Source organism: Prionailurus bengalensis, chromosome A3 (assembly GCF_016509475.1).
Source record: "Prionailurus bengalensis isolate Pbe53 chromosome A3, Fcat_Pben_1.1_paternal_pri, whole genome shotgun sequence".
Classification (NCBI taxonomy): Eukaryota; Metazoa; Chordata; class Mammalia; order Carnivora; family Felidae; genus Prionailurus; species Prionailurus bengalensis.
In genome coordinates, this window is record NC_057354.1 from 12,445,453 (window position 1) to 12,733,810 (window position 288,358).

The following is a 288,358-nucleotide window of genomic DNA, read 5'->3' on the forward strand; positions in this document are numbered from 1 at the left end:
GGACGCTTAACTGGCTGAGCCACCCAGGCACCCCAAATAATTCTTTACATTAAATTTTTTCTGTTAAAATAACTACTATAGTTTCTGTCTCATAAATGAACTTTGACATACAAGCCAAAAGTAATCCAGACAAGTACACACAATCATATGTACATCAAAGCACTGTTTCTAGTGAAAATTTTGTAAATGATCCAAATGTGTATCAGCAAAGAAATCATTCAGGGGCACCTGGGTGGCTCAGTTGGTTAAGTGTCTCTCTTTTTTTTTTTTAATGTTTATTTATTTCTGAGAGAGAGAGAGACAGAGTACAAGCAGGGGAGGGGCAGAGAGAGAGAGGGAGACACGGAATCCAAAGCAGGCTCCAGGCTCTGAGCTGTCAGCACAGAGCCTAACACGAGGCTCGAACTCACAAACCTCGAGATCATGACCTGAGCAGAAATCAGATGCTTAGCTGACTGAGCCACTCAGGCGCCCCAAGTGCCTAACTGTTAATCTCAGCTCAGGTCTTGATCTCAGGGTCATGAGTTCAAGCCCACATTGGGCTCTATGCTGGATGCAGAGCATATAAGAAAGAAAGAAAGAAATAGAGAAAGAGAGAGAGAGAGAGAGAGAAAGAAAGAAAGAAAGAGAAAGAAAGAAAGAAAAAGAGAGAAAGAAAAAGAAAGAGAGAGAAAGAAAAAGAAAGAAAGGAGGGAGGGAGGAAGGAAGGAAGAAAGAAAAAGGAAGGAAGGAAGGAAGAGGAAGGAAGGAAGAGAGGGAGGGAGGGAGGAAGAAAGAAAGAAAGAAAGAAAGACAGACAGAAAGAAAGAAAGAAAGAAAGAAAAAAACCAGAAGAAATAGTTCACTCAATTGTGTCACATTCCTACAATGGAAAACTGTAGCCATTAAAATGTATGTAGCTTCATGTATGCTGACAAAGAATTATCTAAAATATCTTAAGAAATCAGATTATAAATGCTCTTTTATTTTAGACTTTTTAAAAAGTAATCTCTACACCCAACATGGGGCTCAAACCTACAACCTCAAGATCAAGAGCTGCATGCTCTGCTGACTGAGCCAACCAGGCACCCCAAGAAAGCATCACATATGGTAAGATGGAATCTGATGGGTGAACTATTAAGAAAATAATCAGATTTTGTGCTTTTTGCTGCTGTGGACTTACCAACTGAAAGAAGGGGAAGCTAAACTTCAGGCCCATCAAGGAAGGTGAAATTGAAGAGACCAGAGGTGAAAGCAATAGAGGTATTTGTCATCAAGGTTATGAGAAGAAGGTTTTGAGAAGAATGCTTCTGTGGAGATACAGATTCCTTAACACAGGAAAGGGGTATAGGCTATTTAAGTTGAATACAAACAACTAAATCAATCCCAGAGAGTTCTTTATGGGGCAGTGTGATGGTTAATTTCATGTCAACTTGACTGGACCATAAGGTGCCCAGATATTTGGTCAAACATTATCTTGGGTGTTTCTCTAAGTGTGTTTTTGGATGAGATTAACATTTAGGGGCACCTGAGTGGCTCAGTCAGTTGAGCATCCGACTCCTGATTTCAGCTCAGGCCATGATATCAAGGTTCATGGGATCAAGCCCCACCTCGGGCTCCGTGCTGGCAGTGTGGAGCCTACTTGGGATTCTCTCTCTCCCTTTCTCTCTGACTCTCCCCCACTCGTGCTTTCTCTCTTTCTCTCTCTCTCAAAATAAATAAATAAGCATTAAAATTTTTTTTAAATAAAAGAGAGAGATTAACATTTAAATCATTAGGCTGAGTAAAAGATTGACTCCATAAGGTGAGAGAGCCTCATCCAAGCAGTCGAAGGCCTGATTGGAATAAAAGACTGACTCTTCACTGAGTAAGAAAGTATTCTTCCTGTCTGATGGCTTTTTTTGAACTGGAATCAACACTTCCTGATTCTATGGCAACTCCCAACCTTCAGACTTGAACTGGGACATTGGCTCTACAAATTTTGGATTTGCTCGCTCCATAATTGCATGAGCCAATTCCATACAATCTCTCTCTCTCTCTCTCTCTCTCTCTCTCGCCCTCCCTCTGTCTCTTTCTCTATGTCCGTATCTACATAGATACCTCCCTATATAGCTATAGATATCTCTAGAGGGATGAGATAGGTTGATAATCTCCAGACCTAAAGGTTATATCCAGAAACAATGGCCAAATCACTCCACAGATCTCCTTTGTTCAAGACACTACTGCTGCTTCTAGACATTGTGATTTATCCTCTGCCCATAAGACCAGAGGCCACTGCAGCCTCTGAAGCTGAGAGTTTCTCCTGCCATGCTGGCTAGAGTGGATTCCAACCGTGGGTCTCTGCTTCCTATTGAAGACTGGCACTGATGCTTCTGATTGGCGGAGTCTAGGTCATAGACTAGCTAGGTCACTCTAGCTGCAGAGACCCTGAGAAAGTCATTATCTAGTCTCAGTCTTAGAGAAGCATGAATTGATAAGATGGGATGTTCCCCAACACTGGAAGGGGAAGGAGTCCAAGGATGTTGAGCAGCCATTATTATAACAAATATTCATGGCAGCTAGCCTGGAAGGGCAGAAGGTGTTGAATTTCTGAATAGTTAAGACCTACACCTCTCACTCCTGTAGCACCCTGGGAAGCAGCAAGTCTCTTGAGAGTAGGCCACGCTTGGACAGACTTGGTGCAAAGGAAGTGGTTGCTAAGAGGAGTGCCATCTAACTCTAATGGGACATGGTTTTGGACTCAGTCTCTGAGCAAATCAGCAGTGATCATTGAGCAGAAAACTAAAGGGCCTATCCCAATTTTCTTTATTCCTTTTTTTTTTAATGTTTATTAATTTTTCAGAGAGAGAGCATGAGCATGGAAAGGGCAGAGGGAGAGGGGAACAGAGGATCCAAAGCAGGCTCTGAGCTGACAGCAGTGAGCCGGAGGCAGGGCTCCAACTCATGAACTGTAAGATCATGACCTAAGCCGAAGTCGGACGCTTAATTGACTGAGTGACCCAGGTGCCTCCCCAATTTTATTGTATTATGGGAAGCTGGGTTGTTATTATTTTGTTTTGTTTAGGTGATTCCAAGAGATGGGAAAGAGCCCCCCCAAAAGAGTTGACATTAGATTTACTGCCAGACTTGGTGAATGTATACTGAATCAAAGAAATTCAAAGTTGATTTCTCTTTTGATAAAAGGGCAGATAGGGTGACCCAGATTCCTTCTATACTCTTGGTCCACATCATCATCACATGGATTCTACTACACTGTCCAAAATGGCTGCTGAAACTCCAGCCATCAGGCCTCATTCCAGCAAACATGAAGGAAGGGGCAGGGAAAGAAGAACTCATATTCTCTCCTTAATCACACTTCCTGGAAGTCATACAGACAACTTCTGCTTCCATCTCATGGCCAGGACCTACTCTGTGGGCAAAGAGGCTGGCAAATATAGATTTTATTCTGAGCAGCCATAGACCCAACTAAACATCTAGAGTTTTGCTGCTAAGGAAAAAGTGGATAAGCTATTGAGAAAATAGGAAATTTCCGTTACAGTCAAGAAGCACCTAACACTAAAATGTTAGCCACAATTATATCTGGAAGGTGAAATTATAGATGATTTTTAGTTGCTTCTTTTAATTTTCCCTAATGTGTGCTTTTTTTTTTTAACTTTATTTATTTATTTTGAGAGAGAGTGGGGGAGGGGCTGGGAGAGAGGAAGGGAGAGAGACTTCCAAGCAGGCTCCACACTGTCAGCACAGAGCCCAAAGAGGGGCTCAAACTGAACTCACAAACCGTGAGATCACCACTTGGGATGGATTGAGCACCCAGGCGCTCCTCCCTAATACTTGATTAAAAAAAAATTTTTTTTAACATTTATTCATTTTTGAGAGTGAGAGAGACAGAGCACGAGCGGGGGAGGGGCAGAGAGAGAGGGAGACACAGAATCCGAAGCAGGCTCCAGGCTTTGCCAGACATGGCCTCAAACTCAGGAACCACAAGATCATGACCTGAGCCGAAGTCAGACGCTTAATCGACTGAGCCACCCAGGCGCCCCATCTAATACTTGATTTTTAAAAACACTAACCATATATTTAAAACTAATCAGAGGGGAAAGGGGTGCCTGGGTGGCTCAGTTGGTTAAGCATCTGACTTCGGCTCAGGTCATGATCTCACAGTTTGTGAGTTCAAACCCTGCATCAGGCCCTGTGCAGACAGCTCAGAGCCTGGAGCCTGCTTCTGATTCTGTGTCTTCCTCTCTCTCTGCCCCTCTCCTGCTCATGCTCTGTCTCTGTCTCTCTCTCAAAAATAAATAAGCATTTAAAAAACTAATCAGGGGCGCCTGGGTGGCGCAGTCGGTTAAGCGTCTGACTTCAGCCAGGTCACGATCTCGCGGTCCGTGAGTTCGAGCCCCGCGTCAGGCTCTGGGCTGACGGCTCGGAGCCTGGAGCCTGTTTCCGATTCTGTGTCTCCCTCTCTCTCTGCCCCTCCCCCGTTCATGCTCTGTCTCTCTCTGTCCCCAAAATAAATAAAAAACGTTGAAAAAAAAATTAAAAAAAAAATAAAAAACTAATCAAAGGGTAAAAAAGTATTGCCACTCTTTCCAATCTGAAGGGAAAAATACAATATGAATAAAATAAATGATAAAATGATGTATCAGATCTAAGGCGATTTTTAAAGAAACACCTGTGTTCGCAGGAGGGCTAGTACAATGTTCCCAAGGAAATAAAACTTCTCTGAAAATGCAGCTCCCTTTAGCAACCCACTCATGATTCTTTCCACCTACAGATAAGATCTTGTCCTTCCCAGCATGCTGCAAGGATCTGTTTGGACTTGTCATGGCACAAAGTATGTCTAGCATTGACTTACATCCTGGTACCACGTGACTACATTCCGCGAGTGTTGAGCATCTCCCTGGATCATGAATGCTGCTGCAAGGGTTGCAGCTTTGTTATTAGATGGTGCCAAATCCAGGCTGTCTTTACATCTTAATTCCCCTATGTGATTTGCAAATGATAAGATCCGGGTAGATGTAGAAACCTTGACAACCTTGCCCAAGAATGAGCAAGACACATGTGAGATGCTTGGTGGTCAAAGATGTCAGGAGCTTTGGAGATTTGCTGCACTTGTCTAAAATACATATTTTTTAAAATGTTTATTTATTTTGAGAGAGAGAGAGAGAAAGGGCAAGGCATGTGAGCAGGGGAGAGGCAGAGAGAGAGAGGAAGAGAGAGATTCCTAACATGGGGCTCAATCCCACGACTGGCTGCAGGATCATGACCCGAGCCAATATCAAGAGTCGGACATATGCAACTGAGTGAGGCAATTTCATCTAATTCCTTATCTCTTCTCCAAACCTGAGTCTAAGAAGCTCAGGCTGGAAAAAAAGACTTATTTTCCTTCTGGGAGGGAGGCGCCTGATATCAACACCAGAACTTGAGCTGTGTTTAGGAGAACTCAGTCTTCCCATCCAATTCAGCACAGAGTTTCTAACTGACTTTATTCTCAGGGAGTCAAGATGGATGTTAATAATTAATATTGAGCAATATTCTACTACCAAACAGTGGCACCGACTTAAGGTCAGCTTATTAACATAATATCTTCATATGTTCTGGAACAAAAACAGACACTGGGGATAATGCCATCTCGTTCCCTCTGCCGTGTTCAGGGTTAACCATTCTCATGAATTTGAACCTGCATGTAACCTTCCTGTTGGTGCTATTATATCCCCATTTTACAGATAGAGAAAATGAGGCACAGGGAGATAAAGGAATTTGCCCAAGGTCACACCTTTAGTAGGTAATAGAACCAATACAGACAGGTGATAAGTGAGATGAAGGAAAGACTGCAGGTTGGTAAGAGGGAGTGGGACATGTGGTCAGGATAGTCAGCTGTGGAGAGGTGACCATGTTCCAAAGCTGAGAACCAAAGATGGGACAAGAGGCACTGAGCGAGATTTCTAGGAAGAAAGAATAGGTGCACAGGCTCCAAAGTGGGAACAGATTTGGACAAAATGGCTGCCACGCTAGCTGCTATCTTGGACCAGGAGGGTGAGGATAGCAGACCAGTAGGTAGAAGGAGCATGATTACTAAGGTCTTTATGGAACAAAAATCTCATATAGGTCTTGAACTACCAACCTAGACTTCATTTATGAATGAAGCCAAATGATCTTCTATGTTGTTTAAACCCTGTTTTGTTTTGTTGTCACATGCAACCACATCTAATCCTAATTGATTCATTGTCCCTTCCTTCTATGCATTCAACTAAAATGTATGCATCTGTACAAATTCACTGTATTGATTTTATTATACCTGTCTCATTTTTGTTTCTACCCTATAATGTCTTCATCTTTTTTTTTTCTTTTTTTAAGTAGGCTTCACAGCCAGTGCAGAGCCCAATGCAGGACTTGAACTCACGACCCTGAGATCAAGACCTGTGCTGAGATCAAGAGCTGGACGGTTAACTGAGCCACCCAGGTGCTCCTGTCTTAATCTTTCTTAAAACAAGTTATAGTCATGGTGCAATTTTGCTTTTGGCTGTGGTCTTAATTAGAAATCATTTTATTGTAAGAAACAGATGACTGTTGAAATCAGATTAGAGGCATCAGGTATGGGGCACCTGGCTGTTCAGTTGGTGGAACGTGCAACTCTTAATCTCAGGGTTGTGAGTTCGAGCCCCAAGATGGATATAGAGATTACTTAAAAATAAAATTTAGAAAGAAAGAAGAAAAGAAAGGAAGGAAGGAAGGAAGGAAAGAAAGAGAAAGAAAGAAAGAAAGAAAGAAAGAAAGAAAGAAAGAAAGAAAGGAAAGGCATCAGGTGTCTCAAGGAAATATTAACAATATAAGCCTTCTTGAGCACTTATGTTTTTTTAAATATATTTTTAATTTTTTTAATGTTTGTTTATTTTTGAAAGAGAGAGAGAGAGAGAGAGCGTGAGCAGGGAAGGGGCAGAGAAAGAGGAGACACAGAATCTAAAGCAGGCTCCAGGCTCTGAGCTGTCAGCACAGAGCCCAATGTGGGGCTTGAACTCACAAGTTGTGAGATCATGACCTGAGCTGAAGTCAGATGCTTAACCAACTGAGCCACCCAGGCGCCCTTTGAGCACTTATGTTTTAAACATTATTCTATGATTTATGCACATTGACTGATTTAATTCTCACAATAGCCTTATGAAGTACATCAATACCCTAATTTTTGTAAGTTTTATTGAGATACAATTCATATACCATGTTTCCCAGCCACTTAAAGCAACATCACCAAAATCAATTTTAGAACATTTTCATCAAATGAAAGCCCAAGAGAAGCCCCATACTCTTTAACTATCATCCCCAATTTTCACACACACACACACACACACACACTCAGCCCTAGGCAACCATGAGTCTACTTTTTGTCTCCATGTATTTGCCTGTTCTAGAAATTTTATGTAAATGGAATTATACAATATATGACTAGTTTCTTTCTCGTAACATGTTTTCCAGGAGCATCCATGTTATAGCATGCACAGTACTCCATTCTTTTATATGTGGCTAAATAATATTCCATTTTATGGATATGCCACATTTTGTTCATTTATCAGATGATGGGCATTCAGGTTGTTTCCTTTTTTTTTTTTTTGGCTATTATGAATGATGTTGCTATGAACATGCATGAACCCATTTGGGGGAAGACATATTTATTTAAATTTCTTGGGTACTACGAGTGAAATTATTGGGTCATATGTTTTATTTTTTATTTTTTATTTTTTTTAATTTTTTGATGTTTATTTCTGTGACAGAGCATGAGTGGGGGAGGGGCAGAGTGAGAGGGAGACACAGAATCCAAAGCAGGCTGCAGGCTCTGAGCTGTCAGCACAGAGCCCGACGTGGGGCTTGAACTCACAAACTGCAAGATCATGACCTGAGCTGAAGTCAGTTGCTCAACCGACTGAGCCACCCCGGTGCCCCTTGGCTCTTATGTTTTAACTCTATGTTTAAATTTGGGAGGCACTGCCAAACTCGTCAAAACAACATCAGGAGCATCAGACTGGGAAGTCTGCTTATTATAATTACTCATAGGCCCAGGCTTCACCTCAATGTGAAATTTGATCATTACTGAAGCAGCAAGAAGGGGATTGTGGCAACAAGTGAACTGCTTCTTAGATCCTTTGCCCAGAAATGACATATTTCCCTTCTGTTCACCTTTCATTGGTCAAATTAAGTCATATAGCCACACCCAGTGTCAAGGGGGGGGGGGCAGGAAAGTACCGTCTTACCTAACATGCAGAGAGGGGAAAGAACTAGAAACATTTATAGAAGGATCCTATCACTGCAGTGAAGACTTAGGGAAGGCCCTTATGAGGGGATGACGTCTACTCTGAAACCTGAAAGATCAGAAAGAGCCTGTTTGAGTTTATCAGGGCAAAGAGATACTCAACATCACCAATCAGTAAGGAAATGTAATGTAATTAAATATAAATAAATAAAATAATGTAAATTAAATAAATAAATAAAAATAATGTAAATAAAAACCACGAGAAACTATCACTTCACACCCACTAAGATGGCTACACAATTGACCCTGAACAACACAGGTTTGAACTGTATGAGTCCACTTATACATGGATTTTTTTTCCACAAATACAGTAGAGTACCACATATGTATTTTCTCTTTATTCTTTATTTTTTTTTAATTTTTTGTTTATGTTTATTTATTTTTGAGAGATAGAGAAAGACAGAGCATGAGCAGGGGAGGAGCAGGGAGAAAGGGAGACACAGAATCCGAAGCAGGCTCCAGGCTCTGAGCTATCAGCACATAGCCTGATGCGGGGCTCGAACCCATGAACCATGAGATCATGACCTGAGCCGAAGTTGGAAGTTCAACTGAATGAGCCACCCTCTTCTTCTTTTTTTAAGCATAAGCTCTATACCCAATGTGGGGCTTGAACTTGCGACCCTGAGATCAAGAGTCCCATGCTTTACCAACTGAGTTAGCCAGGAGCCCCTATTTTCTCTTTCTTATGATTTTCTTAATAACATTTTCTTTTCTCCAGTTTACTTTATTGTAAGAATGCAGTGTATATATAACATACAGAATATGTATTAAGTAACTATGTTGTCAGTAAGGCTTCCAGTCAATAGTAGGCTATGAGTAGTTATGCTTTGGTGGAGCCAAAAATTATGTGCAGATTTTCAACTGTGTGTGTGGGGTCACTGTCCCTAATGTTCAAGGGTCAACTATAATAAAAAAAATAGATAATAACAACTGTTGGCAAGAGTGCAGAGAAATTGAAACCTTCATGTGCTGTTGGTGGGAATGTGAAATGGTGCAGCCACTTTGGAAAACAGTTTGGCGTTTCCTCAAAAAGTTAAACATAGAGTTACCATATGACCCCCAAATTTCACCTCTAGGTATATGCCCAAGAGAATTAAAAACATATAGCCACACAAAAACTTGTACCTGAATGTTCATAGTTGCATTACTCATGATAGCCCAAAATAGAAACAACACAAATGTCTATCATTTGATAAATGAATAAACAAAATGTGATGTATGTTTACTATATACTATACATTTTAATTTATTTTTTAAAGGCATCTCTACATCCAGTGTGGGTCTTGAACTCACAATGCTGAGATCAAGAGTCGCACACTCCATCAACTGAACCAGCCAGGTGCCCCATTATATATGTATTACTTATACAAGAATATTAATTGCCAATTAAAAAAAAATAAAGTACTTGGGAATGCAGGCTGCTGCAGCCACTCTGGAAAACATTATGGAGGTTCTCAAAAAACTAAAAATACAACTACCCTACGACCCAGCAATTGCACTACTAGGTATTTATCCAAGAGATATAGGTGTGCTGTTTCGAAGGGACACATGCACCCCCATGTTTATAGCAGTACTATCAACAATAGCCAAAGTATGGAAAGAGCCCAAATGTCCATTGATGGATGAATGGATAAAGAAGATGTGGTATATATATACAATGGAGTATTACTCGGCAATCAAAAAGAGTGAAATCTGCCATCTGCAACTACATGGATGGAACTGGAGGGTATTATGCTAAGTGAAATTAGTCAGAGAAAGACAAAAATCATATGACTTCCCTCATATGAGGACTTTAAGAGACAAAACAGATGAACATAAGGGAAGGGACACAAAAATAATATAAAAACAGGGAGGGGGCAAAACAGAAGAGACTCAAAAATATGGAGAACAGAGGGTTACTGGAGGGGTTGTGGGAGGGGCGATGGGCTAAATTGGTAAGGGACACTAAGGAATCTACTCCTGAAATCATTGTTGCACTATATGCTAACTAATTTAGATGTAAATTTAAAAAAATAAAAAATAGGGGCGCCTGGGTGGCGCAGTCGGTTAAGCGTCCGACTTCAGACTTCAGCCAGGTCACGATCTCGCGGTCCGTGAGTTCGAGCCCCGCGTCGGGCTCTGGGCTGATGGCTCAGAGCCTGGAGCCTATTTCTGATTCTGTGTCTCCCTCTCTCTCTGCCCCTCCCCCGTTCATGCTATGTCTCTCTCTGTCCCAAAAATAAAAATAAACGTTGAAAGTAAAAAAATAAAAAATAAAACAAGTTATAAAAAAAATAAAGTACTGACACACACCACAATATGGATGGACCTGGAAAACTTTATGCTAAGTGAAAGAAGCCAGCCACGTATTTTATGATTCTATTTGTATAAAAGGGCCAGCATAGGCAAATGCCCAGAGACAGAAAGCAAATTAGTGGTTGTCAGTGGCTAGGGAGAGGAAAGAATGGATGTTAATGCATTTGTTTTCGGGATGATGAAATTGTTCTAGAATTAGATAGTGGTGATGGTCATACAACTTTAAGAATATACTAAAACCTGCTAAATTGTATACTGTATTTTTTTAAGTTTATTTATTTATTTATTTAGAGAGAGAAAGAAAGAGGAAAAGTTGGGAGGGGCAGAGAGAAAGGGAGAGAGAGAATCCCAAGGAGGCTCTGTGTTGTCAATGTAGATCCCAACACGGGGCTCCATCCCACAGACTGAGATCATGACCTGAGCCGAGATCAAGAGTCGGACGTTCAACCAACTGAGCCACCAGGGCACCCTTGAATTGTACACTTTAAAAGGGTGAATTTTTTTTTAAAGGAGCGAATTTTATGGTAGGTGAATTGCATCCCAATTAAAGATAGATAGATAGATAGATTAGATAGATAGATAGATAGATAGATAGAGTAATAAATTATAACCCACTGAATAAGAGAAAAATAAAGAAATTGAAAGTATGATAGGAATAGGACATTTACCTAGTTTCAAAGTACCTTTTTACAAAATACCTAATAAGTAAAAGGAAAAAGAGTAAGTATACAGATGTGAAGACTGGCAGACGTTACCTTAATCAAATGAGCAAAGCGAACACCATTAGCAAAGGGACAAATCACAATCATGTGCCACCTGACTGGATGTAATGAGAACACACATCGTTGGTGTTTGATTTTTCTGCCAAAGATGCATAACCTGAATCTAATTGCGAAGAAACCTCTGCTAAACCCAAATGGAAGAATATGGCGCAAAATAACTGGTCTTCGACCTTCAAAAGTGCCAAGGACAAGAAAGTTGAGGAAAGACCAAAGAACTGCTCCAGATTGAAAGAGACTAAAGGGACAGAACAACTTAAATGCAAAGATCTCTTCACTGCAAAGGACATTATTGGACAAACCCTCGAAACTTGATGAGTTGGCTGAGGATTGAACAATGGTATTCTATCATGTTAATTTTCTTATTTTGATGGTTGTATTACGAAGAAATCCCTTGTAGGAAATACACGCTAAAGTATTTGAAGGTGGTGAGGTAACAAGTCAGCATTTAGTCTCAAATGGTTCAGCACAAAAAAACCCCAAAAAACAAAAACACCTATCAGAGCCGTATTTATAACCTGTTTGTAAGTTTGAGGTTGTTTTATTTATTATTTTTAAAGGAAGTATATATTTTTAAAAATGTTTATTTATTTTTGAGAGAGAGAGAGAGAGAGGCAGAGAGAGAATGAGACAGAGAATCACAAGCAGGCTCTACACTGTCAGTACAGAGCCTGATGAGGGGCTCAAACTCATGAACCATGAGAACCTGAGGTGAAATCAAGAGTCAGTCACCTAACCAACTGAGCCACTCAGGCGCCCCAAGTTTGAGATTGTTTTAAAAAATTCATATACTAATTCCCAATGAGGTTTCTTGTTTTTTTTTTTTTTAAGCTTATTTATTTATTTTGGGGAGCAGGGGAAAGAGAAAAAAAAAATTCCAAGCAGGCTCCACACTGACAGTGTGGAGCCTAACACAGGGCTCAAACTCACAAACCATGAGATCATGACCTGAGTCGAAATCAAGAGTCAGATGCTTAACCCGCTGAGCCACCCAGGTGCCCCTCCAAAGAAGTTTCATACTTTCTCAATTAACTATATTTTCTTCATTTCACAATCTTCCTTATAATCCTAGAGTATAAATGATATCTACAATTTATTTGGCACAAAATTCATACATGTGTGACAACATTCATAAAAACCCTTGTAAACTGTTGTATCACTTAGAGCTCAGAAACCAGCACTGCTTAACTCAAGCGGGAAAAGTTATTGACTAGAAGGACATGAGATACATGGCCAGCTCTTTTGGAAACAGCTCCTTCGCTTAATACATGTGTGTTGATCTTGGGCAACTGACTTAATTACTCTGTGCCTCAGTTTATGCATTCATAAAATGGAGGAAATTATAGTACCTACCACATAAGATAGTTGAGGGGGTTAAATAAATTAATACATATAAAGCACTTACAACAGTGCCTGACATATCATTAGTGCTTTGTAAAGGTTATTTATTATTATTAATTGACTTGTCCAAAGAAGCCAATGAGTGGCCAATGCAGGATTTGAATCCAAGTCCATTTGAGACCAAAACCTGAGCTCCTTACCATGACAATCCTTTATCACAATGTCAACTGAGCCACAATTCTCCCTCTTTTCTCCTAAATGCTGGTGAAATCCAAGAGCTGTTCCTTCTCCCATCCCACTAGCAACTACTTCCTTTTGCATTCTCCTAGGGTTTATAAACAAAAACTTGTCAAGCCGGCTGGTCCCTATGAGAAGCGCAGTTAGTGCCCACACCCTGCAAAAGCTTTTGCTTTACTGGTTTACTTTGTTTGCTTTGGGTAATGCTATTCTTTTAAATATAGAGGGCATTCTATCTAAGTAATACTGTCCATAGTCTTTGATCTGGGCATGCAACGGCTGCAGCTGTGAGGTAATATGCTTGGTTCATGCAGTGTCTGTCTGCCTTGTAACTAAGCATTATCCTTCCTTCTCATATGTGATGGAAAATACGGGGTCAACATCTGAAAGAGTAGTGAAGTTTCCTGGAAGGTGTTGTATTTTTTTTTAAGTTTATTTATTTATTTTGAGAGAGAGAGGGAGAGAAGCAGAGAGAGGGGGAGAGAGGGGGAGAGAGAGAATCCCAAGCAGGCTCTGCACTGTCAGTGTGGAGACTGATGTGGGGCTCGAACTCACGAACCATGAGATCATGACCTGAGCCGAAATCAAAAGGCAGATGCTTCACCAACTGAGCCACCCAGGTGACCCTGGAAGGTGGTGTATTAATCATGCTTTAAAAAAAAAAAAATTGGTATTTTGTGTTTTGACATCTTAAAAACTTGTCAGTAGGAGAGCCTGCTCCCCCCAGGGTTACTCCTTAGAGACACAGAGCAAAGGGCTCAGCAGCACATCCCTTATATGCAAGCCAACCAATCCCTAGTGTGTGGCTCTTGTTGTCCTTCTCAAACTAGCACACAACAAGCCAGTGTTTCCTCTGCCCTAAATCATCCCAGGGCCAGGTACAGGCAACTAGAGAGCACCCCTGCAGCCCAGAGCCCATTGGCATTATTCAAACTGGACAGTCCTAAACCCAGCCTTTCCCCTCTTTCCTGTCTTCTGCCACCAGGTGCCAACAACACTTGCTGCTTCCCCTGTGACTCCACATGGCACATGGGTATCCCCCTCTAGGACCTGTGAGTACAGTAAACTTCTTCCTTGAAGAAGAAGAGCATTGTTCTCGTTTCTTCTTATGGCCACACCAACTTTACCATTCTATCTCCAACACACATTCTTAGAACAGCTATTATAAATTTTTTCTAAAAAATATATTTGATTTATATTTATTGTGAAAACACTACTAATGCCTGTTAATTATACTTAAATAAAAATATATAGTACAAAACACTGTTAGACTATAAAGAAAATTTGAGAAAGGCAAAAGATAACACCTATATCATACCATTTCAATAAAACCATCACTCTCCTTTTCCAGTCTGCCTTCTAACTTTGCTCCATATGCATTCCTCTTTTTATATGATTAACAAGAAAATATTAATGATCTATACTAATTACCGTGCTCAGATTTGTAAAACACTTTTTTAAAAACTTTTTTTTAAGTTTATTTATTTATTTTGAGAGAGAGAGAGAGATAGAGCGCACACGCCCGAGAGAATCCCAAGCAAGATCCATGCTGTCAGCACAGGCCTGATGCAGAGCTTGATCCCATGAACCACGAGATCATGACCTGAGCCAAATCAAGAGTCAGACACCCAACCTACTAAGCCACCCAGGCATCCCTAAAACAATTTCTTCTGTCTCATTTTAAGACCTTAAAAAGAAAAGGAGTGATCAGAGAAACAGGATAGAAACTAGCAGAGAGTAGTGTCCAGATGCCCAGGAAGAATATTCTAGAAGAGAGTGATGGGCCATGTCAAATGCTAGTGGAAGATCCAGCAACAAGAGATGTGAACATGCTCACTGGACTTAGTAATGTTTTAACAAAGTGTTGTAAACCTTTCAGTAAGTTTGGCTGTGAGAAGGGAAGGAAGAAAATGGGATGGAGCTGGAGATACAATGAAATTAAGACATTTGCCTGTTTGGGTTTTGTTTTTCAGATAAGAAAGACTTGAGAATGTTTAAATAAAAATTGGAAGAATATAGTTGAGAGCTAAAGCTTAGATATCCAGAAGAGAAAATGAATCCTTGGGAGTGTAAGGTTTACATGAAGCAGAGGAGGAGATAAGGATTGGTTTGGATAGGAGAGACACCAACCATTCCTACGGGAACAGCAAGAAGATTGTTTCAGGTATAGGTGGGTTATTGTTTTTGTTTTGGGAAGATGAGTGAATTTTTCAAATAGATACGGGGTGGCTCAGTTGGTTAAGTATCCAACTTTGGTTCAGGTCATGATCTCACGGTTTGTGGGTTCGAGCCCTGGGTCTGGCTCTGTGCTGACAGCTCAGAGCCTGGAGCCTATTTTGGATTTTGTGCCCCTCTCTCTTTGCCCCACCCCTGCTTGCTCTCTCTCTCTCTCAAAAATAAGTAAAAAAAAAACATTAAACAAATTAAAAAAAATAGACACTGACAAAGCAAATAGGTGGAATTTTGATCAACAGGTACAATCAAAATACAGATGGTCATGGGAATTTAGGGTACTGGAAAGAGTGTTTTTGAAATGATGGGCCATAACATTTTGCTGAATATAGAAAGACATGAAAGGTGGAGAAAGTTGATGGAAGGAGAGAAACTAGATGGGTAAATAGATTGGAGTTCTGATTAGCTAGAAGAATAGTCTTAGTGAGTCATGGAACACAGAAGTTGGAAGTGTTGTGGCCAGAATGTAGAATGATATTTTGGATATATTTCTTTTTGATGTCAAGACCCAGTATATAGTCATAAGGAGGGATGACTGAGGTAGGATGGAGGAGAAGGTCACTGAAAAAGAGAAAGTCCTACAACTAAATGACCAGGATCTCGGATTGGCTGTTCGTATGAATGTTGAGGTCACCAGGATGATAAGTGGAGAATATGTGAGCCACGTGCTAAAACATGGTGTAAAGGAGTACCTGGGCATTCAGTCGGTTAGGCATTCAACTCTTGATTTCGGCCCAGGACATGATCTCGTGACAGTCTGTGGGATTGAGCCCCACATCGGGCTCTGTGCTGACAGTGTGGAGCCTGCTTGGGATTCTCTCTCTCTCCCTTTCTCTCTGCCCCTCCTCTGTTCTGCATGTACTCTCTCTCTCAAAATAAACCGAAAGAAAGAAAGAAAGAAAGAAAGAAAGAAAGAAAGAAAGAAAGAAAAAGAAAGAAAGAAAGAAAGAAAGAAAAGAAAGAGAGAGAGAGAGAAAGAAAGAAAGAAAGAAAGAAAGAAAGAAAGAAAGAAAGAAAGAAAAGAAAGAAAGAAAATGTGGTAGGTAAAACTAGTGGGGAGGCAACAACAGGGTCATATTTCTCCTGAACTCCCTTCTTGAATTTCCAGATATCTAACCAATATCTCCACTTGGATGTCTAATAAATATCTTAAAATTAACAATGTGGTCAAGCCTAGAAGTAGGGGGACTAGAAAAGTCATTTTTTAGGCACACTGTTGCCCTAAAAATGAAGTTGGGGTTTTACTGCAATACAAAAATGGGAAAATGGATATCATTAGACAACAAATGGTCTCTCCCACATTGTGTAACACTCATTTACCAGATTATTATCACAGTGAAAATTCAGGTAGCCTCAAAAGTTAAGGGGAATATCCAAAAAATATAAAGAACTCTTAAAATTCAGAACTGTAAGACAACACAATTTTAAAGTGAGGAAAGGACTTGAATAGACATTTCTCCAAAGACAATATACAAATGGCCTAAAAGTACGTGAAAAGATGCTTGATATCATTAGTTATTAGGAAAATGTAAATCAAAATCATAATGAGATACCTCTTCATACTCACTAGGATAGCTATAATTTAAAAAATGGAAAATAACAATCATTGGCAAAGATGAGGAGAAATTAGAACCCTTGTACATCACCAGAGGGAACATAAAATGGTTCAGCTGTGGAAGACAGCTTGGCAGTTCCTAAAAGAGGTAAACATGGAGTAACCACGTGACTCAGCAATTCGACCCCTAAATATATACCCAAAAGAATGGAAACAGAATTTGAAAACAAATTCTTTTACATGAATGTTCATAGAGGCACTATTCAAATAACCAAAGGTGGAAACAGCCCAAACATCCATAAACAGAGAAGCGAATAAACAAATTGTGATATGTATATAAAGGAATATTATTTGGCTATAAAAAGGAATGAAGTACTGGGGCACCTGGGTGGCTCAGTCAGTTAAGCATCAGATTTTTGATCCTCAGCTCAGGTCATAATCTCACGGTTTGTGAGATGCAGCCCCAAGTTGGGCTCTGCGCTAACGGCATGGAGCCTCCTTGGGATTCTCTCCTCTCCCTCTCTGTCTGTCCCTCCCCTACTCTCTCTCTTTCTCTTTCAAAACAAATAAGTAAATAAACATTAAAAAAAGGAATGAACACCAATACATGCTGCAACGTGGATGAACCTTAAAAACATTATGTTATGTGGGAGAAGTCCAATATTAAAGGTCACATACTATATGATTCCGTTTGTATGAAATATCCAGAATAGGTAGATCCGCAGAAACAAAAAGCAGATAGATGGCCTTCAGAGTTTTGTGGGGGAGGGAGGATTGGGGAGCAACTGCTTAATGGATATAAGGTTTCCCTCTGGAATGATGAAAATGTTTTGGAACTACATAGAGGTGGTGGTAGCTCAACACTGTGAAATGACTAAATGCCACTAAATTGTTCACTGTAAAATGGTTCATTGTATGTTATATGGATTTCAGCTCAATTTTAATAAAAAGAAAAAAATTAAGTGAAAGAGTTTTAGTATTAGGAATGATAGAAAAGTCATTTATCAAGATACAGCAAATTTTCAAAAATATTTATTTATACTATTTTTTAAATGTTTATTTATTTTGAGAGAAAGAGAGAGAGAGAGAGAGAGAGAGAGAGAGAGAGAGAGAGAGAGAGAACAAGTAGGGAGGGGCCCAGAGAGAGGGAGAGAGAGAATCCCAAGCAGGCTCCATGCTGTCAGTGCAGAGCCTGATTCAGGGCTCAGTCTCACGAACTGTGAGATCATGACCTGAGCTGAAATCAAGAGTCAGACGCTTAGCCTACTAAGCCACCCAGATTCCCAGACACAGCAAATTTTTTAACTGATGAAAGCAATACATGATTATGTATTATGATTATACACACGATTATACATGATTATGTATAGAGGTATAGAGTATAGAGTAATTCAAACACAGAACAAAATGTAAGTGCCAAATTTTTTTTCTGCCATGTAAATACAAGTCTATGTTAGGAAAACAATTTTGTGGTTTTTGACAGCTAGAGTTTGAAAACCCAGTGATAAAGGAATTTTTCTCTACCACTATCAAGAAGAAAGAGAAAGAGGAGACAGAAAATGAAGAAGGAGATGGGGCACTTCACTGTCTCAGTCAGAAGAGCATTCGACTCTTGATCTCGAGGTCATGAGTTTGAAACCCACATTGGGTGTAGAGATTACTTAAATAAAATTTTTTTAAAGGAAGAGAGACAGCAGACAGAGGTGAGGGAGTAAGAAAAAAGTTGGTTTTCTAACTAAGTGTAAAATACTAAGAAACAGATTTTTCCCCCTGATATGAGAAAGAAAAACTCTGTGTTCTGAAAGACAATGATTTCTAACCCAGAATTAGACCCAACCAAATTATTTAGGAAGTGTGAAGATAGAATAAAGACGTTTCTGGATATGCAAAATCTCAAAAATTTCTTTTCTAAGTCTCTTTCTCAGAAAGTGAGTGGAGCATGAGGGAGAAAACCATGGAAAAGGAACTCATGGAATACGAGAAACAGGAGATCAGCCCAGGAAAGAGGCAAGAGCAAATGCCTGTGCCACAGCTGCCCAGCAGACCTGGAGAGAAATCAGTCCCAAACAGAGCAGGAGAACAGAGAATGGCCAGGTAGGGGAATGTCGCCAAGAAAATAAACAAATAAATAAAAAGAAATGGGTAGACTATCTGATGTGTTTGAATCTCTTGAGAGGAAATTTTGGTTTCTGTCAGAGATTTTGTGGATCAATTGGTGATAAATACACAGAAAGTGAAGTGTAGCCAATTTGTTGTACAGATGGGAACTGTGGGTGTAGGAAGAAAAGAAGTTTATTCTTGGAATTGTTCTTCCCCCATGCACTTGAATGAAGTCTAGGGCAAGTCTCATGGCTTTTTTAGTCACTCTCAGGTAATAAAATTGTCTCAGTCACTGAAAACCTCCAAACAGCCTCAGTTCAGTAACTTAAAAGTCCACTCCTGTGCATTAAGCTGAACCGTATGAAATTGCCATTTTTGTGAGTCGAAAATGATTGATTGTTGGCAGTTTCATCTGATTCACTCTAATAAGAGTCAAAATTTCCAAATTAGATTAAAATAAAATCATCTCAGGGCGCCTGGGTGGCTCAGTTGGTTAAGCGTCTGACATTTGGTTTAAGCTCAGGTCACAATCCCAGGGTTTGTACTATTGAGCCCCCACATCGAGCTTCTCATTGACCGAGTGGAGCCTCCTTGGGATTCTCTCTCCTTCGCTCTCTGCCCTTCACCCACTCACACACTCACGCTCTCCCTCAAAAGAAATCAATAAAATAAGATAAAATAAAAATAAATAAAATAAAATAAAATCATCTCTCCCTCTGCCACATAAGCCTGCTTTGGACTGGCCGCCTGAGGTAAGAAAGGGAGGCCTGGTAGGCTTCTCTATTTCCCCACAAAGCCTTCCACCATCCTTTTCCACCAGGAGACTGTCTCTGGTTCCTCTGGGATAGAAGGGGGCTGTGGAAGCAGGAGGGAAGAATCAGTGTGGCACTCTCTGACCTTGGCAGAGATTCACAATGGACACTTCCTCTCCTGGAGTGCTTTTGGCTTGTGTGATTCTTCCAAGGTGCTCCTCCAACCCCCTGCCCTGAGCTCTGCTCCATGGGTGGGGCCTCACTCAACAAAAAGGCCCCTTGATTTTATGACCGATTATAATTCTGCCCTCAGCCCCAGGCATTCGGCCTCCTTTACCTCACACCTTGGGACCAACCTCTAAGACCAGATCCAAACCAGTGTTTCCCCAGCACGGCCCAGTCTGGTCCTCAGGATAGTGTCTTGCACCCTGGAACAGCACCTCCACTTCTCTCTGCCACTATCAGAGTTGCTAGCCAGCCACGGCCCCTTCATTTATACTTCTCAGGCATGAGTCAGGCACCACCTACTGTGTCACCTCAGGTTCAGGAGACACATCAAGCTCATCAGGAGGTCTGGCTGAAGTGCCTTTTTTAAAGCTTGAGGTGAAGAAAAAAAACATCCTTCTCCCACAAACAGGCAGAGGTGTACTCACAGCTCATCACTACTCTCCAAACATTTTCTGTGATCTTGGGAAATTTCAACCTCAGCCCCTCATGCTCTTGAATGGGTAGGGGACCAAACGTAACAAAGCCAGGTTTTGTTTTTGTTGTTTGTTTTTTTTAATGTAATAGGCCTTATTTTTTTAGGGCAGTTTTAGGTTTGCAGCAAAACTAGAATACAGCAGAAGGTACAGAAAATTCTCACGTACCCCCTAGCCCCCACACACGCACTGCTTACTCCACTATAAACATTTTCCACCAGAGGGTACATTTGTTACAGTCCATGAATCTACATGGACACATCATTATCACCCAAGTTCATAGTTTACATTAGGGCTTACTGTTGGTTTTGTACATTCTATGGGTTTGGATAAAGGTATAATGACATGTATCCACCATTATAGTATCATGTAGAGTAGTTTCATTGCTCTAAAACTCCTCTGTGCTCTGCTTATACATCCCTCCGCCTAAAACCCTGGGGGCCACTGATCTTTAATTGTCTCCATAGTTTTACCTTTTCTAGAATGGTGTATAGTTGGAATTACACATTATTTAGCCTTTTTAGATTGGCTTTTTTCACTTAGTAATGTGCATTTAAGTTTCCTCCAGTGTTTTCATGGCTTGATAGCTCATTTCTTTTTAGTGCTGAATGATATTCCATTGTCTGGATGTAGTACAGTTTATTTATCTTTTCAGCTACTAAAGGATATCTTGGTTGCTTCCAAGTTTTGGCAATTATGAATAAAGCTGCTATAACCAGTTTTTAGTCACCTCTTTAGTCACAAGTCCTGCCTAGGCAGACTTACATTGAAATAGGGAAGCATCAGCTGAAACTGAGACTGAAATGGTTTCCTGTCTACATCCTGTTACACAAGAAAATGAAACACCAAGGCAACTTATAACTTCAGGGGAAAAATTATACAGGCATCATAATAGTTATACAAGTAATCATAATACTCTGCATGGCTTAGTGGTGACTACTACTTATATAGTCTTAATAATATAAATATTAAATATTGATTGAGTCCATAATTATGATAGAAAGATACTGGAATGGAGAAAGGGAGTTTTTGTGTTGGAGCGGGTAGGAACAGGACTAAGAGAACCAAATTCTCATCTTCCATGAGAATCAACAGATCTAAATGGGAGAATCAAGAAAAGCTGTGTAGACATATCTTTTAGAAATATGAAGGAAGTGGGGCACCTGGTGGTTTAGTCAGCTAAGCGTCTGACTCTTGGTTTCGGCCCAGGTCATGATCTCACAATTACGTGAGTTCGAGCCCCACATGGGGCTCTGTGCTGACAGTGCAGAGTCTGCTTGGGATTCTCTTTCTCTCCCTCTCTCTCTGCCTCTCCCCTGCTCAGGCTGACTCTGTCTCTGTCAAAGTAAATAAATAAACTTAAAAAAAGAAAAAAAGAAATATGAAAGAAGAGGGGTGCCTGGCTGGCTCGTTTGGAAGAACATGTGACTCTTGATCTCAAGGTCATGGGCTCAAGCCCCATGTTGGGCATAGAGATTACTAAAAAATAATAAAATACTAAAAAAAAGAAATATGTAGAAATATACCTGAAGAAAAGAGTTGAAAGTGAGTGGATTGGAGTATTGATTTTCATGATAAGCTTCTTAAAACTATTAGTCTCGGGGCGCCTGGGTGGCGCAGTCGGTTAAGCATCCGATTTTAGCCAGGTCACGATCTCGCGGTCCGTGAGTTCAAGCCCCGCGTCGGGCTCTGGGCTGATGGCTCAGAGCCTGGAGCCTGTTTCCGATTCTGTGTCTCCCTCTCTCTCTGCCCCTCCCCCGTTCATGCTCTGTCTCTCTCTGTCCCAAAAATAAATAAACGTTGAAAAAAAAAATTAAAAAAAACCAAACTATTAGTCTCTTTAAACTATGGGCACATATTACTTTAAGAAGCTTAATTAAAAAAATTTTTTTAACATTTTAATTATCATTGAGAGATAGAGACAGAGCATGAGCATGAGAGGGGCAGAGAGAGGGGTAGACACAGAATCCGAAGCAGACTCCAGGCTCTGTGCTGATAGTTCAGAGCTGTCAGCACAGAGCCCCATGCGGGGCTTAAACCCACGAACCATGAGATCATGACCTGAGCCGAAGTTGGATGCTTAACTGACTGAGCTACCCAGATGCCCACTTTTATTCATTTTTCTATTGAGTTTTAATCTTTTTGTAATTCATGGGACCTGTATATGTTATAAAATTTGCCTTTCTGTGCTTGAGATGCAATTTTTATTCCAGTTTGTGACTTGTTTCTTTATTTCCCATGAGTATATTTTATTTTCATGAAGTTAAATATATCAATCTTTTCCTTTAAGTCTTCTGAATTTTGTGTTATAGTAAACGGGTCTTCTTCACTTCTCCCACGGATTCTTTTGGTACTTTTATGGTTTCCTTCTTTCCATTTAAATCCTTGATCCATTTGCAGGGCATCTGGTTGGCTTAGTCAGTAGAGCGTCTGACTTCGGCTCAGGTCATGATCTCACAGTTCATGAGTTCAAGCCCTGCATCGGGCTCTGTGCTGACAGCTCAGAGCCTGGAACCTGCTTCAGATTCTGTGTCTCCCTCTCTCTCTGCCCCTCTCCTGCTCATATTCTCTCTCTCTCTCTCTCTCTCTCTCTCTCTCTCTCTCTCTCTCTCTCTTTCTCAAAAATAAATAAACATTAGGGGCGCCTGGGTGGCGCAGTCGGTTAAGCGTCCGACTTCAGCCAGGTCACGATCTCGCGGCCCGTGAGTTCGAGCCCCGCGTCAGGCTCTGGGCTGATGGCTCAGAGCCTGGAGCCTGTTTCCGATTCTGTGTCTCCCTCTCTCTCTGCCCCTCCCCCGTTCATGCTCTGTCTCTCTCTGTCCCAAAAATAAATAAACGTTAAAAAAATAAATAAACATTAAATCCTTGATCCATTTGATATTTTTCCAGGTATAAGATAAAGTATGGATTTAACTCTTTTTTCCCCACAGATACTTTGTAGTTGTCCCAAATCTTTTATTGCATGATATCTGTCTTATCTCTATCAATTTGAAATAACACCTTTATTGAATACTAAATGTCTACTTATGTTTGGGTCTATTTGGGAATTTCTCTTCTCTTCTGATTTGTGGAACTAATTAGGCACTAGTACCTAACAGTTTCTGTCTTTTTTTTAAGTATGCTCTGTGCCCAACATGGGTCTTACACTCACGACCCCAAGATCAAGAGTCACATGCTCCACTGACTGAGCCACCCAGGCGCCCCCCTAGCAGTTTTAATTAGTAAGACATGATAATATGTTTATTATTTGGGCAGGAATTTTCAGAAATGTTTTCTTGTTAAATTTTCCATAAGAATTTTAGACATGGCTCATCTAGTTCCAAAACAGAATCTTGTTTGTTTTTTTATTAGGATCTCATTGAATGTCTGATATCTTTAAAAAAAATTTTTTTTTAATGGTTATTTATTTTTGACAGAGAGAGAGACAGCATGAGCGAGAGAGGGGCAGAGAGAGAGGGAGACACAGAATCTGAAGCAGGCTCCAGGTTCCAAGCTGTCAGCACAGAGCCCGATGTGGGGCTCGAACTCACAGACCGCGAGATCATGACCTGAGCCGAAGTTGGACGCTCAACCGACTGAGCCACGCGGGTGCCCCAGAGTGTCTGATATCTTAATGATGCAGTCTTGCTAGTGAAGAACATAAATTATATATTTTTAAGTCTTTTTCTTCATCCTTCTGTAGAATTTAAATCTTCTTTTCATATACGTGGCTCCTGGGTGGCTCAGTCGGTTGAGTGTCCTACTTCAGCTCAGGTCATGATCTCGCGGTCTGTGAGTTCGAGCCCCGCGTCAGGCTCTGTGCTGACAGCTCAGAACCTGGAGCTTGCTTCGGATTATGTGTCTCTCTCTCTGCCCCTCTCGCTCATGCTCTGTCTCTCTCTGTCTCTCAATAATAAATAAACATTAAAAAAAAAATCTTCTCTTTATATAGATTGTGCATTGTTATTGTAAAATTTATTCCTAGGAATTTTCTTTTTTTTTTCCTGCTTTGTAAATGCTGTTTTCCATTACATCTTCTAAGATATAATCTTCTCCCCTTAAGATGCTGAAATAGCCCTAGGGGAGCAGTCTACCTCAAATAATCTTGAGAATTACTCATCCAGACCAGCAAGTAGTTCTCAGCCTTGTTTCTCCTTGCAACATAGTCTACAGTGATTTTGACATATACTAATCAATCCTCAGGTGTTCCTTGTTCTTTAGGGACTCCAGCAGAGTTGAGAGACTGTGGTTCTTCAGCAGCTTATGGAAATATATGTGTACCAGGCACTGTCTTAGGGGCCAGGGACACATCGTGGTGACCAAGATAGCTTGAGTCTGTGCCCTCATGGAAGTTGCACATAATCCTAGCCAAATAGAGCAAACTCATCGGATAATTGAATAATTATTAGGGTAGAAAGTTCTGCTAATGGGCCATGAGAGTAGAGCAGAGGTAGTTCCTCAGGTGTTAACATCCGTTAACATCCACACCCAAGGCTTCAATTACCTTTCAAACACTACCCATTCATACATTAGGTGTCCAGTTCTGACTCTCCTCTGAGCTTCAGACCTGCCATTTGCACTTCCTCATCAGGAAGTAGAGTCTAAGTCTCCTCCCTTTGTATCTGGACAGGCTTACATCTCATTTGTAGCTAGTAAACTACAGTGGACGTGACTGTATATGACATCCAGGGCTAGGCCACACAAGGCAAATGCAGCTTTGCCTTGTTCTCTGGAGCACTAACTCGGAAAGCCTCCAGCTACTGTGTAAACAGTCTGACAGCCCTGAGGCTGCCATGCTGTGAGGAAGCCCAAAGCAGCCCATGCAGAGACCACGTGGACAGTCTCTAAGGCCCCATGAAGAGGGAGAGGCCCAGCCAGCCTCCAGGGGCTGCATGTGGTCCAGCTCTACATCAGAAACCCCTAAGTTAGAAAAGCCTAGGCAAACTCTTTCTGAATTCCTGACCCACATATCTGTGAGAGATGATAAAATCATCACTGTTATTTTAAGCCACTAAATTTGTAAGTGATTTGTTTTGTAGCAATAGAAACCAGAATATGGGCCACGTGGCTTTGTATATCTTTTCTTCCTAATTAGAATCCTTCCTGCACCCCTTTTGCCTAGTTACCATCTACATATGCTGCAGATATTTGCTGAAGCTATAATACTTTAGTATGCTCTGTCCCTAAACCTTGAAACTTGGGTTCATAACGCCCTCATAACACCATGTACCTTTCTTTAAAGTTTATTTATTTACTTTGTGAGAGAGAGAGAGAGCTGGGGAGGGCGAGGGAGAGAGGGAGAGAAGGAGAGAGGGAGAGAGAGAGAGACAGAAAGAGAGAGAGAGAGAGAGAGAGAGAGAGAGAGAGAGAGAGAGAGAATCCCAAGCAGGCTCCACACTGCCAGCGTGGAGCCCGATGAGGGGCTCAAACTCATAAACCATGAGATCACGACCTGAGCTGAAATCTATAGTCGGATGTTTAAGCAACTGAGCCACCCTGGCGTCCCATCTTTCCTTCCTGTAGTCATCACAGTTGCATTTGGAGTTCTTTGACCAGGGTCTGTCTTTCTGACAAATGTTCAGCTCCACAGGCCAGCATTCAGTCCATACCGTTACACAGTAGGCCAGGCATTGCAAACTTAAATGTTCACAGGAACAGGAAAATAACATAAATGAGAGACATGGGCAGCGTGAGGACTGCAGTGAGATGAAAAGAATGTGCCCATGTCTAGAGTGCAGTTGCCACTCTGCAGGCTGTGTGCAGCCAAATCTTCATTTTTAAAGAGATGATATAAAAAAAAGAAAAAGAAAGAAAGAATAAAGAGATGATACAAACCCATATTATTATGTATTAGAATGATAGCAACTAATTAAAACTAAAAACACAGAAGAAAGAAAAGCAACAGGCTGAAGATTTAATACTCATTGGTTTTTTGGGGGGGAGGGGAGGCTGTTTTTGTTTTTCCATCAGGTCAGCAAAGAGCAAGCATGGGGCTAGAGATTGGTCAGATAATACACATGACATGACCCTTTCAGGTTTGGTTGGTCCCCAGCCACCTGACCATAGGAGTGTTCTTAATACTCCTTGTTTTTTGAGAATGACTCTGAACTCATTTTGTGTAATCAAGGAATTTTATTTAACTGAGGCGTAGGTTAGCTGTGGGGCTGGCTGGGTTCAGGGGTGGGTCATTTAGATTTGTTTTCTCTCTTTGTACCTGGAGACTGTAAGTCAAATTCTCTTCTAAGGGCCTGCAGACTTCTTGACTCTTGCCAAACAATAAAAGAATTATTTAGTTTTCTTTAAGATAACATTGGAAGTAAGAAATTGTGACCATTAAGTAAATTACATTAAATTCTGTGTGTTTCTGCCTAGAAGATAAATTATAGGTATTTGTAATAAGGAATGAGAACAGGTAAATCTCATAAAAACCCTGTGAGAAGTTAATTTTTATTTAAAAATTATACTTTGTATTATTTATGATCTATCAAAAAATAGAAAAAGAAGGGGTACCTGGGTAGCTCAATGGGTTAAGCACCCAACTCCTGATTTTTGGCTCAGGTTATGATCTCACAGTCATGGGATTGGGCTCCATGCTGATCATGGAGCCTGCTTGACAGTCCTCTCCCTATTCTCCTCTCCCCTTCTCTCTCTCTCTCTCTCTCTCTCTCTCGAGAGAAAGAAAGAAAGAAAGAAAGAAAGAAAGAAAGAAAGAAAGAAAGAAAAAGAAAAGAGGTATCAATCCATGAAAAAAACATAGAGGAAACTTGGCATATTACTAAGTGAAAGAAGCCAATCTGAAAAGGCTACAGAATGCATGATTCCAACTATATGACATTTCTGGAAAAGGCAAAACTATAGGGATAGGACAAAGATAAGTGATTGCAAGGGGTTAAGAGGAGGAAAAGGGAGGCAGTACCCTAAGAACACGTGACCCCCAGAATGACACGTGATCAGTCACTGGCAAGAGTAGATAGTAGCCTAGGCTGCTCAGTGCGGCACACCTAGAATTTCACAACGCTAAAGAGAGTCCTATCATTCTTAAGATGGGAAGATGAGACAGCGTATCAAGCTCTCTACCAATTCTTATGTCCACTGGTTAAGTCAGGAAATTGTTCCTATTTAACTAAGAGGGAAACTGAGGTCCAGCTGTATTACGGTCCAAGTTGTGGAATAAAATCCAAAGTCTGGATTAGGAAAAAAAAAATAGCGGGATCTCCCTCTGAATCTATGGAAGAAGGGAAATAAACTGAGACTGGAAGTCATTCGCCCATCACTTAGGTCCCCATGGGTGATAGTAAAATGGGTAAGAACATCCTCTTCTACCTTTACATCTTTGAAGAGATTGTCTGATTGTGCAGGGACCTCAGCTTTGAGTTTAGAGAAACACTTCTGTGTCTGCTCCTTTATCCAAGTGAGCTATCCTTAGGAGACTGCTTAAGGGTTAGAGAAAACAATTCTCCTCTAGTGGAGGACTGGACAAGATCTCAATGTTGCTTATCAATGTTTTGGACCGGCATTAAATGGACAGTGAAAGTATTTTGACTGTTTGGTGTCCTGAAATTCAATCTTATTGCACTTTACAAGAAGCAGAATAAGGAGGCCTGGTCCAGAGAAAGGAGTCCTCTGTGGCGGGGGCAAGGTCCCAAAGCCATGTTTGGAGAAGCCCCTTTAGCCAGAGAACCTCATATCATGAATTTATGCAAACTAAATTCTATTGCCTTGGCTAGAAGGATTGAGCAATAGTTAGATTGAAAGATACTGAGAAAGACAGGCAGAGAGAGAAAATAAACTATTTTTAAATAGTGGGGAAGCAGTCCCAGAGTGAGGAGAGAGGAGGCCTGGGCATCTGCAGTTCTTTCCGTTTCCTGGCCCTCTCACAATGAGTGCATTATTCTTTGCTGAGTGTGATTGTAGATATCCAAAATTTCCCACCATTAACCCTCACCCCCAGCCCCCATATGAGCGTGATGAGAAAAGCCACTTAGTTTACCCAGAGCTGGGTAAAAGAAGTTACAATCTGGCACTCATTACAAGTTACTCATTGTTATTTATTATGTGCTTCACCCTCATAGAACGTAAGCTCCATGAGGGTAGGGATTTTTGTGTGTTCACCTCTATATTCTCAACTCTTGGAGTAGTACCTTGCACAGCAATAGGCGTTTAATAAACATTTACGGAAGGAGGAACTAAGAGAAGGAGAGAAACAAGGAACGGAGGGCTGGCGAAAAAGGACGCAGAGGAAAACGGGAAGAGCGAAGTGGGGCGGAGTTAAGTAGGACGGCCCAGCCTCGCTGCGGGTCCAGTGAGCAGCCCTCAATTCCCAGACTACAACTCCCAGCAGGCCCCGGGAGCCAGGACCGGCCGCCGCGACGCCGGCCCGACCAGGCCTCAACCCACCAGTCTCCCGAAGTGCCTTGCGATGGCAGGCGCCCGCGCAGCGCCAGCCGGGACTTGTGGTTCGAACTTCGGGGCGGGGGGGGGGCGGGCATGGAGGCGGGCGGGGGCCGGGGGCGGGCGCAGGCCCCTCCCCCGTCACTTCCTGCCGGGCTGCGGGCGCCGGAGCGGCTCTTCAGCGTTTGCGCCGGCGGCCGCCGCGTCTGGCTCGGCTCCCCCTTTCCTCTGACCCCCCGGCCCGGCGGCGCCCGCCTTCTCCGCGGCCACTCCGCCTCTTCCCTCCTGCCGTTCCCTTCCTCCTCTCCCTTCTTCCTTCCTCCTTCCCCTCCTCGCCGCCCCCGTCGCCGCCGCCGCCGCCCAGGACCGCCGGCCGGGGGACGAGCTCGGGGCAGCAGCCAGGTGAGGCGGCCGGGCCTGGCGGGGCCCGCGCGGGCGCCGCGGCTACGGAGGGAGGCGGCGGGTGGGGCCTAGGCCTCGGCGGGCCCGCGCGCTTGGCTTCTTCCCCGGGCCTCTGTCCCGCCCGCGGGGCCTTCCTGGAGGAGGCGGGTCCTCCCGCGCCCCCCGCCTCGGGGCGCCCCGCGGCCTGGACCCAAGGCGCCCCAGCTCCTCCACCCCTTGCTGGGGCCAGAAACAGGTGCCACGCCGCCTTTCCCTATTCTTCCTCGCGCGCGGGGATGCCGAAGTTATTCCTGGGGCGGGGGGTGGTAGGGTCGGGGGGGAGCTCCCCGCTTCAAGTCCCTGAGCGTCTAAATCTCCCCAGCCAGATCCGGAGCATAGTGGTTACGAGCACAGCCCAGGTGTCCTGACACGGGTACAAATCCCAGCGCTACTCCTTTCAGCAAGTCACTTAAACTCTTTGTGTCTTGGTTGGCAAAGGGGCTAATGCGGTTCCTGCCTCGTAACGCTCGCTGTTAAGGTTCCGTGAAATGGGGCGTGTGAAGCGCTTATCAGAGTGCCAGACCCACAGCGTGTCCCAATAAACCGTCTGCATAATTTATTAGCGTGATATTAAGGTATAACTTAAGGGGTAAAGTGGAAATAAGTTGACCTACCTAGGTTTTCCTTGAGGCCGAAAGCTTGAGCGTGCCCACCGCCTGCGCCGGGGCTTTGTTTTGGGTTGTTAACATCTGAAAGGGGCGTACGTTTAATTGGGACACTCTGTAAGCAGGCAGTCTGTAAAAGATGCTGTTATTTCCATCTCCGCTGAGCCAACTACAAGATTTCATCAGTTCCTTCAGTGTGAGCAACCTGTCCATTTTTCCTTCCATCCTCCGGCTTCTTGTTGTCATTTCATTTCTGGGAAAGTTGCTGGCCGAAGCTTTCCTTGAGTTCAGGAACCCTTTCCGGAGCATTTGCTCGGTGTCAGGCCCTGGAGGGGGCGGTGTATGAAGCTGGAAAAAAATATGTCTGTCTTTTCTTGCGCTGCATCTCTAACTTCTAACTTTTTTTTCACTGCAGCTTTGCTTTTATTCCCTCCGTCCCTGTTGGCCGACTTTCCTTTTAAGCCCTTGCCCCATCTCCGTGTCGCAGTATTGCTTGTGTGGAAGTTTTCTTCTGTTCCTGCGAAGATATGTGCTTCAGTCTGTTCTGCCTCTGTTCTCTGGCTGTGGGGACGTTTTTAAGGTCACTCTTCCCTTCTGCTTGTAGCTTTAATTGTTTAGAGGGTGGTGGAAAGAGAGTTAATCGGGCTTTTTGATTGATTTTGGCCTTTCAGGATTCTGTGTGCTTACCAAATATAAATTACATTGCCGCTTGTTGAAGTAAAAACTAAAAATACAGTTGGATTGTAGAGGGAGCAGTTTACGTCCTTCTGGTGACAGGTGGGAATTTTAAACCAGCAACTTTAAAGATACCGAGTTTGTTTTAATTCTTTATGTAGTTGCAATGTGTACCTTTCATTAAAGGAAATGTAACTCATGGTGGTTCAAATTTACAAAAAAGCAGAGAGTGTGTGTTTGCTCTACTGAATGCTCTCCTGTATCATAGGATTGTTTTAGGTAGTAAATTTCCTTCCTGAATTCAAAATTGTTTTGATTTACACCTGTCTCTTAATAACGTGTGCTGCAACGTGGCCTCTCTGACGTTGACATTTTCCTGTAATTTTCTGACAGAGTCATTTCTGTTGTAAAATATTTGTTTGGATGACTCTTTAAAAACACCTAAGAAACAGCTGTACCACAGTGCCTGGGTGGCTCAGTCAGCTAAGCATCGGACCCTTGATTTCAGCTCAGGTCTTGATCTCAGCGTTGTAAATCCAAGGCCCACGACTGGCTCTGTGCTGGACATGAAGCCTACCTAAAGGAGAGAGAGAGAGAGAAAGAGAGGGAAAGGAAGGAAGGAAGCAAGAAAAAAAAAAGAGAAAGAAAGAGAAATCTGTGCAACAAGCATGCCTCTGCCACATCTGAATTGTAGTTTTGGGAAAATGGTATTTTAATGTTGCAGTTGATAACTTTTTTTATGTTTATTTTATTTTTGAGAGAGAGAGCCAGAGTTCTGGGCTGGGGGGTGGGGGGGGGGGGCGGAGGAGAGGGAGGGGCAGAGAGGTAGAGAGAGAGGGAGACACAGAATCCAAAGCAGGCTCCAGGGTCCGAGCTGTCAGCACAGAGCCCGATGCGGGGCTCCAACTCGTGAACTGTGAGATCATGACCTGAGCTGAAGTCGGACGCTGAACCGACTGAGCCACCCAGGCGCCCCATAACTTTTTTTAAACAACTTTTTATTACGGAAAACATGCAAAAGTTGGATAACTATAGAGAATCCCCATGTATTGGTCACTTAGCTTTGACAATAATTAACTTGTAGGGGCGCCTGGGTGGCGCAGTCGGTTGAGCGTCCGACTTCAGCCAGGTCACGATCTCGCGGTCCGGGAGTTCGAGCCCCGCGTCAGGCTCTGGGCTGATGGCTCAGAGCCTGGAGCCTGTTTCCGATTCTGTGTCTCCCTCTCTCTCTCTGCCCCTCCCCCGTTCATGCTCTGTCTCTCTCTGTCCCAAAAATAAATAAAAAACGTTGAAAAAAAAATTTAAAAAAAATAATGATAATTAACTTGTAGCCAAGGTCATATTGTTTCATGTAGTTCCTCCTCCCCCAAACTAGGTTATTTTGAAACAAATCCTAAACACCATATAATTTTACCAGATTGCCCCAGACTGTTAATCTGTCACAAAATTTACTTTTAGTGAAATCCTAGTTCTCATTTTGTTTATTGGACTTCGCATCTTTGTTTATACATGATGATCATACAGCAGAAAAAGAATAAGCTGCCACATTAGCTCTTGGTTCAGTGCTTTTCCCACTCAAAGTCATGTCCAAAATGTTGCCTTGCTTCTTTGTGTACAAAAGCAACAGTTCTTGAGCTATTAATGGCTATAATTGAAAAGCCATTTTCGTTTTCATGGAGACCTGTTAAACCACTTCTAATGGAGAATAACTCTGTGTCATAGTTAAACTATAGTTAATAATTCATAATGAAACTTTCAAAGTTTCTTTACCGTGGTATAAATATGCTGCTGTCACCTCAGGTTAAGAATTAAGCAAAGGGTATTTTCTTTCCAAACTCTGTTGTAGAATTATTTTTAGTAAGTATGAATGAATTTCACAGCATAGATGCTCATGATTTTTCTTTCCTGTCTGAAAAGAGATTTTTTTTCCTAGAATGGAGGTTGACAGGAATATTGCATAAGTAAGGAATCATTACTTAATTTTCAAGTTTCTGGTCATGGACACTTCACAGTTTTTAGACCTGTAACGTAATTTCAATTGTGTATGTTTACTTTAGAGCTTGATCAGGTGTAGTGAAAATGGATGTTAGGTTTTACTTGTTACAATCTGAGAGATGGAGAGGGATATGAATAGCTCTTAAAATTAACTTAGGAAAAAATAATTTGGTATCTAAGAAAGGGCACAAAACGTACTTTATTTTTAAAAAAATGCTTAGTGCTTCCCAGGAGGCTTAAAGTAAAACTTTTAAGTATTTGGAATTGTTACCATAAATACAGTTTGTTCAGACTTAAATTGCTCTCTTTTAAGATTGAGCCAGAAAACCCATTTATATACAGATTATTTTAAGTTTGGAAAGGAGCATGACTCATAGAACTTCCCCCCCCCCATCTCTGAAGTCTAACCCATTAACATTATTCTGAGTGTAATCTTCAAACGGTGGCCTATACTGTGCTGCTGTATCCAGCCTCCCCTCGGTAAGACAACGAAGATACTTACTGTAGGAGTCAGAGTGGGTCTCCGCTTACTGAGCAACTTTCTCTTGCTCTTAGGGGATGGAGTGAAAGTGAAATTCACCAGCATAAAAAATGAAACTTTCATGAAAAAGACATCTTTTTGTTGGATGTCATAAGTCAGTTCCAGGGACCTTGTTTTTATGATCCTGCAAACTGGATCATCTTATTTGCTGTTGCACTTAGTGACAAGACTTGTTCGGTTTGTGGAAATGTGAATTCTTCCCCCTCAAACAAGAGCTTTTGGCGTTGCTTTCTTTCTCTCGGAATGGGATTCTGGGGCCTTCAGAAGTGTTTAAAGAAGTTTATGACAGATTTTGTTTCACACTAGACCTTTTGCGTCACACTAAACCTATAAAAGCTTGTTTTAAATTTTCAACTTTTGGTGACAGAGACCTTTGTGGCTAAAATGCTTCTGGTGTAATTTTCTAAATGAGCTTTTCCTTAAATAAAACCTCATTAAAAAAAATCAAGGCTTAACATTTATGCTGTTTCAAAAAGTATAATTTACAAATTAGAGATTGAACTAGAAGACATGTTATTCACTGTCCTTATTTTTCCCCAACATTCTATTATGAACATTTTCAAACCTATAACAACATTTAAAGAATTGTAGCGTGCACCTCCGTATCTACCATCTGCTTTCTGCTGTTGACATTTTACTATACTTGTTTTATCACGTCTCTTTGAATTCATTCATTTTATTTTTCTTTTTTAAAAGTTTTTGTTTTTGAATTTTTTTAAGTTTTATTTGTTTAAGTAATCTCTGCACCCAGCGTGGGGCTCAAACTCATGACCCCGAGAACAAGAGTTACATGCTCTTCTGACTCAGCCAGCCAAGTGCCCCCCATTTTATTTTTCAGTACATTTCTTTTTTTTTTTTTTTTTAATTCATTTTTGAGAGAGAGAGAGTGAGCAGGGGAGGGGCAGAGAGAGAGAGAGAGAATCTGAGAGAGAGAGAGAGAGAGAGAGAGAGAGAGAGAGAGAGAGAGAGAGAATCCTAAGCAGGCTTCGTGCCGTCAGCAGAGCCTGATATGACATGGGGCCCAATCTTAAGACCATGAGATCTTGACCTGAGCTGGAATCCAGAGGGTGGATGCTTTGCTGACTGAGCCACCCAGGTGCCCCCACCACAGTTAATTTTACATCGAGGCAGCTCTATAAGGTGTTCCTAGGACTTTAAAAGCTTTGTTGATATTTGTTTCCAATTTTGCTTTGACTCTAGAACTTTTTGCTTTCTTGAAGAAATGTTTAATGAATTTTTGCACCAATGTGTGCTTATCTATAAATCAAGTGTTACAAAGTTTGAATAATGTTGGCCAGATCCTTTGTTCTCACCTACTAAAGAGAGAATAGGATTACAAATATATAGCTGTGTTAATTGTAACAAATGCCAATAGATGGATGACTTGGATATCTGTTGCTCTAAACTAGAAAATCTTACCAAAGGAAATTATTTATTATTAAAAAAAACGGTAAAGTGGGGGAAATAACTGCAAAGAGCTTAATTTTTAAAATATTTACATTCCCATAGTAGTGAATAAGGTTGATGTAAAAGTAATTTATGTCACTGGATAAGAGAAGGCAGAGACAAATTCTCCACAGACTTTATTATAGTTTCTGGAATTACACATGTTCATTTATTTGTCAAAGGAGTATATTCAGGGGGTTCCTCCAAAGTAAGTATATTTACTGAAAGCAAAAGTGGGAAAATCTATCGAAGAAAGTACTTGCTTTCGATTAAAAATTAGTCTTCTAAATATTAAATTTGTAGCCCATCTGCTTCTGTTTAATCTGGAATCTAATTTGGGGGAGAAGTGTGATGATTTTGTGCGTTTATAACAGTAATGGAACCAAACTAGGCTATTTTTTAATAATGTAATACAGAGGTCATAATTGTTCTAGAAGATTTTTGTTATGTCTACCAGACTACAAAGTCTAAAAAAAAATTTACTTAAGTGCCCTGGGGTCTTTGCCTTAAATGAAAATGATTGTTCATTAGATTGTCTCTATATTTGATGTAGCTTTAGAACTGGTTGCCCAATGAGTGGGTTGATTTTAGTCAGCATGTTCTCTGTTCCCATTTAAAATGTTTTTTACAAGTGGTGTGTAGCTATAAGCTTATATTTATAGATGTTTATGTGGCTGAGGACAGGATTAGTAAATTCGCTGGATAATAATACTTGCTACTATTTATTGAGCTCTTAACCATGTGCTAGGTAGGTTAGGATTACAGGATGAGGGTTACTTGATGCAGGAAAGGAATCTGAAGGGTCAGATTGAATTTATCTAATAATATAAAAAGCTGCTGTTCTTCAGGCTCTTCCTTTGTGCTAAGAGTTGAAGTAGACGCTTTATGTTATATTTCTGATACTCGAAAACGTCTTTGCAGATGTAGGTTCATAGTGGCTGAGGATACTGAGGCCTGTCTAGGAGGCCAAGTAACTGTAGTGGGGTCCTGAGCTCTATCCATTGAACCATCCTTCATCTCTAATTATGCTCAGGTGCTTTTTGTTTAGGGTAATTTTTTCTGTGTGTCACCAGTGCTTTACCATAGGTAGGATGGTTTTTGTTTACCAGAATATCAGACCAATTTGAAAAAGAAGTCTGTATCAGTAATACTCAATTTTTAAAATGAACCCTATTCATCATTCCCTTGAAATAGTTTGAAGACTTACGGTTTCCTGGTTTGCTGTGATGCATTGATACAGTCAAACTAAAACTTTTAAGGTGATTCAGAGTTTGTGGAGTTGGGGGAACTACTTAGAAGTAAACGGGGAGAAGGAGGTTTCATGAACCTGTAGGAGGCTCTCCCCTAAATTATTGCTATAATCATTCATGAAGTTTGCTAAAAATGATTTATGAGATGTAAATAAGGTTGTTAAGAAAATCAGTTTCTTTATTTTTTTTTCATGTTTATTTATTTTGAGAGAGAGAGAGCAGGGGAGGGGCAGAGAGGGAGAGAGAATCCCATGCAAGCTGTATGGGGTTCCATCTCAAAAACTGAACTGTGAGATCATGACCTGAGCCAAAATGAAGAGTTCGGATGCTTAACAGACTGAGCCACTCAGGCACCCTGAACATGATTATCTTTAAAATTACAATATTCTACTTTATTGGATATGAGTTAACTAAACTTCCAATTAACTTTATAGGGCGAGGTGGCTGTTGCCCTCTTTGCCTCCTAGCCATTTCTAACATCCATTTCCTCACTGATGGTATTGGGAATATTTCATGTAACTTTCTGTTTGGTATTGAACTGCCTCCCGAACAGTTTCTTTTTTATTTTCTTTGAATTGCTGATCTCCTTGAATAGGAAGCCTCTTTGGTTCTCCACCCTGGCGGTAGTCCTCTCTTAGGGTTAGTTTTAAAAGACTACATCAGTGAAATGAAACCTGTTGTTTGGATTTGGGGTTTTCATGAGTTGGTGTGAGTTTCCATTGTGTGTTTTAACCTCAACTGAGGTGACCGTGTAGTCTGTAATGACATACGTGTGTCTCATTAATCATGAAAAGGTGTTGGAAATGGGTCTTCTCTGGGGATGAAGTGAGTACATGCTCCTTCTTAAATTGTCTATATCGGCTCCCCTCAGGCACAAGCTTTTTGATTTAACTAGATCTTGTCAGATTTTCTCACAGTTTTACTTTTTGAAGTCCGTGCTTTCTATAGATTAAAATTAACTGAGGCATGAATTTTCTACTCTTGCAGATTCCACCCTGATACAAACAGGGCCATTGTCTGCTGATGGCATTGTGATTTCGTACAGAATGCTAGGCAGTCCTTTCCTCGGTCAGAAAGAAGATAATTTATATGTAGTGATAAGTCTGATTATGCCTGGAGGCTTATGTTCTTTGTTGCACAATTTAACCAACTTGCTCATTGAAGCTCTGTGACCCTTCACCTAGATGACAAATAGAGTTAGGTAAATAGTTTCCTTTTGGTTTGTAGTATAGTGAACCTTTACAGTCTGGAACATTCAGAGTATGACTACTGGGTACTGATTTTCCTGTTAACAGACTTTACCTGTTTAAGCACCAAACATAAAAAAAGAATAAATTTTTTTTGGAGGGAGGGATAAAGTTCTTTCTAATTTTGCTTTTTTTTTTTCTTAATTTTTTTTTCTTTTTAAAAAATTTTTTTAAATGTTTTATTTGGAGAGAGAGTGCATGTGCTCGAGAGAGAGTGGGGGAAGGGCAGAGAAAGGGGGATAGGGGACTCGAAGTGGCACAGAGCTGCTATCAGCACAGAGCCCAGTGTGGGGCTTGATCTCACAGTTGAGAGATCATGACCTGAGCCAAAGTTGGATGCCTAACCCACTGAGCCACCCAGGTGCCCCAATAATATGTTTTGACTGTGACTTAACATCATTTTATGTCAGTTGCAGTGTACCCTAAGAAAGTGATGTTTAACAGCTAACCCTGGCATGGAATATCATACTTTACAAGCATTTCACCTACATTACCAGTTAATCCACCCGAGAAGTACACAGTTATTATTTTACTATCATATGAAATTGGTGGTGGTAACCCCATTTAATATATTAAAAGGTTGAAGCCTCTTGCCCTATTAAATGAAGCATTTATCATCCAACTGAGCACCAGAGTTGGGACCCAAACTCAGATTTCCAGCCAGGAGTTTCCTTCCACCATACCAAACAACACTGTGCTTAGCTGGTTTGCCCTTATCCTAAATCAGCATTTTGCAGCTAAGGGGTCTTTGTGTTCTTATGTATCTTCTTTAGTTATGATGTGATGTGTGATCATAAATGATTTGTTACTACAAGTTAAAATGCCACTGTGAATTCTTAATTTAAGTTTGCGTTAGGTTCAAGGTTGTTCCTGTACAAATGTGAATTCCACAAGGACAGGGACTGTATCTTATTTGTGCACCCCTTTCTCCCCAGTGCCTAGGATACTGCCTGCAAATAGGTGTTCAGTAATTGTTGGATGAATAAAGCAATGAATGTAATTCACTGTTTTGTATTCTAGTGTGTGTGCTTGAGTGGGAAAGAAAGAGATTTGGGCTTAACCCCCCAGTCTGTCTTCTCTACCACTGCTTAGAGAGAGTAAGTGCTCTGTAGATACACTGGAAACAATCATGACGGCTTGGGATTATCATTTGAAAATGGTTGAGGGATTTCAAAAACTGAGTTTGCTCACAGGAGTGTGAATGTGTATGAGTGTCAGCTATCCTTGTATTGTGTAAATATGTCTGAAATCCAAATGGTTGCACGCTGCTATATTTCTTTCCCCTCCTCCTTTTTTCTTTGTTGTAAAGTTGTTGGTGATTGTTTCTTACTGTTGTCATGATGTCTGGTTCTAGCAGCTCCCTTTTGCCAGTCTTATTTATTTATTTCATTCTAATTTTTTAAATTTCTGGGTTGGGCTAGAAAACTTAGATACCCAAACCTAACCATAATGGTTCAGCACAGATAAGCTTGAACTAAGGCAAAGGCCCCAGGAGTAAAAGGCATGAGCTCTCCAGGGTGGTCTTAGCTATCTCTTTGGGCTGCTCAGAGGCCTTTTTCAGTTTCCACTAATGCTAGTCTTGTGAATGGGTGAGATTATGGAGCAACAGGATTCTAGATTGTTAAATTGTTAGCATAGTATGCTATTTACAGAAGGAACTTTAATTGTTAACATACTGTAAAACAAAGGAGAATTTATTTTATTTCTGAAATTTTGGACAGTGAACAGCTATTTCCATCCTCTGTTAAGCCCCAATAGCAGTGAGGAATTGAAATGAATGAAATTACTTAATGTTGTAAAAATGCAAAAGGCATCTCAAGGTAAGGAGTTTTCTTTGTTACTGACTGCAACCCGGGTTTGAGCTGCGTATGTCCATTTATATGAGGATTTTTTTGAAAATACAATACAGTATTATATATGTATTTTCTCTTTATGATTTTATTAATATTTTCTTTTCTCTAGCTTGATTGGAAGAATACTGTATAGAATACATATAATATACAAAATATGTGTTACTCAACTGTTTATGTTGTCGGTAAGGCTTCTGGTCAACAGTTAGGCTATTAGTGAGTAAGTCTTCAGGGAGTGAAAAGTTAAAGCCTGAATTTTCCACTCTGTGGGGTGGGGGATTGGCACTCCTAACCCTCTTGTTGTTCAAGGGACACCTGTACTACCCTTTAAAAAGGAAGATACCTGTAGCTAAATCAGACCTGAGAGTTTGAGAATTAAACTATTATGTCTCCTGAAATCCAGTTCTAAAGAACGATTATGGTTTGGATTTACTAGAGGTAATGTGCTTTTTTGTACTGTGCAGTTTAATATAAGAATATTTGTGTACAAAGTGCCTTTTTGTAAAGTTTCCCATGCAATTGTATTTGCATCATCAAGCATATGGTAATATTTATGAACAGAATATTTAGCCAGTAGTTTAAAAAAATCCATAAGTTTAAAAATCAGGCTTGTGTGATCAGACAGTATATGATGTCCAGTTTCTTTCTTTAAAATTAGTTTCGAGGTATTCACAGCTCTCTTGTGGTCATGTCTCCACAAAGTACTCTTTACCCAGTTGGCAGTTGTATCTTTCCTGAATTCTGCAGTGTGCTGCTTTAAGCCATGACATCATGCTTTCAGACACTTCCCTACTTGTAAATTTTAGGTTTCCCCAAAACTTGAATAGTATATATCTTCATTTTCAGAAATGATCTACTCTAATAAATTATTATTGTTTCTTATTTTCTAGGAGTTTCCTAACCACATAACCTCTCAGAACTGAACCAAAACAACATTATTCCTGGAGCACCTCTTTTTAAGGTACACGTAATTTGGTGCTATAATTTCAGGCCTGTTCATAATCTAATATTTTTTGAACTCTTGAATGACTTGTGTGGAAAATGACTTTTACTTCTGGCTGTAATATTAGAGAAACAGAATAAATTGTATGCAGTTTGAATTTCTTCTCATTCTTGAGATTTAATTAGAAAGTAAATACAGGGAAGGTTGATGACTAGAGTGGAAAGCCCTTTAGCCTGTACTGCCATATAACTTTAAATGTTGAGACATGAAAGTTGACCACCAAAACTGTCTTTTTTTTAAAAAATTTTTTTTTTGAGATTATTTATTTTGAGAGAGAGATAGAATAAGCACACGCACGCCAGCAGGGAAGGGACAGAGAGAGATGGAGAGAGAGAGAACCCCAAGCAGGGTCTATGCTGTCAGCACAGAGCCCAGTGCAGAGCTAGAACTCCCGAACCACGAGATCATGACCTGAGTCAGAGTTCAAGAGTCAGATGCTCAATTGACTGAGCCCTCCAGGTGCCCCTAAAGTTGTCATTAAACATAACTTGGTTGGTGAGCATCCTGATTATAGTGGCTTTTGTCGTTTGCCTTTCAGATTGTTAATGTAAAACTTGGTTTTCAAACTTGTGGAACTAATCCAACATTGTTTTCTGTCATGAGACAGGGTTATGAATCAAGTTCCATTTACCACTGGCTGCTTGTGATGATCTGGACCAAAAAGATTTTACAGTTTTATGTCAGGGCACTGTGAAATACACTGCACCTGTCATACTGCCTTTTGTTTTAGCACTTTACCTCAGAGCTAAAAGCATATCATTATACCGTATCCCCGAGGTAGTGATTAGTGGACAAGTTAAACCCAGCTTTCTTTGGGAATGAGGAAATTGAAGCGTAAGGAAATTAGAGAAGTTGTACCAGGCTCAGTGAATGGATTTACACTGCGTTTATTTAATGCTTTTCTTTTCAAAAAACTGAATAACTGTTACAATGCCTCAGGATTTTTTCATTGTTTCAGCTCTCAGATTGCTACAGCTAAAGCTTTGTCAAATATCCTACTACAAGGTGTCTGGGGAAACTGAGGCACCAGGCGGTGGATTGCCAAGAATTAGGTGGATAATTGCTATTTTGTTTGGGAGTAGAACTGAAAGCCACAACTCAGAAGTTTGATCTGATTTAACATTGTTGGTTGCTACTTAGCAGCAAGGCTGGTTTCTTAGAAACTGGGTCTTGACTCTGGTCTGTTTTGCATGAAGATGATGGTAAATGCAGTCGTGTTTCTAGGTAGACGGCACATAGTTACAGAGTACAATTTCCCTTTTCTGAAAGGAAAAGCCAGTTAACTTTATATTAAACTAAGCCCCTTCTTATTTAAGAATAGGTCACACAGTAGTACTCTTAAAAATCTCCAGCAAATCATGATTAGTTATTCATTTTGGTTGGTTTAAAACATTTTTGTATGTTTTTATAAGTTTAGATTTTAAAAAACACTTCTGTGTTTACAAGAAATAATGTGTTTGACTTTAGTAATTTTTAAGAATTCCTCCTAGGGAATGGGAGAGAGGAGGTTGATAAGGTTTCAAAGCTAGGAAAAAAGTAAGGTTTGCAGCTTATTGGGCTGTAGAGGTAAAGTTTTTTTCATCTTAGTATACAGTTTGGTGTGATGGTTTTTATAGGATGAACAATTGAGAATGAATTCTCTTTTAGGAAGTGTTTCTTTAAACGGACCACCCAGTGGTTACATTTGTGTGGAAGGAAAATCCTCCGCTTCCCACTTGGCACTGAGCCACGTTTGAGACAGGGGCCACATTCAGTCTTGGATGCAAAGATCTTAACAGCCTGAGCTTCCAGGCATTATTTTTGGCTGATTTTATTGTTTTGCAAGTGATTATGCCTCCTTGGGGCTACTTGTCCCGTCTTTCTTTTGAGCACCAAGTACATAGTGGTCTGTTTTGTTTTTCCCTCTGTCTTAAGTAGTTGGGTCATATTTCTTTTAAAGAACCTTTTAATTATCGGGTAATTTGATATATGGGCCTGCTATGGGATATTATTTGCTTGATAATGCTGTTATCTTTTTAGAATTGATTATGTAGGAGTACAGCGATTGCTGTGTTTCTGTTTTTGCAGCTGCCCTGCCTACAGGTGTTTGGATGATGTTTGGAGTCAATGAATTGCTATTCTGGGAATCAGAGTGGGGATGGTGGGTGCTGGTAGGGGTGAAGATAGGAAGATAGGGTGAGTTTATTTGTAGAAAACATATGACTGCATTGCAATTTCTAAGGTGTGTCCACAGAGGATCTTGGAAATAACTGTTGAATTTAAAGGAATGATGTGGGCATTTTAGATGTATTTTAAGGCTATTGTAGTACTCTTGTATTTGTGTACCCATGCTATGTAAGATTTGAGGGAGGACTTTGAAGGAAGAGGTATTTACTAAAATGTTTGTGGCTATCGTAAAAGCTTGTCCAGAATTGGGATGACTTTTTCTTTTCCTTTTTTCTTTCACACACCTTGTTTGGAAACATCGCTTATGGCACAGGGGAATGATGTGTTGAATACAAAAGTAAAGTCATATATTACGGTAGCTACAAATTGGATATTAAAAATGATGTTCTTCCATAATTGCTGAAGTAGTTGTTTCATATGACAACATTTAACAACCTGGTAGTTGAAAGTAAGACTAAGCACCCTTATAGATATTTCTGTAAACTATTTCTGGAAGGATCAGCCTTCTTGTGTATTAAACAGATCACTCCTTGCATTCACTATGGCCTAGACTTGATAAATCACTGCTGAGTGAGGAATTTGCATTTGTGCCTCATCACTTTTTAACACATTACTTGTAATCTCTTTCTTTCTTTATTTTGAAAGAGAGAGTGAGAGTGTGCGTGTGAGCAGGGGAGGCGCAGAGAGAAAACGAGAAAGAATCTCAAGCCGGATCTGCACTGTCAGCATAGAGCCCCATGTGGGGCTCGATCTCATGGTTGGTGAGATCACGACCTGAGCCAAAAGCAAGAGTCAAATGCTTAACCGACTGAGCCACCCAGGCACCCCATGTAGATATAATTTTTTTAAAATGCTTTTGTAATATTCATGTGCCCATATTCCCCTTCCCTACTACCCATTAAAAAGTACTTGACACTTGTAAAAAGGAAGCTGCCAGCCAAAGTGAGACTCTTTGTTTTTATAAGAAGACTTTTGTATCACCAAGCCAAATTTGGGACTTGGGGGAGTTGGAATTAGGAGTCTTTTAAAAAAGATGGTACCCCTAACTCTGCCCTGTCACTCCTCTGTGTTATAGTGCTGATTGTTTGTGCTAGATAAATATAAGGATTTGAGAATAAGATGAACATATTATCCTGAGTTGGTGTCTAAAGCTCTTCAAATAAGAGAAACCAGGAGATTAAAGGCCCTCATCTGTGCTGGAGGCAGGGAAAGAGCAACGCAACACAGGCTTAACAGTTAAAGGTGTTTCCAGAGCTGGGGGAAACTGAAGTCTTTGTGTTTTCAATTTTCAACCTAATTTTACTGTGTGTAAAATATTGTTCTTTTTTTTTTTAAATTTTTTTTCAACGTTTATTTATTTTTGGGACAGAGAGAGACAGAGCATGAACGGGGGAGGGGCAGAGAGAGAGGGAGACACAGAGTCAGAAATAGGCTCCAGGCTCTGAGCCATCAGCCCAGAGCCCGACGCGGGGCTCGAACTCACAGACCGCGAGATCGTGACCTGGCTGAAGTCGGACGCTTAACCGACTGCGCCACCCAGGCACCCCAAAATATTGTTCTTTTATAAGAAGACTAACAAATCATTTTAATCTCTTTTGAGTCCCTAATGTGTCTGGTGGAAAGTAATCCTTAAAGATAGGCTCAAAAGAAAAGACAAGTTTTCATTTAAGGTTTTAATCTTCGGGACAGAGTACTGAACAGCAACAGATTCTGCATTTATACAGAAGTAGTATCTCCAGAATTCCATGATTCCACTAAATGCTGCTGTGAACTGTATAATTAGCAGTAGTGAAAAGCTTTATTTGTTCAAATTATGTGGGTAAATAGTATATTTTACCCTATTTGTAAACTACGTTAGCTGCCTGGCTTCTCTTTGGGAGAGGAACATCTGTTTGGGTAAAATATTAGCCTCAAAATTTTTTTTAGAGCCTTTTGAAATGAAAAGGAGATTTTCTTTTCCTAAAAATATAAGCTATTTATTAAATTAGTAATATTTTATTTTGTTGGTTGGTATATGTATACTCAAAATAGCATCCCTGGTCCCTCTATCCACTAGATCCCAGTAGGTCATCCCATCCTCCAGTTGTGACAAACAATATCTCCAGACATTGTAAGATGTCTTTGGGGACGAAAATTGTCACCTCTTTAGAACCACTGCATTAGCTTCTCTTTTCAGGCTTAAAGACACATAGAAGTGTTCATGTGCTAATGAGTACTGTTTGTTGAATTTTACTGTTGGTCATGGTGGAAATTAAAAATTTGTAAATTACTAGGGTTTTAGGAAATTTCTATTTGCTGTTTTGAACTACTTGTTTCAACCAGTTGTTATAAAGATACAATGCCAGGTGAAGATGAGGTTAACATTTTGGGGGCAGTCTTAATTAAAGGCCATTTGTTCCCTTTTTCAGCTTCTAGAAAATCTGTGTATTTATGTCTGTGACTGGAGATGCTGGTTGTGGGCCTGCTGTAGACAGCATTAGCCAAAACAGATCCCCTGGGGCCCTACCCTTTCTAAATTTAGTTCATTCATTCAGTCTCCTCCTCTGAGAGCCACCCAGGGCAGGGTTGGGTTGCTGCTTATGGGATGCAGGTAGGCTCTGGAGCAGACGCTTTGCTTTTGACTTTTTTTTTTGACCTGTAACCAGCGGTTGGTGTTGTGCAGTTGTGAGTGCACTATAGATGATTTGGGGAAGGGGTGGGGGGGAATGCCATTGAGGCAAAGTGTAGAAAGAGGGAGTGCAGGTGGGTGGGGGGGGCATTGAGAGAGAAATATTTCTATTTTGACAGCTGAAGGAAATCAGAATAAGGACACAAGGTCCTAGCTAATTTCTGGGTGGTTCTGAACTTGTTTCTTGACATTGGCAACTTGTCTGCCAGAACAGTTATCTAGTCTTCAGTGGACCTCGTCTGTCACTTTGTTCTGACTCCAAAAGTAAACAAAGGAATAACTGCAGTATGGGGGATTTTGGTGAACAAGGTGGTGCTTAGGTCTGTATATCCAGTCATGTTTCAGCTGAAGTATTTGGGTTGTTGTTTTTAGTTTTGCAGTTCTTTTTGCTCTCAGCAAGAGAGAATGTGCCAGAACTTCTCAAGTAACTTAATTGTGGTCCTTCATCTCTTTCTAAAGATCCAGCTTTAATTAAAAATCATCTTGAGACTGTTAAAAAAATTAAAGTAACACTCTGTAATAGAACTTTTGATTTGTTTGCTGGTTTCTGTTTTGATTGCCTTTTTCTACTCTTTGTTGCTACTGGTTATTTTTGAGTACTTTTGACTTGCTTAAACATTTTCAGCTTTTTGAAGGATGGCCATGAACGTAAGCAGAACTGCCCTTATTTTTGACTTAGGAGGAAATTTAAATGTAATAGAAGTAATGCGTTTGGAACTTACAAGATGAAGTAAACCATCTCCTCTGCTTCCTGGGTCCCACTGCCCAGCCACACCGATGAAATGGCCAGTCTGAAATCTGTTCCTCTCTTCTTCCTCTTTGCCACTTTTGCTTTTAATAGTACAAAGGCTATAGAATGTTCTTTACTATTCAGATGATTTCTCAGGATCTTGCGTATTAATGTAGATGCAACAGTTTTGTTTGTGGTCTGTAACTAAATGAGACCATCTAGACAAACCTTGTAGGAAAAAAAATAGATCTTTTGTCATCACGAGGAAAAAGCAGCAGCAAAAGTGAGAAACTCTTCTCTTTCTTCAGTGAGCTTAAAGGAAAACTGTAAGGGTACCAGTCAGCACATGGCCCTTCCATGGAAGCAGTGTTTACGAATTCCACATTAAAGGGTCTTACGAACCCATTTTGCTTTCAGCTTCTTACAATTTTGAGGCCAGAAATCTTTACCATATCCTATATGGTATGGAAAGCCTCTCCGTATTTTTTAATTTGCCATTTTGAATATAAACTATAGTTCATAGCTCTTAATGTTCAATAATGAATGTCATTTCACCCTACTGGATTCTCTTTATAAAATGAACACGCAGAGCATATGGGTATTGTAAGTCCTTTAAAAGCACTGTGAGAAAGTCACAAGGCCAGGAACCTCACTGTATGTATACCAAGGAGAGAAACACTTCTAATACATCAACATAGCTACAGGCCTAACGGGACTAATTTCATTCTTGAGTAGGTGACACCAATTTTGACTGAATATTGGTGATTACATATCTCCTCTATAATTTACCTTTTTATTTTCTTTCCCTTACAACTTTTAGGTAGAACTTTAGACTTCATAGCACTGAATTAACCTGCACTGAAAGCTGTTTACCTGCAGTTGTTCACTTTTGTTGAAAGTGACCATGTCTCAAGTTCAAGTGCAAGTTCAGAACCCATCTGCTGCTCTCTCAGGGAGCCAAATACTGAACAAGAACCAGTCTCTTCTCTCACAGCCTTTGATGAGTATTCCTTCTACTGCTAGCTCTCTGCCCTCTGAAAATGCAGGTAGACCTATTCAAAACTCTGCTTTACCCTCTGCATCTATCACACCCACCAGTGCAGCTGCAGGTAAGCGTATGAATCCAAGTGTCTTCTTTTTCAAATGTTTTCTTAGCCTGTTTTCTGATCTGATAAGTAGACTGCAGATGTAGGGAACTCTCACATTACCTTCAAGAAGCAGAAGAAAGTATTAACATCCATGCTTCTTTTTTCCAGATATAAAACACTGGTTGTATATTGGGTTGATGGAGGCCTGAGTTGACAGACCACTTCAAAGTGTAAGAAAGAGAATTGAAAAGTAAACTATAAAACCTAGTTGGTTATAAAGTGGTGTCTAGCAGAAAGAATTGAACAGTAAATACTACTCTGGATATTTGTTGTTTTATGGGAAAATTCTGCTTTAAAAATTATTTCCCAGAACTGACCATGAATTCTTGTATGTGTGAGCCTCCATTTTATATGCCTTTGAGATTACATCCCAGGCAAGGGGGCAGCCACATTTACTGGAAAGCCAGAGAGTATTGGCATTTGTTAGTTTTTATTTTGAACAAGTGAGTTTAAGTTGAGGTTCCAGAGGTAGTTCAGAAATCACAGTGAGGACCCATTAGAAATTGAACACTGAAGCAGAGTTTTAGAGAGGGAGTAAGTTCGGAAGCATTTAAATCTGATTATTAAGAAAATAAAAAAGAACTAAATGTGCTTGTTGATGGGGTGCCTGGCCCGCTCAGTCAGTAGAGCACGTGACCCTTGATCTTGGTCATGAGTTCGAGCCCTGCATTGGGTGTAGAGATTACTTAAAAACAAAACTAAAAAAGGAAATAATAGCAAATAAATGTGCTCATCGGTGAGAAAAGACTTGAAACACCTGAAAAATAAACAGACCTGAAAACAAATGTTCTGCTTCCCAACCCTCCCCCAAAGTGGTAAAACCAATTAAATGGGGTGTCAGCATGGGTGTCTCCATACCAGAGTCACCTTCTAACACATCTCTCAACCCCTTGTGTTTGACAATTTCCCTTGCATTTCCTTTTTCATTTCTCATTTCCTTTACTTTATAAATCTGTTCTTAGAGTGTTGGCTCACCCCACTCTCAGCTGCATGGCATCTGTCACACTACCTCTAGACTTCCGTGGATTGGCTCACCGGGTAGCAGTCTTGACTGGTCATAATACCCTAAGAATTCAGTTTTCCCCAAATTTGCCGTCACAGACCATCTTAAAAGGAAATGTTATAGACTGTTTCAGTCCTCTGGGATTTACTGCCTTTTCTTCTAATGTGTTCTTATATCCACATCCTATTACTCCTGCCCACCACGGACATTTTATTTTACTTGTAGAATTCTCTGAAGTAGATAAGGTCTGAGGATGGCAGCCTCTGAGAGAAGACTAGGAATGAGACACTAGCTGTGTAGAAAACGACAGTCATTGTTTGAGAGATGGTATTGGCATGTTGAGTTTTGTGAAATAACGAACAGGGTACAGCTGACAGCTGTTGTGGGAACCAGTGTGTCTGTGCTCAAAAGACCTCCTTGTTATTCCCTTGGTTGGTTATAATACCAGGGCTGCCTCTGATGTAAATCTTGCTTGCCTGCCATGGGTTAGTTATTCCCCTGCCTTCTGTTCTCTCTTTGGAAGACCTGCCCTCTCCTAGGTTACCTGGCTTCAGCTGGTCCGGAGAAGACCCCAGCTGTGTCTTCAGGCAGGTGCCCCCTTGTGGTTTGCAGTTGTGTGTCACTGCTGCTCTGAATCCTTAAGACCTTCCGTTTTCCCCTCTTTTTTCGTGTCCCTGGGAGAGCAGCAGTCCTATATACTGCTAGTTGACTTCATTGCTCTTACGTTATTTTTCAGTTCCTTCTAGCATGGCACACCCCAAAGAGAAAACCCCAATGTGTCTTGTGAATGAGTTAGCCCGTTTCAACAAGATTCAGCCTGAGTATAAGCTTTTGCGTGAGCAAGGTCCAGCTCACTGTAAGGTAAATATTGTGCTTGTGCATTTATAACCCACCAGGAATGTTTTCTGTTTTTTTATACTGCTCCACGTGGTGCTGTGGTTCAGAATACATATTTTCAAACCACTGAGGCTGTCTTCAGGAGATGCCAAAGTATAGATTTTTGGCAAGCCGCTTCTCTTGACCCTTGCAGAATGGGTCAAAGAAAAGATATGCTTCTTTTTGGGAACTCCAGTTAGCATGTGGTTGTATTTAGGATTCTGAGTAGAGACCATTCCCAAGCCCCTGTGAATGATTTCCCGTGAATTTTCGAGGCTCTGGGTCTCCTGGCTGCAGCCTGCCTCTGGCTCCTTTCCTGCTTGTTTTCACGTGTACCTTAGGCTGGGCCAGGATAGGAAGGGAACAGGAAATCCGTTTTCCCACTTGTTAGCCATTCAGGTAAAAGGTTTGAAAATGAGAGGTAGAAATTAGTCTCAAAGTGAGTCAGTCCTTTGGACTGTCTCTGACTTCACTTGTCCTTCCCCTTATCTTAGAGAATGGAAGACTGTAACTTAAATTTTTTACTATTTGCTATTTGGGAATTCAGTCTTTGAAGCTTGTTTGATAATGTAAATCTTGGAACTTAAATGTGTGCATATCTGGCTTTATCTTTGCAGCTGCAGTATGAGAGAGGGTATGGTATGAGAGAAGGAATCCAGCCTCCTATTTGTGATCCTAGCCTTGCAGTAAACATAATTAAGGATGAATTATTGGTCTCTTTATGCCTCATTTTTCTTGATGTGCAAACCTCAGGCCTTGAATGATATCAAGTTTCTCTTTTAATTTGACTAAAAGTAACATCAGCCACAATCCTAAATAGGTACCTTAGTGTGGTGAGGTGAGTCACCTTTGGTGTCAGGCAAATCTGGGTTTAAATCTCAGCTCCTTACTAACTATGTGACCTTGGGCAAGCTACTGCTGTTTTTTGAACCTCAGTTTCCTCATCTGTAAAATGGGGATAATACCTACCCAAATGGGTCTACTGTGACAATTAAACCAGAGAATATATGTTGAAGTGTGGAGCACAATGCCTGACAGTTAGTAGATGCTTGAGAGATGGTAGCTATTACTATTATGCATTTCAGAAACACAAATTTCTACTCACATGAAGCTAGTTTTCACATTTTTCTAAAGCATAGTGATATTTGAAAGGTTTCTTTACTTTTGGAAGGCAATTAGTGATTTCCTATAACTTCTGTTTCTTCTACAGGATTTTTTTTGCAGACCTTAACTTTGGGATTCCCTTTTATTAACTGTTCTTGGTATTTTTTGAAATATGCACTTTCTCACCTAACCTTTAGTGGTGCGTTAGGTAATTTGGCTGTGTGTTCAATCTGTAACTGCACTTTTATTTACAAGTTGTTCAAAGATGAGAAGTTATTCCCTCCTCGGTGACTATTACACTATTTATTTAAAAATCAGTGGTCTGGTGTACTTTTAATTCTATTAAAACCAAGATTCTAACCTTGTTACCAACCCTCTACACAGAAAGGCAGCAGAGTGGCAACAGCGCTGACGGGGAAAGTCCTGGAGAAAGGCAAAACTGTTAATGGAATTAACTCTTTTTTGTTTTTTAGCTTTTTCCCTTTAAATGTCTTTCCACGAATGGATCATGAAAATGCCCCAGGGATTGCACAGTGTAGACTTCTGCTGTTTGGCTGTTAGGCCACCCAGGATTTTCAGTCCATGCTAGTGGTGCCTAAATGAGTAACCTTGTGAACTGCAGCAGAAATACAGGGGACCCCTAGTGTTTCCACTGGGGTGAAGGATTCTTTAATTTTCCCCCTTTAGTGGAAGCTGTGTACTGAGGGAATCCTGAAGTTAAGACCTACAAGAAAAATCAGCTGTGAAGGCACATCGCACCCATCCCTTTAGGCACCAAATTTAAGTGATCTGGACATGTTCAGAGGAGTACATTCACATTAAATTATTCACAGTAAATTATTTGCAAATGAAACAGTGATATCCAGTGATAAAGAAAAGCAGAAAAACAAAAGCTCCAGTTGGTTTTGCTAAATTCCTAAGTAGTGAGTCTCAAACTTTGCAGTGCGTCAGAATCACTAGGGGAGCTTATTAAAGAACACTTGCCTAGAGTCTCCACTCTTGCTTCTCAGTCAAAGTCCCTGGACATGTATATTTTACTAAGCTTCCTAAGATAAGCACCAAAGTTAAAGAATCACTGTGCTATGATGGGTCATAGTTTTTGACAGAATATTCAGTTCTGATAGGATTAACATAACCTAATTTCAAGAACAGAGTGTGTATTTGGGTAACCTTTATACTTAAAAAGGAATAAAGAGGCTTGCCATTGTCAGCGTTTGCTGAGGGCAAAATCAGCTGTTTTGGATGCCTCCTTGAGTTCAGAAACGTTTCTAGATCTTTGCTTGCTACAGATTGGATTTTCTTCCCCAAATGGAGGCAGTGTCTGAATAGTATAGTCTTAGGAAAATAGAAGGCAACTTTTTAGAACCTGGCTCACATTCCCAAATTCATTCTAGTTTTTGTCCTGCTAGGGTTGTTTTCAGACGAGACCACAAACACGAGAACATCAAAACAAACGTCTTAATTTGCATGAGATACTACTTTGTGTCTAAATCAAGTTTGCTGAATTTCTTCCCTGAGAAGTAATTGGAAGACAACTTCTGTTTGGCTGACTTCCAAATCAGCATCTAATATTTTAATATAGGGGAAAACATTTTTTTTAAATCTCTGTACTTACCTCCATTTTTCAAAGCATAGTTTTGTCATAGAGTGTTGTTCAATGCCAGTCAATGAGACCTGTATCTTTTTGTGTTTATAAAAATAACAAAAAATGGGAGTGAGGGAGTAATTTGCCAAGGTAATGACCAGGCCTTTTAAACCATGACCATAAACAATGTTCCAGGTCCAAGCGACATATTACAGTCAACCTCAGGTATCGTGAATTGAGAGCTCACAATTTTCATTTGTAGGTGTTTACAGTACAGCTAACACTTGGAGATCAGCACTGGGAAGCTGAAGGAACTAGTGTTAAAAAAGCCCAGCACACAGCTGCTGCCAAAGCTTTGGAAGGAACAAAATTTCCTAAACCCATAGTCCGCCCTTTTCGTAGCGAAGGAAGGAATCCAGGTATTATGCGTGGGCCAAGACAGGTTCCTTTCAGAAGTGTGTCTAGAGGTACCCATTTAGTATGTATATGCATTCTTTCATAACTAACTTACTGACTTTGCAAGCACGGTTTCTACACTACCAGTGGCAAACGCTTACCTTTTTAGAATCCTTAACCATACTCCAAAGCATTGGTTCCCAGTCTCTGGTCTCTTGACTCCTGAGGATCTGGAAAGAAGGTCCCTGAGAGGTAGTGGTGTCACCAAACAATGGCTAAGATTGCAGAGAAGCCTAGTGAAAAAATTGCCCAGAATGTAGGCCTTAGCTGGAATCACTTCAACCCAGTGTGGAAATACCAATTATAACATGTTGATCAGAAACGCAGATTGTCATTTACACGTCTCCTGATCATCAAAAAGAATGAGAAAATGACTTAAATATGTATTACTTAAGTACTATTAGTGGATAACACCTTTTCAAACAAGGGACCAAAGGAGGGAGAAGACTAATAAAGAAGAGCTTCTGGTAAAAGCTTGGGGACCATTGACCTGTTGCTGTGGATGGAAGTGGCTGAGCCACGTTACCACCAGGCACACGAAGCCATCCCAGTCCCTTTGTACGTAGGAAGGAATCCGGGAGATTTCAGCCACACCTTCCTTGTTGCTTTTGATTTCTTTGTGGTATTTCAGATTCATTCTCCACTGCAGGTAAATTTTATGGGTCAGAACTGTTCTTGAGATGATTCAGGTTATGCTTAGTAAGAACCTGTATGAATCATATAAAAAATATAATTCTGAAAGTAAGAAGAGAGAGGCTGGTTACTTCTGTGACCTTTTGATTTTGCAAATCCAAAAATATTCTTATAAATTTGATTCATGCACTAAATTTAGTTGAACCAGTTCCTAGTACAGAATCAAGTCTTTTTTGTTGCTGCTGTTTTCTTCTACATACCTCCTAAAGAGGCATTTTAAAGTGGATTTTTGTGTGCATTTAAGTTGAACTTTGCCATTGCTAGTGTTGTTCTGTGTTTGATGTGAAAGTGTTGTTCTTAGATGTGATTGTGTGCTCACACTACTCTTTCCAGCCTGGTTTTTCTTTTAAATGTTTTTAAAGGTTTATGAATTGGATGAACTGAGAGAAAAGAAAAATTGGGAAACAAACAGTGTGTGTTTTCTACAGTTGATGATTGTGAGATAACCCAAATTATACTTGACTCTTATTTATATGGAAACAGAACTCCTTTTCCTAACAAGTATTCTCACAGGTCAAATCCCATCGTAAATACTGAGATTGGAAATCTCTGAATGTTTTGTGACCCTCATCTGACTTCTCCAGATAGAATTTACTTGCCTCCTCCTTCTTAATTCCACACCTTTCCTTATAGCACACCTCCTGTTGGTCCTCTGGGGGGAAGAATTGTGTCCCTTAGCACAGTGCTTTCCATCCAGTTACTGCTTAGTAAGTGCATTGTTCGATGAAGTAGTGTGCAATAAACATACTTCTAAGTGTAAGCCAATAACCCAGCAAGTCAGTACAACCAGAGTTATATCGGCTAAGGATTCCCAAACAGTAAAATGATTTGGACAGTCACATGGGATTTTTTTTTAATCGTGGAATTTGATGTGTATTGGAACTGATATCTAATAACTGGAATGAGTGACTTTCTCTGGTAATGTCTTATGCTAGTTGCTGCCCCTCTAATAGCTCTTACACTGTATTTTGTGCTGTTGACTGTGTATTAATATCTAGAAATCACAGCAGATTCTTGGATTTCCTGACCTGATGCCTAGCAGTGAAGTACTTAGATACTTTCCTGAAATGCATTATGAATCCAGTTAGTAGAAAGCATGCTATTCTTTCTGATTTTAGTAACTGTCATTCTCATGTCAGAAAATAACCAGTTCTCTTTGTTGCTTCTGTATTGCAGAAAGCATAACCCCTACTGTAGAGCTAAATGCACTGTGCATGAAACTTGGAAAAAAACCAATGTATAAGCCTGTCGACCCTTACTCTCGGATGCAGTCCACCTATAACTACAACATGAGAGGAGGTGCTTATCCCCCAAGGTATGTGCCTGTTTTACTTACTTATAGGGCAAGAGAGAACGGAGGAGGGGCAGAGAGAGGAGGAGAGAATCCCAAGCAGGCTCCATGCCTGGCACAGAGCCCAACACGGGGCTCTGTGTCACAACTGTGAGACCGTGACATGAGCTGAAACCAAGAGTTGGACGCTCAACCGACTGAGCCACCCAGGTGCCGCTGTTTGTTTTAAGTACAGGTGAAGATATATGTCATTTCTGACATGGAAGAAGAAAATCTGTAGATTGTGGAGCGCACAATGATTTGGTCATCTTCAGGCTTGCCAAATGCTGAAGTCATCTTAATCGTGGTGCCTTTGGAACTGTGTCTTGATGCCTGCTCCTTTACCTTCTGTCACTGGCAAGAGCCTGAGTGTGCTCCTCACTAGCAGTATGGCTGTGCCCTGAAGCCATCTGGTTAAAGATCACCTTTCTAACTGCTTTTTGTAACTGAGTCATATTTGAGTGTGATTCCCACAAACACCAAGATTCTCAGCATTCATAGATTTGTTGATTATTGTTTATTGGGTATACTTTTTGGCTTTGAATTTATGTGCTTGGTAACAGCTTTGGAGTACAGGTCCAGCAAAATACTAATCGAAACCCGAAACTATGTGTAAAAAGCCTCCTGTTGGGCAATCGTAAGACGTTAGCGGATAGGTTGATGATGGGAGGGGAGGTCTTCCTTTCCCTGCCTGACTTGAATGGAGGCAAAGCCACTTAAAAAATGTAAGCTCTGGGGGCGTCTGGGTGGCTCATTCGGTTAAGCAGCCGACTCTTGATTCCAGCTCAGGTCATGATCTCACAGTCTGTGAGTTTCGAGCCCTGCATTGGGCTCTGCGCTGTCAGATTCTTGGGATTCTTCTCTCCCCCTCCCTCCACCCCTCCCCAGTTCGTTTTCTCTCTGTCTCTCTAAATAAACTTTAAAAAATGTAAGCTTTGACATGTAGAGGCCAGGTTCTGCCAGGCTGTAGGCTGTTGGGATTTCTAGAAATGAGGGTCCTTCCAAAAAAATTTCTGTTAAAAAATTCCCAGGGGCACCTGGGTGGCTCATTCGGTTAGGCATTAGACTCTTGATTCCGGCTCAGCTCATAATCTCGTGGTTTGTGGGTTTGAGCCCCACACCGGGGTCTGTGCTGTGTGGAGCCTCCTTGGGAGTGTCTCTCTCTCTCTTTACCTCTCTCTCAAAATAAATACATAAAGCATTAAAAAAAAATTCCCAGGCTTTTCTGGAGACAGGCAAGGGTGTCTCTCACATATGAGAAAATAGAGCAAGTTTTCTACCTTAAGCCAAAGTCTAATTTTGTAAATTTGGGTTACATTATAAATTGAACTCATGTAGTCTATAAGGTGTTTTTGTGGAACATAAGTTTGCTTGCTAGACAGTATTTGCCTATTCTGTGTGCCAGTTCTAATCCAGTGTAAGCTTGTGAAATCTCTGGATGTACCGATGAGGAGTCATTATTGGCAAGCAGGTCCTGATGTGATTAGGACCCGTGATGAAGGAAAGACCTGGGATTTGCCAGGGAGCGAATGGGTGACTTACTGATCTGAGATTGTAATTCTGCTAAAACCCCCTTTTTACTTTCAGGTACTTTTACCCATTTCCAGTACCGCCTTTACTTTATCAAGTTGAGCTTTCTGTGGGAGGACAGCAGTTCAGTGGGAAAGGAAAGACAAGACAGGCTGCAAAACACGATGCTGCTGCGAAAGCCTTGCGGACCCTGCAAAGCGAGCCCCCACCGGAGAGGCTGGAGGTGAGGCGGGCGGGCGAGCAGGTGAGTAGTGGTAAAGGTGTTCTCTCCAGTGGCTTTTTCTGAGAAGCACTGAGAGCTGTCCGGAATTTTTGTGATTTGGCAGCTTGCATGATTTTGTACTCTATGGCCTTTTGGCCTTTCTTCCCCACCCCCCCTTAAAAAAATGTCTTAGCAAGAAAGTCAGATGCCTGCTTTTTCACTCTGTGGCATAGTTTTGAGTGAACATGGTAGAAAGATTGTGACTCAATTGAGTTGTGAAGCACATGCATGGAGGAATTCTTTGGTGGTAAAGGTTACTCTTGTCAGAACCTACTGCGGTTTATGGCACCAGCTTAGAGAATTTTCTGAAGCCGTTTTTGACCAGCTACTCTGACATATCAGAGTGCCGGTTATCTGTTGCTGCGTAATAAGCCATTACAAACTTTAGTGGCTTAACCACCTGTAGACATTTATTTTGCTCACAAATCTGCCATTTAGGCAGGGCTTGGCACCCAGCTGGTCTCTCCCCTACACAGCTCTGGCTAAGGTGGCTCCACAGGGGCCAGAGGATCACTTCCAAGATGGCTCCCTCACAAGACTGGTAAGTTGATGCTGGCTGTCTGCTGAGACTGAAGCAGGGGCTGTGGTCCTGAGAGGACCTCAGTTCCTCTCTTAACTACCCTGTGCAGAGACTGCTGACCCACGGGATGGGATGGTGCCGGGTTCCAAGTATCCTAGAAGACAGGAAATGGAAGCAGCTTCCAGTTTTTAAGGCCTGGGCCCAGAAATCCCCCACAGCATTGCTTCTGCTGTATCTATAGGTCAAGCAGGCACAGAGCCCAGATTCAAAAGGAGGAGATACAGAAACTCACTTTTTATAATTAAGCAAAATTCACATAACATAAATTCACAGTTTTAACCAGTTTAAGGGTACGGCTCAGTTGCTTTTATTTGGTACATTGACAATGTTAAGAACCTCATTTCTGGATGAGAAGAGTGTCAGAGAATTTGGGGGCCAGGTTTTAAAAATCCCACAGTAAGAATAGGTTTTTAACTCCTTGTGGCTAAATGGGAATCGAGGTCTTAGGAAATCAATGACTGTTTTTCGTTATGGTGTGTTTGCCTTTTCCAGTGTAATCACACATTTTACAATAGAGATAATCTGTTTCCAGGGTCCACTGAGGACCAAATAGAAGAGACTGTCACTTAGAAGAGGGGATTTCATGAAGTTAAAGGGATAAGCTTCTCACCGGTGAGATTTGTTAGAAGCAGTAGGTAGTGTAATTTGAGTCATCTTGGAGGCTTTTCATTTTTTGACTTCGCCGCGGTGCTGATCTAATTGGAGTCAGATGGGCTGGTTGTTTCTCAGCTGCTTCTCGCCAGCAGTTGTTAAACGATCGCTGAGCCCTGGCATGTGGGTTGTCTTCTTCACAGCCACTTGAGAAGTTTAAAAAAAATTCCTTGGTCCAACCCACACGATTTCTAATAGGAGTCTGTCTTTTGCCTTTTTTTTTTTTTTTTTTTAAGTGTGCTCTTGCAGTAGCTCTAAAGCTCGGTCAGGGTTTGGGAACCACAGGTCCTAAATCCTAAGTATTATCGGTGCTTCCCCCTCAGGCAGCCACCCCACTTTGAATGCTGCCTGCAAGTACCCACCCTTTTGCTGAAAAGGGAAGGTACCTGATTGGTGTCCCCAGTCTGACCCCATTACCCTGGAGCAGCGAGGTTGGCTCTGGCCTGAGGGCAGAGGCTGGCGCAGATGCTCTCTCCTGGGCTGGGTTCCACTGGCTCCTCTGCCATCTGTATGGAGCTTTGCTGAGAGTAATGTTAAATCTCCTTGTGCCCCTGTTCTCGTTCTGTATGGTTTGAAGTAGAGACATTGCCCTTCAGAAACGGCTCAAAGACTGGGCTCACCCAGTGCTTCAGAAACAAGAGTCATTGAGTCAGATGAGACTTGCTTTGAGATAATAAATGAAACACTTGGCCTCCCACCTCAACCAGGCCTCCTGATAGCTGGGTGGTAGGGCGTAAAGAGACATTTTTAGAAGAGATCTTTAATTTTTTTCTTACAATGAATGTATGTAAACTATAAACATTTTTAAATTAAAAAACAAAAATCATTTATAGATTTGCTGCTTAACGGATGGATGATCACTATTAACATTTGGTGGGTGTCAGTGCATACGTAAGTAAATACGTGTACCTGTCTAATGACAAAAGTGGGAGGATATTGTATGGTAACCACTTTTTTTCACGGAACTGCTTATCGTGAATCTGTTGTCATGCCATTTACTTCTAATTCCTTGGAGGACTCAAGTTCAACTTGCATCTAAACACTTTTTAATAGCTACAGTGTGTTTCATTGTGTAAACATACCAGTTTATGTTTTCAACAGAGGCGTGGTTATTTAGATTGTTTGCAGTGTTCCCTTTTAGAAAATAGGTAGTGAGGAACGTTGTTGTAGTAAATCTTTGTGCATGTCTATGACTATTTTTATGAGCCCAGACATGGAAGTAAATATGCCACTTGCACGGCAGTAAATATGACCAAGTTCTCAGAAGCATGGTGCCACTAAGAAATCTGCCACCAGGGTGAGAGAGCAGCCTTTTTGCCTGTGGTCTGCCAGTATTGGAAATTGCAGGTTTTTCTAGAGTCTCTTTATCTTGAGAGAGAGGGAGAGAGAGGATCCTAAGCAGGCTCTGCACTGCCAGCATAGAGCCTGATATGGGGCTCAGACTCATGAACTGTAAGATCATGACCTGAGCCAAAACCAATAGTCGGACGCTTAACCAACTGAAACACACAGGCACCCCAGAAATTACAATTTTAAACAAATTGTTGATTTTGCTTTTGAAAGTATGTAGAGCATGTGATTGTGTGATAGATCAATTTGTCTTCTCTAGAACATGGCCAATAAAAAGCCAGCAATTTATGTCTATAAAGCAGGGGTTGTCTGGTTCCTTGACAACAGGCATCATGCTAGGCTTTGAGGAAAAATCTGCCCCTTCCATGTTGGGGCTTCATCGAACAGAGCTGACAGATGTTAACATTAGAATCGTCAAAGAGTGCAGCGAGTACGAAGGTAGAAAGTAGCAAGTATTAGAAGGGCATCTGATATCTCATTTAGATTGGAGTAAGATTGGAGTAACGGCGATGCATTCAAGGAAGTTCTTTCTGAGGAAGCATCATTGAAGCAGAGACTAAAGATAAGCAAAAGAACAGCAGGAGCAGCTTGTGCAAAGGTCCTGCCTTGGAAAAATGCCTTTCTTTGGGGTGCCTGGGTGACTCAGTAGGTTGGGCTTCCGACTTTGGCTCGGGTCATGATCTCATGGTTCACCAGTTCGGGCACCGACCGCATCGGGCTCTGTGCTGACAGTTCAGAGCCCGCAGCCTGCTTCAAATTCCGTGTCTCCCTCTTTCTCTCTGCCCCTCCACCACCTGTTCTCTCTCTCTCAAAAATAAACAAAACATTAAAAAATTTTTTTAAAAATGTCTTTTTTTTTTTCTTTCCTTTCTTTTTTTTTTTTTTTTTTAAATCCAAGGCTGTGGTAATAAAGAATGACTTACTCAGTGTCTGAGCTGTTAGGAGCAAGATGGCCAATAGCTACAGTATATGTAATAGACAGAGCTGACGTAATGTCCACTAGTAGGGAAGTGGTTAAATAAACAGATACATTCGTCAGAGGGAGTCCTGAGTGTGGTAGGTCTGTACACATAGGCTTGAAAGGAGGCCCCTAAGGTACTGAGAAGGAGGAGTCAAGAACCAGAGCTGTAATTTTGTAGATAGTGTGATCCTGTTTGTGTTTAATTAAAGTGCCAGCTGCGTGTGTATGTAGGTATGTGTATATCTGTGTGTGGTTGTGCGGTTTCTGTCTTGAAGATTGTATCAAGCTTTAAAAGTTTTCTCTTGGTGGTAGTGGTAGAAGGCCGACTTGAGAAAAAACACTGTACTCTTTGAGGGCCTTACTTTTGTGAAAATAAATTAGCTCTTCTGGTCTTGTTGTTTTCACTTGGGCCAGGGACGTATTTAGCTGGGGCTTAAACTGAAATTGATTTTCATTATTCTGTCAGGATCCATGGGACCCAGTTTTCATGTCTGAGCTTCTTTTTCAAGCCTTGTAAGGATTGATATTGCAGGACTCGTATTCTTTTCTGGGGATCTTACAAAGAACAAAGGGAAAACGATTTTTTAAAAAAAATATTTTCTTTTAATTTTTTTTTTAACGTTTATTTATTTTTGAGACAGAGACAAAGCATGAACGGGGGAGGGTCAGGGAGTGGGAGACACAGAATCTGAAACAGGCTCCAGGCTCTGAGCTGTCGGCACAGAGCCCGACGCGGGGCTCGAACTCATGGACCGCGAGATCATGACCTGAGCCAAAGTTGGCTGCTTAACTGACTGAGCCACCTAGGCGCCCCGAGATTTATTTTTTAAGATAGAATAAAACTCCTTCTGTCTGGCAGTGATCATGTAGGTCCTTTGGACCCTTTTGTAAATCTTCACATTATGGAATCTAAATTTTCCTTTGTCTTGAAACATTTTGCTGTTTGTCATCCGTTCCTAAATACACTAAGCAAGACTGAAATAAAAGGAGATGGAATTATGGGGACTCCCCAGGTGGATGATACAGTCGTGAAATAACTCACTGCTGCCCCGGCCTTTGCTGTGCTTAATGCATCGCCTGGCACGCCGCCTCCTTCTTTCAGGAAGATGCAGAAGACAGGGGACACCGTCTTTTCCCTCTGCTGTTAGCTTTCTTTGAACTCAGGTGAGAATTTAGAACTTTTCTTTGTGTGCCTCTAATGGCCAAAAGAAGACCGTTGGCGGAGGAAGACCTGCCCACTCTAAGATGAGTGAGAAGGTGAACATGGAGGGGCAAGCAGGGCCCGGGACTCGGCGATGGCTGTGGGATTGAGAGTTTCGGCGAATCTCAGCCTGCCGGTCTTCACGTGGGATCGATGGTAGGTTAGCTTCCCCAGACTCAGGAATCGGCGAGTGAACAGTGTGTTTCTCTGGGGTCTGAAAAGGAAATGTGTACACTCTTCTGGCCATTCTACAGGAAAGGCTTCATCACACAGTGTTTTATGACAAGAACCTGGAACATCCTGTTTTGATGTTTTAAAAGAGTATATGTGACAACATTTCTTTCATTTTTGTTGTGTGTGATGTTTGGCCACCAGAATTTATTTTTTACCACCTACTGTTCACAAAATAAGTGGGCAAATGCAGAAGGAGGTATGTGTGCAAAGGTGACTGGGAGGATACAGATGATAAAACAATGAAAAAACTCATTAGATCCTTTTTTGGGGGGGTTTATAAATCTAAAAATGAAAGCATGTTGGTAGTTATGGAGCAAAGAAGATGGCTGTTCTCCAATAAAATTGTGTCAGTTTCACAAGTAGTGTGTTTTGATGAAACCAGTCCAAGAAGAATCAGAAGTCATGATAAGCTGGAACCCACTGGAGGTGGATTTGAAACATGACATCGTTACAAGTGGGCTATGCTCTGGGTTCAGACGTAGCCAGCTGATGGGCGGCATTTAAAGGACTATGCCCATTTTGGGTACATAAATGCCTTCCAGACTATAAATCTGAAATAAAAAACTTGGATTTGCTATTTTAAATTCTGATTAAAATCTCTAATGAAAAGATTCTTAGTTGTCCTTTTAGTCTGTATATTATTTGTAAAATGACTTTAAATATAGAAAAATAAAGAGTGTGTTGAAGCCAGATAGTAAGTAAATGGTTAGGTGAATTTTTTTTTTCTGACATACTGAGGGTTAAGCTTGGTTCAGAGTGTTTTTTTTATAATGTTGACTAGATTTTATTGATAAACCATACATTCTGGAACTGATATTAACAGTAATTCCCACTTCGTGAAGATAAGATTAAGGCCCCACTATACTTTTCCCATCTTACTGAGAATGGTATTTGTGGATTGGTTTTGACTCATTTTGCTGCTTTCCAATCCAGTCCAACATTTTGTCCAATCCAGATAATATCAAAACTATTTATGTAAGAGAGCAACATAACGTGACTTCTAAGTACACGTATATCTTTGTTTTCTGTTTTGCATTTTTATGTTATTGGCCGCTTTGTCCCTGTTGAAATCCCTTTAGAAACAATGGCATAAAGCAGTGAATCTCCACGATGCTAGTAAAATCAACTGGGGTCTTAAAAAAAAATAAGTACCTATAAATAGAATGGATATCTAAGCCCTACCTGAAAAAACTTGAAGTTAATTTGTCTGGAGTGGGAAGCCAGCATCTGTCCTTGCAAAGCTCCCAAGTGATCCTGCTGCTGCTGTGTTTAAGAAACACTGGCTTACGGTTGAGATTTTTGCAATAGATTGTTATTTTCTGTCAGACTTATGTGGAACCTCAATATAGAGTAGCATTTGATTAGTATAAACTTACAAGTTTGAATTGTATAATATTTATGAATATAATCAGTGAAAATGATTTATGTGAATTTTCAAAACACAGAATTATACCATGTATTGTTTTCGTCCATTACCAAAAACATGGTTGGGAAAGATACATGATTAAGGCTGCCCTGGGAAGGGGAGTGAAAAGGGCTTTATTGTTTTCCTTAAAAAATAAAAATTTGATGTCAGTAGTTCTTAAGGTTGACCTTTGTTAAATCCAGCACAATTGCCTGTTACATTGTTTATCTGTACTTTTCTGAATGTTTGACATTAAAAGTTAAAACTAATTGGGCTGGTAAAATGAACAACAGATTTGAAAATCAGAGTGCATGCATGGTGGTTGAAGTCTCATTTTAGCCTCAGCACCCAGTTTATTTCTAAATTTTGTTCTGCTTGCATTAACACAGTTACTTAGTATGAGAGTGAACTCTTTGTTTTTAACAGCTCATATACTTAAAAAAAACCTCTGAGGCTGCCTGGGTGGCTCAGTCGGTTAAGTATCCAGCTCTTGATTTCAGCTCAGGTCATGATCTCACGGTTCACGAGTTCAAGTCCTTTATCAGGCTCTGTGCTGACAGCATGGAGCCTGCTTGGGATTCTCTCTCTGCCCCTACCTGCTTGTGCTTGCCCTCCCTCTCCCTCTCCCTCTCCTTCTCCTTCTCCCTCTCCCTCTCCCTCTCCCTCTCCCTCTCCCTCTCCCTCTCCCTCTCCCTCTCCCTCTCCCTCTCCCTCTCCCTCTCCCTCTCCCTCTCCCTCCCCCTCCCCCTCCCCCTCCCCCTCCCCCTCCCCCTCCCCCAAAATAAATAAACTTTAAAAAAAAACCTAGATACCTTCAAATAAATAGCTGTCAAGAATTTTTTTTGTGCACAAAAATGAGTACCCATTAGTGCAAGTTAATAGCAAGTTAATATGTTGACGATCTCTAGTGTGTTACTATTTGGTATAAAACATACTTTTCTTGGTTCCTTTTTAAAGATAACCAGGGGCACCTGGCTGGCTCAGTCAGTAGTGTGTGTGTGACCCTTGGTCTCGGAGTTGTAAGTTTGAGCCCCATGTTGGGTGTAGAGGTTACTTAAAAATAAAATCTTGTTAAAAATTTTTAAAAAATGAAATCTTAAACATAAAAGTTACCATCTCAACCATTTCTAGGCGTACAGTTCCGTGGCATCAACTATCACTACTGTCCATTTTCAGAACTTTATTATCCCACATTGAAACTCTGTACACATTGAAAGTAACTTCCCCTTTGCCACCTCCCCCTGCCCCATCTCCTGGTAACCTCTCTGTTCTACTTCTGTCTGCATGCATTTGCCCATTCTGGCTGCCTAATATCAGTGGATATTCATCTTTTGTGTCTAGCTTATTTCATTTATCATAATGTTTCAAGGTTCATCCATGTTGTAGCCAGTGTCAGAATTTCATTCCTTTTTAAGGCCGAAGAATATTCCATTGTATGGCTATTCTACATTTTGTCCATTCATCAACATGTTGGTGGATGTTTGGGTTGTTTTCACCTTTTGGCCACTGAATAAAGCTTCTGTGAGCATAGGTGGCAGAGTATCTGTTTGAGTCCCTACTTTTAGTTCTTTCAAGTATATATATCTAAAAGTGTAATTCTGGATCATACTGTAAATCTGTTTAACTTTTTGAGGAACCACCCGACTGTTTCGCACAAAGGCTGGCCTATCTTACACTCCGTCCAGGAAGGCCTGAGGTTTCCTCCACGACCTCGCTAATACTTGTTATTTTCTGTGGGCATTCTTAGGGTGTGAAGGGTGTCTCACTGTGGTTTTGACTTGCATTTCCCCAGTGATGAGTGATGCTGAGCACTGTTGCATGTAGTCCTTGGCCATTTTTCTGTCTTTTTCAGAGAAATGTCTATTCAGGTCCTTTTCCCATTTTTAAATTGAATTGTTTATACGTTCTGGGTATTAATTTTTTATCAGATATGTGGTCTGCATATGTTTTCTCCCATCTGTGGGTTGTCTTTACTTTCGATGCACGGAAGTGTTCGGTTTCAGTGCAGTCCAGTTTATCTGCTTTTTCTTTTGTTTCCTGTGCTTTCCGTCTCATATCCAGAAAGTCACTGCCACATCCAGTGTCCAGATACTTTCTTCCAAGAATTTTACGATTTTAGCTCTTACATTTAGGTCTTAGATCCATTTTGAGTTAATTTTTTGTGTTGTTTTTTTTTTAATGTGGACATTTTTTTTTATTAAAAAATTTTTTTTAAATGTTTTTACTTATTTTTGAGAGACAGAAACAGAGCACAAGCCAGGGAGAGGCAGAGAGAGAGAGGGAGACAGAATCTGAAGCAGGCTCCAGGCTCTGAGCTGTGAGCACAGAGTCTGACACGGGGCTCGAACTCACAGACCACGAGATCATGACCTGAGCCGAAGTCAGAAGCCCAACCAACTGAGCCACCTAGGTGCCCCCAGGAGATCTCTTTTCCTAAGCACCATTTGTTGAACATACTTCTTTTTTTTTTTTTTTTAATTTTTTTTCAACGTTTTTTATTTATTTTTGGGACAGAGAGAGACAGAGCACGAACAGGGGAGGGGCAGAGAGAGAGGGAGACACAGAATCGGAAACAGGCTCCAGGCTCCGAGCCATCAGCCTAGAGCCCGACGCGGGGCTCAAACTCACGAACCGCGAGATCGTGACCTGGCTGAAGTCGGACGCTTAACCGACTGTGCCACCCAGGCGCCCTTATTGAACATACTTCTAAAAAATACAGGGTGGGGCTTTATGTTTAAAACCTATTTAAAAGACAAAATTCAGCGGCGCCTGGGTGGCTCAGTTGGTCAAGCGTCCGATTCTTGATCTCGGCTCAGGTCATGATCTCACTGTCATGAGATCCAGTCCCACGTTGGCTTCAGGCTCTGTGCTAGGTGTGGAGCCTGCTTAAGATTCTCTTTCTCCCTCCCCCTTTCCCTCCCAAGCTTATGTGCGCTCTCAAGAATGAACGAATGAATGAATGGATGAATTTATTTCAAACCAAACTTCTGTGGTGTCTTGCTTGAAGATTTCTGGCTGTAAGGATTCACTCATAAAAAGTCAGGCCCTCTTTCTGCTTAGGATTTAAGCAAGAAGAAAAGTATTTTTAGGTTAAAAAGGCACCAGAAATGCTGTGCAAATAGTTTTGACTAGGCAGAGAGTGAAGTGGGAAGAACATCATCATCATGGAAGGAGAGAAAGAATTAGAGTGTCTGGGATAAATTTACTTGTACAGGATTATATTCTTGATTGTATTAATGTTTTTTAACTTAGGGTTTCATTTCTTTTAGTTGTAGTTTGAAATACTGATCCAATGTAGGTATAAGATGTATCTGATAAACATAGGGAAATGCACAACAGATACAATCCTGGATAGTCCTACGTTTTGCCTCTTCAGCAGTTTTAGCCACAAGTTCTTGTCCGAAAGTTCTAATCTTGGAAATAGGATTGTACAAATTCCTTGATTAAAGAGTCTCAATAATACGAAGGAAAATTCAGCTCTCTAGCCATGACTTGGCGGGGGAGGGGGTGTTGCTATTACTGAGCTTATCTGGATTCTCATTATCACTACCGCACATCTAGAATCCGTGTTGTCAGTTTGCACAGAGAAGATCTCTGCCCTGTCTAATCCCAGCTCTGGCTGGGGGACTGGACTGTAAGTGAACCTTGTTAGAAAGATAGTCTCAGCCTTTGTTCAGCAGACCTCATTAGTTTGCACCTGCGTTTTTGCTGGCAGCAGGAAGTGCGAGATTTTGTATGCAGTTTTGTAATTTGTTGCACTGCATCCTTGTTTTTAAAAAAGTGGATTTCCAGGGACTTTGTGTCCAAATAAGAAGCCTGCATACTTAAGTGGAGAGACTTCTAATTTGGACTTGCCATGTCCCTCACAGATCTGTCTGTATTCTGACTCTTTCCGAAAGGTAGCTTGCCAGTCCTCAAGGAAAGCTTTGGAAGTCCGTCCCTCTTCCTGAGCAGCTGTGGTGTGGCTGTGCCAGAGTCTGTTAGGTGTGGATTGTTTATGGTGGATTTACGAGGTACAAGCTGACCCAGATTGTTTGTGTTTTGTTTTGTTTTTTTTTTAACCTTTTAAATTCACTGACACACGGCACACAAGCGGCCTTGCTCACCGGGTTAGTGCTCACTCCATACAGCTAAGGTTCAGTGCTTTTAAGGTTTATCAGAGCTGGGGTGTTGATGTTTTTTCATAACAGTTCACTACTAAACAATTTTTCTTCCTTTAGGTGAATGGAAGAGAATCAGAAGAAGAAAATCTCAATAAATCTGAAATAAGTCAAGTGTTTGAGATTGCACTTAAACGGAACTTGCCTGTGAATTTTGAGGTAAGCTTGTTTTACATGTACGACTCGTTTGGAAAACACTGTTGGCATTCATCATTGGAATTTTTTTTTCCCCTAAAAAACATTGGAGTAATCATCACATACATGTGAACCTTCAGATTTAAGATTCAGACTTTATATTTAGCCAAAAAGCAGTATCGATTCTCTTCTTTTAGGGGTCATTAATTTAGGGACAGCCATGTCCCTCCACACAGTCCTTGGAAGGTCTCGGTAGGTCGGTCAAGCTCCTGGAATGGTTCTGAAGAATATTGTGTTTATGTTCTCATGTGTATTCCGGAGACAGGATCCATTGTTTTCAGAAGACTCTATTACTCGCAAAATGTTAACCTCCCTAAGAGTCCCTAGAAATTGTACAGTGTAGTTGTTAAAAAGGACATCAGTTTTGCGGCACCTGGGTGGCTCAGTCCGTTACTTGGCCAACTTTTTGTTTCGGCTCAGGTCATGGTAGCATGGCTTGTGAAATCGAGCCCCGCATGAGGTTCTGTGCTGATGCTTGAGATTCTCTCTCTCTGCTCCTCCCCAGCTTGCACACACTCTCTCTCTCAAAATAAATATTTAAAAAAGAAAAACATCAGTTTCATCCTTGTGTAGCTTTTGCCCTCTAATTCACCACTCTAATAACTTCATTTGTTGTTAGAGACTTTATGGTCTAAAAATAATTAATAGGTTGTTAGTTCAAAATGGAAAATGAGATACATTTAGTATATGTTTCCTTCAAAGACCCAGTGAGTCCAGATAGACTAGGCAGGTAAGGGAGGTTAAGTTTCCATTAGTGGTCTGACATGGTGAATTCTTTGCAATTCCTTTTGATTTCCATGCTTGGTTATGCAAGGTTGTGTTTTACTATATACAATGCAAAATTCTTTGTCAATGCTTTGGTCTTTTAGAGTTACAAAGACTATATTTAGTTTTTCAAAATGCTTTATACTTGTACATTGTTTCTCTAAGCAAATGTAATGTGAGGTGGGGCATTTGCTTAAAACAATTTTAAGTGGTTCATCAATTTATTTTGTCCTATTCTTAAAGACTCCTTGAAGTTTATTATCCTGTAAAATAATTATGTAGCATTTTTGCAGTTACAAGTGATCCCCAAATTCATGCCTGGCCTTTATAACATATATACCTTCTCTTATTAATGTGCTCGTGCCCTACACTGGCTCCTGAGTTCAGGCCTTAATCTGTCAGCTGCATGATGATGATTTCTGACTTCTACCTAGCATTGCTTCCCGGCCTGCCATGGGACACAGGTGGGATGGGAAGTTCCACTTGGATCATGGGGCCATCCTGCATCCCCTTACACCCATCCCTGCCTCACCCTGGCAGGCAGGACCTGGTTTATACTGTCCGCCTCCCTGAGCAGAGCCCCAGATGGATCTAGGGCTGTATCTTGTCACCTGGCTCTATATCCCTTCTAGCCCTTCCTCATCTGTTGGGAGTGGGGCTGGGGAGAAATGAGATACACAGAATAACAGGGCTGGTTGTTGAGTGGGAACTAGGTGGGAGCTTCGTTCCAAAAAGCCACAAGGTCTCCCTGTGTACCTGTTGCGGGAAAGGGAAGAAATACTCCTTTTTTTTTTCCTGGTGAAGGATTAGTGAAGCATGAGAATGGATTTTTAGAGATTATAGAAGGGGTGTCATGATTGTTGGGCGGGGGATGCCTAGCTTCGCAGGTCACCTCAAGATCACAGAGGTGACTTCTGGTGCCAGGACCCTGGTTCCCTGTGAAGCTTGCCACCTTTTCATGCTAGTCGTTGCCTTGAGAGTCACAGAGCTTTCTGGAACCTTAGTGAAGGAATGCCACATCTGTGGGAATTGGAGACCAGATTGCTTCTGCCCCACTTCCACTCTGTTTAGATTTCAGACTTCTGTTCAGGAATATGTAACCTATACCCAGGAACAGTCAAGGAGTCACAGAAAAGAAATGGGAGTGCCCTCTGGTGGGTAAATATCTTACAAGGTAATTTAAGACCTTAACAGTGTGTGTTGGTGGCATGGAATTTGTTAATGTGAGTACTTATGTTAAATAACTCCTATATCAAAGGTTCATATTGCTTCCATTGTTAGATTGAGTAAGGGCTTTCATTTTTTCTTTCCCACAGTTCTGTCTCTTGCACTTGGAAGATTGCCTGGCACATAACGGATGCTCGGGAAATACTTATTGAATGAATGAATGAATGAACAGTTACTTATTATTTTTTTTTATAATTTTCAAAAAAATTTTGGAGAGAGTGAGCGTGTGCATACCCAAGGGGGAGAGGAAAGGGGGAGGGGGAGAGAGAGAATGAATGAATGAATGAATGAGAATCTTAAGCTGGCTCCACACTCAGCATAGAACCCAATGTGGGACTCAATCCCATGACCTGGGATCAGCCGAAATCAAGAGTTGGGCACTCAACCGACTGAGCCACCCAGGTGCCCCAGAACAGTTGTTATTATTATTATTATTTTTTTTTTTTTACTAAGTTTTTAATAGTCAAACCTGTCACGTAGAAAACTGGGTTAGAAGTATTTAATAGGAGAAAAGAGGAGCTGTTCCTACAGTTCTTTAGGAAAAATGTATATAGCTTGACTTTTGATAAAATACATAGTTTTAGTTACAAAATGTGATGGTGTTGATTGATAAAGTCACTGGGAGGCAGTTGTGACCTCATCACACTAAATCCATTGGAGGTGAAGCTCCATATTTAGATTGGTGGCATCATGATGTGATATGAGTAGCCGATGAAAATGGTTGCCCGAAGGGCCAGGGTGGGGCTGTGCGTCTGAAGCATTCATTTGAAGCTGGTGCGTTTGAAGCGAGATCCAGGCGGTGGGAGGTGGTGAGTGGGGGGCGATTGGGAGCTCTGTCAAGTCCATCTGCTGGTACAGGTGTCAGCTGGTCCCTCTCAGCAGACCCCTTCCTTTGGGGGGCAGTGAAGGCCATTCTCTGAGGGGCTGCTTGTCCTCACCTTGGGAGCACAGCACCGCTGTTTCTTGGGCTTACTTGGTTTTCCTAGCCACTTCTTGAATATTTTATTTTGAAAGACTTCAAACCTGTGGAAAAGTTGGAAGGACAGTGAATTTAGCCTTCACTTAGATTTTTTAATGATTAACATTTTACATTTGTTTTTTCTTTCTGTCAATATACATATTTTATTTTCTACCTGTTCTTGCTCTTGCTGCATCATTGGAGACCAAGTGGCAGATAGCATGATTCATAATATTTCAGCAAGTATCTTTTAGGGACAAGGACATTATCTTAAATAACCACAATCTAATCATCAAATATAGGAACTTGAGCATTGCTGTAGTTCTTACGTAACGTATGTCCTATATTCACATTTTGCCACCTGTCCCTGTCGTATCCTTTACAGAAAGTATTTTCTTCTTGTGGTATCCAGTGCAGGATCACACCCTGAGTCGAGTAGAGGCGTCTCTTGGTTTCCCTTTCATCTGGAACAGTTCCTCAGCCCCCCCCCCCCTTTTTTTTTTGACAGTTTTAAAAGTTACTTTGTAGAATGCCCCTCAATTTGGTCTGATTGTTTCCTCATGATTAGTTTCAGGTTATGCATTTTTTTGGGCAGGAAACCCACAGAAGTGAGCATCACATGAAGGCATTTTACTGTGTTAGTGACACTTGTTTCCTTGGTTTACATCAGATGCTTCACCTTAGGAGACTTTCTCTTTGTAATTCATAACCTTCGAGGAGCCTCTTGAAGGTTGTTCCCTAAGAGACCTCCCCAATGAATCTAGTCATTGATCATTCTTCCTGGCATCAGGGACTACTATGGTACATTTTCTGCATTTGCAGGCTGACATTCCACATGAAGAACCTTGCACGACATTAATTTATATTAGCAGAGGTCCGCTGCTGCTTTTTTATTCAAGATGTTCATTATTGTCGTCAGTCATTAGGGGGTGTCCGGCTGGCTTAGTCGGTGGAGCGTGTGACTCTTGATCCTTGGAGCTTACATTTTAAAAAAAAGAAGGTGCCTGGGTGGCTCAGTTGGTTGAACATCCGGCTGGATCTCGGCTCAGGTCATGATCGCAAGGTTCGTGAGGTCAAGCCCACATGGGGCTCTGCTCTGACAGTACAGAGCCTGCTTGGGATTCTCTGTCTCTTCCTCTCTCTCTGCCCTTCCCTCGCTTGTGTGCACGCGCACGCTCTCACAAAAAATAAACATTTTTAAAAAGAAAAAAGAGAAGAAAGAAAACCATAGATCGTTATTATCACCGTTCGTGTTGATACTCCCATTGCCATTCAGCTGGCTCCTGTGTCCTTTGACGTTCTCCTATGGGATGTTATTGGAAGTGAGGGGTTAGCTTTTTTGAGGTGTGATTTTCATGCAGTAGAATTCTCCCTACTCCGGCATATGCTTTGATGTGTTTTGATGAATGTAGATAGTTGTGTAAACAGTGCTGCAGTCACCACCTGAGACTTCTCTCACCACAGAGCTGCCCTGACTCCCTTCACAGCCCGTCCCTCTCCTCCGTCCTCGGCCTCAGACAACCGCTGGCCTCTTTCTGTCCCCACGGTTCTGCTCTTGTCACACACAACGTGACACAAATGGAATTACAAAATGGGATTATTGCCTTTTGTCTGGCTGCTTTACCTTAACACAGGTCTCGAGTGTCCTTGTTGCACAGATCAGTAGTTTCTGTGTTTATTGCTCGAGGAGTTCCCAGTTGCGCCCTGTTGAAGAACATTTGGGTTGCTTCTGTTGTTGGTGACAGTGAGTAGAGCTACCGTAAACGCACATGCACGTCTGTAGAGACGTGTTTTCGTGTCTCTTGAGTAAAAACTTGGGATTGAATTTGCTGGGTTGCATGATAAATGTGTATCTTTAACTTTACAAGATGTTGTCAAACTGTTTCCGGAGAGGGGGTATCGTCGTCCTTCCCCACGGCCGTGTGGGGGTGTCGTCGTCGTTCTGCGTCCCCTCCGACACCTGGTGTTGTCCGTTTACAAAGACTCGGTCCTTCTGGCAGGTGTGCGGTAGCAACCGGTGGCGGTGCAGTTGGGGCTCCGTGCGGCCCGGTGATGCCGAGCGTCTTTCTTGCGCTGCTTTGCCATCTGCGCGTCTCCCTTGGGGGAGCGTCTGTTCACACCTTCTGTCAGTTTTATTACTGAGTTTTTTATTTTTGAGTTTTGGGGGTTATCTACATATTCTGAATACAACCCTTTTATCGGATAGGTATTTTCCAAATACTTTTTCCCAGCACGTGACTTGCCTTCGTATTTTTTAAACAGTATCTTCCAAACAGCAAAGAGATTTTAGCAAGGTCGCCTTTGCCTAATTTTTCTTTTATGTTTTGTCGTGGTTTTGTGCAACCTTAGCTACCTTTGCCTCACCGAAGGTCATACTCCTGTGTTTTCTTCTAGAAGTTTCGTCGTTTCAGCTCTGAAATTGAGGTTCATGATTCATTTTGAGTTACAGTTTTTCTGTGTGCTGTGAGGTGTTTTCTTCCTCTCCTGTTTGTGGGCCTCGTCATCCCTGCACACGTGCTCCTCACCACCCCTCTTCAGAGTCTGAGTGAACATACTACCTTCTGGTGCAACAAAACGTTTTAGCTTTGAACTTGCCCCGCTCAAGCTTTGGTGCCAGTGGAAATGGAAATTCAAACAGAAATGGCCCCAGCTGTTCTGCGAGGAGCCCTGGGTCCCTTCCACAGAGAGTGGCACGTGGGGACCAGCAAGGGGTGCCAGGCGTGCTGGTTGCTGCCGGAAGGAGAGTCCTCGCTTCGAGGCCTTGTGGGCAGGTAACTCTAGAAGATCCCTGTATGTACCTTCACTTCAGTCCAGCATCATAGGCTCTTCCTCTCCATTCCGAATTTCATACTTAGATCTCCTGCCATCGGTCTGGTGAAACAAGCTTTCTCTGCAGGCAGGTACGCATGTCTTCTGTGCACAGCCCGTTCGATTTTACCTCTGTACAAGCCCGAGACTCACCGCCTGGGTCCAGATCTGGAGGGCTCCTGTAACCTCCAACCGTCCCTGTGCCCTTTTCACATTACCCACCCAGAAGAAGCTCTTTCTGATATAACTATAGCTTCATTTTCTTTGTTCTTGGACCTCACGTAAATAGAATGATATGATATGGATAGTTTGATGTTGAGTCTCATCTGCGTGTGTCAGTAGTTTTTTTCTATGTGGCATTTCACCATGTGAATGTAAAATTGTGTTTATCCATTGTCCTGTTGATGGACATGTGACTTGTTTCCACTTTAGGAACCATTGTGTATAAAATATAAAACCAAGTCTTCTTGTGTACATGTGCACCCAGAATTGCCAAGGCCCAGGGCAGGTGTTCAATAAAAATTGTCAAGCTGTTTCCCAAAGTGGTCGTACAGTATATGCTCCCACCAGCTGTTCTGTATCCTTGTGAACACTCGATACTCTCAGTTGCTTTGATTTCAGCCATTTGGGGGGTGTGGATATTATAGTATTGCATTGTGGTTTCAGTTTGCATTTCCTTGATGACAAACGGTGATCACTTTTTCACATGCTTATTGGCCACTTGGAGATCTTGTTTTGTAACGTGTGTGGTCAGGTGTTCTTTAATTGGGTAGTTGGTCTTTTTACTGTTCACTTGAGGCGTTCTTTCAGTATTCTGGGTATAAATCCTCTGTCAGGTACACATGTTGCAAATACTCTCTCCCCTTCTATGGGTTCCCTGTATTTTTTACACGTCATCTGTTGATGAGCAGTTTTGGTTTTGTTTTTGTTTTTTGAGAGAGAGAGAAGACAAGCGGGGGAGGGCAGAGAGCGAGGGAGACACAGAGTGAAGCAGGCTCCGGGCCCCAAGCTGTCAGCACAGAACCTGACGCGGGGCTCAGACTCACGAGCGTGAGATCATGACCTGAGCCGAAGTCGGACACTCAACCGACCGAGCCACTCAGGCACCCCGTGACGAGCAGTTTTTAATTTCGAAGACCTTCAGTTTTGTTTTCCTTATGGCTGGTACCTTGTGCTTTCAAGAGCTCTTTGCTACTCTCATGGTCATGACTTGTTCTCCTGTTTACTTTGGAGAGCTCTATAGTTTGAGCTTTCACATTTGGGCCTGTGTTCCGGCTCCAGTTACCTGTTTGTGGTGGAGTTTGAGACTGTGCTTCTCCCATGAGGATATCTAGTTGCTTTTTTTATTTAAAAGACTTTTGGTGCGCTGTGGTGTGTTTGCCAGAAATCACGAGACCATATGTGTGCAGGTCTGTTTCTGCATTCTGTTCTATTTTATTGATCTCTTTCTTTGCCCGTAAACAATACCGTGAGGGCACGGTTGCTGCAACTTAATGGGAAGTCTTGAAATCTGGTAGTGTGAGTCCTCTAACTTAGCTGTTCTTTTCAAGACCATCTGAGCTAATGTAAGCTGGAGTCAGTTTCTCTTTTCCCTCTGTGTGTTCCTGGAATAACTTTATACTTAGGTTTCTGTTCATACTCAATTTTAACGTTTCTCTCTCATCGTTGTGGACTTATTTTTTATATTTTAACATGTAAAACCAAAAGTCAAAACTATGCACAAAGATACATTCAGTAGTATCATGCTGTCCCCTTTCTACCCCAATCCCTCCCACTCGCTGTAGGGAACTAATTCTGTTGGTTTCTGCTTTATCCATCCTGTGTTTCTTTTTGCAAAAATAAGTATATAAACACACGTGTGTGTCTGTTTACATATAAGTGTGTATATACAAATCTTTTCTTTAACACAAAAGTTAGGTACTATATAAACTCTTTTGCAGTTTCTGCTTTTCTTACTGTGTACTGGAAATCCCTGCCAGTGCTTAGAAGTTTCTCGTTCTTTTTTGTGGCTGGATGCATAGCAGCCAGTATTTAATAAGCTCAGTCTTGGCTTGAGGCTCAGAGCAGATATTAAACTTGAACTCTTTATGTCGCAGTTATTTCTGGGCTTGGCTGGGACGGCTGCCTTCCTGCCATTTGCAGTGGGTCTCCCCAAACTCAGAGCAGTCTGTGACCTGGGGACACAGATGGGAGCCGTTGTGCTAGGAGGAGGGGAGCAGAACTTGCTTCCCATTTCTTTGATGCTAAGTGGGACTGATCAGACCCAAGAATATTAAGAAGTCTGGAAAATAACGAACAAGGGGAGAAGAGCATTCGGGGTTATCACTGTTTCCTTTTGCTGACGCGTGTGCTCCCTTCATTTCACGGGTCTTACCGAAACTCCCCTTGGCCGGTGTTTCCCTGGAGGTAGTGCGCTAAGCAGCGTGCCCTGCCGCTTGCAGGAGGTGTCTGTCGCGCTTTCGCTCAGTCTTTCCCTCTAAACCAGGTTGCCCGGGAGAGTGGCCCCCCCCACATGAAGAGCTTCGTGACCAAGGTGTCAGTCGGGGAGTTTGTGGGAGAAGGTGAAGGGAAGAGCAAGAAGATTTCGAAGAAAAATGCTGCCATAGCTGTTCTTGAGGAGCTGAAGAAGTTGCCACCCCTGCCCACAGTCGAGCGAGTGAAGCCCAGAATCAAAAAGAAAACAAAATCCATAGTCAGGGTAAGAACCTTCCCGAACGAAGAGGGTATTTCCGTTGCCCACAGACGGCTGGGGGCTTCAGAAGGCTCACTAGGTGGCGGATCCTAGTGACAGCAGATGGCCGCTGACGTGCCACCTGCCAGGCCGGGCGCCGGGGCCTCCACGTGCAGCTCTCCCGGGAGCACTCCCTGTCAGGCGGACGCGACCCCGAGCTGGGGTGGGGTCGGTGGGGCCCCCGCAGGTGTGCGCACACATCTGCGGATGAGGGTGTGACCGCAGGAGTGGCGTCTGCAGACAGGACGGCGAAGTCGTCCTCGCTCCACCTCACCACCCCTGGCACTGGTGTGAGTGTGGAGGAAAGACGTCTGGGGACAGGCGGACGGGTGAGACGTTTCACCAAACACCACCTGATTCTTTGGGATTTTTTTAAGCCGTGTCAGTGGACCTGCCCCCTCCTCCCCACCCAGAGAAGGGGCAGGAGTCCATTCGGGCATATTTAGGGATACTAGGGTCTGCTCTGTCACGACTGTCAATACGAGTTGACCCTTGAACAGCACAGGGGTTAGGGTTGCCGACCGCCCCCCGCCCCCCCCCCCCCAACACACACTCACACACACACACACACAGCGGAAGACCAGGGTTTAACTTTTTGACTCCCTAGGAGCATAACCACTAATAGCCTGTTGACCAGAAATCTTACCAATAATATAAATGGTCGATTAACACATTTTATGTGTTGTATATTGTTATATACATATGTGTATTCTATGCTGTATTTGCACAATAAAGTAAGCGGGAGAGAAGAACATTATTAAGGAAGTCGTGAGGAAGAGAAAATACATTGAGTATACTATACTATAGTGTATTTATCAAAAAGAAAGAAAAAGAAAAACCCGCTTGTGCATGGACCTGGCGGCTCAGACCCTTGCTGCTCAAGGGTCAGCTGTAGTTTGATGCTGTGTCAAGGTCAGGACACAAAGGCGAGCACTCTGCTCACTGCTGCACTTTCCTTTCTGCTCTTCGTATCCGCGTGAGTCTGTGGGTGAGGATTCTGTGGCGCTGAAGGTGGCCACTGGGAAGGAACGGCGGGGTTCTTGGGTGTCAGCTTGGGGTTTTTAAAAATAGTTTTTGGATGTTGAATCATTGCTAAGAAAGCTGGGGACCCATCTTTATAACAGACTTTCAGGGGAGTTTTAGGAATAGTGTTCTGTATTTCTTTTCTCCATTGTGAAGTTGTAATTTATTGTCAAAAAGCAGACATTAACGATAGTTGTCTGCTCGTAGTGAAATACTGATGTTGGTTTGCCAGGAAGACTTTTAAAAAAGTCAACCTCAGTGCAATCCTAGAAAGTCACTGAGCATCTTTTAACTTTAAAAAAGTTTTAAAAAGGTCTGATTAATTCGGGCCCTTAGATCAGCATAAAAGTAATCTCTTGTCACGTCCCGATCTCTAAGTTGGCAAAGTCCTTTCTGCGATTAACATGGCACGTGGATTTTACGTTAATTGTTCCTCAGCTACAGAGCAGCACAGACTATGGCCAGGGGATGAACCCGATCAGCAGGCTGGCCCAGATCCAACAGGCGAAAAAGGAGAAGGAGCCGGAGTACATGCTTCTGACGGAGCGAGGCCTCCCACGCCGCAGAGAGTTTGTGATGCAGGTAGGTCGGCGTGGGTTATGGGCAGACTTCCTCTGACCACATCCCATCTCGGCTGGGCCGGGTCCAGCGGCTGGATGCTTCCCTGAGGAGGCTGGATGAGGAGCTCTGGTCCAGTGGGCCCTGCTCCCTGCCATCAGGCGTTATCAATAGTAAGACCATGGCACTTGCAGTAATCTGACGCCTTAAAACATACTTGTGTGTGCACCACACGTGCTGCTGTATCAGCAGGTGGGAGCTTGGACATACCGCTGGAGTGTGTGAGTGCGAGGACTGTGGGATTGTGGGTGAATGCTTCTCTTCATTACATCTCCTTGAAGGTTTATATTATTCTTTTCAGAAGATAAATTTTATAAGTTATATCAGAGGATCTGTTCCTGTTCTCCTAATCCTTCTGTCAAATCTGGAGTCTAGGGTTGTTGGATCTTCCTTACATTGGGATTACACTTCATTCAGATGGGTGCAGAGTGTTTCTCCTTATGCTCATTAAACAGTTATTCATATGGGCAGCTCACTTTGATCGTGATTTGAATTTAATAGTGTTTTCTGGTGAAAAACCCAGTACTTAACTCTTGTGTAGCAGTTTACAACTTTGGAAGCACCGTCACTTAGCCTACCCAGTCAGAAGGCCAGAAAAGTAATGGTCCTTCTGTGCTACCGAGGAGGATTGCAGCGTGCCAGGACAGTCAGTCATTTGACCAAGATCAGAGCTGGTAGACAGCAAGGCCAGGATTCAACCCCCGAGCCCTTGTCGCTGGCCAGAGAAGGTTTCCTTGATTTTCAGTTCTGTGACCTGGGGCTTTTGGTTCTGGTCTGTGCTCAAGACCAGCATGGAAGGGGATTGTAAGCAGTGGTATATGCTGGAATATGTTTAACAATCAGCTGTCTTAGGGGTGGGTGGCACAGTGGGAAGGGGGCCGGGCACGTGTGCGTTTATGGATGTGTGTGTGTGTGTTATAAATTTCACTGACAAAGGATGCGTAGCATACAGTTTACAAATAATACATAAAATACATGTTCTCTTGACTGTCAATTTTATACATCTGTAACTAAAGTGTAACTGTCATCTTGAGTAGTATAAAGTCAGACTGCACACAAATGCTTCATTACTACTGTCCAGTTCAAGCAAAGAAGTTGCTCATGCTGCTGACAAAGGACTGTAGTCTTAGCATGGGTATTGACTGTCTTGTTTACATAAACAAGATGAAAGTGAAACAACAAAGAAATGTTGGAACTTCGCTCGTTTTTAAACAATGAGTGACTTTATTGAATTGAATAATTTTCAAAGATTGGACAGACGTCCCCAGTTTTTTGTGCTAGTTACAGTGCCACGGCTGCGGCCTTGACACGCTTTTAAGCTTCATTTGCATTATTAACCTTTGCTCCGTCTTGTAAGTCTGGAGTAGACAGCAAAACAACCGAGCGCTTGCTGCGCTGTATTCGCAGATCTTTGGTGTAAATACTCCCACCGTGGCACCTGGATCCCGGGGCTGGGAAGGGGAGCGTGCGGGAGCCCACCCCGGTAATATTTCCACTGAGCAGATGCCACGGATGCAGAGGACCTCAGAAGCACAGATATTTGTGAGATGTAGTCCCGTTAGGAAGTGACGACTTTCTTTAGCTCTGTTGGTCACAGTCGTTATAAGCTGCCGTGGTCTAGTGTGTCGGAGGGGCTGCCTTCACTGTGTGTCGCAGGCCGCCGCAGGCCCGCTCCGGGGCACCGCTGTTAAGCATCTAGCTTCTGACCGTTGCCGGGTTCTTTTGCCAGCACACCGATGCCTGACCGGTCTTTACTCTGAAGGCGTAAGCACTGGTCTGAGCCCTGACTTCGTCCTCATGCAGGTGAAGGTGGGAAACCATACCGCGGAAGGAACAGGCACCAATAAGAAGGTGGCCAAACGCAACGCAGCCGAGAACATGCTGGAGATCCTTGGTTTCAAAGTCCCACAGGCTCAGCCCACCAAACCAGCCCTCAAATCAGAGGAGAAGGTGACTGCTCGGGCTGTGTCCTTGCTCTCTAATTGCAAGATGACCTCCTCGCCTCATCCTAGGGGACTCTGGCACCTCCAGGGCCAAGCTTCAGGGCAAGGCTTCATCCTCCTGGCAGTAAAACAGCCCTGCTGAGCAGCGTCTTATCCATTTGGACCATTATAATGTGGTCAGAAGGGGAGTTGCATGTCCATGGCTCCAAGCGTGGCTCTGGGTTAAGTCGTTCTTGTTTCCGTATCTTTGTGGTCGGGACGCTTTGCTGGAGGGCAGCTTGCTCTTTCCATTTGTAGGATGCTAGGCGACTGGGCTTGAAGTTAACACGTCTAGTTCTGTCGTCGTGCTCTCATAGTGAGGCCTGCAGGAACGAGTTATCAACCTTAGGCTTCTGCTAGTTGGGGAGCAGCAGGCTTTGGGTTTTCTGGGACACCGGCACAGTGTGATTTATGGAACTAAATCCACAGTTTAGATTCGGGATTTCTTTTTCTTTATGAATTTAACACTAGATAAAAATCTTCAAGATTGGTAAGCGGTACCTTCAAGCAAGTTCTTGACTGAGCTTGTTTCCACGGAGAGGTCCCAGGACAGATTCACTCCCTGTGCCTGCCGTGTCCCCAGTGGGACATGGCATCTGCTGTGGCTGCAGACACTCGTCAGAGAATCTGCATAGATCCTGGACTTGGTGTTTGGGTGTTTCGTTCCAAAATCTGGTAGAGCATTCACAGCACCCTTAACCTTCTCAAAAAGGAGACCCGTGTTTGAGAAAATTTTCATCTCGTAACATTTGCCCCCCCCTCCCCCCCTTGTTATCGTTGGAAATACCCCTTCTCTTTTAACTGGATGTTAGTTACACAGAGAGTCTAAGAGCTGCTTCCCCACCATGGGCTCTACCAGTGTAGCGTCCCCGGCTCCCTCCGGTTAAACGCTCCCCTGTCTTCCTGTGAGTGCAGAGTTCAGTACCTGGTTCCGTGTGCCTGTTGGCATCTCTTCAAGGACAGGCTGTGTGGGCCGGAGTGTCGCTGGGTGAGGGCAGGAGGCTGCCAGGGCGGCGGCGCGGGGGTAAGGCTTTCTGCCGATCACCTCTTCATATTGCAAAATGTTACAAACTGCAGGTCAATGCTGGTTGGAGCTTGTTTAATTTTAGACAGTAGGAACTAATTTTGCAAGAGTTTGATTTATGCTCATGGCCTTTTTTGTTTTTTTGTTTTTTTGTTTTTTTTTTTTTTTTAAGACACCAGTAAAAAAACCAGGGGATGGAAGAAAAGTAACCTTTTTTGAACCTGGCTCTGGGGATGAAAATGGGACTAGTAAGTGTGTTGTTAATATTGTCCTGATCTGAACTTGATTCTGGGATTTGTGTAGCTCCCGGAATGACGAGCAGTGTTGAGCTTTGTGTCATCCCCGTGCCGCTGTGTGCACCGAGGGAGGGCCAGCGGGTTGGAAAGTGTTTTCCCGGCGGCGTGTGTGGCCTCGTGTTGACCCGTCTGCATGTCCCTCCCTAGGCAATAAAGAGGATGAGTTTAGGATGCCTTATCTTAGCCATCAGCAGCTGCCCGCTGGGATTCTTCCCATGGTGCCCGAGGTTGCCCAGGCCGTAGGAGTCAGTCAAGGACACCACACCAAAGATTTCACCAGGGCAGCTCCGAATCCTGCCAAGGCCACGGTAACTGCCATGATAGCCCGTGAATTGTTATATGGGGGCACCTCGCCCACAGCCGAGACCATTTTAAAGAATAACATCTCTTCAGGCCACGTACCCCATGGACCTCTCACAAGACCCTCTGAGCAGTTGGACTATCTTTCCAGAGTCCAGGGATTCCAGGTAACTGTTAGACCTGAGCTGTGTGGTCTAGACATCAGTGTCGTCCTCTTTTTTGGGGGGTTTCTCTCAGGAAATGAGCCTCATACCTTGTTTATTAAATCAAGGTCTTTATATAGGGGAAGGGGTGGTGGAGGGCACATGATACCTAGGTGGTCCTGAGAAGGTCGGGGAGGTAAGGAAAGTCCCACGGGCCTGTACGGTGTAGAGTAACCTTGTCCTTTGGTAATAAAATTGTAAAAAATCCAAGCCAACCATAACAACAAAGCTGCTAATATTCGTGGTGGTTCTAGCAAGCACGGATTCATTGTGCTGGCCCTTTCTGCCTAGTAGAAAAGGGCACGGCTTCTTTCAGACTGGGGTCTCTGGGCAGGCGTCTGGGTTCCTGGAAGATTTCGGAAGCTAGGGCCCTGGTGCTTGTGGCCCTTGGTGCCCCCGGCAGCAGGCCCCCCGACGGCCTCTTGCCGACTGAGTGGGAGTTGGTGGAGCCTCCTCAGGTTGAGGGCAGGGAGAAAGAGGTGTCCTCTGCCTGTTTGCTGGGCCCCGTTTGTATTTGCCGCTTCCCTACCTGGCCTCAGTTTTCTTCTCCCCTCAGGTGGAATACAAAGACTTCCCCAAAAACAACAAGAACGAATTTGTATCTCTTATCAATTGCTCCTCTCAGCCACCTCTGATCAGCCACGGGATTGGAAAGGATGTGGAATCCTGCCATGACATGGTATGTTACCCAGTGGTCCTGGCTGCTGCCTGTTGCCGGCCTGGGGAAGAAGATAGGAAAAGGGCTCTCCCATAGCCTTTGGTTGTTTTATAGATTTCGTCTTTTGAAGCCCTCTTCCTTAGTTTATTGGATTGATTTCTCATCCTGTTTATCAGAATTCATCAGGTGTAGATACCCCTTCCCCTTCCCTTGCCTGTGCTGACCTGGGGGGTGGACTTGGATCCTGGAACACCTGCCTCCACATGCTGTATCCACAGAACCCCAGCCAGGCCCAAGTTCGGGCAGCTGTAGAAAGCCCCTTATTGTGGTCTGCTGTTCAGGTGAAACTCCTGTTCCGAGAAATACTAAAGCTGAGAAATGGCATTGATTAATCGGAGTAAACTGTGGTATATCCACCTGATGGAGTGTAAGGCATCGGTCAGATTAATGTCAAAGAAGGAAACGTGATAGGTTTTTGTTTTAAAGCAGGATACGGAATTTGTAGTCTGGTTACCACAAGGTTAAAAACACTGAAAGAAAATCTAATAAAATTAACAGAGGTTGTGATTCAATGAGGTAAACATGGATCATTTATTTTTTAATTTGTATTTTAAGTTAAAATTTCAAATGTTAAGGGAAAGTGTGATTTGGGGGGCTCCCTGTTTGGACCCTCACAGGCAGTGGCCGCACGTTGACTCTCCCTTTCGTCCCTGCCAGGCCGCACTGAACATTTTAAAGTTGCTGTCTGAGTTGGACCAACAAAGTACAGAGATGCCAAGAACAGGAAATGGCCCAGTGTCTGTGTGAGTGAGCCCGTTTACAGAAAGGCAGCTCCTTTCGTCATTTGCATTCAATTCAGACCGTCAGCTCAACTCAGTAGTGAAACTCACCTCAGTCCCTTTTCTGTCCCTTTCTTTCTCCCGAGGGGTTTCTAAGTAGTGGGCAGAGCGTGCAGTTTTTTTAAATTTTGAATAGGTAATACATTCACGTGGTTCAAAAATCAAAATTATTTTCAAAGGTGCACAGTGATCAGTCTTGCCCTCCTCGCAGTCCCCACCCACCTCATCCTCCCTCCCCTCCCACCCAGAGATCTTTTTTTTTTCTTCCAAGATTTTATTTGTAACATACAGTGTGATATTCCTTTCAGGAGTCGAATTCAGTGATTCATCACTTACATACAACACCCAGTGCTCATCAGAACGAGCACCCTCCTTAATGCCCGTCACCCATCTAGCCCATCCCTCATCCACCTCCCCTCCAGCAGCCTCCCATTTGTTCTCTCGTTAAGAGTCAGAGGTCGCATTTTTATTAGTTTATGTATCTTTCACATGTGTTTCTTTATGCAAATATCATCCTGTGCTGCTTCATTATTTCTTCTGTCCCAGAGCTACCATACTACACATGCATTCTCCTTAGTGTTTTTTCACTTGGCGGTGACATCCTGACAAAACTTGAACCCCATTATCAAAACTGGGACCTGTGCTATTGGACTTCAATGTCGGCTAATTTCTTTTCATTTGTAACATGGGCTTAATTCCTTTAAATTTCAAAACTGGCATCATTTTTTCATTTTTCTTTTTCCTTGAAGGTGTGGAAGGTGCTGAACCTTTTCTGGCCACGAACCGTTGTTAAAACCCCAACATATATACTGAAAATACTGAAACTGCTTTGAGAATTTGGAATTTCTGATACCTCCAGTGGGCTGAGACACGTGCTGGGTAAAGAAGCAGAGGCGGCAGTGGTGACGAAGGCGGGGACGCAAGGAGGCAGTGTGGCTGCGCGTGCGCGGTGTTTTGTGCCACACGCAGGCAGCTGCTTGCTGAGGGGTGCTGCGAGGCCTGCCAAGCGGCCCTGGCTTGACCGGGAAACCAGCAGGCCCCGGCCCCTGGCACCTCGGTGCTTGGCTGTCGTCACCCTTTGGGCCGTGTTAAGGACACAGGAGAGAGCGCGCGCAACCTTTCTCAGACTGGCTCACGCAGACGCTTGGGACAAACCCTGGACACCCACGCCGGGGACAGGGGCCTTAGACCAGCCCCAGAGCCGAAAGCACCAGAGAAAATCAAATGCTTCCTACTCGGCGCCAACCATTCTAGTGTGCTACGGCCCCATCTCCGTGGTGCCCACACCGTCCCCACTGCTTTCTCTTCCAACAGATACGTACTCTTAGTTTTCTTATTTTCTTTTGATTGAAATGACACTATATAAATTTTCATTTGAGAGTTTCTCAATTGTATCTAGTTACATAGCACAGTTTAGAAACTTGTCCGAGACTGACCCTACTGGAAATCTAATCAGCAGAGATCATATCTGTGTGTATGTGGTTCCACATTCTTACTTTGTCAGACTGAGCCAGGACCGTTGCAGCGATGCGGACGATGTGCCCTCTGGTTCAGCTGCAACGGTCCTGGACTTGTCAGCATCCCGGATGAAGTCTCCCATGGTTGTATAAATTGGACAGTTTAGGAGTTTTAAACTTTAATGATCATTTGTTTCCTTTTCTGTTTTATTTTTGTTAATGCAACAGGACTTAAATGAATTTTGGTCTTTGTTTTAAAGATTATTAAAAAAAAATTGTGTGTCTATACATACGGCTCTTGAGGACACGTGGCTTTCACACTACAGGATATGGTCTCTGTGTAGTACGTCTAAACCCGCAGATGGATTTTCCTGGAGTGCTTTGTACCGCTGTTACATCTCCATGTAGGGCGGCAGAGAGTGGCCTGTGTTGAGCTCCGAAACTGTTGCTTTTGATGTTGTGTTACTGTGCACAGAAGCGTGTGCGGTAAGGTCCTGCATATGGTCCAGATGAAAAGCACCGTAGTCTTGCGAGTTAAGTACTGCTTTTGTTCGATTCATTGTTTACGCTGGAATTTTATCTCCCCATGGAATGTAAGTAAAACATAGTGTTTGTCACCAATAAATGGTAATACTAAATTTTTTTTGTTAATTTATTCTCAGATGCCACTACTGCTAGGTAGGTCCCCTCCCAACCTACCTCCTACCCTTTTTTTTTTTAAGGAAAAAACAAAACAAAACTTTGTAATGCTTGTGATTCTGTTTGGGCAAAATTCTGAAGATCTGAAATGACTTTATATCAAACCATTGATCAATAAACAGCTACTAATGAATTTTTGGTCCTTTCGAGCAGTATCTAAAGAAGTGAGGGAAGATGTGAGGGTGTGGAAGCGAGGCGTGTGGGCAGCCAGGTGAGGGGACAGGCCTCTCCTCTCCAACCTCACACTGTCACCCGAAGAAACGAGCCAGAAGAGGAGACTTCTCGACACTGTGAGTCTCACTTCCAGCCGGTGCGCTCACACTCGGAGGAGGACGGTGAGGCACTCGCTGCGTTCAAGCCTGGCTGAGGAGCGGGCCGGCGGCTTTCTGTTTAATTTTAGAAGATGCTCATAGAGGTGGTTCACTGTAAAAACCAGCCCGTGAGTGGGACCGCCAGGATGAGAGTGGTCAGAAGGTTATAGAAGAGTGCTCAGACACAGAAGGGGATTTGACGTCGCAGGGAGAAAGCAGGGAGAGTTTCTCAATTGTGTCTAGTTACATAGCACAGTTTAGAAACTTGTCCGAGACTGACCCTGTTGGAAATCTAAGCAGAGATCATATCCGTGTGTATGTGGTTCCACATTCTTACTTTGTCAGACTGAGCCAGGACCGTTGCAGCGATGTGGACGGTGTGCCCTCTGGTTCAGCTGCAGCGGTCCTTTCCCTGGTCCCCTGGTCCTGCAATTTTCCTTTCCTTAGTCCTGGAGTCAGCCATTTCTCCAAGGAGCTCCGGTCCCCTTTAGTGATGACCACATCTGAAAAAATAAGGTCAGGGGCGGGGGGGCGCTTGGCTGGCTCAGTCAGAGCACGAAACTCTTCATCTAGGGGTTGTGAATTTGAGCCCCCCACCCCACTGGGTGTAGAGATTAAAAAACATGGAAAGAAGCCACCGAGGTCTGGGTGTGCTTGGAGCACTCACTGCTACTAGGATGTTTCCTAGGCCTTCCGAGCAGACCTCTAGGGAACAGACCCATGTATGTGTGTGCATGTGTGTGTGTCTAGTGTAAACACGCTCATCTTTTCTTACTTTTTAAATGTTGGCTTTTGAGAGAGCGCGCGTGCGCATGAGTGTGAGTGGGGGAGGGGCAGAGAGTGAGGGAGACAGAATCTGAAGCAGGCTCCAGGCTGTCAGCACAGAGTCCAACATGGGGCTCGAACTCACGAACTGCGAGATCATGATGACCTGAGCCGAAGTCGGACGCTTAACCTGACTGAGCCATGCAGGTGCCCCCCCACACTCCTATTTTTGTCTGTGATGTATTTAGAAGTCTTGCATTTATACTGATAGCACCCGGGGGTTCTTCATAGCTCTCTTCTGTCTTTAGTACCTTCTCCAATATTGAGATTGTAGCCAGTCTCCCGCCTTGCCAGCCTCTTCTGCCCAGTGTTCCTGTGTGTCTGTTGGGGGTGTGTGGCCTCTGCCCAGCACCCCTCTCCCCCCTGCCTGACAGTATGCCCACTGGCGACCTCCAGCTGCAAAACGAAGATGGGAGGAGCAGGATGGTACAACCTTCGAAGAAATTCACAGCTTCCAGTTGGCTGTGTGAGTGGCCCTCACTGCCAAAACTCCAGGAAGGGGAAGTTTCCCCTTTATATCAGGGATGTTGTAAGGATTTCCAGGTTTCTTTGACAGGAGGTTTTTCAAAGGTGATACATCTCTGGCTGTTTTAGGTCCTTGAATGTTCTTCAATAGTGAGCTCTCTGGGAAGGCCCTGTAGCTGTCCTCTGCTACAGAGGACCCCCCTGCAGCACCTCTACCCGTGTCAGCAGGCTCTGAGAGAGCCACCTGGGAATGGAGTATGTGCTGTGTTTTATGCTGATATGATCTCGAAGAGTTACAAGGTTAGAGCCAAACAAGGTGCTTCTGCCCTTGGGACAATACAATGCACTCTGTTTCCAGACTGCAGGCAGGAAAGGGGATTGGAATGCTCCTGAGAGGTCTGAAATCATCAAAGGTGCTGTGGGTCAGTCACAAGACTGAGGGTCTTAGGATTTGTGGGGCATTGGTCCTCAGAGGGGAGTGGCTTTTGTGGTCCTTGGGACAGACACACTTAGGTCTTGGTCACCCACAGTGGGTACACAGATGTCCTGTCAGTACTTTGGAAAGTTCCTCTCATCGCAGGGAGATTTTAATGAGTAAAGATGATTTCCGCAGAGCTGGTGGTTTTGTTACTGGTTTTCAAAGGCCTTCTTGAGCCACAGGAATGGGACCTATGGCTCTTAGAAAAACATGTCACTTGAGTCTAGATTTCCTTCCCCTGCTCCCCAAGCTCACGTGTGAAGCTTTGCAGGGCGAACACCCAGTGACAGCTTCCTTGGCCCAGATCCCAAGGTTATTAGAGATGGGATCTGTGACTGATGTGGCCCATGGGAAGGGAATCCGCATTCCCTAGAAGCAGCATGCTGCTTGCCTTACAGGAGCTATGAGCTCAGTAGAACAGGACCAGGAAATAAACCTGAGGACAGAGATGTATAGCTTTGTTTGTTTGCATGGGATTTAACGTTGGAAACTTCCACCACTGCTATCTCTGCTTTTCGTGCTTAAATGTGTGCCCTTAAAAACAGACCAATATTTGAAATCTCCAAATCCATAAATAATGGATTTGTCAAGCACTTAAGCACTGCTGGATTGGCAGGGAGGGGTTAGCCAGTTTTCTTCAATCTGTCTTTTAAAAAACGTGGATTCTTAGAAGAGGCAATGGCCATTTTCTTGGAACCTCAAAGTATTTATTTAAGTAATCACTACACCCAGTGTGGGGCTTGAACTTACGACCCCATGATCAAGAGTCCAACTGAGCCACCCAGGCGCCTCTCAAGTCTGATTTTTGAAAAATATTTCTGGGGCGCCTGGGTGGCTCAATCAGTTAAGCATCTGACTCTTGATTTCAGATCATGATCTCATGGTTTGTGAGATGGATGGAGCCCCAACAATCCTGTCGGGCTCTCTGTCCTGACAGCGCAGAGCCTGCTTGGGATTCTTTCTCGGTCCCTCCCCAACTTGCACTCTCAAAATAAATACTTAAAAAATATATAAAAATATTTCCTTTGGGGACACCTGGCAGGCTCAATGTGTGACTCTTGATCTCCAGGCCATGAGTTCGAGCCCCATGTTGGGTATAAAGATTACTACCTAAAAATACAATCTTTTGAGGTGCCTGGGTGGCTCAGTCAGTTAAGTTTCCAACTTTGGATCAGGTCAGGATTTTGCAACCTGAGTTTGAGTCCCACGGTCGGGCTCTGTGCTGACAGCTCAGAGCCTGGAGCCTGCTCCACATTCTGTGTTTCTCCTTTCTCTCTATTCCTTTGTAGATTGTTCCACAAACATTCATCAAAACTTGTTTCGACAGACCTACCCACTAGGCTTGCAAGGACAACTGAAAAATTTGGAAGTTATCCCCAAACCCTCCATGTTACCATTTTTTCCATCCCTTTTTGCGTGTGGTTCTTTTCACGATCAGACATGCAGAGCACACAAAATGGTGCTGTTACAAAGCTGAGCAGGGCCAGAGCAGGCAGGCTCCGATATGCCATCCACCCGCCCCACGGGAACCTGCGGGCTCTGGGTCAGCCTCAGCTCATCACGGTCACCCCAGCTTCCTTTGGCCGCAGAAGCAGCAGAGTCTCCCTGACCTTTGACGTTACGGAGTGGGGGTAGATGGAGGAGCACTCGGTCCCACTCTGGAGTGACCCAAATCCTTACTGTCATTATTCAGACTCTGCCTTTTACTCGTTGATTTTTGTAAAAGATTTTTTAAAGTTTATGTATTTTGAGAGACAGAATGAACAGGGGAGGGGCAGAGAAAGAATCCCCAGCAGGCTCTGCACTGTCAGCACAGAGCTTGGCATGGGGTTTGAACCCACGAACTGTGAGATCATGACATGAGCCTGAACCAAGAGGCAGATGCTTTACTGACTGAGCCACCCAGGCACCTCTATATCATGCTTTTTAAATCGTGTATTTTCTCTGGTTGCCAAAAAGGCCTCCCCAAGAACTGGCCGGAGTTTCTCTAGGATTCGGAAGCCCCTTGGGCTTTTGTTGTTCAGTCCAAATACCCGCTGGGGGTCCGTGGCCGGTGTGTGTCCTGTGTATCGCGCGCCTGTGTTCATCGGGCAGATGGTTAGATGGGGGAGACCTGTGCAGTGTGGAAGGGCAGGCCTGGAAGCTCTCCTCTGGGCTGATGTTACGCTCCCGTCTGGTTGGCTCTTTCATGGACAAAAGCGATGCAAACGTGGAAGGGGGAGTCAGACTCCTCCACCTAAGGAACCAGAAATATGCGGGCCTTCCCTAGCCTGGGGGAGGGGGACAAGTTGGTTTCTGGCGGTGTGGGAAGGCGGCTGTGCTCATCACTATACCACCAGTGCCGGCATTTTAGGCCATGTTGAACGGCTGATTTTGGGGAGTCTGGGCCTGGAGGATTTGTTGGCAAGTCTGTTCTCTGAAAGCCCCAAGGTCTGAGTGGCCCCAGACGTGGCCCAACCTTTGTCACTGCTCTCCTTGGCCATGTAATAACATTTTCCAGAGGGCCTGCGTGAGGGAGCAGCACGGTAGAGGGTAGACTCCCATGTGGACGAGGCTTCTGTGCTGTGAAGAGATCACCTCCTGAAGGACCAAGGTGCTGTAACGTAGGTGGACGAATACCTAACGTTTGGCAGAGGAGCTGGTTGGAGGCCTTCTTGGAGGGGGAGGCAGTGTGCTGACCTAGATGGCAGTGTGAGCTGCTAACAAGCACAGGTACTGGCCAGCGGGTCAATCCCGCCTCGTCCCCTCTTTGCTGAGACCTCAATTTATTTCACCTCTCTGTGCCTCAGTTTCTCTCTCTAAATTAGAAAACCGCTTCTCTTGTGCACTTAAGACAATACACGTAAGTAGCTTCTCAGAGCGCCTGGTGCCGGAAGTACTTTGTAAACACCCTTCTGTTGTTCTTACGGCCCAGAGGAAGCCGTTGCTCCTGGTTTGTCTTCATGGTCCCACCACTCGGGGCAGTGGGTGGAGAGGAATTTGCCCACTTCCTTGCCGGAAATGCTGAGTCTTACTCTTGTTCATTCTGTCCTGTCCAGCTCTCACGGTTGTCCCGCTGGGATGCAGGCCCTCATCCACTGCAAGTCTCTCAAGAAAAAGTACAGTGACACACTCCACAGGAGCGAGACTTTATGTCTGTCTCCTCTGTAACCGTAGGGAGTGGGTGACTTTTTGGAAGAGGTCCGCTAACGGGGCCTACTTACCCTCTGCCTGCCTTTGCTCCAAATTAAAGGTGTTCATTAATTGCACATCTTTAAATATGATCCCTTCTTACTTTTCAGGCCCTGGAGCTCCAGACAGCATGCACAGCTTTTACCATGTCTGTGTGTCTTCTTGATGGATTCACTTGTACTTGGCTTTATCCTGAATCAGTGTTCACCAACTTAGTTTCTGGTGCAGGAGGTCTAGGACTCAACATTTATTTCTAATAAGGCCCTAGGTGATCCTGTGGTATTTTGAGAAGCACCATCCTAAGCAATAATATTGCTAGTGATTTGCTCCTAATACAGCACGTATAACCGTAAGTCACATGTTCCTTTTGACTGCACCACGACCCCTTCTACTCACGTGGAGAAATGCTGCCTTTGAGTTAAATGGAGGACACCTCTGGCCACACGATTTCAGACGTATCTCCCCTGGCTCTGGAGACTGCTGTTGAAGTTCAGAGCCAGTCTGTCCTTGCGACTAAAGGGAGTTTCCTTCAGGACACTGGCAAGGACTGGATCGGTGGCTTGTGGCAGGAGGGTCAGAGCCAATCGTCAGGTGGTCACCTGTGGCAGTTGGCTCAAGTTTGTTGTCCCCGCCCTGCTTCTCCCTGTGAGGGTTTTGTAGCTTCCCTGACGGACCAAGATGCTCAGCAGACCCATGACTGCGGCTTCTTCCCTCTTTCTGCCCAACAGAAGAGCCTGTCCAGCTTTCGTAGGACACTTAAGCCTGCTCTGTGAGTGGGAGGCCCCGACAGGTGCCAGGCTCTACTTCCTGTTGTCCTGTAGACTTTCTTGGGAGACAGATCGGGACATCTGCTTAGCTGAGTTTTGCTACAGGAACCCAGGCACCTGGGAGCAGTAATCATTTTCTCCTCTAGACTCAAGGGGACTACTCTAATTCCCTGCAAGGAGATGGGACCCTGTTCCGATGCAGTAAGCTGCTTTTCTCCTAACGTTTCCCACCTAGCTTTGTGACACATCTGAGAAACTTTTCCCTGACCTGCCTTTTGTGGCTTACTCTTCACCTGGACGGTGCTTTCACGATGCCACGCTTTCTGTTTATATCCTCTTAATAGAGAAGGGAGGAAACCCAGAAATAGGTAAATGACTTCACATAGCTCCTGACTGCCTTCTCCACAGATCACACAGCAACCCCAGTCCAGAAGGGTAGGTGGATAAGGGGAGTTGCCCACCCATGGGCAGGTGTTCCTGTGTATCTGTAGCCAGACCTTCTTAGCTCTTTTAGAGAATCCACTAGAAACTACCTGGAGTTATTTCCAACTGATCCATGAAGCTCCTTTGCCCTACAAAAGAGCAGTCCTAATACCCCAAGGTGGACCCAAGGGTAAGTCCTGCCTTGTGGTCACACATCAGGGCTACCACGTCTCTCCCAACAGGAACAAAAGGGCACATCCAACAACCAAAAACAATCCTAGTATTTATACTTTTAAGGGGTATCTGGGTGGCTCAGTCGGTTAAGCGTCCAACTTCAGCTCAGGTCACGATTTCAGGGCTTGTGAGGTCGGGCTCTATCTACACTGACAGCTTGGAGCCTGCTTCGCATTCTGTGTCTCCCTCTCTCTCTGCCTGCCCCTCCCCTGCTCATGTTCTCTCAAAAATAAACGAAAAAACATGTATACTTAAGAAGTTATCAGGGGCGCCTGGGTGGCGCAGTCGGTTAAGCGTCCGACTTCAGCCAGGTCACGATCTCGCGGTCTGTGAGTTCGAGCCCCGCGTCGGGCTCTGGGCTGATGGCTCGGAGCCTGGAGCCTGCTTCCAATTCTGTGTCTCCCTCTCTCTCTGCCCCTCCCCCGTTCATGCTCTGTCTCTCTCTGTCCCAAAAATAAATAAACGTTGAAAAAAAAAAAAATTAAAAAAAAAAGAAGTTATCAGCAGAGTACCTCATGATCATGCCCTTATTAACCGATTTCCTATTTCTGACTTGTGCCAAGCCCTATGCTGCCTGGGTGTAACTCCCGGTCCCATTCCCATCCAGCTGTGTGACCTGGTAGCTTCTTCCACCTCTCAGGAATAAGGATCACAGACCTCTCAGATTTTCAACCAAAGACTCACATCCAGCTCTCAAAAGTTTCCATGGAACACTGGTAGTGGGAGGCTTGACAGGGAGCCGTAGCAATCTGGAGAGCCGCAATGGCCCGTGAGAGCCAGTGAGCTGCAAAAAGAGCACCTTGGGGAAGAGTTAAAGAGATGCCATGTGACACACAGAATGAGAAAAAAGCCAGGATCCAAATATAATACAAGCTAACATGGGACTTGGCTTTCAGCAAGTGACGGGAGTATGACAGAAAAAAAGCAGTCCATTTGACCTTGATTCTAAGAGTGTTCTCTTTTAAAGAATGCAAAAGTCAAGACCCTGGGCCCAGGGAAGAGGAAATGCAGCCTTGACACGCTGCCAGGCCTGGGACTCCGCTCTCTCTCTGCCGCCAACAAGTACTGTTCATCACTTTCTCCCTTTCAAGAGACCTACAGATACTGCACAGAGTGAAGCGCCCCTCCTGTGACAGCATGAAAGCGAAGGGACAGCAGACACATGAGAGACACCTTTCATCGATGCTGAGGTGTCAAGAGACACTAGCCCAAGTTTTGAAGATAAAAAGAATCAAAGAATGGCATCACTAAAAACACCCAAAAAGACCCCAGGAGGGTAGAAGAGGGGTCAGCTGGAGTCTTACTTTCCACAGCAGGGAGGTAACAGATGCTGAAGGCTGATGTGTCAGGAGGAGGAGGAACTAGGAGCTACAGGCAGCGCAGGCCGAAAGCGGTTGTCTCCAGGAGTGGAACGTGGAGACTTGTCCTCAGTTAACCTCACATGCACGTCAGTTTCATTAAAGCCAAACTGGTTATGCTGCACAAGTGGAAAAATGAGATCGCATTTTCACCCATCAAAATAGCAACAAAGGAAAAATGCCCAGTGTGAGTTGGGGGTGTGCTCAAAAATTGGCCCCGTTCGCACTGTTAGGAAACAGAGATATAAAGACTGTTCATTCAGCTCAAGAGTCTATCATTTCCAACAGTAGTTTTTCAGTTTTTCAAAAAGCATATAAAATTATAAATTATCTCAACTTTGGGGGGCGGGGGGGGGGCAGAATATTTAAAGGCAGGAATATGAAGGATCTTTATATACATTTATAATCAGAAATGTTATTTTTAAAAATCAGGTTGTTAAAAGGGAAGATGTGCATAAAGGAATCCATGGGCCCAGCAGGAGACTCTCATGAGGAACTCTGCAATTTAGCTACATTTCCCCCATGTCTCAAACTACCCTGGTCAGAGTGCACGCCTTACCTAGGCCAGGACCTTTCTGGAAAGTCTTCCCACACCCCAGAGCTCCTAGAGTACTGGTAAGATAGGGCAGTGTTCTGCACTGCTCAGTAACAAACACTTCCTCCCAGCTAGGCCCCCTGCTGGTCCTCAACCCCACCATGAACAATTAAGTAGCAGCTTCTATTTATTAGTACTTACTCTATATATGTTCTCCTCTTTGAGTACGTCATTATGTCTCCGCACCATCCTGAAAGTGTTTATTACTGTTTTTCAGAAGACTGAGTAATTTGCTCAAAGTCACACAAGTCCGTGGCAGAGTAATTCAAACCAGATTGGCCCTATTTCAAAGTACGAACCCAACTCTTTAAAACCACAAAGAATATGCTTCACCACTGAGGAAGTCACTAAGGCCTGTCAGAAACTCATGACAAATCATTTCAAAAATCTTTAAAAGCTAGATAAACCCTCAGATGATGGAATAAGAAACCTCAACAGAATTAACAACTCATGCCAGACTAAAAGAAAGTACCAGTCTTCCTGTTCAGAAATGATCTTAAAAGGAAACAGTTCACAACCTGATCAGTCCTCCAAGTTTAAGATGCTGTAGTGAGCCCTGGTTGCAGCAGTATGTACTATTCCACGACAGCCTCACCACAAAGAGCCAAAAAGGCGCTCTTGGAGCTTACGTAAGCAGCAAACATAACCATCGCCACCGACTGTTTTCCACTCCAGACTGTGTAGTTTAAAAGTAGATCCCAATACTATCTCAATATCCTTCTGCCGATGACCACTTACATAGTAATATAATTTAATGCTCTGTCACTATGTCAAAACAAAAGTGATTAGATTGGGACAAGAACACTTCAATTAAGCTGGACAATTTCTCAAGCAACACGACAAAAACAACGTGAAGGAAAAGGATTCAAGTCAGGTACCTGAATTTTAAAAGAAATCAGTGATCTGTGAAGAATGAGATTCTAGTTTAATCTGCACTACATGGACAACAATTCCAGCATAAATAAACTGTGCCTCTCAGATGAGATAGTCTGCTTACTTCCTAAAAACGAATGGTCACAGAACTTGCCCAGGCAGCCTTGTTTGCTAGCATATACCCATTCCTGTGACTCACCTTGACCTCAGGTTCTAAGATGCTGTGGTTTGAAAAGTTCTAAGTAACCTCCGATCTGCAAAGACATGCTTTGAGTAAGAGCAGACTCCTACACTGTCTAGAGTATGGGACAGCCTCGTGAAGCCAGGCAAAGCATTTCTCTCCCATCCAGAGGAAACCATCTGCCTAGAGTTCATGCTGCCGCCTGGGAACAGGTCCAGAAAAGTTCTAATAGATAAGCTCCAAATCTGTATTAATGTTCCCTTTTCCCAGGTAAGGAAAAACTAATCTGAGTTTGAATTTGAGTTAAATTCTTCATTAAGTTATCAGCACCAAAAACCTGTCCTTAAGATGTTCTTGGATACATATTTGAGGGGGCTTTTTTTTATTGCTGATTACAGATTTCAAACTTGAAATGTGCATTTCTTGGCAAGTTACACCAGTGATTCTTCACTTACATTTCCAATAAAAGCTTAAGGAAACAGACAAAAATACAAAGGATGAGAGAAACACAAACAGCGATGCCTCAAAACAAAAGGATTTAGTAACAGAAAGAAGTCTCCACGCTCAGTGTCCGTCACAATTTTAAAGTTCTCCCAACAATGCAGATGCTCATCATGATCATGTGCTGAACTTATTAATACCTGTCCCTTGAAGCTGCAAACTGGAAAAGTCAGCCACTTACATTTAGGATCATACAAACCACCTAATTTGCTCAGGGTTCAGCTTAAAGCAACATTTAATATTCATTACAAGATGGAATTTGTGACAAGTTCAAAAGGAAAACTTGCTTAAATGCAGCTGTACTCTGACGTCTATGAAACGTTCCCAGGCTTAGCCAGTTTGGAAAATGCAGTTCAAAGCAGTGTCACACTGGCCGCCTGAAGGTATCCTTGGAGATACTGGAGCGCTTCTGCATTGAGGCTGGTGCTCACCATTGATGGAACCTACCAGAGATGGAAAACACACATGCTAGTTGTTGGAGAGCCTAACAAACCAACACAAGCCCTGTCTTCTATGGGAGAACCACCACAGTCCGTCACCAAGGGCTCTTACTGGGATTTATAAGGAGATCAACTGCTTTATGCCTTCAAAGTTGGACAGGTCTCGGGACGCCTGGGTGGCTCAGTTGGTTAAGCGTCTGACTTTGGCTCAGGTCATGATTTCATGTTTTGTGTGTTTGATCCTGGTGTCAGGCTCTGTGCTGACAGCTTGGAGCCTGGAGCCTGCTTCGAATTGTGTGTCTCTCTCTGCCCCCACCTCCCCCCAGCTCATTCTTTCCCTCGCTCTCTCAAAAAAAAAAAAACAAAACCGGACAGGTCTCAAAAGCAGATCCACAAGGAATTGCTGCTGTTCAGTGTGGTAGAGGTACTGTGATATTAAAAACTATATATGCATCACGGACCAACAAGGACTTTTTTTTTTAACGTTTATTTTTGAGACCGAGACCGAGCATGAACGGGGGAGAGAGGGAGACACAGAATCTGAAACAGGCTCCAGGCTCTGAGCTGTCAGCAGCACAGAGCCCGACGCGGGGCTCAAACTCCCGGACCGCAAGATCATGACCTGAGCCGAAGTCGGACGCTTAACCGACTGAGCCACGCAGGCACCCCCAACAAGGACTTTTTCTAAAGTACATGTGGGTTAAATGACATGTTGCCCAAAGAGAAACAAATGCAACATGATTGGCAGGATGCTGATCATTTCTAAAGGTCAGCACATGATGGTTTGTTATGCTGTTTGTTATTTGTTTTTCTGTGTGTGTAAAGTTTTCCATAACACAATGGAAAACAAAAATTTTATCAGATAATCTAGAAGGATTTGGTAAAAGGTGCTAGCTAATGCAACTCTACAGCCATTATTAGGTTTACTCCATGAGCCATTCTTTAATTTTTGAGTATGTTGTGGCTAAAAAACCCCAAAAACCATTTATATATACATATACGTGTGTGTGTGTGTGTGCGTGTATATATGCCTGCAATAAAAGATTATTTTAATCTGGGAAATACACATTTTTCTATCCAAAGAGTTTTAGGGCACCTGGCTGGCTCAGTCAGAAGAACATGTGGCCCTTGACCTCGGGGTCTTGAGTTGAAGCTCAGGTCAGATACAGAGATTACTTAACTAAAATTTTAAGAAAATTATTTGCGTAAAATCTATTTCTAGCACATCATTTTACTAAAAAAAATTAAGGCCTAACTATAATTCAGTGGGATGTTTGATCACGCTGACCAGTGAAGACATGCGCCAGAGTTAACTGCTACCTTCGTGGCTTCCCAAAAAAGTCTCCACGACTTAGAGTTCTGTGACAGCAGTCACTTACCCTTCCTGGACAGGCGGTAGACAACTTGTGAAGTGACTGTGCCAGGTGAATTTTGGGGTTATTGACCATTTGACCTACAGGATCGTGCTCTTTTTTCCCGGCAAATGCCAGTTGTGAGAAGGCGGTCTGATACCCTGGTGTATCTTCTATGTCAATAAAATGCTCTTCATCAGGAATGGTATCATCTTCAGGTAACTCAAAAAGGCCAATCAGGGATTGTAATAAAGGAGTCCTGAATTTGAAGAAAGCAAACAGATGAAAAATTATTGTTTACATCTTCAGAAGTATTTGCTTAAACAGCAATTCTTCAGAGATGCAAAATTAGACCCACAGGCTAAAGAAAAGAACAGTAAGGTAGCTTTGAAATGGAAGAAGAAAAAAAAAAAGCCCCAAATCATCAGATCCCTTTCTGGAAGAGGCAGCCTAAGTGAGCCCCAAATGCGGAAAGGAGATGCAAGAGGTCAAGAAAAGCCAGGAATACCAGACACCAACAAGCACAAGCATGCGATGTCTTCTCGTAGCCTATTCAATTTCTCCTTAAAAAGAAAATTTTTTTCAATGTTTGTTTATTTTTGAGAGGGAGAGAGACAGAGTGTAAGCAAGGGAAAGGCAGAAAGAGAGGGAAACAGGATCTAAAGCAGGCTCCAGCTAATAGCACAAAGCCTGATGCAGGGCTCTAACCCACCAACTGCAAGATCATGACCTGAGCCGAAGTCGGTTGCTTGACTGAGCCACCCACGTGCTCCAATATCTCCTTTTAAAGATTTAAGCCAGTTTGGTTGGGTGTCATGAACAGTCCTAGATATCATGCAGACCAGGGACTTTCACCAGATTCTCAAAGGGACACATGAACCCTCCTCTAGTAAAGTTAAGGAAGCAGCAACAAGAGGTTTCTAGGCCCAGGGGTGCCGAGGTGGCTGTCAGTTGAGCGTCTGGTTCTTGATCTCGCCTCAGGTTATGATCTCATGGTTTGTGGGATTGAGCCCCATGTCAGGCTCTGTACTGGCAGTGCGGAGCCTATTGGCGGGGGGAGGGTCAGGGGGGGTTCTCTTCCCCACTGTCTCTACCCCTTCCCCCGCTTGCTTGCCCTCTCTCTCGCTCCCAAACATTAAAAAAAAAAATTCAAAGTTCCTTCTAGGCCCAGAACTACCCACATGTCCTGTCTTGGATCTGATGGTTGCTAGTGGAGAACCCGAGATCAGAATCCAATTCTCAGCCCTCAAGAAAATAAGCTTATTTGAATTTGTAGTCATAAGGAAAGGAAGCTGTAATTTCTAACAACTTTACTTACCATAGCTTGGTATACTCTGTGTCCATCATTGGGGGACATTCCGTTAGTAATTTGGTTATTCCAACCGCACAAATCTTTTTCTCAACATTTCCAGAGACTTTCTGAATTTCAGGAATAATGATTTTTTCCAAAACCATTCCAAACATTCTATTAAAACAAATTTTACATTAGACTATCATTATAATACTGTGAAATTCTTCATGTTATTTACACTGACTCCTTAGGAATATAAGAGAATCCAAAATAACAAGTTGGTCAACTGAATGGCAGAGTCCTTGAGATGACAAAACAACAACAAAACCTCAGGCCTCGACTCTGTGGCCAAGTGCCACCAACAACTTCTGTGAAATACTAACGACAACTGTGCTCAAGGAGAATCTTCATGGCCACTTTTCTTTGTCTCATATGCTTTAAAAAAAAATTAAGAAATTCTGAAAAATTAGAAAACAGAAAAGCAAAGGAAGGAAGAAAATGAATTACCCATCACCCCGCTATCCAGCAGTAACTACTTTTAACATTTCTGGATTATAAACTTCCCAACCTTCTATGTTTACACACCTGTAATCATGTGAAAGTTGACAGATACATTAAAACAATGATTTGGCCAACAATTCTAATATGTTCTTGCAGACATCTGAAAGTAAAGTTTTTCATGGTACTAAATGATGCAAAATCCTCAGTGTATACTCTACCACAAGTATCTGAAGTGGAAATAGTGGGTTATCAAGGATACTGGAAATTTTAGCTCTAGATAAAATAAAAGTGTGCATAGGTTTTCCTCTATAGCAAGATCATACCAGTGTAGGCACCCACTAGCAGTTCATGAAACGGATTTCCTCACAAACCTCTACTGCTGGAAAGCATATTTTCTGGCATGACATTTTAGGCCATCTGGAATTCTGGGGATATAATACCAATACAAGGAGCTACCCTGAACATTTTCTCCAAATTGTTCTCTTTCATTTCTTTCTATCCTTCCTTTCCTTATTAAATGGGAAATACTACCAAACTATACTCTGTCTCTACACTAAGTGAAAAGCAAGCTCCTGGAGACAACCCTGGCCATCAATAACACAGAACGCTGGCTGGCAGAGATGGGGGAGAAAAATGTTTTGCAGGGGTTTTCCTTGCCACTCAACAGTCCTAAGAATATTTTGAAAACCACAAAGATACTATAACTCCACCAAGAACTATAAAACCATGCATAAAATAGAAATACTGATTTGTGCTTAAAAAGGTCCATTTTTTTGCTTTAATAAATAAATTATAGGGGCACCTGGGTGGCTCAGTCTGTTAAGCGTCTGACTCTTGGTTTTGGCAGAGGTCATGATCTCGTGGTTTGTGGGACAGAGCCCCGCAATGGGCTCCTTATTGATAGCACAGAGCCTGCTTGGGATTCTCTCTCTGCCCTTTCCCCACTCATGCACATGCTCTCTCCAAAATAAACTTTAAAGAAATTTTAATTGTATAAATTGTAATAAATAATAAAAACAAACTTACTTTGGTTGTATACCATCAAATATTTCTTGCAGTGCCAACGCCCCATACTTTATGCAGTACAAATTAATAAAGACTAAGAAGCCTGTTGAAAAGAGATACAGAATATCAGTACAGAGGCCTCACTGTGCTGAACAAGCAATTCACCACTGAAGTCCTCCAAGTGAAATACTCCTAATCATCAAAACCAATGGCTAACTGTGGCATCAGTACTTGCCTTTATTATACAATTTAACATACAGTACAGACAAAAAATGTTTTGATACCTAACTTTAGAAACTAACCTTTGGAACACAATATATTTGAAAGTGATTTAGTGTTTGGAGAATACAAACATCTTAAAATATTGTATATAGACAGCTTATAACTTGATAAAACATTTATATGTAACCAGAAAGTCTAGGAGTTTTAGCTACTTTCCTTCATTATTTGTGTAGGAATAGCCAAATGATTTTACTTACTCTTGATAAACTTTGTTGTTTTGGAATTCTGAAGTCTTTGGAACAGTAGAATGAAGATCTGCTTCCTATACTGATCAACCGACTCACTGAAGAATTGAATAAAAGAAACAATGTATCAATTCAGCATCTTCTCAGCACCTAACAGTCCTTGAATAATCCTACAGTGATGTTTTATGCTCATACTCACGGAGGCATGTGCTCTATTATACTGTTTAGAAGATAAAAACCTTGGTGGTCATTGGCTTTGGATGCAATTAGCTTCTGGAACACACCTAATAACCCAGGCTACAACAAATTAAATCAAATAATCAGTTAAAGAGACAAGGATTAATTGTTCCAAAAGTTACATGTTAAATAGGTGATGTCTTGGAAAAGGGTGCATGCTAGAATAATCAGTGTTTTTGCTTCCGTTCTTACTTCTGAATATCCCATCGCAATAAGCCCTTAAAGTTAAGATCTTGAAATTAACCTACTGGACTCTTTATTTTCCAGCATGGAGATAATTAAAGGCTACCTTATTACAATAATAAATCTACATTAATATTTTCTACTACTTCCTTCTTCACTGTTGTATTTATTTTAAATCAAGAAGTAAAAAAAAAACTCTACCATCCTCAGTTTCTCTCAGCTACCTCAGAAACTTACATCAAAATAAATTCACTCACAATTTTGTCAGCCGCAGCACTTGCTATGGTGTTGGAACCGCGTTCTAAGAATGCTTGGAGAAGCCTCACTAGAGCAGGAATGTTTCCTGTTCTTTCCCAAAGCACCGGCTGAAGGAGATGAGGAAATAAGGCCATATAGGAAGATGGGATGTCATTTTTGTGTGTTTCCAGAAGCAAAGACATCACTTGAAAGACGTATGGAATAAATTCTGTTGATGAAAGTAAACACAGAGCTGTCAGATTCTAAAGCAATAGCTCCCATACAAAAGCCGCACACCTCTTAGGCAGGCTGCATTCTATTAACCCCTTTAATAGCTGTATTCAGGGGCGCCTGGGTGGTTCAGTCAGGTGAGCATCCGACTTCAGCTCAAGTCATGATCTCATGGTTTGTGGGTTCAAGCCCTCCACTGGGCTCTGCCTACAGCTCAGAGCCTGGAACCTGCTTTGAATTTTGTGTCTCCCTATCTCTCTGCCCACTCTACCCCTGCTGATTGTGCTTTCAAAAATAAACATTAAAAATCTTTTTTAAAAAATAGTTGTATTCGGTAATGAAGAAAGTAACTTCCTTTAACTTACCTTGCACATCATTTTGTAAAATTTCAGTAAACACGAGAAACAAAGCTTCCTCAAAATTTACAACAGCAGCAGGGTTAGCTTTGCAAGTTATTCTTATGGATAAACATATTGCTTCAAACATGTAGTGATTGAAGTGAGGTTTGCTTGGGTTCTGAAATTAAAAACGAAAGCTTATTACTGACTATATTAAATATCTAAAATAAAACACACCTACCCTTTCTAGAACACAGTAAAAGGCCATCTTTTTTAAAAAAATCAGTATTAAAGCATTGATTACACTTGCCTGCATATATGCTGAAGTTTTGTAATTAACTTTAAAATTCAGAAAATATTGCCTTTTTCCTCGGAATTAAAAAAAAACATTTTTTATTTGAGACACAGAGGGAGAGAGACCGAGCACAGGAGGGGCAGAGAGAGAGGGAGACACAGAATCCGAAGAAAGCTCCAGGCTCTGAGCTGTCAGCACACAGCCTGACGAGGAGCTCGAACTTGCAAACCGCGAGGTCATAACTCGAGCTGAAGTTGGACGCTCAGCCGGCTGAGTCACCCAAGCACCCCACCTCAACTTTTTTTTTAATGGGCAAAATCCACCACGAAAAATACCTCTGAGTCACAGAGAGATTACTACACAAGCATCAGCTCCCAGGGCTGTAAGGAACTTGTCTAAAACCCATGTGCTCTAGAGCCGTCACTATAAACAGTGGTGGAAGAAGCAAGCAGGGACATGTTAAGTCCTGGCTATGCCACTAGCCTTGTGTGGGACGCCTCAGGCAAACCTTAACTTCTGTGGGCCTCAATGTTTATATCTACAGAGTGACAATCCTTTTTATTTTTAATTTTTTTTTGACACTTATTTTTGAGAGCGAGTGAGCAAGCGAGGGTGGGGCAGAGAGAGAGGGAGACACAGAATCCAAAGCAGACTCCAGGCTCTGAGCTGTCAGCACAGAGCCTGATGTGGGGCTCGAACTCATGACTGCAAGATCATGACCTGAGCCGAAGTCGGACACTTAACCGATTGAGCGACTAGGCACCCCTGAGTGACAATCCTTTCTATCAGTGGTTTTCAATGTTTTTTAAAGGAACATAACCCTGTTTTCCTTCAAACGAAATCCTTCTCGAAAGGCTACCCCAGAAAGTAGATGAACGCAGGAGATGGCTGGGGGAGGCCCCAATGTGTCTTCTACCTTAATCCTCCAAGGCCCAAAGCAGTCCAACACCCTTACCCAGAACCCAGTGAGAAAATGATCCTTCTCCAAAGTCCTTGTAACAGTTCCAAGAATTTATCTCCTTTCCATAGAGTAATTAGGAACAGGCATCTAAAAAGGAGTTTTGGCAGCCTTAAAAGGACTTTTATTTTCTAAAACTTAGTGTCAACAAATAGGAATCAAATTATCTATAAAATTTTTAATCAAAGGAATGAAATTTACTTGGGGGAAACAAGAATAAAGAGGACCAGGGGTGCCTGGGTGGCTTAGTTGATTAAGTGCCAGACTTCAGCTCAGGTCATGATCTCGCAGTCTGTGAGTTCGAGCCCCACGTGGGGCTCTGTGCTGACAGCTCAGAGCCTGGAGCCTGCTTCGGATTCTGTGTCTCCATCTCTCTCTGCCCCTCCCCTACTCATGCTCTGTCTCTCTCAAAAATAAACATTTTTTAAAAATTAAAAAAAAAAAAAAAAAAAAAAAAGAATAAAGAAAACCAGACACAAAGGTCTGCACCATTTTCCAGAAGTCTAAGTAAGTAGCCTCTGTGTCCACTTGGTACAAAGTCTGCTTTCCTCCATCTAAGATCAGTCATCTTACTTTTTCAATTTTATTTAATAAAACGTTACCTTTTTAATTTTTTTTTTATGTTTATTTTTGAAAGAGACAGAGACAGAATGCGAGTGGTTAGGGGCAGAGAGAGAGAAAGGGAGACACAGAATCCGGAGCAGGCTCCAGGCTCTGAGCTGTCAGCACAGAGCCCAATACGGGGCTCAAACTCACGAGCTGTGAGATCATGACCTGAACCGAAGTCGGACGCTCAACCGACTGAGCCACCCAGGTGCCTCAATGAAACGTTACTTTTAAAGTGAGAATAAATTAAATGAAACATTTTCAAGTTACTGGGCCTGCACTTAAAGGCGAGTGCTGCTAGGTCTCCAATCTAGTGACTCTCCACACTTCTCATATGTGTATTAATTGTTGGTCAGGAAGAATTCAGGGAACTTTTCCTATGCCCAGTCTATTGCCAGGGAATTCTGAGGCTCAAATAGCTTGAAGCGTAAGTTAAAAAGCAACTGCACTTTTAAAACTGATCTTGTTACCTTACTAACAGCTAATAGCTTCTGTGTAAGCTGAGTGATGAGGGTGGGGATGTAGGGGATTATGGCTTCTTGTAGGAGGGAAAAACTTCTCATGATAGCTGTAAAATATAAAAACAGCAAAAGTAAATAGTTAAACTTCAGAATAAAATCGTGATTAAGGAAAAAAAGTCCACTGATTCATCACCAAAACTTTAAGACCCTTAAGTAACCCCCAGATAGCTCTCTATATTTCAAAATAATCTAACTTTCCTTTCATCTTAAAATTAGGCCAGGGATTGACAACAAAATCTAGCGTGCTAGGAAATATTACTTTCAGAAGGCCTAAGGCTTAAAAGAATTAAAAAAGGGACAAGAAAAAGTAGTAAGTGACTGAAGAGGCAGACACACAGCAGGAAAAAGGGTAGGACGACTGGGGGAGGGGGCAGGGAGGAACGACAGTAGCTGGAAGGGAGTGCAGTTTCCAGTGTCTTTCACTTAGAAATCAGTGGCAGGAAATGTTTAGCCCTAGCCTAATGGACACATCACAGCCCACCAAAAACTGAGAAAAGGCCACTGCCCATCTCCCCACAAAAAGAGAGATTAGGAGCCTAAAAAAAATCTAAAAATACATGTAAAGCTATGGAGGTTCCATACTGCAAGAATACAGCCCATTAATAAATGCCTAAAAACATTTTGCACAGATTACTAAGCTTAAAATATAAATGTTTCTGCGTGAGTAAAATAGATGTTTCCTAAGTACAGCCACTACTACATGCCAAGCAAGAGAGCACAAAAAGTCATCATCTCATCTCCTCAACTTTGTGGATGCTTCTCCTACCTGAAGCAGACTCACCTCCAACTAGCTAACCACTGCTTATCCCTCACTTCCTAGAGAAAGCTTTTCCTGAGCTCAGTTTAAGGGGCTTAGAGGATGGATCGGTTCCCCTCCTCTGGGCTGGCAGAGTCCATTCACTCATTCATCCAACAATATTCATTGAGAAGGTATTACATACAGGTGCTCCTTGTATAGTCCAGGAACACAGTAATGGGACCACATGCCAGGTAACCTCACAGAAATGGACGTTAAACAACAGTAATCACACATCACTGTTGGGAAAAGAACGATACTGAAAACACACACGGATACACACCTATCCACATACATAAACACACGTGTACACACAAACACACAACACATGCCAGGGGCCCTGACTGGCCACGAGGGACAGTTTGTTTGAAAAACATCTATGAGTCAGACACAGCTAGGCTCTTGGAATGTGACAGTGAATAAGACTGAAATTGCCCCTCAAGTCAGAGCTGTCCGCACGACACTCTCCTAATGTAGCACCGGGCAGATGGTTTATAGCTGCCTGTGTCCTCGGCAGTAGCTCTATGAAGGCGGATCTGTGTGGAGTCTCTCAAGGGCATCCAGGTTGCACAGCAAAGATGTAACCTAGCATGCCACCAAGAAATGTCTGATCTGAGCTCTGCCCCCAAATTCAATCTAGGTAAAGAAGAAGGGAGTTTGCTACTTTTTAACAAGAGGAGTATCTACATCAAACTAGGGTAGACTTTTTTCTGAAAACACTTGTTTTAATATAATAGTAAACCAAACATTTTCCACGTAAAGATATCTAAACCTACCAACTTCATAGCCAACAGTATCTGGTCCATGGACTATGAAACCTGAAGTACAACTCAGTATTTACCCCTGTAATTGGAGACGGGATTCTTATAGTCTGTACACCAGGGGAACGGCCTACCTTTCATAATATATTCATTTTCTGAAGAGCCAGGAAGTGTGAGAGCTTTGAAAAGGTTTGTTAGCAGAATCTCAACAAACGGTGCGATTTCTGCGGCTGTAAAGCTATAGATGAAAAAACAGCTTTCAGTCACTGCCAACTCTTGAGCTTGTCACTCTGGAATACCCTTGGCAACCACTAAATCACACTTCTTGGCATAAGAGTAAGCCATGTCCCACCACTGATAATCAGCTGACAGCTTAGGAAAGTAACTGTTTACATGTGTTCATGTTAAGTCCCTAAAAAGGGCACATCTGTGATCAAACACAAACCAAAAGCCAGGCAAACCCGACATCATCTAAAGCCATTCAGGTCGTCCTTGGTTCCTATCCATCACTGTCGAGAACAGTACTCAGGCTCTCAGGGTCTCAGTCATTTGTTTTTCCCGGAGGTGGAACAGATTCGTAACTTCTGCATGAATTCCGGGCCTGAAGACAGGTACTGGTCTGACTCACCTCAGAGGATGTCCTTTCAACCCTTAATTGGTCACTGAGAAGATCTGTACTTCAAGTTCTTGATGAAGAAAAGAACCTAGAATTGTTTTCCATCTCTCACCCAAAGCTCAGTTTCAAGAAATACCACTGGTGGATAATGGCCTGAAAGATCTGCAGACCGTCCATCCCTCTACATTTATCCTCGGATCAGGCCAGAAGAGCTACCGCCTAGGTAGCTTTTTTCACTCAGCTATGTCGTATCTCCGCAAAGAGTAAAAACACCAGGTAAAAACAACACTGTCGTGTGACGGTGCTAAGACCACTCCCTTAATGAAGGCCCATTTCTGAGACGCCTTCTGAGGAACTGTTTTAAGTTGAATCTCAAGGACACCAAAAATTTTAACTGACCAAGTTCCTCTCTTTGCCTTGGTTTGCCAGAAGACAGCACATAAATTTCAGGAGCTTCCTTAATTCCTGTATAGGATCCTCTGACACCTATTTCCTTTTAGTAACCTTACCCCGTTATTTCCCTTTGCTCCGATTTCCTGTTTAACTTTTTGCCATTATGTATCTTCGTAGCATACTGCTTCATCCTTCTAGACTGACACAGTATAAATAAATGAGGAAAAAGTACACATTTATTTTTCAAACTACTAATGAAATTATGAATATAGTCAAAGAGATCTCTGACAGCACAGAACAGTTCCCACCCCAAGCTGAAAAAATAAAAATTGCTTAGAATCAAATACTTACAGAGTGGCGTTGTTAGGTCCTCTCATAGTAAACAGCCTCTCAAGTGCATGTGCTGCGTAAGTATGGACAACAATGCTTTCAGCCTGAAGGTGATTAATCAAGAGAGGAATGGAGACTAAAAGATGCTCTTTCGGTACCTGAAAAACACAGTAACGTGCACGCTTTAACTCAATGGTGCTACCTTAGAGTAAAAGACAACTGGAATAGAAGGGCTTGACGATTCTAGAAAGTGTTTTTTCAGCTGTTACAATGGGAGATGATACGGTTGAGAAATTAAAACTTCTATCTCCACGTAATGATTCAATTCATGTTAACTTTTCTTATTCTCCTTCTCTGAGCATTAAACTACGGTTAGAGTAAAATCTTACAGATAAAATAATAAATAATAAAAATAAAATATAAATAAAAATAATTTAAAATTTTTATTAAATTTTATTAATTTTATAATATATATTTTATATATTTTATATCTATTTTAGATATATATTATATATATAAATATATAAATATTTTTATATTTAATATTTATATTTATTTTTAATTATATTTAAAATATATTTAAAATATAAATATATATAAATATATATTATATATATAATATATAATATAAATTTTATTAAATTTTTATTAAATTTTATTAAAATTTAAAAATAAAAATAAATAAAAATAAAAAAATAAAAAAAAATAGAAAATAATATGGATAAGCACACTAATTTCATTACTACTAAGAATTATACTTTTCACTAGCAGGTAGTTCTTGGAAAAGTTATTCAAGCTCTTTGTGCCTCATTTTTTCTTCTAAAAAAAGAGGTGGGGGCAAAGATAAGAATACTAATCTTCATTAGAAGCCTCTAAAAATTTAGAACACCCATTCATTACTCTTTAAAATAGAACAGCTTCACAAGGTTGCATGTAACCCTGGTAACTACCTGCCAAAGACATAAAAATTATAAATCAAGAAATTAAAGAATCATCCATAGGAAATAAATTGTGGCATATTCTTATGATGGGATACTACACAACTATTAAAAAATGAACTACGTCTACTAAAATGAGTAACTCTCAAAAACAATGTTAGGCACACACAAAAAAAACCAAGATGTGTAGACCAAACCTACAGCATATCATTTATACAAATAAAATTTTAAGCCTATAAAATACTACAGAATTTTTGTGGAAACAAGTTATGTAGTAAAACCAAAAACACACGAGAATAAAATTGGCCAAAAATACAATGTGAGAAACTCCACAAGACAAATGACTGGTTTCTCCAAGAACTAATAGTCACAAGAAAGGGGAAGGAGGACCTCTCTGTTGTAAAATAAGAGATCAGAGACAATCAACCATAAAAAATGTGTGTACCTTGTTTGGATCCCAATTTTTATTAAAATCACTATATAATGATATTTTTGAGACAAAGGAGAAAAATAAGCATGGTCTGGATCCTAAGTTCTTAAGAAGTTATTGTTAATTCTGTTAGATATGGATGTCAAGTATGACTGCACAGCAGGGAGAGAAGCTGGTATACAATAAAACTCTTAAGAGATTAACTGGTATAAAACATGTAATTCAAAAGCTACTTACTTGATTCCTAAAAATCATTATGTATTTGATACCATCAGCTTTAAGGACAGGAAATTCATTCACTATTAAAAAAATAAAGCCATAGTTATTTAAGTGCTAAAGACCACTACTCCCAAATTGGTGACATTATTGGATCTTTGAAACAGTTTGGTAACCAAAATGTCAAGTAAACTGAAACTTAATTACATAAAGATCTACTATGTAGTTATTAGTAAGATTATGAGTAATTTTATTTTTTCCCCTTGTTAAGTTTCATTACAAATGAACATGTACTACTTACATAACTGAAGGACCACAAACTAATGACCATGTATCAACTTCTTCCTAGAAAGGAAGCTATTCTGAATCAAGAGTATGTGTCTCTGGATAGAATTTGCTGTATTTTTTTTTTAATTTTTTTTTTCAACGTTTATTTATTTTTGGGACAGAGAGAGACAGAGCATGAACGGGGGAGGGGCAGAGAGAGAGGGAGACACAGAAGCGGAAACAGGCTCCAGGCTCTGAGCCATCAGCCCAGAGCCTGACGCGGGGCTCGAACTCACAGACCACGAGCTCGTGACCTGGCTGAAGTCGGACACTTAACCGACTGCGCCACCCAGGCGCCCCAAGAATTTGCTTTAGTATTTGTGCTACCGAAGTGAGCAATGGCTGGGATTTGCTTTCAACTACTCTAATTATGGGAAAATAAATTAGTAAAAAAGATAGAATATTGGTCAATTATTAAAAATTCTTGAATCTACCCAGATTCAAGGTACATTAAAATATTCTCCCTTTTAGTGTATTTAAAAATCCATACAAAAGTATTTTTTTCTTTCTTTATTTTTAATATTTAAGAGAGAGAGAGAAAGAGAGAGAGAATTCCAAGGAGGCTCCATGCTGTCAACACAGAGTCCAATGCTGGCCTTGATTCCACAAGACTTGAACTGAAATCAACAGTCAGACACTTAATCAACTGAGCCACCCAGGTACCCCCCAAAGTTTTTTAAAAAGGGATTAAAAAAGGGGGGGGGGAATACATAAGGTATCTTAATCAACCTACTTTCATAAACATAGAAAATTACCCTTAAGACTTACTCAGTTTCAAGTACTTTAAATTTGCTTCAATTTTTAAGATTTCAGTTTTTATTTTTTTCTGCCATTAAATATAAAAATATTTTTAAAAATTTTTAAATTCATTGTCAATTGGCTAACATACAGTGTAAAGTGTGTTCTTGGTTTTTGAAGTAGATTCCCATGCTTCATCACTTACACACAACACCCAGTGCTCATCCCAACAAGTGCCCTCCTCAATGCTCATCACCCATTTTCCCCTCTCCTGCCCGCCCTCCCCTCCCCCATCCACCCTCAGTTTGTTCTCTGTATTTAAGAGTCTCTTCTAGTTTGCCTCCCTCCCTCTCTGTAACTATTTTTTTTTTCCCCTTCCCTTGGGGAAGACGATGGGGGCATGGTCTTCTATTAAGTTTCTCAAGGTCAACGTATGAGTAGGATTTCGGTTTTTAAATAAGAAGGAAAAGAAAACTAACGTATAATTCCTATAGGAATTTGTAGCTGAGCTACAAATTTAGTTTTAGTTGTTCCCATTTTCCTTCTACACAAGCAACATCTTCTTTAGACTGTTCATTTCAACTGGGCAAGATCTGGGGAAACCATGTGAGACTTTATTCAGTAAAAGAAGTAACTGCAACAAGGATAGGAGCCATTTTTTTGAGTGTCATGGTGATGCAGAACTCGTTATGACTTTTGCCATAATGTTAGTTATTTTGCAGTATAAAATAAGAAGCAGGGGTGCCTGGCCTGGCTCAGTTGGTAAGAGAACGTGAATCTTGATCTCAGGGGATCATGAGTTCAACTCCCACATTGGGTGTAGAGATTACTTTACATACATACATACATACATACCATTGCAAGTAAAAAATGTTGTAAGCTGTATAAAAAAAACATTTTTAACAGGGGAGCCTAGGTGGCTCAGTCAGTTAAGAGTCCCAAATCTTGATTTCAGCTCTGGTCTGGACTCCATGGGGTTCATGGGATTGAGTCCTACACTGGGCTCTGCACTAATAGCGTGGAGCCTGCTTGGGATTCTCTCTCTCCGTCTCTCTCTCAAAATATATTAAAAAAAAAAAAATCCCCCCCCCCCCCCCAACTCACCGTTAGCTGATTTTAAATCGGGGAGAATGTGATTCACAAAGAACTCAGTCAGGTTTACAAGTTCATTTGCTTGTGTAATTCCATGCTGAAAAACAAATTTTTAATATGATAAAATAAAATGAAATACTTCTATCTATCTAACACATAAGAAATTAAGGCAACTTTTAAAAAACAGGTTAAAAATGGAGATGAACACTTCAAATCACAACTGCTTAAATATATTAAAAAAAAAAACAAGACTTTTTTTTTTTAAAGGCAAGTATTTTTTTTTTAATTTTTTTTTTCAACGTTTATTTATTTTTGGGACAGAGAGAGACAGAGCATGAACGGGGGAGGGGCAGAGAGAGAGGGAGACACAGAATCTGAAACAGGCTCCAGGCTCTGAGCTGTCAGCACAGAGCCCGACGCGGGGCTCAAACTCACGGACTGTGAGATCATGACCTGAGCCGAAGTCGGACGCTTAACCGACTGAGCCACCCAGGCGCCCCAAGACTTTTTTAATAAACAAGAAAGAAGCGTCCCTAAATTAAAGAACAGCTAAATTTAAATTTAGCACATTTTATACACCAAGTCTCAGTGAAGGGAATCCATCAGTTTTTTGTCCAGGAGAAAATGAAGTGCTTCATACATCAATGTCAACTCATCTTTGGAGACTATGAGATTCTCATCAGAACAAACAGGCTACCTAGCAGAGTAGGCTGCATCATTAGAAATCTATTACTTCTTTCTGATTTCTGTGGTTACCACCAAGACTATTTAAAAAAATTTTTTAACGTTTATTCATTTTTGAGAGACAGAGTGCGAGCAGGACAGGAGCAGAGACAAAGAAAAAGAGAGGGGGGGAGGGGGAGGGGGAGGGGGAGGGGGAGGGGAGGGAGAGGGAGAGGGAGAGGGAGAGGGAGAGGGAGAGGGAGAGGGAGAGGGAGAGGGAGAGGGAGAGGGAGAGGGAGAGGGAGAGGGAGAGAGACAGAGAGAGAATCCAAAGTAGGCTCCAGGCTCAGAGCTGTCAGCACAGAGCCTGACGCGGGGCTCGAACTCACTGACCTGATCATGACCTAAGCTGAAGTCGGATGCTGAACCAACTGACCCACCCAGGTGCCCCACCAGCAAGTCTATTTTAGAAACAAAACTACATTCAAGATTCACCTTCTGTGTTTGGGCTTTTGATGCCAACGATGTCACGAGGTAAATGGCTGCATCTTTGTGTTTCCAGTTGACAGACGGATTTTTTGCATATTCCTGCAGCATGGAATTAACATAACCAGAGAAGATTCCTGTCACGGGTCCCTCAAAAAACTTGCACAATCCTCGTACTAGATCACAAGCAGCCCTGCGTCTAGTATCAATATCTATAAAATCAAAGGGAAATATATCACAGGATAAAGAAACCACCAACTGATCAAGATTATAAGGCAAAAAATTGCCATTTGATAGCTATCAACAACATAAACAATGAAAAAGACCATTATTTTATTCACAAGACACACAAGAATGGGAATGAAACTAAAAAGATTATCGTAGTAGTTACACACTAACAAGTATGTAAGAGACAGAGGACATTCAATGCTGGACACTTGGATAGAACTCAGACGAGAGCTGCTCTTAAAGGTATACAAATTAAAGGAGGAAAGGCAGTTGAGACAACACACTTACTCTGACTACTCCTCCTCCCCACAGTGACAAGAACTACTTTAAAAGTGCCTTGCTATCAGACTAACAGTTAAAAACCAAAATACATACCAGATCCTTCCAAATCTCTCCTTATGTACTCCTCAGAATTATCTTCAAAGGCTTCTTCATCGGCAGCTACAAAGAGAGATGGCATTTCAAATAACCCCTCAAAAGACATGACAAGCCACTGTACTTTCATAACTGAGTACACAGAAGAGTATGTAGATGTGCCATGTTTTATAGCAAAGTGTTCCTAACAAATGACGACTTGGTGTATTCTTTTTTAAAAAATGCTTATTCATTTTGAGAGAGTGACAGCAAGAGCAAGACAGAGCATGAGCGTGTGAGCTGGGGAGGGACAGAGAGAATCCCAAGCAGGATCCACGCTGTCAGCGCAAAGCCCAACACGGGACTTGATCTCACAACCGTGAGATCATAACCTGAACTGAAATCAAGAGCTGGAAGCTAAACTGAGCCACCCAAGCTTATATATACTTCGTTTATTCTTAATCATTACTTAGAGCACAAATGCCACCCTGAGAGGGTAAGTATAGGTAATTCACACAGCTCACCTGTTCTAATGTGATAGTGTCCCCAGAATGGGACTTTAACCACCAGCATCAAAAAGGTGACTGCTGGAGCCCAAGCTAGGGATGCCAACTTTTTATTCTGCTAAATAAGGACATTAAAAAACCAAACAGCCTAACAAATATAACCACCATTATTTCATAAAAGTCATTTCCACACCAATAAAAGTAGGATGGACAATATCAGAATAAAGATCTGTCCTATTTTATAGTTTCATGAAAAAAACACAAAAGGAAATAAAGCCTTACATGATATTGTCCTTTATTCCTTTTAGTTCCTGATAATTTGAGAACCACTGATCTAATGAATACTTTAACATAAAACACAATTCCTTCCATATTTACTACCTGTCCTTCTCCGCTCTAAGGAGAGACAATTTGTACACTAATACTCTTAAGACTCTCTTAACCTTAATTACAAACTAGGTGGGCTTCAGCTCTGTATTTACAGGTTATCAATCACTTCCACTCTCAACTACACTGTTTGAAAACTGCTATCTGCCTTGGTGAAACACTAACTCAAACAACACCATCCTGGATGGTTTACTTTCTTATCCATGGAATAGGAATTTTTTTAGTCTTATTCAATATTTCTGTGAAAAACCCTCCACAGTGTAAAACAAACCTCACCACAGTGATACAAATGTCTTTTATTTTTAAAATTTATTTTTTAATGTTTTATTCATTTTTTTTTGAGACACACACACACAGTGTGAGCAGGGGAGAGGCAGAGAGAAAGGGAGACACAGAATCTGAAGCAGCCTCTAGGCTCTGAGCTGTCAGCACGGCGCCCCACACAGGGCTCAAACCCACGAACTGTGAGATCACAACCTGAACCAAAGTCGGATACTTAACCGACTGAGCCACCCAGGCCCCCCCTCACAAATGTCTTTTAAACTACACTTTGTCTTAGTGTAGAAAATAGGCAGTAAGTGGGGGAACCCCAGTGGCTCAGTCGGTTAAGCATCTGACTCTTGGTTTCAGCTCATGTGATGATCTCACGAGATCAAAACCTGGCATCGGTCTCCTCGCTGACAGTGTGAAGCCAGCTTGGGATTCTCTCAAAATAAATAAACATTTTTTTCAGAAATAGGCAATTAAGTGACCTGCAGAAGTTTTAATTAGCAATAAGAAAAAAAATCAGACTGGCTTCCTGGGTGGCTCAGTTGATTCAGCGTCCAATTCTTGTTCAGCTCAAGATTCTCTCTCTCCTTCTCCTGCCCCTCCCCTGCTAGTGTGGCATGTGAGCTCTCTCTAAAAATAAATAAGTTAAACTTAAAAAAAACTAGGGCGCCTGAGTGGCTCAGTTGGCTAAGTGTCTGACTTTGGCTTAGGTCATAATCTTGCGGTTCATGGGTTTGAGCCCCCACATCAGGCTCTCTGGTGTCAGAGCAGAGCCAGCTTTAGATCCTTTGTCTTCCTCTACCCCTCCCCCACCTGCACATGTGTATACTCTCACTCTCGCAAAAATAAACAGTTAAAAAAAATCAGACTCAATATATTATATAAAAAGCAGCAGGGAACAGACTTACTAAACTTATACTAACATACTCTTTAAAAAAACAAGCTTTTCATCTTCTGAAAAGGCTTCAGATTTGCCATAATTACCTCTAAATTCCATGTTAGGCACGATAACCTTTTCACAGATACTTGTCAGTGTGTTCTGGTCCTCAAACAGATTCTTATAGTGAGGTCTCTCACAAACTGAAGCCAGAAACTGAATTGCATTACTTACTAACTGGGAAAAAACAAAAACAAAAACACAAGAACAGGCATATTTTTAAGAGCAAAACTAAGTCATTTCTTTCTTGGGGGAGGTAGGGAGGGAATGTCTTAATTATCTGTCTCTCCACCATCATCTTACCAAGTCATATTTAACCTCTTGACCTGTTGTAACCAGTAAATTCCAGATGGCTGTGACAAAGCGAGGCAGGTACCGCTGAAATTCCTCATCATACTTCTGTGCATAGAGCGCAGCATTATCACAGATCTGGGATTTTAAGAGCTCCAACAAGCCGGCTTCCTCTTCATCCTCATATAAGAGAAAACAGAAAACTCAAACATACACGTATAATGTTATCATACATAGAGAATAGCTTTAATTCCTGAAACAAACTCCTTAAAAATGTAATCCAAAGCCTAGTGTTACAAATGGCATTGATGCCACTATCAATTTATTCATTTAGTCTTTCAAATACAGAACAAATGAAATACTTCTCATTTATTAATCAGTGAGAGTAATTTCAAGTTTTCAAGTTAAAAAGACTTTTCTTGGGGCACCTGGGTGGCTCAGTCGGTTAAGCGTCCGACTTCGGCTCAGGTCACGATCTCGCGGTCCGTGAGCTCGAGCCCTGCGTTGGGCTCTGTGCTGACAGCTCAGAGCCTGGAGCCTGTTTCAGATTCTGTGTCTCCCTCTCTCCCTCTGACCCTCCCCCGTTCATGCTGTCTCTCCCTGTCTCAAAAATAAATAAACGTCAAAAAAAAATTTAAAAAAAAAAAAAAAAGACTTTTCTTCAGGTTGTTGAATTATAAAATATTTACATGTTAAAGTGAAAATAATGTATTCCTACAGAAATCTAAATGATAAAGGCCATATCACACTTTCCTTTGCAACATGGTCAGGTGTCTTGCTATCTCTTCCCAAAAGGCCGTCACTTCAAATATACAATGCTGTAAGATTCTCACCAACAATACTCTGGTTATAAAGTATTAAACACCAAACTAATTCAGGGGTCAAACTACGGTCTGCAGGCCTGCTGCCTATTTTTGTAAGTAAAGTTCTACTGAAATACAGCCTTGCTCATTCCTTCTTTACATTTATATAATTTATAGTATTGCCTATGGCTGCTTTCAACTCCAAATGGAGGGCTGAGTAGTTGGGACAGAGACTGTACAGCCCACAAAGCCAAAAATATTTACTACCTGAACCTTTACAGATAAAGTTTGCCAACCCCAATCTAAACCATGACAGTCATTTATATGATGCTCTCTACTGTAACAGCAATCCATAAACACCTTTTAAGCTGTACCATGTGACAAAGAATTCAAATTCAGAAGAGATAAAAAGAACTCCCTAACAGGTGGCTCCTCAAGGCATAAACATAGGGAATGTTACATATTAAGAGGACATAAGGTATAACTGGTTAAACGGGCTAAGAGCTCCCTGTAAGAATCCTAGGTGAAAATCTTCCTTTAAAGTGTGAAGACGAGCTTTGTTTTTCTGAGGGCATTGTTTTTATTTCACTGGACTGAAAGAATTATATCATAGGAACCATAGCTTTTTTTGTTGCTTTAGTCGGTAAATCTCAGAGAAAATTTGCTATACACCCACTGAAACAATTCTCTCTGCACCCCACTCCCCAAAATTGATTTGAATCACCTATTCTAATTTTATCTGAAATTGAAGCATTCTCAGTATTTTACTTTTTATGTTTTTTATTTCTTGGGAAAGAGGAAGTAGATCACGAATCTATTAATAAACAAACAAATGAGCAACACAAAGTGCGTGCCCTATGTTGGAAAGTATGCATTATTACAAACCCCAGACCAGAAACTGTAACACATTACAAACCTTCATAATGTCCCCATTTTCCCATGCTGCGGATGCTTTTTAAAAAGAGGCTATTGTTGCAAAGGTTTATGTTTTCTTAGTATCTTCAGTGACGGTTTTCTATTTCATAAAATGGTCATAGTGTGAATACTGAGGCTTTCCTTTTATTTTATTTTATTTTATTATTTTTTTCAACGTTTATTTATTTTTGGGACAGAGAGAGACAGAGCATGAACGGGGGAGGGGCAGAGAGAAAGGGAGACACAGAAGCGGAAACAGGCTCCAGGCTCTGAGCCATCAGCCCAGAGCCTGACGTGGGGCTCGAACTCACGGACCGCGAGATCGTGACCTGGCTGAAGTCGGACGCTTAACCGACTGTGCCACCCAGGCGCCCCTGAGGCTTTCCTTTTAATAATGTAATGCTATAGCCTTCTCTATAAATCATGGACCTACCTACACCAGGCCCACAAGAAGAGTAATTCTGTATGTTACAAATAACCAAACATAGAACATCCCACATAATTAAATATTACTTGCCTTCTTGGGTTCTACCTATCAACAGTGCAAGAGTAAAAAAAATTTTAGGATCCAGAATTTAATGTTCAGTGAAACAGGAGACTTTTGATCTCTGGGTCTTGAGTTCGAGCCCTATGTTGGGCAAAGTTTACTTGTGGGGCGCCTGGGTGGCTCAGCTGGTTAAGCAGCCGACTTCGGCTCAGGTCATGATCTCACGGTCCGTGAGTTCGAGCCCCGCGTCGGGCTCTGTGCTGACAGCTCAGAGCCTGGAGCCTATTTCAGATTCTGTGTCTACCTCTCTCTAACCCTCCCCCATTCATGCTCTGTCTCTCTCTGTCTCAAGAACAAATAAACGTTAAAAAAAAATTTTAATTAAAAATAATAATAAAGTAAATGTTCTCAAATAACTATTTCATTTTTTGAAGTCTAATTATATTCCAAAGGTTTCAGAGGGCATTTTTTTTTATATATTTAAAAACTGAGATATAATCAAAATCTAATATTTCAAACAATTCTTCATTTAAAAAAAGGCTACTTGGGAAACATTTTAAAACAATACTTACATCAGTTTGTAGAAGCTTGTTATCTAATGTCAAGAGGGTATGAAAATTGTTCATCCAAGTTTCCATATTATCTTCAAAAAACTCAGGGAGATCCTAGAATAAACACTGACTTGAGACTTTTGATTAAAATAAATGTTATTTTAGTAAGTTTTGCCCCATGCCAAACATTTCCCACATACCTACTGCCTCAAGTCCACACTTTTCAGCCTGAGCCAACCATTAACTATTTAGACAAGCCTTCTCTATTCCAGCTGGGTCTGGCAGCTGAATAAACCATTGTGTCTTATGTTTATACACTTTCAACCACAAAATGAGGCCACCTCTATTTCCTGTCCCAATCTAAATTTACTTTCTCTCGGAAGGTCTAAGACTGTATGAAACCTTTCCTTACAAAAACTCAGTGCTTACCAGTATCTTCCTTTTCCTTTCTGAACTATCGCATTTATTGTAAGATGACCACCCATTCAAACTCATCATCTTACAGTTACTGATTTCCTGTGCCATAGTACTGCCTTTTTAATGAGGGATAAGCCCCCCAAGGTAAAGATTATATTTCCTCTTTTGGTTTCCTTAACTATGCCTAACAAGTTATTAAGAGCCTCAATTCTACCTGATTTCTAAAAATATTCAAAAGAAGGTATAAGCAAAAACAGTGATATCCTTTAAGTAAAAATTTCTCAAACTGGTGTCCAGCGGAACACAGATGCGGATATGCCATTTTGGGATGTTCATCTCCTATTCCACCCATTCCTTTTAGAGAATGCTTTTCCTACCACTGTGAGTGTAGTCATGTTATGAGGATGACGTTCAGGTACTTGGCCCTGGCTCTGAGCAATGAAAAAGCCAAATACCTTCCTCCTGTCTATTTGACATCAAAGAATCAAAAGCAAGAAATACAACAAAACTGGGGCACCTGGGTGGCTCAGTCGGTTGAGCAACCAACCCTTGGTTTCGGCTCAGGTCATCATAGTTCGAGGGATGGAGCCCCCCATTAGGCTCTGTGTTAAGACCCTTCTTCTCATTCTTGGAGCCCTGAATCTTAAAGTAACATTTCAAGAAAAAGAATGGAGGCCACTATCTCAGTAGCAAGAGGGGGACCAGACATTTTCTACTAGAAGTCCATGGCTGTGTTTCCTCTGAAATGCCACAAATTCTTACACCTTTCAACACCTGGCTCTTCAGCCTTCTGTCTCCTATGCTTCCAATAAAAGCCTTTTTGTATAAGCTATCCAGAGACCTGTAACCAAACCATGGTTCCCCCAGTGTTAATATCCACTTAAATGAACAAAAGAGAAAGGCCTGAAAATGTGATCTCTCAGTGTCTTCAATACTGTATACAGGGTGACTCTCCAAAGCAGTGATTTAGGAAATGGGGTTTCTCTAAGTTATTGGACTACAAGAGAACACTACCTTTCCCCGCAAAATACCCACTAGAAATATCCTAGAAATATCTCCAGAACAACTATAAAGTAGAACACTATTTGCAGACAAAAAATGGAGGAAGTCAGAGAAATACTAATTACTTTCTTTGCAGAAAAATCAAGGCTGGCCAAGAAGTCTTTATCAATTCAGAACCTATATATTTGACATCAAAGAATCAAAAGCAAGAAACACAACAAAACGGGGGCGCCGGGGTGGCTCAATCGGTTGAGCATCGAACTCTTGGTTTCGGCTCAGGTCATCATAGCTCGTGGGATGGAGCTAACAGCTATATGTGCTATTATATGTGCTATATATTAGCTATCTGTGCTAACAGCACGGAGTCTGCTTGGGATTCATTCTCTCTCTCTCTCAAAATAAGTAAATAAACTTAAAAAATTAAAAAAAAAAAAAGAAATGTAACAAAACTCACCTGAAAGTTTAAACTGTAGAACAATTTTGAGATAAGGATCAGGGAAGAAAAAAGGATCCTTAGGGCAGAAGCATCATTTGCATGGGTACTGCAGAGTTCAATAGTGGCCTTGGAAAGGAAATTAGGAACACAGTTTTAATGTTATATAAACTTTAGTCAAATAAGGTGAGACTACTTATATCTTCTCCAAAATTTACCTTTTAAATAGTATACGGTCATATAAGAGATTCTGAAAAAATATATTACAACAGTATTTATTTTCACGTTGTCCATAATAGCTCTACTAAAAAGTCCAATGTTAATATTTCAACTAGATCCTTCTACTCTCCTTTGTGCATATAAATATATTACAAAATTGTCTTTATCTGCTCTCATTAAATAATTCCCCTGCCACCTGGCATTTGTTTCCAATTATTTATTATTCTAACTATAATAAACAGGCTTATCTAAAACTATGCATACCTTTAATTTTTGCAGTATGAAATTCTAGAAGTGTATTACCAAAGCAGAGCACTATGCTATGAGCACAGGTTTTGCAAGCCAGATAAAACTGGATATAATCCAGACTCTTGTTCATCATGAGCATTACTTTGAGCAATTATTTTACTGAGCCCCAATCTCCTCATCTGTAATCTGAAAATAATGCCTACCTCAGAGAATGAGAATGAAGAAATACACATAAAATATCCTAGTACTTCGTGGAATATGTAAAAGACACTCAACAAATCTTACTTCCTATATCCTGGAGTTAAGAAATATGAATATAAAGGTTTTCTTAATGAAATGTCAAACTCCAGACACTACCATTTATAATCCAATGGACAGGACATCAGACTTCATTTCACTGCACTCTAACACTTTTAACATTAGTAAAACGAAACAAAAATCTGTGCCAACCCAATAGGTGGAAAATCTTGATTACATTTTATCCAATTTTATTTTCTTAGATAAAAATGTACAGTCAGCAGGGAGCCTGGTGGCTCAGTCGGTTGAGTGTCTGACTTTGGCTCAGGTCACGATCTCACAGTTCTGGGGTTGGAGCCCCTTGCTCTTGCTGTCAGCACACAGTTCACGTCAGATCCCCTCCCCACCCCGCTCTCTCAAAAATAAATAAACATTAAGAAAAAATGTACAATCAGTAAGACATCCTAACCATGAAAAATTTCTGTGCACACTTTACATCTTAGAAGTTGTATCATACAACTTTCCTTTTTTGAAAATAGGAAAGGAGTAGCTTTTCCAGAGTTATTAGCAAAACTAGGTTAAGGCTTGGCTCCCTTTTTTATTAGCTGGGGGATACTGAATCCTCTCTCCTTATCTGAAAAAAGGTTAAAAATATATCTCTTTCGGGGTGCCTGGCTAGCTCGGTCAGAAGAGCATGTGACTCTTAATCTTGGCATCTTGAGTCCAAGCCCCTTGTTGGGTGTAGGGATTACTTAAAAAAACTTAAGAGGGAAAAAAAAAACGGGGGCACCTGGATGGCTGTTGGTGGAGCACGTGACTCTTGATCCCATTGGGGTTTTAAGTTCAATCCCCACATTGCACGTGGATATTGCTTAAAAATAATTAAAAAAAAAATTTTTTTTAATCTTTCAATCTTATAGGATTCTCAGAGATAAAGAACATGTTTAGGAAAGCAGCCTGTGCACCATAAGATGTACAAATATATAAATTAATTAGTTGAACTATATGTAAAGTCAAATCAAAATGGGGAGCGATTCCTTTAGAAACACACATTCAGGCAAACCGTAAGAGACTCTTAAGGACTGAAAACAAACTGAGGGTTGATGGGGGGTGGGGGAGAGGGGAAAGTGGGTGATGGGCATGAAGGAGGGCACCTGTTGGGATGAGCACTGGGTGTTGTATGGAAGCCAATTTGACAATAAATTATATTTTAAAAAATAACATTCAAATACTTGAGTGAAATATGATGTCTGGGATTTGCTTTTAAGTATTCCTACAAAGGAGAGGAAGGGAGGGGGAAAAAGTAATACTGTTAACCTTGTGTAACAGTAACAGATACATGGGAGTTAATGAGATCATCTTCTCTATTTCTGTACAGGTTTGGAATTTTTCAAAAGAAATGCTGCTCTAAGTGTTACCTATCAAATATACTTAAAGCATTCTCTTAAATAAAATCCATACAAATAATTAAGCAGTTTAAAATATTAAGTAATTTTACAGTACCACAAAGAGAGTATTCCATTACCTTAAATAGATTAGTCAAAGGTAAAGCAAAGGCATCCAGAACAAGTTTAATTTCAGTCCATAACTCATTAGACTTAAATTCATGGCGATATCTAAAAAATTAAGGTAAAGTAGGTAAATTTACAAGCTTTATGTTTATTGACTTTAGGCCTTCAAGGATAGATTAGACTACTTAAGAAACAAACATAATAATGAACTGAGAAGCTTATCTCTTATTCTAAGATTACCAAGTTCAAAGGAATGACAATAGTCACAAAAATACAACTATTTACACAAACAAAAGCATTTGAAAAAAAGTATTTTAAAAATATGAATTGGGCCTCCTGGGTGACTCAGTTTAGCTTCCAACTCCTGATCGCAGCTCAGGTCATGATCTCACAGTTGGTGAGTTTGAGCCCTCTGTGTTGACAGCAGGAAGCCTGCTTGGGATTCTGTGTCTCTTCCCTCTGCCCCTCTCTCTCTTAATAAATAAAATTAATATTTTATAAATATATGAATTTATCGGGGCACCTAGCTGGCTCAGTTGGAAGAGCATGAGACTCTTGATCTGGGGATTGTGAGTTTGAGCCCCAAGTTGGGGGTACAGATTACTTACAAATCTTAAAAAAAAAAAAAAAAAAAGAATTTATCAATACCTTTTAAATAAAGAATGTGCTGTACGAAGGACTCCATTAATAACATGGAAATCTCCACTCTGAAAACGATTCACCATTTCTGTCAACAAGTCAGGCCATTTCTGAGGGAAATCTTCTCTGCCAATAATGCTAATAGCATCACTTAACTGGAGCGGGAAGGGAAAAGATTAATTAGATCAAAGCTCTGCAAACAAGCCTCCTTAAATAGTAGGGCCTTACATTACCTGCTTCTGAATTTGCTCTGGGCTGCTAAGCATCAAGTGCACTATGTTGGCTTTAATAGCTACACGGTCAGCTTCGCAAATTTTGTTCGGTTCATCTTCAACCTTAAAAGCAAAACATCAATACCAAGTAACATGAAGTCCATATCCATGACCATATGGGTTTATAGATAAAAATGTATATTCTATCCCAAATGCAAATATTTTACATACAAATCAATAAGCTTCACTGGCTCCCTGATGCCAATGAAAAATCTGAGTTCTATATGTCACCATTCTCAGAACACATGGTTAAAGTCTTTATGGACATGCACGGCACAGGCCACATCCATCTCCAGAACCTTCAACCTGACCCTTGCCTTAAGTCAGAGGTCTTTTCAATGAAAACTTCTTGATCATTACCAGTTGGAAAACATCCAGGACTACATCACTCAAAGAGGTTCTGGAAGTCTCACCACTTTTACAAATCAAGACAGAAGAAGAGGGCTAGCGTGTCTGCAGAGGGATGGATTTTTAAACATCCTATGTTTCACTAGTTGTTTCTTCACTATGTGTGGTAACACCTAACTGCACAAGCTTAAAAAAACTATTTACTACATTTACTACCTCATAAACTCTTTCACGAAATGAAGACAAAAGAAGAATTCTAAATAAATATTTAGGCATATTTATAGTTGACTTTTTAGAAAAACTGACCATTTTTGTCAACCTTAATACTTTCTAAATATCATCACTGCTATCACTTCAAAACAATTCTTTTTTTTTTTTTCTTTACCCTAAGTCAGGGTTTCCTCAATCGCAACATTACTGGCATTCTGAGTCAGATAAATCTTTGGTATGGGAATCTTTTTTGTACGCTGTAGGGCAGTTACCAGCATCCCTGGTTTCTACCCACTAGACCGTAGTAACACCCTGGGCCCCCAGCTATGACAACCAAAATGTCTCCAAAGATATTTGCAGGCAAAATTATCCCCCATTGAGAACCACTGTCATAAGGTAGGGAAAATACTTAATTTCTAATTTTGCAATTAAACTTGCAATATAATAGGATTCACCTTAAAATTAGAATCTATTTCCACATACCCCTTATCAAAAACTCCAAATCTAAATTATTTCACATTCTACAAATTTTTAATATATGTAACATGGTTTTACAACTGTGTTTAATTTTTTCCAGTCCATAAGAGACACTGCTTCAATTATTCAGTAAGATCTGTGTCTTCCCACAGAATCTCTCTTCAGTTGACAATGAGCTGATGTTCAAATTCAACCATAATGGATGGGCGCCTGGGTGGCTCAGTCAATTCCTGATCTTGGCACAGGTCATGATCTCGCAGTCTGTGGGATGGAGGCCCATACCAGGCCCTGTACTGGCGGCATGGAGGCTGCTTGGGATTCTCTCTCTCCTCTCTCACCCCCGTCCATGTCTCCCCCCCACCAAATAAATAAGCTTAAAAAAAAATTTTTTTTCAACCATAATGGAGGCAAAAACCAAGTCTCACACTCTACCAACCTGGGTTAGCAAGTTCAAGTTATCTATATGAACTCAAATGAAACAACAGGAACTTTGGAGAAGCATCCTGTCTAGCTTTTGTTAAGTCTTTCAGAATTTCTATACAGACAAATCATGTCATCTGTGAACAAAGTTTTATGTTTTCCTTCCCTATCACTATACCTTTTCCTTCCTCTTATTCCATTAGCAACGACTTCCAATACAATGTTGAAAAGGAGTGATGAGAGGGGACATCCTTGCTTTGTATCTCATCTTATTGAAAAAGTTTCAAGTTTCTCACCATTAAGTAGGATATTAGCTCTAGGCTTTTTGTAGTTAGTCTTTATAAAGTCAAGAAAGTTCTCTTCCATTCCTAGTTTACTGACAGTTTTACCATGGATGGGGGTAGGATCTTGTTAAATGCTTTTTATTCATCTACTGATACGATGCATTAACTGATTTTTCAGTGTTGAACCAGCCTTGCATACCTAGGATAAATCCCACTTGGTCATAGTTTGTAATTCTTTTTACACCTTTTTGGATTTGATCTGCTAATATTTTGTTGAAGAGGGTTCTATTTAATTTTATCTTTGATCTGTGTCTGAATCTTTCAGGAGCACTGCATATATAAATCTTAAACATACAGGTTATGAGACTGTGTGTTCACAAAATACTTACAATTCTCCAATTTCTTTTAATATAGTTCTTGAATGTTACTGAGGCACACACTTTGATAACATTATCCTGGGACTTTTCCAGCAAAGTTAAAAGCAACAGTGGATAATTCTGATTTCCTTCTACAGATTCAAGAAACTTCTCAGCTGTAAAAGAATTTTCATGTTAGAAGATTTGTTACTTTAACCAAATCTTTCCATTTTATATACAGGTGAGCTATGTAGATCTAATTAAAAGCATCAAAAAATTAGGGGCACCTGGGTGGCTAAGTTGGTTAAGTGTCCAACTCTTGATTTCAGCTCAGGTCATGATCCCAGGGTTGTGGGACTGAGCCCGCATCAGATTCCACACTGAGTGTGGAGCCTGCTCAGGATTTTTTCCCTCTCTCCTCTCTCTCTGCCCCTTCCCTTCTTGCACTGTCTCCCTCTCTCTAAATAAACAGTTTCAAATCACTTTACCATCCATTAAAACTCACTTGAGGGCACCTGGGTGGCTCAGTCAGTTAAGTGTCAGACTCAGGCTCAGGTCATGATCTCAAGGTTTGTAAATTTGAGTCCCATGTTGGGCCCTGTGCTGAAAGTTCAGAGCCTGGAGCAGGCTTCAGATTCTGTGCCTCCCACTCTCTCTACCCCTCCCCTGCTTGTGCTCTCTCTCTCTCAAAAATAAATAAATATTAAAAAAAAAATTTTTTTTTTTTTAGTTAAAAAAACACAAAAAAACACCTCACTTGATTCTGGCAAACCTGTAACATGGCCTGACTGACTGATCACCCCTGCAGAAGGAAAATCTGCTTCTCAGATTAAGTGACTCTCTGGCAAATTCATAATGAGACCTTCTTCAACTTAGGATGGAACTATGTCCCGATAAAAGCATGCTAAGTTCAAAATGTCAGAAGTCAAAACTGCATTCATTATACCTAATGTACTCATTAGCCCAGCCTACTTGAAAGTGCTCAGAACACTTAGATTAGCCTACAGTTGGGCAAAACCATCTATTGCAAAGCCTATTTTATAACAAAGTGTTTCTATCTCATGTAATTTGCTGAGTACTATACTGAGAGTGAAATCAGAAAAGTTATATGGGTACAGAATGGTTGTCAGTGTGCTAGTTGTTTACCTTTGTGACAACATGACTGAATGGGATCGTGGCTTGCTGTCACTGCCCAGCACCGTGAAACAGTATTGTACTGCCGCCTATCACTGGCCCAGGGAGTTCAAAATTCACAATCTGAAGTATGGTTTCTACTAAACATGTGTTGCTTTTGCACCAACCTATCATCAAAAATTCACTGAGGGATGGATGGGGCACCTGGGTGGCTCAGTCAGTTGAGCGTCCAGCTTCAGAGCAGGTCATGATCTCACGGTTTATGGGTTTGAGTCCCGCGTCCGGATCTGTGCTGGCAGCTCAGAACCTGGACCCTGCGGATTCTGTGTCTCCCTCTCTCTCTGCCCCTACCCCACTCGCGCTCTGTCTCTGTCTCTCAAAAATGGATAAATGTAAAAAAAAAAATTATAAAGAATTACAGTAAAAAAAAAAAAAAAATCACCAAGGGGCACCTGGGTGGTTCAGTCAGTTGAGCGTCCAACTTCAGCTCAGGTCATGATCTCACGGTTTGTGGCTTCGAGACCCACACTGGGCTCTCAGCTGTCAGTGTAGAGCCTGCTTCAGATCCTGTCTCCCTCTCTCTCTGTCCCTCCCCTACTCATTCTCTCTCTTTCAAAAATAAATAAAAACACTAAAAAAATTTTCACTGAGTGGAACCATCAAGTTGAAGACTGTTCTGGTTTATTCCAGAAGGATTATTATTAGTACTATTAGTAATGGCAGTAAAAAAAATTTATACTACTGTGATGAAAATCAAATGAATTAATGCATGCTAAATGTATATTTTTATTAATCATATGGGTCTGGTGCTTTACTCACATCTCGCATCTATTATTTCCTTAATTGTCACTACTACCCATAGGTATATTATCCTTATTTTAAAAACAAGACCCCTGAAAATAAATAAATAAATAAATAAATAAATAAATAAATAAATAAATAAATAAATAATAAAAACAAGACCCCTGGAGTTAGGTAGTCTTAAGATCACACAGCTAGATTTCATCACTGATAAAGTTTTAGTGCAGTCTTTATTCTATCATACTGGTCCTCAATGTTCTTCTCAAACTAAACATTGTTAATACCAGCAAAAAATATTCAAAGATTTTACCCACATATTTTCAACTCCTACACTTAAGGGATAATCAGTCTTCTGAGTTTACTGATCACAGTGAGGGTTTATAACATTTCCTCTTTACAAGCTTCATAAGGCAACACCTACCCTAAGGTCCCAATATGTATTGAGAAGGTCTCCTTTTAGCATCTATTAGTTTCTACAATTTAGTATTTTCTACAATCTACACCTCTCTTCTTTCTGAACTGGGTCCCAAGAGTTTGGCGTCCATCCTCAAATCTTCCCTACTTTGTGCTCATCATGTCTTTTTTAAAAGATGAGGAATATGGGGCACCTGGGTGGCTCAGTCAGTTAAGCATCCAACTTCAGCTCAGGTCATGATCTTATGGTTCATGGGTTTGAGCCCCACATCGGGCTCTGTGCTGACAGCTCAGAGCCTGGAGCCTGCTTCAGATTGTTTCTCCCTCTCTCTCCACCCCTCCCCTGCTCACATTCTGTCTCTCAAAACTGAATAAAACCGTTAAAAACATTTTTTTTTTTTTTTAAATAAAAAATAAAAGATGAGGAATGCTAGGGGGCGCCTGGGTGGCTCAGTAAGCTGAGAGTCAACTCAGGTCATGATCTCACAGTCAGTGGTAAGACTGAACACTGCATCAGGCTCAGCACTGGACATAGAGCCTGCTTAAGATTCTCTCTCCTCTTCTACCCCGCTCCTACTCACACGTGCACGCTCTCTCTTCTCTCTCATTCCCTCTCTCTCAAAAAAAAAAAAAAAAAAAAAGATGAGGAATGGTAAACTGGAAAATGTTGGGGCACCTGGGTGACTCAGTCAGTTAAATGTCCGACTTTGGCTCAGGTCATGGCCTCACAGTTCGTGAGTTTGAGCCCCATGTTGGGTTCTGTGCTGACAGCTCATAGCCTGGAGCCTGCTTTGGATTCTGTGTCTCCCTCTCTTTGCCCCTCCCAAGCTCACACTCTCTCTCTCTCTCAAAAATAAAAACATTAATAAATAAAATGAACTGGAAAATGATTTTCAAGAGGGACACACTATGGTTTTGTAGGAGTCTGGAAGGCTTTGGCTGTTTCCTCTCGTGGTTAGCACTGCCCACAGGGCAACACACTGTATCCATGCTCTGGGGAAAGCCCATGTAAATTGCCAGATCTCTTTCTTAAATTGAAATCAATACCCTGAAAGAAATCTCATGAGTTTAAGTCAAATTATTTCTGTGCTCATTTCCTTCAACTTGCTCACAAAATATTTATAACGACATGTTTCTACACACTCAAAGAGCCTCAAACTGTCTTCCAGTTCATCCATACCAGTCTCATCTCAAGAACCAAAGGAGCACAGTGCTATCTATAAGCTGAGATCCGCTACACATTTCAACCTCCAGATCATTTTCTAAAGATGTTGAGTTGGTCTAGTACAACCTGAGAAATGCTATGTTCATAACTCTTTTCCAGAAAACATCAATTTATTCCTACACTCTGTCCCTGGAATCGTAAAACAGTAACCACCTCACCTTACAAACACACAATTATTAAAAATCATTTTCAACAGACAGGGTTTGCAGAGGCTTTCTGGGAAAGTCTAAGAAGATTACAGCCATTAATTTTCCTTCCTCCAAGAACACATTACTTCTTTAAGCACTAATGGGGAAAACCACAATTTTCCCTCTCAGAAATCACAAGGCTATCCTAGAAGAGAATGGATGTATTAACATGTTTACAATTCTACTTATTTTACAGAACATAAATCTTCAACACACACACATACACACATGCACTCACTCACTCATTTCTTTGTGAGGCCATGCTAAAAGCCTCTTTCTGAGCATGCACATTAGTATGTTCTGCAGAAGTGGGATGAGCATACCTGGTTTTAATAAGGCTTACATTGAGAACCATCAACTTCCTACCCCTCCCACAAGAGACATCTGGCTCTCAGAAGTAGTTTGCTTTTTCTGCACAGTATTTCAATTTTTTGAACTCAGATGTTATCATTTAAAAATGAGGACATTGCACACCTCACAGAAACGTCTTTTATTTTTGAAGCAAAGCTGGAAATCTGATCCAGCAAAACTGGTTTGAATCCCCCAAAGTTAGCTCATCCCAAAAGCCCTTAACCAAGGTATGTAAGTCACATATTACCAGTCCCCACTTGGCCTGCCTCCATCATTTACCTTCACATCTGACTCCTGTGGGCATCTGAGTTTACAATTCCAAGCTTAGGGGCACTTGGGTGGCTTACAGGGTTAAGCATCCAACTCTTGATCTCTCTTGTCTGACCTTGGGTCAGATCATGATCTCCGGCGGTTCAGGAGTTCAAGCCCCGCATTGGTCCAGCACTCCGTGCAGAGCCTGCTTGGGATTCTCTCTCTCTCTCTCTCTCTCTCTGCCTCCCCTGCACTTGACAGGCACTCACTCTCTCTCTTTCTCTCTCTCAAAATAAATAAACTTAAAAGAAAATCTAAGCTTATACTAAATTTCTAACAGAAACTGGTCAAATTCAGAAGAGAGGAACCTTGGTCTTAAAATGTATTAATTAAATCAAACTCAACATGGGGATTATGAGACTGTCTCATTACCTAATTTAATTAATCACTTTTTAGGCAATTAACTTTCATCTCTGTGCCCTAATTATTATCTCTCTAAAACTGACAAATGTGGGGATTTTCAGAAAGGTGAAGGGACAAGGTATTCTAGACACAGTGCTTTTTAATCCAAGACACCAAATAAAAGAGATTTTACTCAAAAAACAAAACCAAACCAAAAACACCCATCACCATACATTACAGCAGCTATAAGCAGCCAACCATCTACTTTATAGCTGGAGAATGAAAAAGAAACTATGCCTGAAAATCAAAGTGTAAATCTTTTTTTTTTTTTAACTTACAAATACAGGTAGATTATGCAAAGGTTTTCCTCACCTGTTCTTAAAGAATAGATCAAACCACAAAACATCTATTCTTTTTACCTGGACGTCTGATGGCAGGATCCGGATCAAGAGTTTTCTTTAAATATTCTGTTAGCGTTTGCAAATTTGCATCGCTGAGCTCCATTGCCATAGAACCTAAAACAAAAAATGAGGTTTGGTAAATTGGTCACATTGGGACATAGTGATTTACATAAAAGAGTACTTTTGTACTATGGGTCTTCCCCTCTCTGAAGGTCATCCATTTGTTACATTTTAAGGTATGGGCTATATAAGCCTGACTCAGCTCAGACAAGGTTCCAGAAGATAATGGGCTTTTTTGAAAATGGTTAGCTAATTTTGAGATGAAGAATATACATACCACAAAGTAAAAAAAGAAGGTGCAGAAAAACAAAGCTGAATAATTGATCAAAGTCACATAACATTTATTAGATTTAATGCTACAAAAAAAGGCAGACAAGAGTTTAAAAAAAGACTCAGCAGGAACTTGTTTTTAAAAAGGCCCACCATGGGGCGCCTGGGTGGCTCAGTCGGTTGAGCGTCTGACTTCAGCTCGGGTCATGATCTCGCGGTCTATGAGTTCGAGCCCCGTGTTGGGCTCTGTGCTGACAGCTCAGAGCCTGGAGCCTGCTTCCGATTCTGTGTCTCCCTCTCTCTCTGACCCACCCCTGTTCATGCTCTCTGTTTCAAAAACAAATAAACTTAAAATAAATAAATAAATAAATAAATAAATAAATAAATAAATAAATAAAATAAAAATAAATAAAATAAAAATAAATAAAAATAAAAATAAAAAGGCCCACCATAGGGGTGCCTGGGTGGCTCAGTCGGTTAAGTGTCCGACTTTGACTCAGGTCATGATCTCACAGTTCGTGGGATGGAGACCCATGTCAGGCTCTGTGCTTTCAACTGGAGCCTGGAGCCTGCTTCAGATTCTGTGTCTCCCTCTCTCTCTGCCCCTCCCCTGCTAGCACCTGTCTCACTCTCTCTCAAAAATAAACATTAAAAAAAATAAATAAAAGGGGCCACCATAAGAAATTACAATTTTAAGAAGTAAGGATCCCATAAAGAGTTCTGAGATTAAAGAAACTAGAATAAATTTCTTTGTGCACAACATGCAATCACAAGCACTGACAACAAACCAGATGCTAAGAATCTGTACCTGGGGAGAGAACGCTGGGGTTCAGAGGATGACAGCTATTATTATGATTAAAAAGGAACCCTCTACACTAAAAGCAAAGATAAGCAAGTGGGACTACATCAAACTAAAAAGCTTCTGCACAGCAAAGGAAACCATCAAAATAGAAAAGGCAGCCTACCAAATGGGAGCAATTATTTGCAAATCATGTATCTGATAAGAGGTTAATATCCAAAATATATTTTTAAAAACCCACACAACTCAGGGTACCTGGGTGGCTCAGTTGGTTAAGCCGTCGATTTCGGCTCAGGTCGTGATCTCGCAGTCTGTGAGTTCGAGCCCCGTATCAGGCTCTGTGCTGGCAGCTCAGAGCCTGGAGCCTGCTTCTGATTCTGTGTCTCCTGTCTCTCTGCCCCTCCCCTGCTTGCTGTCTCTGTCTCTGTCTCTCTCTCAAAAATAATAAACATTAAAAAAAATTTTAAAAAAAAACCCACACAACTCAAAAGAAAAAAAAAGAAAAAAAAATCTGAGTAAAAAATGGGCGGAAAATCTGAACAGACATTTTTCCAAGGCACAGAGATGGCCAACGGTTACATGAAAAGGTTCTCAACTTCACTAATCATCAGTAAAATGCAAATCAAAACCACAATGAGACATTACCTCACACCTGTTAGAATAGCAATCATCAAAAAGACAAGAGATAACAAGTGTTGATGAGGATGTGGAGAAAAGGGAAGCTTTGTGCAAGGCTGGTGGGAATGTAAACTGGTGCAACCACTATGGAAAATAGTATGGATATTCCTCAAAAAATTAAAAAAAGAACTATCACAGATCACGTGATCCAGAAATTCCACTTCTGGGTATTTCTCAAAGGAAGTGAAAACATTAATTCAAGGGGCACCTGGGTGGCTCAGTCGGTTGAGCGTCCGACTTTGGCTCAGGTCACGATCTCACAGTTCGTGAGTTCAAGCCCCGCGTCAGGCTCTGGGCTGATGGCTCGGAGCTTGGAGCCTGCTTCCGATTCTGTGTCTCCCTCTCTCTCTGCCCCTCCCCCATTCATGCTCTGTCTCTCTCTGTCTCAAAAATAAATAAACATTAAAAAAAATTTTTTTTTAAATTAAAAAAAAAACATTAATTCAAAAAGATATCTGCACCTCTATGTTCACGGCAGCATTTTTTTTTTTTTACAGCAGCCAAGACAGGGAAATAACCTAAGTGTTCATCACTGGATAAATGGATACAGAAAATGTGATAATGTGTATACAATGGAATATTATTCAGCCATAAAAAGGGTAACCCTGCCACTTGTGACAAAACGGATGGATTTTTTTTTTAAATCAGGCTCCATGCCCAACGTAGAGGTTGAACTCATGACCCCAAGATCAAGAGTTGCATGCCCTGAGCCAGCCATGTGCGCCCTGGACAGACCTTGAGGGCATTATGCTAAGTGAAGTAAGTCAGAGAAAGATAAATTTATGATTTATCTTTAATGATTACTTTAATGATTACTTTAATGTGGAATTTAAAATTTAAACAAACAAAACACACCAGAGCTCATACATATAGAGAACCAAATGGTGGTTACCAGAGGTGGGGCTTAGGGGTGTATGAAATGAGTGAAGAAGGTCAAAATGTACAAAATTCCAGTTATAAGTAAGTCATGAGGATATAATGTATAGCATGGTGACCATAATTAATAATATAGGGGGCACCTGACCAGCTCAGTTGGGGGGAACATGGAACTCTTGATCTTGGGCTTATGTGTTCAAGCACCACATTGGGTGCAGAAATTACTAAAATTGATAAACAAACAAACAATACTGTATTGTGGGGCAGCTGGCTGGCTCAGTCGGTAGAGCATGGGACTCTTTATCTTGGGGTCATAAGTTCCAAGCCCCACGTTGGGCACAGAGCCTATGTAAGAAAAACAAAGTTCTAATGACAAAAAAAAAAAAATCTGTAAGGGCACCTGAGTGGCTCAGTTAAGCATCTGACTTCAGCTCAGATCATGATCTCACAGCTCGTGAGTTCAAGCCCCACATCCAGCTCTGTGCTGACAGATCAGAGTCTGGAGCCTGCTTCAGATTCTGTGTCTCCCTCTCTCTCTGCCCCTCCCCTGCTCTTGCTCTCTCTCTCTCTGCTTCAAAAATAAACATTAAAAAAAACTTTTTTTTTTTTAATCTGTAATTATGTTTAGTTATGGATGTTAACTAGATATGCTGTGGTCATTTCACAATATATACATATATTACTCATTGTATTATACACCCGAACCTAATGGTAATGTCAATTACAGCTCAATAAAAAAAGATAACAATTAACTTAAAAAGGGGGGGAGGATGGAAGGTCTCCATGGCTCAACTGGTTAAGGTTAAACGTCTGACTCTTGATTTCAGCTCAGGTCATGATCTCATGGATCGTGAGTTCAAGAAGCCCCCTATCAGACTCCTCACTTACAGTGCAGAGCCTGCTTGGGATTCTCTCTCCCTCTCTCTCAAAATAAGTAAACTTAAAAAAGTAACAATTTTATTAAGTAAATATTCAAATCTTAAACAACACCAAATATAAATCACAGAATACACTGCCACTGACCAAAAAAAATTCACATCTAATACATTACAAATTCTAAACTAAATCTATGGCTTATACCCACATGACTGATGACATAAAGAAATACAGACAGAAAAAACAGCACATATATACAGATTATAAGAGTGAGTGCGTGCACACATCATTCTCCATAAACAAAAAGCTTGAGAATCCTATAAAAGAGGACTCTGTGGTCTCCGGGTTGTTGCTGAGTAGGTAAAATTAAGTGCAAACTGACAGAACTTTCTGGGGCGATAAAAAATGTTCTAAAACCGTGCTGATGAGATGGTGGTGACAGATGCACAACTGTATACAATTATTAATGACACTCACCAAAAAGTACACTTCACATGAACTCACAGTAAGTTATACTTCAATAGTTATTTTTTAAAACTGCACTTCTGCTTAGATCCCAGGACCCAGCTTTAGGGAAAAAGTCACACTAGCTCCCAGGAACTTAGGAAATGTCGCCTTTTCAAGGCAACCATGCACCCAACTAAATTTGGAGCTCCTAGAACAAAGAAGAAAAAAATTAAGTATGTAGTAATTTTTGTAAAATGTAATTAAGCTAAGTGGAAAAAAAGTCAAATACACCACAATTCAAACTATGTAAAAAAAAAAAAAAATTTAGGGGTGGCTGGCTGGCTCAGTTGATAGAGTGTGCAACTTTTGATCTCAGGGTGCAGGGTTTTAAGTTCGAGCCTCACACTGGGTACAGAGATTACTTAAAATCTTTAAAAAATGTACACATACCCCCATCTATAGAAAAATACACTCCAAAATGTAAACAGTGATAAATGTCTATGTGATGAACACCGGACATTTTTGTTCTCTTCATATTCTTTTAGATTTTCCTGATATCCTACAGAACTACCTATATGTATTACACTTACAATCAGAAAGTTATTAAAATTTTATGGCATTTTTAAGGGGACCTAGGTGGCTCAATCAGTTAAGCATCCGACTTTGGCTCAAGTCATGATCTCAGTTTGTGAGTTTTAGCTCTGCACAGGGCTCTCTGCTATCAGCATAGAGCTCCCTTCAGATCCTGTCCCCTTTTCTCTCTCCTCCCCTGCTCGCACTCTCTCACTAATAGTAAATAAACATTAAAAAGTAAGTAAATAAATTTTTGTTGTCTTTTTAAAATGACCTTGTCACAGGTAATTAAATTTAGGCTCTCAATGGAGCTTACATATTAGTTGGAAGACAAGACACAACTGTGATTCCAGCTACAAACTAATCCCTTTCCTGCAGTTTTGAAATCCAAAAATCTATAAACTGAAAGGTTTATTGTTGTTTTGTTTTTTAAGTTTGTGGCAAACTCATTTAGCAGCAAAACCTGGCCCAAACTTCCTGAGGCTATAAATAAAGTATCTTACTTTGTATAAAAATTTCTTACTTAAGAAATACTAACGTGTTTGCAGAGTGCTACCCCACATCCCACAAAGAAAGTTGCATAATCCACAGTATGTGCATCCAAAAAGAAAGCCTGAAACACATTTGTCCCCTGGAGTAGAGGTGCCAAATCAGTCACACAAAAACTTAACTGTTAGGAGGTTGTTAACAAGAGAGTCACTTGGCCTACATTTCCATGTGGGCCAAGATTTCCAAGAGGCTGAGTCTTGAGTTGAACTTGAAGGATACATAGAACTGGGAAGGCAAAATAGAATGAAGACCCATCCAACACAAGAACTAGTGTGAGCAAAGTAACAAACAGGAAGCTACATAGCTCCTTTGGGGAACAGTGGAATTGGAGGCTGAGATCAGATCATATTATTAGATCCTTAAGACTTAGCTGAAGAGTTACATGATTTAATGTACAATAGGAAGCCACTACGGTTTTTTTGAAATGGGTCAAAACTTAATGAAAGTGGAGTATATGAACTTTGGGCTGGTAATGGTTTCCGGAATGGAGCTGAAGGGAACAAGTGAAGATCTGTTAGGACACTTTTCTTTTTTTTTAAACGGGACAATCTATGAACCAGGCACAATGCTATGAACCACAATCTATGAACCAGGCACAATGCTAAATGTTTTTGTATGCTTCATATCATTTCATATAAGCATTTTACATACAAGAAGACTCAGAGAGATTAACTTGCTCCAAGTCACACACAGTTAATAAAAATCAGATTCAGGAACGCCTGGGTGGCTTGGTTGGTTACATGAACGGCTCTTGGTTTCGGATCAGGTCATGATCCTGCAGTTCATGAGTTTGAGCCCTGTGTCAGGGTCTGTGCTGACAGCGCAAACCTGCTTGGGATTCTCTCTCTCCCTCTCTCTCTCTGCACCTCCCCTGTTCGCTCCTGCTCTCTCTCAAAATAAATAAACTTAAAAAAAAATCAAATTCAAATCAGTCTGACTCTATAGGCCTACTCTCTTCCTACCAAGGCTATCTTATCTCTCAGGTGGAAGAAATAATGACAGAAGCCTGACCTAGAATGGAAGCACTGGGAATGGCAATAGAAAGGACATGTTGAGGAAGGGAGAAAGGAAGAAAGGAGGAGGGAGGGAGGGAGAGAGACAGATAGACAAAGGGCTATAGTTAATGCTGTGCCTGTGCAGCTTATACCTCCACAGCCAGAAACCACAACCTTCTAAGGAGAATGATTTGTTTGAAACTATCTGTATTCTCCTTATTAGAAACTGGAAACATTTTTATCATAAGGGAAGCCAATATTCTGACTGTTCTAGTAGATTTGCCCACCAATCTATTCACTTCTTTTGACCCAGGGCAAAACACTCCATGGCATGAATATTAAGTCCTACTCAACCATACACACAATTTGAAAGGCCACCCTTTCTGGGTTTTATATCAAAAGTTTGGAAAAGGTAGGGGTGCCTGGCTGGCTCATAGTCAGTGGAGCATGTGACTCTTGATCTAAGGGCTGTGAGGTCAAGAGATCCTTAAAAATAAAATCTTACAAAAAAATAGTTTGGCAAATGCTATACATTATAATCCCCTTTTGGAGATTCACCTTAAAGTCTTCAGGAACTGAAGCAGTAAGTTATCAGGTTAATGTTGTTTAACCCAGAGTTCCCCCTCATTACTTGGCCACAGAACTACTTCATTATATAAAACTTTGCAACATGTGATTCAATCAATTTATTTCCCATTCTTTTTTTGTGTTGAAATGCTCGATCTGTTATGAAATCATGAAAGTTGGCTGTTGCCAAGCAAAATTATTTACATCAGTATACACGAGCTTAAAAAATACGCAACAAAACTCATCTTTTTCTATCACACAAATTTGTCCTACCTTTTTGAGATTTACACAAGGCAGCATGTTAGAAACTGTGTGTGTGTGTTGGGAGGATTAGAGATTAACTGGATCTATTCTGTTGAGTTTAATACACTCCTCAATAATTTTGCATTTCACTAACTTTCTTCATTATGTTCCTATAGCACTGTACATATCACAACCAAAATCTCTTAGATTCCTCATAATTTATCTGAATTAAAAATCCAAACTCTTTACCATGGCAAAGTCTTATGCAATCTGACACCTGTCAACCTCACCTACTTTCCTTTTGGCTCTGTGCTCAAGCCACAAAGCCTTCCCTCTGTTGCTTGAACCAGCCAAGACAGTTCTCCATGCCTGTAATAATGCTCTTCCTTCTAATCTGATACTGGGCATCATTCAGCTGTCAGCCCACCATCAACTTCTTAAAAAGGCCTTCCATCACTATCATCTACACTATTAACAGCAGTAACATCATCTGAAATAGCTTTTTTGCTTTTTTTAAGTATCTTTAATGTAACTGCTATCCTTATTTGTAAGCTCCTTAGGGCAGGGACTTTGTATGTCTTGTCTCTGTAAGCCCAGGACTTTTACCACTGCCTGGCACATAGAAGATATTCAGTAAGCATTTGTTGCATGAACTAAAGGATGAGTCAATGTCAGTCAACTAGCTAAAACAGGAGTTCCCGGTATGGATTAGAGACTATTCTTCAAGGATCAGTTATGAGGAACCCCAACAACATAGGAATTCAGTTACATGACCAACTTACCCACCATAATTCGTTTCTGTTCACTTAAAAGTGTTTCAAGGAAGAAGTGAATCCGACAGACTTCAAGCTGTATTACAAAGCTGTAATCATCAAGACAGTATGGTACTGGCACAAAAACAGACACTCACATCAATGGAACAGAACAGAGAACCCAGAAATGGACCCACAAACGTACAGCCAACTAATCTTTGACAAAGCAAGAAAGAATATCCAAGGAAATAAAGACAGTCTCTTCAGCAAGTGGTGCTGGCAAAACTGGACAGCGACATGCAGAAAAATGGACCTGAACCACTTTCTGACACCATACACAAAAATAAACTCAAAATGGATGAAGACCTAAATGTTAAGACAAGAAGCCATCAAAATCCTTGAGGAGAAAGCAGACAAAAACCTCTTTGACTTTGGCCATGACAACTTCTTACTCAACGCATCTGAGACAAGGGAAACAAAAGCAAAAACGAACTATTGGGACTTCATCAAAATAAAAAGCTTCTGCACAGCGAGGGAAACAATAGGCAAAACTAAAAGGCAAGCGACGGAATGGGAGGAGATACTTGAAAACGACATATCAGATAAAGGGTTACTATCCAAAATCTATAAAAAAACTTATTAAACTCAACACCCAAAAAACGAATAATCCAGTGAAGAAATGGGCAAAAAACATGACTAGACACTTCTCCAAAGAAGACAGGCAGATGGCCAATCGACACACGAAAAAATGCTCAACACCACTCATCACCAGGGAAATACAAACCAAAACCACTATGAGATACCACCTCACACCTGTCAGAATGGCTCATTAACGACTGAGGCAACAACAGATGCTGGTGAGGATGTGGAGAAAGAGGATCTCTTTTGCACTGTTGCTGGGAATGCAAACTGGTGCAGCCGCTCTGGAAAACAGTATGGAGGTTCCTCAAAAAATTAAAAATAGAACTACCTTACAACAAGCAATTGCACTACTAGGTATTTATCCAAGGGATACAGGTGTGCTGTTTCGAAGGGAAACATGCACCCCCATGTTTATGGCAGCACTATCAACAATAGCCAAAGTATGAAAAGAGCCCAAATATCCATTGATAGATGAATGGATAAAGATGTGGTGTGTGTGTATACACACACATACATACAATGGAGCATTAGTCGGCAATCAAAAAGAAGGAAATCTTGCCATCTGCAACTACGTAGATGGAACTAGAGGGTATTATGCTAAGCGAAATTAGTCAGAGAAAGACAAATATCATATGATTTCATTCATATGAGGACTTTAAAACACAGAACAGATGAACATAAGGGAAGGGAAGCAAAAATAATATAAAAACGGAGGGGGACAAAACATAAGAGACTCTTAAATACAGAACACAGAGGGTTACTGGAGGGGCTGTGGGTGGGGGGATGGGCTAAACGGGTAAGGGGCACTAAGGAATCTACTCCTGAAATCACTGTTGCACTATACGCTAACTAACTTGAATGTAAATTAAAAAAATAAATTAATGGGGTTCCTGGGTGGCTCAGTCGGTTAAGTGTCTGACTTACGGCTCAGGTCATGCTCTCATGGTTAGTGAGTTCGAGCCCCACATTGAACTTTGCGTTGACAGTGCAGAGCCTGTGTCATCCTTTGTGTGTGTGTCTCTCTCTCTCAAAAATAAACAAACATTAAAAATAATTTAAAAAAAGAAAAAAATAAATTCTTTAAAAAAGTGAATTTGAGATCTGTCCTATATTACTGTTCATATTGTGTTAGTGTTCATACTTTTGTTTCAGGATTCTGCACTTACCGTCCGTCCTCCCTGCCTGAACAGCTCTGCCTCTGGAGAGCTGCATGGCTCACTGCCCACTTCACTCAGGTCTTTTTCCAAGGTTGTCTCTTTTCAGAGATAAGTTCCTGGACCATCCTATCTAAAAGAGCACCCACATTAGTCACTCTCCATTCCCTTATTCTATTTTTCCAAGCTCCAAATTCCCAAATATTATAGGCCATATTACTTTGCTTTCTTGTTCACTGTGCTTCTCTTCCCTAGACTCTAGGTTCCATGAGAGTAGGGGCTTTGTGTTTTGTTCATTTCAATCTCCCTAGAGCTTTTACAATAGTGATAAATACCTAATATATATTTCTTATACTATTTTCAAAAGCTACATTCCCTTGATTTTTCCATCAAAAGCATTATCATTTCACACGTTTGTTCTGGTCAATTGACTGTGAAAAGTAAGAGGGGGAAAACTGATTCTAAGACCACATGATAGAATGACCCTAAAATGACAAAGTTGAGGTACTAAAATATGACTATTTGTAAGTTTAAAAAAAAGTGGGGACGAGGGGGCACCAGCGTGGTTCAATTGACAGAGCAACCAACTCTTGATGTGGGCTCAGAACTGACAGCACAGAGCCTGCTTGGGATTCTCTCTCTCTGCCCCTCCCCAATGCACTCTCTCTCGCAAAATAAAATAAACTTTAAAAAAGTGTGCATTGGGGACAGGGGAGATATACAAACATACATGCAACAATCCCTAAAAGTCAAAATACTACACAGACTCTACAATTTAGTATTAGTTAAGGAACTAAATATTTATCAACAAACCCTTTTTGTATCTCCTTAATGATAATGTCTATAAAACCAAATTATAAGCTTAGCCCTGATTTGGGAAAGCATGACAAATAAGGTAATTTTAGAAAATACTCCATAGGTATTCACCATACATGGGCAAAATCAAGATCTAATTAAGCTACCTAATTTGGCCACGGGTGAAAGTACTTTGACTTTTTAAAATATCAGCAATATGTAAACATAGAAAGTGTTACTGATTTTAAAATAAAGATTCAAACTAAAAATGGGAAATACATCCTTTTGCCTTTAAAAAAGGGGCGACGCTTTAGTTTTTCCACAGAACTATCTTTGGAAATCCTTACCAATTCAGTTAAAAAATAAAACACATGTGCCACAGTAACTCAATTATGAGAAACTTATCTAAATTCCAAGTTCTTCTTGTTGAATGAATGGCTGGACCTAAGTCTAGCCTCTTCCCACAGGCCCTCAGTTATGGATGAAGACTTGGAATAAAAGCTTTCCAAGGCCATCTCACAGACATCTGTGACATAAGCTGATCCAAGATCTGTGCCTTTTCCTTAGATATTTCTTCCACATTAGAGAACCATTCCTGAGTCCTTACATCTGGGGAAAGGGAAAGAGTTCCAATGAATGAAAACTATCTGGCACATACACATCAAGAACGTACCAAGGCACTTTGACCCGCCCTCTGCTTTCTAATCACAGGAACATACTATTTAGAATCAAATCCAAACTCTGTAATTGTCTACAAAGCCCTACATGATCTGGCCCCTGGACACCTCTCCTTTCTTCATACACTACTGTAGCATGGTGGATTTTCCTCCAATATTCTAAGTCTATTCCTATCCTCGAGCCTTTGTACTTTCTATATCCTCTGCCTAGAATCCTCTGTCCCCTCACCTTTCCATGGCTGGTCTCAGCTCATATGCCACCTTCTTCACCTGTCACTTATCAGTATCTGAAACTATCTAATTCATTTATTTGTATTGTTTCTTTCTCCCACTAGGATATAAGCTCTCCACGGGAAAGGACCCTGTCCATGTTTATTTCTTCACTGTTTTTCCAGAGATTAAGTGGATGCTCTATAGTTATTAAATGAATAAAAGAACAAATTAATTCCAAAGCTAGAGCAGTGCTCTCAAACCCATCCAATCCTGTATAGGAAACCTCTGCGCCCACCGCTTCTCAGCCTTTTGGCTAAGGTCAAATGTAGGAAACCTCTGTCCCAGCCCCCAAATAGCAGAAATCAAAGTAACCAGATGGGAAGAGAAAATTCCCTTGCATTGATGGAAAGAAGGGGAAGAGTCTTGAGGCGGGCGGGGTGGCGAGAACAGGGTGAACTAAGAGTCCCGGGAATTATGCAAAAACTGGAGAAACACACACACAAGTAAAAACTTCGGATGGGGGTGGGGGGGCGAGGGGATGAGAAAAGAACGCTGGTGGGATCCAAGAGTTAAAGTCCCCTTCTGTGCTTCCAAGGAATAATACCACGTGGCAAGCACTCATCACCAGAACATAACAACAAAGACAGGCAAGGTCCTTGCTCTTGAAGTTCACAGCCCAGCAGCCGAGAGACAGTGAACAACTCTAAGTAGTTCTAGAGAATGATAAATGCTATTAAGAGGTGAAAGAAAGAAGCCCTCAGAGAAGTTGGTCAAAGAAGGTGTAAGAGGCGTGAAACAGGGAGCCAGTCTTGCAAACCTAAGAGGTCGGTAATTTTCAAGCAAACGAAAAGGCAGGTCCAAACGCTTTACGGTGGGCACGAGCTTGGAACATTTAAGAAAACAGAAGTCAGCAGTACAGCTACAGCGGCTAAGAGCAGATGGGTGGAAGAGGCGGACAACGGTCACTTCAGGTGGGACTCTGTAAACCACGGTAATAACTGAGTGGATTCTCACAACCACTTTACCAAGCAGATTGTTTTCAAACCCACTTTGCGCATAACGAAATGGGAGACACCGAGGGATGAAGTGACTAGCCCTGCATTGCACTCCTAGGGAGAGGCCAAATCTGGAGCGAACCCAGGCCTTCCAATTCCAAAGCTCATGCTCCTAACTACCGTATTATCGCGTTTCCCCCCAAGAGCTGGACTCTACATTACTGGGCAGGTGCAGGGACTAGGACATACTCCTTAACTCAGCAAAGTGAGATCACGATGCTCAGTTACGGTCGGGGAGACTGAAGCACAGGGAAGTTAAAGTCCCCCCCCCCCCCCTCGAATCAGAAAGTGAGTCGGGGCAAGAGGAGGTCTGGGCGGCGGCCGGCCCTCACCCAGCAGCCCGGCCGGACAGGCCTCGCCGCGGCACTCAGCTCACGTTGCGGGTGGCCGGGAGAGACGAGAACGGACGCGCAGGCGCGACCAATGAGGGGCGGCCTTCCCGAGCGGCCCGGCGGCGGCGCGACCAATCGGCGCGGCGCTGGAGGGGAAGGGGCGGACGCTCGGGCTGCTCGCGTTAGGCCGCGCCTCGGGGGCCCTCGCCCCTCACAGGCCCCGGGGCCGCCGGGCGTGGGCCCGAGCCTCGGGACGCCGCGAGGTGAGGTGAAGAGAGACCCGTCGGTGCAGGCAAAGACCTCGCCCGAGGGCGCCTCCCGAAGCACGGGCCCGCATTCCGCTCTCGCCCAGAGGCGCGGTCCTTGCTTCCCAGCGCTCGGAAGTGTCAGGAGCGCCGCATCCCTCCCCTAGCTGGGTCCCAAGAAGCCACCCTGCCAGGCCGTGCACGCCCCGCGCCTCACCTCCTGGGGATACGGGAACGGAGAAGGGAATCTCAGCCGCGAACTGTGGCCGGCACTACCCACCCCTGCCGCTCCGCCTCACATTCAAACCCCGGCAAAATGGCGCGGCGGCGAGGCTGCGGCCCGGGCGCATGCGTGAGAGGGGCAGAGGCGGGGGGGCGGGGCCAGGAGCGCTCGGGCCCCACCCAAACTCGAAAGACCAATGGAGACGCGCTCCGTGTTTGCGCTGACGTCACAAGCGACAATGCCCTTTGGCTTGGATCACCGCCGCGGGCATTGCAATCCTCATCCTTCCCCCCCACCCCCAGATGGACGCTGGTTAGGCCAGGGGCCGCTGGAGTGCGACTTCGTCTGACGTAGGGCTTCAGTGAGGCACGTAGTAGGTCTTATATAACTGTGGAACGAACTGCTCAAAGTCCTGTCCATAGCCTTAGACGGAGAACTTTCTGCCCCCTCGCAGAGCACATGTTTTACAGCGAGAGAAGGAATAAATTTAAAACAGGGTGATATGACAGGCAGTGACTTGGAAGGTCATTGGATGGTCAGAGAAGGCCTCTGAACAAGTGACATTTCGCCTGAGTTTCAACAAGGAGACAGCTGTGTGAAGATCAGGCGTGAACTAGGCTGGGGCTTAATGAAGTGCAGAGGAACAGGAGGCGGAAGGTAGAGAAGCCAGCAGGGGCCAGATGATGTAGGGGGCTCATAAGCCTTGTTAGACTGTGCCTTATGTGCATCCACTACAGGATGGCCACCAAATCTACATTTTATTTTATTTTATTTTATTTTATTTTATTTTATTTATTTTATTAAGTTTACTTATTTTTGAGACAGAGCATGAACGGGGGAGGGGCAGAGAGAGAAGGAGACAAAGAATCGGAAGCAGGCTCCAGGCTCTGAGCTGTCAGCACAGAGCCCGACACGGGGCTCGAACTCACGGACCGCGAGATCATGACCTGAGCTGAAGTCGGACGCTTAACGGACTGAGACACCCAGGCGACCCCCAAATCTATATTTTATTTTATTTTTTTTTCAACGTTTATTTATTTTTGGGACAGAAAGAGACAGATCATGAACAGGCAAGGGGCAGAGAGAGAGGGAGACACAGAATCGGAAACAGGCTCCAGGCTCTGAGCCATCAGCCCAGAGCCTGACGCGGGGCTCGAACTCACGGACTGCGAGATCGTGACCTGGCTGAAGTTGGACGCTTAACCGACTGCGCCACCCAGGCGCCCCCAAATCTATATTTTAAAAGGCCCACCAGTTGCTGTGTGGAAATGGACTGTATGGGGGGAAGAGCTTGAAGCAGAGGAGACTAGAGGCCTCCAGGAGAGAGATGAGATGCTCAGACTCAGGTGAGTAACAGTGCATATGGAAACAAGTGGACAGCTTCAGGAGATACTGTAGAGGTAGGGCCTGCAGGATCTTATGATCCATTGAGTGTGACAATGACAGGAAGCAATGAGGACTTATGGCCCAGCCCTCAGTTTTGGCCGCCAGTGGGCCCAGCTCTTTCAGAGCCCATCCCTTGCAATTGCTAGTTTGCTCCTCCAGGGACTGAAAGGCACATATTTGGTTATCATTCAAGGAAACAAATATAAGAACACAGAATTACATAGGCACTGAGAATTGCAGAACTCTCACCACGTAATGACTCTGTCCAAACCTCTGCAGCAAGAAATGACCGAACTTGAACTTGGCTTCTAGCAGCATAAAGCCATGACCTTAATATGACCCCAGTGTCTCCCCCTCCCCCCCTCCCCATAACTGCTTGAGAAAACTCAATGCTGCCAGGAGAATTTACTGTTTGTGTTTGTTCTAGCCCAACACCTAAGTAAGGATAGGCCCTCACTTTCTTAGAACATTTACTTTTTTTTTTTTTTTAAGTTTATTAATTTTGAGAGAGAGAGAAAGCGTGAGCAGTGGAGGGGCAGAGAAAGAGGGAGACAGAATCCCAAGCAGGCTTCGGGCTGTCAGGGCAGAGCCCAACACGGGGCTCAGTCTCATGAACCATGAGACCATGACCAGAGCAGAAATCCAGAGTTGGTCGCTTAAACGACTGAATTACCCAGGCTCCCCATCTTAGAGCATTTACTAAGAAGGGCTTACAATTGTGAATTCTTCTTCAGTCTCTTTGAGATATATATCTATCTGTTGCAATTAGGAGTGTCTTTCTCAATGACCTGAAAGCCGTTCCTTTGAAATATAATCATCAGGAAGGTAAGGCCTCAGTCTCTTGGTCTCTGTGGGAGGCTGCAACCTTGATAATTGCCAGCTAGCAGACATAGCTAACCTGATCACATTTACACCGACCAACCCTTTGTAAGTTTTTACCTGTGCCCTCACTCTCTCCCGCACTCCCTCATTCTCCTTTAAAATGCCCAATCACCTCTGCATAGTCGGAATCCGCTCTTTCCCCTACTGTCAGTAGTTACTGAATAAAATCTGTTTTTACTGTTTTAACAATGTCCAGCTTTGTTTATCTTTGATAGCACCCTGCCTATGAACATGTAAAAGCAACTCCTGAGATAAAATGTAAAAAAAAAAAAAAAAAACCTCTGTTTGAGTGAATGATGTAAGTTTTTGTAAAATTGCTCAACATCTCTTATCACAGCCCACAAACGCTGCAAGATCTGGCCCCTGCCAACCTGCCTGACCTCATCACCTTCCTTCCTCCTCCTCTGCACCCTCACTCAATGTAGCCACCTCACCTTCCTTTTGGTTCTTCCAAGATCCGAGCTTTCTCCCTCCTCAGAGTGTTTGTAGCTGCTCTTCCCTCTGCCTGGAATGCTCTTCTAGACCCCTGAATAACTGACTCCATCTCTGTACATTCAGATTCCACCTCAAATGTCACCATCCTGTCTGAAATTGCCCACTGTCCACACCCAGTAACTCGACATTTAGGTTTGCCAGATTTAGCAAGCAAAATACAGGACACCCAGTTCAATGTGAATCTCAGAAAAGCAGTGCATGATTTTTTTAGTGTAAATATTGCATGGGACATACTTATACTAAAAGATTATACATTGTTTATCTGAAATTCACATTGATTCAGGTGCCCTGAATTTTATCTGGCAACCCTAGCCTCATATCTTTCTGTTTTCTTCATAGCATTTATCACTCTTTGTGATTGTCTCTTTGTTAATTGTTCCCCTCATCATTAGCTTAAGGACTCTATTAGAAAAAGTACCTTGGGGCACCTGGATGGCTCAGTCAGTTAGGTGTCAGACTCTTTTTTTTTTTTTTTTTAAGGTTATTTATTTTATTTTGAGAGAGAAAGTGCAAGTCAGGGAGGGGCAGAGACAGAGAGGGAGAGAGAGTGAATTGCAAGCAGGCTCTGCACTGTCAGTGCAGATCCCGACACAGGGCTTGAACCCACAAACCGTGAGATCATGACCTGAACCCAAGTTGGACGCTTAACCGACTGAGCCACCCAAGTGTCTGATTTTTTTTTTTAATTTTTTTTCAACGTTTTTTATTTATTTTTGGGACAGAGAGAGACAGAGCATGAACAGGGGAGGGGCAGAGAGAGAGGGAGACACAGCATCGGAAACAGGCTCCAGTCTCCGAGCCATCAGCCCAGAGCCCGACGCGGGGCTCGAACTCACAGACCGCGAGATGGTGACCTGGCTGAAGGCGGACGCTTAACCGACTGCGCCACCCAGGCGCCCCGCAAGTGTCTGATTTTTGATCTTGGTTCAGATCATGATCTCACGGTTTGTGAGATCAAGCCCTGGATCGGGCTTTGTGCTGACAGCTTGGAGCCCACTTGGGGCTCTCTCTCTCCCTGTCTCTAAAATAAAGAAATAAGCTTTAAAACAAAGGACGTCATTTATCTTATTTACAGCTGTACCCCCCAGCACCTAGCACACAACACCTGCTCAATAAGCATTTGTTGAATGCTGAATGAAATACCCTATATAAATAAAGTCCACTGAGAAAGATGTAAGTTACTGGGACATTGGTGGAAAAGATGTATTTTTACCATTACAGCAACAGGACAAGCAATCAATCATATGTATCTGCTTTCCTGGACAAACATTGTCTTCCAGTCCTGGTGAGAACAATCCTGATGATTTAACAGTTTTCCATCTCTGAGAGCTAATCACGAGGGAGGCTGGCTGGAGTCCTGTGTCATCCAGCATCTCTGCCAGTTTCTGCAGAAAGCCCTGAAGTGTGCCAAGGTTCCTGTGTCTGTGGATACAACTCTAGTGGTGCCCACTCCCTTTGCTCCTTGCAGCCGCGAGAAGAACCGTGCAGGTGAGGGGCACAGAAAAAGGTTGGTGTGTCCTCCAGCCTCCATGGGTGATACCTGAAGACTCCCCTGGGAATCTGCATTGTGTTCTCTATGTCCTTACTTTTTTTTTAAATTTTTTTAAACGTTTATTTATTTTTGAGACAGAGAGAGACAGAGCATGAACGGGGGAGGGGCAGAGAGAGAGGGAGACACAGAATCGGAAGCAGGCTCCAGGCTCTGAGCCATCAGCCAGAGCCCGACGTGGGGCTCAAACTCATGGACCGCGAGATAGTGACCTGAGCTGAAGTCGGATGCTTAACTGACTGAGCCACCCAGGTGCCCCTCTATGTCCTTACTTTTAATTTTGCTTTATTAGATGTTCTCTGAGAGGCTCATTTATTGGTCTCCCACCATGATTCTGGCATCGTCATTGTTAAAGTATATTCACTGGTCTTTTGTTGTATGTTGTAAAGCTATTAGGCAGATAAGGTTCCTGCCATTTCTTCCAGATGTTGACATCTATCGACCATCTCACAATGCGCAATATTCCTCTTTGGCCTGTTCAGACCTTTCCTCTTCCAATTCTATCTTGTCTGACATCAATATTATTAGACTTGCTTTCTTTTGGTTAACAGTTTCCTGGCGTATCTTTTCATCCCCCTGGCTTCATTGAGATAGAATTAACATGTCTTGACACATCTTTTACCAGCCCTTTACTGTCACTCTTTGATCTTGTGTCACACTAGTTAAGAGCATGGACTTGACTACCCATGGACTTGACTTAATGCCATCTGCATGACAGCGGGCACGTTACTTGTAATTGAGCTGTCTAGTCTCTACAGTAGTGATAGTAATAGGAATTGGCCTCACAGGGTAGGCAGGAGGATGAAAAAGACAGGATAGATGAGGCCCGTGGAGAAGCACCTGAAAAACAGTAACCGTCCAAACAGTGTTAGGTCTTATGCCCATCCTGTGACCGGGCGGCAGTGTATTTTTGATGTCCTCCTGTTGTCCCCAGTCCTGCCTTTCCCAGATGGTACCGCTTGAGACCTGGACAGGCCTTTGGATGCTTGCCTTGGCCCCTGTGCTTTAAAAGGTGCCATTCTGGTCCTGCCCCAGCTCCCACAGGTGAGGAGGGGGCCCTGCTCCAAGTGGGTGTGCTCACCCAGAACCCGTACCACCTCCTTTCAGACCTCGTTCCGGTGACACAGGACCCTGGAATTCTCCACCGACAGGCCCCAAGCCCTCTTCCAGGGTCTGTGGAAACCTCTTGCCTGGGTCGCTCCTGAGAGCTGAGACACAGCAGCTGTGAGCATCCCTAAACTGGCAGTGGGACTTGTGGACAGATGTGTTTGCAGGGGGTTTGGACAGAGCTGTGTATCCTCGCACACACATTCAAAGCCTCGTGGTACAGGTTGAGGCCTGGGGTGGGAAGAGAAAGGGTGCAGGATGAGGGCTGATTCTCCCCATGTTGCTGTGTTCTGACATGGAAGTCTGAGCCTGAGAATTCCATCTTTTTTTTTTTTTTTTTTTTGTAGAATTCCATCTTTGAACCTGGGCTTCCAGGTTCTGCAAAGGTGTTGCTTGTCAAGGAAGGAAGATGGAATGTGTGTTTTTGAACACTTACTATCTTGACATATAACTTTTAAATATTTATTAGTTTAGTTTTAATGTTTATTTATTTTTGAGGGGGGTGACGGACAGAGGATGTGAAGTGGGCTCTGTGCTGACAGCAGAAAGCCGGACGTGGGGCTTGAACTCACAAGCCATGAGATCGTGACCTCATGATCAAGCCGAAGCTGGAAGCTTAACCCACTGAGCCACCCAGGCACCCCAACTTTTAAATATTTACACTTACTGGATGCAAGGCCACATCTGTATGTCTGCCCCAGAGTCACAGATGTCAGCAGTGTGCTGTGTTTTCTGCCCAAGGGGGCTAGTGCCCTACATCACCTACTTCTGAATGTCTGCTCTACCCTGTACATCAACACAGTCCTCCCTGTGTGAGATCCATCCTTGGAGACAGACCGAAGACAGCATCAAGGATGCAGTGCCTGGAGGGATGGGGCCAGGAGCTCATGGCTCTCCAGCACCAAGAGGTGGTGTGGGACAGCATTTAAGAGGCAGGCTCTAGAGCCAGACCGCAGAATCTAGCTGTGTTGCCTTAGATGAGTTCTTTGACCTCTCTGAGCCCCAGGTACCCTTCTATAAAAAGCAGAGCGTGATGATGGTAACGACACCTACCTTAGGCAGTGGTTGTGACAGTCTAAGGAGATGACGTGTGCAGGGCAAATGCCTGGCACGCTCAGAATCCAATAAATGATCATTATTACTGTTATTAATCTGCTGCTAGGTGCTATCTCAATAATGAAAACAACAATAGCTGACATGGAAAGAGCATATAAAATGATCAGTGGGGAAGCCTGACAGGAGGAGTGAAGTTCTCTTTCTCTTATCCTTTGGTGGAGGGGGAAGAGTCCAGGGACTACGGAGCTTCAAACCAGAGCCCTTTGGGTACCTGTGGCCTTTGGAGTTGAGGACTGAGCACCTTCCAGAACTCTCTCAGAGGGAAGCAGTGCCTAGAGCTGATTTCCATCATAGCAGGTATGGAGAGGAACTGGGCCTTTGGGTGGGCCAGCTTCCTCTTCAAGCCGAGGAAGGAAAATGGAGAGTGGAATGCCAGCAACCCAGGAAAGCCAAGGAAATGACCCAATTCTCTTGAGTTTGTGAAGTGTCCTGTGAGAATTCTAGAATTTCCATGAAAAAAATTCCTTGGGGTGCCTGGATGGCTCAGTCAGTTGAGCATCTGGCTCAGGTCATGATCTCTTGGTTCATCAGTTTGAGCCCCCACATCCAGCTCTGCTTGGGATTGTGTCTCCTTCTCACTACCCCTCCCTGCTTGTGCGCACGCTCTCTCTCTCTCTCTCAAAATAAATTAACTTCAAAAAAAATCCTGCACTTTCACCAACACTTTAGCGAGTGCCTGCTTTGCATCTGTTACTGTGTTCTAGCAAGTGAGATTGTCATAAAACAGCCAGGGTTCCTGTCCTCACACACTTACATTCCAGTGGAGGAGACAGATTTCAAACACATCATTGCAGATGGCAGTGGGTTCTGAAGACATGGTGGAGGTAACCGAGGAGTTAGCAACTGGGTTGAACCCCGGGAGGAGGAGGAACCAGCCATGGAGCAATCTAGAGAAAAAGCCTTCTAGGCAGAGGTGATAGCAAGGGCAAAGGCACTGAGGAAAGAGCAAGTTGTGAAAATCTAAAGAAGTCACTAATTGGTGTCACAGACTTTGAGGTGTGTAACATTAAATGGAGAAATGAAGGCAGCTTCTGAGACAATATCCATGGTGGGCATGAAAGGGTCCAAGGTACAGCCCCCCAAAGGCTAGTCTTTTCTTTAATTGTTTAACTTTATTACTGTTGCACCATTTATACAATTACATATAACTTCAATGCATCCGTTGTACTTTTTTTTTTTTTTTTTTTACCATTTTCCAATGAGTGGTGGGTTGGTGTCTGTGACACAGAATGGAAGAGAAACCAGAACTGCAATAATGCAGACTTTTGTTTTTTCATTTCCACTGACCATTAAACAGAACTACAGGTGCACCCAGCCACGGACACACATTAACAGGTCATGAGAAATCTAGGGAGGCTAAGTAGGATGAGAGAATGTTTGTTACTCCCCAAAATACCTGGGGACGAAGAATGGAGTCTTGGCATCAAGATACGTGTGGACAGGCTAAGTGGGCTGTCTGAAAGCTGGTGTTCATCCACAACATTACAAAAATGTCAAGAAAATCTGTAAATTAAAAGGAAAACACAGAACATACTACTTTCAGAAAGATCTGCTTGCCTTGGCATAGGCCCTGTGGGCAGAACGTATCATTCCCCAAACCCTTTGCGAAAGACAAGATACTCGGATTGTAGTGGCAGAGTGCACGTAACGGCAGTTCAGGTACAAAACTTGTACTGAGCTTTCAGACGTTGATTACGAAGGCTAGTCTAAGAGATCTGGTAAAGATTGTTTTTTTTTTTTTTAAGTTTTATTTATTTGTTTTTGAGAGAGAGTGAGTGAGTGAGCAGGGAGGGATGGAGAGAGAGAATTTCAAGCAGGTTCTGTGCTGTCAGTGCAGAGCCTAACTCAGGGACTGAACTCACAAACCGCAAGATCATGACCTGAGCCGAAATCACCAGTCGGAGGCTCAACCCACTGGGCCACCCAGGTGCCCCAGTAAAGATTGTTTCTAACTCAGGTGTTTGCAATATCCAAGCAGATGAATTTACAAACAGGGGCTTTGGAACATAAGCTCTTCAGAGACCAGGACTGTGTTCTGCTGGATACCCTGCTTGGTTGCCCCGCCCCTTCCCTCAGATTAACCAGTGACAGCAAGAGGCAGTGTGGTTGGCATATGATAAGTGTGTGCTCTGTCCCAGTTGGGCTGCTTCCCAACCGTGTGATCCAGGTACACAGCCTCAGCGGGCCTCTCCGGGCCTTAGTATCCACATCTAAAAAATGGGTGAGGGGTGCCTGTCTGGCTCAGCTGGTGGAGCATGTGGCTAGATCCCGGGGTTGTAGGTTTGAGCCCTGTGTTGGGTGTAGAGATGACTGAAAATAAATATATAAATAAACTTAAAAAAACAAAAGGGAGGTCTAATACTGCTATGTCATACAGTTGTTGCAGTATTAAAAGGACTTCTTGTATGCAAAGCACTTGTATCTGGAGTGCAGGAAACCATGAGTAAATGTTTAAAAAAAATTTTTTTTAACATTTATTTTTGAGACAGAGAGAGACAGAGCATGAACGGGGGAGGGTCAGAGAGGGAGACACAGAATCTGAAACAGGCTCCAGGCTCCGAGCTGTCAGCACAGAGCCCGACGCGGGGCTCAAACTCACGGACTGCGAGATCGTGACCTGAGCCGAAGTCGGGTGCTTAACCGACTGAGCCACCCAGGCGCCCCATGAGTAAATGTTAAGAAGTGACATTGATAGTCTGCTTATTGCTGATGCCCTAAAAGGGGCATAAAGTTAGCACAAATCCTACCGTACAAAGAGTTCTTCATCCCAGCTTCCATGATCTGTCCACTGGCCTCTCCCATAGAATGGTGCTTGGTTTTTGCCTGCTTCTCAGAAAACCATAGCACCCTGGACAAGAGAATCAATATGCCATTATTTAAGCTCAAATTCACTCAAGATAAGAAGTTTACCAGAATGCATGGTATTTCTTGAACATAAATCAAGATGAATTTTACGTCAACGAAGAAGCACTTACAGAAGCTTTACGCAGGGATTGGGAATCTCTGGAAAAGATGAAAATTGACATATAAAATTATCTGCAGAGGCTCAATCTTCAGTTGATTACCAGAGACAGTTGGCTTGCATTTAGAAACGGACATTTCAAAAAAATACTAAAATCATTTTTGCCAGAATCCTTGGGGAATCCCCACCCCTTCTTTTGCTGTGAGCATGTAGTTGCCTTTACTAAGCTGGATACTCCTAAGATGTGACACAAATAACTAACTCAAGGACGATTTCGCAGATTTCTTTAACTGGACAACAGGCATGTTACACAGCTTTGCAAAAATTCCAGGGAACTGGGTGCCTGGGTGGCTCCGTCAGGTCAGCGTCTTTTTTTTTTTTAATGTTTATTTTTTGAGAGAGAGAGAGACAGAGCGTGAGCAGGGGAGGGGCAGAGAGAGAGAGAGAGAGAGAGAGAGAGAGAGAGAGAATCTGAACCAGGCTCCAGGCTCTGAGCTGTCAGCACAGAGCCCGACTATGTGGGGAGTTCGAACTCACGAACTGTGAGATCATGACCTGAGCTGAAGTCGGACACTTAACTGACTGAGCCACCCAGGTGCCCCGAGCATCCAGCTCTTGATTTTGACTCGACTCGGGTCATGATCTCACGGTTCATTAGACCGAGCCCCGCATTGGGATTCCCTCTAAATAAATAAATAAATAAATAAATAAACAAACATGAAAACAAAAACAAAAACAAAATCTCTAGGGAACCACTCTGGTCCTTTGAAAAAGAAAACGTACTTTTGCCTCAAACATGTTCCAGTCTGTTGGCACGGTTACAAATGCAACATAATGCTGAAATTACCTTTCAAAATGCTTAAATAAGTAGCACTTTAAATAAATAAAGTGGAGTTGGCCCTTCCTCGACCAGTGACCTCAGCATGCCCTCCTTTCTAAACTGGGTAAGCAGAAGTGACGTTTTAAAATAAGGCCAAAGAAAGCTGAAAGGGTCTGCCACAGATGGACTTTTGGGTTTACACCACCACGCCGAGGAAACCCTGTTAGACTGAGTCGATTTAGTTCAGGGTTTTTCAACCTTAGCACCAGTTAGACCTTGAGGCTGGTATTTATTTAAAGTTTATTTGAGAGAGACAGAGAGAGCCCTTGGGGATGGTAATTCCTTGCGGTGGGGGTTGGTTAGCAGCATCCTACCCACCTCTCTCCTGCTGTGACAACCCAAAATGTCTCCAGCCATTGCCAAGTGTCTCGAGTGCCTCTTGGGGACAGAACTGAAAACTAGTGATTGGCAGTAGGTTGAAAACGACTGCTCTAGATAAAACCCAGGCACCATCTGCTGTGGAGAGATAATGATGCTTTGGAAACCTTTTCCTTTTGTTCTTTACTGGAAGCACCTGAAATGTAGGACCACAGAGAGTCGCAGTTTTACTCCAATCAATTAATAAAGATGCAAAAGTATTGGTCGATTTCAGGGGAATATTTTAAGTACAATAGTCATTTACAATTTTAGAATATTTCAGAAAGAATATTCTGAATTCAGAAGCACTAAAGCCAAGCCATGTCCTCCTATGTTGGCAACCTCTGTGAACCTTAGAATTGTATCCCACTCAGTGCCCAAGTTGGCTACCCTGTGAGTCTTCCTTTGTAATCTTGCCCCTCAACGGCAGCAAGAGGAGACTTCTGTCTTCTCTTGGGAACCCACTGTTCAAACTAATGAGTTAAAGCGAATTCAAGAGATAAATAAGAATCTTCTCATGACTGGATTTTCCCCTCTTTCATGGGGAGGGAAGGAGTAAGAAGAGAACCTTACTTAAAATAATTAAAACCCACTGTTAATATTCTCCATTAAAAATTATTTTTGTTAATTACTGAGGCCAAGTTTTACCACCAATTGCGAACTACATGCTTACAGCTGCCATAATTACAAATGAACCCAAAACTATAGCTTGATATATATAAATATATATATTTATATAAATTGATATATTTATATAAATTACTATATTAAAAACAGCTCTATTTTTTAAAACTTTATTGATTTATCACCTGATTAAAGCATGGGATTTTAACAGTATTATACATAATATTTTTACATAGAAAACTTTACATAGCATTTCATATTATATAATTCGGCTTATTCTTTCAAAAATGTATACATCCATTGGGCAAGGAATGCTTTTCATTAAATTACCAATATTAAATGCACTTAATCATCATGTATAGATTAAACAAAAGTAGCTATTAACTAACTTTTTAGGCATTTTAAGGAGGTAAAACACATTTTTGCACATAAAGAAACATTTGATGCAAATATGAAGATAAAATTTTTTAAAAATTAGAACACTGAGAAAAACTACACCTTTGATGAGTGTCTTTGAGAGCAAGGATTTCCAGATATAATCATTCTTTTAAATATTCAGCTTTGGTTTCTTTGTTTCTCAAACTACAAAGCTGCTGATAGCAAAACTCTAGGATTTCACAGGAGTTCAAGCTATTTCTACTTTAACAGAAATGGTAAAACAGAACTCAGAAAACGTGGTACTAAGGATCTAGCTTCTGTCTCAGCCAATATCCGTTTGCATCGTAACAGCAGACATCTGAATGGGGTGCTCATACTTGGATCTGTCAGCAGGTTCCTTCAAGAACTGTGACGGCTACGAAATGTATAGCCATAATGACAAAAGAACAACAAAAAGGTTTAGGTTTGTTGTTGTTTGTTTGTTTTTTTTTTTTTTTTGCATGTTGTATAAAAGTCATCTGTCAGAGGAAAAGGTTGTGTTTCCAGATATTATCATACAATTTCCATAATGTAGTTCTTTGGTTGTATGTGACGAGTAACAGGGAAAAGGTGTATTTGACTCTCAAGATGCAGATTAGGAATCAAATTTCCCATCCACCGTTTGTTGTTACGATGCCAGAGCTGGTGATTGCCCTAAAGGACAATGAAGAGAAAACAAAATTGCTCAAAGTAGCAGTATTATAACAAACAAAACTTCTCTAGAGACCCAGCACATATAATCAATACTTAAAGCATTCTGAGAAAGAAATAAGGCCTTGGAAATGCTCCATCTTCTCTAACTTTGTGAACGGCGTCCTGGCCCGGTGCTGCAGAGTTATACGCACTCTTTTCACTAGTGTTTGAGTGGCACAAGCCACGTTTACCATGAGATAGAACAGACTGATTCACAAAATAGAATTTAGGCTGAATGGCTTATTAGTAGAGGTAAGGAATTCCTCTGTATGTCACGGGCCCCCTACGAGAAAAGCTACCCCAAATGGTTTTACATCCCTGTTTTCAAAAGGTCCGTGCTGGTACAATTCAAATGCCTCATTCAGAGAATCCAATCTTTTAAAAGACAAAGTTTAAAAGAACTCCAAGGCTGAGTGTTTCAGCATGTAACAAAATGCGCTCAAACATTTCCTGCTCTGCAAAAGGAGGCAAAAATGACTGGTGATGCAGTCAGAGATGATGAAGAAAATGTCACACGGGAACCCCAGAAGGAAAGGAAAAGTCTCCAGTCGGGAACGCGGCGATATGGTACAGAAAACAGAAGTACGAAGGGACACGCGCGTTCCTGTGTGTACTTTTAGTACAAAGGCGGATGATGGCACGGACTTGTTGAGGCTGTGACGGGCTACAGTACCAGGGATGGGTCTAGAACACAGGTTCCGTGCTGCGGCGTAAAGATGTCATGGATTTCAGGACAGGTAAGTCAAAGGTGCTAATATTTTCCATTCACAGTAAGATACTCTCCCACGGTCCCTTCCTCCTAAATTATACAGCTCCTCTTCTCTAATGTATGTGAATAACATAAAAACCTAAACCTGCTCTTTTTTTCTTTGGTAGAGAAATTAAAATACTTTGGGGGAAAGAAAAAAAAAAAAAGTACTGCTGGCCCAAACCAGACATTTCTCAAGGCTGTTACAAACAAAAAACGTTGAAGAAACCGGTCTCTTAGTAAACAAAAGCACCAGAAATCCTTCTCTATAAAGAAAACATAGCTGATTTTAGATAGTTTCCCAACTTGCTAACTTCTAAGGCACCAGAGTTGACATCAATACAACCCAATTTACAGGACGAGAGGGCATAGGTAGAAGTCTGAATGTTTTAATGACTCTGTGTAACGCTTTTTCTAATGCTGAGTGCGGCTTGTGGTGAGCACTGGATGAGGGGGCAGAGTGAAGCGTGTGTCCTCTTCCTCGCTGACTCAGAATAAATTCAGCTTCCAAACAGACTGCTTGCAGGCGTCAGGCCCTGCCTGTGTACTGCAAACCTTTACAGAAGCTGCCGCGTCAGGACTCCGTTCTAACTGCGGTGAGGGGTACTGCGACTTCACCAACACAGGGAGGACCCCCAGAGTCCACCCTTCCCAAAGAACGCAGCCCCTGAGCTCAAGTTGACGGAAGCACTTGGGCACGGGCCATCTCCTGCCGCGGTCACAGTTCAGCTGTGCTGGCCCCACAACAGCACAGGCCTACTCCGGGTCAACGACTCAAGGTTCACAGACGACCCCTGTTACGCACAGCCACCGTCCCTCTCGAGGACCCTTTAACAGGGACTGTGCACAGCAGGGACGCTAACAATTGGTACACGCGCTGTTCTGAGGTAAAAATAAAAGGTTTACTCAAATATAAATTAACTCTGTTAAATTACTACTTCATTTTTGTTACTACTTCATAGATTAGGTTTCAATGTGTGAGATGGACAATGCATTCTGGAAATTTTAATACCCATCCACAAATACTTATTTCAAAGGAAGGCTAATCATCTTCGTTACATTTTTTACTTTTTCCTACAGACGTTTTCTCCCCAAGTTACTCAAAAAGGGAGAGCCAGGAGGCACTACCTGTTTTTGTTTTTTAACCTTGCAAGCTCTTACTTCTAACTTAATTACTAAACTCTGCTGTCAATGAAATTTTCAATAATATCTTTTCATAAAGTAATTTAAAAATCACTCAGACGTTAACAAAACAGAAAAAAAAAAAAGCAACAACCCTTTTCCCCACTAACTTTCTCCAAACTAATTAAACTACAGCTGACTCACAACTGACAAAAACACTCAAAATTCTCCAACACGCTCAAACAACAACAAAAAATCCAGCATATTTTAGGTGGCACTTAGCCATTACAACAAGAAATTTTATTAACATACTCTCTAATAATCACAAACCTATACAGCTATGTTCAGTGTTTTCAAGGAGAGCAACTTCCTCGGACAAAACACGGACAGCCAATCGTGGGACTCTGCTAGGAAATGACCACATGTGCAGTGACAGGTTTGACAGTTTAATCAGTAAAATGGAATGACGGAGAGGAAACAGACTCCCCACCTACTGTGTTAACTGGGTATGCAACACTTTAATGAAACGGCACAACGTCTTAGTCAGGGACCGATGGGGCCAGCACAGTGGCCGGCTTCCTCCAGGCTGTTCTGAGCTCCCAGAGGCCGACTCCTCGTTTCTAAGATCTGACCCTTCACGAGATGTGCCAGGCAGAGGTGGCATGGTGAGCGTTCTGCAGAGCTGCAGCAGTGGCCCGCCGGGGCCGGGGCTACCACACTGGTGACAGTGTTCCCGGTAGCTGTGACGGCTCTTCTGGAATCCAGATCTTATACACAACGCCTATCCGCAGGAAGAACTTGCGCAGGACTGCTCGGAGCTCGGGGATGAGGTCAAACTGCATAATTTCACACAAGTAGGGGTAGTACATAGAAGCGTGTGCTTTAAACTTGAGGTGGGAGAGAAGGAGAGAGAGAATTAGACAGGGAGCTATTTTTTCTGGCACTACTTTGCCAAGAGTATTCATCTCACCCTGGAACTTCTTGCAAGATTCTGGTGGTTTTTCTTGCTATTAAAAAGTTGATGTGAGAAATTTGCAAATTAGAATGTCTCTTAATTACGTTTAACTCCAAACACAAATTATTTGGGGGACAGCTTTGCTGCCGAAGTCAACTTTCATTTTAGCAAGGCAGATTCCCAGCTCTGAACCACTGCTTCACAATCGCCACCCTCTCTTCCAACACAGCCGCACTGATAATCACTGCTGCTGTTTAATAGCCGCATGGACGGTCTCAACATCAGCCTTTCTCAACTGGGCTTCTTGGAGAGAAAGAGCCCCAATGGGCCACAGCATCACTGTCTGTCATGAATTAACTTTTCTCCAATGCATCTAGAATGGTGCTAGTTATGCAACCATCCTTAGAAGAATTGAGAAAAACAGTCTTGAAATTCTGAGTAAAATGCCAACCCAAACCTATGTCCTAGTGGAGACATTAGAGTTTCCTGGTTTATACCTTGTCATCGTTTATTTTGAGGGTTTTTGTTAGAAGTAACAACAGAAGACTTGTCCAGGCCTCCCGATGGCTTTCCGAATTCACGGTGATGAAATAGGCAAGGGCCTCACTGCACACGCTAGAAGAGTCGGAAACAGGGAGGCACATCAAACCCAAGATTAACCTCGGGGCGCCTGGGTGGCTCAGTCGGTTAAGCATCCGGCTTAAGCCCAGGTCATGATCTCACGGTTGGTGGGTTTGAGCCCCGTGTGGGGCTCTGTGCAGCTCAGAGCCTGGAGCCTGCTTCAGATTCTGTGTCTCCCTCTCTCTCCGCCCCTCCTCTACTCACACTCTCTTTCTCTCTCAAAAATAAATAAACATTAAAAAAATTTTTTTTAAAAACCCACAAGATTAACCTCTCACATTTTACTAGAGAATTTTTTTTTTTTTTTTAATTTTAGAGACAGCATGTGAGTGGGGAAGAGGGGCAGAGGGAGGGAGAGAGGAAGCGGGGGTGGGGGGAGAGAGAGGGAGAGAGGGAGAGCGGGAGAGAGGGAGAGAGGGAGAGCGGGAGAGAGGGAGAGCGGGAGGAGGAGGGGGAGAGGGAGGGGGAGAGGGAGAGGGAGGGAGAGGGAGAGGGAGAGGGAGGGAGGGAGAGAGAGAGAGAGAGAAAATGAATGAATGAATGAATATCTTAAGCAGATTCCATGCTCAGCACAGAGCCTGATGCCAGGCTCCATCCAACGACCCTGGGATCATGACCTGAGCAGAAATCAAGAGTCAGATGCCCAACTGACTGAGCCACCCAGGTGCCCCATGTAGTGGAAAACTCTTCATTCTGGCAATGAGTATTTATTTGCTGGGCACTTGCTCTGGCTTCTGGCTATGCCATCTTGGGCAAAGCTATAAAACAGGGATAAATAACTGTACCCAACTCAAGGGACTGTGGTAAAGATTAAATGAGACTGGTGTGTTGAATGTTAGCATAGCTCAGGGCCTGCTCAGAGAAGAGGGCCCAATCAGCATTTGTGCACAATGAACATAGAGCCTATCATCCACAGCTGGCTACACACTGCCTTTCTCTTCTCCTGTCACATATAATTGCTTTTTTTTTTTTTTTTTTAATGTTTGTTTATTTTTGAGAGAGAGGGAGCACAAGCAGGGGAGGGGCAAAGAGAGAGGGAGACACAGAATCTGAAGCAGGCTTCAGGCTCTGAGCGGTCAGCATAGAGCCCAACACCGGGCTCGAACCCATGAACCATGAGATCATGACCTGAGCTAAAGTTGGACGCTTAACTGACTGAGCCACCCAGGCACCCCACTACTTTTTTTTTTTTTAAAGTAATCTCTACCCCCAACATGTGGCTTGAACTTGCAACCACGAGATCAAAAGTAGCATGCTCTACCAACTGAGCCAGCTAGGTGCCCCACAAATGCTACTTTTATTTAACTTTTTGGTTATTATTTCTTTCAGTTTATTTTTGAGGGGGCGGGGCAGAGAGAGAATCCCAAGCAGGCTCTGCACTGTCAGTGCAGAACCCAACATGGAGCTCAATCCCATGAACTGTGAGATCAAGACCTGAGCTGAAATCAAGAGCCAGAGGCTTAACCAACTGATCCAGTCAGGTGCCCTACAAGTGCTACTTTCAAAACACATGTTATGCTGGGGTGCCTGGCTGGCTCAGTTGGTGGAGCATGTGACTCAAACTTGTGAGTTCAAGCCCCACACTAGAGGTAGAGACTACTTAAAAAAAAATGTCATGCTAGAAATTGCAAATTTATCTCCTTTACAGAAACTTTATGAGACTATGTAGATAATTATCCTTTGAGCTTGATTTAAGTTAATATGAGCTATTGGTGTCTCTATAATTATGATGAACGAAAAGTGCAAAAAATTATAAAGGAGAAAAAAATACCTGTAATTCCATCATCCTAAGGGACATATATCAAAATATTGTCCTATTTCCTTCTAGTCTTTTTGTCTGTGATATTTAAAAAACATTGCTGAAAAATCAGATCTATATGGTTTTACATCCTGTTTTGTGGTGAAACTTGTATCATGAGCACATTCCCACATTCTGGAAAATTATTCTGTAAAACTTCATTTTCAATGTCTGCATAATAGTCTACCATAGGATAGACTGTAATTTAGTTATCCATTCTATAGCTGAGCTGTTTTAAATTTCTTCTCTTATTTTCGTATTTTTAATTTTTAAAAAGTAATCTATGCCTAACATGGGGACTCATGAGAGTGAACTCATGAGAGATTACTTTAAAATATTAAAAGAAAAGAAAAAAAAGTCTCATGCTTTACCAACTGAGCCAGCCAGGCACCCGATATTTCTTCTCTTTATAAGTAAGTCTGCAGTGAAGAGTTCTTTGTGGGAATCCCGGTTTCTATTTCTAACAAAATTTCTTTTTTAAAAAAAAATTGTTTTGTAAGTAATCTCCATGCCCAAAGTGGGGCTCGAACTCACAACCCTGAGATCATGAGTCGCACGCTCTATAGACTGAGCCAGTCAGGCACCCCTCTAAGACATTTTAGATTCCATGACAGTGGAATTACTGTGCCAAAGAAAGGCACTGAACATTTTCACGTTCCTGATTTTAATGCCACCTGCTTTCTAGAAAAATCCCCTCACTGTACACTCCTCCTAGCAGTGCAGGAGAATACACATCCTTTCGTGGTTGCCAGCACCACAAGCTAATGATCTGAAATCATAAAGGAGTGAATAGGGGGCGCAGACATGGTGTCTTGCTCACAAGATGCTGGGTGGCGAACGTCTACTTTTCTAATTTTTTTAATGTTTTACTTATTTTTGAGACAGAGACAGAACATGAACAGGGGAGGGGCAGAGAGAGAGAGGGACACAGAATCCGAAGCAGGCTCCAGGCCCTGAGCCGTCAGCACAGAGCCTGATGCGGGGCTTGAAGTCACGAACCGTGAGATCATGACCTGAGCCGAAGCCAGACACTTAACCAACTGAGCCGCCCAGGAGCCCCTCAAACGTCTACTTTTCTGTCTGGGACTCTCAGTGCCACCCCCCATCTCCTCAAGGCTGCGTTTCTGCATAATCTAAGTCAGGACACCCTGGTATCCACAGGATTCCAACACATGCTTCTTGGGAAGAAGGAAGGGTGGGAGGTTTAAGTGGACATTGCCCTAAAGAGGACTTAGTCAGGACTTCACTCGGGACCTGCTGACTCGGAGTACTTTGTACTGCCCATGTTTTTGTGCCTTAAGAAATTTATGAATGAGGGACACCTGGTAGCTTAGTCGGTTGAGCGTCTGACTCTTGATTTCAGCTCAGGTAATGATCCCAGGGTTGTGGGATTGAGCCCCACGCTGAATGGGGAGCCTGCTTAAGATTCTCACTCTCTCTCTCTCTCTCTCTCTCTCTCTCTCTCTCTCTCGCCCCCTCTCAACCTATAAATGAAAGAAATGAGGCCCCACCCTCCTCAGGGCATTAAGAAAAGTGAAGTAGAAGTGTCAGCAAAGGGGCACCTGGGTGGCTCAGTCGGTTGAGCATCCGACTTCAGCTCAGGTCATGATCTTAAGGTTCATGAGTTCAAGCTCTACAACAGGCTCGCTGCTGTCAGCACAGAGCCCGCTTCAGATCCTCCGTCCTCCCCTCTCTGCCCCTTCCCTGCCTGCGCTCTCTCAAATAAAACGTTAAAAAAAAAAAAAAAAAGCATCAGCAAATAGAAAACACAAAAAAAGAAAAGCAGTTTGTGAGGGTGTCAGCATGTATATGTTTTTTCTTATTCTTTTCAATTCAGAGTATTATTGTGATGCAGTTTGTGTTTTACAGATAAGACATTTAATCAGGAACCAATCTTCTTACCTTAAAAGTCGCTGCTGGATTTCATCCCAGGAATCCCTGCGGTTCTCGTCAACATACATCCGAAACAGGATCCTCAAACAACAGGCCAGGCTGCTGGTTTCTTGCTTTAGAAGATTGGGTTTAGATTTGCCTTTAAAACCTAGAGATTAGACAGTCAGATAAACAGTGCACACTTCTAGGATAAGACTGAGAAGTCATGCGGGAACCTAATCTAGTTACCTTAGGGAAAGAGCACTGAAACATCTCACCTTCTTTTTAACTGAAGTCTAGCTGACATATAACATTACTCTTAAACACATTTTCTTAAACAAGGCAGTACCGGTCAGCCACAGAGATACGTAAACAACTCTCACAAGCAAAGCCTTATTACAGGCAAAGGCATAAAATACCTAGATCTGTTAAAGTCATAAAGGAAAACAGTATTATAAAACTGTGGATTAAAATAAGCATTTGGGAAGAAAATGAATGGTTACCCAGTAACAGTAACAATACAAAAATTATATAAAGTCTCACTTTTGTGCAAAGTTCACAAAATGAGACTCTCACTGGCACCATGCATGCATACCTATCTACATATAAATGTATCTATATAAATCTGTGTATGTATCTATATGTATCTCTGTATCACCTCCAGAGTTTATGTATTTATTTTTGGAGGTGGGAAGGAGAACCCCTAAAAGCCTCAGAAAATGTCTGAATGCTTTTCTGTTTCTCCTAGACCACCACAATTTTTGATACAAAAATATTTAACTACATAATTTTACCTTGATTTGCTAGATCAGTTCTGGTCTCTATGAATTCACTTTTCCACCAGATACTTACTGAAAATCCCCCCGCGTGCCAGGCAGTATTCCTGGAATTCCTGGTACCGGGATGGAATGTACCCAGCATTCCTTCTTTTTCCCTCAAGCATGAAAATTATCTGCCAAGTTATTCCAGCTAAGTGTACAAGTATCAGGAGTTTCCCAAGGGCTTCCATGTTTTAGGGTGGTGGCCGGTGTGGCCACCTGTCCCATCTGCTGTGTGGCCTTACCTGCTCGCCACAGGACAGTCCGTTGCTCGTAATTGGAGTTGAAGGCCTTTGAGAACGAATGGGACTCCTGCAAGCAGTCCAGCAGCTTGAAGAGGTGCTGGGAAGACATGCACTTATACATGCCCTGGTCCTCTGTCTCTATGTGGATATCTGCATCCAGCGTGTCTTGCTAGAGAGGGGAGGGTGGGAGAGCTAAGTGAGGGTGGTTTTGGACACCATGGCATCACATCGAGGCAGTCATTACTCGCCACAAGTCATACACACACTTCATTCCTCACCACCCTGAATGTCTCCCCTTTACACTCTGTTCACCGGCAGGGGCAGGGGGGAGAATTACGCCGAGCTCTTGTGTGACGTCAGGCTTTGCTGGCCCGAGTGTCCGTTCTGTCGGTACTGTCTTCGTTGCACGAACACAAGTACTTCTCCAGTTATTTCACAATAGGACTGCACGGTCCTCTACTTATCAAAGAAACAATTTTTTAAAGACTTTATTTTTAAGTAATATCTATACCCAACGTGGGGATCAAACTCACAAGCCCGAGATCAAGAGTCGCACGTCCCTCAGACTGAACCAGCCAGGTGCTCCTCCTCTTTTATTCATTTTTATTTTATTTTTTTATTTTTTTTTAATGTTTATTTATTTTTGAGAGAGACAGAAACAGAATGCGAGTGGGTTAGGGTCAGAGAGAGAGGGAGACACAGAAGCAGAAGCAGGCTCCAGGCTCTGAGCTGTCAGCACAGAGCCTGACTTGGGGCTTGAACTCACGGGCTGTGAGATCATGACTTCAACCGAAGCTGGACGCTCAACCGACTGAGCCACCCAGGTGCCCCTATTTTATTTGTATTTTATAATGAGATTGGAACATGAGAAAGTCAAACTGTACTGTATGTCATAGAAGGTGTGAGTCTCAAACCATACTTATTGAAAGACCGAAACTGGGGGGCCTGGCTGGCTCAATCAGTTGAGCATCCAACCCTTGGTTTTGACCCAGATCTTGATCTCATGGTTCAGGGGTTCGAGCCCCATGTTGGGCTGTCCACTGATGGTACAGAGCCTGCTTGGGATTCTCTCCGCCCCTCCCCCCCCCCCCGCCCCACTCACGTGCTTTCTCTCAAAATAAAATAAACTTAACAGCAACAACAAAGAAACTGCTAAGTGAAGCCTGAGTGGCATCTTTAGCTTCAACTTTGTTTACAAATGTGAAGGGAAAAAAACATAAAAATAGGTACAAAATGCTAGACATTTTTATCAAACATGTTGCCTAAAATGTGAGACATAATTAGGGATTTTATATTTGTTGAGCATTCTAAGAATAGAATGGATCTATCCTTCTTATAAGCCGGAGGTTAATGAAAAATGGAGTTGGCCATGTTTCCTAAATTGATCTATGAATTCAATGCAATCCTTATCAAAATCCCAGATTACTACCTTTTATTTATTTAAAAAAATTTTTTTTAACGTTTGTTTATTTCTGAGACAGAGAGAGAGAGAGAGCATGAGTGGGGGAGGGGCAGAGAGAGAGGGAGACACAGAATCCGAAGCAGGCTCCATCCAGGCTCTGAGCTGTCAGCCCAGAGCCTGACGCGGGGCTCGAACTCACAAACCGTGAGATCATGACCTGAGCTGGAGTCGGTCGCTCAACTGACTAAGCCACCCAGGCGCCCCAGATTACTACCTTTTAGAAATTTACAAGCTGATCCTAAATTCATGTGGAAACACAACTGACACAGAATAGCCAAAACAAGGTTGAAAAAAGAAATGCAAAGTTAGAAGACTCACACTTTGATTTCATTCAAGACAGTGTGGTGGTATTGGTATAAAGACGGACATACAGGTCAGTGGAACGGAACTGAGAACCCAGAAATAAATCCTTATATTTAGGATTAAGTGATTTCCAACATGCATGCCAGAACAATTCACTGGGGAGAAAACAGTCTTTACAATAAATGGTGCTGGGACAACTGGGGATGTCCACGTGTTAAAAAAAAAAAAAAAAAAAAAAAAGATGATCTCCTATTTCCCATTATACACAAAAATGAACTAAAAAATGGATCAAACACCTACATGTAAAAGCTAAAATTATAAAACTCTTAAAAGAAACCGTGGGCCTAATCTCTGTGACCTTGAATCAGGCCATGCTTTCTCAGATATAACACTAAAAGTACAAGGACTCAAGTAAAAATAGTAATTCAGAACTTCATTAAAATTAAGTTTTGGTGCTTCAAAGGCCACCATCAAGAAACTGAAAAGACAATGCACAGAATGGGAGAAAATAGTTGTATCTGATAAGTGGCTAGTATCCAGAATATATAAAAACTCATATAATTCAATGGCCGAAAGATAAATACTCCAATTTAAAAGTGGGTACGTGATTTGAAAAGACATCTCCCCCAAAATACAAATGAACCAATCAACACAGAAGATAGCTGTTCAAGGTCATTAGTCACTAGGGGAATGGGAATCCAAATCACAATGAGATACCACTTCACACTCACTGGGATGGCTGTGATAATTACAAAAAAAAAAAAAAAAAAAAAAAAAGAAAAGAAAAAAGAACAATAACAACCATTGATGAGGATGTGGAAAATTAGAGCCTTCATCAATTGCTGATGGTAGGGTAAAATAGTCCAGCTGTTTTAGAAAACGGTCTGGCGCTTCCTCAGAAAGGTAGGCATAGAGTTATGGTGTCACCTGGAAATTCCACTCCTAGGTACAAGCTCAAGAGAATTAAAAACATGTCCACATAAAAACTCATATACAAATGTTCACAGCACTGTTATTCACAATAGCCAGGCAATGGAAACAATCCAAATGTCCATCGACTGATGAAAGGATAAATAAAATGTGGAACAGCTGTACAATGGAATATTATAGACATATATATACACACATACATATGCGCGTACACACACATCTGTATACATATAACAACGTGGATGTCACATGCTACAACACGGATGAACTCAGGAAACGTTATGCTAAGTGAAGGAAGCTGGACACAAAAGCTCATGTATTATAGGATTCTATTAATATGAAATATGCAGATTAGGTAAACCCATAGAGCCAGATGGTAGATTAGAGGCTATCTAGGGCTGGGACGAAGAGAGAAGGGGACTGACTGCTAATGGTTAGGGCATTCCCTTTTGCGGTGACAAAAATATTCTGGAATTAGATAGGGGTGATGTTTGTACAACTTTGTGAATATTCCAAAACACCGAACTGTACATTTAAAAAATAAAAACCAGGGGTGCCAGGGTGGCTCGGTCGGGAAAGAGTCTGACTCTTGACTTTGGCTCAGGTCATGATCTCATGCTTTGTGAGTTTGAGCCCCACATCGGGCTCTGCACTGACAGCGTGGAGCCTGCTTGGGATTCTCTCTCTCCCTCTGTCTGTGTCCCTGTGCCACTTGCTCTCTCTGTCTCTCTCTGTCTTTCTCTCTCTCTCTCTCTCTCTCTCTCTCTAACAAACAAAAAGGAGGATAGCCTTTGGGCTGGATCTAGCCCACAGATATATTCTGTTCATCGGTAATTACATTACTTAATAAACAGGAGATTTCCTATATGAAAAAAATCTCAATCTGACTCCTGTTGAAAAACTGGGAGCCTGTCGTGACTTGACCCATCTGTTAGCAACACACCGCTGGGTTGGGAGGCGGCTGCGGCTCTGGCGGGGCTGGAGGTGCCTGGTCTCTCTGCCCCCGGTCCCACCTAGGCTGAGTAGGCATTCACAGGATGTTAGTCCCAGAACCACGTAAGTTTACAACCTATGGGGTAATGTTATGGTTCAACTTTTGGACACCCAACCCTCCGTCGCCAAGAACAACAGGTTGTACATACAAGACAAAAAAGTAAACTTTCTAAAGGAAAAAGTGGTATCTTCACCCATATATTTTTCTCTCTCGGTTACTTATGGTTAAACCATACAACAATTATGTGAAACAGGCCTGTGATTAACAACACTCTTTTTCGAAGCACCGGGGAGGGTGGGATCTGAGCAGTGGCATGCTGGTAGACTGGCTCTCTGGGAAATTAAAAAAAAAAAAAAAAAAAAAAGAAAAAGAAAGTTCTGATTTTTAGGGTTTGCTGATTTCTGTGGTATAAATATTCTCATCGTGGCCAATTTCAAGCTACCAATATGCCGTGACTGATCACAGGGCTGGGGAGAGATGAGCACGATCTACGAGCTGGCTCCAGCACACCACTGCATCTGAGCAACCTCTCCAGGGGCAAGTTCGTCTTCCTTGAGGCTCGTCCTATTACCTGGGCAGCAACCATGTGTTCTGCATCTTCTTTTTTGCTTGTTGCAGGGTAGAACACGATGTTGTCAATGGTCTGTATCAATTCCAGCTGGACCACACACTTGATGAGGAGGCTGGCAAACAGTTTCTGATCTATATTAGATGATAAAGATTAACCCTAATAATGATTCAGCCAGTGTTGAGTAAGTATTAACCGAGCTCCTTCTACATGCCAGGCACAGTCCTTGATGCTGTGGCATAACAATGAATAAGCTGGACAAAAATCCCTGCTTCCACGGCAGAGACAGAAAATAAACAAGATACTTAAGTCTAAGGCACATGTCTACCTATGTCAAATGACGATGACAAAGGTAGGGATGGGGACAAGGTAGGGATGTCATCAGGATGGGGCTTCAGGTTTAAATAAGCTGGTCAGGAAAGCTCTCTCCGAGAATGTGATACTTGAGCAAAGACCTGAAGGGGAGGAGTCAGCTACGCAGGGCCCATGTCTTCCGACAAGCTTCTCTGCCACCTGCAGCTACTGACTAGACTCTAGCTAACATCTCCTCCCTCCATCTTTGTCTTCTCACTCCCTGGGCTCAGTGGTGGTCCATGTCAGGCACTTCGGAGGTGTGGGTTGATTTGACTATAATAAAAGTAGAGATTCCTCATTCAACTTATTGTTATAGAATCAGGAAGTTGAAAGCATTAAATAAAGCATTTAGTGATGTCAAATGAGGTTAGGTCATTCTCAAGTTTTGGAAAGTGACTAAAATGGTCTTTCTGTATGTCTGTCTGTCTATCAATTTTCTATGTAGAATCAGTTTAATTAAAGAGGAATATGGTGGAGTTGCAAAACGTGTACATTTGACTCATGCCAATTCAGTAACATCAGCCTGGACCAAAAATTAAAAAGAAGAGAAACAACGCAAGTGCTGTGAGCCTGTACCTGCTGCCCACAGGGCAGGCTGAGATGGGAGACTGGAGGCACGTTCCCAGGAGGAAGGACAGGGGTCTCAAGGCCCAGGCACCTCTCAGAGTATAAACATCCTGCTGCACCAAGAGCGGTTCTAGTTAAAACGTGCCTCCTCCACACAAGCCAATCCTTTATCTGGAGCCAATGAGGCAGCACAGTTCATTCTCTCACTGGCTACTACAGAGAGACTGGCATGAGCTGCAGATATGGAGGAACATGGTAGCTTTTCAATGGATCCCAAGGGTGCTTCTGTTTTATGCCTTCAAAAAATAGCGGTGAGCACGTGTGGCTTTGCCTAATGCACTGGTTGAGAAGTTAACAGCGGTGTGAACACCTACAGCCTGGCATGTGGAGAAGAGGGTGGGGCTGCTATGAAGGAAAACAATATGGCCACAGCTTGAAAACAACCAGACCAGGAAACAGGACGGTTCCAGTTTCTCAGTCAGCCAGAAGTGCGCGAGGTCCCAAGGATCCAAATGTCAACAGTACCTCCTCAAACGGTAGAGTACCAATTATGTGAGATCACATATTTGAAACACACAGTGCTGTGCCTGGTGCATAGCAACTGTCAGACCTGTTTTTTAAAATCACAGGCAGTAAAATAGATCACAAGAACACTGTGGGACAAACTGATAAAAGTCATCTGAAACTCATATCCAGAAAAGGGATCTCTGACACATAAAAAGCTTCTCCAAACCAATAAAGACTAACAGCCAATATAAAATGAAGATTCGAACAGATCATGAAAAGATCTTAGACACATGAAAAACTGCTCATTTCACTCATAATTAGGAAACTGCAAATTAAAAATACTCCAAAGGTATGAAATATCACCTGTGTGTTCCTGAAGATCACGTAAACAGAAACAACATTAATGGGGTAAGAATCTAATCATCTGTCAAAATGGCAAGTGCACTTCACCCAGCAATCCCATTTTTAGGAATTTATTACACAGATAAACTCACAAATGACACACACATTAAGTGATTCAATGTTGTACTGTTCGTCACAAAGATTGGGAATAATATAAATGTCCATTAGTAGGAAACCCAATTAAGCAAACAATAGTACATCCACATCCTTGGATAACATAAATAGTATAAAAGAATGTGAAAGCTTTTAAGGTACTGATTTTGAATGATCTTGAAGATATACTAACTGAAAAAACAATGTATAGTATTCCCTAACTTGTATAAAAAGGACAGGAGAATTCATGTGTATGTGTGTGCACGTACATATGTGTTTACGGATATGCATTTCTTATATATGGATAAAATGTCTTTGGAAACGTACAGAAGCTGGTGACACTGGCTGCCACAGGAAGGGACTGGCAGACTGAGGCACAGGGTGGAAGGAAGGCTTATCGTGTTTATCCTCTTGTACTTTGCAAATATTTAAATTGCATAAGTGTGTTACCTATTTAAAATAAATAAATGAAAACAACTAGAAAAAGTAGCCTTACTTGCATATGGTCTACCTTTCCAGCTGTCATCGGTCGGGTTAGAGAGTTGACTCTGGCCTCTCTCAGAGGCATTTCTATCTATGCTGCTCAGAGACTGGCGGTCCAGATCCACATCCTAAAAGTAAGCCAGAGAGAAATACCATGTTCACTTTATCCACAATCGAGTACCTGGGCAGAGATGTGCCCGGCTTAACACTGGGGCTGGCCCAACTTGAGAGTAAGTGACTTGCTTAGACTAAAGTAAAATGACATTCCATGCTGGACTGCACAGGGGACATTATAAATTTCATTTATTTCTCCCTCCCACTAAAATTTCACGTTTTCTTGGGGTGCCGGGGTGGCTCAGTCGGTTAAGCGTCTGACTTTGCTTCAGGTCACGATCTCACAGTTCGTGAGTCTGAGCCCCGCATCGGGCTCTGTACTGACAGCTCAGAGCCTGGAACCTACTTCGGATTCTGTGTCTCCTCCTCTCCTCCCCTCCCCTGCTCACGTTCTGTCTCTTTCTCAAAAATAAACAAACATTAAAAAAAAAATTTTTTTTAAATCTCGTATTTTCTTATTCTGACTTCGAAGGTATTTCTCTACATATTATGATTTAACAATACATATGATCAATTAATGAGGACAAGCTCAAAAATACACTAGTGCCAAGAGCTAGCTTTTTAAAAAGTTGACAGAAGACAAACAAAAAATGTTTAAATAGGGTGCTTCATTTTTTAGGTTGCTATATCCTAAATGCCACCCCTTTTTTAAAGTAGGCTCCAGGCCCAATGTGGGGCTCGAACTCATGACTCTGATATTAAGTGTCACATGCTCCACTGAGTCAGCCAGATGCCCTCCAAATGACTTTTAAAATCTAATGGCTTTAGTTATTTGGGAATAGACGTTAATAACACAAACCCCGTATAAAGCAAAATATTATAAAGTGAGACTTGAATTAGAACTTCTTGATGTGGCCTCACACAAAAAATAACAATCACTATTTCACTGGTGGTGGAAGAAAGCACTCTTTATTTAGGAGAGGAATAAATGAGGATAATTACACCAAAGTATTACTTCTAACAGGCAAACACCAGACCTGAGAGTCCAACAAGGGAGAATTCACTAAATATGATAATGTATAGCCACTGAAAAGGCTGCTCTCAAACAATATTTAAAAACATGGAAGACTGCTTACACGTTGTTAGGTAAAACATTCTGTGCCAAGCGCACCCGAATTTCAAACACGCGTGGGTTATACGTGTGCCGTCGCACAAAGTAAAAACTAGAAATGTGAACTGTGGCTTTTATTGGGTGAGGTGACTTATCTTCTGTACTTTCTAAAAAAAACGTGTTAATGAACATAGTTTTTAACTCTTTTTTTTTTTTTAAAAGTAATCTCCATGCCCCAAGTGAGGCTCCAACTCACGACCCCAAGATCAAGAGCTGCACGCTCCACTGACTGAGCCAGCCAGGCACTCCTAAAGCTTATAGCCTTTTTTGCTCACTTCCCATCAGAAAAGCACAAACTCCTTGGGCTACTTAATTTTTTTACCTAATACAAGATCAGAGAAAAGATGACAACAAAAAACCCTACCAAGTGTTTCTCCGATGGATCTTCCTCCATCCCTACAGGTCTCCATGTCAGCAAACTGAAGGGAATACAAGAGAAGGAAAATGATCAGTGTGAAAGGCAATGTGGAGCCTTAAGACATCTACTGAGCTCAGCAAGAATCAGCAACAATCACATCTGCACTCACACGTGTGGAATGGTTGTCTTGAAGATATCCAGCATACAACTGCACGTTTCATCCCAGACGTCGGGACTGAATTTCTCCCCATTGGATATCACTAAGTTTTCTAAGCAATTTGTACCTGAGCGAGCCAACTGCTCATTATCTGCAAAATAAAGCAACATCTATCATCAAACTTCTGCTGCTGGTTTGATTCCCACCAGGGCACTGATGCTTCGTCTTGCGAGGTGGGGACATGACAAAGGGTTTGCAGGCTCTTACTTAACGAAGCAATGATACAGTGTTAAAACTTTTGTCGTTGGGGGCACCTGGGTGGCTCAGTCGGTTAAGCCTCCGACTTCAGCTCAGGTCACGATCTCATGGTCCGTGAGTTCGAGCCCCGCGTCGGGCTCTGGGCTGATGGCTCAGAGCCTGGAGCCTGCTTCCGATTCTGTGTCTCGCTCTCTCTCTGCCCCTCCCCCATTCATGCTCTGTCTCTCTCTGTCTCAAAAATAAATAAACATTAAAAAAAATTTTTTTATAAAAAAAGAAAAACTTTTGTTGTTGGGGTGCCTGGGTGGCTCAGTCAGTTGAGCGTCCGACTTCAGCTCAGGTCATGATCTCGCGGTCTGTGGGTTTGAGCTCTGTGCTGACAGCGCAGAGCCTGGAGCCTGCTTCAGATTCTGTCTCCCTCTCTCTCTGTCCCTCCCCTGCTCATGCTCTGTCTTTCTCTCTGTCAAAAATAAATAAAAATTTAAAAAAATTTTTTTTAAATAAAAAAAATAACTTGTTGTTAAACAGGCTATCAAGAGTTAAAATTACTTATCACAGCTTTACTGCTGGGATGGAAAAAGGTCAGTTTGTTAATTAACTGGCTTCTTATGTGATCAATGATAGAAGACGGAAATATTAGATCAGTGTCTCTCAAAATTTAGTCACTCAAACATTGCACTTCCAGTTTTTGCCATACTGGTATTGATTGTTTTTTCACTTATTTTAAAACTGAATCACTTTTTGAAAAACTTTGTGAAATTAAGCTTTGTCCTAAGCCAAAACTATCTACAGAATCCAGGTCTAATGTGCTATGTAGGTATTCTTCCTAGGATGTACTAAAATCAACACATAAGTACTCAAATGAAAAATGTCCACTGATGAAGCTGTTGTTTATATTGACTTCCATGATATATTAAAAAAAAAATGTTTATTTATTTTTGAGAGAGCAAGCAGGGGAGGGGCAGAGAGAGAGGGAGAGAGAGAGAATCCCAAGTAGGCTCACACTATCAGTGCAGAGCCCAATGAGGCCTTGAACTCAAGAACTCTGAGATAATGACCTGAGCCAAAATCAAGAGTCGAACACTTAATCAACTGAGCCATCCAGGTGCCCCTCCCACAGGACATTTTAAAAACATTACAGAAAATTTCAACTACGACAAAAGCAGAAACCATAGTATAATATAGAAAGGCACATCTTTTTTTAAAAAAATTTTTTTAAATGTTTAATGTTTTTTAATGTTTTATTTTTGAGAGAGACAGACACAGATTGTGAGCAGGGTTGGGGCAGAGAGAGAGGGAAACACAGAATCCGAAGCAGGCTCCAGGCTCTGAGCTGCCAGCACACAGCCTGACATGGGGCTCGAACTTGCAAACTACAAGATCATGACCTGAGCCAAAGTTGGGACGCTTAACCCACTGAGCCACCCAGGCACCCCTAAAGGCACTTTTTTTTTAATATAATAATAACTACATCCATCTTTAAAAAATGCTTTAGGAGCACCTGGGTGGCTCAGTTGGTTAAGCATCCAACTTGGGTTCAGGTCATGATCTCACGGTTCGTGAGTTCAAGCCCCACGTCAGGCTCTGTGCTGACAGCTCAGAGCTTGGAGCCTGCTTCGGATTCTGTGTCTCCCTCTCTCTCTTTGCCCTTCCTTCACTCATGGGCGCTCTCTCCCTCCCTCTCTCTCTCTCTCAAAAATAAACATTAAAAAAAATTTTTTTTTTTAAATAATAAAAAATGCTTTATAACTGACTTGAGATTGTTTCTATGTTCTTATTAAATAAAAAAATACACATTTTCACTGATTATATATTGTACTCCTTGGCATTACATTCTTGCTTTCATATACTGAAATAACGAACCTCTCATTAAAAAGTACGTCAAGAAGGATGACGCCTGGAGACGGAGAGAGTACCTTGTTTTACACACCACTGCAACTGTGCAAACACATCAGAAAGAAGAACTTCGTTCAGAGCTTCATAAAACTGGGTGAACACGTCACAAATAGCATAGAGTGCGTGATTGCACGTTGTCGTCATCCACTCGGATTTCTGAAAAACAACAAGGTAATGTTTAAAAGCTACTCTCCTTGTGGTGAGATGGGCCCACTCCTACCTCAGGGGAAAAACTGTTCTGCTGTGCAACCTGGAAGTACGTGTCTACAGTCAGTCTTTACAACGCTCACACCCACGGAGGCAGTCACGCTGCCCAAAGGAGTGGATCCTAAGGGAAAGCAGTAAACATCTGTGGGTGAAGTCTTGTGAATAAAGATGTTTATGCCACACTGGCACTTATACACTGAAAACACATATGAACAAATGCCCAAGAAGGTGGCAACTAAATTAAGTTTATACATATGTCAGGACATTAATAGTCATTCAAAGGGATACTGACCAAAGGCTTTAATGATTTGGAAAAAGTGAGTAGGAGATTGTGCTAAGTTATACCTCACACCCAAAATTTACCGCTGGTAATTTCATGGCACTATTTTAAGTATTCAGTGTATAGAGAGATTTAGAAAGTCATCGAAAAGGGAAGGGTTGCTAATTGCAAAACAAGATTCCAGAAGTGGAAGCCATAAGGGAAAAAGACTGATGAATTTGGTTCCCTAAAAGCTAAAATTTTCTAAAATGAAAACAAAACGAGAATAACAAAGTGGGCAAAAGCATTTGCAATTTACGGAAGGATATGCTATGTTACTTATACACTAAAAAGCTCCTAAATCAATAGGAGAAAGATAACTAACCCAATAGATCGGCTAAGGATGTGAAAAAGCAATTCATGAAAGAAAAAAACGGTGAAATCAGCAATGTGAAAAAAAGTTTGCAACCTCACCAGCAATTACAAAACTTTGTCACTGTGATACTTATGGCCCATCAAATGAACAAAGATTAAAAAAAGTATGGGGGCACCTGGGTGGCTCAGTCAGTTGAACATTCAGCTCTTGATTTCAGCTTAGGTCATAATCTCACAGTTCGTGAGATTGGGCCCCGAGTTGGGCACTGCCCTGACAGCATGGAGCCTACTTGGGATTCCCTCTCTCCCTCTCTCTCTGCCCTTCCCCCCACATGTGCTCTCTCTCTCAAAAATAAACATTAAAAAAATTCATTAAGGTATGAAGAGTTGGAGGGGGTATGGAGAAACGGGAACTCTTGTGCACTGTTCAAATGTAAAAGGCTGTAAATTTATAAAGGTTGCGAATTTATTTGGAAGTAACTTGAAAGTACGTATCAAAAGCCTCAGTAATTTGTAAGCCCCAAACCTGATATACCACTTGTCCCAAGAGAAAAAAGAAAAAACAAGAACAAAGGTAGCAGCAAAGAATGTTCATTTCAGTGCTGCCTTCTTTCTAATGTTTATTTATTTACTTTCGAAAGAGAGAGAGAAAGAGAGCGGGTATGCGGGGAGGGGTGGAGAGAAAGGGAGAGAGGGAATCCCAAGCAGGCTCTGCACTATAGCTGACATGGAGATCAATCCCACAAACGCATGAGACCAGGACCTGAGCCGAAATCAAGAGTCAGGTGCTTAACTGACTGAGCCACCCAGGTGCCCCAACAGTTTGCAACTTTTTTTTTTTTTTAAGTGAACAAATTTTTTTTTTTGAGTTTTAATTTTTTTTTTTTAACATTTATTTTTGAGACAGAGAGAGACAGATCGTGAATGGGGGAGGGGCAGAGAGAGAGGGAGACACAGAATCGGAAGCAGGCTCCAGGCTCTGAGCCGTCAGCCCAGAGCCCGACGCGGGGCTCGAACTCACGGACCGCAAGATCGTGACCTGGCTGAAGTCGGACGCTTAACCGACTGAGCCACCCAGGCGCCCCAGTTTGCAACTTTTAAAAACAGTATGGAAGAAGACTTAGGGTTGTGAAAAAACACTCAGGTATTAAACTGATAAAGCAATTTACGGTGTGTGGGCTGGGATCCCATTTTTGTAAAGAAGAAAACACACGAAGAATGTGAGGTAGGTTAACGGTGGTTGCCTGTGGAAGCTGGAACAGTGGCTGTTCAAATGTTTTCTTTGTTTTTCTGTATTCTGATTTGTTTTACAAGGAAGAAAAATTTAAGTTATTTTAAAATAAGATTAGAAAGCTGAACTCTTATACTGTGACCTCAACCATACTTTAACCATGTAGAAGACAGAAATTTGCCAAAACATTAACTCTTATTTCTGAATGGTAAAATTGTGAGTCTTCTGCGTATTCTTTTCTTTTTTTTAAGCTTATTTATCTTGAGAGAGAGAGAAGAGAGAGTGTGAGTGGGGGAGGGGCAGAGAGAGAATCTCAAGCAGGCTCCACACTGTCAACAGAGAGCCTGATGTGGGGCTCGATCTCATGAACCGTGAGATCATGACCCGAGCCGAAGTTGGATGCTTAACTAACTGAGGCACCCAGGCGCCCCTGAGTTTTCTATATATTCTCAATATTCCATACTAAACCTATGTTGCTTTTATACCAGGGGGAGGGAGAGAACGGTATTCCTAAAAGTGGTTAAGAAAGTGACTCTTTCCCTTCTAAAAGTCTTAGAATATCCTCTCCTCCTCCCTCTATCCCTGGGGGATAAATAACAATGACAACTAGAGGCATCAGATATCCTTTAACAAAAAAAAAGCCTAATAATTTGCCAACATCATCTCCAACTGTAACTTCATTAAAAACTTTTCTTTTTAAAATTTTATTTTTAAGTAATCTCTATGCCAAATGTGGGGCTTGAACTCACAACTCCAAGATCAAGAATCCACATTCTTCTGACTGAACCAGCCAAGCACTCGCAAAAATGTTTTAAATGGGTTCTTTTAGGGACCAGAGACATCCCATTGTTTACTGACTGCTGAGAAGCTGATACAGACCAAAGAACAGACAGGAGCAGTGCCCTGTTGAACTGGTAGGTGTAATGCCCAAGGTGTAATGCAGGCCAGCCATGGTGACCTCTCTCCCCTTACCCTTCCTCAGATGGGGACAGTTTCTTAGCATTAGTTGCTTCTGGTATAAGAGTTCCAAGGATGGGGTTTTCATTTTGAAACACACCTCATGGGGATGATGACACAACCCCGCAGCAGACAAAGGCAGAGACTCCCCCACCCCCACGCCACCTAGCCACATCTAGGGCACCGTGTTAGTCATCACCTACCTCTGACTGCTGCTCAGGGAGTTTCATATTGTCAAAAATCCTGAACACGATTCTGAACAGGTCCTGCCACCAGTGCTTCTCAAAGGTGTGGCCATAGCTCTTCATGATTTCGAACATGACCGTGAGTCCTCTGGAGGAACAAAGCCAGGCACAGAGAGGGAATGGGTGAGGGGGAAAAGAGCAGAGAAGACGGTGGGAGAGCACGGGTCAACTAAGCCGGTGACCGAGGCTCATTCCATGACAGAAGGGGCACCGTCCGGGACATGGTTACCTTGTCCGAACATCCAGCTTGCATCTATTAATGATGCAGGAGAGCTCGAACAGGATGGGGAACCAGCCTCGGACCCAGACCCGGTCGCCAGGAGCCACATTCATGTCGTCACTTGTGTATTCTTGTAGCACCTACAAGGAGGGTCATCTCTCAGATGCAGGCCAAGCAAGCAAAGGAAGAAAGTCAAAGAGAACTACATGAAGCTCCAGGCCCCACACATCTTCCCCTCCTAAAAACATCCACTCAGCAAGGGTGGGACCGGGAATCCGGAGGAGGCAGACACAAGCCTCTCCCAAGAGCACACGAGCAGCTTCCACGTATGAAGCTCTGGACCTCTGTGGGTTTTAGAATAAGCTGAGTGGGCAGATCACGAGGGTCCTGCGGGTGGGAGGTGTTCCATTAAGAAAAGCACCAAAGGTCGGGGCACCTGGGTGGCTCAGTCGATTAAGCATCTCCCTCATGGTTCATGAATTTGAGCCCCGTGTTGGGCTCTCTGCTGTCAGCACAGAGCCTGCCTCAGATCCTCTGTCCCCCACTTCTCTCTGCCCTTCCCCTGCTTGGGCGCACACTCTGTCTCTTTCTCAAAAATAAACATTAAAAAAAAAAAAGAGCATTAAAGGTCAAAAGGTATTCAAGATGATTCCGTACCTTAGGTCTTTCTGGAATATAACTGTAATACACACTCCTTAAAACAATACCACCAGCAGCTCTTTATTGAGGGCTTGCTTTGCATCAGGAACTGTGACAGTGCTTTATGTGGATTAACAATCCTCTCGGTAACACCATGAGCCAGAGACAAATAAATGTCCTACTTTACAGATGAGTTAACTGAGGCACCGGGATTATAAGCAAGCTGCCCAAGGTCATGCAGCTAGAAGCTGGCAGTCTTTCCCAGTGTGGGTGGGAAGCCCTACTCCCTGCCCCACCTCTGGGATTTTGAGCCTTTTGCTCTGGAACCACTCTTGAAGCAGTGCTGTCTGCTGTGATGGGATTTCTTTATCAGCTCAGCTTATCCAACATTAGGCAATTTCTCTCTCTGTTTCAGTGAACTCTCCAGTACAATGGGGACATAATTCCCAATCTCATAGGTCTGATGTGGAGACTAAATAAGTCAATACGCAGAAAAGATCTGAAGAAGGGATCTGTATAAGCCATCATAGTTTAGATGTGCTTATTCTACTTAATGTCACTGTTTGAGATGGTCGTTTAACCAAGCAGGCTTCTTTGGAAAGGCGAGACATAACAGAATAAACTCGAACATTTCTGGGAGAAAACAAAAGATGATTTTTAAAGTGTGATCTCTCAGTCATGTCAAAATGGTAAAATGTCGTGTTTTTTTGGGGGGGGGGAGTAAAATGTCTTTTCTTTCTTTTTTTTTTTTTTTTTAATTTTTTTTAACGTTTATTTATTTTTGAGACAGAGAAAGATAGAGCATGAACGGGGAGGGTCAGAGAGAGAGGGAGACACAGAATCTGAAATAGGCTCCAGGCTCTGAGCTGTCAGCACAGAGCCCGACGCGGGGCTCGAACTCACAGACCGCGAGATCATGACCTGAGCCGAAGTCGGCCGCTTAACCGACTGAGCCACCCAGGCGCCCCTAAAATGTCTTTTCTTAAGAGGTAGGTTTGTTCTTTCTCTTGCTTTATTTTTTGAGAGAGCGAGCACGTGTGCAAGAGAGGGGAAGGTGAAAGGGAGAGGGAGAGAGAGAATCTCAAGCAAGCCCCACACCTGACTCAGGCCTTGCTCCCACCACTGGGAGATCACAACCTGAACCAAAATCAAGACTCGGACGCTCAACCGACTGAGCCACTCAGGGGCCCCAGGTTTGTTCTCTTACAAATAGAAAGGTCTAGCTTCTTCAGCTTTGCCAAAATTCAAAGCTAAATACTATTATTTTCCACAAAAACAATTAGTAGAATACTACATAAAAGTTCAGTAGGGGTAAAACAAGTCACCTCATACACACAAAACAGCAACAGCGGCATTCTGAACTGAATGCCTAGCTGAGGGCAAACACGCACTTCTGAAAGCGCAGCTGGAAAGTTCTTTGCCAGGAGTAAGGGTTTTTTGCCCCGTGATTCCTTTTCCCTCAGAGCCCAAGGGGGAGGAGAGGAAAAATGTACCCGAGGCCTCTCAGAGACATATTTCCCACAGAAGCGGATGAGCCGGATGGCCTCCATGCTGGTGTCCGGGAAGGCGGCATTGCAGGCAAACTCTGATAAGCACTTGACAGCATCCTGAAAGGAGTCGATGGCTGCAGGGAAATGGTGCTGGAAAATAGTTGCTGTGGAAACAAAGCCACATTGTTTATAAGACCAGGACTTAGAAATGGGGATCAAACACCCCCTCCCACCCCAAGACAGTTACTTTTGTGAAAATCTAGGAGAAACATGTCACCATCTCCGGAAGACACAACTTTTTATTAAGTTATTCAGGGATGAATTCACTGAGCACCACTTGGGCTAAACTGGTTCCTGAGCTCAAGCAACGATGCAAAGGTCCAAATATTCATTCATTCGACAAACGTTTAGAGTGCCAACTATGTGCAAAGCATGGTTGTGGGCCCTGGGGACAGAGGTGACCAATCGAATTCCCTGCCCTCACAATGCTCTTGCTCCAATGGGCAAGAACAGACAAGAATCACCTGTGTCAGTACGTTTATAAAATATCATCTCAGGTTGGGTGAGTGCTGGGTGAGGGGACAGAAGGCAGGAGAGGCTGCTTAGGCTGGGGGTCAGAGAAGGACTCCCTGAAGAAGTCCTACCTGACAAGTGTCCCCAAAGAAGTGAGAGGACAAGCCATAAAAAAACCAAGCTTCATCAGGATGCCAAGGTGTCCATTTCAATTTAAGCTACTTTAGGATGGAGTTTAAGGAATGATGCAGGATAAACACTGATGTGTGTGTGAAATGGCCCCCTAGCTGCCTTCGCCGACAGAAGGTGAGCACTGAGCTAGGCCCTGGTTGGGTGATCCCGAGTGCGTCCTTTACTGCCCTGGCTGTTTCTGTCCCAAGACCACCCCTTACCTGGCTGTGAAGACAAAGGGAGATAAAGAAGGTCAATGAGCTAAAGGTGAAAGGTAATATAGAAATCTAAGGTTTCTGAAAACCTACAAATATCACCTAAGACAAAAATATGAATAGCAAGAAGCTTACAAAGAGTTAAAAGACCTCAAAAAAGATCAAAGATGATCTGCTTTATACTTTTTATGAAGACCGGGGCGCCTGGGCAGCTCAGTCGGTTGAGCGTCCAACTTCAGCTCAGGTCATGATCTTGCAGTCTGTGAGGTCGAGCCCCACGTCGGGCTCGGTGCTGACAGCTCGGAGCCTGGAGCCTGCTTCGGATCCTGTGTCTCCCTCTCTCTCTGCCACTCCCCCACTCACACTCTGTCTCTCTCAAAAATGAATAAATGTTACACAAAAAACCCGATCAATATATAACCTTGTTTTATGTGTGTTTCAGGATTTAACAAATAGTGTTGGTTCACAACACGAACTTTTCGCCAATTGCACTTTAACTCAAGCTTGAACAAAGCTTATCGAGAACGTGTATTCTCTCCAGAGACACTGGACAGCACTCCGGCACTACACTTCAGGGCCATCCTGAATGGTGAACTCACCAACAAAAAAATCAAAAATGAAAACAATACGTGGTAGTAGGTAGACCACGGAAAGGACATTTATTTATTTACAGCAGGAGAGCTGAAACCAAAAGGCAGAACATCGCCTCGCTTCACCTCAGCTGGGAACACGTGCCTTGGGCGACTCAAGTATCTCCCTGCTGGATGCACGCATGTGTCCGCAAAAGTGCGGGCAGCACTAGTTCTGTGGTTGCGAACCATGAGACTCGACCGTATCTCCCTCACGGGGTTCTTGCGCACATGCCTCAAGTGCTCAGAATGCCACCTGCCACGTTATTATATGACTGCAGATCTCAAACAAGGAAGCCCCTTTGGGGAGTAAAAGAGACAGGAAATAAGTGGTCACCCTTTGAGACTCGCAGGTGGGACAGTAGAGCCACTTACTGACAATGTGGCCCGTGGTCTGGAAGGCCAGCTCCACAATATTCCCGTCGTGATCCGAGGCTGCCTGGTGGAACACGGCAAAGATGTTCTTCCAGCCTGAGCGGATGTTGGCCGCCTGGGAGTTCACCATCTGGGCGATGCAGCGGATCACCATGTCCCGGATGGTCGGAGACCTGAGGAAAGAACGGGGCAGCCATGTCAGCTGTACTTTGCATGGTGGGACGAAAGTGACACGGCATCACCTTAGAAGCAGCATGTTAAAAAAAAAAAACCCACATTTTTAAAAGCACATAGTAATCCACATTCATTAAAAATAAATTAAATTAGAAACAACAAAAAGAAAAAACATTAAGATGATCACTGTGGCAGACAGTTAGCTGCTTTCCCAGCAGCCACCTCTCCCTCACCTCCTGGACAACAGGACTCTAATTTTATCCAGGAAGCAACATGCCTGACCTCAGGGAACCAACCATAAACGGGACAAGAAAACATGACAATCTTGTCTCATCTGTCAGGTCCTCAATTGCCCAGACTTCTTTGGAGTCTGGGGAGCTATATGACTTGTTCTAATTACATATAAGAGACAGTCATGGGAATGGCATGGGGAGGGGTTTCTACTATGGCTTTGGTTTTACAGGGAAAACAATTCCTTGCCTTACAAGGAATACACACGGTAGGTTCTGCCCCCTTTCCTGGTATCCCCATTGTGAACATAGCATGATGCCTGGAGATAGAGCCTCCGTTCAGCAGCATGAAATAGTAGGCTCCAGGATAAAAAATGATCCTGTGGGTGGCCAAAGGGACAGAAAGAACCTGGGTCCTCGATGACAATTTGGGCTAAGGAATCAAAGTTGGGACTGCCTGCCTCTAACTTAAGTAAACAACACACAGCCTTGTGGTTTAAGCCATCGTCAGTCAGTTTTTCTGGCTGAAAACCTTTACACTAATATAATTCTGCCACCCAGACATGACCATTCCTCAATTCTTAGTGCATATCCTCTTACATTTTTGGGCAGGGATATACATGTATGGTAAACACATATGCATGGATGGGAGTATACGTATATAACTTAAGACGCAACCTTTTAAATTATTACAAAACAAAACCTGAAGGTAGGAAAAATGGCCCATTTTCTGAAGCAGCTGCATGGTTCACCATGGCATTATCTGGGTATCTGTGACAGATTAGTGTATATGCCTTGGAACCTATTAAGACACATACAGTCATGAAGTAAGTTCTATTATTTTACAAATAAAACAAGAAGCAAGCTCTTATACCACTAGCTTTGAAAGTCACATTAGAGTGGCTTTAGGACTGCAAACTTGGCTTGCAGATTTCATGTCTTAGATAACATTAATGTTAGTCTGCAGGACTCATGCTAACTGATAATAGGTCATTTAGAGAAGGCAAACAAAAAGTCCAAACAGAGTCAAAAATTATCTATAAGTCCACAAAGTAAATATGCTGCCCACAGATGACAAAAGACTGACTACACACTTAGGTGACTTTAATATGTAATATAACTGAATTTAGGGTTGCCTCCCCATGGGGAAAAAAAGCAGCTTGTTGAGATGAACTACGCGTACTGATTAATGCTTGGGGCGCCTAGGTGGCTCAGTCGGTTGAATGTCTAGCTCTTAGTTTTGGCTCAGGTCATGATCTCACAGTTCATAGGATCGAGCCCCACATCAGGCTGTGTGCTGACAGTGCGGAGCCTGCTTGGGATTCTCTCTGCCCCTTCCCCACTATCTGTCTCTGAAGATCAATAAACAGTTTTAAAAACACAAAAAAAAACAATGAATAAAATAAAATGTTTTTTGCCTGATTGTTAATATGTGTCACACCGTAATATGTGATGACAGTTAACATTCTGGAAAATGTAGAAAAAACATGATGAAAAAAATTCCTGTGATAGTACAGTATTCACATGCAGAGATTGATCTCGCTGTCTTTTTTAAATTTTCATTTATTTATTTATAAACATTTACTCGTTTTTGAGAGAGAGTGCAAGCAGGGGCGGGGTGGGGGAGGTGGACAGAGCATCTGATGTGGGCTCTGTGCAGACAGCAGCAGGCCCATTGCAGGGCTCGAGCTCACAAAATGTGAGATCATGACCCGAGGTGAAGTTGGACACTTAACCTGAACCACCCAGGTACCCCCACTGTCTTTTTTTTTAAAGTGTATTTATTTTAGGTGGTGCCTGGGTGGCTCCGTCAGTTAAGCGTCCGACTTTGGCTCAGGTCATGATCGATCTCGTAGCTCATGGGTTTGAGCCCACGTTGAGCTCTGTGCTGATACCATAGAGCCTGGAGCCTGCTTCGGATTCCATGTTTCCATCTCTCTCTGCCCCTCCCTCACTTGTGCTGTCTCTCAAAAATAAATAAACATTAAAAAAAGTTCATTTATTTTTATTTTATTTATTTTTTTTTAACGTTTATGTATTTTTGAGACAGAGAGAGACGGAGCATGAACGGGGGAGGGTCAGAGAGAGGGAGACACAGAATCTGAAACAGGCTCCAGGCTCTGAGCTGTAAGCACAGAGCCCGATGCGGGGCTTGAACTCACGGACTGCAAGATCATGACCTGAGCCGAAGTCGGCCGCTTAACCGACTGAGCCACCCAGGCGCCCCAAAAGTTCATTTATTTTTGAGCGAGAGTGTGCATGTGTGTGTGCAGGGGGAAGGCAGAGACAGAGAGAGACAGAGAGACAGAGAGAGACAGAGAGAGAGGGGAGAGAATCCCAAGCAGGCTCCATGCTCAGCACAGAGCCCAACATGGGGCTCAATCTCACAACAGTAAGCTCATGACCTGAGCCAAAATCAAGAGTCAGATGCTCAACCGACTGAGCCACCCAGGCGCCCTGATAGCACTATTATTACACTGTCCAATTCTAGAACTTGGCCTTTTGACTAAACTGTTAAGCATTTCCTATGTCATAAACTTTGTGAACATCTTTTTTTCTTTTTTTAAGTTTATTTTGAGAGAGAGACCACAAGAAGGGGCAGGGCAGAGGGAGAGGGACAGAGAAGAGAATCCCAGGCAGGCTCTGCACCATCAGCATAGAGCCTGATGTGGGGCTCGAACTCACAAACCATGAGATCATGACCTGAGCCAAAACCAAGAGTTGGGCGCTTAACTGACTGAGCCACCCAGGCACCCCAAACTTTGTGAACATCTTTCACAGCTGCACAATATTCCATGTTGTGGCTGTACCAAGAATTACTTTAACACTCTTGTATATTTAGGTGGTATCTGGCTTTTAAAAAATTATTTTGTGTTACTTCAACATTTCGTTGTATTTCAAATTAATTCCTTACAAGAGCTGCAAAAGTATAGAACTAGTGAGTCAAAAGGCACAAAAATAGTAAGGTTCTGGATGGACACTGCCCCAATGATTCTGGAAATGTTACAGCAAGTTACGGTTCCATCAACAGTGTCTAAGAGTGGCTGGCGATGTGTGATTCTAAACTCACTCTGCCCCTTACTCAAACGCTGGCTGGGCAGCCACGGGATGGGCAGGGAGGGCCTGGGATTCTGGGGCCATCAGTGCCACCAGCCAGCCAGGCAGGCGTGAGCACACTGTTCTGCTACACGAGGCCTCGGTCTCCTTGGCACTATCAACAGTGTCCCCAGAGGCAGGAGGGTATTTCTGTGTGCACATTAAACTCAGGGGTGAGGCCAGATTCTGGGATGAGCTTTATTTTCTATTAAAATAAGCAGTAAGGTGAAGAAGAAAGACACCAAGAGAAAGACACATCAAGCAGACTTTGCTGCTGCCCTTTTTATTCTCCTAAGTGACCCACACTGGCTTATAGCCTTTGAACTTGTAAGCTCTTTTTTTAATGTTTATTTTTGAGAGACACAGAGCAAGCGTGGGTGGCAGAGAGACAGAGAGAGGGAGACACAGAATCGGAAGCAGGCTCCAGGCTCTGAGCTGTCAGCACGGAGCCCGACGCGGGGCTTGAACTCATGGACTGGGAAATCATGATCTGAGCTGAAGTAGGATGCTTAACCGACTGAGCCACCCAGGCACCCCTCTCATTAAAAACAAACAATCCAAGCAGATCTCATGGACACATTTTAGGGATGGGGACAGACACAAAGGGTTACAGCTAAGAGTCATCCTTGACATTTTGTTTTATGCCCCACAGCTAATTCCTCAGCACACACAGTAGGCTGTCCTTTCAAAACATATGCAGAATCAAATCCCACGGTGTCTCACCCCCGGGTCCAAATCTGAACTATTATAGTAGCTGCTTAACCCATCCTACTGCTTTCCATTTTCCACAGATAAATGCAGGACAATCCCTTAACACTTCAGACCATTTCACTTCTCTGCTCAAAAGCCTCCAATGGCTTCTGTCTTTCACAGACAACAAACCAAAGTGCTGACAAAAGCTGGCGGCTCCTCTATGACCTAGGCACTCTGCGACCCAGGGCTTCATCCTCCAGGACCTTCTGCCTTTACTCTGTCCAGCTACACCAGCCTCCTTGCTCCTCCTTATCTATGCCCAGCATACTCTGTCACAGGGCTTTTGCTCTTGCTTCTCCCAAGACCACATACAGCCACTCCTGGCTTGTTCCTCCCTTTGCATAAGGGTCAACCTACCAAACGCCTGCTTACCGGCCTGTATAAAAGAGTGCTTCTACTCTGAGCCCCTTACCTTGATTTAAACATTTATTTATCTATCTCACTGGAATCTAAACAAGGGTTTACTTTTGAATTTCATTATGGAAAATTTCAAACACGTACAAAAGTAAAGAGAATATGGTAACGAACACCCCTGTACCCAGTTGCGATGATGATTAAATCAGGGCCAGATGAAAACAGGAATTTTTGACTGTTTGCTTCTGTGCTGTATGCGTGGCACTTAGAACAGTACCTAGCAATGGCAGGCTGCAATAAATACAGGCGAAGGGAACAAATGATGAACAGGGAGAGTGCTTCAGAGGGATAGCTGTCCTGATCTCTTCTATCGCCTTCCGGGGCAGAAATGAAGGGTCATGTAATGCTTGACCTTGTTTTAGGACGCCTCAGCAGTGGCTCTTTCTCTGGACTTCAGCACCCACCCCAGTAACGATGCATGGTATGTTTCTACTAGTTGTGGTGGTGTAACCTGTTCTTCTGGTAAAGGCCACACACAGATCTCAGTGATTTACTTAGAAATGACACGTGTGGGGGTGCCTGGGTGGCTCAGTCGGCGGCGTCATGGTCTCGTGGTGCATGGGTTCAGGCTCCGCATTGGACTCTCTGCTGCCAGTGCAGAGCCCGCGTTGGACCCTCTGTTCCCCAATCTTTCTGTCTCTCACTCGCTCATGCTCTCTTTCAAAAATAGGTAAACGTAAAAAAAAAAAAAATGATACAGATGAATTATAGGCTGTTCATTTTATTTGCTTCCATCAACAAGGGAAGAAAATATTGTGTGATTGGTGTTAGGTCTTTTTGGGCCTCCCCTGGGGAGTTTGACCAAAGGTCTTCTAGAACAATGTACATACCTGTTTTTCTTCATGATATGCTCAAAGGGCCTCAGAAAATCTTTCTGGAAACGGAAGTTGGCTAATTCTCCTTTCTCGAGAAACTTCATAGAGAGCTGCCTTAAGGAGTCAACAGCAAAGATGGCCACATCTTCATTGGGGTTACAGCCAACCTGAGCAGGAAAGGGAGGTGAGGTGACACAGGCACAGTGCAACTGTGGATGTGGGGTTCTGAACATCAAAAACGGATAGGCTGCCTTCAAAACAAATGCTCTGGAAAAGCACGCTGAAGGAAAAAAGAAAATGGCATTTCTTGGCTATGACCTGTACAATTTTTAAGTTTAATGATGAAAGATCAGTACTGCACATTTAAAGTGCTCTCAAAATATGCTAAAATTTTTTTTTAATGTTTATTTATTTTTGAGAGAGGGACAGCGCACGAGCAAGTGGGGGAGGGGCAGAGAGAGAGACACACACAGAATCCGAACAGGCTACAGGTTCTGAGCTGTCAGCATAGAGCCTGATGCAGGGCTCGAACTCATGAACCATGAGATCATGACCTGAGCCGAAGTCAGATGCTTAACTGCCTGAGCCACCCAGGCACCTCGCTATTTAAATTTTTTTTTTTTTTTTTAAGATTGTGTCCAAATACATGTAAAATAGAAAAGTGACCATCTGAAGTGCGCACAGTTCAGCAGTGTTAAGTACGTTCACGTTGTTGTGCAACAGATCTCTGGAACTCTTTATGTAGCAAAACTGAAACTCTATACACATTAAATAATTCCTCATGTACTAATTAATTTTATCTAAACAAAAGGAGAAGTCAAAAGACTTTAAAGTCTCTAAAGCCTTTTCATACTTGTCTGTCACCTAAAGCAAATTATAAATGTCTATCGCCAGCCTCAAAGAATTCAGCACAAACATTGAGGCTTTTGATTTCCTTAAAACTGTACTTGTCTATAGTCTACCTACTTTTAGGGACTGGAGCTGTGGCTATATATTTGGTTGCTCAGGCTTTTGCCTCAAAAAGAATCCTAAAAGCAGAGCAAGGGGATGTTTTCCACCAGAACCCGTGCGAAGGGACCTGGGGCATGTTGCAGGAGCCTGCTCCAAGCAAGGAACTTCACTAGCATGTGGTCTGACTGAAAATGCGTTACTTTTAACAAAAGTAACGTGGCAATAGCATTTATTTGCAATAAAGAAAAATTGCAGGTGCGCCTGGGTGGCTCAGTCGGTTAAGGGTCCAACTCTTCAACTCAGGTCATGGATCTCATGGTTCATGGAATCAAGCCCCATGCTGGGCTCTGAGCTGACAGTATGGGGCCTCCTTGCGATTCTCTCTCTCTGCCTCTCCAGCACAAGCATGCTCGCTGTCTCTCTCTCAAAAGAAATAAACTTAAAAAAAAAAAAGAAAAGAAAAATTGGAAACATCAATAGTAAAATGGTTACATAACGGTATATTCACATACATGCAATAAAATTTGGCAGTTAAAAACAAATACGTCCAAGCTTTAAAAAAAAAAAAAAAGAAGAAGAAGAAGAAAAAAGAAGAAAATTCTATCACAGGCTACAGTACAGATAAACCTTGAGGACATTATGCCAAGTGAAATAAGCCAGTCACCAAAAGATACATACTGCATGATTCCACTTATACGAAGTCCCTAGAACAGTTGAATTCACAGAGACAAGAAGCAGAATGGTGGTTGCCAGGAACTGGGGGAGGGGTGGCGAAGAATGGGAAGCTGGTGTTTGACGAATTTGGAGTTTCAGTTTTACGGGAGGAAAAGAAGAGCTCTGCAGATCTGTTGCACATGATGTGAGTGTACTTAACACTAATAAATTATACGTTTACCAACAGTTACAATGAAAAATGTTATGCGTATTTTACAATTATAAAAATAAATTCACACACTCTAATAGCAGTCAAATCTTTAAGATTCCTTGCTTAGTGGAAGACGAAAGTTACAAACTGGTATGTAATACTAATCACGTTTTTTAAAAAAACAAAACAAACCAAGACAAGATTATCTGTATTTCTATGATATATTTCTATATATCTATATTTCTATTATATTTCTACAAAAACGTTTGGGAAAATATATACCAAACTGCTAACAATTAGTTTGGGGCAGGGCTCAACTGGGGAGTGGTGATGGTCGAAAGTGGTTTTAGCTGTAATTTTTTTTAAGGTGTTCATGGAGTGTTCGTTTATTTAAAAAAAAAAATCTTTTTTTACTGTTTATTTATTTTTTGAGAGAGAAACACAGAGTGCAAGCAGGGGAGGGGCAGAGAGAGAGGGAGACACAGAATCCCAAGCAGGCTCCAGGCTCTGAGCCGTCAGCACAGAGCCCGACATGGGACTTGAACCCACAAACCGTGAGATCAGCTGAAGTGGGACGCCCAACTGACCAAGCCACCCAGGCGCCCGTCATGTAACGTTCGTTTAATTAAAGACTAATAAAGAGAATATTCCTCTCGTAAAAACCAGGGGGATTCAGGAGTTCCTGCTGCAGAGCACACTCCATGCTGATTGAGCAGCTTTGCACACACCCCAGGACACGCATGCGCCCTAGTTTAAAAGAGGAACATGGGACTGTGCCAAAGACTCTGCTAGAATTCCAAGAGCTAAGTTACAGCTGTACTCAGCCAACCATCTCTTCAAACCTTGAGACCCTTACGTGCCCCGGTTCCCAAGGGGAAGCACAACATCTTCCTGAGGTGGTAGAAAGAATGACGAGCTGCAGACGGAGGGACTGAATTTTCCACAACTTTGTGCTTAATGGCTCTGAAGAGATGGAACAGACATTTGTAATGAAGCTGACAACCACGAAAAGTCTAATTACTACCTGCCAGCCCATGTCCCAGGCCTGCCCATAAGCGGCCCAAAGATAACTGAGAACCGGCATGACAAGACTCTTGACAAAAGGGGTGCCTTCAGTCAGTTGAGCATCTGACTCTTGATTTCAGGTCAGGTCATGATCTCACGGTTCGTGGGATCGAGCCCCACATCCGGTTCTGTGCTTGGGATTCTCTGTCTCTCTCCCTCTCTCTCTGCCCCTCTCTGGCGCGCGCGCGCGCGCTCTCTCTCTCTCTCTCTCAAAGTAAATAAAAGGAAAAAAAAAGTCTTGACAATAGAATCATAGGTGGGAACAGTAACCTGTATAAACTGATGTTCTCTCTAAGTCCCACCGAACATAAAATCTAGACTCGAAAGAGTTGGGACATGTTTACCAAAAAAACCCCACTTTTGGATTATCACTTCTAAGAGAAAATAGGATTCCAAAGCTGCTAGCGGAAAGATCTCACGGCATTAATGAGCAATGTTTGCTCCAGCTTAGCGGTCACAGACCTGGACAAGAATACAAGACTGCATCTGACAAGGTCTCATTTCAACTGGGGCCTGAAGCAGGTTAGCAGCTGCCCACAAGAGCCAACAGTGCTCAACCCTGTTAATCCGCACTACCACTATCTCCAATATCATTCTGCTTAGCCTCAAATCGGTTGTGGGGGGCGGGGGTGGTTACACCACAGAAATCGACAGATGCTATAAACCCTTTACCAGCATCCTACTGCCTGTTCTGTATCCCAGTGGCAGACCACTTCTTTTTAGAAGCTTCTTCCATTCAATGCAGAGAGTGCGATTCTCTTTTGGATAAACTATCTTTTATTCACAGTTCTTTGAAGCATCTGTATTAGAACTCTATCTCCAGGAGGGAAGAAATGGTTTTGAAATCATGGAGTGTGTTTTGGTAGTAAACAGTATAATTTAGTTATTACTTTTCCTTTAAGAAGTCAATGGCATCAGAGACGCATCCACACACACATGGTATGTATATGTTCTGATCTGTAAAGTGTTCAACAGATGTGTGCAAGTGCCTACGTGTACACGATGAAACTTCCAGCACAAACAAAGAAGCGTAGTCTGGTTTCCAGTAGTTGTCAGTTTCAAAACACACAAACCTCTAGCTTGCTTCTAATTTAAAAATAAATGTTAGTTTTCTCAACAAAGGTTTTAGGAGAGTGATGGCAAAGAAAGCCAAAAGAAGCAGCAGGGACGTTTAACAGTGAAACATACAGAACTTCATCTTAATCTCTGGTCGTTCAGAAGACACCACAGGATTCTGCAATGCGCTCCAACACCAGTGTTGGTCCAGTGACTACAACGATGTTTGTGGTGTCAGCCTACATCCTGGGCAGGGGACAGTCAAGTATTTTTGGTACCAATACTATTTTAGTTCCACGCTCCCCGAGTTCTAGCGATATGTAAATACACTCTGCAGGGAAAACGAATTACGGGTGTCCTCTGCTTCTCGCAAAGTCAGGTGGCACTGCTTTGCTTTTATGAAAGACCTGCCTTAGTGTCAGTTTTTGCAAACCAAAAAAAAAAAAAAAAAAAAAATCTGAAGAGAACTTCTGCTTTTACAAAAGAAGGTGAAAAGGGAACATAACACTCAGCACTTGTTTCGCAGCGAGCTGTTCTAGAGGCCGGAGTGGTGTCACCAAGCCCCCGCCCCGGGAACTCCACTTGGCATCTCCGCATCAAGCTGCCAGAGCTTTGAACTCTCACTGAGCACCTGGGCTTTATCTCGATTCCGTGCTTCGTTAGCAAGATGTGTCCTGAAGTATCAGAAATGCCTGAGAGAGGTTATTCGGGGGGTCTGGGGACGCTCAAAACAGTTTTCATACAAGTTAACGGTAACTACCTCTTTGCTTCACACCATTTCAGCTTACAAAAGGTTTCACAGGAATGCTCTACTCTCGGATAGCACGGAAATGTGTACAGGCACCTACACTCTCAATCACTTCTTTTTTGAATACAGCTGCCTGCCTTTTTCTGGACATCGATGGAGTAGTTTTTGAATGTGAAGAGTTACCTTATTGAAGTGATCTCCAATCACATGCCATATTCGGGACCATTGCAGCCGAATCCGATTCATGTTGTAGTATGAGATCTCCACGATCTTCTGCAAGCTGAACATGCGGGGGTGGTGGGGGGAGGCCAGCTCGTCCATGGACACGGCACACAACCAGCGGACAAAGTCAACTGCAGGCCGGACCCAACAACACATGCGAGGCTTCATTAGTAACGGCCAGAGAGTCACAACATGAGGATTCTGTAGCTGTCACATGTGAGTGACAAATACATACCTATGGCATTTCCATCCAGTCTGGTAGATCCAGTAAAAATTCTAGGAAGATAATTTCAGACACAGTAAGATCAAAGTTAGATTTGGAAGCTGAGTTTCAATTTCAAACACTGAAGAAAAGGCAAACAAGGAAACATTTTGGGTCTGGCACCTCTACTAAAATAAATGAGGAGGCATCAGAGGCACAGAACTGGTAAATGAACTGAGTTGAAAGCAGAAATGCCTACAACGGTAGAAAGAAAAAGCGACACATCAAAAGGAGGAAGGGAGAGTAAAGTATAACAGCATGTGATGTCATGACAGTGGGACACTGTCAACTAAATCAACTAAAGTTGATTATTTCAAATGTGTTCCAAGAACTTAAGGAAAGGATAAGAACAATGTCTAATAGAGAATATTAATAAATATACTAAAAAGGTGCTCCTCCATAAGACGAACACAAACACACAAAACAATTTTTTTTTGGCAAAAAAACTTACCAAAACCAACTCTTCTAGGACTGACTCTGGAAATTACCAAAGGCTGATAAAATGCTCATTCAAGAAAAATGGCTAAATCTTGGTATGAACAGAGGACACGAAGGTGTTTTAACTTGGCCTATTTCCATTACTGTCTCCCCAGCTCCATGGGAGTGTTGAAAACCAACAGCTCTGAAGTCAAAGGAACTGTGAGACCAGCAACCTAGCTCCACAGCAGAGAACAGAACAGTCCTGGAATTTCCCCCAAAATACCATTCTCAGGGAACTGACGTGTGACCTGCCTGGCAGTACCCTGGGAACCCTCATTTCTAGGATTTGTCCATATTTGACACAGACCTCATTCAGTCCAAACAGCCTTTTCTCTGGGGCTTTTGTCACAAGCAATCTGTGTAACCAATGAACAATGCAGCTACCTGAGTACGACCAGGTCAAACAAGGACCTGGGCGAAAATTTAAAAGGAAAAGTTGGGAATAAGGTGTCCACGGGAGGCTTTAAAAAGGTACACCAGGGGCGCCTGAGTGGCTCAGTCAGTTGAGCGTCTGACTCTTGATTTTGGCTCAGGCTGTGATCCCGGGGGCATGGGACTGAGCCCCGCATTGGGCTCTGCACTGGGTGTCAAGCCTGTTTGAGATTCTCTCTCTCCCTCTGCTCCTCTTCCCTGCTCGCATGTGCACACATGCACATTCTCTCCCTCTTTCAAATAAAAATTAAAAAAAAAAAAAAAACTTTAAAAAAAAGTAATAAAAAGCTCTACCATATTCCTGGTGATCTAGATAGCCATCACATGGGTAAGGCTTTGTACACACCCACGGAAGACAAGACAGGGCCCTAAGCACTCATCTTTGGCAGGCCTTAAGGCACAATACAACATGCCAGAACATCAGAGGGGCACCCCAAAACACACTCAAAACTCCGCAGCAAAGGCTGGCATGCTTAACAGTCCCAGGCATATGGGATCTTTGTCCAATTCTTAGCGGATCACAAAGGCCAAATGAGGAGACAGTGGCTATATGCGAAAAGAATACAGGCTTTATATAGTTAGTTCAGGAAAGTCATTCAACAAACTAATAGCAATGACAACAATAATAAACCCTGGGTGTGTGGTGGGCAACCTGATACCCAAAGCTGTCTCAATGTATTTTTTAAAGTATCAATTTTCAACAAAAAATTGTTAAGACATGTAAAGAAACAAGAAACGATGGCCTATTTACAGATAAACAACAACAACAGATCCAGTCCCTGAGGAAACCTAGATATTGAATTTACTAAAGTTTTAAAGTTGATTATTTTAATTAAAATTTTTTAACGTTTATTTTTGAGAGAGAGAGAGAGAAAGAGAGAGTGTGTGTGAGAGAGAGAGAGAGAACAGGGGAGGGGCAGAGAGAGAGGGAGACAGAGGATCCGAAGCAGGCTCTAGGCTCTGAGCTGTCAGCACAGAGCCGGATGCAAGGCTCGAACTGACAAGCTGTGAGATCACGACCTGAGCCGAAGCTGGATGCTTAACCAACTGAGCCACGCAGGTAACACCTAAAGATGATTATTTCAAATATGTTCAAAGAACTTAAGGAAAGGATAAGAACAATGTCTCATTAATAGAGAATATTAATAAATATATTAAAAAAGTAATAAATAACCCAACAGAAATTCTGGAGTTGAAAATCATACAACTGAAATGAAAAACTCACCGGAGGGACTCAACAGCAGTTTTCAGCTGACCAAAGAGTTCGTGAACTTGAAGATAGGTCAGATAAGATTATGCAGTGTGATAAACAGACATAAAAAGAATTAAAAAGAAAGTGAACAGAGCCTCAGAGACCTGTAGGGCACTATCAAATATATAGACATACATAAGGGGAGTCTGAACAAGAGAGGAAAGAAAGGGGTTGGAAGAACTTCTGAAGAAATAATGGCTACAAATACCCCACATTTGATGAAAAACAATCTACACATTCTAGAATCTCAACAAACTCCAGTAAGATAAACTCAAGAGATCCACATTCAGACATGTAATAATCAAAATGATGAAAGTCACAGACCGTGAGAGAATCTTGGAAGTAGAAAGAGAGCAGAGATTTGTGACTGCATGATGGATCCTATGGAAAATGAAAAGCTGATCTCCCATCACAAACCAAGGAGGCTAAAAGGCAGTGGGATATCATATTTAAGGTGCGAAAACAAAAAGACTATAAGCCAAGAATTCTAAACGCAGCAAAACTTACCTTCAAAAATGAAGGAGTGACTAAAATATCCCGAGATACACAAAATCGGAGATGATTCATTGCTAACCAACCTACCCTACATGAAATATTAAAGGAAGTTCTTCAGGTTCTAATGAAAGGATGATAGAGAATAACTCAAAAGAATCTGAAGAAATAAAGAGCACTGGTAAAGGTAAGTGTGTGGGGAAATAGGTATTTCTTGTTTGTAACTCATTTTATTTACCGGATTCGAGGACAGCGAAGGTAATCACTGTAAACTGTGTTGATGGGCAGGTGTGTATAAACATGTAAGTCATAGGACAGCACAAAGGAGAGGGGAGAGAATGGAGCTATACAGAAGACACGTTTCAGACTATTCAAATTAAGTGGACATTAATTCAAAGTCAAATGTTCAAAGTTAAAATGTTACTAATCATGATCCCCAAAGCAATCAGTAAGAAAAACACTCAAAAAATATAGTAAAACAGACAAGGAAAGTAAAATGATACACTAGAAAATATCTTACCATATAAGAAGGCAGTGATAATGAAGGAACGGGAGAACAAAAATGACACATTTTTAAAAAGAGCAAAAGAGGGCGCCTGGGTGGCGCAGTCGGCTAAGCGTCCGACTTCAGCCAGGTCACGATCTCGCGGTCCGGGAGTTCGAGCCCCGCGTCGGGCTCTGGGCTGATGGCTCAGAGCCTGGAGCCTGCTTCCGATTCTGTGTCTCCCTCTCTCTCTGCCCCTCCCCCGTTCATGCTCTGTCTCTCTCTGTCCCAAAAATAAATAAACGTTGAAAAAAAAAAAAAAAAAAAAAAAAGCCTGGGGATTAAATCGAGTCAAATGCTTTAAAAAAAATAAAAAAATAAATAAATAAAATAAAAATAAAAAGAGCAAAAGAGCAGATATAAATCCTATATATCAGCAATTAAATTATAATTAAATGTAAATAGATACTTTAATAGATATAATTAAAAGTAATAGACACTTCTCGGGATTCTCTCTCTCCCCCCATCTCGTGCTCTCTCTCTCAAGATAAATTAAATAAAAACTTAAAAAATGGTCCAACCATCTGCTGTCCAAAGAGACTCGATTTATTGCATTATTATTATTTTGCTAAAGTAGGCTCCATGCCCAACGTGGGGCTTAAACTCGTGACTCTGAGGTCAAGAGTCACATGCTCTACTGACTGAGCCAGACAGGTGCCCCCAAAGAGTTTCGCTTTAAGTTCAAAGACACAAATAGGTTGAAAGTAAAACAATAGAAAAGACACAGCATATCAAAAAGTAAACAAGAGAGAGCTGGGTGGCTGCACCAATGTAAGACAAGAGATTTAAAAATCAATACTAGAGGGGTGCCTGTGTGGCTCAGTCGGTTAAGCGTCAGGCTTCGGCTCAGGTCATGATCTCATGGTTTGACTTCAAGCCCCGTGTCGGGCTCTGTGCTGACAGCTCAGAGCCTGGAGACTGCTTCAGTTTCTGTGTCTCCTCCTCTCTCTCTGTCCCTCCCATGCTCATGCTCTGTCTCTGTCTCTCAATAATAAATAAATGTTAAAAAAAAATTAAATAAATAAATAAATAAATAAATAAATATCATTAGTAGAGACAAAGACTGTTTTATAACATACAAGGTTAAATCTGTCAAGAAAACATATAATTACAAACATATGCATCTAACAACAAACCCCAAAGTCACGAGGCAAACAGACAGAACTGGAAAGCAGAAATGGACAACTGAACCATGCCCAGAATCCACAAATCCATATAGACGGAATGAAGATTACGGGCTCAGGGACCACTGGCAGAGGAAATGGGGAGTGACTGCTAATAAGTACAGGGAGATGAAAATGCCCTGAAATTCCACAGTGGTGATGACCACACAACTCCAAATATACTAAAACCCACGGAATTGTACGTTTTAAAAGAAGAGATCTTATGGTATGTGAATTGTATCTCAGTTTTCAGAAATGTAACAGCACAAGAGTGGTTTTAGGCAAGACTGCCTGTAGTGTGTGATGTGGCTGAGGCAGAGAAACAGAAAAGAAGTAAGTGTGGTTAGTGGAAGAACAAAAATTTTGTATTATTAGCCTAAACCTGACTGAAAAATGTGGGGGAAACCAGTCAAAAGTATGTGATAGAGAGTGTCTCTGTTAGAGAGAAGCAGAGAAGCAACAGGAACAAGGTAATTAAATACACTGACAAAGAATTCAAAATACTAAGGATTGTCCTGAGAACAATACAAATTATGACAAAAATTCTGTACGGCTGTCATCGCAAAATGGTCTATATTTAACGCACCGGGCTGGGTCAATAACCAAACGAACAGCAGCGTACATGATTATTCGGTGGTAAGTTTCAGGAGCGTGTTCATTTTAGAAAATTCACATTTCAAGCACTGGTACCTAATGAATGTCTTCAAATGAGAGTACCTGTGTTTCTCTCAGATGTTTAGGTCAAGTTTCAAGTAAACAGAATGGAAAGATTCGGAGGAAAAACAAATGGAAACTATCAATTTGGCCAAGTCTCACTCACGGACATAGGCTTTAAATCTTAAACCCTTCTTGACATTTTTATGAAAGTAATTTCTATTAAGGAAACAAGGTAACCTAAAACACGAGCACAAGCAAAAAGTCTTGTTTCTGACATGATTTGGTCACAAGGTTAAAGTTATAATTTTTCTTCAAAAGGTCAGGAGGCAATTCGGGTCCCAATTCAGATGAACGTGAAGGTTATGAGTGGCTGTGGATGCCACTTCCTAGCCTGAGTGATCTGGAGCTCACCACACTCACAAGAGGCAAACGAGCGGAGTCCAATAACGACACAGACGATGTGCCAAGCTACTGGACAGCCCAGCTTCGCTGGAGAACAAAATCATTACCTGTCCACAGCTACAACCACACTCTGCGAGCTGGTCTCACCAACCGACTCCTGGAAGCTGGCCATCTGTCTTTTATCCACGCCACCACTCACCAAATTACCTGGAACGCAATGCGCAAAAGTCAACGGTGCTTCAAAAACAGTCAAATATTTAGAACAAAGTATTCTGTGGCATCAATCTGCAGCAACACGAGACATAAATGCGAAGGGTTTGTGGGAGGGAAAAAAAAAGCCCCAAGCCCCCTCAACTGATGACAGCATAAAATACATTCTTATTCTGTAAATACAAACTCCTTTGCTTGTACCAACCACCTCCTTTCCTTTACAGTCCTTTACATTTTTATAGTATTGAATGCCTATATTTAGGAAAACAAATACGAATTAAACAACCCTAACTTAGAGCTCCTGGAAGATGTGATGGCTTCCACCTGCTGAATGTCCGGCATGCTTTCCAGGACTTCAGCCCAGCCATCCCTGTGTGCACCCTAAGGAGGCGATGCTATGACAACCCCTCCCCTCTCATACAGTCTGTGCTTTTAACATTACCCGGGACGATTCCAACCAGTGCAGTGGGACCTAGGAGCCTGCCCTCTGCCCCGAGACAGCCTGGGGGGTTTGACACCCGCCTCTGCTACTCCTTGCAGTGTGGTCTTGTTCGGGTCACTTCGCCCCAGCCTCACCTTCCTCACTCACAAGATGGGGATGACAATCGTGCCAATCTCAATGAGTTGTTCAGAGGAATGAATGTGTTCAAATGTGTAAACGGAGGGTTTCGAATGTGGTCCCACACATCTGTTTGCCCTATTTACTGATACTGTTCTATCACTGATGGGGTCTCTCGATTCAGTGAGAAAGAATTCTACTTTCATGAGAATACCATTTAGTTAAAAGGTCCCCAAATGAACATGGAAGAGACGGTGAAGAATCCTTCTAAAAATCGAGAGATGCAGATATCCACTAGGTACTAACGCTGCAGCCTTTCTAAAGCAAATGGCCCTCCACCCAGTAGTTCTATGCACAGAAAGAGAAGTAATGCACCCTGATTTTGACAAAATAGGCATTTACTCAACAGTTCGAGCACAGATAGGAGAGCCAGAGCTGGCACACAAGGAAGAGGTTTACACAACAGTCCTGCTGAGACAAGAAGCGTTTCATTCCGGTTAACTTGTGACTCCAGGATGGCCAGCCGTGGGGCCTGGTGTCTTACCAAGGCCAAGGCCCATGAACTCTTCTCCTGCCAACGTGTGGCTCTTCAGGCTCCCTTCTCTTTCACGTCCGGATCCAGACAAGTAGCGGGTTTTCACACCGGTTCCTATGAGCTGAGCAAGCTCCAGCTGGCTGATGCATTTCAAGATCTAATGAAGAGAAGGCATGAAGAAATGAGTTCCTGGGGCACCCCGGTGGCTCAGTCAGTTAAGCATCTGACTCCTGATTTTGGCTCAGGTCATGATCTCACAATTGTGAGACTGAGCCCTAAGTAGGACTCTGTGCTGGTCATGGAGCCTCCTTAAGATTCTCTCTCTTTCTCTCCCTCTGCTTCTTCCCCCCCCACCCCAAAAAAAGAGTATACTTATCTTGATGAGCACTGAGTAATGTATAGAAATGTTGAATCACTGTATTGTACACCTGAAACTAATAGAACACTATATGTTAACTGTACTAGAATTAAAAAAAATAAAAATAAAAAACAGTATCGGGGCACCTGGGTGGCTCAGTCAGTTAAGTGTCTGACTGCGGCTCAGGTCACGATCTCATGGTTTGTGAGTCCGAGCCCCGCGTCGGGCTCTGTGCTGACAGCTCGGAGCCTGGAGCCTGCTTGGGACTCTATGTCTCCCTCTCTTTCTGCCCCTCCCCTACTCGTGCTCTGTCTCTATCAAAACTAAATAAACGTAAAAAATAAAAAACAACAGTATCTGCTAAGGCTGAAGAAAAAGAAAAAAACCTCACATCTTTAAAATACAAAAAGAAACCAGTTCCCATTTCTAGCAATCTTAGTCATTAAAGAGTTCTTTGAAACACACAGCTTTTCAGGTGAGAATAAAATCTGAGGGTCTTAGGGTGGTTTCCCTAGTCATGGTTAGGCGACCCGTTGAGTGTGGGCCTGGAAGACAGACTTCGCTATTTTTTTTTTCAAACTATTAAAAAGGAAAAGAGAAAATGACAAAAAGAAAAGCTGGTACAATGGAGTTATGCCATATGGATGTTTAATGAACTCCTCAGACACATAAAATACTAGTCTCCCTGCTGCTCCATTAACTTGACATGGCTCGTCGTGAGCCTTTGTACCTGCTGTTCCTTATTCCTACAATATGTGCCTTACGCTCTTCCCTATGGCTCACTTCCACCTCAGACACGTGTGTCCCTCAGAGACCTCCTTTAACTGCCCTGAGATCACACACCCTCTCCACCACCATCCCCTGGTAACACTTTTTTTTTCCCTCAGCACTTACAACGTTTTGGCGTTTTGCCATATATTTTGCTTGTTCTGTGCCTTAAGTCCCAACAGGGCACCGACTGTTTTGTTCACTGCTGAATCCCCAGCACTTAAAATAGCTGATTATTGTTTGGCTGGCTGGCTGACTGAGAACATGCCCCAGAATGGGGGTGCGGCGGGAAGAAAGGCTGCACCTTTCCAGCCCTATGGGGTGGTTCTGGGGCTGAGAGGTCATCCCTGCACACAAGCCCTCTCAACTGAAACATCTGAAGAAACAGAAATTGGTCTCAACTTCCACCAGAGGAAAAACTGGTTCCAAGAAACTGATTGTGGGACAGCGTGGAGATCTCCAGGTAAACCCTTCCCAAGGGATTTTCACGGGAATTTGCGACTAAAGCGGAGTATTGCCTTTCGTGTTGACTTTATCATCCAATGTCAGAGTATGGGAGTCCATTACACCATGGAGCGCTTCTGTTATTACTTATAGACTGCCTTCCAGCTGACTGAGAAAGGTACTTAATTCTACCAGAAAGAGCTATCCTCTGATTGCTCCACATACAATACTATTAAATTATTACCGGTAAACTATGAATTCCCTCCCTTTTCCAGAAGCTGAGGATGGCCAGAGTCTTGAGTATGTCAACAACCTGTGGCTGAGGGATTCTTGGTTCCAAGTCTGATTTCTCAAGGTTTCTGATCATCACATAGGTGGTAATTCATTTTCACATTTCCAGGTGTTGCTACAGACTTGGCAACCAGCGGGAACCCCACATAGATCATGCCTCCAGGTTAAAAAAAGTTCTACGAAACAAAGTGGCTAATTATTGATTCATCAGACGTTATGACTCCTCAGAAGACAGGAAATTATTTCTTAAAAAACAGGGGCGGCTGGATGGCTCAGTCGGGTTAAGTGTCCGACTTCAGCTCAGGTCATAATCTCACGGCTTGTGAGTTCAAACCCCACGTCAGGCTCTGTGTTGACAGCTTGGAGCCTGGAGCCTGCTTCAGATTTTGTGTCTCCCTCTCTCTCTCTCTGCCCCTCCCCCGCTCATGCTCTGTCTCTGTCTCTCTCAAAAATAAATAAACTTAAAAAAAAAAATACACACAAACAAAAAAACCAGGGCTCCTGGCTGGCTCAGTCCCCGATCTTGGGGTCATGAGTTCAAACCCCACACTGGGCATAGAGATAAAACAAAACAAAACAAAACCAAACCCAAACCAACCCAGCCCTCTCCACCCCCACCCCATGCAACTTCATCTTTTCTAATACAGAAAACTCCAGGATTGTGACAGAGAAAGGAAAGGCTGGGTGGAAGAGGACGCATGATAAGGGGGAGGAGGACAGCTAACACCTACTGAGCCCTTACCGCCTGCCAAACGCGGTTCTGATCCCTTTCCCGCGCCATGACCTCCCTTCTCCTCATGGCACCCCACAGCGGTACGGCCTGGGGACTGAGGGACTTGCAGGCCACACACAGGCAGGCAAAGGTGCACACCCAGCCCGGCCCCCCGCAGTGCAGCTGGGGGGGGGGTGGGTAGGGGACCGGGGGCCCTTTCCCCTTGAGGACTCCGTGGGGCAGGAGGCAGCAATCTTCCCTCTAGGTGCCCACAGTCCCTGCAACTCTGCACTCTCTCACCTCCACTTTTTCACAATTTTCTCTTTAAAGCAAGAAGCAATATACACAAATGGTAGAGAAATCAGGTAATGTAACTTAAGGGAAAAAAAGCAGAAAATAAAATGCCTACCTAATTCTATCACTGAGGATGTCAACGTTTTTCTTTATCTGTTCAAACCTCACTCTCTATGTACGTTTAAAATGAATTTTTACTTCATATACTGTGACCACCTTTCCATGACACAAAATCATTTTTATTTTTTTCTCTAAAGTCTTTTTAGAGACAGAGCATGAGCAGGGGAGGGGCAGAGAGAGAGGGAGACACAGAATCCGAAACAGGGTCCTGAACTGACAGCACAGAGCCCGAGGCGGGGCTCGAACCCACGAACTGCGAGATCATGACCTGAGCCGAAGTCGGACACTCAACCGACTGAGCCACCCAGGCGCCCCTAAAGTCTTTTTTAAGACTCCATTCATTATTTTCCTTGTCATTTATTTGTTGAAGAGCCTGGTCATTCAGTCGGGGGGGTTTTCATCTCCTACAGTTGATGGACATGATCTCATTTACACCTGCCTCTGGCCCCTAGATTTCCCGTGAACTGGCAGTACAGGCTTGGACTGACTCGGTTTGCAGGTGGGGGCAGAAGCATTTCATGGGTGGTACTGTGTGCTTCCATCAAGGAGCACGTATGTCTGGCTGTCCCTCCCTTCAGCAACATTATTTCGAATGGCCTCATAACACTCTAAGGAATGGCGTACCACACTTTTGTTCTATTTTCTTTTAAAGAGCAATGTCGGGGCGCCTGGGTGGCACAGTCGGTTAAGCGTCCGACTTCAGCCAGGTCACGATCTCACGGTCTGTGAGTTCGAGCCCCGCGTCGGGCTCTGGGCTGATGGCTCGGAGCCTGGAGCCTGTTTCCGATGCTGTGTCTCCCTCTCTCTCTGCCCCTCCCCAGTTCATGCTCTGTTTCTCTCTGTCCCAAAAATAAATAAAAAAAAAAACGTTGAAAAAAAAAAAAGTTTTAAAAATAAAGAGCAATGTCTCATTGCTGGCACATCCAGGCTGTTTCTCATACAATCTTTTTCCTATGACAACTAAAATTTCAATGAATGACCTTTCAAACACATGTCTGTACCCACAAATAATTATCTTTAGGTGAGCACCTTAGAATGTTATCTAAGGAAAAACGTAAACCCACCGGCAATCTCCTTAGTGGCTTACTGTAAATGTTGACCTTTCTTTTCAGATCAGGCTCCCAGCTTTTTCTAAATCTATACACTGGCATTAGGCGCTTCCAGGAGGCACATAAGGGCTGGGGAAGCAGCACTCGGGTGGGAGGAAAGCCACTGCAACACAGGTGTGCTTGTGCAACATGAACTGCGGGGGCGTGGGAACCCCATGAGGGGGTGCATGTGAACCCACCTGCCGTCTGCAGCCACACAGGCTGACTCTCAGATATGTGACATATTTGAAAGATAAGGGAAAACCCAGAGTTAAAGTCAGGCCTCACTGTAGTTCCAAAAATGCAACTGACCAAAGACAGATAGACAGTGAATGAAAGGAATGCTGGGAGTCATCCTAAGAAAAGGCATTTACCAAGCTTTCAAAGGAAACACACCTCATGCCAGGAATTCCCAAGGTAGTTGCCATCGGTGTGTGCCACCGTAATAAGCGTCTTTATGGTGTCGATGTTTTTCTGCTTCATTTCTGTGATGCTGGAGCTGGCCGTCAGCAGGGAGAAGCGAGCAAGAGCCTGAACATAGGCGTCTCGCTCCAGCTGTAATGGAAGCCCAAATAAGAGACAACGCTCAGATTCCACCCTTAGCGTGACTGTTTTCATCGACTGGACTGTGTACTGGGTTTCTGACACCTTCTGTATACATATCGCCTAACAGACTTCACGCACATTATCAGGCCAGTTATTCGGTGCTGGCGTCCTCCTGCTCCCGGAATATCCCTGCACACCTCATGGCTGAGAGCCAGCTCTCTCCCTTGCAGCTGACCTCGGACTTAAGTTCCAGGTTCTATTCCCTCTGGAGGGAGTGGGAGAGGAATCTGTTGAATGTTAAGATCGTCACATACACTCAGGGCGCCTGGGTGGCTCGGCTGATTAAGCATCCAACCTCGGCTCAGGTCATAATCTCATGGTTCGTGAGTTTAAGCCCCACATCAGGCTCTCTGCTGTCAACACGGAGCCCGCTTTGGATCCTCTGTGCCCCCTCTCTCCCTGCCCCTCCCCCTGCTTTCTCTCTCAAAAATAAGTTTTTTAAATAGACATTAAAAAAATGTTTAAAAATGTTGAAATGTTTACACTGTAACATCTGCAGTAGTATCTGCAACAATCTTGCAAGGTAGGCCTATTTTCTCAACTCCGCAAATGAGGAAATCGAGTGTCTGACAGAGAAGTTAGCTGGGCCAAGGTCACATGGTTAGAGAAGTAGCACAGCTGGGTTCTGAAACCCAGACTGAGGTCAAAGCCTGTGGTCTTGGTACAGCAGAAAATGTCTAACTGTAAAGTAAGCAGGAATAGATTTGAGTTTTTCAAAATAAATGGGTACAAATTCTTATTTAAGAAGTAATGCATGGAACTGACGATTTCCTAATTTCCTAGCAGTTTGAGAATCTTATTCTGTTCAGTTGCTTGCGTTTTTCAAGATTCAAAGGTTTATAGACACATTCATTTTGCAGTAAATTATTAGTCTCTCCCAGAGAAGACCTAGATATGAAGGAAATTATAATAAAAACAGATCTTAAAAGGAAAAGTAATATTTTAAGCACTAGGGCACACAAATTAGTCAGACGGATAGGAAGTCTGTTTTGTCAAGCCCTGTCAAGTAGCTTGAAACCCACCCACCCCTAAAGAAGGTTATAATCCAAATCTCCAATTCTTCCCGCAGAGGAGACTGTTGTCAGCACAAATCTGTGGGCTTCCTCTCAGCAGGCATGAGTAAGGAGCTTGCTGAGAATTTCTGGCTCGGTGGAAATGTCTGGTAGCTTCTAAGTTTTGCCAAATCCAAAGGCACACAGCCCACCAGGATCGCTGGAGCTTTGTTAAACTCACCTGCATTCCAAAGATGCAGGCAATCCGGACTGCACACCGGATGCCCTCCAAGCACAGGGAGGCCACTTCTGTGTCGTCACAGTTCTGCAGTCCGATGCTATAGGCGGCCAGCAGTGGTGTCCACACCAGCTAAAAGGGAGCAAGGTTTCAAATGCTACAACTGTAGCATGGCAACAGCTGTTAGAGACCACACTGCCACTTATGAGCACAGGCAGGATGCCAGAGTCATCACTATTTTGCTTTCACCCTATTCCATTCACAATATAAAATAGTTCCTCCTGATCTGTGGTCAAAAGTATCACAACAGCACTACAGATACGCTCTTTACTAGACGTGTGGTTCAAAAGGAAGGAAGATAAATACGTGGCTGGAGTACCTGCGCTCGTGACAGACATCATTAATCAACTGGAGGGCCCACTCCCTCCTGAGTCTATTCAGGGCACGAGAATCCTTCATTCACAGTGCAGCAGGCAGCCATTGCCAATCAGAGGCTGGCATGCAAAATAAAACCTATAAGTAACTTATATTCTATAAACTTAGTTTACTGAAAGTTTCCTAGTTCGAATTATTTAGACTTTATTTTTCCTCCAATTTTGTTGTGAATTCCCTGGAAATAAAGCTTCACAAAAATCTAAGAGGGTATTGATAGTTACTATAAAAATATCTTGGAGAAAAATTATGTGCTATGTATATAAAACATGTATCTTTTCTAGACATCTTAAAAATAGAAGGACTTCAGGACATTATTCTTTACTTCCAGCTAATTTCATCTGGTAAACTAACCCTGAGTCCACTGAGGTGAGATGTTAAAATGATCTCTTTTGCCTGAATAATTATTCATTCATTCAATACCCCCACAGCTCTAACAACAACCCTGTATTTGTCCCTATTTTACAGGGGACCAGGCCACAGAGCTATGAAGTGGCAAACCAGCCATTCCGACACAGAGCCCGTGCTTGTGGCCAGTGCTGGTGCATCCCCGGCATCATAAGGGCTTCTGGGAAGGACTCACTTTAGTTACCGTTTAGACAGAAGCACCCAGACTTGGCCTTTCCTCTCCTCAACCTCTTCACCATCACAGGGTGGCTGGTTAGCTTCTAGCTGGTCACCTCCAGAATCAGGCTGAGCCGGGTCCTCACTTCTCAGTATACTCACCTTGAACATTGGCCGGACGTGGTCCAAGTGTGTGGCACTTGTGAACGGGGCTTTGGCATGGCTCACGGCCTCCATCAGGGCCTTGGCTGTTCTAGCCATTTGCTCCATCTCCAGATTGTACAGCAGCCGTCGCTGTTTTTCACTAGCTACGCCTACAAAGAAATAGGGGAGTGTGACACCCACGGACAGCTTGCTATGTGCTAGGCACACAAGTCCCCCTGACCACTTCCATGAGCATGTTCGGAATATTACCACTTTACTGAAGGAGGAAATGAGGCAAGGAGAGGCCTAGTACCTCAGCCAGTAAGTAGTAGAGGTGGGACTTGAGCCCAGCCAGCGTGGCTCTACAGCCGGTGCTCTAAACCCCTACACTGGGCTGAAACTGATCGTGCCGTGGGCCTTACCTAACAGAATCCTCACCAACGTTGGCACAATCACCAGTGGCATTAAAGCAGTTTCAGGGAACATTTTGTGGGGGTAATTTGGCTCTCAGATCACTCATTGAAATTCTTTCTTGTAGCTAATCACAAATTTAGCAAGAAGATGGTTATAATTATGAAAAGACTCAACATAATCACAATAACTAATTTAAACACATTTGCTATTCAGATGTCTAGATACACAAATTAGATTTATTATCAAGGGACTTAATCATGCACTCTAATACACTCGAAATTTAGAATAAAAATAATTTGCCATTAGACCTTACTCTGCTTAGTTGATTTGGTTGCGATCGTATGCTCTTTTGTTTCTTTCATTGCAATTTTCTTGCCTTCTATTTCTTCATATATGCTTGAGAGGTATTCTTCCGGTAGGTCTTTACTATCATTGATACCCCGATTCATTTTAATATACTGTTCTTTTGTCATTTTATTTTTTACCTGAAATTAAAAAAAATAAAAAACAATTTAGAAACCATCCGGTGGTCCAAATAAAGCTCCTTATTTAGCTGCTGCAATATATAAATCACTAAAATATTTTACCTGAGGGCTGTGCAAGTCTGTAGTTAGCATGATAATGGAGTATGCTAGGACATATGCAGTGTCAGCACTAGCAAATAGGGTTTGCCTGGAAGAGAAGGTTCCAGATGTAAGAGCATGCACAGAGAGGAGGCGAATGGAGACATACTGCACTGAAAGCAGGCTGACCGTTCCACGTGATGGCAAACTAGTCAAAAGCATTCATCCTTTCATCATCACTGAATAACAATTACTAATGACCCTGAGTGTAGAAAAAGCTAATCAAGAAACCATGTCAAGCTTTAGATTTCTTTGCATAACACAGTTTTAAGTAAAGTTTTAAAGGCCTAGGGATCAGGGTGTGGCAAGCAAGACACCCAGAGCACAAAATGCAAGGAGACCCTCACTCCAACCATGAGCGTGAGGCCCCCTTCTAGTCTGCACCTTTGTGCCTCACTTGCTTCACCCTGGTCCTGTTCCTGAGAGCATCTACTTTGTGCTGGGCACTGGGTGCAAAGAGGACAAGAACTGCTGTTCAGGGACACCTGGCCGGCTCAGTCAGGGGAGTGTGCGACTCCTGATCTCGGGGTCCTAAGTTTAATAAGCCCCATGTTGGGGGCACCTGGGTGCCTCAGTCGGTGGAGCATCTGACTTCAGTTCAGGTCATGATCTCACAGCTCGTGGGTTCAAGCCCTGCGTCAGGCTCTGTGCTGACAGCTCAGAGCCTGGAGCCTGCTTCGGAGTCTGCCCCTCTCTCTCTCTCTCTGCCCCTCCCCCGCTCATATTCTCCCTCTCTCTCAAAGTAAATAAACATTTAAAAAAAAAAAGGTAAATAAATACAAATAAAAATAAAAAAATAAGGGGCGCCTGGGTGGCGCAGTCGGTTAAGCGTCCGACTTCAGCCAGGTCACGATCTCGCGGTCCGTGAGTTCGAGCCCCGTGTCAGGCTCTGGGCTGATGGCTCAGAGCCTAGAGCCTGTTTCCGATTCTGTGTCTCCCTCTCTCTCTCTGCCCCTCCCCCGTTCATGCTCTGTCTCTCTCTGTCCCAAAAATAAATAAACGTTGAAAAAAAATAAATAAATAAAAATAAAAATAAAAAAATAAGCCCCAAGTTGGGTGTAGAGATTACTTAAATAAAATCTTAAAAAAACAGCTGTTCAGTTATTGTTTATAGCTTACATTCCCCACTGTAATACTGAACAGCAGACATTTGAAGAAAAATACATTGTTCTAAATTATAAGCTGAAGTCTGACTGTTTTTTTGCCCAAGGCAAGAGAAGAAAGGCAAAAACTGGTGGATGCATAGCCTCAAAAACATGTGAGGCTGAAGCTACAAAACTGGTCTATGTCCACATCGCCCCCAAAAGGAAAGGGAGACACTCTGAAGAACATAACGAAAAGACCGATTCCAAAATAAAATTCAATTGGGTCACATGTTTACCGATGAAGAGAAACAGATCAAGGCACGAGGCTCACACAGGAGACTATGTTCAAAGGAAACAAAATCTCCTTATGCCTTTGTAGCAAATTCTAATGTCCACTTGGTTAAAATGACCAGGTGCTGCCTTTATTGTCCATGTGTCTCAGAGGGAACAGCCGGCTGTGCACCTGGAGCATCAGGACCAATTAATATGAAAACCAAGTTGACCTGAGGCAAAACTGTTCTCGAAATGTCTCCACTGAACAATCTCCATATCATGTTCAAGTACATTCAGAAATTCTGCACTTTGTGCCCACTGGGAGCAGCATGAGCTTTTGAGTTAGACAATTCATTTTCAATCCTATTCCGCTACTTGCTGGCCGATTAGCTTTTGGTCAGGTTGCTCAATCTCCCAGAGCCTCAGTTTTCTCGTCTATAAAACGGAGACCTACTCACAGGATTACCATTAATTATGAAAAACCCATGGCATGACAGACATATAAGAAATATTTAATAAAGGTTAGCCCTCTTTTTAATTTCCACTTCTACAAAAAAAACATGAACTACCCACCAAAAGAGGCCCTAAGATGAAATCATGTATTTAAGGCAGGTTTTATTAGTTATATAGCCATTTCTGTAACCTGCTCGTTAGTTACGTAACCAAAGAACAACCAAAATCCTTGAGATCTACTCTGTATGTTAAATCGGGGAGCTGTTTTTTGGGTTTTTTTTACAGTACTTTTTTGTTTTTTATTTTAGAGAGAAAGAGAGAAAGCAAGCGGGGGAGAGGGGGAGAGGGATTGAGAGAGAGAGACAGAGAATGAATCCCAAGCAGGTTCCGTGCTCAGCATGGAGCCCCATGTGGGGCTTGATCCCATGACCCTGCGATCATGAGCCAAGTCAAAATCAAGAGTCAAATGTTTCACTGAGCCACCCAGCACCCCAAGGAGCCGTTGTTAATTAGGGAAGAGATGCCCAAGGACCTCCCTCCAACTCATAAAATTACTCTTATCACAATTAATAGCATGGATTCTAGGAGCACCTGGGTGGCTCAGGCAGTTAAGCGTCTGGCTCTTGATTTCGGCTCAGCTCATGATCTCACGGTTTTGGGGTTTGATCCCTGCATCCAAGGGCCGGGCTTGACAGTGCAGAGCCCACCTGGGATTCTCTCTCTGGCCTCCCCCCCAAATAAATAAACATAAAAATAAAAAAATAAAAAAAACCAGTATGGGCTCCAGCTGTGTGAACGTGGGCAAGTTACTTAAGCCTCTCCAGTCCTCTCCTTGTCTGTAGAAAGGGGACACAGACAGAAGCTGTGAGGTCTTACATAAAATAATCCCTTAGCACAATGCCTGGTACATGGTAACAGAAACTTCAGTTGCCTAGCACAGATTTAGAAAGATTAAACTCAAGTCCTAACCAATCGAAGACTAGTGCTCTGAGGCAGGCAAAAAGGTGATGTGGAAGGGACTTAGACACAGTGCTCACCCCTGGTTGCACTCTATGTATCTCGCTGCAAACTTCTCCATCAATCGATCAATCTTCTGGGCTTCCCCAGGTAGGCGGAAACCTTCCAGAAATGTCCGCAGGGCTGAGACAAACTCCTTTTCACAGAAGTCAAGTTGGTCCACGTAGGCATACATCACTTCCTTGTTGAACCTCGTGCTCTCTCCCAGAAAATCACCTACTTGGGTCTGAAACATATGCATCCACTCACATCTAGAAACTGTCATACGTGAACCCACAGTAAGGCACACTTCAGGCAGAGCGGAGAAGGCAGAACACCCTGCTCTCAACACCCAGAACAGGCTGGCCCACTAGAAAAGCCGGGTGACTCCGAGCCTGCCCACCCGCCCAGATGGGTTAGACTGGGCTCAGTCTATCCTGCCGTGGACGAAGCAGGAGGAGGCAGCACGAGAGACTTAAAGATGGGAACACGATGAGACATACTCAGGAGGGAGGTTAGCTGCAGATGAGCAGCCAGAAGTCTCCGGCAGTCAAAGGACACTTCTAGTTCTGACGCTGTTCCACCAAGAACACAACTACCTCTTGGGAGCTTTTTGCAACGCTGGAGCAAGTAGGACTGCTGTCAGCAGGGGTGTGGACAAAAGCCACTGCACTCAGGGTCAGTCACACTGTAGGTTAAAGCCGGAAGGGTCTCAGAATCACCTGATAAAACCTACACGCAAGTGCCCCACCCCGAGGCTTACAGAATCCAGGCGCTCCTCCTGGTGCAGGAATTGGGCAATGTCTTCGACGGACGGTCCCAGCATGCCCTGCTCCTGAAGGAACTGGATCCCTCTCTTGGGTTTCTTGTTGAAACTGTTTCGAGAAGAGATAGGACATGGGTTACTTATTTCAACGTCTGGAGAACAGAAAAAGCTGGCATCTGGGCCATGAACAAGTCACGTTTATCAGCTTAGGAAGGTCGTGTGTGTCCTGGCAGCTTCTCCAAATTCCACCTTTAATTTCTGACCTAGCTGTAGCAGAGTCTGATGGCTGTCACCCAACATCAGTTCTCCTCTTCTCCCACATGAACAGAACTCAAGGATGTTTAGCCGGGCACACGACTACCTGAAATAAAAACTACATTTTCCTGCCTCCCTCAAACAAAGTATGGCCATGTGATAAAGTTCTGGCCTGTGACATACGAGCAGAAGTGGTGTGGGTACTTTCAGGAAGGAGCCTTAAACAAAGCTGGCTTGGCTGGGAGGTATATTCTTTTTGCCCTTTCTTCTTTATTCCCTAGGATATATGTGACGGCTGGTGCTCCAGCAGTCACCTTAAGCCATGAGGTAACACGGAAGGTGAAAATTGTGTTAAGGATGGTGAAGCAGAAAAAGTAAAAGAGCCTGGATCTCTGATGTCCGTAAGAACCAATATAAGAACCCTAGACTGTCCATGTTGGGATTTCCTTTACCAGTGCTTAAGTACTGTTTGTATTTCCTGTTAAAGGTAGGCGTACTTAACTATGTATAAATTCAACTCACTATTTACCAGGCCCTGCACTGGAGAAGGCTATTCACGTGTCAGCACGGACTGGGGCAAAGGCTACAAGGGAAGGACATGGGTAGTGTGCAAGCAAGAGCAGCTTGGGACCTGTGCAGACAGGTGGCTCCAGAAGGCCTCCTTGAGGAAGAGAGGTTTTGCCAAGTCCTAAGGAGGAAAAAGACCCACGAGTATTCCAAGCAGAGGCCACGATGGTGAAAAGAGCTTGAGGTATTCAAGGGACTGAAGTGTATCTTACGACGTGGATACTGGCAGGAGGATGAGGTCAGTGAGGGGGACCCAGAGGTGGGATCAGGCTGTGATGAGGAGAGAGACACCTGGAATGATCGTAGGCAGGGGAGTGGTATGACCTGATTTAAGTTTTTAAAAGATTAGCTCCGGGAGAACAGACTGGGGAGATGCCAGTCTGGGGAGAGCGGAAATAAGACCAACACTTCAATTAATAAGTGAGTATTCTAACATCAACTTTTTTTTTTTTTAATATTTATTTACTTTTGAGAGAGAAAGAGAGACAGAGTGTGAGTGGATGAGGGGCAGAGAGGGAGGGGGACACAGAATCCAAAGCAGGCTCCAGGCATTGAACTGACAGCACAGAGCCCAACATGGGGCTCGAACTCATGAACGGCGAGATCGTGACCTGAGCCGAAGTCAGATGCTTAACTGACTGACCCACCCAGGTGCTCAACTATTTTTTTTTTTTTTAATGTTTTATTTTTGAGACAGAGAGAGAGCAAGTGAGCATGAGCAAGGGAGGGGCAAAGACAGAGGGGGACAAGGATCTGAAGTGAGCTCTGTGCTGACAAGAGAGGGCCTGATGCAGGGCTCAAACTCACAAACTGTGAGATCACGACCTGAGCCGAACTTGGACACTCAACTGACTGAGCCATCCAGGCACCCTTAACATCAACTTTTAAAACAAACTGAATTTACTAAGTTAACCAATCATTCAAAATTTGGACAGGATGTAAAACTGTGCTTATATATTTTTGTGTGTGAAAGACCGGAAAGAAATACATTAAAATTACCAATGATTGTGATAATGATGATGTGTTTATATGGGAGAATGTCCTTCTTTTTCACAGATGTAGGGCTGAGGTATTATGATGGGTGCAAATTACTTTCAAATGGTTCAGAAAAAAAGATACATAGATAACCCTAATAGGGTAACATTAATTCTTCTGTGTGTTGAAATTTTTCATAAGATATAGCTGGAAAATAGTTATCAACAGTGATTTCCTCTACATGATAATTTCATGAATGATTAAACATTCCTGTGTTGTACTTCTATTTTCTGAATCGGTTTAACTTCTTTCATTAGGAAAAATAAAAATAAAAAGACCAGGCATCAGTTACACAAAGCTATTCAATTTCAGTCTCGATGTCCCTCTCCATCTCCCACTCACTCCCTCTGCCTGGCTCAGTCGGGCTCAGCTGCAAGTGCCAGCACTGCCCTTTTGTGATAGGCATTCCCCTTGTGGACTCAGTCCCAGGGGGGATGTGGCTTTGTCAGAGGCCCCAAGAGATTCGGCTGGAGTAGCAGCCATACTCACAGCTCGATGCCGTGTTCAATAATCTCCTTTTGTTGCTTGATGACCTCAAACTGCTCCGGATCATCTTGGACAGCCATCTGGGTCCCTGAGGACACTGTGGACTCCATGGATGTCACACTGCTCCGTCTGGCCATGTCAAGGCCTTTCCCGTCCCCCATTTCCTGATCTGTGGGCCTCTCCTGACCTGACATAAAAGCAAAGGAAACCAAATAAGCAGATGGGATACAGACACACCTGAGCTCAGATGGGGCTCTGTGGTTTCCTTTCCCAGACCTGTAACAATAAAGCTTGTACTGGAAGAATCACAAGCATGAAAACTTGATTACTACTCAGATACTTAAAAACTTACTTTTTTGTCGAACTTGATAAGCTAATTCTAAAAAGTACAGAAACTGTCAAGACACTTGAAGAGCAGTGGCTAGGAAGACCTGCCCTAACAGGTACAAACTCACTAAGAACTCAAGGCATCTGAAAAGGCTGGTATTGGCACAAGATCAGACAAATCCATGGAACAGAATAGAAAATTCAGGAACAGGCTTCCTTCTGCAGGGAAATGCGTGTATCATAAAGGTGGTGCTTCAAGGTGGTGAGGGAAGGAGAGACTACTAAAAATATGTCAGAACAACTGTCTCTCCATTTGGGAAAATGACATTAGAGCACAACTCACACTATTCCCCCCAAATTCCAGATGCATTAAAAAGCAGAAGCTTTCAGGTAGTCTGAAAACTACAGCGTTTTGCTAATTCTGAGACAGCGACACAAACACAGCTTTCCCCAACAGTCGGAAGCAGCCTATCGTGAATGGAGGTGGCGGTGCAAAGTGCTCTCTCACCGAGGCTGGTCTGGTGGTTGGGATTGACATACAGGTCTTTGCTCCATTCCACCATGCACTTGAGAATGGACACGAGGCACTCCAAACCTTTCTTCCTCAGACTGAGCTCCTAAAGGTCAGAAGGGACATAGCACAGAGGCTTAACAGACAAATTGAGTGCAGACATCTACAGGGCTCTTAGGGAATCCTGCGAGGATACAAGATAATCACGGACATTCGGTGCTATTAACCACAGAACTCAAGGAAAAGTTAACAGGTGACGTAAGTATTAAGGGCTCATTGCAAAACCCCTGAACCTCTCTACCGCTGTTCATCACAAACACCCTAGCAGCAAAAATGTGAGATGTATGCTTTCCAAAAATGAGCAGTGTTATCTGCCTTTTTTTTTTTTTAAAGTAAACTCTACACCCAATTAGGGGTTTGGACTCACAACCCCCAGATCAAGAGTCATACGCTCAAGGGTGCCTGGGTGGCTTAGCTGGTTGGGCATCTGACTCTTGATTTCTACTCAGGTCATGGTCCCAGGGTCATGGGGTCGAGCACCGTGTTGGGCTTCACACTGAGCGTGGAGTCTGCTCAAGATTTTTTTCTCTTTCTCTCTCTACCCCTCTCCCCTGCTTGTGTGTGTAAGCTCTTAAAAGAAAATGAATCTTAAAAAACAAAACAAAACAGTTGCACACTCTACCTACTGAGGCAGCCAGGTACACCAAGTGTGATCTGAATTTTTAAAAGGAAGCTATTCACTGTTTATATAATTTAAAAAAAAACACTTAACACTTTTCCTTTTTAAAAAACCAACAGGGTCTTAACCAGTGACTGCCCTCCCTCCTGAAAAAAAGAAAAGAATTTTTCATCATCCAGCAAATGAGTGATTCTGGACATATTCTTACTCCTCAGACACTCACAAATGCATTCCATTTTAAGGTTTACTCTACAAGTAAATAAAAATACTGTTTGTTTTTAAGTAGCATTCCTTTAAAAATCGAATGTGAATCACAGATAACCTAAAGAAATACAACTAGTTTAAGACTCAAAACAGCATCTAAGGTGGCACAGCTCTCTCTGCAAGTCTAATGACAGCTATGGACTTTCTACGGAAAATGCCCATACACCAGAATTGTACCCATAATTCCAGGCAGCGCACAGACCTTCTGACCAGTTCCCTCAGAGACCTTAGGTTAAGATCCTGTTCTCTGTGTAGGCACACTAACGAGGCAATCTGATAAGAGGCAATGTCCTTTGCCTTACTGGAGCCTGGGATCTGGTTTTCATTCAATCTTTGGAACGGTGATTAAGTGTGAACTCACTTCCTACAGTTCTAGGCTCAAATGTCACCCTGGAGGGACTACCCTCATGACCCCATTAAAAGTGGCAATACCCTCACTTCTAGGACTCCTTTATCCCCACTTTATTTTTCTCTACAGCTTATTTCTTCCTTGTCTGCTAGTAAGTGTCATGACCACAGCAACTGTGCATGCTCATGGGAGTGTCCTTTCACCACTCTATTCCAGCACCACGGACAGCGCCTGCCTGGCACAAGGTCATGCTCCATAAATGTTTACTGAAACAAACGCACATTAAGTAGAAATGGGTGTTCTCAGTGTCCTTACCTGCAGAGGTGTCATTCCCAGCTCATGTCCACTTCTTCCCTGAGCGATTTTGGATAAATCGTTTACGAGGCGCTCAAAAATGTTAGCAGCATTTAAATCACAGTCATAGTTGACGTAAATATCTACAACACACTGGGCATCTTGGAAAATAACACACAGATATTAGAAATTCTGATCAAACACACACAGCAGTTACATTTTCTTATCACATGAGATTCCTTTTATAAAAATGCTTCCCTGTAAACTACGGACTCGGGTGGACACACCTCCCTCAGGAAAAGTGTGTCAGACGTTCTAGAAGTCGGGAGGCCCGCTTTCCAGGCCTGCCTCAGCACCGACTGAAATCTCAGGCATCTCATTCCACCTCTCCAAGGCTCGCTCTCCTCAAAAGAAGTAATGATTGCCTGATCCACCTCTTAAAGTTATGTAACTAATGAAATCATGCTTGATGACAGACAAGAGGGGGCTTGATTGATAGCCCCACAACTGTGCGTTCATAAGGTAAATCCAAATTTACCTTAGCATCCAACCAGGGGTTAGCAGCACCAACACCTTGGGTCCTGTGACTAACAAACTGTTCAGTTTGTAGGTAGAGTGACCAAGTCTCCTAGTTTGGCAGGATGATGGGGTTTCCCACAATGTGGGACTTTCTGTGCTAAGACCACAAAGTGCCAGGCAAACCAGATTGAGCTGGTCATCCTCTAAGGGAGAGTGGGGCAGGACTAGACCGTACGTTAGCAGTAGCCTTTAAGGTAAGGATTTCCCAGCACTGCATTAAAACTCTAATAGCATAGGGGCGCCTGGGTGGCGCAGCCGGTTAAGCGTCCGACTTCAGCCAGGTCACGATCTCGAGGTCCGTGAGTTCGAGCCCCGCGTCAGGCTCTGGGCTGATGGCTCAGAGCCTGGAGCCTGCTTCCGATTCTGTGTCTCCCTCTCTCTCTGCCCCTCCCCCGTTCATGCTCTGTCTCTCTCTGTCCCAAAAATAAATAAACGTTGAAAAAAAAAATTTTAAATAAAAAAAAAAATAAATAAATAAAACTCTAATAGCATAAAGTAAAGGGCTCAATCTGGATTCTGGAAAATCAAAGCTTCAGAAGCATTTCTGGGTAAGTCAATGGATGAGCACACCCTCAGGGTGAAAATACCTGCACAGATCCTTGTCAGAGTCTGAATAACCATCCACCTGTGCTCAAAAGAACTTGTTGATGTTTCTAAAATGTTCAGGAAAATCTCTTTGAAAAAGACCTACATGGCATGGAGACAAAGGAGGACACCAATTAATCCAGTTTAAATTAGGGCTCAAAAACCCCAAAGGCTTTAGGGGACAGGCAGAGCGAAGCAGCCTGGGCAGAGGTAGCAGAGCAATGCACACTCGCACTGCTGAGGCGCGCTGGAGCCCCGGCCTCCCGTGGGAACGGCTAGTGGGGTGGGGTGGGCCCACAGTGACCTGGAGAACATGGGCCCCACCGGAAACAGGACCAGCTGCTCCTGAGCAACGAGTGAGAGGAGCTGCCAGGCACAGTTAGGTGCACTAAGTTATGATTTTGAGAGAAACCAGAAATCTGGATTTTCACGTAAAATCTGACTTCTCGATTTGCCAACTATTTCAGGTTATTTCAAACAATTTATAGGCTAAACAAACACGTTGAGGGGACTGAGTCCAGCATACAGACCATTTGATTTAAACTTCTGGTTAAAATGAAACGCACGCAAGATTCTGGGGCAAGGACTTTTAGGAAAAAGTACTCTCTTGCTCATTCAAAAAGTCCTTCTTTGGGCTGCCAGCAAGTAGACTGTGTAACTCTAGTTCCTGGAGACTGTGTCACCAGGGGTTAACTGAGTGTAAGCATCACCATCATTAAAAAAAAAAGTCATTTCAGAGCCCATACCTCTATCTGCATTTTCAAGTGCATTTTAAAGTTTGAGAGAAGAGTAAGAAAAATGGCAAGAGAGAGCTCAAAGACATCAGGCACTGAAGAGACGCCGTTTTTGGACAACGCCACACAGAGATACTGCTTGATTGCGTTGATGAACATCTCGTGAGTCCTGAAGACGGGGCCCGCGTTCTGCAGCACGGACAGGAGCAGCTGCAGGGAGACCACCTTGGAGCGCAGCTCGTGGGATCTGGGACAGAAAGTGAGAAACGGTGACGGCGCTACAAGATTTCCATTTCAAGAAGCATGTTTCTTGACAAGGCTTTGCTTCTCTACCAGTGGGTAGCGTTTTCTGAGAGCCAGTGAGTTAAGGATTGTCACCTGCACCTCAATGCCAAGAGAGTGAGGGCAGATGGCATGAGGTGGGCCCTCCCAGAGGACTGTGAGAACAGGAACTGCCAACTCCTGCTTTTTTTCTCTCCCTGCCAAAAATAGGGAATACAGCAGGAGCAAAATAAGTGTAAACTGACTCCAGAAAGCTGGTTCTACAACTAACCTAATAGAATCAATTACTTTACATTATACATGTGAAACTAAACGTGTGTCCTGCTCCATGTTTATGGACAATGCAAACAGGGCTCTTTATCCACCTGTCTCCTGCTCCCCACCACCACTCACAGGGCTGCAGAGAAAGGGAAATTTTCCTGAATCATCTCCTTAATGGTCATCGTGTCTCAACAGAAAAGCTGAAGATTATTATTAGCAACTAATAACAACAGTGACTATAAAACTCATAAAGTGCAGGGCCCTTGCACTCAGGATGCGATTACATCATCTCATGTAATTGATGCTGCAAGGCAATTTTCCACATTCCCATCTTTTCAGATGAGGTTCAGTAATTCATATGGCTGTGGAGTTGGTCTCAAGCGAGCTAGGAGGGAATGCAGCTTTCTGGCTCCAAAGGGCTATCATCCTTGCAGTAACTTGTTCATGACAAAGAATGTTTTGGCTTCTCTGGGTTGAATCTGAGGCTTAAATCTGTACTCAGGGAAGCAGAGGTTTCCAATGAGGGCAGGGAAGTGAGGTTTGTACACATCCTGCCTCTGCCCACTCTGCACTAGATTAAATTCATTAGTTAGGAAACAGAGGGGGCACATTCAGTATAATGACTATTTTTCACACACAAACCAAGGAAAGCAACACCAGGCAAAATCTTGGTTGGTGTGGGCACAGAGACAACACATTATGAAAGGGCTGTCGGGACACCAGGAATGTGGAAAGCTGTAAATTCCTGCATTTGCAGCAACCATGGGAGAAGGCACTGAGATCTTTTTGGAACCCCCAAGATCCTCCTGGGTTATCTGGGTTATGTTATACACAGTCAAGAACTGCTGTCTGCTTACTTTGGATCTGGGGGGCCTTCACCAAGGGGCTTCATGGACAGCTTGCAAAGGGAGCGAAACACCAGGAAGGCGTCCTTCTGGAGAATGTGAGAGAACCTAGCGGCCACCTGATGTCCCTGTGCATCTGATTCCTGAGATTAGAAACAAATAAGAGAAAAATCAAACCGTCAAAACCAAATAAGAACTCTTCTCAAAAATAAGAAATATAATTATCTCATGGAAATCAAAATTTTTTTATTTATTCAATGGGGGAACTGAGGAATGTGGGGAAGGGGACAATATGTCAAAATAGGAGCGATAGGGGAGTCATTATAGCAATTCTAAAACCTTGTTCCTTGTCCTTTAAAAAGTGGGTATGGATGACTTAATGATAAATGAGCAAACATAAAACCATTAAAAAATCTAAGACAAATACAGTTGACCCTTGAACAACACGGGTTTGAACTGCACGGATCCACTTATCTGCAGATTTTTTTCGATAAATACAGTACTGTGAATGTATTTTTTCTTCCTTATGATTTTGTTTTCTCTAGTCTATTGTTAGGAATATAGTATATAATACATATATACGAAATATGTGTTAATCAACTGTTTATGCTATGGGTAAGACTTCCAGTCAACAGGTTAGTCGTAGTTAAGTTTTGGGGGAGTGAAAAGTCATATGCAGATTCTCGGCTGCCTGCCCCTAGTCCCGGCATTATTTAAGGGTCATGTGTATAAGTATTTCTATTAGCTTGGATAGCAGTATTTCTAAGAACACTACTGCAGGGTAGATAGGGGAAAATGACAGGCATTTTAAAATATACTTCTTTAACTAAAAAGACTATATTTAAAAATTAAAAAAGTATTTGTAACATACAACAAAGATTAATATGCTCAAAAAGTTGTTATAATTCATTAAGGAAATACAGAAACCTTCCACCGAAATGAAAAGCAGGCAAAAAAACATGAACAAGCAATTTACCAAGAAATGCAAATGACAGATTCACCTAAATAATCTTACTACTGATTATTAAGGCAGGATCTTTCTCCCAACAGACTAGCAAAATTCTGAATGAATTCTATTGCCCGGTTTTAATGAGGGAATGGGGAAATGAGCACTGATAGCCTACAGGTGGGCAGAAATTTGAGCATTACCTTCCCAGCAGGCTAATGTGATGTTAAGGAACAAAAGCCTTAAAGCTTCCAACTCGTGACCCAGCAATATCACTTGTAGGAATTTATCCTAAAGAAAGAATTAAGGACGTGCACAAGATTTATCTATAAGGATGTTCATTATAGAACCATTTCCTGTGATAAAACTGAAATGACATAAAAACCTAATGGGGAATTGGTAAAATAGATTATGGTAATCTATATGACAGAATTTTACATGACCACTTAAAAAATTTGTTAGGTCTATACGTACTCATGTGGAAAGATGTCCATAAAATAGTGCTGAGTGAACAAAGTAAGTCACGGCCTGGTATACAAGGCATGTGTCCTCATATAGATTTAAGTACATCCCTGTTAGTGCATCCTTTCTTAATGGAAATGACATAACCCCATGGGGACTGCAGTAGACTGAATGCTTATGCCTCCCACCCCCATTCGTAAACTGATATCTAATCACCAAAATGATGGTATTTGGAGGGTGGGGACTTTGGGAGGGTGGAGTCCTCATGAATGGGATTAGTGTCCTTATTAAAAAGGCCCAGAAAGCTCTGTAAGCTCAGTAAGAAGACAGCCATTAGTAAATCAGGAAATGGGCCCTCACCAGACACCAAAACTGCTGGTACCTTGATCTTGGACTTCCTAGCCTCCAAAACTGTGAGAAGTAAATTTTTACTGCTTATAAACCACCCAATCTATGCTATTCTGTTATGGCAGTCCAAACAGACTAAGACTGGGACAGGTATTGGTACTTGGTGGAAGGATGGGGGGCGGGTTGAAAAAAATCTTATTCTTTTTATGTATAAAGCACAGACACACATATAATACATAAACAGATATCCAGTTTATCAGTGGCTTTAAAATTCATGAAAGGGGGTGGTAAGTCAGAAAAAGGAATATAGAAAAAGGCTTGGGGGGTGCTAATAATGCAAAAGGTTGAGAAACACTAGTAAAAAGGTACAGGCAGTGGGTTCAGGTGGGATGTTAACATCATATCTCTCCCTGTTTTGAATGCTTACATACAGCATTTTCAAGAGAACAACAAAGCTATTAAAGAAAAATAATATGGCAGACAGATCTAGGAGTCTGAAAGATGTTTGTAACACACATTAAGTTTCAAAAGTAGGTTACAAAACAGCATGTATCTTGTGTGATTACATCTAACTGAAAAAAAAATATGAGAAGGGGAGAAAAATCTAGAAGGATGTAAGTAAAATGTTGCCAAGTGTTATCCCTAGGTTAGGGGATTATAGATGACTTTTACTTCCCTGTTTTTCCTCCTCGGTATTTTCTTATTCTTCTGTAATGAATGTATATTAAAGGAGAAGAAAAAGGGCAGGAAATCTAAGTTTTTACAAGTCTGAACAACCAGCGTTAACAACAATGTCCTATACAACCAACAGTAACACGTTCCGAGAATGGAACCTACTAATACAAAGCATATCAGGCCAGGACTGTGTGACTAGCTGAACAGGGGTTGCTGGTTTTCACTCGCTTCTTCTGCTAGAGATTTAAATCTGCATCTTCTAAAAAAGGAAACTTCGAGACGCATCTGTATGGGAGGATCACCAGCATACCAGATTATCCGCTGATGACAAGGACTGCCTGTCGTCCGCTATCCCGTTGGTCTGTGAATCTTCATCAGCTGCTGGGGGCACAGCACACTCCTGGCACTCCATTTCACCTGGGACCCTCTCAGGTTCTGTCAGACGGTGCTTTTGTGCTGCTTCTTAAAACACAGGTGCAGAAGTCATCACCAAATTAGTACTTGGTCTAAAAGGCGGCCTGACCCCAGGAAGAAGGTATTCACATGATTTGCCAGCTCCTGCTTTTTCCCTTTTCCCTTCGCACTACCTTAAGAACTGACACAATATCGAAAAAGGCTTGGCCAAAGCGGTGCTTAGACTTTACGTGTGTCCATTATCCACAGTCCCATTCCCTGGAGGTTTCACTCATACCACAGTCCATGTCAGTGGTGTCTCTAGAATTGAGCAATACAGCAGCCTACCCACCCCTGTCCACTTCTGGAAAAGGTTAGAAGCAGCTAAACCTGCAAAGCACAGATTTTTGTTTTTAAAGGGGCTACTAATATAGGTGTTAAAGAAGAGCCATGTAAATGAAAAGAATTTGATAGTTATGACAGGAGACCTTAGTCATGGAGTGGAGGGAGAGGGGAACCCCCCCCCCCAAAAAAAAGACCTGAGCTTCCTGGCAGCCATGTGAAAAGGGAAAGATAAAGAATTAAAACTATTCTATTTTACTTTTTTTAATTTTTAAATGTTTATTCATTTATTGAAATAGAGACAGAGCATGAGTGGGGGAGGGGCAGAGAGAGAGACAGAGACACAGAATCCGAAGCAGGCTCCAGGCCCTGAATTATCAGCACAGAGCCAGATGTGGGGCTCAAACCCACAAACCATGAGATCATGACCTGAGCTGAAGTTGGATGCTCAACCAACTGAGCCAACCAGGCACCCCAAAACTATTTTATTTTAAAGACATTTCTACCAGGGTGTACATTTTTATGTTCTATTAATTTAATTCTACATTACATAAATAATGAATTCTATGAATACAGATTGGGTAACCTAAATTAACAAAAGGACAGGGCTTAGAGCAGTGTATCAAACTTCTTTGACCATGACCCTCAGCAAGAAATGCATTTTAATGGCTTGCCTGGGTGGCTCAGTTGGTCAAGTGTCTGACTTCAGCTTGGGTCATAAGCTCAAGGTTTTTGGGCCCGAGCCCTGCGTCTGACTCCACGCTGGCAGTGCCGAGCTTTCTTCGGATTCTCTTTCTCCCTCTCTCTGTTCCTCCCTCCAACACGTATGTGTGTGCGTGTGTGTGTGCATGTGGGCTCTCTCTCTCTAAAAAAAAAAAAAAAAAAAAAAAAAAGACCCAGTACACATGTGCATATAATAACTGAAGCACGTTTCATGAAACAGTGCTTAACATTACCATCGTGATGTATTCAGTTTCTGTTCTATTTTCATTTTATTCTCTCTCCTTTAAGAAAGGCTGATTGTAACCCCTGCTAAGTTAATGATTTCTCAATCCACTAATGGTTTACTGCCCCTGGAACCAAGCGTTCAACACATAGGCACTGACGTAAGATTTGGGGCAAAAACAAAGAAAAAACTCATCCAACAGTCATTCTGAGCTATACAAGTTTAATTCCACCAAAACCACACCATAAAACTGAGGGCGCTATGAGTGAAGACTAACAAAACAAAGGTTCCCTGTGCATCTGATACCCACTGACGTGATACATCAATGGTTGGCCATGAACATTCAGCAGCACCTCAGGACTCCCAGCCACTCCTGGGAAAAGCTGGATATATATGGGAGTAGCTTTCTGTCTTTCGTGTGGAGTGCCCAATTCTAGCACCGCCAGACTGTGCTTTCTGAACTCTGAACCTGGCCCTAGTGAGAATAAAATTAATCACTAAAAAGAAGTAATTTCTGAGTTCCACATGAAAGATGGGCAGATACAGGCAGACTCAGTTTCCATGACTTCACCGAGGGTGGGCACTCCACCACTAAAATTATCTGCCCAAGGACTATTTTGAAGGAGTGTGTAGGAAGAAAGGCTGGGCTCTTGGTTCTTACCTTTAACAGCAGATGTGACCACATCTTCTAAGATCTCCTTGACCACCTCCTGGGCTCCGTCATCAGTCCCTACACACACCCAGAGACATAAACAAATACATATGGGTATTTCCAGGGAAAGCAAAGGAAGGGGCAGAAGGTCACATCTCAAAAGGCAAAGGGGTCAAAGGAGTCCTCTCCAAAGCCAAATTGGATTATGCCAACGAAAAACAAGTCCTGTGCAATCTGGAAACTCTCAGGCAGTGTCTGCCATGACTTTGAGTTTCCTTTTGTGGATCTCTCTTCCTTCTTAAGTCACAGCTATGTGGTCAAGGGCCCTCTCCACCACCCCAGAGTTTGGGGCAGGAGCCGCATCTCATCCAGCTATGCTGCTCAGCAGAACAAAAGACAGGGCTTTCTCTTGTGCCTTCACATCCAGTACCCCAGGGCCTTGGGAAGTGACATGCCCCCTGCTGCCTCTACTCCCCCACACTCTCACCCCAGAACTCAGCATGAGACTTCTAATGTGATGAGGATTTAGTAAATTTTAAGTAAAATTATTCTGTACACTGTTAATACTTAAGCAAAGAGCTTCAGCACCGATTGTTCTAAAACTAGTTTTGGGAGAACTAGTAAACAGTTCTGGACTTGACTTTTAGGAATAAACATTACTGCCTTCTCAAACATCACACTGACCAAAACTTCACAGAGCTAAAATACCCCTTTAAATTCTTCCTCAATGAGGCCTTTCTTTTTTTTTTTTTTTTTTCCCTCAATGAGGCCTTTCAATCAAGCCCTTATTTTTATGAGTTCTGTGCTTGGCCCAAAAGGTCCTAGAGAACAGCACAACGTATTTTCATTTCCACTGAGCACTTGACCCACCCAAACTATTTATTTGTTCCCCCTCCCCGACCACACACATGCCCCAAGCTTTACGGAGGTACGACTGACGAATGAAACTACATAATAAGTATGTAAATGGCTAAGCAAATCTCTGGAAAACGTTGATGTTGTGTACCCTTTTCTTAGAGGGCAAAAAAGAACTTGAATGAAAGAAAGTCCAGAGCCGCAGTGACAATCTCCTGTACCCACGTCTTCATCTAAACAAGATGAGTTAGACTAGCTCCGCGTGTGACATACTTCAGGCATTATTGTACCACCTTTGCCATTTTCACGCATCACTCGTATCAGTATATTACATGTGTACATTTAACAGTGCTCTTTACATTAACTCACCTTAAACAAGAATATTCACAAAACCGCAGGTTTCATGCACTAATTATATTTTCTGAATGCATGTTAAAATAAATGTGTAACTATTAAAATAAAAACTGTTTACGCATGAGCCACCTAAAATCACCTCATCTACATGTGACAAGATGTTTCCAAGTTCCGTCCCAGTTCCAACATTCTCTGATGCTATATGTGCTGCTCCCCGCCACCCCCACCACAACCAAGCTTCACTGAGGTATAAGCGACGATTAAGACTTGTATATATATACTTGGGGCACCTGGGTGGCTCAGTTGGTTAAGCATTCAACTTCGGCTCAGGTCGTGATCTCATGGTCTGTGGGTTCGAGCCCCGTGTCAGGCTCTGTGCTGACAGCTCAGAGCCTGGAGCCTCCTTCGGATTCTGTGTCTCCCTGTCTCTCTGCCCCTCCCCTGCTCACGCTCAGTCTCTTTCCTTCTCAAAAATAAACGTTAAAAAAAAAAAAAAACCCCAAACCTTGTATATACTTAAGGTATACAACTTGATGATTTGATATACATATACACTGTGAAATAATCACTACAGTCAAGCTAATTAACGCATCTATCACCTCACACAGTTACCATTTTCTTCCTTTTCTGTGTGTGGTGAAAACACGTAGACCTACACTCAGCAAATTTCAAGTATACGACACAGTATTGTTAACTACGTTTATACTGTTGGCATTTTGCACCTCCAGAACTCTGCCCCTTACATAACTGAAACTCTGTACCCCTGACTAGTACCTCCCCATTTCTCCAACCACCATTCTACATTCTGTGTCAATGACTCTGACTACTCTAGGCACCTCATCTATGTGGAATCACACGGTATTTTTTCCTTTTTTTTTTTTTTTTTTTTTTTTTTTTTTTAATGTTTTGGTTTTGAGAGAGAGCAAGCAGGGAAGGGCAGAGAGAGGGGGACAGAGGATCTGAAGCAGGCTCTGCGCTGAAAGCAGCGATCCCAATGTGGGGCCCTAAGTCATGAAATGGGAGATCATGACCCGAGCCCAAGTCAGACACTCAACTGACTAAGCCACCAAGGTGTCCCCAGCAGTATCTGTCCTTTTGTGACTGGCTTATTTCACCTAGCACAATGCCCTGTAGATCCATCCATGTTGTTACAAACATCAGGATTTTCTTTTTTTTTAAGGTGGAATGGTATTCCAGTGTGCGCGTGCATGCGTGTGTGTGAGCGTGTATGTATGTCTGCACTTTATCCATTCATCTTTTGACATTTAGATTATTTCTGTATCTTAGCTATTATGAATAATGCTGAAATGAACACAGGAGTGCAGATGATCTCTTCAAGATCCTGATTTCATTTCCTTTGGAGATATACCTAGAAATAAAACTTCTGGGTCATAAAGTAGTTCTATTTTTAATTTTCTGAGGAACCTCCATACTGTTTTCCATATGGGCCATACTGATTTACATTCCCGCCAACCAGGCACGAGGACTCCCTTCTCTCCACATGCTCACCTAGCTCTTGTCTTTCACCTTTCTGATAACAGCCATTCTAACAGGTGTGAGGCGATCTCATTGTGGTGTTGATGTGTATTTCCCTGATGATTAGTGAAGCTGAGCACCTTTTTAAGTATCTGTTGGCTATTTGTATGTCTTCTTTTGAGAAATATCTATTCAGGTTCTTTGTCCATTTTTCAGTGGGTTATTCGGGTTTTTTTTTGTTTTTGTTTTTGTTTTTTTTTGCTGAGTGGTATAAGTTCCTTGTATATTTTAGATATTAACTCCTGATCAGATATATGGTTTGCAAATAGGTTCTCCCATTCCACAGGATGCAGTCAAACTCCACTGGTTGTTTCATTTGCTGTGCTTATGCACTGTTTTTAAAAACAGCTGAATTAGCTGTGAACATTTAAGAACTGGGAGACATGTCATAAAAATCCAGATGTGGCTTCAGAAAAATTATCTGGCAACATCAGGCCACAGTGGCTGGACCCAGGAGTAACTGCCCCCTTTAGCCAGGGTGTGAACTCTGCAGATGTCCTGGTGCCTCGGTCCGTGCCAAGGTCAACGGTCTTTCATCCACTGAGGACAGGTGCTATCACAGTCAGCAGGAATGTGACACATGTCTGTCAAGAGTGCGGAAAAAGGGAGACTGACGGGGCTGGGTATTTGAAAGACATCAGAGAGACAATGTTCCCTTGTGGAAGTGACTTCAACACGGTAAGGAGGAGTGAAGGCTCTGGAGCCAGTGTGTCTGGTTCAGGTCCCCACACTGCCACTTCCCAATGTGGGGACTTAGGTCACTTGACTTGCTCGAGCCTCAGTTCCTTCAGGAGCGAACAAGGACAATTTCCACAGCACTTACCTCTGGGGCCTCGTGAGAATTCAATAAAAATAATACCCAGAAAGCGTTTCAAATGGCGCCCAGAGAGTGAGGAGCGGAAGGTTCATTTTTCTTAGGCCTGCAGAGTGTGACTGTGGTAAGATGCTCATAAGGTGCCCTCAGGACAGAGGACGTCTCATCTCTGTCATCTGCCTGGCCCTGGAGACTAAGTCCATACTGAACTTTCCCAACTAACCACGTGGAAAGCAGTTTCAGTTACTTCAAGCCATCACTATCTTTCATTCTAAAGAATGTCCATTTCTACAGGGATCTTCCTCTTCCCTCACTGCAGTTTTCCACTTAAATAGCATCAGGCCCACCATTATTTGGAGGGATAACAGTGTTTAACTCATTTTCCTCAATAGGCTGGATCCATAATGGCACCTGTCAAAATATTCTCAGGCTAGGAAGGGGTGGGAGACGCAGGAAGCCCTAATTCCAACAGAAGGTTCCTGCACAGGGAGCTGCTGCTGAAGAGTCCCCAGAGAGGCCCAGAAGTAGCAGGACTTCCCACAGTACCCCTGGACTGCTTCATGTCAGCCTGGGGTAGGTCTCAGGAGAGGCCTTTCTGGATGACATAATAACCACTGAGAAGTCTGCTGTGTTTAACTTTCAAGCATGCTGTCAAAATGTTAGGAAACCAAATCAAATCAAATCAAATCAAATCCTTGGAAGGTTCAGAGTATACTTAAAACACTCCGGTTTTGCTGGTTCTCTGGGATGTCCAGCAGTCACCATTTGGCCATTACTGATTAGGCACCAGATCCTACCTGTTTCACAGACTCTGTCCCTAAGAGGGTCACCTTGAATACGTTCAGATGAAAGAAAGCCTTGCTGCCATTCCCTCCCTAGCCAGCAGGAGAATAACCTCCATGGTGGGTACGCCAGGTCCTGACTCATACCCTTAGTCCTCTAACAGAGCTCTAATTTTGTTTTGGAAGGGGCTGTCCCTAGATTCCTGGCCATCCTAGCAGACGGTAGCCATCTGACCAAGTTGCGGCCAATGAGGGGTAAGCGCAAATTACTGGAGATTGCATCGGGTTCCAGAAAGGCTCCTTAGAAAGGGGCATGACTCAGCCGAGAGTCCTTTAGTCCCACCCTCTTCCTCCTTTCTGCCTAGAGCAAAATGACAGCATCTGGAACCATGAGGTAACCTGGAGGATGAAAGTCACAAACTAAGAATAACCGGGGAAAAAATGGAAGGAATCTGAAACAGACCCACCCACATCCCTGCTTTCTGTCCAGCAAAGCAGGGGTCATGGGGGATGGGGGGAGGTGGGGTGGGAAGATGCACTCACTCATTCGTGCAGTTAACATATTGTTAACATATTGAGTGCCTACAAGTTTGGCACCGTTCCAGGCGTTTGGACTCTATCACTGTTTAAAACAAAGATCCTGATCCTCATGGTGCTTACATTCTAGCTGGGATAGTAAATAACTACACATGCTGTGTCCTACAGCGCTAGGGGAAAAGTAGAGTGGGAGGAGGCAGATGTGGGATTGGAAGGGACAAGTGTGAACCCATGGTGACAAGAAAACATGACATGCCTGTTTCCTAGAAACTGGGGTTTGGGGGCGCCTGGGTGGCGCAGTCGGTTAAGCGGCCGACTTCAGCCAGGTCACGATCTCGCGGTCCGTGAGTTCGACCCCCGCGTCGGGCTCTGGGCTGATGGCTCAGAGCCTGGAGCCTGTTTCCGATTCTGTGACTCCCTCTCTCTCTGCCCCTCCCCCGTTCATGCTCTGTCTCTCTCTGTCCCAAAAATAAATAAACGTTGAAAAAAAAAAAAAAAAAGAAACTGGGGTTTGGTTGTGCCCAATGTCCAAGCGCTTGGTAACATGTAAGAATACTAAAGGGAAAACATCAGGGAACACAGCTGTTTGCTATCACATTCCAGCCACACACCAGTATGGTTCCTCGACAGGAAGAAATACATTAGGCAACCTCCTGTTGCACAATAAATGTCCCTTATACAAATGTTGTAACCCCATGAGCTGAAGCCTCCCTGCCAGACAGCCTGTGTCAAGAACAGGTCAGAAAGGAGGGGGACCTGTGGGTACATTTTGTTATTTTATAAAGTATTGTTCTGAGACAATTTTTGTCTTCTCCACAAAAAAAAAATTAAATAAAAATAAAAATAAAAATAAAAATAAAATAAAATAAAACTCCTAAAGCAGAAGATTGGGTGCTAACATGGAAAATAGGCTCATGTTATTCTACAGGACCATACCTACCACCTTCACATCTGGTTACCATCTTAACTGTTTGCCACTGTTCCCTAACTCCTTTTTTATGCTGAAATTTACTTGAAAGCTAATTATAGCAAACACTTACACAGGTCCCAGGGCCAGTCACTGGTCTCATTGGACTCTCACAGACCCGCAGGGCAGGTACTAGCTGTAGACTCATTTTACAGATGAGGAGCCTGAGCCCAGAGAGGTTAAAGATTTCCCCAAGGTCACAGAGCTACTACAGGGTAGAGTCATGGTCTGAAACCAGGCTGCCTGATCAGAATCTCCATATTGGTTAAAAAGAGGATAGCTTTTCTCTAGTGTATAGTACTTACGGACTGGGTTGTTTTTCTCTTAAAGAATGAGATGCAAGAAGAAAAAATGAGCTAAGAAATCTTTAAACCCACAGGTATTTATGTACCCACAACACTCACTAGTTGTATAAATGTAAAAACGCTAATGTCTCATGCATGGTGGGAGTCAAAAAGTCAGGATCTTAAAAATGATCTTAAAAGAAAACAAGAAGTGGGGGGCCTGGGTGGGTCACTCAGTTAAGCGGCCAGCTTCAGCTCAGGCCATGATCTCCATGAGTTTGAGACCCCTGTCAGCCTCTGTGCTAACAGCTAAGAGCCTGGAGCCTGTTTCGGGTTCTGTGTCTCCCTCCCTCTCTGCACCTCCCCCACTCACGCTCTAGCTCAAAAATAAACATTAAAAAAAAAAAAGAAAGAAAACAAAAAGTGACTGCTACTGGGTACAGGATTTCTTTTGGGTGTAATGAACATGTTCTAAAATTGACTGTGGTGATGACTGCAAGCTCTGTGAATATACTAAAAATAACTGAAGTGTACATTTTAAACAGGTGAATTTCTGGTACATGAACTGTATCTCAATAAAGCTGTTTTTTCAAAAATCGACAAGACTAGCCAGGCAATGAGGAGGAGTGTAAATGGACAAATGGGGTGAAGTCCCCTAGGGAGACTGCTGGCTGTGCCCCCAAATTCACAGAAGCTAGCATATCTTAGGTTCAAAGATCTCATTTTGTAAGTTTACAAAGACCCATCTAATGCATGTCTTGGACAAGCTGATAAAGATTTACCAAATGATTACTGACTTATCAACTTAGAATGAAAAACTTCTCAGCGGAAAGAGATACTCAAGTCTGCTGGTGAACTGTCTCCATGTACGCAAATTTCACCGTGGGAGGCAAGTGATCCCAGGAAGGCCGTGGGCAGGGTTCTCGGTGAATTAAAAAGGAAAATGAATGTGGAGTGCTCAGATGGCGAGCTCGGAGCCTGACACAGTGACCAGCCAGGATGGTGAGGACTACAGGATGGACCCCACAGAAGGGCAGGCTGTGTTATCTCCATCGCGGAGACACTAGAGCCCGGGCCTCTCAGTGGGCCTCGACAGCCTGGAGTCCAGCCCAGGGTGCCGTCTCCCAGCACCGTCACCTCCACCACCTGCCTCTCACGCTGTCCTTCCTCTTTGGCTTCTATGGCTGCTCAACCCCTTCTTCTGAAGGAGAGGTTCTTTCTTTAGAGCTACATCTTGAGAACCAGAAGCCACTCACTCTTTTTAAGGGTAACAGACCCACTTCCATTCTGACCCACTATTTTGTGGGTTTGCTACTGGATTCTTACTGGCAATCCGATTCCCATATTCTCGAGAGAAGCCTTGCAGAGGACACCAAGTACTGGCAACAAAACCCACAGCAATACACGAATTACAAATCATTCTTTGTTACTGCACAAGTTTAAGTTATGGTGTTTCTGCAAAACCGCATTTTAGAAATCAAGTTTTTTTCCCCCCATTCATTCAAAAAAATGCATTTACTGACAGTCTGCCGTGAGTGTTGGGCACCATTCCGGTGTTGGGCATACAGTGGTGAACACAGAGGTCTAGATCGCAGCCCAGGGATAAGTGAACATAAATCCTTCAGTGATCTCAGGTAACAATAAGTGCTTTGAAGGAAAGAAGAGAGGCTGATGGGGCAGAAGGAGTGGCAGCTTCAGAGAGGGTGATCAGTTCAAACAGGGATACCTGAAGATGGGGGCGGGCGGGGCAGGGAAGGGACAGGAAGTGCAAAGGCAACAAGAGTACGCATGGCACTTTCAAGACAGAAACACTGCCTGCACACTGGGTGGCAAACAAGGGGGAAAGAGGTGTAAGAAGGGGATAGAGAGGTGGGCAGGAGCTGGTCACACTGGGTCTCGGAAGCCACGGGGCAGTGAGGGCACAGATTTCATTCTGAATAGGATACAATGGGAAATTACCAGAGAGGGTTGGCGGGGGGGGGGGGGGGGGGGGGGCGGTGCTGGATCTAATTCATGCTTTTAAGACATCACTTTGGATGCCATGTACAAAATGGGCTATAGTGGAAGCACTTTCCTGCAGCTAAAGAGACTGACATTTGTATCTGCACAGCTACGCTTACTACCTCGCATGTGTTTAAATATTAATACTTATGGATTGACCACAGCCTGATAAGGGTTACAGTAAAAACCTGGTCCTTGCCCTGAAAGCTTAAGAAGGCAAAGATGGTAACAGATATAGAGGGTGGGCCAGTAGTTTCTGAGCACGTTCCCCGAGACACAGGACAGCAGGACTGAGGAGACAGCAACTCTGTGCTCGTGCTCAGGCACGTGCCATTCTTAGTGGCAACTTTTTCTTTTGTCCTTCCCTTGAGTAAAGATACAGAAAAACCTTCCAGCAACAGCACTTGGTCCGCTCCTGTGTATGCCAAGCATTCTGATAAATAATAGAGGAACAAAAGCTCTCAAATATGGATGCTTTCACAGAACACACGACCAACAGAAATTGCCATCAATAATGGGACAGAGGAAGAGATGAGATAAAGTATAAAGATGGGTCAGATATTTCATGCAGACCAAGCAGCTAGAGTGAAGAATTACTGGACAAGTATCACCGGGAAGGTACCTTCCTGAAAAAAATATGAATTTGAGAACTGGTTCATAAAAACTGCCCAGGGCAACATGCAAACATTCAGAAATACTCTTAGGATAATCCAATCCACCATCTCATGCCTGATGTTTCATTTACTTGGAGACTAGAATCAGCTGTCTACGAGTAGCCACTAACTACCAGGCTGCGGGCACAGTGCAGAGATCCCATCCGTGTATACGTGACATGACAGATGAGGTCCCCTCGTCCTCCCCTGAGCAGATAAGGCAGGCACTGAGTGACTAATTACCCAAACAGTTAACCACTGGGAGAGAAACACCCCAAACTGAACCCACTGCACCGAAGCTGTAGCCTGATGCATTCCAGGGGCTATTTAGAGAAAACCACGCAGCTGACATCGGACATCATGCCTTGCTGGCTATGTTCAAGAGAAAAGCAACAGGGAAGGGGAAGGCCCAGAAATAGACAAGCTGCTATCAGAGGTTTCCTGCAGATGTTACCAGGCTCCTCCAACTGCCCCTCAGACACAAAATAGGTCCCTCTCACAGTGGGAAAGGGACATTGCCCAGGACATACCTGACAGCGACGGGCCTCTTTCACCAGGTGCATCTCCGTTCTCTGAGCTCTCTTTTCCAGAACCACTCCTGGCATGTTCACCATTAGTTAAATCTGTCTTTTCAGGAGTCGTTGGTTTGCTTTGTGCCTGGCTCTGCTTCAAATGACTGAACTTTGGGGACACTGTTGCAGCTTGGATCACAGGGGACTGGGGTTTTGACTGGACTGGTTTTTCCAATTCTCTGGCCTCCTGCAACTAAAAGGCAACAAAAAAGGGATTCGATCTAAATGGTCCCAGCATTGGGGCACCTGGCTGGCTCAGCTGGTGGAGAGTGTGACTCTTGATCTCAGGGTTGTGAGTTCGAGCCACCCCTCCCCCGCCCCCGCCATTGGGTACAGAGATTACTTAAAAATAAGAAAATCTTACGGGGCGCCTGGGTGGCGCAGTCGGTTAAGCGTCCGACTTCAGCCAGCTCACGATCTCGAGGCCCGTGAGTTCGAGCCCCGCGTCAGGCTCTGGGCTGATGGCTCAGAGCCTGGAGCCTGTTTCCGATTCTGTGACTCCCTCTCTCTCTGCCCCTCCCCCGTTCATGCTCTGTCTCTCTCTGTCCCAAAAAGAAATAAACGTTGAAAAAAAAAAAATTTTTTTTTAAATAAGAAAATCTTAAAAAAAAAAAAAAAAAAAGTCCCAGCATTTTGAGAAGGATCAGAAAATATGCCAGCCTGTTGCTTAAAAAAAAAAAAAAAAATCCAACCAGAAGGATAACATTTTAAAAAGGAGATAAATTCTTTTGATAAAACTCAGAACAAATTCTCAATGTTGATTCCAAAATTCATGCTAGTTTCTCTGCCTTTTAAAACAAGAACAAAAACAGAATTCAGAGGAAGAAGGGATAAACTTTAAAGTGAAACAGTCACATATCAGAAGATGTTGCATCCCTAGCAGCTGATAACTGCTACCACTCACCACTTGGTTTTCCATGCGGGTGAAAATGACGTTCAGCATCTGAGTAAGGGTAGCCTTGGCAGTGGTTTGATTGATGAGATTTTTGCTGGCCAAATAGATATTGTAACATGTCCTAACTGTCTGCAGAATAGTACCCTCATGAATTTCAATGTGTGGGGACGTCACTGCTGTCAGAAGAGCCTAAAACGAAAACCCACAACATTCACCTTCACAAACACCCACCTGCTTCCCATCCTCCCACAGCCAAACTTTCATACAGGGTTTAGCTTTGTTTTGGTTTCATAAATTTTAAGATGGCTCTGCACACGAAAACTCCCCATTGCTCTGAGTTTAAAGATAATTATTAACTCTATAAAATCCAAATTATTTGATGCTAATTAAGTTGTGTTGAAGAGGGCTTTCTACCAGTTTACTTTTTTAAGAGCCAAAAATACAGACCAACCATTCTCTCAGGAGGGAAACTGCTCTAATTCTATCTCGTCTATATTAATCACAAAATATACAGGTTTTGATAGGCGGTCAGTGTCCTAGTTCCCTGGAGGGTTTCCAAGAGAGCTTTGGGAATGGCCAACACGGAATCATCCCACACAAAGCTAATACAGTTAGGACTTAAGATCTGGAATGTTGGCTACACCCATCCAGATCCTGTTTCCCAACAAGCAGATGGTACTACTACATGCTAAACCACTCCTGGCAGCACAAATGGAATGGAACAGGGAAATGGGATGGGGGGAGGGGTTGGAATGGAACAGGGAAATGGAATGGGGGCGGGGGTGCAGGGCAAGGGGCAGACTGGTGTAAGATTATCAACAAGGACCCACTGAGAAATGGCAGATTGGGAATCCAGAATTTCAAGGAGAAAGACCAGGAGATTTCAAGCCGATCCAACTGACAAGCAATTTACATTGTTATTAGCGGAACTGTTTACTCTGAAAACACACCTGGTTCCACTCTTCTTGTCTCAGCCTGGGCTAATAAATTCTGACACTTAACAAAAGATGTAAGTGATGCTTACACTCTTCTGTTCCAGCTCAGCACCACCTGAGACAACTAACACATGGCAAATTAGAAATCCAAATTCCCAAAAGACACTAGCTTTCTTATTTAAAATCCAGATCAGGCAAACAAACAGAAATACCTTAATTATTTGTAACTGAACTCCTTCATCGGTCTGAGGGCCCTGAAAGCAGTTGCAAATGGTTTCAACAATCCTGTCGATAAGCCGCTTCCCTGGGGCTCCACTGTCGGGGGCGTTGCCGGTGATGTGCCCATATGCGATGAGTTTCTAAATACAGAAAGAACAGACATGAAAAGTTTCTGCCCGACAAGGGCTGAGGCTGCCCATGGCAGCAAAAGAAGTGCTTAACCTCTGGTTCCCACAGATCTCTCTGTTCTCCCGGGGCACGGCGGACACAGCCACCCTCTGGGCACAGTGTTCACCCTGTCTCCTCTGGCAGGAGAGCCTCAGGATGGTGAAACGGTGCCCAGGGGAACAGAGTGTAGAACAATCGCCAATACACAACCACTAGTGCGAAGGACTGAGGGACTAAAATCTGTATGGAATAGAGACAGGAAGTCATCAGTGCGAGACGGGCAGTGATTACTCACGAGCCCACTTTCTTTCTGAAGTGATAAAGATGGTCTAGAATTTGATCGTGGTGATCGTTGTACACCTGTCAACGTACAAAAATCACTGAATTGTACACTTTCAATGGGTGACTTGTGTGCATATAAATTGTATCACGAGCTGTTAAAAATCCGTATGTATAGATTTTTCTTTTTAAAAGGAAAGATACACAGGAAACAACTGATCATGTGTCTTGCTTGAGGGGGAACTCAATTCTGCACCTATGTATTAGACGTGTGTCAACCCCGTGGCTGAAGAGGTGAGGGGTCACTTGGGCCATGCCCTCTGGGTCAGGCGACAGACTGGGTTGGAGAGGGGCTGCCTTTCAAAGGTCTGTGCCACCTCACTCATGACCTGGATTTCACCACAGAGAATCTGAAAGCTGGAAAGGAACCCAAAGGTCAGGGGCAGGATGATTTCCAAGCCTGCGTGAGACTCACAATCACCTGAGGGAGCCCATTACACATACAGATTCCTGGACCTCAACCCACACCTGCGGAATCATAACTTCTGGGGTAGAGCCTGGGAATTGGTGTTTTTCTCCAAGCTGTCCAGGTTATTTTGAAGGCTGCCCAGATAAAAGAATCACTCATCTGACACAACCCCTCTAGGATATGTGACTTCTAAGGCATTCTCTGCTTCCACTGACTCAAAGACTCCTTAAAATGCTGTTCTAATTTTTACCCTTTTTGGTTCCTGATTGGTCACATCCTTGCCTCTACACACACAAAATGACACAAGGTCCTAAGATTATCTACGGTGCTAGGAACACCTGCCACTCTGCAGAGGCCGGACTCTGTTTCTCACTGGCTTCCCCCATCACTGACTGTGGAAGCATCGCCATTCAGTAAGCAGAAAAAAACAAGAGACAGTGGCTCAGAGTAGAACATGATACCGCCAGATCGTATGACTGAGCAGAAGAGGCCTGCACAGCCTCTGTTCGTCAAGTCCAACCCCAGAGGTCACCACACAGGGGCAGGGGTGGGGGCGGGAGTGGGGAAGTTGCGGGGGAGGGGAGGCGTGCTAAAATGTGTTTCTGAGAAACAGGTCAAGATGCCCTTTACCTCACCCCCCCTTCCCCCACTGCTGATGCACATGCAGGCTTCGGAAGAGGGCAGCACGGGCTGCCTGGTAAGTGAGCTCCGGTTCTTGACGTTGTTTATGCCTTACTCCTAGTGGATGCATAAGCCCATGTGGAGCACTGGGTTATGAGTGCGATGGTTATAAACTCCTCAAATGTGATGTTAACAAGTAGGCCCCACAGAACTGATGCTGCAAAGCAGGACTGAGGTGAAGGAACCACTGGATATTTAATTCAAATACGAAAAGGACTAGAAGTAGTCTCTCTACAGACTCCTGTGAGGGCACATTCCCCTTCAAACTGAACAGGGGTTTTTTTGTTTTTTAATTTTTTTTTTTTAACGTTTATTTATTTTTGAGACAGAGAGAGACAGAGCATGAACGGGGGAGGGTCAGAGAGAGAGGGAGACACAGAATCTGAAACAGGCTCCAGGCTCTGAGCGGTCAGCACAGAGCCCGACGCGGGGCTTGAACTCACGGACCGCGAGATCATGACCTGAGCCAAAGTCGGCCGCCTAACCGACTGAGCCACCCAGGCACCCCTGAACAGGGTTTTAAAGCACGACATTATTCCCTTGTCTGTGCAGTGACACAGGGCAAGAAGAAAGAGTTCCCGTGACCTTCCTGTTCTGCCTTCTCACTCCTTGTGCCAGATATTGTTCTGGGCACTGGAGGTACAACAGGGAGTATGATGGTCCTTCTTCTCACAGAGTTTATATTCTCCCGGGTGGGGGCAGACCAAAGCCAAAAGTCCTGGCTGCGATCTCCAGGGCCCTGTCTGATTTGTAGACACTTTAAAAAGAGCAAGTTGCAGTGATCATGCATAAGACTATCTCATTTTTGGAAAATACAAACTGTGTGTGTGTGTGTGTGTGTGTGTGTGTGTGTGTGTGTATACGCGTGCGTAAATTTTTGTCAATGCACAGAAAAAAACCTGGAAACATAGCAGAGGTCCAGCAGCACGAGCGTGCTTGGCAAGCTCACTTGAGGAAAGCGCTTTGCACGGTGAGTGGGGTGGAAAGTTACTGGCAGGTTTAAGCAAAGGATTAACATGATGTGATACATTTCTGAAGACTCCCCCCGCCTCCCCCCCTGCCCAGTTCCTGCATGGAGGACAGACCGGAGGACAACAGGAGGAGAAGCAGGGGACTAGTGAGGAGGCTACCGAAGCTGTCCAGGAGGGAGAAGCTGGTGGCTTGGACTCTGGGAGGGTGACAGAGATGGAGGGTAGAAATTCCTGCTTTATTCCTTGTCAATGCAATGAGATGAGAAGAGGGAAGAGGAGGGAGGCCTCTGGGCAGCTGGCTCGCTCACCCCTGTGTCTAAGGAGGCTGCCTGCACAGGGATGTTCACTGTCACCCTATTTATCCATGCCCCTCGACAGAACAAGAGATAAATAAAATGGTGGTATCACATATCATACATCAGTCAAAAGAAATGCCCTGTATCTGCAGGTAGCAATACAGCCAGATCTTAAAAACACTACTGAGGGGCACCTGGGTGGCGCAGTCGGTTAAGCGTCCGACTTCAGCCAGGTCACGATCTCGCGGTCCGTGAGTTTGAGCCCCACGTCAGGCTCTGGGCTGATGGCTCAGAGCCTGGAGCCTGTTTCTGATTCTGTGTCTCCCTCTCTCTCTGCCCCTCCCCCGTTCATGCTCTGTCTCTCTCTGTCCCAAAAATAAATAAACATTGGAAAAAAAAAACAAAAAACACTACTGAATGTAAAAAGCTGCAGAACACCTGAAACTAATATTATAGGTCAACTTCAATAACAAACATTTTTTAAAAATTATTTTAAAGAAAAGTGTTAAATACTTTTGATAAAGAGGAGTGTAGACATGGAAGAGGCTGTGTGGGAGAAACATGACTGATTTGTGTTTGGGAAACACTGAGTAGTTATATTTGGTCCCCATCATCACCTACGGAGGCAGATGACACCACTGTTATTCTGTGTCTGAGGATCCCGGACCCTGGAAAGGTTAAAGAACTTGTCTCAGATGCTAGGCCATCTGTAAGCCAAGTCTGTGCTCTCAGTCTTGACTTATCTGCCTTCTTTATGGACAAAAAGTTGTCACACAAAGTTGGGGTCGTACGAAGTTACTGATAGTTGAGTTTTTCAGTCCATGAGAATGACAACTTCATGTGGTTCAACCTAAAACAGTATTAAAATGAGAAAATGGGGCACCTGGGTGGCTCAGTCGGTTAAGCGTCCAACTTTGCCTCAGGTCATGATCTCACGGCTTGTGAGTTCGAGCCCCGCATCAGGCTCAGTGCTGGCAGCTCAGAGCCTGGAGCCTGCTTTGGATTCTGTGTCTCCCTCTCTCTGCCCCCCCCCTCTCAAAAATAAATAGACATTAAAAAAAATTTTTTTAATATTAAAATGAGAAAGAAATTCCATGTATCCAACTAACATTTTAAAGATGCAAATAAATTAGGGAAATTTGTCAAATTCATAAGATAAAATTCTACCACCCACAGGTAAGGAAAAAAACAATGAAAAAGATGAGAGGAAAAAAAGTATTATGACCTACACAGGCAACTGGGTTTGGGGTTAGCAGTCTAAGGGATTTCAGTCTTACCTTTTTTTTTTTTTTAAAGTGTTTATTTATTTATTTTTCAGAGAGACAGAGTTCGAGAGGGGGAGGGGTACAGAGAGAGGGAGACACAGAATCCAAAGCAGGCTCCAGGCTCTGAGCCGTCAGCATGGACCCCGATGGGGGGCTTGAACTCACAAACCGTGAGATCATTACCTGAATTGAAGTTGGACACTTAACTGACTGAGCCACCCATGCACCCCCAGTCTTATCCTTAAAGTTCTAAAAAAAATATTTAACAGAGAATGTAATCATGTACAACTTTGATAATTATGAATGCATTTTATTTTTAAATTTTTAAAAATATTTATTTATTTTTGAGAGAGAGAGAGAGAGAGAGAGAGAGAGAGAATGAATGTGGGGGGAAGGGGCAGAGACAGAGCGGGAGACACAGAATCTGAAGCAGGCTCCAAGCTCTTAGCTGTCAGCACAGAGCCCGATGGAGGGCTCAAACTCACGAACTGTGGGATCATGACCTGAGCTGAAGTTGGGTGCTTAACGACTGAGCCACCCAGGAGCCCCAATTACAAATGGATTTTAAGATATGCATTAAAAAATCCAAAGTTTTCTAGAAATAAGAACTAAAAGATAATGTTTGTGGTATGAACAAGACAGCTGAGACCAGTGGTTCCCTACAGCCTTCACTAGGACATAGAAAGAACTCTATTCATATTTTTCTTATCTTATCCTTTTAAAAGTTCTATTTTTGTTTTATAATATAAATAATTTAATAAGAGTAGTACATGTACATAATCTTACCACTGAAGATATATGAACGTATTAAAAGGTTATTCTCAAAAAAATTTGGTTATTGACATATGTCCAGGGTACCCTGGAGATCACTGAGTTAGGCAAGACAGACCCTAATGCTCCTCCCCTGGCATGGGGGAGGAGACCCCATGGGTCCTCCCATGGGGGAGGACAGACCAGGTGCAGAAAGGAAGGAATAAAGAGGATCTTTACCTTTGGTAGAAGTGAGCACCAGGAGAACTCTGTAGGCTTCTCCCCGTGGGGAGAGGGAACTCTAAGCTAACTGTGCTCAGGACAAACCAAACCCAGAAGCATCTTTGCTACCCCATCACCTCTCCAAGCTCAAAGAAGGATGCCTTTATTTATTTATTTATTTATTTATTTATTTAACGTTTATTTATTTTTGAGACAGAGACAGAGCATGAATGCAGGAGGGTCAGAGAGAGGGAGACACAGAATCTGAAACAGGCTCTAGGCTCTGCACTGTCAGCACAGAGCCCGACGCAGGGCTCGAACTCACGGACGTGAGATCATGACCTGGGCCAAAGTCGGACGCTTAACTGACTGAACCACCCAGGTGCCCCATGCCTTTATTTATTTTTAAAAATTTTAATGTTTATTTAATTTTGAGAAAGAGAGAGAGAGAAAGAAAACGCGCAGGTGTGGGGGAGGGGCAGAGAGAGAGGGAGACACAGAATCCGAAGCAGGCTCCAGGCTGTCAGCACAGAGACCAATGGGGCTCGAACCAACGAACTGCAAGATCATGACCTGAGCCAAAGTCAGCTGCTTAACCAACTGAGCCACCCAGGTGCCCCTAAGAAGGATGCCTTTAAATGCCCAGAGCAGAATGTGGATATGTCTGCAGCAGTCTTCAATTCTGCCTAAACCAACTTTTACCCCTGGACACTGACCTTCCATTTCCAAGTCGGAAGTTACCTCTCCCACACTGGGAAAAGCCAGTCAAACAGGCTTTGCAAGGGCAACCTCCAAGAGGAAATGCATTTTATTTAGTACTCCAGAGGGCACTGGGTCACTTTCTAATGTCATAAAAAGGACAACATATTTTGCATTTTGTATACAAACCAAAGAAATTCAAGTGTACCTATTAAATCACAGAGAACTTTCATTCTGCGGGGGGGGGGGATGGGGTGGGGAGTAGAAGAAGAGCTAACCATATGTCATAGGTCTCAAGACACTCTTAAATCTACAACTCGAGCCAGGACTGTGGCCTAAAGTAGAGCAGGATGTCAGTGTTTCTGTTCCAGAGTTCTACAAACAGACTATTTCTAGGAAAATATAGAACATAAATCATAAACAGCATATTTTTAATCAAAGACGCCAAGCCACAGGGTAATAGTTAAGAGGGGTGGTCAGCAACCTTTTTCTGTAAAGAACCAAATTTCTAGGCTTTGCAAGTCATGTGATCTGTTCCAACAACTCAACTCAGCTGTAGTAGTGGGCAAGCAGCCAGAGGTAATACATTAACAATGGGTACAGTTGCTGCTGTGGACTAAATGTTTGTGATCCCCTGTTCCTATGTTGAAGCCCTACCCACAGTGAGATGGTATCAGGAGGAAGAGCCTCTGGGAGGAGATTAGGTTTAGGTAAGATCAGGAAGGTGGGGTCCTTCGTGGGATTAGTGCCCTATAAGAAGAGACCAGAGATCTAATGTGCTCTCTCTGTCTTGTGAGAACTCGGCTGTCTACAAACCAGGAAGAGGGCTCTTACCAGGAACTGAATCAGCTGGCACCCTGATCTTGCACTGCCCAGCCTCCAGAACTGAGGGAAGTTAAGTGCCTCCAGCTTAAGCCACCCAGTCCGTGGTGTTCTGTTAGAGCAGCCTGAGTGGATTCAGGCGGCCGTGTTCCAATAAAATTTTCTTTACAAAAGCAGGTAGCAGGCCAGATTTAGCTCATAGTTGCAGCTTAAGGACCACTGGTTAAGAATTCAGACAGGGTGGGGAGAGTCCTAGATGCCCACTCAATCCCACCACTTTCTGGGCACAGGAGCTCCGTAGGGTGGTCACTTTATTCTTTAAGCCTCCGTTTCCTCCATTCTGAAATGAGGATGAGATGAGAGTTAAGTAACCAGAGGGGTGCTGGGAAGATCAGACACGATGCTGTGGACAGAGTTGATGCAGCACTCTGCACAAGGCCCAGCACTGGCTGAGACCTCAACACGCGTTAGACACCATTCTTTACACATCAGTCATGTTAACTCTCAGCACCAGCTTCAGCACTAAACTGTAACGTGAGAAGGAAACAACTAAAGTTAAACTTATGCCAAATTTCCTCAGAAAATTTCATGGCCACAAATATTTCAGGATAGAAGCAGGACTTGGGTCTGCCATTTAAGAATTCTGGGCTCACAGTATGTTTCACATAGGACAATCTGTACAGAATCTGGTTGAATGAGAAAAATGGCTTTTCATTTGGAAGAACCGCTTCCATGAAGAAACTGTCACCAACTTTCAAGCACAGACATATCAAAGAAGCGAGACTGATAGAGTAAATATTAGACCACCGATGCCAAAAATGTGGCATGCCCACTGCCACTTGGCAGTCCTGTGCCACAGCAGACAGAACCAATCGATCACAGTCCTTTCTCAAGAAACCCAGATGAAGCTTCAGATAGCTTTTCAACACAGCTTCTGGGCAATTACAGAACCTGTTCACTATCCCTGCTCTAGAAAGTCCTGGTAAACTGTGGGCTTCTGACCATCATTTTTTAATTTATCAAGCTTTTTTCATTGATGCTGGTTGCTTGCTGGGGTTAAGAATCAAAGTGAGGTAACCACAAACCTCAAGAGTAGATCTTAAGAAAAAATACAAGAATGCTGGACCAGGAAGAATTAAGAAACCGTAGTTGTAATCCTGTTTCTTTCACGCTACGTATTATTGGACAAGTTACCTTAACTTCTCTGTTCCTGCTTCTTCATTAAGCAAAGGTAATTTATAACAAGGTCACTGTGGCTCTAATACAGTCGATCCTCATCATTCCCAGATCCTGTGTTTGCAAATGTACCCACTCACTAAAATTTATTTGTAAGCCCCAAATCAATACTTGTGGTACTTTTATAGTCATCTGCGGACACATGCAAAGCGAGGAGAAAACTGAATCACCCGATGCACACGTTCCCAGCCGAGGTCAAACACAGAGACCCTCTGTCTTCTCGTTTCAGCTCTTTTACTATAAACAGGGTCATTTTCTGTGGCCTATTTCATGCCATGTTTTTTACATTTCGGTTCATTTTGTTGCTTTTTTTTTGACATTAAAAAAATTTTTTTAACGTTTATTCATTTTTTTTGATAGAGACAGAGCATGAGTGGGGGGAGGGGCAGAGACAGAGGGAGACACAGAATCCAAAGCAGGCTCCAGGCTCTGAGGTGACAGCACAGAGCCCGAGGCAGGGCTCGAACTCACGGACCGAGAGATCATGACCTAAGCTATAGTCGGACGCCCAACCGACTGAGCCACCCAGGTGTCCTGATTTTTTTGACGTTTAAGATGGCCCCCAAGGGGTGCCTGGGTGGCTCAGTTAGTTGAGCGACCGACTTTGGCTCAGGTCATGATCTCACGGTTTGTGAGTTCGAGCCCTACCTCAGGCTCTGTGCTGACAGCTCAGAGCCTGGAGCCTGCTTCGGATTCTGTGTCTCCCTCTCTCTCTGCCCCTCCCCCACTCATGCTCTGTCTCTCTCTGCCTCTGAAATAAATAAACCTAAAAAATTAAAAAAAAAAAATTAATTAATTAAAAAAAAAAAAAAAGATGGCCCCAAACACATTGTTGAAGTGCCGTCTATCGTTCCTAAGAGCGAGAACGCAATGATGTGCCTTACAGAGAAATTACACGTTGAGATAAGCTTTGTTCAGGCATGTGTTACAGTGTTTTGACCGTGAGTTTGATGATAATGAATCAGTGACATCTATTAAGTAAGGTGTCTTTAAACAGAAACACACCAAGAACAAACTTATGTGATTTATGTATTAATCAGTTGATGAACATGTTGAGGCCAGAGGCTCACAGGAACCTTACTCTGTATTTCCTGTGGGAACCATGGTTCAGCATTTGCTTATTCAGGATTCACAGGGACTTTATGGAATATTACCACAAATGATGAATATTGCTTATATTTCTCTACTGGATATTATGAATTTTAATGCCATCAAGAAAGAGGTGGCGTAAAAATACCACGTGCCCATGTATGCCAACTCTTCCAACGAATCCTAAAGGTTTCAGTTAGAAAACCGCACATAAGAGTACAACACAACATTTCCAGGGAAACACATTCTTCTTTAGCTGAGGTCAGATCAGACCTCTTACTTTTCCCTCCCTCATGAGACCTCCATAAAGAATACACTGGATGGCTCCTTTCCTCACTGCCCCTGTGAAAGGACCCCCCTGTGGCTTGGAGACAACCCTCCTGACACCATCAAGTTTAAACGTGGTACCTGCAAGCAGTCGAGGGATGTGCTGACCACCCGGGGGACTTGGACTGGCAAGCTAGCTCAAACGGAAGGAAATACTTGTCGGCTTCGATGAAGTTTGCCTTTGGGGGTGCAGCAGCGCCACGCCTAGGGAAGAAGCAGGAGAGGGCAGAGAGGGGAAATGGAAAAAAGTCTGCTTTTCTACACCTCACTCTAACTGCCCATCCCACTTGTAATCGCTTGACTGGAAGTGCCTGCAAACTGCCTCTGCGGGGCCAGACAACTGAAAACCGAAACACATGCATTAGGACAAAAGACCATAGGGCCACATGCAGAGAGCGAGGTCTCTGACTGGTAAGCTATGTCGACAGCGTCCTGGACTGAATCCCGGCATCAGCTACGTCGGGGCTGTAGTCGAACTGGCTTCTTGACCATGGAGACGAGGCACAGCCACTTCCGGGACAAGCTGTCCTCCTGCCTAAAGAAGCCGGACATAGAGGGCAAGCAAGGGCTTTGCCTCGTCTGTCAAGAAAAGGGACAGCAGCCTCAACCTGATCTTCCTTACCCTTTCCTGCAAATATGCAGTTACCGAGTCGGTAACCTGCTAACCTAGCATCTGTTCAAACACACACAGAGTCGGGCCCTGTGCCCGGCACTGTGCTAGGAGAGCATGCGCTGTCCATAATACAATATGAGAAAACACGCACAGAGAGGGGTTCCCGTGGCCACTACCTACTCCCTTAATACTGTATTTCAGCCAGGAGAAGAGCTTACCTCTGCTTTTCTATTTCTGCTTTAATTTCATCTGTGGGGAAAAAAGAAGGGCACGTTAAGAGAATGCAATAATTATGTAAAAGAAAACTTTACTGAAAGATTTGGAAAATATTAAAAAGAATGTTTATCAGAATTTTAAGAATGAAATGCTGATATGAAGTAATAAAAAGTGATTACGGTAACAATAACAATAGCTAACACGTGCACAGCAGCTATGTTGTGCTAGGCATTACTCTAAGTACTTTACATACCTTTAATTTACTTAACCCTCAAAACAACCCTATAAGGCAGGTAGTATTTATCTCCATCTTATCTACAGCAGGCCTTCTCAACCAAGACACTACTGACATCTGGGAGCAGCTAATCCATTATGGGGCTGTCCTACGCACTGCAGAACGTTCAGCAGTATCCCTGGCTTCTACCAGTGGGATACCAGTAGCAGCCCTCTGTGGTCTGCAACACCAAAAATGTCTCCAGATGTTGCCAACTGTCCCCTGGGGCAAAACTGCCCCAGGTGAGAATCACTGATTTAGATGAGAAACCAAGGCACAGAAAGGTTAGGTAACTTGCCCCCTGTTAGATATCAGGAACTGGGGAACTAGAATTGGAATCCAAGCATTCCAGCCCATAGTGCAATGTTCTAGCTATTTCCCTGTCGTGCAAAATGCATGCTAAGGATAGCTACCACAATAATATGGTAATACTATCAACATTTCAACTGTGCAAAAATATGTATAGGAGATTGGCAACAAATATAACAGAAAGCTGTGTTAGTAGAATGACTATGTTTTATTTTTTTCACATTTTCTATAAGCATATATACTTTGTTATTTTTACATAGAAGTTTTTTTAATTGTGGCAAACAAAACTTACCATCTTAACCATTTTAAAATACACAGTTCAGTGTATTAAGTACACTCATATTGTTGTGCCAAGGTATATAAAATTTTTTATGAATTTATAAAAAATCTTTACCATGGAGGTTATACAACCTCACAGTTAGGTTTCAGAAATAAAGCATCATTATTCACAAATCACAATCTCGGATAGTCTTATTTCCAGGAGAACAAGGTTTTGTGCCCTTGAGGCAACAGAACACCCCATCTAAATATGGAGAGAATTCCTCCCCATTCTCTTGGTCAAAAGTATTCCTGCACATTAGGCTTCACAGGCTCAACATATTATCAAACCAGGCCACTGAAGTAAGCCTGCTGTGTACTCAGATAATCTCCAAGAGCAGTCTTCTTTATCCAGTCTGTTGAGAACCAGTGGTATGGATACAGCATTAGTTATCCCAGCAACACAGCTCTGGAAATTACAGATTTCTTTTTCTTGGACAACTATTATCCTAGACTGAACTAGGAAGTGAAAACTCAACAACCAGATTCACTAGAGGTGGCAATTTCTAACCCTGAAGCAATCTTCCAATGTCTTCTTACTGCACACATCAGACAATGGGGGAGAAACACCCAGATGATCGTTAGCAAGCATTTTGCTCATGGACCATCGGGGCTGTGACACACAGGGTCTGTTACAGAGAGCTCTCTGGCATTCCCTTTTGGCACAAGAATCCACTAAGGACGTAGCTGTGGCTTCCTCTAGTGGAGGCCTCCGAGCTGTGGGAGTGGCTCAGGAGACCCATCCAGCCCAGGACACTGGTAGCCAAGCTTTCAGCTGGCAGAAATCTGTACCCATAACGTCAAGGCTTTCTTGGTCCTTGGTGTCACCGTGTGACATGCCAGAGGCACACCGCTCCTCAAACTCAAACGTAAGGTCTCCTTCTGTTAGCGGTTACCTTGTTAGCGTCTAGATGTTAAATATATCTGAAGCAATTAAGCCTTCACTAGAGTCTGGGCTGGCCTCTGAGCTCCAAAATAATCTGTTTTGGAATATCACCGGTGCCAACTCACTCACTAATGGATGAGGCAATCACCAGGAATGCCAGCTACTCAGTCACTGAGGCATCAAGGGTAATAAACTCAAGTGCAACACTCAAAGGCCTACGGAGGCCAGGCAGTGGACATCAAGGAGAGGCACGGGTGGGCTTAAGACATCAGGGGAAGGGGGGACCCCTCCACATCCCACAGGGCCTCAGTCCCGGCGGAGCCCAGAGGTGCCAGCTGTTTTGATTTTTCCAGAGGTCAAAACCCGGATTTTAAGTGAAAGTTTGACTGTAATCCAAAGCAACCTCAATTATTTTTAAAAGTATTGTGCTCAAAAAAAACTAGTTTGCAACCTTTGCTTTACCGATCAGGAAAAATCGAGGAAAATGTACTTCACTGGCTGCAGAGAAGTTAACAACTGCTGGGGACAAAAGTGGCTTTTAAGGACTATGGCCAGCACTATGAAGACAAAACATCCAAGTTTTACACCAGCTAAAATGCTTCTCAGCCAAAAAGTATGTAAGGAGCCTGAGGACCAGGGTTCAAGGCCCAACTCCATTAAATTTTACAGATGAAAACACAAGACTCAGAGACATTACAGTCTAGTAAGCGGTAGGGCTGGAACTTGAACCCAGAAAATTAAGGCCCTTGTTCGTAACCCTTGGGTACGAGGGTGACTCCCAAATAAGCACCCAGAATTTCCCGGTAAGCTATAAATGCAGAATATAAATGTTGGCTTTGCTATCACTAACGCAGACTGTGATTACTGCGACCGTAGTTCGAAGCACCAGTGTTTGGACCGCTCTGAGCCCCATCCGGCCTCGGGAGGCTGAACCCCGGCTCTGGACTCTCTCGATCTCCTTTCCTGGCCTGCTGTGGCAGAGCCACCAAGATGGTACGCCCTGGTTTTCCAAAAGAACTGAACACGGGCCAGAGTGACCTGTGGCAGTGAGTGAAGAGCACAGCCCTGCACAGTGAGCAGGACAGAGGACACTACTGGTGACAGCTATTGCCAAAGGCCAAGACACCAAAGTCACAAATCGTATGTTTGCAGATTTTCTTCAGTTTCTCACTTTATGCTTAAGTATTCCCACAAGAATCAGGAAATGTTGCACTCTCTACACCATTCTTTTTTTTTTTTTTTTTTTAACGTTTATTTATTTTTGGGACAGAGAGAGACAGAGCATGAACGGGGGAGGGGCAGAGAGAGAGGGAGACACAGAATCGGAAACAGGCTCCAGGCTCCGAGCCATCAGCCCAGAGCCCGACGCGAGGCTCGAACTCCCGGACCGCGAGATCGTGACCTGGCTGAAGTCGGACGCTTAACCGACTGCGCCACCCAGGCGCCCCTCTACACCATTCTTAAAGAAGAAAAATTATGAAAAAAACCTCTTCATTGGGCACAGCTGGGGTCCCGATGATGATGGAAAGCCCCGGGGGGGGGGGGGCGGGGAGGCAGCCTGAGCTGACCTACCTATGTTCTGACAGATCAATCTGGCGGCTGTTTTGAGTATAAAGAGGAGGGTGGCCAGGACAGAAGCAGGGACTCCAATCAAGGGGCTACTGTTACTAATCCAGGCGAGCAGTAACAGGGGCCTGGACCAGGATGGAGTCCATGGGGGAAGGTGAAGTATCAGAACCACAGGAGCGCGCCATTTCTGTAAGCTGGGAACGGCCGAATAGTAGCAGTTTCATATGGCCTGCCCTAACAGTTGGCTTCTGGATATATCTGGATAATAGGGTATGTTCTTCCATTAAACAGAGGCAGAAAAAGAAACAGGGGAAAGGTGTGTGGCAGGGGGCCTCACAGATAGCTTGGCACGGCCTGGTGTGGTGAAAGACAGGAAATTCGTTTGAGACTCAGCAAGAACTGGGTTCAAGTCCTCGCATGGACATCTATTAGCTGAACGAGGCCAGCTGGGTTAGTAGGCCTTTCTGACTCTTGATTGCCAACTTTAAAAAATGGGGATGATGAAAAGCAGCCCCCTCTGCCCCATAGACTGTAACCAGGCCTTTGGGTGCAGGCGATTCTCTTGACAAGCCCATGAGAGAGGTATTGTCAGATTAATGGCTAAGGCAGGGTCCGGCCTGCAGCAGGTGGTCAACCAAGTGACAGTTCTCTTGCTTTTTTCTTAAAAGAGGAGTCAGAAATCGCGAAAAACCTCTAGTGCTATCAGTGGAACCAAGCAGAGACAAGGGAAAAAAGAAAATGAGGGGCAGGTGCCGATTCGGTCCTCACCAACAGCCAGGAAGCCAAGAGCACTCTTATCCCGTAACTGTTACACAGGTGAGGAATCTGGGCACACGGCCGAAGTCACCTGTCCACCATCACAGCCGCCAAGTGCTACTGCATCATACCCAGGCTGTCTGCTCCAGAGCCAATACTCCAGAAGCCCTCAATGATGAGACAGAGGAGGAGGAAGAGGAGCATATGGTAGGACACACCTGCTCTGGTTTATTGCTCCACACACACCTGCTCTGGTTTATTGCTCCACATTTTAACAGGTGTTCCCAGCAGCCAACCGGACAATTAGCAGCCATAAATGAACAGGCTGGAGAGGAGGAAGACCTGAGTGGGTGGGGCAGCTTCAGCCGAAAAACCACACTCTTCCTAGGAAATCCTTTCTGGGCATGGCTGCCATCTACCAACCCCTAGGGTCAGGACCACCCCCCCCTCCCGCCCCCCATTCATCAGTGACTTTGGCACAAGCCTCTACTCCACTCCTAGGCTGAGTCCAAAAATGACCCACATCAACCTCAATGATCCCATCACTGGTCAACTCACCCAGAGACCCCAAAAGTCCCTGCAAATCTTCAACTCTCCCCACACATCTGACCTGCCACACACACCCCTGCCTCCTATGGAAACCAAGGCTGCCCCCAACTTGTGCAACTTCTCCTCCAAGGCCCTCTTCCCCCACTCCAAGCCAGCCTGGTGAGGCTGGTCACACTCTGAATCTTGTCCCTATATGGAATGGTGGACTTCCAGCTCCTTCCTGACCCATGCCCTCAGTCTTCTTTCCTTCCAGCTGACCAGCAGGGCCCTTCTTTGGCCTGTCAGATCTTGACAAGGCCAGCATTAGCTTTCCCCTTTCTTCAGTTCCCAGGATGGGTCCCATTAGCAGGACTGCTATCAGAATGGTAGGTGATCAACAGTCATGACTCTCTCTGACCTTTAGTCTTCATCTTCTGGCAAAATCCCAAACTGAGACTATACTACCATCTCCTTCTGACCTGTCTCCACCTAGCAACCAGACCTCTGACAGTGGGGCAAGTTGGCAGGGCTAGAGAGTCATAATCGCCAACCATAAATGGAGCCCTAAATAATGCCGGGTGAGCCCATCTCCTCTACCTTCCCTAAACTACTGCTCCTTTCTCCGCTCTTCTCAAACACCCCACCTCCCCTCCTAACTAACCACCAACCAGTCCTCCTCTTTACTCATTACCCATGAAGTGGCCTCCTATTTCATCCAGAGATTAGACGCCGCCACAAGGAGACTGACTCAGCTTCCCGTTAGAGAACCTAACTGGTTCTGTACCCAGAATTTCACTCTTTCCTGCCAGAAGACAGGGTCCAATCCCTCCACCTCTATCATCTCGCATCCCTACCTGCCTCTGCGGGCTCTCCGTTCTGCCTGGAATCTGATTACTTCTCACGGTGCTGGGCCACCACCACTGCCATCCACGCTGCTCCAGCTCCCACCCTTTCCTCCCACAGCAGCCAGAGGGATTCCCTTAAAATGTAAATGAGATCACATTTGCTCAAAACAGATTATCCATAACCCTTACGATGGAAATCAGATTACATCTGCTCCTTTGCTCAAAACTTTCCACTGGCTTCGCATCTCACCCTGAGTAAAATCCAAAATCTTGACCTTGGCCTCCAAGCCTCTGTAAGATCTGGCCCCCTGCCATCCCTCTGATCTCACCTTCTAGACACTCCGCTGCCCCCACCCCCAGCCTGCTCGGTCCAGTTTGAGGGACTTTGCAATTGCTATTCCTGCTGCCTGGAATGCCCTCCCTCCCCCAGATATCCGCAGGGCTCACTCCCTCACTTCCTTCAGTTCCCCCTTCCAATGTCACCTTCCCTCACCACCCAATCTGCCACCTCTGCCCCTCCTTGTCATTCTCTATTTCCTCACCTGCTTCACTTTTCCACTTCACCCTGGTTTACTTTTCTCATCTTGCTTCACAGTACTTCCCGCCCTTGACACATTATTTATCAGTTCATTTGTTTTCTGTCTTCCCCAGGAGAATATAAACTATGATAACAGAGACTTTTGTCTCTTCTGGTCACTGCTGAATTCCCAGCACCTAGGAATTCCTAGGCAGAGAGGAGGCACTCGATATTTGTTGAATGAATAAACTGTCCTTTCTCTATCCTGCATTATTTAACCTCTCACTCAGCTGGATCCTTCCCAAGTTTAAACCTTTATATAAAGAAAAGATAAGACAAAAAAACCTTCCGGGATCCACACCTCCCTCCTCCCCTTCACACCAGAGCCAAATTTGGGGAAAGAGCTGCCCATGCTCACTGCCTATTTCCTCACCTCCTACCCACGCCCCAGCCCACTCCAGTCTGGCTTTCACCTTCACCGACCGTACCACCAAAGAAGCCCAAACTAAGGTCACCAATGGCCCACATGTTTCTTGATCTGATGGGCATTTTGCCACTCTCCATCTAACCCGACCTCCCTGCAGCGTTTGACCTTACCAACCTCACCCTCCTTGAAATGTTCTCTGCTTCTATCTTCCTAGGCACACATTCTCATCTGCCCTCTGCTTCTTGCCCCAACTCCTCTCTATGGCCTTTGCAGGCTGCCTCCTCTGCCCAGCCAGGCAGGGGTTCCTGAGGCCCAGGCAGACCTCTGGCTCTCGTTCTCTGTACACTCTCTCCCTAGGCCACCTCACTCTCACCGACACCTTCGGTTCCCACCTAGGCTCTCCTGACTCCCAAATCATGACTTCCGGCCCAGGTCTGTCTCAGGAACAACAGGCTCATATGTCCACCTGCTGCCTGCTCCACCTAACTGGATGCTCGAAGGCAGGTGAGCCTCAACACATCAAGTCCCAACTCAGATCAACCTCCTACCCCCACAGTCCCACCTTACAGAACGGCACCACCATCCATTCAGTCGGGTGAGTCAGAAACTTAACAGCCAGCCTCTTCCTTATCCAATGTTCTGATTCACCTTCTGGACAAGTGGGGAATACACTCGCTTTGCTTGGCTTCTGTCCTCACCACTGAGGCCAGGAACCAACATCTCTCACCCGGGTGACGGGAACTGCCTCCTCACTGTCCCTGAGCAATCCCTCTGGTCCTCCTCTAAAATGTTCTGAACACAACAGTCCAAGTCCAAGTGATCTTTCCAAAACACAAACCTGGTCATGATGGCACCTTCTCCCCCGTTTACTACTCTTCAGTGTTGTCTCACTGCTTTTGCTTGGAAAATCAGACTCCTCACCATGAAAACCTTGCGGTCCTGCATGGTAGGGCCCTGGCCACCCCTCCCACCTTGTTCTCAAACACTCCCACCACACAGTGGCCTCTTTCAGTTTCTCTCTTTTTTTTAATTAAATGATCACATTTTTTTCTATTTTGAGATAACTGTCGATCGACTTTTGAGTTTAACAGTTGTACTCCTCCCTGCCGTAGGACCTTTGTACATACTATTCCCACATCCTGCCAAAACACCTGGCACCCTAACCTATTTAATTTTTTTTAAGCTTTTATCTTTAAGGAATCTCCACACCCAACATGGGGCTCAAACTCACATTCCCAAGATCAAGAGTCACTCTACTGAACGAGCCAGGCAGGTGCCCCGTCCACCTACTTAATTCTTATTTGTCATTCAAATCTCAAGACTTCCTCAGGGAAATTTTCCCTCACAACTTTGCTCACTCCCCTGCAGGACCAGGTTTATCTCCTTCACAGGACTTTTTAGGTTAACTTTTTTTTTTTTTTTAACGTTGATTCAGAGGATGTGAGCATTTGAATAATGCACTTCTTCCCCATTAACTGCAAACTCCATGAGAAGAGGGTCCTTGCTTGTTTCCCCTGCATCATGACACCAAATGTGACACCCAAATAAATATCTTCTCAGTGAATGTCACCCTTGTTTAGTCAACAGACAAAAGGACCATATAAAGAGCAAAATATGCACTAACCGCTCCCTGGGACTGAGGAAAAATTTAAGAATTTAATGGCACAAGAAGGCTGTTCTCCCCACAAATCTATAAAACTTAACAAAATACCTTTAATTAAAAAAAAAAAAAAAAAAGCAGCAAAAGATTTATTTACAACCAAGACAGTAAACTGAAAGAAGCTCCTTTAGGAAGACTCCAGGAATGACTCAAGGTTTTCTAAGATAACCTTGCTGGAAAGAAAGTCAAGTATTTTCCTGGCAGGCCCCCTAAGCCTGGTGAAATTGGTGAGGACTAAATACAGTTCTGAGCTATTTATATAGGAAACTCCATGTACTTGCTGATTAAGTACACATTTTCACAAGTCTGCTCTTTTCCATAAAGAATAGTCTTACTGTTTTCCCCAGCACTGCTTACAGACTCTCCCCTGAGATTTACACGTACAGGACAGAGCTCTAAATTCATCCAACGGCTTGTTTCACCGGCATCGAAATGTCAGAGACCAGAAAAACGTCCACAAACCATTCAGTTTCTTCTCCTTTAAATATGGTTAACACCAGAGCCTCTAAATTTTAACAGGTTATCTGTTAGGCACCAGACTTTACTACACTGGGTCACTTAACCTTCACAATAATCCCGGGACAAAGGTGTTATCACCTTTAGCATTTCAGGAAACTGAGGCTCAAAGAAGCTAAATTATCAACCCAGCATCACAGAACTAATCAAGAAGCAAAGTTTCCAACTCAGCTGTCAGTGAATTTTCTGCTAATCCAATAAACAAACAATTTTCAGGAATCAAAATCCAACTTTTAGATGCTGCTTCTAGGCAGGTGACCGCTTCCTGAAGAATCATCATAAAGCTTTTCAACAAAAACTAATCTGTCAGGGTCCTGAGTCCTGGTATTTCTCAAAACATTAATCTGCACCACGTGCAAACAAAATGTCTCATCCAAACACCAGAATTTGCCAAAATTAAAGGGTTTATTTTGTATTTCACCAGGAAGCCTTACTTTATTTGCTATGACAATTTAGAGATGGTTTTCATATTTTTCAAATTTTGCACTTAGGTTCTTCCTAGTGGTGAGAACAGTTATTTTGAACACGTCAAAATTAGAATAACAACAACATCACATGGAGGACAAAGCAGTTCACTTTATCATATGGACGTGTAAATGTTGAATTTTTTTTTTTGCACATTAATACACAACTAAGATTTATGAGCATACTCCCTTAACTGGCTTCTTCCCAAGGACATTTAAACCCGTTCGAGTTTTTTCTATTTTAAAATAATGAGAAAAACCCTCCCAGGATCCACATCTCCTGCCTCTCCTTCACGCCACAGCCAAACTTTGGAAAACAGTTGTCTGTGCTCGCTATTTCCTCACCTCCCACTCATGCTTCGCCCATTCCATTCTGGTTTTCTCCTTCATTGTGCCACCAAAACAGCTCAAGCTAAGATCACCAATGACCCGCACGCCTCTCAGTCCCATATATCAAGCGGAGTGGCAGATCTAAAGCTGGATTTTACGATTTGTGTGTCAGGCCAGGGCACGTGTGTGTGTTCCGTATGTCTCCCGCCTGGCTGTGCAGACGTGGGCCTCGGCTTCCCTTTGCCCGCGGTACCCAAAGACGGACACCGGCTCCATGTCACACCTCCAGAATTCATCAAAGGCACTTTACCGCTGATGAAGAGAGAGGTCATAAATCAGAAAGCTTCATCACTCAAGTGAAGCTTATGGGCCATCGGCTCTTTACCCTCATTTCTTTCTTCCCCTTAGTTCCTAAACTAAAGTAAACCCAAGATACATGCAGCAAAAAGCTGCAGGGGAAGAAAGCTGTCATCATTGTGATGACAGGCTTTCAAATATATCAAAATTCAACTATAGAAAATATGGTCTCTCTACTTACCAAATGCTTTTACTTAATGAAACTTCAAAACTTTACTGCAGTGCAATTACTGCTTAAAGACTCCACTGAGTATTTTACATACAATAACTCTCCTACGGAGGAGCAACACAAGCGTGACCCTAACGGTTAAGGTCCTGGGCTCTGGAGCCGGCCTGCCCGTGTTCCATCCTGGCTCCACTGCTTCCTGGTGGAGGTATGCTGGCCAACTTCTCTGGGCCTCAATGAGGATAATAACAGTTAAGAAGTAAACTGCTGCAGAGCACATGGCATGGTGCCTGGAACACAGAAATGCTTAGTACATGGTAGATACCAATAGTTATTACATAACATGTGATTTTAAGACGTTACTCAATTGGGTGATAATGATGCGTCAGTGTAGCGTCATCATAGTAATAAATGTTCCACTCTGGTGAGGCATGTCGCTAACAGGAGAGGCAACGCATGTGTGGGGGCAGGGAGCAGATGAGAATTCTCTGTACCTTCTGTGCAACTTTGCTGTGGACCTAAAACTACTCTAAAAAAAAAAAAGTCTATTTAAAAAAGAAATCACTTTATTTCATATGAAAGCCATACAGATATGTTTGTTATTCTTTTTATGTTTTCTTGATAATGACTAAGAATGACACCAAGTAATTACAGAGCACTCAGCTCTTAGCACTCTGTGTGGATTGTTACGAAGTAAGATAATGCATCTCTTATCATATATAGATGAGAAGAGTACTGTTAGAACTCAGTTAACGTTTTCCAGATTTCCAGACAAATTTTTCCATACTCAATTTAAAAACACCCAGATTATCCTGTCAAGTCTCCAAACTCTAGAATTTATAATTTATAACTCAGTAATGTAAAGAGAGATCATGACAGAAAATGGCCCTTAAGACACTTATGAAAGGGAGGTTTAGGAATGTATGTGTGTACCCCAACAAGAAGGCTGAAGGGTTCAAGATTATTAATACACATCAGAGCTTCGTTAACAAGGTAAAGACCAACAAAATCCTTAGGGTGATGAATACTCTTACAGGCTATTTTGATACTCCAGATAAAGGCTGGCAGGACAAAATCCCCTAATTGGGTAGTCTATACCTACCTATGCATTTGGCATTTAGTGCAGATAAATCACTGAGGTTACTCCAAACCTGTTCCATCCTGATCATCACTGCTGTTACAAGGGACAACCCCTGTCTTCATTGAGCTTTAGCAAGTTAACACTGCGATAAACACAGCCTCCCGGTCGTGTAATTACATTCTTATTTACTGCAGCAACAAACCAAATAGAGCAATAAGTCATTCCTGAACGAGGAACCAATGCAGGTTAAGAACATCAGGCTACAACTCTCAGTGTCTGTGGTCTGTTACAGCTTAAGCTAATAATAAAAAACAAGAGGGGTGCCTGGGTGGCTCAGTCGGTTGAGTGTCCGACTTTGGCTCAGGTCATGCTCTCGCGGTTTGTGGGTTCGAGCCCGGCGTCGGGCTCTGTGCTGACAACTCAGAGCCTGGAGCCTGCTTCGGATTCTGTGTCTCCCTCTCTCTGCCCCTTCCCCGCTCATGCTCTGTCTCTGTCTCTCAAAGATGTATAAATGTTAAAAAAAAAAAAAAAAAAAACCAAGAGCAAAACCAAGAGCATCCACTATGTGCCAAGTTCTTTGCATATGTCAACTAACTTCATCCTTACAATAACCCAATGAAGAAGGTATAATACCTGTCCAAGATCACAAAGATAAGAAGCGGAAGGCAAGCGACTTGAACCCCGGCAGTCTTGAGTCCAGAGAACACACTCCTAACCTCCCTACTATGCAGTCCCTGCAGCCCTGATCCCCTCCCCCAATACACTACAACAGACGAATCCTATCACAGCTGCTTCCTGTAAGTGTGCTCCATCATCTAAGCACTTCAACTTTGGGTGGTCATTTACAGTTCCTCTTATCAAAATTAACGATAATCTATACGTGGTAATCTCTAAAACGCTGGCCACGTTACAAAACTTCTTATACACAAGCTCACACACAGGCTTGTTTCTGGGCACAAGACTGTGCCTGGAGATGCAGAGTAAAGTATCAATCACCATGTACTTTGCTATAGGTTTTCTACTGTTTACAAATAAAAGCAGTCATTTCTATTCAACAGCAATGACACAATTACTCTCTTAAAAAAATGGCCACTTTGACTCAACACTGTGCACAGGTTCCCTTATAATAGTTCCTATGACCCAATTTGATGACAATGATGAGCCACCATGTCCATTTGCTTGCTATTCATTTAACCTATGGTCAAATTACTTCTTATATGAGGTATTTCTTACAATCCACTACTAAAACATTGAACGTGCATTCCACAACTTCTGAATAAAGATATGATCCAAAAACATCTAAAAAGCTCTCAATGTTATGACCCTTTATGACCCATAATACAATTTTAGAAGTAGGTTGAAAAATTGTGATAAACAACTTGGTGAAAATGAGGAATGAAAAATTTTCTGCCAAATAGTTATCTTTAAATTTCTGCGACAATACTCTTAAAGTAATATTGACAGGATAGACTCCAGGCAGATTTCAAAATGGAGTTCTAACTATTGGGCTTTTGCCTAACAAACTGCTTTGAGGTGTTTATCCTGCATTCCTGATAAAACAATATCCAACAGTTAGCCTTGGTTTTCTGAATAGAAAAGCTTTACAAATCTAAATCTCAGTAAATTCCTCCAATTGATCCTGGATTTCACAGGACTAGTATCTGTTTCCAGATTATCTAAGCAACTACAACCTCTCAATCAATAGTTCCTGACCCCTGAGGGAGTCTCAGACCCTTCCGAGAATCAGATAAAGCCAAAGACCTTCTCCTGGACAAATGCAAAGTTCACAAGCTCGTTCCTAGGCCCCAAGAGAAGAATCTCGGCTCTGTCCCTTACACCAAACGTAGCGAGAAAAGTGACGGCAACTACAAACTCCCTAACAGAAAATCAAACTTTCCATTTACTCGATTTGTTAGGGAAAAAAAACAGGTCTTTTTACAGATGTCAAACCAAAGGCACTGGGGTCGTGAATTAGCTTGAAGCTAGCTCTGGTCAAATGTATTGATCCTCAACACCCAGAACTCTTCTCCTGAAACTCCACATGGTGGACACTTCTTGCCTTTCAGTACTCAGCTCAAATGTCCCCTCCTCAGAAAGGATTACTTTCTTGACACCCTATCAAAACCAGTCCGCAGGCCTTCCCCCCCCCCCCTTTTTTTATCCTATCTTGCTCTTTTACTTTCACAAAAGTATTTATCAGTACTCAAAAATGTCTCAGTAATTTTAGTTTCCCCTTTTAGAGTATAAGCCCCACAAAGGCAAGTATCTTGTCTGTCTTGTAGTGCCCATCACAGCACCTAGACAGTGGCCACTTGGTAAATATTTCAATGATTAAAAGACAGGATGTCGATGCTGTAATCAACTACCAAGGTTTTAACTAGCTATGAGTGAGAGTCCTCTCCCTATTTCCATAATCCGTGGGTCCATTCAATCAGCACCTACTATGTGCCAGGCAGAGCTGCAGACGCAGGGAATCCAGCAGTGCATAAAACAGACGAGCCTTTTTGCCCTCAAAGAACATCTATTTCAGTGGACTGCCCGCAACGAGCGGATCTCTTGCACCTACCTAAGAGGTGCAGGACATGACGGAGTTATGGGAGATCCCCAAATGAAAGGGAAAACATTCTCCAATCCAGGACTTCCAAAACAAATGTCAGGGGTTTCCCTAAGGCAGGTGAGCAAAGCACTTGCTCTGCTCACATGGGGGAACCCTAACCAGCAGAACGCAGGTAAAGAGAAAACTTGGGGCAAGGACTACCGCTCCTGAGGTTGGTGAGGGGAGGAACCAGGAAACAGGACGGCAAGGAGTCGTGGCAAGAGCCCGGGGCTGGGAGGCTGGATAGCTAGCGCTGGCTGTCACTAACTTGCTAGGTGACCTTGGGCCAGTCCCGAGCTGCCTGGACATCAGTTTCCCCGGGCTACAATAAGGGGGTCGGGAGGGTGGGATTCGAGGTCGGGGGAGGTGGAAACCAGGAGGCCGGGCGGGGTAACGGCCGGCGTGGGGAGGCCGGCGCGGGGCCGGGCCGGGGCGGCTCACCCACCGAGCGCCACCTGGCAGGCCCTGCGCAGCTGGGAGTGCTGGGGCCGCTTCACCTCCTTGTCGGCTAAGATCTTCTCCAGGGCCCGAGACACGAACATGCTCTTGGTCTGGCTCTCCTGCATGGCCCCGGCCCGGCGGGGGCTGGCAGCCCCGCGGGCGGGCGGTGCGAACAAGCGGGCGAGCGACGCTGCGGGCCCGGCGTCCCGGCCACCACCGGCCGCGTCCGTCCGCGCCGCCCCGTCAGGAAGCGACGCCGCGGCCCCACGGCGCCGCCATGTTGGAGCGCGTCACGTGACCACGTGACTGACGGGGCCGCTACGGCCGCCGAGCGTCCGTCGACCCCGTGACCCCTGCGGGGCGGGGCCTGCGGCTGGGGGCGGGGTCCGGCGGGTGAGGAGGGGAGGGGCGAGGGTGGAGGAGGGAAGAAAAAAAGGTGGGGGAGGAGAATGGGAGTGGGTGAAAGGCCAGAGGGCCCGGGAGGGACAAAGGAGAAAGGTGAAAAGGAGGACAGGTAGGGGGTCGATTGGAGGTGAAGGGGTGAGGGGAGAGAGGAGGTAGGAAGAGGAGAGTTCAGGGGAAAAGAGATGAGAAGGAGAGAAGATAAGGGCAGGTGAGAGAGGAAAGGAAGGGGTGGAGGGAAAGGGGAGGTGAAAGGAAGGCAGAGAGAGGGAAGGGGGATTCATGGACACTCTCCAGACACAGGATTTCTCCATGCCTGTTGGCGAGACACACACCTTGCACCCAGCTTTACCGTCACTGCACTGCGTGCCTGGCCGTCCAGTTCAGTGAGCTGTGTGACCAGTGCCACCTCTGTGCACCTCCCTTTGGAGTGTGCCTGTCCACGTTCATCAGTCTGTGGTTCTTCACAGTGCTGTGCACAGGGCAGGGTGTCTGACAGAGGAAGAAACAGAGATCACCAGTGTCACACAGCCTACAAGTGAGTGTAAGAAGACAAATTCTGGCCCCGGGGCCCCTTGTATTCTACCCTACTGCCAGTGACATCGCAAGACCACTGGTGATGTCCCCCGAGCCCTTTCATACCGCCTGTATCCCACAAGGCAACCGTGTGCTCATGCAAGGAGGGCGTCTTTCTTGGAAACCACGGAAACTTCTCATGCAGGCATGCTCAAATGCTCAAACATCTCAGGAGGTCCTCCCTGACAGTTTCATGCACAGGAGCCCCTTGTCTTCCTATTTGATGTTTTTCACAACACCTTCTGGCCTTTTGCACTTGTTGACTTGTGTGTTGTCAGACTAGGGTGTAGGTGTAGGCCACAAAGGGGCAGCATTCTCCCCAGGGTCTGGTCCAGAGCCAAGTAGAATGTTCCGTGGCCATAAATTCCGTTACTGTAATGCAACTTTGCAGCTCTTCTCGGCGGGCAGTGCTGTTTGTTTCTCCACCCCCTTGATTTGCCTTGCCTTGACTAACAGAATGTGGTGGAAGTGAGCCTGTCCTGTGCATCCGGAGGCCTCAGGTGCTCAGGACCATCCTGAAGGAAGAGCACATGGAGGGAGAGGCCCAGTCGTCCCAGAACTCCCAGCTAAGCCCAGCCCCCAGCCAACTCGCCAGCTGAATACAGCAGGTTGAGTAACCCTTGTGAGACCAGCAGAACGGCCCAGCCAACCCACAGAAGAGCAGAAAGCAACACATTATTGTTATGTTATGCCACTATATTTGGGGGTTGCTTGTTACACAGCAATGCATCACTGAGATCACTCTCAATCCTTATGTGTTGAATGAATACGTGAACGAATGGATGTATGACACTCTCAAAAAATGCAGTATGATCCAAGGAGTAACAGATGTTTGGAGTCCCCCCCCCCCCCCCCCCGCCAACAAGGTCAGGCCAAGTCATTTCCTTGCTATAAAACCTACAATGACACCCAGTTGCCCTTGGAATTGACTCTAAATATCTCACTGTGGCCGACTTCTCTGCCCTCACTTCTCTCTTCTCTTCTTCCTCCTTGGGACTCTCCAGCCACTGTGGATTCCTTTCTGTTCCCCTTAAGGGCTTGGCTTATGCACCTCTGTTCCTCCCAATCAGTGCCTCTCACTGAGGCCAGTACCAACCCTAGGGACATTTTGAAGTTTTATTGTCATGATAGGGGAGCAGGACTGCTTGATAACATTCTACAGAGAGCTGGACCATCCTGCAGAGTCCTGCATGGCTGGAGTAGACATTCTTGGAGGTGAAAAACCTATTAGTAGCCATCTGAACCTAGAACGTACATCTGCTTAACATATAAACACAAGCGTTTTTCATAGGCTTAATATACATTTGAATTTTCTAGGAATGTAACTATTATAGTAATTCCAGAGAAAACTGCATTCTGTCTGGTCGTTCTCTGTTTCAAAACCACATTAGTACCATTTACACCAGCCCTGGTATTTGCGTTGCCACAATAGCACCCCTGATCAATCTGCAGTTGTTGTGATCCACAGGATTCTACTTTTAGGTTCCAGTATCTGACTGCTTCATTATATCTCTTAGTGTAATTGTGCCTGAGCACTTATATGTTGAAATAAAGTTTGTGGATTGTACATTACTTTCCTTTTGTTTTGTCTTTGTTTTTTATTACCTTTAAAAAAATTATGCATGGGGCACCTAGGTGGCTCAGTCGGTTGAGCATCCGACTTTGGCTCAGGTCATGATCTCGTGGTTTGTGGGTTCGAGCCCCCCGTCAGGCTCTGTGCTGACAGCTCAGAGCCTGAAGCCTGCTTAGAATTCTGTATTATTTCCTCTCTCTGTCCCTCCCATGCTCATGCTCTGTCTCTCTCTCTCAATAATAAATAAAAGTTAAAAAAAATTATGCATGTAGAAAGATTCTATTATCTATGAATTTCATTTCAGAACAGTTAACAGAGGCTTTGTGGTTATAATAAAGGGAGTGTGGTGTCTGTTGGGGTTGGAAAGCACATCTGGCTGACACCTTCCCATCAATCCACTCTCAGCTCACGGTCACCCATAAGGGAGGTTTTCACCAACCTCCCTGTCATATCATGCCTGCCTTCACCATGGGATTCCACACCATCTTGATTTATTTTCTTTATCACACTAAACTTAATTTGCAATGGAGGTGTTTATTTATCTGTATATTAGTTATCTATTGCTGCATAACAAATTATGTGAATACTCAGTGGCTCGAAATCAAACCTTTATTATCTCACAATTTCTGTGGAATTTGAGAGCAGCTTGGGTAGTTCTGGCTCGGGAGCTCCCATGAGATTGAAGTCAAGCCGTCAGTTGGGATTGCAGTCATCCGAAGGCTTGACTGGGGCTGGAGTTGCTGCTTCCAAGATGTTCACTCACATGGCTGTTGGCTACAGGCCTCGGGTAGTCACCTCACCATGGAGCTGCTTGAATGTGCTTGTGACATGGTACCTCACTTTCCCCAGAGAGTGATCCAAGGGAAAAAAAGAGGGAACAGCCATAGAAAGCTGCAGTAGTTTTTATGACCTTGTCTTCAAGGTATCTTCCATCCAGACTGATCAAGGGTACTGTCTTGGAGACTTGACTGTGGTTGACATAAATGGTGGTGCTATGGCTTTGCAATGGTGAATGACATTTGGTCAAGTTCCAGACAAAAGGCAGCTTTCCCTTGATTTGCATATAGTTGCTTTAGAAGTGAATGACTAAGTCCAGCCCACACTCAAGAGGAGAAAAATTAGGCTCCACCTTTTTAAAGGAAAGGTCTGTTTTCACACGAGTTTCTTTGCTTATTGTCTCCTCTTCCCCAGGTAGAATGTGCATCCATGAAGATAGAGACGTCATCTGTCTTGCTGTTAGCTCTCTGCCCAGAGCATGTAGGAGGTGCTCTGTAGCTATTTATGGAATGAATGAATGAATGAATGAATGAAGGTGTCTGGATTGGGTCCACAGGATTTAATAATTTCATCAGCAAGTTATTTGGGGGCAACTTCTGTGTTTCTATGGGTACAATAACAGTCCCCAAAGATATCCACATTGCAACCCCCTGAACTTGTGAATATATTACCTTAGAGAGCAAAAGGAGCTTTTTTTTTTTTAAAAGAATCTCTATGCTCAACGTGGAGCTCACAACCCTGAGATTAAGTGTCACATGCTCTACCGACTGAGCCAGCCAGACACCCCACAAAAAGGGCTTTGAAGGTGTGATTAAGTTAAAGGTTTTGAGACTGGGAAATCATCCTGGATTACCGGGCTGGCTCAATAGAATCCCGGGGGTCTTTATAAGAAGGACACGGGAGGGCCAGAGTCAGAGGAGAGGAGATGTTAGAAGCCAGTAGTGATGTGAGACCACAAGCCAAGGAACACAGGCAGCCTTTAGAAGCTGGAAAAGAAGAAATGGAATCCCTGTCAGTGCCTCCACAAGGAACACCACTCTGCTGCCCCGTTGTACACCTCTGACCTCCCAAATGGTGAGTGAATCAGTTGGTATTGCTTTAAGCCACTAAATTTGTGGTCATTTGCTACAGAAGTTAAGTTTGAATTTCAGATAAACGATGAATACTTTTTTGAGTAGAAGTGTGTCCCATGCAATAACCAGGACATTGTTATATTACAAAAATTCACCATTTATCTGAAATTAAAATATAACTAGAGGGGGAAAAGTTTATAACTGGAAGGGTACCTGCTTGGCTCAGTTGGAAGAGCATGCGACTCAATCTCAGGGTCGTGGGTTTAGGCCCCATGTTGGGTGTAGAGATTACAGTAAAAAAATAAATAGGGAGCTTGGGTGGCTCAGTTGGCTAAGTGTCTGACTTTGGCTCAGGTCACAATCTTACGGTTTGTGAGTTCAAGCCCCATATCAGGCTCTCCGCAGAGCCTGCTTCAGATCCTCTGTCCCCCTCTCTCTGCCCTTCCCCAGCTTGCACTCTCTCTCAGAGATAAAGATATATTTTTAATATTTATTTATTTATTTATTTATTTTTAAATTTTTAAAAATGTTTTTATTTATTTTTGAGACAGAGAGAGACAGAGCATGAACAGGGGAGGGGCAGAGGGAGAGGGAGACACAGAATCTGAAGCAGGCTCCAGGCTCCGAGGTGTCAGCACAGAGCCTGATGCGGGGCTTGAACTCACAGACTGTGAGATCATGACCTGAGCCAAAGTCGGACGCTTAACCGACTGAGCCACCCAGGCACCCCTATATTTTTTAATTTTTAAAAAGTTTTTCATGTTTATTATTTTTGAGAGAGAGAGAGAGAGAGAGAGAGAGAGCGAGAGAGAGCAAAAGTGGGGTAGAGGCAGAGAGAGAGGGAGACACAGAATTGGAAGCAGGCTCCAGGCTCTGAACTGTCAGCACAGAGCCTGATGTGGGGCTCGAACCCACGAATCATGAGATCATGACCTGAGCTGAAGTTAGATGCTCAACCAACTGAGCCACCCAGGCACCCCCATTTAGTTTTTAAATATTTATTTGTCTTTGGAGCGCCTCAGTGGCTCAGTCAGTTGGGTGTCCAACTTCAGCTCAGGTCATGATCTCATGGTTTGTGGGTTCCCCATGTCAGGCTCTGTGCTGACAGCTCAGAGCTCGCTTCGGATCCTCTGTCTCCCTCTCTCTGTGTCCCTCCCCTGCTCTTGCTCTCTCTCTCTCTCTCTCAAATGTAAATAAACATTTAATAAATAAATAAAGAATAAAATAAATAAAAATAAAATATAACTGGCTACATTGTATTTTATCTAACTGACCCCCCCCCCCCCCCCCCCCCCACCGCCGGCTCCCTTTGCCAGCAGCCATGTTGGGCCCATGAGGCAATCTGAAATAGAAGTTTTTCTCAGCAGAGCAGTGAGAGAGAAGGCACCTGTGTCCCTGACATTCTGGAGAGCCACACCAGCTCTGGGGTGCTTACCTGTTGCCTTTTACACAAGGCAGCCTTTTAGTTTTAGTTCCCTAACTCGTGCAGCGGAACCTAGTCCTAACTAATAATACTGGCAACCGGCAACGTCTTCTCTGATTCCCGCTTTCCCCTGAGTCATGTCTCAATTGGTAGCCTGAGCCAGTCACCCAAGGCCCTGGTGGCCGTGCCTGCAGTCAACCTTTCCAGCCTCCGGTCTGGTCTCTTCCCACTACACACAGGCCCTTGTCACACTGGATGGCCTGAGCCTGCTCCCACAGTGCCTCTGTGTGTCACTGTTCTCTGTGACAGATGTTTATTTTCTGTGTTTACTTTAAGGCAAAACTCAAATACAGCCTCTCTGATTCTCGTAGCAGGACTGGGGAGGAGCCCCATTTGGTTGGGGCCTTAGATTTAGGGCGAGCCTCAAAGGTAGACTTGCGAGAGTCTCTCCAAAGGAAGTTATGTGTGTAGCAGCTGTATTCTGTTTGTTTGTGGACATGAGTCCAGTTACACTAGAAAAATGTTGACTTGTTCAGTGTAAATATTTAAGACACCACCACTGTGGGGGTTTGTTGTTTATTTGTTTGCCCCTGGATCTTGGTTTGGGCTCCCGGAGGAGAGGACGAGCCTGAGACAAGGATTCAAGTGTGTTTAGGAGGTGACCCCAGGACACAGCAGCAGGGAGTGAGAATGGAGCCAGTACAGGTGTGATATCAAGCCAGTCACCCCCGAGGGCATCTGGGGCTCCATCGCACTGGAGAGCCCTGGGAGCCGGTGTAGATATGCGTCAGAGTTATGCCAGCCAAGGGATGAGAAAGCCCGGGTATTAATTTGTCTAGTTCCCATCCATTGTTGCCTACGGCTGCTTCTCGGGGCATCAGCTCTGACACCGTGTCCTGCACACAGGCTGACCGAGACCCGTGGAAGCGGCCTCCTCCAGCCAAGAGAGGTGAGAGCCCAGGGCAGATGGCTGGAGCACCGACAGTGCCTGCTGCGTGCCATTTGGGTACTTTTTTGTCCTTATATATGTCAGACCCTTGGCTCGAGGACTCTCCCGGGGGCACAGACGTGTGCTCGGCCAAGCATACCGCAGATCAGAAGTGCCAGCCGGTTGACACCCTTGGGAGAGCCACCTAAGGATGAACAGAGAGGTCTGCAGCGTGCTCTGCTATTTCCCAGAGGTCCTAGGGGCTCGCTGGCCAGAGAGCACATCCCATGGCAGCTTCCTTTCCCTCTCTGTCTCACTTCCCCACTCGCCTGCTGGTTCCTGCCAAACACACCATGTGCACCCAAGTCCTTACCTCAGAATGTGCTTCTGGGGGAACCTAACGGTGGTGGGCAGAATGATAGCTGCCCGGGGATACCCACACCCTGATATCCAGGACCTGTGGCTATATGGCCCTACATGGCAGTGGGGATGAAATTAAGGATCTTGAGAGGGGAAGATTATTCTGGATTATCTAGGTAGGCTAACCATAATCGCAAGGGTCCATATAAGAGAAAGAGGGAAGCAGAAGAGGCAGAGAAGGGAGATGTGACAGAAGCAGAGGCCAGATCGATGCTATTGCTGACCTTGAAGGTGGAAGAGGGCCGCAAGCCACGGGATGTGGGCTGCCTCTAGAATTTGAAATAGGCAGGAAGACAGATTCTCCTTGAGAACCTCTAGGAGGCAACACAGCTCTTCTAGCACTTTAGATTCCGCCCAGTGAGACCCATCTCAGACCTCTGACCTCTAGAACTGTAGGGTAATAAACTTGTATTTCAGGCCACTAAGTTTGTGTCACTTTGTGAGAACAGCCATAGGACACTAATGCCTAGACCGTGAGTTTATCAGAGAAGTTTCTGAATTCAAACAACAGGATTCACTCTAGGTAACTTAAGCAGGAAAGGGTTTTATTGAAATATACCAAGAAGCTCACGGAAACTCTGGGAGGCCCGGAGACTCATGTTTGAGGATCGGTAGCCAGATGCAATGTCCGTGTGTCACCGCCTCAGAAAGACCCCACTGCTGCCACCCTGGGGTACAGACCCTCCGTGGGCCTTGTACCCACATAACTGGTCTTACTTCTTGTTTTGGCCATCCACTGCTGTGTGACAATCTACCCCAAAACTTAGCGGCCTAAAACAACGATTTGTTATTTCTCACGATGCTGTGCTTGCCTGGGATCAGCTGGGTGGTTCTCCTGTCGTGTGCGGTGTTGGCTATAGTTATCAGGGGCTCACACAGTGCCGGGACACCCAGAATGGTTTGCTCGCACATCTGGCACCTTGGGGGAGGACAGCTGAGGTGCTAGGACAGCTGGGACACCTGGCCTCTCTCCTCATAGACTCAGGGTCTGTCCCTATGTAACCTCACCACATGGTCCTGCTAGCAGGGTAGCCAGACCCCTTATGCGGTGGCACAGGGCTCCCCAAGGTGCAGAACCTGAAGCTACCAGACCTTCTTAAGGCTGAGCCTTGGAAAGGCGCAGCGCCCCTTCCACTGCATTCTATTGGTTCAATCAAGGCAGGAGATCAGGCCAGAATAGATGTTTAAGGAGCTATGTGGGTGTGTGAATACTAAGAGGCTGGCTGGTGGTGCTCGTCCTTGAGAAGAGCTGCCACACTGTTCTTCCCCGAACACCTGCAGGTCTCCTGGGACTCGTCGTCGTGAAGAAATCCCACCCACGTGGCCTCCAAAGAAGTATGGTGCACAGAGCGCCTGAGCCCCAAGTTGCCACATAACCCAGACGCACTGTCCTGAGTCCCCCACTCTGAGGAAGCCCAGAGGGGCCCCCGTGGAGACAGGGAGATGCCAGTCCACCCCAGCTGCTCCGGCTCCCCCTGTGCCAGCTTCAGCAGGCATCGGGCTGCAATCACATCAGAAATTTCCAGCCAGGGGCGGCCTGGGTGCCTCAGTTGGTTGAGCGTCTGGCTTCGGCTCGTGTCATGATTTCACGATTCGTGAGATCTCTGTTGGGATCTCTGCTGTCAGCACAGAGCCCACTTCGGATCCTCTGTCTCCCTCTTTCTCTGCCCCTCCCCTGCTCACGTGTACTCTCTCAAAAATAAATAAAACATTAGAAAAAAAAAAAAAAGAAGAAATCTCCAGCCAGAACTACCAGACCATGCTCTTCCCAAATTCCTGACCCACGAAATGGAGACAGGTACTGATTTTTGGTTGTTTTAAGCCACCAAGTTTTGGGGCGACTTATTCTAAGGTAATAGTAACCAGACAGTTATTGAATGACAGAAGGAAAGATCACTCTGCTAGAATGGCTCGAAGAGAGAAGCTACTCGAAACAGAGAAGCTTCTGCCATTTTCTGGCTGATATAGCAGCAAAGGTGGTCAAAAACGGGCAGATTCAAGACAAATTTAGAAAGCTAAATGAACAGACCTCAGGGACTGCCTGCATGTGAGAATGAGGGAGAGTAAGGTGTCTAGGCAGGAGGGCCCCCAAGTTTCTTATCTGGGGAAGCAGACAGGTGGTGAGGCCATTTACCAAGCCAACGGTGCACAGGAAAAGCTGGTTTCAGAAAGAGGATGTCATAAACTCCAACTCCAAGACCTCACCTTCCGGTAGATATTCCTCATAAGCAAAGCCAGTCTCTCTGAAACCTCTTGGTATAACCATTTCTCATCACAGAAGGGAAAGGACAGACCCTCCACCCTACGTCCACGCTCAACCTCGATGCAATTTGTGTCTCAGCCACCAGAGAGCGACAATGTTCAGGAAGTTCAGATCGGCTCACCACCGGGTCCCGCGTCACTCCTCTCCGAAGAAAAGGTGGGGAAAAGGATTGGGCCTCATCATTTTGCCTTAGACTCATTCTCATGAGCTGCCCTGAAACCAGAAGAAAGTCTGATAGCTATGTCCCGTGTGAGGGTCTGGCACTGGCTTATTTGATCCCTCAGTGCTAATCAGGAAAAGTCTCCCTCAGCACAGTTTTCCATGAGCCCACCTCACAAAGCACGGGGACTTTTCCTCGTATTTTCATTAGGGGAAGGTCAGCCAAGTTTGATTCTAATACACTGATACTTCTGCCCTATGACCTTCCCCCATCTATGACCTTTATTGTCCCCTTTCCTCATTTCTTCCAGCAACGGGAGCTTACAAGAGGACGGTTGTTTCTTTTTCAGTTTACTTACTGATTTCGAAAGCGAGAGAAAGCATGAGTGGGGGAGGGGCAGAGAGAGAGGAGAGAGTGAGAATCCCAAGCAGGCTCCGCACTGCTTGCACAGAGCCCGACGCGGGGCTCGAACTCACGAACCGTGAGATCATGACCTGAGCCGAAGTCGGACGCTCGACCAACTGAGCCACCCAGGCGCCCTGACAGCTGTTTCTTATCATGAGTTCATCGACAGCTGCTCCCAAAAGTCTCCAAGGGGATTTAGGAGCTTGGGGGAAGTGTGTTCTCAGAGCCTCACGGCCCTCCGGTACCTGCTGCCCCAGGTACAGCTTCCTTTAGTTCCTTCATGATGGTGCTAGGACCCCATAAATCTCCTGACCTCCTGAGGGCGGCTGCTTCCCTCCCAAACAGGTGGCAGGCACTTGAGGGTTCATTTCCCAGCTGGCCTCCATCAGAGGGGATGGGTCTCAGAGCCTCTGGGGCCCAGGAGGACAAGGGGACCGAACTTACCCACTCTTGTTGTGAATGTCCCGACTGGAAGAGATTGCTTGGCCGTGGAACCTCTGTCCCTAAAGGTACTGACACTTCCAGGAGTTGCAGACTCTCTCTGGTCTGGCAAGAGTGGTCTCCCGGACTTGTGGGCGTGTGGAATTCACCTTGGCTTGCTTGGGTCTCCACCCCTCACCTGCTCTTCCCACAGTCAGAACGAATTTCTGTCTCTGAGTTCTCTTGATGCGTGTGCCTCAGTTAAAGCAATTGTCTCGGTTTTTGTTCTTCTCAGAGCCTGAAGCTCCTTGGGGTAAGAACCGCTGTTTGCACATCTCAGAACTCCCTAGAGCTGGGGTACCTGACATCCCCGTGCGGCACGCGCGCGCGCTCTCTCTCTCTCTCTCTCACACACACACACACACAGCCTGGCGAGACTCTGAGGAGGTGTGTTGTTATTTTCTTTTTTAACCCGTTCCCAGTACTTTGTGGAAAACAACAATGTAGTGAAGTTTGCATAAATTTGAATCGCTGCTGTTTATTCTAGTATTTTAATCTCTTTCCCTTGTTGGGGATAGTGGTGGTGGGAGTTAACATGTTCTTTCTCTGTGAAGTAATGAGGAAAATGTTTCTTTGACCTTAAAGCCTTTACTTGGTAGCATAACAAATAGATCGTCTTAGATAGACGGCCCAATCATCTGTTTTCTTTCTGGGAATTTTTACTGGCCTTGAGAAGTCCGGAAAGCTGAGAACCCTTGTCCTACCACAGCCAGTGCAGTCCCCAAAGCAGAGAACAGCCAATTGTCCTATGACACGGCCATTCCATTCTGAAGTGTATACCTAAGAGAATTAAAAACAAGGTCCACAAAACCTTATGGAACGCTCATAGCAGCACGATTCGTGACAGCCAAACAGTGGAAACAACCCGAACGTCCATCGGCTGATGAATGTATAGACAAGATGTGGCCCAGCCATGCAATGGAACATTATTTGGCCGTAAAGAGGACGGAAGTACTGATACTTGCTACAATGTGGATAAACCTTGAAAACATCACACTCAGTGAAAGAAGATAAATCCCAAAGGATAAAGGTTGTGCAATTCGACTTCCATGAACTATCTAGAATATGCAAATTCGCAGAGACAGAAAGCAGGTTAGAGATCACCGGGGGCTGGGGGGTAGAAGGCAATGGGGGGCGATTGTTGAATGGGTACAGAGTTTCTGTTTGGAGTGACAAAAACTTTGGAAATGGTGTTGACGGTTGTACAACTTTATGACTGTGATTGAGGCCACTGATGTGCACTTAAAAATGACAAATTTTACGGTAAATATATTTTACCACCATAAAAAAGTGAAAAATATGTGGAAATAATCCAAATGTCCACCGGCTAGTGAATAGCTAAAAAAATGTGCTATATCCATACACTAGAGTAGCATCAGCAGCTAAAAGGAACAAGATACTGATCCGTTTATAGGAATTAGAGACTACAATTCCATTCATATCAATATCCAGAAAAGGCAAATGTGGAGACAGAGGAGATTAAAGTCTCCTGCAGCTGGGGTGGGGGGATCGGGAGTGATGGCAAATGGGCTTGAGGGACCTTTTTAGGGTAATGGACATTTTCTCGAATTGTGCTAATGGCCACGCTCTATAAATTTCACAAACCTTTGTGACTCATACAGTTAAAGTAGGGGATTTCACGGTATGTAAACACCATTTTGATAAAGCTGTTTTAAAAAAAGAAGGACATTTCCTTCTGGGGTGCCTGGGTAGCTCAGTCAGTCAACTGTCCGGCTCTTAGTTTCTGCTCAGGTCATGATCTCCCAGTTTGTGAGCTGGAGCCCCACATCGGGCTTTGTGCTGACAGCACGGAGCCTGCTTAGGATTCTCTCTTTTCCTCTCTCTCTCTCTGCCCCTCCCCTGCTCACTCACTCTCTCTCTCTCTCTCAAAGAAGTGAACTTAAAAAATTAATAAAAATATAAAATAAAATCAAAAATAAAAAGAAGAAGGAAATGACAAGGGCTGGTGAGGATGTGGAGAAATTGAAACCCTTGTGCACTGCTGGTGGGAATGTAAAATAGTGCAGCTGCTGAGGAATACGGTATGGAGGTTCCTCAAAAAATTGAACATAGAATTACCATATGACCCAGCAGTTCCTCTTCTGGGTATATACCCCAAAGAACCGGAAGCAGGGACTCGGACAGACATTTGAACACCCATGTTCAAACTAGCATGATGCACAATGGCCACAAGGTGAACGCAACCTAATTGTCTAATGACAGATGAATGGATAAACACAATGTAGTGGATAGATAGATGTACACACTAGAACATTATTCAGCCTTAGAAAGGAAGGAAATTCTGACCCAGGCTATGACATGGATGAACCCCGAAAGACATTCTGTTGAGTGAAACAACTCAGAAGAGGACAGGTACTGTGCGATTCCACTTCGATGAGGTCCCGGGGGTGGTCAGACTCAGAGACAGAAAGTAGGTTCCCGGGTATGAGGGGCTGGGAGGGGGGTTAGGGTCTCACGGGGGTAGGGTTTCCGTCTGCGAAGATGAAACAGCTCTGCAGCTGGATGGTGGTGATGGTTACACAACACAGCAGACGTCCCGAAGGCCACCGAGCTGTACCCTTAGAAATGGCACAAGTGGTACATTTTATGGTACAATTTGCCATAATTAAAAATGGAAAAGTAGGGAGTAAGCAACTGTGTCACATGCTGCTGAGTGGTCCAGGTTATGGACAGAGACATCACAAGGGTAGGAAACTCCAGACTAATAGCCTTATGAGTACAGATGTAAATATCCTCCACAAAAGACTAGCAAACTGATTCCAGGAACGTATGAAAAGGATTACACACCAAAAATGTATCCCAGGAATGCAAAGGTGACTTAACATTCAAAAATCAATTAATATAATGAACAATAGTAACAGACTAAAGGATAAAAACCACATGATCATCCCACAGGTACAGAAAAAGCATTTGACAAAATCCAACAGCCTTTTATGATAAAAAAAAAAAAAAAAAAGCCCTACATGAACTATGGACAGAGGGACTTCCTCAACCCAATAAAAGAGGTCTGCAAAAATCCCACAGCTAACATCCTCCTTAGTGATGAAGAAATGGCGGCTTTCTACCTGGGATCAGAAACAAGACAAGATTGTCTGCTCTCAACACATCTAGTAAATATTGTACTGGACATTCCAGTTGGGTCAATCAGATAAAATGAAATAAAAGACATCCAGATTCGAAAGGAAGAAACAAGACTATGCTACGTGCAAATAACATCACCTTGTATAATATAAATGGTAAGGAATTTATTTAAAAACAATTAGGACTGATAAATCAGTTCTGCAAGTTTACAGGATATGATTGATGTAAAAAATAATTAAATATCTATAAAATATAAAAAATTTTGAAAATGAAATTAAGTAAAAATTCCACTTACATGAGCAATAAAAAGAATAAAATACTTGGTAATAAATTAACAGAAGAAGTATAAAACTTGCACTCTGAAAGCTGTAAAACATTGAAGGAAACCAGGGAAGACCTAAACAAATGGAAAGACATCCCATTTCCATGGATTGGAACACTTAATATTGTTACAGTGGCAATACTCTCTGAATTGATCTACAGATTCAAAGCACTTCCTATAAAAATCCCAGCTGGCTTCCTCTCAGTTAGCTGGCTGATCCTAAATTGATGTGGAAATGCAAGTGATCCAGAATAACTGAACAACCTCAAAAAAGAACAAAATTGGAGGACTCACAATTTCTGAGTTCAAAACTTACTACAAGGCCATGGCAATCAAGACAGTGTGGTATTGGCGTATGATAGACGCGTAGATCAACGGAATAGATTAGAAAGAGGATAAGTAAATCCTTACAGTTATTAGTCAGTTGCTTTTTGACAAGGATGCCAAGATAATTCAATGGAGAAATATAATCTTTTCAATAAGAGATGCTGTGACCGCTGGATATTCACATGCAAAAGAACGAATTTGGTCCCCTTCCTCACTCTATACATAAAGAATAACTCAAAATGGACCACAAACGTAAAGGCTAGGACTAAAATAATAAATTCTAAGAAGAAAACATTGGAACAAATCGTTGTGACCTTAGGTTGAGCAAAGTCTTCTTAGATATGACGCCAAGAAAGCACAAATGACAAGAAAAAAAATAGATAAATTGGACTTCATCAAAATTAAAAACATTTGTGCTTCAGAGGGTACCATCAAGAGAGTGAAAAGACACAATGATAGAGAATACTTGCAAATCATATATGTGATAAGGGACTTTCATCCAAGAACGTATAAAAAACACACCTGCAATCCAACAATAAAAAGACAATAATAAACCAGTTGACAAGTGGGCAGAGGATTTGAACAGACATTCTCCGCAGAAGATATACAAATGACAGATAAGCACGTTAAAGGATGGCCGACATCATTAACTGTCAGGGAGGTGCCAATCAAAGACACAAGATCCCACTTCATCCTCACGGCTGTGGCTAAAACAAAAAAGATAGACCATCACAAGCGTTGAAGCCACAGCACGGTTGGAACCCTTGCACGTTGCTGGTGCGAATGCAAAAATGATGCGGCCGCTTTGGAAAACAGTTCATCAATTCCTCAAAATGTTAAACGTGGGGTTAGCATTCCACCCAGCCAGTCCAGCTCTAGGGACATACCCAAGAGAAGCGAAAATAGGCATTCACGCAAGAACTTGTACGGGAAGGTTCTTATCAGCCTTTATCACAATAGCCAAAAATTGGAAACAACCAAAATGCCCATCAACTGATGACTGCATAAGCAAAATGTGGTGTATCAATGAAAGGGAATATTCTTTGGCCGTAAAATGTAGGCGGTGCCACAAACACACCTTGAATACATTATGCTAAGGTAAGAAGCTAGTCACACATCCAAAACACATTGTATGAGTCCACTTATGAGATACACAGAATAGAGTCAGAAAGTAGGTGAGTGGTTGTTTAGGGCTAGGGGTGGAGACAGGGGAATGGGAATGGGGCATGACCACTAATACTTACCGAGTTTCTTCTGGGGGCGCTGAAGGTATTCTAAAATAGATTGTGGTGATGGTAGTATAACTCTGTGAGAAACCAGTGAATTATACACTTTAAGGGGGGGTCAACTGCATAGTGTGCGAATTACATCTCGGTAGAGCCGTTCAAGAATCAGTTCGTAAATACGGAAAGGAGATAAAAAGGCCAAAAAATGGAGAATGCAGTTTTGATAGAAGCTGTCTGTCAATGAACCTTAAAAAGCACATTTATTAAGGGAGCATTTAAAAAAGCAATTGTAGGAAAGGATTTACTGCAGATTTTGAATTCTTTTTTTAGTATGGAAAAATTTTGAACATACAGCAAAGTAAAGGGAAACATATGAAAACTTTCATGTCTGTATCACCTAGTCCAGCAATTATCAACTCATGGCCCATCTGGTTTTAGCTATACTCCCACCCACCCCCTCGCCCCCAAGTTTTGAAACAAATCCCAGAATGGAGCTTTTCCATTAGTGCAGGATATTGTTGAGGATATTGTCCACCTCACGAAGACTGGTGCATAGACTTTCTTTCTCACCCTTGTATCAGGAGTTTGTTTGTGTGTTTTTTTTCCTGAGGAGTGGGTTTGCCTTCTTTGCTAAGATAATAAGATAATATACTTTGTATTCAGTCATGGATTCCTTTCTTCTATGGGCATTAGGATGCTCAGAGACAATTTGGTAGCCAGGTACCTGGAAAGGTCTTTGTGGCAGGTAGTTTTGTGGACCCCATGAACTCCAGGCTTCACCTCATTTTCTCACCTGTAGCAGAAATTACTAGTGGTCTGTTATCTATTCTCCCTTCTTTCCTAGTAGGAAAGAGCCCTGATTTCATTGGGGGTGACATTGGACAGACCTAAATGACAGCATTTCTCAGTCTACCATGTAGTTAGGGCTAAGTCCTAGCTAGTAATTTACAAATAGACGTTTGGGACTAGGACTTCCGAAGAGGCTCCTTAAAGAAAGCTGAGATTGCAAGCTTTTCTCCCTTCATTCTTCTTGCTGCCTGGAATGCGGCTGTAATTGCTGGAGTTCCTGTAGTCATCTTGCACCATGAGGTGGCCTTCAGGACGGAAGCCACATTGTGAGGATAATAAAGTAGGGTGATAGAAGAGACTGTGTTCTCCATCTGTGGAGCTGCCGCACCACTTCCAGACTTCCCTCCCCCAGATTTTATTTACATAAGAGAAAAATAAACATCTATGTTGTTTAAGCCGCTGTTATTTCTGGTCTTACCACCAGCTGGGCACAATACTTATCAGATGGACTGCTCCTTATTTTCTCTTCTCCCCGATTCCCTCCTCTATTGATTTCATCTTGCACGTATTTTTGTAAAACCACTTTGAATCCTTTATGGACTGAGAATCAAAATAAATAATTTATTAAATGGGCAGCATTGCACAATCGAGCACAAGGGTGCTTACTTCAAAGAGCAACAGAAACCATTTGCAGACAAAAAGTTAGACTGTGTCTTGTGATTCGCAAAACTGAAGTCTTGAATCAGGAAGGAAATCCGTTGCTTATTACCAGAAAGATGGGCACCACATGGAAAATCAATTTCCCACAGAGAGAGTTTTTAAAATTTGAAAAGCTGAACAAAACCGGACCATATGTCCCACCGTGGAGGAAGGGTGAGGCGGTCCATGGTGTGCGCTAAGACAAAGGAATATCAGATTGCCACAGTGAACGGCAAAAAGGACCGTGATGTGCAAATCAGGGAAGGCGCCCCACGAGGTAGCAGGCAGGGAGAAAGACAGGACTTGGCCTGCACCCATGCCTGCTTAGTCACCACTGTGCAAAATCATGTCTCTGGTATCTTTAGGATCAGAGGAGTTTACACAGTTAAGGATCACCGGTGATTCGAGGAATGGAGGGTGGGGCCCTTATTTCATGGAGCTGTTGATCATTCAGTGTTTCCATTTAATGCGTGCATATTGAAGAGTTAATAGGTATACCCAGAGGTGGTGTAAAAAATGTGTAGCATGGAGGAAGCCTTAGTCAGAGAGCAGCCCTGGTGTTCACCTGTCAGGTGCTAGATTGTAAGATGGGCCAGAGGGTCGCAAGAGAGGAGGCGAGTGCATCCTGGAGAGCCAGGAGATTGAGAGTGGTGCTATTTATCAACCATCACAGAAGTATTTCAGTATTTTAACAACTTGTGTGGCTGCACCAGCACCAAGTAAATAAGAGCTCTGATTTTACAGACGTTTAAGTATTTGTTTCTTTTTTTTAAATGTTTATTTATTTTTGAGAGAGAGAGAGAGAGAGTGCGTGCGTAAGTGGGGGGGGAGGGACAGAGAGAGGGGGGGACAGAGGATCTGAAGCAGGCTCTGTGCTGACAGCAGAGAGCCCTATGCGGGGCTTGAACTCACCAACTGTGAGATCATGACCTGAGCTGAAATCAGACTCTTAACTGACTGAGCCACCCAGGCACCCCTAAATATTTGTTTCTTCAGTGAAAGTTTTAAAAATGAAAACATATTTAAATATGTGTGTAGAAGATGGAATCATAAAATACTTCTGATAACAATTCCTGCCTTTTGAGCACTTATTGTGCGAGACACTTTCTAATTCACGATCTCATTTAACCCTTACAAGTGCAGCCCTGAAATGTGGTCTTTTGCTTACAAGTGACTGAAATCCAATTCCTGTTGGCTTGAGCAAAGACAGGAAGCTTCTAAGGTGTGTAACTAAAAAGTCTAGTGGGATTCAGGTGTGGCTGAATCCAGGGGCTCAAAGATATCACCAGAACTCAGTGTTCCTCTCCCTCCATCCTTGCCCTCCGTTCCCTGGTGTTTCTCAAGTAGACTCTCTTTCCATGTGGTAGCTCTGATGGTTCAATGCCTATATTATCCTTCCAACAACATCAGCATAAAGAGAGCTTTCTATTTCCAACAACCCTAATTAAGGTTTCAGGATTGAATCTCAATAGACTGACTTGGATCCCATGCCCATCCCTGAACCACCCTCTGTGATTGGTTCCAGAACACCACTAGAACACTCCGATTGGCCAGCCACAAGCACACCTTTGGACCTGGGATGGGGTCAACACTTCCGGAGGGTGAGGGGATGTCACTGAGTTGCAAGGAAAAGGGGAATACCGAACAGACAGAGTGTCAGGTGTTGACTACAAGTGTCCGCATTTTAGTAACAAAGAAACCGAAGCCTAATTGTTTGTGGATCAGCAAGGAGGACAGCCTGGTTGCAACACAGTGAGCAAAGGGAGATGAATGGGAGAGGAGTCAGCCAGGGCAGGGGAGCAGATGCACTGGGCCTTAGAGGTCATTGGAAGGACTTGGGCTTTTGCTCTGAGGGGGAAGGAAGGCTCCCAGCAGAGGAGTGAAGTGATCCCATAGAGGTTTTGGAAAGAATCACTCTAGTTGCTATGGGGTACAAATGTAGACTATTGTATTTCTTTCTCTAGCCTTTCATGTTTATTCATGTAACAAATGTGAAATCAACATGGGCCCAGGCAGGGTCAATCACCACATTCCACTTCCCTGCTAGGTGATTGTATCAGAGATGGGCATGTGACCCATGTGGGGTCTGCATGATCTAGGTCCAATGACCTAGAGAAAAGACTCTTTCCACGATGTTGCTAAAGATAGAAGTCTGGCCACTGAGGCCCACCATACAGTAAGACTCCACCTGAGAAGGAGGCCAACACAAAGAACAAGGGACAAGTGATGGGGAGGAAGAAAGTCTAACCTTGATGACATTGGCTGACCCCTAGATCCAGCCAAACCTGACATCCTTCTGGGCTTCTCAGTTCTGTGAGCCAATACATTCCACTTTTCTCTGAAGCCATTTTGAGCTGGGTTTCTTTTCTTTCCTTTTTAAAAATTTTTAAATCTTTCATTTATTTTTGAGAGAGAGAGAGAGAGAGACAAAGCACGAGTGGAGGAGGAACAGAGAGAGAGGGAGACACAGAATCTGAAGCAGGCTCCAGGCTCCAAGCTGTCAGCACAGAGCCCAACGCGGGGCTTGAACCCATGAACTGTGAGATCATGATCTGAGCCGAAGTCGGATGCTCAACCGACTGAGTCACCCAAGCGCCCTGAGCCGGGTTTCTAATACTTACAATTGGAAGAATCCTTGGTGAGACGCCATGTACCCTGAGCCCCACTTTGTGCCAGGATGGTTTTGACTAGTGCCTCCCTCCTAACAAGTTCATGGTTGATGGAGGTAAAGAACCTGTGCCTCACTTCCTGTCTCCGTCTAGATCATAGACTCCTTTTGTGCAAAGACAGGCTTTTACCTTTTACGTCACTCCCAAGAGCATTTATTTAGCCCTTTGTAGAGCCTTTGGTGGCTGCTCCTTAAATGTGCCCCAACAGTTTGCTTGAGGATGTGACTCTCAACAACACCAAAAACTGGGAATAATCCAGGGTGCCCGGGAAACCTGCCTGGCTCCCAAGCCAGATTACAGGTCCAAGAGCCCCCGCAGACCCCTGGCTCACAGCTAACTGGGACGGAAAAGGAGAGACAACAAGAAAAGTTTTATTCCCTTTCTTTGATTCCAAGGAGGAGTTTGCCTGATAAAATCAGCACTTGGCCACCTCCTGCCACCTTTCATGTCACATTGGATTTCATTTGCGCCCTCTAAGGGCCGATCCCGCAGCCAGAGCTGTCTCCAGAGGACTCTGTTGGGCTCCCATCCCATCCACCTGAGGCCGGGTGGATGAGAAAAACAGTTTTCTGCCCTCTGTCTCAACAGCAGACCTGGGCTGGACCCCGCTGGGGAAAGAGCTTCTTGACCCAGGGACTGCGGATACGGTTACAGGATCTGTCACCCACATCTGCCACCTCGCCCTCCCCAAAAGGTGCGTCTTTGTGTGAGGAAGAGGGGGAAGGGCCCCAAATGCCTCGCTCTACTCCCCTTGGGGTGAGAGAGCAGGGAGGCGAGCCCAATATATTATTACGAGACATGCGATCCTGGTCTCAGCTCCCGTGGCTGGGCGGCTCTGCACAGCCTGTCCCCAGCTCAGCTGCCCAGTATTCCCTCGTGCCCTCTCTCCTCCAGGAACCCAAGCTCGTACCCTTCCCAGCCTGCTCTCTGTACCCACTGGGCCCCTTCAGAACACCCTGCCTTCGCCTCTGCTCTGCTCTCTGCCTGTCTGTCTTCCCCACCAACCTAGCCTGGTGATCTCCCACTCATTCCTCAGGGCCTGGCTCAGGCGACACCTTCCAAACCCCAGTCGCTCCCTCCTCCACCTCCTCCCCGAGCTCCACACCACAAACACATCAGCGTTTTTCTCATTGGTGCTTTGCTCAAACCCCTTGTCAGGTTCTGCTATGCCAGGCACCCCTTTGAAAACTTGAATTTGTAGCTGCAGACCTGAATGGATGCAATTGTAACCAGAGTCATCTCACTGTGCATACGCTAGCTACCCTGGCCCGGTCTCTGAGCCGCGGGCTGCCCCGGCCTCGCTCTCGTCTATGCTCAGGCAGCCGCTCTTTGCACGCTCACGTAAGTGCACCACCCTCCTCGGGCACCAGCCCGTGCTCATGCCATGGCCTCTGCCCCCCTGTCCACCTTCCCAGTGCGGCTCAGTCCTAGTCCCTGCACACCCCGGCCCCCGGCGGCCACCCAGCCTTATCTCCCACCTTCCCCCCACTCTACCCTTACCCTTTTCGCCTCACCGCCCCGGGTCCCTCCTCTTTCTCGGATGCCAAGCCCTCTCCAGCTTCAGTCGAGGCGTCCCCACTCGCCGTTCCCTTAGTCTTTGCCTAATTCCCACTCAGCCTGCAGGTTTCTGCTCGGATGTTACCTGTTCAAGAAGCCTTCCCTGACCCCCAGTCTAAATTAAACCCCCTGGCGACACCCTCATATCGCATGGGCAGCACTACGGCAGGCATTGTAACAATCATTACTCTTCACAATTCGTGCAAAAGTTCCTTCAACTTCCTCCAAATGCTACCAGTTACTTATTTATTTATTTATTCGTTTCTTTTCGAGTTAGCTCGTTAAGGCTTGTGTCATCCCCAGGGCCGAGCAGAGATATCAGCCTGTGGCTCAGCTCGCTTTCAGCATTCAGTTCTTAGAAGGACAGATAAAAAAAAACTTCCCGTAGGTGCCCGACACCCAGCTAGCACATCCTGTCGTGCTGTTAAACCGCCTCAAGAGCCTCCTTGTTTCCTCGGCTTAGTCCCAAGGGACCTGAAGGGGAGGGTCATTGTCCTCCACCTCGTGTCTGGGAAAGCCCCCAACACAAGTCTGGTCACGGTAAACATGCCCCTTTCCTTTTCCTAAAACTCGCGCCCCCAGCACAACACGCACACACACGATGCCTGCGTGTCCACAGCACAGGCGTAGTGAGCTGGTGACGATGAGTCTGGAGGGCCCAACTCGAACCCCCGTTTGGAGAGGCAGCTTTCCCGTAATTGAAAGGACTTGTGGAAAGTCCTGGGTTCAAACGGGAGTCCAGCTACTGAAGAGGTGAGTGATCTTGGGTAAGCACCCTAACCTCAGATTCCTCATTTGTAAAATAGAAACTCAACCTGCCTAATCATAGGGTCACTATAATAGTTAAATGATTAGATACTTACAACTGTCATGTGAGAATACATGTAGTATGATCTCATTGTGTAAAATGAAGTGAAAGCGTGGGAAAAATCTGAGGGGACGCGTCCCGCACTGATGGAGTGTTTGTGTTTGGAAAGGGTGGGGCAGGACGCTGATAAAGTATTCTTCTCCTTTGCTATGGTTTTATATTTTCCTGCTTGGATATTTAATGAGACCACATTCACATGCGATACAAGCTGCTGTAGATCAGGTTGTCATTGAGCAAGTATTTACCTTCTCCCCCTCCACTTTCGTGGAAGGGGTGCACTTCTCTGGCCCTCGTCGTTGGCCGCGGCCATGTGACTGGCTTTGGCCAATGGGGTATTAGTGGACATGATATAAACCAAGGCTTGGAATGTACTTGTGGAATGGGGCCTCTCCCCTGTGTTCCTGGCTTTCGACACGAGAAGAACATGCCCTGGGTGGCCCACTAGCTCCCCCAGATGAGTGACTTAGAAGCACCCCAAACCAAACCCACTGCCCAGAGGCCCAGTTGAGATCACAAGATCAATAGCACCTTCCCAGAAAATACATGCATGAGACGCAAACGGGAGTATATTTCACAGCAAAAGCCGACTGATACACTTGTGTTATTTAAAAAAAATTTTTTTTAACATTTATTCATTTTTTGAGAGACAGAGAGAGAGCATAAGCAGGGGAGGGGCAGAGAGAGAGGGAGACACAGAATCCGAAGCAGGTTCCAGGCTCTGAGCTGTCAGCACAGAGCCTGATGCAGGGATTGAACCCACGGACCGCGAGATCATGACCTGAGCTGAAGTCGGACGCTTAACTGACTGAGTCCCCCGGGTGCCCCAGACACTTGTGTTATTTCTAAAAGAGAGGGGGAGAAACTAAATAGAAAAACAAAATGAAATCAGGAAACCGAATGCCGAGCAAATAGCTGGACCCTCTTTCATCTCCTAAAATCCCCCTTCAAGCGCTGGTTGAGAAGACTCCAGAAGACCTTCCAGGCCTGTTTGACTGGGTTGCCTTTCTTCATGAGATTGTGACCTGGCCGAAGCTGGACGCTTAACCGGCTGAGCCACCCGGGCGCCCCTAAGCTGGGCCTGATTCTAATGTTTAAGGTACTTATTTTGTGTGCGCTGTGGTTACCAAGTGTAATTCAAAGTGGGGTCTGTTATTATCCCTGTATTATAGTTGCAGACACGGAAGCTGAAAAGGGACAATTTCCCAAAGTCATGTACAGCTTGTAAGGGAGATTGGGTCAGGACTGGGGTTCGGGCTGTCTGGATCCAAAGCCGCACCCTGGGTTCCAGCTGTAGACGCCCTTCTGCAGTAAGAGACCTCCACAAGCACTTAGTGAAGGGCTTTCGGTTAGATGAACAGATAAGTGAGGTTATTTGTTACACATCAGGAGCTGACCAATACCTCTGAGAGGTGGGCACCTGCTGGGTCTGAGGACAGCTCCATGCACATTTACCACCTGCACGGAAATAGGACTTCTTCCACGCACCGAGCTGACAGAGGCTCCGGGCAACTCTGCAGAAGCCCCAGTCTCTTACCACCGAAACTGAGTGCTCCCCCAAGCTGGTTGTCAGCCAGGAAGTGGGTCCGGGACGGGCATAGGCATCAGGCAGTTGAGATTCGAACGATGACTTTGCAGTTCACTCGCTGTGCAGTTTGAGGAAAGTCAATCAACGTTTCTGGGCCTTGAAGGGTTGGAGCTGGTGACGCTGGGGCCTGCATGGCCCACAGGCATGTTTATGTGGATGGCACATGGTTTTGTTTTGACTCATTTCGGTTTATTTGACAACATTAAAACAATAAGGTATTTGTGAGGAAGTAGTCACTGATACATAATTGGCGGGAGTGGATCTTGGTACAACCACTGGGAAGGAACAATTTGGCCACTTTGATTACGTGTTAAAAATGCACCCACGGGGGCGCCTGGGTGGCTCAGTTAAGCATCCGAGTCTTGATCTCAGCTCAGGTCTTGATCTCAGCATGGGGAGTTCAACCCCCACGTTGGGCTCTGCGCTGGGCATGAAGCCTACTTTAAACAAACGCATGCAGAGAGGTTCTACTTTTTGGAACGTCATCCACAAATACACTTGCACATGTGAAGAATGATATACATTGGAGGTCAAGCAGGCAGCATCGTTTGTAATGTAACAGTTCTGAAAAATAGTCCAGTGCCTACCCAGAGGAGATGGTTTAGATCCAAAATGGATCATCCACACATTGAAATACTATGTGGCTAGAAAAACGGCCAAGGGCGCTTCTTAGGTACTGATAAGGAAAGTTCTCTAGGATATACTGTTAAGTAAAAAAGCCAGGTGTCAAACAAAGTGCTCATTATGCTTTCTTTCGTCTGAAGGAAAAAAAAAATGTGTATGCCTATGTTACTATTTGCTTGCATAATTCTAAAGAAATCTTAAATATTCAAGAAAAGTCAGTAACTGTTACCTTTGGGAGTAGGAGACTGGAGTGGGAGGGAGACTTTTTTGTTTACCTTTTCAAAATGTTTTGTATTTTGGAAAAAAAAAAAGAGTTTAAAACATCGATGTTTTCATATCTAGAGGACCTACCCGCCCTGCAGGTAACGGTCAGTGCAGAGCTGGGTGGTAAGTCTACCTCCTAGATGGGCTGTGTGCTCTCCGGTTTGCCATACTCCCCACCACTCCCTGTTGTCTCCCTGACCCCGAGACCTGCGGTCTGTTGCCATCTATCATTTTCCTCTCATTTTCTTAGAGAACTGAGAGAAAAGCCAAGCACTTCTTACACCCAGGCCTTTATCAAAGGCGGCAGGCTTTTGCATAACAATGTGAATATACTAATCACTACACTACATTGACACTCAAAAATGGTTAAGATGGGGGCACCTGGGTGGCTCAGTCAGTTAAGCGTCTGACTCTTGATTTATGCTCAGGTCATGATCTCACAGTTCGTGAATTCGAGCCCCCCATCAGGCTCCATGATGACGGTGTGGAGCCTGCTTGGAATTCTCTCTCTCCCTCTCTCTCTGCCCCTCTCTGGCTCTCTCTCTCTCTCTCAAAAATAAATAAAATTTAATAAATGTTTACTTATTTTTGAGAGAGAGAGAGAGAGAGAGAGCGAGCTGGGAGGGGCACAGAGAGAGGGAGACACAGAATCCCAAGCAGGCTCCAGGCTCTGAGCTGTCAGCGCAGAGCCCCACACGGGGCTCGAACTCACAGACTGCAAGATCATGACCTGAGCTGAAGGCACATGCTTTACCCACTGAGCCACCCAGGTGCTCCTCAAAATAAGTAAACTTTAAAAAACGTGGTTCAGATGGTAAATTTCATGTTGCGCATGTTTTACCACGGTTTAAAAAGAAAATGTGGCAGGCTCTATACCTGCATGTCAAGGCATAGATGGTTCTCAGTACCAAGGAAAGTTCCAGAACCAATTATCATGAGCCCAGCTTGGCCCCTGTGCCAGCTCTGTGGCCTGTGGGATGGAAAAGCCAATCTGCTTCTCTTACAGACACTGCCTGTGTGGCCCCCTCGAGTGTGCAGCTCTGAAAAGAGTGGTTTCCAGTTCTCTCCTGCCTCTGCGATTCCTAAAACGCTTCTGTCCCCAACTTGCTGTGTGACCGTGGACAAATCACTTCCCTCTCGGGGCCTCTACTTCCGCATCTGTGAAATAAGAAGCTTGAAGTGGGTCCTCTCAGAGGCTCTTCAGCCCTTAGAATCTCTGACTTGGTTTGTCCTTGAGCAATCCTTCCGTCACTGTCTCCCCAGAAGGATCAAACGGGCTGTGGTGGGGAAGCAGGGAGCAGAGGCTTTCCTTTTGTGTTGGGGATGTGTGGGCTGCAGTGGGAGGCTCCCTTTTCTTTCTTTCTTTTTCTTTGTAGCCAGAAAGTTATTTTAAACCTAAGTGGGGAGCTGCTAAAAGCCACATGCCTCAGATCTCATGTGCTACAACGTCTTCTGGGGAGAGAGTGAGCAGAATTCTAGTTCTTACTGTTCTCTACCCCCTCCCCCATCCCGAGGGAGGGGCAACCCATTCCATTCATCCTCTGCTCTGCTGAGTCACAAAACTGAGAACCACTTGTCTTCTGGCCTCTGGCAGCCGCTAGGGCCGCAGTCTGAAATTCAGTACCCCCTCAGACTTGCACACTCAAACCTGTGTGGCTCCAGGAACCCTTATTAAGTTGCAGATTCTGGCTCAGCAGGTCTGGGGCGGGGCGGAGGGTGGCTGTTCTACCAATATCCCCCGTGATGTCTTGAAGGGCCGTGCCCAGGAGGCCGTTAGCTCAGAAAATCCAGCTGGAAAGTCACCCGAAAATCACTCACCTGCTCCTTCTCATTTTGAATTTGCCTTGCCCCCCCCCCCCCCCCATTAAGTCTTTTTAAATATTTATTTACTTTGAGAGAGAGAGAGAGCATGAGCAGGGGAGGGGCAGAGAGAGGGAGAGAGAGAATCCCGAGCAGGCTCTATGCCATCATTGTGGAGCCCGCTGGGAGGCTCGAACCCACAAACCGTGAGATCAGGACGCGAGCCAGAATCAAGAGTAGGGCACTTAACCAAATCAGCCACCTAGGCGCCCCAGCATAGCTGTTCTTTATTGACCGGTTCCTGTGTCCTTGGCACTGAGCGAGCTCTTTAGGTAGATTACTTAATTTAATCCCTCCAACAAGCCCAGCAAGGAGGACACAATCTCACAGTTGAGGAAACTGAAGCACAGAGAGGTTGAGCATTTTGCTCCTCATTACACAGCAAAGGAGGGCCAGAATTGGTTTGCCTCGGCCCCAGGTCCTGGCCCTTTCTCAGGATTCAACGCCTCTGTAGACTTGCCCCCCCCCCCCCCGCCCCACTTTTGTTATAGCCAAGACAGCATATAATGTTCTGAACCCTGCTTTTCCCCTTTTCCAATTTATCTTGGAGAGAGCTCAACCACAGTACACGGAGAGCTGCCTTTTTCTTTCGACCAACAGCATAGAATTTCTGTGCAAGTACGGACCTTACTGGTTTCACCAGGGACCTCTCTGGGGGATGGGCGAAGGGTGGGTCATTTCGGTTCTTCCACTACTGACCCCTGTAAGGAACTACAGGTCTGCAGATACATGGTTTCACACAAGTGTGTGGGTATTGGTAGGATAAACTCTTGGGCCTGGAATGGGTGTGTCAAAGGCTGCGCTCCTTTAAGTTTGGGTAGGTGATGTCAATATCACTTGTTTCCCGGGGCGCCTGGGTGGCGCAGTCGGTTAAGCGTCCGACTTCAGCCAGGTCACGATCTCGCGGTCCGTGAGTTCGAGCCCCGCGTCAGGCTCTGGGCTGATGGCTCGGAGCCTGGAGCCTGTTTCCGATTCTGTGTCTCCCTCTCTCTCTGCCCCTCCCCCGTTCATGCTCTGTCTCTCTCTGTCCCAAAAATAAATAAACGTTGAAAAAAAAAATTAAAAAAAAAATATCACTTGTTTCCCAAAACACCTACAGCAAGTGGCTCTCACCCCAGAGTCTCACCTGCATCTTTTTATAAAATTTTGGCTTTTCTGCTGCTGATTTTGAGCAGACGGGCTGGCCTTCTCTGTCTGATGGTCAAAAACACAGCTGAGGTGTGTGGCTTTGAGATCATTTTCCGTATCTAGTGACTCTGTTCTAGCGGTCAGGTCAGCCTGCTTGTCCGTAGAGCGGCATTTGTCATCGGGGATTGAATGGCTTAAAAATAAAGGGTATCGGATTGCACTCAGGAGCCCTGGCAGTAGCTCCGAGCCCTTTCCCCTCACCCCCAAGGGACCACAGCTAAGAAACTGGAAGAAGTCACAAAAGAATAATGAAGTTTGGCTTCTCAGGACCCCGAACGGCAGAGGGGCCCCTGGCACAAAGGCGTCTAGAAGCTGAAGATCAGGGTTCAGCCTGGGCTCTGCCACCACCCCTCCCTCTAAATGACCTCCCCTTGCTGTAGAGTGGTGGTGAGCCCACAGACTCAGGAACCCCGAGACCTGGGTCCGCATCCGGCTTCCTCCATGTTTGAGCTACGCCATCATTCCATCTTACGTTAGTGATTTAAACTCTGTACCCGTTTTCCCATCTGCAAAATTGGGATAATGACAGCGTGGCCGTGAGAACTAATTGCCTTGATGTACACAAAGATTCTGGAACGACATGTGGCACAAAGAAAGTACGCGATAAATATTAGCCATTCTTTCGTTTGTTCGGATTTACTTCCTTACTTGATTATTGTTTGTCTAGAATGTCAACTGCAGGAGGGCAGAGACCTCAACTCCTTATTCCCAGAGGTGTCCCCTGCTCCAGCACAGTGCCCACATGTAGTAGGTCCTCTGCAAACAGTCACTGGAGAAATGAATGAATGGACACTTTTCTTCCTCTCCTTGACCCTCGGTTTTCTCATTTGTAAATGAGAGACTGTGCTCATCTATGTTTTCCAAATCTGTGGTGATCGTGTATCATTGCTTTTTGCAATTGCTTTTTGCAATTGGAAGAAAAAATTATTATTAAAAAACTTTTTTTTTTTTTTTTAAATTTTTTTTTCAACGTTTATTTATTTTTGGGACAGAGAGAGACAGAGCATGAACAGGGGAGGGGCAGAGAGAGAGGGAGACACAGAATCGGAAACAGGCTCCAGGCTCCAAGCCATCAGCCCAGAGCCCGACGCGGGGCTCGAACTCACGGACCGCGAGATCGTGACCTGGCTGAAGTCGGCCGCTCAACCGACTGTGCCACCCAGGCGCCCCTAAAAAACTTTTTTAATGTTTATCTGTTTTTGAGAGGCAGAGACAGAAGGCAAGTGGGGGAGGGGCAGAGAGAGAGAGGGAGACACAGAATCCGAAGCAGGCTCCAGGCCCTGAGCTGTCAGCACAGAGCCCAATGTGGGGCTCAAACCCACAAACCATGAGATCACGACCTGAGCTGAAGTGGGACGCTCAATTGATTGAGCCACCCAGGTGCCCCCGTAAGAAAAAATTACTAAAAAATGGATAAACCCTTACCCATAAATTGCTGAAACTTGAAAGCAACCTTTGATGGGTGAGTGGATAGGCAAATTGTGGTCCATCCAGACAATGGAATATTATTCAGCACTAGTATATAAGCTATTAAGCCGGAAAAGACATGGTGGAATCTTAAAAGCATATAACTAAGTGAAACAAGCCAGTCTGAAAAGTCTACATATGGTGTGATTCCAAGTGTGTGACGTCCTGGAAAAGGCAAAATTATGGTGGCCATGAGAAGAGCAGTGGTTGCCAAGGGTTTGTGGGGAGGGAAGGAAGGGATCACTAGGCAAAGCACAGGATTTTGGGGGCAGTGAAACCATTCTGTATGATACTGCAATGGGAAATTATGTGTTATTATACATTTGTCCAAACCCGTAGAATATGCAACACAGAATGAACCCTACTGTAAACCATGGGCTTAGTTGATAACGACGTACCAATATGGCTCTAATGTTGGCTGTTGGCATTAACTAATGTGCCACGCTAATGCAAGATGTTAGTAATAGGGGGAACTTAGCGGGGGGGTGAGAGGGTATCGGGGAACTCTCTGTACTTTCCCCCTCAATTTTTCTGTAAACCTAAAATTCCTCTAAAAAAAAAGTCTATTAATTAGGGGCACCTGGGTGGCTCAGTTGGTTGAATGTCCAACTTTTTTTTTTAAGAATTTTTTAAATGTTTATTTATTTGAGAGAGAGAGAGACCAAGCACGAGTGGGGGAGGGGCAGAGACAGAGGGAGACACAGGATCAGAAGCAGGTTCCAGGCTCTGAGCTGTCAGCACAGAGCCTGATGTGGGGCTTGAACCCACGAATGGTGAGATCCTGACCTGAGCTGAAGTCGGACGCTTAACCTGAGCCACCCAGGTGCCCCTGAAGTCTGACTCTTGATTTCAGCTTGGGTCATGATCTCATGGTTCGTGAGTTCGAACCCCACATGGGGCTCCGTGCTGACAGTGCGGAACCTGCTTGGGATTTTCCCTCTCTTTCTGTTCCCCTGACCCGCTCTCAAAATATAAATTAAAAAACTTCAAAAAAAAAAGATTAAAAAATTTAAAAGGCTATTAATTTTTTAAAAAGTATAGGTTCAGTTTTAAAACTTTAATTCACTTTTTTTGTTTGCTTGGATTTATAACTATTTGGCCATCAGTGGTTCTCATCCACATTGACTAAAGATTTTTGGAAGTGGGAACAGGGATGCAGGTGACCCAAGTACAGAGCTTGTTTGATGAACCTTCCTCCTGTCATTACATTTTCTGGACAACTGCCTACGGACACAGTAGGGGGCATTCCTTATTCCTCTGGCCTGGGTCAATGCACACATCTGGAGTGCCCATCTCTTTCAAGGCAAATTTCCGGATCTCTTTGAGGTTCCCAAGAGTGCACTTTTGAAGCCTGTTCCTTGGATGTGCTTGGGAACGCTGATGATATGTTCTCTGGTCACCACCTCCTTGATGGCAGGATGGCCTTCTTGTAACCATCCTTCTTTGCAGGAGCCATTCTGCCTGACCCAGGTTGGAAAGGAAGAACGGAGTGGAATGTTGATTCACTGGCTTGGCAATCACACACATGCATGCATGCACACACACACACACACGTATGCACACACACGCCCTACACAGGCAGGGATAGTTTCCAATTCATTCTTTCTGCATGTGCTTCGAGTTTTAGGAAATGTGTTCAAGACCTAGCAAAATGTTTAGACCGTAATGATGGCATCGTACAACTTGGAGATTTCACAGATGAGAAAAGTGAGGCCTGGAGAGAGGAAGTGACTTGTCATGAGAGGAGAGAGAGGTGAAATCTTTCCCAGGTCCGCTCACCACCACTGTGTGGGCTCTGTCTCAGGTACGTCCTCTGTAATATGGGTTATAAGAGCATCCACCTCCCCTGATTGTTGTCGGGTATAAATGAAACTATATGCAAGCACTTCGGAAAAAGCCTGGTACATAGCACATGCTCAGTTAAAGTCAGTCATCATTATTATTAGTGTTCATTTATGGTAAGGAGGAAGAGGAGGATGTTAGTTCCTATTCTTCCTGTTTGAATTGT

General features: G+C 43.4%; 3 protein-coding genes across 19 annotated transcripts; 1 reads left to right on the forward strand and 2 right to left on the reverse strand.

Annotated features, from left to right (window-relative positions):
• The first annotated feature begins 1,055 nt into the window (after positions 1-1,055).
• Positions 1,056-83,702, forward strand: STAU1 (staufen double-stranded RNA binding protein 1). Of its 17 annotated transcripts, XM_043553706.1 has the most exons (17): positions 1,056-1,089; positions 18,631-18,811; positions 39,581-39,651; positions 46,078-46,366; positions 48,145-48,269; positions 51,236-51,440; positions 53,299-53,437; positions 55,040-55,226; positions 65,847-65,945; positions 74,225-74,437; positions 75,932-76,075; positions 77,915-78,061; positions 79,290-79,365; positions 79,561-79,880; positions 80,473-80,595; positions 81,292-81,377; positions 82,163-83,702. In XM_043553706.1, the coding sequence occupies exons 4-17, from the start codon at positions 46,162-46,164 to the stop codon at positions 82,176-82,178; spliced, it is 2,085 nt and encodes a 694-aa protein (XP_043409641.1). In that variant the 5' UTR covers positions 1,056-1,089; positions 18,631-18,811; positions 39,581-39,651; positions 46,078-46,161; the 3' UTR covers positions 82,179-83,702. The 17 variants fall into 17 exon arrangements, with proteins under 17 accessions (XP_043409641.1, XP_043409654.1, XP_043409658.1 ...); XM_043553723.1 differs by lacking the exons at positions 1,056-1,089; positions 18,631-18,811; positions 82,163-83,702 and adding an exon at positions 28,777-29,042 and having other exon boundaries at positions 55,040-55,205; positions 79,561-79,721; positions 79,807-79,880; XM_043553712.1 differs by lacking the exons at positions 1,056-1,089; positions 18,631-18,811; positions 82,163-83,702 and adding an exon at positions 28,778-29,042 and having other exon boundaries at positions 79,561-79,721; positions 79,807-79,880.
• Positions 83,703-93,769: 10,067 nt separating this feature from the next.
• CSE1L (chromosome segregation 1 like) lies at positions 93,770-141,356 on the reverse strand. Its single transcript, XM_043553724.1, has 25 exons — positions 141,186-141,356; positions 128,189-128,284; positions 123,036-123,178; positions 120,869-120,970; positions 120,645-120,790; positions 120,011-120,101; positions 117,802-117,909; positions 115,950-116,042; positions 113,185-113,352; positions 112,929-113,058; positions 110,803-110,868; positions 110,209-110,411; positions 109,063-109,147; positions 106,915-106,976; positions 105,331-105,467; positions 104,105-104,208; positions 102,363-102,460; positions 100,061-100,211; positions 99,485-99,693; positions 99,007-99,104; positions 98,820-98,905; positions 98,362-98,443; positions 96,862-97,008; positions 95,571-95,802; positions 93,770-94,194 (listed from the first exon to the last, which is right to left on the reverse strand). Exons 2-25 carry the CDS (start codon positions 128,277-128,279, stop codon positions 94,105-94,107), a joined length of 2,922 nt encoding a protein of 973 aa, XP_043409659.1. The 5' UTR covers positions 128,280-128,284; positions 141,186-141,356; the 3' UTR covers positions 93,770-94,104.
• Positions 141,357-152,705: 11,349 nt separating this feature from the next.
• On the reverse strand, positions 152,706-257,604 carry ARFGEF2 (ADP ribosylation factor guanine nucleotide exchange factor 2). Its single transcript, XM_043553725.1, is given in 40 exon segments — positions 152,706-156,416; positions 156,982-157,099; positions 160,806-160,944; positions 161,839-162,007; positions 166,099-166,229; positions 168,515-168,629; positions 170,091-170,145; positions 170,254-170,392; positions 172,416-172,551; positions 175,628-175,757; positions 175,899-176,029; positions 178,022-178,182; positions 179,922-180,094; positions 185,419-185,570; positions 190,272-190,441; positions 190,546-190,586; positions 196,102-196,201; positions 197,308-197,455; positions 201,770-201,928; positions 203,213-203,341; positions 204,368-204,519; positions 205,077-205,248; positions 205,351-205,435; positions 208,235-208,440; positions 208,957-209,068; positions 211,306-211,489; positions 212,138-212,246; positions 213,748-213,887; positions 214,893-214,992; positions 215,637-215,871; positions 217,025-217,155; positions 219,754-219,905; positions 221,786-221,854; positions 231,090-231,324; positions 232,036-232,215; positions 233,174-233,320; positions 242,536-242,573; positions 242,576-242,658; positions 243,286-243,316; positions 257,328-257,604. Coding segments are annotated over 40 exon segments (5,355 nt in total). The 5' UTR covers positions 257,449-257,604; the 3' UTR covers positions 152,706-156,239.
• Positions 257,605-288,358: the final 30,754 nt, after the last annotated feature.

Excerpts from the sequence above, each read along its gene's own strand:
- STAU1 (XM_043553706.1), top strand. The coding sequence starts at position 46,162 with ATGTCTCAAGTTCAAGTGCAAGTTCAGAACCCATCTGCTGCTCTCTCA. Across the intron at positions 46,367-48,144 it reads ACCCACCAGTGCAGCTGCAG|TTCCTTCTAGCATGGCACAC; the intron begins GTAAGCGTATGA and ends GTTATTTTTCAG. Across the intron at positions 65,946-74,224 it reads ACTTGCCTGTGAATTTTGAG|GTTGCCCGGGAGAGTGGCCC; the intron begins GTAAGCTTGTTT and ends CCTCTAAACCAG.
- CSE1L (XM_043553724.1), bottom strand. The coding sequence starts at position 128,279 with ATGGCAATGGAGCTCAGCGATGCAAATTTGCAAACGCTAACAGAATAT. Across the intron at positions 109,148-110,208 it reads CAAAAGCCCAAACACAGAAG|CATGGAATTACACAAGCAAA; the intron begins GTGAATCTTGAA and ends TTTGTTTTTCAG. Across the intron at positions 100,212-102,362 it reads AGCTATTAGCTGTTAGTAAG|AACCCAAGCAAACCTCACTT; the intron begins GTAACAAGATCA and ends TTTTAATTTCAG.